Source organism: Mercenaria mercenaria, chromosome 11 (assembly GCF_021730395.1).
Source record: "Mercenaria mercenaria strain notata chromosome 11, MADL_Memer_1, whole genome shotgun sequence".
NCBI classification, from domain to species: domain Eukaryota; kingdom Metazoa; phylum Mollusca; class Bivalvia; order Venerida; family Veneridae; genus Mercenaria; species Mercenaria mercenaria.
The window spans coordinates 64,525,524-64,765,062 of NC_069371.1; the positions used below are offsets into that span (position 1 = coordinate 64,525,524).

Consider the following 239,539-nt stretch of genomic DNA (forward strand, 5'->3'; position numbering starts at 1 on the left):
ATAAAGAAATATTAGCCGGGATTCGCACTTAAAACCATGCGTCATTGATATGCAAATTAGTCAAGTTTGATTGACAGCGCCAGATCCATTTTTTGAGTTTACTGAAATTGATCTGTTCTTAGAGGTCGCTGATTGGTTTAATTTTTTTGTCGCCTGCTTGGAAGTCGCGTGGTTTTCGGAAGATATGAGCGTTACTTTTTATCATTCAGTGATGTATCTGTGATTCGTCTTGGACCAAACAAAAGTATAAAGTGCATAGCATTCATCTAATATAAGTAATAGTTGTGATGAAATTATTTGTTATTCGTGGACTTAATAGTGTACCAGATTTTGGACTCAGACTAGTTGGTCATTCTCTGGTGAGTACTTCTTTTTCATTTATTTTCCTTTACACATCGTTACATAGTATACCTTAATTTGCAAAAAAGAAACCTTTTGACCCTTGTATATGTGTTTAAAAAAAAAAACAAAATAATTGTTTTGTGACACTTTAAAGAAAAAGAGCACCTACTGCAGTATCATTTCCGTGTGAATTTCATCGTCATATTTTGATTATGGCTTGTCAGAATGCACTACATTGTACTTGTATACATACTGTAGAGAATCGGAATGAAACAGGAGTTGTTCTGTAAAGTTTATCAAGATTAAATAAACATTTATAAAAATGTCATTTTAGCTTTAATAACAACATTGTAATGTAATTGGAGATGTACATTAATTAATGATTAAATACGACTGCGTCACATATACTGCGTATAACAGCTGTTGAAGAACGTATTTCTTGGAGTTGAAAAAAGAATTATTCAAGAGTAGTTGTTTGTATTAAATAGACAAACCTCTAGTCGAACTAATCCGACGTATACAATTTGTTTTATACTGTGATGGTCAAACTGTAACTGTAACGGTGGCTGCAAAAGTCAGAAATTAAAAGGCAGCCACTCAGCTACAGTAAGCTTGTCTACCATCGCGACGAGCCAAAAGATGTCAAAAAGCAATAATCAACAAACAGTATACGTCGGATTAGTTCGACTAGGTGGTTGAAGACCTTATAAATATGTATGCCTCTCCTGATTTCAAGCCGCCAAGGAAGATTTCAATGTCCCATGCACACGCCTGGTAAACAACAGAGCTACCTCTTTCGGAGGTATACGGTAAAGTAGTGCACATCGCGATAAAAGAGCATCAACAAAGGTGAGTGCCATCATATCTTTTGCATTTTATTAGCAGTGTATCGAATATCAAAAATCGGGGAATGGTAGGTGATGTAGATATGATTTAGCTTTTAAGAGAACTTTAAGTTTGCTAATTTATTCTTAATTTGAGGTCGTGGTGATGTTTACCAACGAGTTGATTAAGCAGTGAATTTGGCTGTTTCGTCATGAAAGCACTTTCATTGTCAAATATTTGCATTTTAACTAATAGTAAGAAGCAAACCGAGTAGGCATGAGATAGCTGTAAAGTATACAATGCACTTGGAAATAAAATATATACCGAAAATGGTTTGGGAGTAAAAATATTCACTTTTTATTGTGAGAGACAGCTCTGTCGTGAAGGAGATTGTCATGTCGCCAAGGAGAGAGCTCTGTGTTGCATTAACAGTTTTTAGCAGTGTTGAATGTATCAGGACAGTAGTTACGTCCAGTTACGAAATACAATTCAGTTATCACGTTTTTAAATATATAGAGCGTTTGTATAATATATATTGCTTATATTTTCTAATATTTATTTTGCTTGTTTTGCATTTAGTGCCGTTTTAACCAGTACTTCTGGATTCAGCACTAGTATTAACTTATTCACAGTTAAGTAACTATCAAGTCCTCCTTCAGACACACTGTGAAATAGTCAGGGTTTCAAACTCAAAGCCCATGATCAATAGATCTGCACTTAAATTATTGACCTAAGCGAGCGGGCTATATTTTCGGCATTTGCTACTTTTTCTATAAATTAATAAACAAGTTTCAGAGCCACTTCCACTAAAGATGGCGTCTTAAAAATACAGGCAACTCACATGATAATTTCACGTATTACATTTTCTCTTAAAGAGAAAATGTAATACGTGAAATTATCATGTGAGTTGCCTGTATTTTTAAGACGCTAACTTTAGTGGAAGTGGCTCTGAAACTTGTTTACACTACGTATTACACTTGTAGAATCATATCTGAATATAATGATACGATAAATACTTTTCGTTGAGGACACGACCTGTAAACAAAGTCACAGTGCTTATTAGTCTGAAGGAAAGATAATAGTTAGCTATGATATGATTGAAATGTTTGTTCTCGAGGGTTCCGGAAATAGGCGTTTTTGATGCTGTTTTACTATTTATTCACTATGTTGTGATATCTCTTTTCTTACGTGATATAAGATATTATTGATTTGTTTTACAATAGATATTTTATAATATTTGATAATTTTATCCATTTATTGTTATCATTTATCCATTTTCTGATATCAATAATTGAGTTTTAATGATATCATAAAAAAAGAAAATAAATTTTTGATTGTGATATCAAATGATTTTAAGATATCAGTGATAATTTTTGATATCATAAAATGCACTTCAATATATTGTTAAATATATTGAAAAATATCTGAAATGCTTGCATAAGAAATCTTGATATCAACTTTCTTGTTTGATGATACTATTAATTAAGTTAACGATGCCCTTTATTTTGTGATATCCATACCTTATTTTTGATATCACAAAATTTATGTAAGATATGAAGAAATAGAATTTAGGATATCGTTAAATAGGCCGACTTTGTAACACATGTATCATGAACTCGAATTTCTTAAAACGCTTTATGAATCTCAGATATCTTAGATTCGATTCTTGATATCATTGTATGACTTATTGATATTTATAAAAAGCAACTTCTACTGTATACAGCTTATGATACCATGAATTTATGACAATAAGCATGTGGACGACTTACTGATATCCCTAAAGGATATCATTAATTACTCACAATTGGAGATATGTTGAATGATTTATTGCTAAAATAGAATATTCTAACACGATCCGATTCATTTTCCTATTAAGGCCTAAAAAAAAAATATGTTTGTTTCCTGTAACCCGACCGACCGTAAGTTTTTACCGCCGACCGCAATTTTTTTATGGGCTGAAATTCAAGATTCTGATCATGTCTTTATTGATTATAGGGATAATTTAGTTGTACCCGACCTCGTCGCGCATAGTCACGAACGTTCCTGGTTCTGTCGGCATGAAACAACATGGCGAAAAGCCTGTTTGTCGAGGTTCCGGGTTTTCACCCGCGAAAATCGAGAAGTTTTCTTTGATACATATCGAGTTCAAAAGTTCTGCCCCTTGTCAATCAAAATCTCGGTGATTTTCAATACTGTTCGCCGCCACAAGCGGAAGTATGGCAGTAGGCGGAGCGTCATATACTAATAAGCTACTGACAAATGTCAATTACGCCACGCGCCGACTGACACGTGGTTATCTCGCGGTTTGTATTTAGTACTTCATTATGAAAGGTGTTTATTGATCAAGGTGTAAACGTTAATTGATAAACAATTCGTAGAAGAGCAGTCTATTATCATGTTTGTACCACTTGTTCAGGGGTCACGCTGTCGGTTGCACTTGAGCCATTTGCGACAAAAGATTAATTGTGGCCCCGAAAATCTCTAATTGGCAAAAACGGCCCGAAGCTATGTCTGTCTGCAAAACTATGAACTTTGCCTGTTACGCAATGTTTACTGAACAAAAGGAATCAGTGTAGAAAAAAAAACTTGTATGAACAACATCTGTTATTGAAAGGCGGGAGCAAATTTTCAACAATTTTATTTGATTAGTAATTTAAAATTCAGGCCTCGACCTTAGCGGTGGACCGTTGGACCGACGCAACCAAAAATATCGGCAGGTCCACTATCAAAAGTTGGGTAGACCGACCGGTCAACCAATTTTCAGTCACGGTCTGCAAATAAAATAAAACCATTAAAAGTGAAAAATTAGGGGTGGTGGGGGGTGGGGGATCGTATCTATATCGGCGAATTCACAAAACGAAAGTTAATTTTGCCTTAGTACGGCATTCTACAGTTATAAGCATTGGCGAGTTAAAGTCAGGATAGCACGAATGGACTACTCCACCGATCGGGTGAGTGGTTTTTACGTGGTAACTTAACCAAATTGAGTAATTACATCAGGCAAAATTACCTGGATTGACTGGAATTTACCCGCGAGTCGTAAAAATATCAAAACGTCATGCCGGTAATTTTCCATTCCACAAGCACGTGCGCCCTATCGTAATACTTAATTTACATCGCAGTTACTTTTGACACAAAAAACGCGCGTAAAGCATTCATTTTTTAATATAATCGCTTCAGATATTCAACACCGCTTTAGAACTAATACAGTTTGAATTCTATAACAATTTTAATAAGATATCGACAGGAATGTAGGCAAAATTCTTTTAAAACGATCAAATTTTCATATAATGTTTTGTTAAATTTCAAACAGCGCGATCTTGATTATTTATTTCCTTTTTAAAGTAAATAAACGGTACATACTATGGTAATAAAATTCAGACTTTTGACCAGAAAGTACAAAAAACACAATTAAAAAATCTTAAATAATGAAAAAGCGGCAGCAATTGAAATACATGGAGTAAAACGATTTTTTGGCAAACAGATTTCTGTTAGCACGGCAGAATAGGTTACGTGACCTCATGAACGTAAATAGAAATGTGGTTTTAAAATGAGGCAGTATGATGTCGTTGCGATTTTTAATAAGTTTTAAATGAGTCTTCGTACATATATTTTTTGACACAACGCTTTGTTAGATATTCTTCTCAAACAATAATGTAAATTTCTTGAGGGCAAATAGGTCAGCATCGTTCACGGTCTGACACATTTACATGTCAGTTTATTCGGGATATTGCACATTCGCTTTTAAAACATTAAAGAAAAAACTTTTTTACTGATTTCTTCTCAACAATTAAAGGAATCGAGAAAGTACGATCAGACAGTGATGCGTCACATGGCGCGAAAACATGACGTAATGCAATGACAATCTCGTGGAAACTATACCGCTTTGATCTCCACTGCAGATGCCACAATAACCGACACACTTCTTTTAGCTCTTTGAGGGGGTGTTAATTGATGATGAAAACGAGGCCAATTACTTAGTTTATCATCAGAATGATTACCGATAATTGCTGATGTTTTTTTTCACTTTCAACACTGGTGCTGATTGTGTCCATATTTTGGGACACTTTTCAAAATAATTATTTTTCGGGATAACAGATTGCTACAGTCTTCCATTTTTAATTATTTAGAAATAAGTCCTGTTTCTTTGAGTCATATGAAGTTATGACGTCTACAGCATCACAATTTATGAGATAGAATTGGAGGTCCACTAAAGTCTGAGCAGGTCTACTAGATTTTAGCAGTTGGTGAACCTGCTGGCAACTACTGAAAAAAGTTAAGGTTGAGGCCTGATTAGGCAGTTAATTGGCGATAATAAGGTTACTAAACACTGAAATGTTCTGACACCTACTAAAAAAAAAATTTAAAAAAAAAAAAAAATCTCTACCTACCGACCCCCATTTTTTTCAGCATGTTACAGGAAACAAACATTTTTTTTTTATGCCTAAACAAAGAAGGCAGAAAACAGTGAATTATTATGCAACAAATCACTGTTCTGACGTCACAATTATTACGTCATAGCGTCAAACGGCATATCGGCGCGCTGGAAAAGAAACCGATTGAAAACGGGCAAATATTTAATGAATGTCATCAAGGGTGTACTTAAAAATCCTTAGTAACGTGTTAGAATCGAAATAATATATCTCATTTAGTGATTTGCTCTTGAATAAACCATTGTTTGTCGTTCAGATGCGTATTATTATATCACTCGGTCTGCGCCCTCGTGATATAATTCCTTCGCATCTGAACTCCAAACAATGATTTTATTCAACGACAAATCACTGGATGAGATATATTATTTCTTAAGTATTGTAGTTTTCATATATGAGAATATGAATTTAGCATATCATTAAAGCGAAGTAAGGCTATAAAAAAAAATAAAATAAATAAATAAAACCCACAAAAAACAACAAATGTTTGTAGAAATATCCAGTATTCTATTTTATAGAATCTTTAATTCATTCTCTGATATCGGAAAAACACTTTATGATCTCTAAAATTGTTACTAGTGACTACGCTATGTATTTAAATGCATGATACATTTAATGGAATCAGAAAATGAATAACACATATCGCGAAATAGTAAATCAACAGTGAAACGGAGTCCAATATAGACTGTGTACTTGTTATAATAGTTTTAAGTTATGATAACCTCCCCTAGACCATCTTGCACAAGCCAGATTCTAACACGGTCCGATTCATTTTCTTATTAAACAAAGAAGGCAGAAAACAGTGAATTATAATACAACAAATCACTGTTCTGACGTCACAGTTATTACTTCATGGCGTCAAACGGCATAGCGGCGCGCTAGAAAAGAAACCGATTGAAAACGGGCAAATATTTAATGAATGTCGTCAAGGATGTACTTAAAATCCTTTTTTAACGTGTTAGAATCGAAATAATATATCTCATCCAGTGATTTGCTCTTGAATAAACCATTGTTTGTCGTTCAGATGCGTATTATTATATCACTCGGGCTGCTCCCTCGTGATATAATTCCTTCGCATCTGAACTCCAAACAATGATTTTATTCAACGACAAATCACTAGATGAGATATATTATTTCTTAATTATAACTCGATCCGATTCATTTTCCTATTAAACAAAGGAGGCTGAAAACAGTGAATTATCATACAACAATTCACTGTTCTGACGTCACAATCATTACGTCATGGCGTCAAACGGCGCGCTGGAAAAGTGACCTAAATCTTGTGTTAAAGTTAACAGCACTCTGTCAAACTTTTTCTCTAGTCACACTGGTGTACGACAGGGTGAAAATTTGTCTCCTGTCCTTTTTTCTCTATTTTTAAATGATCTTACTCAATATATGTCTGTAAATTTTGAAGGTCTGTCCTCCCTGTGCAAAACTACTTTTGATTGTTTAAGTGATGATGAAGTGGAAGTTTACCTCAGATTGTTCTTACTGTTATATGCAGATGACACTGTTATACTTGCTGGAAATCACTTAGAACTACAGAATGCTTTGTATGCTATGCACCAATATTGTAAATTGTGGGGTCTACAAGTTAATGCTGGTAAGACGAAAGTTGTTGTGTTCAGCAGGTCAAAACGCAAGAGGAATCAGTATACATTCTATTACGATAATAGTGAACTTGATATTGTAGATGAATTTTCTCATCTTGGTGTGAAATTCAGTTATAATGGTAACTTTTTGAAAACTAAAAAAACTTTTAGTTGATCAGGCCAGAAAAGCAATGTTTGCTCTGATTGCCAAAGTCCGTAAACTGAACTTGCCATTCTCTTTACAACTGCATTTGTTTGATGCAACAGTAACGCCAATATTACTATATGCATCGGAAGTATGGGGTTTTGAAAATATTAAGATAATTGAACAGTTTCAACTTAAGTATTGTAAATTTTTGTTTAGACTTAAATCTTCTACACCAAATGTTATGTTATATGGTGAACTGGGTATTAAACCCATAACTTTGCTTAATAAAGCAAGATTATTATGTTACTGGAGTAAGATATTGAACGCAAAGAATGACAAGATTTGTGGAATCCTATATAGAACAATGTTAACTTTACATAATACAGGTACTTTTAACTCTCCATGGATTGTATATGTTAGAAATTGTTTGAACGAACTAGGATTGTCTGAATATTTCATAAATCAAAAAGTTGACAATGTATTTCATTTCAAGGCTCTAGTAAAAACAAGGTTATATGATCAGTTCTTGCAGTCCTGGAATAGCACTGTTAATGACTCTTCAAAATGCTTGGTGTACCGTATTTTTAAGCAGAAACATTGCTTTGAAGAATATCTTGATATATTACCTACAAATTTAGCCTTATCACTTTGTAAGTTTCGTACTACAAATCATAGATTACCTATTGAAAAAGGCAGGTTCTTAGGTATTGAAAGAGAACAGCGACTGTGTGGTTTTTGTTCGAATAACTGTCTCGGTGACGAATATCATTACGTTATGGAATGTCAGTTATTTGTAAATGTCAGAACTAAATATTTGGAACAGCATTATTTGAATAATCCAAATACATACAAATCTGAGAAGCTTATGAATAGCAATGACAAACCTTCACTTATTAAACTTGCTCTCTTTTGTAAATCCATTATGTCGTGTTTTTGCTAGCTAGATGTTACACTTTGTTAAACCTTATTTTATGCAATTCATTCTCCGTGTAAAACATATTTTGGCATATCCTTATAATTTTAGACTTGTTAACGCTTATTATGACTAAATCCCTGTCAGTTGTTTGTACAACTATATATAGTCTTTTTCTCTAGTCATTCAGAGTATTGTAAGTAGTATCCATATGTATATTCTACTTACTGTCAAATGTTACCTTTCTAGTCGTTAAGGTAAATATAAGTGTTTGTATCTATTGTAAAACTTACTTATTCTAATTATGAACTTTATAACAACCAACTATATGCATTCCACACTGATGTTCTATTTGTTATGTTATACTGTTATAGTCTCATGCATATAATATGCCATGACTAAATGAATAAACTTGAAACTTGAAACTTGAAACCGATTAAAAACGGGCAAATATTTAATGAATGCCGTCAAGGATGTACTTTAAAGTCGCAGGTAACGTGTTAGAATCGAAATAATATATTTCATTTAGTGATTTGCTCTTGAATAAAATCATTGTCGTTCAGAAGCGTATTATTATAAAATTCCTTCGCATCTGAACTCCAAACAATGATTTATTCAGCGAAAATCACTAAATGAGATATATTATTTCTAAATTAATTCCAACGGCGTAATAATGCAGTTTTAAAACTTGCCTATTAGTTCAGATTGTTGTAAACTCTTCTAGATATTTTATAATATTTAATAATTTTATCCATTTATTGTTATCACTTAGGCCATTATTTTTTTATTTTTTGGTTTACGAACCGCCAGGATGACACATGGTCGTAGGAGGAGGGAAAAAAAATAAAATTAAAAAACAGAATCAGAATTTTTTTTTTCCGTAGGAAACGGACCTTTGAAAGGAATATGGGTAAATTCTACATAATATCACACAGGCTGCATGTTATAATCTTCTTTCCCACTTTTGATGCTTTTTCCTGCAAATATACCTGTGACCTTGGTTATATTTGATTAAAAATGAGCCTTGGGGCTTGTCATAGCAGCTTGAGAAAAAAATTTGTCTTGGTATTTCTGTGAAATTACATTAATATACAGCTGGGCAGGTAGCTGTAATATTTTTCTTGAAAGGACTGTACTATACATAAAAACTGCATATATTCTCACAAACTAAATGATTGGAGTCTTGGAGACATAGAAGTCCTATGTTAAACACTGACTGAAATTAATACATTCTGTTAAAACAACAGATGGAAGAATCTACTATCCCTCACATTTGAACAACACTGTCACCATGGATATATGCTTTTACACTCAGCAGCTTTCAAGCATCTTGGCTGTTAATGGACCCAGTCTGAAACTTAGAGGTACAGCATACACTACACTGTGCCTAATAAGCAATTATCTTTTTAAGTGTTAGGAATAGGAAGTGTCTAGCCATCTGGTAAACAGACACCTAGCCTATGTCTGTTAACTGGAAGCCTTGCCTTTCCTCATATGGTTTTCTTCCAAGGTATTTGTTAATTTATTTTATGAATAGGCCTAATGTAACATAACAGTTCATCTTTGCAATGATCTTTGAAAATTCTGTTAGTCAATATTTGTCTTGCCACATCTACTGCACAGCTACATTGGAAAAGACAGTAATTACATCTATAATCAACATTAATCTGATGTTAATACATAACGTACAATAATTTCATTAAAAATAGGTAATTCATAACTTATAAACAAAATAGGTAACTGGACGCCAAAAAGCTGTACAGACTAAACGTTTGCTTACCGGGACTTACACAGTTTTAATGTCCCCTGTACCAGTTTATATCACCAAACAAAAGTACTATCATCACTGTGTATTTAAATGATATTTTTCGGGGGAAAATATTTTCAAGTTCGCGTAATAAGTGGTGCATAGAATCACCGTAATAAGCATTGCGCTATTGGAACGACAGTTACCATAAACGTAGTTGTATACTAAATACAGACTGCATATCACCGACAATTGGCCATTTTTTCAGGAAAGCACTACGTCGCAACTTTGAATGTTCTTGCATTTTCATTAAAATTACTTCCAAACTTTGGAAATAATACAGCCTGGGCGCAGCCATTTTTAAACGTTTCGTAAATTGCGTAACAAGCATGTTGATTGGGCGCAGTATATATCGGAAATTTTAATTGGACGTTTACGTCATGCATAAGATATGAAGTTTAAAAATAGAATTACAGGAATTCCTAATGTTGATTTGACTCGTTCGCCGTGACGGATATTCGAAGAACGAGACTTTTTTTTCTTTTTGGAATACGCGATGCATTTTTTCTTCTGCAAGCTTTCATGTCATAGCGGAGGAAATAAAAAAATCACGTTTTTTCAATTTTATTTTTTTTCTGAAAACACGTTTTTCTGAGCGGCGGTTCCGTAAACCGAAAGATCAAAAATAAAAGGCCTTATCCATTTTCTGATATCAATAAATGAGTTTTAATGATATCATAAAAAAGAAAAGAAAATTTTGATCGTGATATCAAATGATTTTATACAGTGCAACATCTCCAGGGCGACCATCACCCCTGAATGTTGACTCGAAGTCCGCGCGAGTGTAAACAGTGCAACATCTCCAGAGCGACAACCACTCCTGAATGTTGAATTGAAGTCCGGGGGAGTATACAGTGCAACCTCTCCAGGGCGACCACCAATCCTGAATGTTGACTTGAAGTCCGCACGAGTGTAAACATTGCAATATCTCCATGCCAACCACCAATCCTGCATGTTGGCTTAAAGTCCCCGCGAGTGTATACAGTGCAACCGCCCCAGGGCGACCACCACTCCTTAATGTTGACTTGAAGTCCTCGCGTGTGTAAACAGTGCAACATCTCCATGCCGACCACCACTCCTGAATGCTGACCTGAAGTCCACGCAAGTGTATACAGTGCAACATCTCCAGGGCCACCACTACTCCTTAATGTTGACTTGAAGTCCGCGCGAGCGTTTAAAGTGCATCCGCTCCAGAGCGACCACCTCTCCTGAATGTTGGCTTGAGGCCCGCGCGAGTGTATACAGTGCAACCACTCCAGGGCGACCACCACTCCTGAATGTTGATTTGAAGCCCACACGAGTGTATACAGTGCAACTTCTCCAGGGCAACCACCACTCCTAAATGTTGGCTTGAAGTCTGCGCGAGTGTGTACAGTGCAACATCTCCAGGGCAACCACCACTCCTGAATGTTGGCTTGAAGTCCGCACGATTGTATACAGTGCAACATCTCCAGAGCGACGCGAGTGTATACAGTGCAACATCTCCAGGGCGGCCACCACTCCTAAATGTTAAATTGAAGTTCGCGCATGTGTATACAGTGCAACCACCACTCCTGTATGTGTACTTGAAGCCCGCGCGAGTGTATACAGTGCAACATCTCCAGGGCGACCACCACTCCTGAATGTTGACTTGATGTCCGCGCGAGTGTATACAGTGCAGCCGCTCCAGGGCGACCACCGCTCTTGCATGTTGACTTGAAGCCGGCGCGAGTGTATACAGTGCAACATCTCTAGAGGGATTACCACTCCTGAATGTTGGCTTGAAGCCCGCTGGAATATACAGTGCAACCTCTCCAGGGCGACCGCCACTCCTGAATGTTGACTTGAAGCCCGCGCGAGTATATACAGTACAACATCTCCAGTGCGACAACCACTCCTGAATGTTGACTTGAAGCTCGCGCGAGTGTATACAATGCAACCTCTCCACGGCGACCACCACTCCTGAATGTTGACTTGAAGCTCGCGCGAGTGTATACAGTGCAACCTCTCCAGGGCGACCGCCACTGCTGAATGTTGACTTAAATTCCGGGCGGATGTATACAGCGGAACCCCTCCAGGGCGACCATCTTAGCTGAATGTTGACTTGAAGTCCGTGAGAGTATATACAGTGAAATATCTCCAGGGCGACCACCACTCCTAAATGTTGGCTTAAAGTCCGCGCGGTTCTATACAGTGCACCCTCTCCATGGCGACCACTTCTGCTGAATGTTGACTTGAAGTCGGCGCGAGTGTATACAGTGCAGCCTTTCCAGTGCGGCCGCCACTTTGAAGACAGAGATTGTAGAGCTGCTGACAGTTATATAATGTTAAAGAATTAAAGAAATGTTGATTGGTATTTAATATCTGTCATAGTAGAGCCTGTCAGAAGTTTCGTTAATATAACTTAGGTTATTATGTTGACATAAATTCATTGGAAGAGCAAAGGAATAATTAGTCCTCTACTGGCTGAAAACCAGTTTCGGGGACTATAGGAATGCATTTTTCCGTCCGTCCGTCCGCAATTTCGTGTCCGGTCCATTACTCTGTCATCCATGAAGGGATTTCAATATTACTTGGCACAAATGTTCCCCATGATGAGACGACGTGTCATGCGCAAAACCCGGACCCCTATCTCAAAGGTCAAGGTCACAATAACTCTTCCATTCATGAAGGGATTTTTTATATTATTTGGCACATATTTTCCCCATGGTGAGACGACGTGTCAGACACAAAACCCGGACCCCTAGCCCAAAGGTCAAGGTCACAATTGGAGGTCAAAGGTCAATAGGGTTTTTTTCCTGTCCGATCCAGAGCTCTGTCATGCATCAAGGTATAACAATATCTTACAAAAACTTCTGACTTGAACCAGAATGGACATAAATTAAGCGTAAGTAATAGAAAAAAAGGTGGTGTTGCGATCACTTGTAGAAATACGATTAATATGCGAAGGGTAACTCACGGCACTGTTCGAAGCTTTGAATATGGTATTTGGAAACTCGTTTTCAAAAATTTAACCATACACCTAGTGGGTGTGTATAGACCCACGGCTGTATCGACTGGTAACCAGTTCGTTGCTGAATTGTTTGATTTCATCGAAAATATTTTACCACATTATGACAATTTACTTATAATGGGATATTTCAACTTGCATATAAACGATGACAACAGTTCTATTACAAACTTCAAGGACTTCATAGTAGCAATGGGCCTGGAAAACACGTTGATTTCAGTACATACAGGAGGACATAGCTTGGATCTAGTCATAACTGAGTCACTTAATGGTGTTCATGTAGAGAAATGTGAGCCTGGGCCATTTTTATCTGATCACTGTGTTGTTATGGTTCTCTTAGATGTTAAAAAAGAGACTATTACTAGTAGGAACGTGTCATTTAGAAATTTTAAAAATTTGAACGAATCAGAATTTTCAAGCGACCTAAGTGCAATAAAAGTTGATTCACAGAATATAGACACGTTTGTGAAAGAGTTTGAATCGGAAATAGAGGATTTCCTGAATAAGCACGCTCCCCTGGTTATATTTGCCATTTTTTGTTTGGGACTTGAAAAAGGCGTGATTAACAAACATTATCATACCGTTACAATACACAGATGAGAATGTTTGCAAAATATAGATTCAAGCATTTTTCATGTCTGTTTGGTATGACTGTATTTATAAAATGACCGTTTTTCTTGCGTTTTTATTTAACACTCAACATTATGTTACGATGACGATGTCAAATTAGTATTCGTCAATTTTTATTTTCAATCCGGAAGCCAACATAACTGTCACAATAACAACTAAATACGTACCTGTCTATTTGAAATTAATGAAACAACCGGTGAATACAGAACCGCAGAAATAAATCCAACTTAACGTGAGAAGGAAGACACCGCAGAAATAAGGTACGCAGAAATTTAATAACACCTCATTTTTGAAAAAATCGCAGATTATTAAGCCCGCAGAAATAAGTACTTATACACGGGTATGAAACGTTGCCCGCGGCACAAAATGTGCCGCACTGAAATGAAGGCATCGTGCCTCCGGAGGCGCAGGCATTGCGCAGGATGTTTACAAAAATAACGAGCAAGGTGAGTAAAATTGAATGTTTTTGGTTATTGTCTTTTTACAGTAAAAACTTTTTAGAAATCGGGGAATGCAGCGGGATGAAGTTGTGTCTTGCCGACAAATCCATGCCCAGTTTGTGAAGAAATATGTAATATTGTTATTTTGCGCGTGTTTTTCATTGGATATAGTAACGTGAAAATTACAAAAGCAGTGAATATTCAGAGTCATTTCATATCCTGCTGTAAAAGGAATGATGTATTTCTGTAGTATATTATATAAAGGCATGACATCTGATCGACTGAGATAAGATACATGTGAAGGAAAAGGCATATCCCCACGTTCTGCCGACTTTTCAGTCCAGTGCCGCAGGCATCTCGATGGTGCCGCAGACATCGTGAGAGGCACAGTCATCTTGAATACTATTTTGGTCGGTAGTACGTGTAATTTCGACCTGAAAGATGTATTTAAGTACAAAAATATCAATAACAATGTTGTTCCTCCAGTTATTGTGTAAGACAAGTCTTCTCAATCCGAACTTTGTAATATAAATAGCTATTTTAAGAAGTTTGCAATATTTTTTCTTGCTCTTTTGGGGGATGGGACCAGGTGCCTCCCAGTTGAGAAAATCACGTCATTTTATATCGAATTAGGATTAATTTCTCCTGAAAAACAATATTCAATTACCAAACATTCCCATTTGTAACAATTATTGATGCTAAGTTCAAAGCAAGGTATGGAAACTAGCATTTGAGCACAAAAACTGTCATAACTTTTGTCAGTTTTCAACCAATTTTGATGTTTTTGTTTCAGCATCAAGTTTTTATTTTTCACAGCAAAGAGCTTGTATTTTTAGTTCTTTGTTTACAGTTTGGGCGTACTATTTTGATAAGCGATGAGCTGAATTTCGCCCCCCCCCCCCCCCCCCCCCCCCCCCCCCCCCCCCCCCCAAAAAAAAATGGCGAAATATCATTGTTTTGGGGTTTTCTGAAGACACAAAAAACGTAAAAACATGAAACTTCCCTTAAAACGATACCGTTCCCAAGTTTTGTGTGGAAAAGAAACAATGAAGTTATCTATAGTTAAATATCTTGTTTATATTATATTTTCAGATGGATGTACATGCATTCAGTGTATATAAAAAGGAAAAAGAAAATCATTTCACCTTATGATCAGACGAAAATTTTATGTGTACAGTCAGTGCACAGACCTAAATCATAGTTGAACGACTAAGAGTGAGTAAAATATGTTAATATTTTTGTAGAATTTCAGAAATGATTAGAACAAGTTAAGCCCCATTTCGGACATTTTTTTCATTGGTTCTTTTCAACACAAAACTTTGGAACAGTATCGTTTTAAATATTCTTCGTTCGTATGTAAATATCTTGACTTAACAGTGAAATTTGTGCTGATATACTGTTATAGAAAAACATAACGCGAGATAAGCGAGAGAGATTACATGTTTTGTGTTTGTGTGTGTTTTTTTTGGTCTTTTTGCTCACCATTTATTCATTTTTATTATTTTGTTTTTATTTATTTTTATTATTTTTTGGAGGGGAGGGGGCGGGGGTGAAATTCAGCTCGCCGCTAATAAAACAGTACGCCTAAACTGTAAAAAAAACTCGATGCTAAAACAAAAACATTAAAATTGGTTGAAAAATGGCAAAAATTATGAGTTTTTGTGCTCGTACGCTGATTTTCATACCTTGCTTTGAACTATAATCATCAATAATTGTTACAAATGGGATATTTAGTAATTGAATATTGCTATTTTACGGGAGAAAATGAATCCCAACTTGATACAAAATGACGTGATTTACCCTGGCCCCATTCCCAAACACAACGAGAAAAAATACTGCAAACTTCTTAAAATAGCTATTATATTACAAAGTTCGGATTGAGAAGATTTGTCTTACTACTATAATAACTGGAGGAACAACATTGTTATTGATATTTTTGTACTTCAATACATATTAGAAGGTCGAAATTACACGTACTACTGACTACAATAGTATTCAAGATGACTGCGCCTCTCGCGATGTCTGCAGCACCATCGAGATGCCTGCGGCACTGGACTGAAAAGTCGGCAGAACGTGGGGATATGCCATTTCCTAGGCATGTATTTTATCTCAATCGATCAGATATCATGTCTTTATATGATATACTGCAGAAATACATCATTTCTTTTCCAGCAGGAGGTGAAATGACTCTGAATATTCACTGCTTTTGTAATTTTCACGTTACTGTTTCCGATGAAAAACACGCGCAAAGTAACAATATTACATATTTGTTCACAAATTGGGCATGGATTTGTCGGCAAGACACAACTACATCCCGCTGCATTCCCCAATTTCTAATAAGTTTTTACTGTTATAAGACAATAATCAAAAACATTCAATTTTACTCACCTTGCTCGTTATTTTTGTAAACATCCTGCGCAATGCCTGCGCCTCCGGAGGCACGATGCCTTCATTTCAGTGCGGCACATTTTGTGCCGCAGGCAACGTTTCATACCCGTGTTAACGGTATATGATAACATTTTTTTATAATGCGCCGAAAAATTCCATATGAACCAACTGTAGGTTTTTATATATGCAAATTTTAATCTAATTGTTTTATTATTACATATTGTATATATAGTACAATATTGTTTATACATCTTTGACAGATATCAGTTTATTATGTTACACTGCAGCAGAGAAAATTAGGCGCCTTCCAGTAGGGGACTTTGTATTGCATGGCAATACTTCATTCACTTGTTAAACTAAGGAAGACTGCCTATAAACTTTTAAATTCTGAAAAAAGCAAATTTCACAGTTCAGATTTAACATCGTGTATACTTAAACTGTACATAATATATTAAAGCTAAATTACATATTCCATCTGGTATATATTTTCACATGGAAAATCTTGTTTATCTTAGCATTCATCATCTTTATCAGTTATCAAGGCATTTTAGCATTCCGACGCAGTAAAAATTTAGTTCCGGGTTTCCAGGAATTGTAAACAAATAAAAAAACATACATTTTCTTAGAAATCAGAAATAAGAAATAAGCAGAACTCACTTGTGAGTTGAAGATGACGGTTGTAGCGTTTTGTTTTGTGATCGGAGCATTAATTGTTTCTTGTTACAGGTCAGTTCTATATACTTTACATTGATCGTCATATTTCTGATTAATATCTATAAATTTCGCTGTATCCCGTAATTTTGCTTGTTCTCTGAAAGTAACTGAAAACCAAAATGAATCAGGACGTATTGTTTTCTTCTCGAATCATCTGGATGTTTTTTTTTCATCTCTATGATTTAACTGCGTCATCTTGAAAGATGGTTTTAATTTCGAGGTTATGATTCTATTTTTGAAGACTAATCTCAAAACGCCAGTATCTGACTGGTTGATTCTGAGCTCAGTTTTGAAATTGACCTATGGCAGAACAGCATTGTGAGCTCAGTTTTGAAATTGATCAATGGCAGGACGGCATTGTGGGCCAAGTTTTGTAATTTGTGAGCTCAGTTTTGAAATTGACCAATGGCAGGACAGCATTGTGGGCCAAGTTTTGTAATTTGTGAGCTCAGTTTTGAAATTGACCAATGGCATGACAGCTTTGTGAGGGCAGTTTTGAAATTGACCAATGGCAGGACAGTATTGTGAGCTCAGTTTTGTAATTGGCCAATGGCAGGACAGCATTTTGAGCTCAGTTTCGAAATTGACAAATGGCAGGACAGTATTGTGAGCTCAGTTTTGTAATTGACCAATGGCAGGACAACACTGTGAGCTCAGTTTTGAAATTGACCAATGGCAGGACAGTATTGTGAGCTCAGTTTTGAAATTGACCAATGGCAGGACAGTATTGTAAGATCAGTTTTGAAATTGACCAATGATAGGACAGTATTGTGAGCTCAGTTTTGAATTTGACCAACGGCAGGACTACACTGTGAGCTCAGTATTGAAATTACCAATGGTAGGACAGCAGCATTGTGAACCTGGTCTCACACTGAGCTTTATAACCTTGGGCGGAGGTCTCTGCTTACTTAACTAAATGGAATATTCATCTTCTAATCAATTTGCCTTGCCTTCGATCAAACCTTCTTGACTAAATGGGATAAACAGCTTTTAAGCAAGTTGCCTTGCCTATGTGATTAAACTTACTGGATTGTATTTATAAATGGTATATGACCAATAGAATTTGATTTTGGTATATTTAGAAAGGAAACTGGGTAGACAATCGAATAAACAAAACATTTAACGGGTGAAAAAAGAACAACTTAATAAATATACACATTACATAGTTAGCTTTTTGCATGTAAAGTGTTTCGTCTATGATCTATGTTTACAAAAAGTTCAAGCCAGTAACTTAGCCCATATCATACACAATAATTAAGCATCAAGGAAAATATAAAATAAATGCCTAATGAATTGTTCTTACAAGTTGAATTTCTCGTAACCTAGATAACACCACAAAGTGATATATTAAAGATGTTGCAATTTTGCATTTTGCTTTAAACTTTATCATTCTGCATTCTGTTTTAAATTCTTATCACAGCTCGGAATACTACTTCGTGGTAGCGCCAAATGTTATCAGGTTTGACCACCAGGAAACAGTAACAGTCAGTATCTTTGGAAGTCAGCGCAATGTAGCTGTCACGGTAAGTAGTATATGTTCTTTGATCTCTGTTCATTTTGTCAACTTGTCAGATGTCGAAACAGTATTACTATATGAAAGGTATGATTGATTTTCCACACCTCAGTTGGATAGCTAATGAGATAGATGATTCGAAAACAAGCCGCATAAACCATAGCCTTCAGCTAACAACATAATCCATAGAAGTCAGCTAGCAAGATAAACTATAATAAAGCACTTAAACCATTTAAGTCAGCCAGCAACATAAACCATAGAAGTCAGTCTTCATTATAAACCATAGAATTTAGCTAGCAACATAAAGTCATAAACAATAGAAGTCAGTAAGCAATATAAACCATAAAAGTCGTACAAAAACATAGACCATAGAAGACAGCCAACAACCTAGACCATAGAAGTCAGCGATTTCAGTAAAGAACAGACGTCAGCTAGCAACATAAACCACAGAAGTCAGCTAGCAATAAATAATAAAAGTCGTTAAAAACATAGACAATGAAAGACAGCCAACGGCCTAGGCCTTAGAAGTCAGCTAGCAACATAAGCTATATAATTCAGCTTACAACATAAAAACGTTAACCATAGAAGTAGGCAAGTAATCAATATAAGCAATAGAGGTCAACCAACAACATAAACCATAGAAGTTTGCCAGTAACATAAATACAAAATGTGATAGAAGTTGGTCAACAACTTAAACCATGGAAGTTAGCCAAAATCAGCCACAGAAATGAGTAAGCAACATAAAGCATAAAATTCAGGCAACAGTATAAACTGAAAAAAGGCAGCCAGCCACATTAACCATAAAAGTCAGTCATCAATAAAAGCCATAGAAGTCAGCCAGCAACATAAACCATAGAGGTCAGCCAACAGTATAAGCTATAGAAGTCAGCTAATAGCATAAGCCCTAGACGTCAGCCAGTAGCATAAACCATAGAGGTAAGCTAACAGCATAAGTCGTAGACGTCAGCCAGCAACATGCCATAGAGGTCAGCTAACAGCATAAGCCGTAGACGTCAGTCAGCCACATAAACGATAGAGGTCAGCCAACAACATGAACCATAGAGGTCAGCTAACAGCATAAGCCGTAGACGTCAGCCAGCAACATAAACCATAGAGGTCAGCCAGCAACAGAAGTCATAGAGGTCAGCCAGCAACATAAACCATAGAGGTCAGCCAGCAACAGAAGTCATAGAGGTCAGCCAGCAACATAAGCCATAGAGGTCAGCCAGCAACATAAGCCATAGAGGTCAGCTAATAGCATAAACCGTAGACGTCAGCCAGCAACATAAACCATAAAGCTCAGCCAACAACATGAACCATACAGGTCAGCTAACAGCATAAGCCGTAGACGTCAGCCAGCAACATAAACAATAGAGGTCAGCCAGCAACATAAGCCATAGACGTCAGCCAGCAACATAAACCATAGAGGTCAGCCAGCAACGTAAGTCATAGACGGCAGCCAGCAACATGAACCATAGAGGTCAGCCAGCAACATAAGCCATAGAGGTCAGCCAGAAGCATAAACCATATAAGTCAGCATAAACTACAATAGTCTACCAACAAGATATGTCATAAAAATCGGGCAACAACATTAACCACAGAAGCCAGCGGACAACATAAAACATAGAACACAGCCAAGAACATATACCACCAAATTATAGAAGTCAGCCAGCAATATAAACCATAGAAATCAGTCAGCAATATAAACCATAGAAGAGGGGCAACAACATAAACTATATATATAGGCCACAGAACAGCCAACAACATATACCACAGAAACAAGGCAACAACATTACCTATAGAAATCAGCCCGCAGTATAAATCATAGAAGTCAGCCGGCAACATAAATCATAGTTGTCAGCTGGTAACATACACCATAGAAATCAGTTGGCAATATTAACCATAGAAGTCAGCCGGCAACATAAATCATAGAGGTCAGCCGACAACATAAATCATAGAAGTCAGTAGGCAACATAAATCATAGAAGTCAGCCAGCAACTTAAATCATAGAAGTCAGTCGGCAACATAAACCATAGAAGTCAGCCGGCAACATAAATCATAGAAGTCAGTCGGCAATATTAAACATAGAAATCAGCCGGAAACATAATCCATAGAAGTCAGCCGACAACATAAATCATAGAAGTCAGCCAGTAACATAAATCATAGAAGTCAGTTGGCAGTATTAACTGTAGAAGTCAGCCGGCAACATAAATCATAAAGGTCAGCCGGCAACATAAAGCATAGAAGTCCGCCAGCAACATAAATCATAGAAGTCAGCCGGCAACACAAACCATAGGAGTCACCTGGCAACATAGATCATAGAAGTCAGCCGGCAACATAAATCATAGAAGTCAGCCGGCAATTTAAATCATAGAAGTCTGCCGGCAACATAAATCATAGAAGTCAGCCACAACATAAATCATAGAATTTAACCCGCAGCATAAACCATAGAAGTCAGATGGCAACATAAATCATAGCAGTCAGCATGCAACATAAATCATAGAAGTCAACCGTCAACATAAATCATAGAAATCAGCCGGCAACATAAATCATAGAAGTCAGCCAGCAACATAAATTATAGAAGTCAGCCAGCAACATAAATCATAGAAGTCAGTCGGCAACATAAATTATAGAAGTCAGCCAGCAACATAAATCATAGAAGTCAGTCGGCAACATAAATCATAGAAGTCAGCCAGCAACATAAATCATAGAAGTCAGTCGGCAGTATAAATTATAGAAGTCAGCCATCAACATAAATCATAGAAGTCAGTCGGCAATATTAAACATAGAAGTTGAGCAACAACATAAACCATCTAGTAACGGAGGCTTGAGTAATGCATCTTTTTGACACTTACAAATTTGGCGATGTAAAGTTTGCAATAAAATCGAGGCAACATCTCATTAAAAACATTCTGGCACTCAAAAGTTGTCAAAGATCATCTTTGTTTCATCACTGAAACACAATGCTGTATATTTTCACTTCACATTGGACGAGTGATTCAGATGGCCTTCATTTCATTTTGTGGTTCCTAGAAATCCTATAAAACATAAAGAAAACACTGTTAAGTAATAATGGGATACCAGGCTAGCTAGCAGTCTGTTATCTCATTATAAATATGCATGCAAATAATTGCCCTTACTTAGGTGCCGTCAGACAAAGAAGCTTGTCTCTGTCTGTCTCTTTACAGGTATGGCTGGAGCACAGGAATAAACAGATATCAACAAAAACAGTGACGGTAGCAGACGAACGTAAGTTTATTCCTGGTAGTGCAGTACATAAGTACCCAAAAGATTTAGTGTAAAAGTTAATTTTGCTTTGGACAATATGGACAATTCTTATTCAGATAGAAAACTTTTTGCTATTCCAAAAGTGAAAGGTTTCGGTATAAAATCTTTTGGATATAACGGTTGTAACACAAACTGTGAGGGATGCAACATAAATTTCAACGTTTAGGTCAAAGGTCAAAGAAAACCTGATTAGTATTATCTGAATTTTTAATTGTTTTAATCATTTTAAGGTTCCAGTACGATTTTATTTTGATAGATTTATTCCCTGCTAATCATTTTTGTCAGATATTTCATAGCGTGCTTTTACCATAGTAAGTTTTATATCTTACATTCATTATTTAGCTTCAAGTTTTACATAAGATGCAGTTCAGCGCGATTGGACTGCCCAGGCAGCGTACTTGTAACCTTTTTATCAATACCAGCTATGTAGAATAATATATTATATGATAATATATAATACTTATTTTTTAATCCATCTACTGTGATAATGTTAGTCTTTTATGATTTTATATCTATGAACTGCGATAACCTAAGTCTTTCGTTTTTCGGTGATATGTTTTCCCATGTCATACCATATTATACTACACAAGGACCACAATGGAAATAAGAGATGATTTCTATCTCTTTATTTGTGTCATCCTTCGTGTTATAATGTATATGACATGGCTTTATTTAACATGCATACTTGTTTATTGTTACCTGTATGTTGTTATATATATTGCCATGAATACAGCTCGTTTAAATGGGTCAGCCGTGTTGATGTACTTATAAAATAGACATGCCAGGTTCATAGGTTGGTCAGGGCTACGGATATGTATTGTATCTTGCCATCGGAATATTTCTATAAACTGCTTCTTCCCCGTCCGTTTGGATCCGTCCATGTTTACAAACACGTTTGTTTATTTTATGGACTGTATGTACATTGTACACAGAAATAAAATCTACCTATCTGTCTACAAAACCTTAGTGCCGTTTACCTTATAAAATTGCAGCAATATAATTATTATGTTCATTTGTAAAACGTCCCTACCAGACACTTAAACACATTATATTTGCATTTATATTCAAACAGTTACATAAAGTGTAAATACTATTTGTACATTATATTTACCTTAGAGAACCCAGTTCAGACAACTTTGCGGGTAACGGAGGATGATCTGTTTGACAGTGTCATTGATGAAAAACCCAGGAATATCAGAATTTGCTCCAGACGCGGTTTTGAGAGCAGCATATGTAGGGACTTGGTTCTAAGCTATAAGACTGGATACTTAATCGTACAGACTGACAAGCCTATATACACTCCTCTGCAGAAAGGTAAAACTTTATGTGTAAATATATAATAAAGGAGATCTTCCATACTGAATTTAAAATTGATAACATTGTAGAATATCTGATGAACAATTGATTAGAAGTTTTTTTCGGAAAAAAGCTGAGACTTTGCACATAACACCTAACTGTAATGTTCCCGTATAAGCATTCAGTATATACTATGTGCATGTATTTGCAAATACAGAAAGCATTAATAAATTCTATCAAAGTCTACTTAGAATGTTTTAATCATTGAAACAACATCCTAACATAGATTCGGCAGTTTTTTCACGCTTATAACACAGTAATCTGTAAATTTCATTGTAGTGAGGATAAGAGTTTTAGCGCTTGACGAGTCTTTGAAAAAGGTTTCTGGTGACAAATGGCAACTTTCATTGGATATTGTAGTAAGTACACAGTAAAAAGCAGTGAATATCGTAGTAAGGACATGGTAAACTTAAAATTCCAATTCTTATTGAATCTAAATTCAGATATTACCAACAACGATGTAGCGGTCCTTCCCAACATTTTGCGAACATATTGATAGAGAGCTACATTTTCCCTGGTTTGACTGTAAATTTTTGTAGTGAGGCGCAGCTTGTGCTGTCTGTACAGGCCTTATTAGCCCATTTATGTTTTATCAGCAGCCAATACAGCTTTACATAGATCGTTTCATTTTATGAATAACTTATTTGATTTCTTTTTGAAGAGTCCATCAAATTTGACTCTAGGAAGAAGAGTATTTACAAAAACTAAAGCAAGCGGGTTTTACCAAAATGACTTTACGTTACCACCGTATCCAGAAATCGGAATGTGGACGGCTCGTGCATTTTACATGGGACAGGTATACCCTGTGTTCATTTATTATATTTAATCTTGTTCTAATCAAATAAATGATTACACATGATTGGAAATGATTGCTTACGCTTAGAAAATATACATGGTCTAATTGACGACAGAGTGCACATAGAGTATTATCATAGAACATTCATTACCACTAAAGCGAAGCGTATATTTCATGCATTTACAATTTATTTTTTGGCATAAATTTTGTAAAATTTCTATATTCTTTGATATCATTTGCCGGCAAATTTCGTCTTTAAAGCAGGGAAGTTAATAAACTGTTTAATATATCGAATAAACGCGACATTTCCCGAAAAAAACCCATTTCATATTCAGGAATTTATAGAATGTTAAGAAAAGTGTGTGTGTGTGTTTTTTTTCAGTTTGAAACAATCGAGAGAGCTTTATTTCAAGTGAAGGAATACGGTACTGTAAATTTTTTTTAACTCTTTACATTGTATTTTATCCCACACACTGGCCTAAAGGGAAAACGCAGTTATCAAAGAATACCGAGAGTTTTTTTAAGCAAATGGCGATGAACGTTTTATTCTGGCCCAGTAACTATATTGCTTTAATATTCTGGTGTTGTGTTGTGAGAAAATGGTAGGATATTTTGCATTTAAGCAAAAACAGAATTTTTCTTGTGAGACTGGTGGTGTATTATTGCAGAAAGAAACGCTGTGGATATTTGCACTCGGTGTACTTTCTTATCAGATATTTAAGAGATATCCACAAAATATGTAATTTCAAGGAACCTGATATTATTTTTACACTGTCTCTGAATTAGCCCATATTAAATACAAGTAGAATTTAGTGTTGCAGGACCCGTTGTGGTCAGGTTATTCAAACAGGATATTGTCATAAAAATAGTCCAGGTTATCAGTAATTATCGCTATGTAGGTGCGCATTACTTATTTTAAGAAACATGTGCAATTCTCGTGTTCGGTTCATTTTTTCAGGATAGGAAATGCAGTCTTGCTGCATGTTTTATCAAAACATTCGTATTGAATTTTAGTTTCGTAACCTTGTAAAATTTTGTTTTTATTTTTCCAGGAAAATGTTTATCTGTTCACCTAGTTTCTGGAAACGGTATTCTGAGAAAATGTTACATTTTATCTCATGTAGTTAATCTTTATTTTTTAACCTTGTACTGGAACTCAGTAAATTGCTGTGAGAGTTTTTTCTCTTTATCTCTCCCTGTCGGAAACACATAGATCTGATAACCTCATTTTACAGGGTTTCCTCCTTATAGACATACTTTTCTTGGAATTTTGCTAATTTTTATTGAATTCAGCGAATGAATGAAAAATAAGCAAAAATTATAGGTAACGGTGTTCGCTTTCATTTCATTTATTGCGGTGTTTTTCTACAATCGCAAATCTAGAAAAGTACGCAAAAATGTTCTATTTTTAAAATCTTGTTTTAAAATTTAGTTTTAAATTCCTATAATTTTCTAACAAAATTAATCTCAGTACTAAGGTAGGTTTGACAAGAAACATTAACAGGTCACGAAAATAACCTGAAAATGATTTTTTAAGTCCTTTTCTTGTGAAAAATGCCGAGGTTTACAATTATTTCATATATTCTTTTACAAAAATGTAAAGACAAATTTTGTTCAAAATGAATTCCAAGACCCAGAATTTTGCACTATAATTTTAGATTGTACAAGAAAAAAGACTGGTCCCGGTAAAACAAGTTATTGGTTAGAATATTAGCTTAAATTGTCAAAACACAAAAAAACAAGGTGTTTCGTCCTTCAGAATTTGACGAAAACAACTTGCTGCAACACCTTCTTCACACAAATGTTATGAGATTTGATCTTTTTTATAAGCTTTCTATTTGTAACACTTTTTTTTTTCTAAACAAAATTTCGACGGAAAATAAACTTTTCCAGATGTGCTTTTATATTCAGACAGTATAATAAGCAGACTTTTGAAATTAGGAAAGCGCAGAGGGCCTATTAAAGAAACGTGTTTTGATTAATTTAATCACGACGAGAATAAATACACTTAGTGAAATAATGTCTTATTGGCGTAGCCCGAGGGTTTATTCACCGTAGCATTTAACGTATTTGATCTTATCAATTGATTTAAACACGTCTGCCATACATTCATATTCTGATATACCTTATGATTCAAATATTTAATATCAACATATTGGGTTATGTCAGAACTGTTACTAACTGCAAAAATGGGGTAAAACATACCATTCGTGGTAAGCTTAATACCCGTACAGCATCTATTCGTCCATCCGCCCATCGTTTTCCTTAATATATTTATCATATCTTGCATACTGATAACGTGGACACTTTCAAAACAAACCAGCTTCATGCTTATAACAACGTTGTCTTATTTAGTGAAATATGTATTATAAATAACCATTTTTTCGATTAGTCAATTGTACGTGTCCCATTAGGGTCATCGCTGTTTGCTTTTTTTTAGCTAACAGTATGCGGCGTTGGCCCTAACGGGACACCATAGAATTATTATTGTAAATCTGGAAATTTTTCAAAAGAGAGCTGAATCGTAAAATATTTTAATTGGATATTAAGATGTGCTTCTGTTGAAACAGCTCAGTCAAATGAAACAGTTTTATTGCAATATTTTATGTTGCGATATTGTCGATGCATTGTGTATGTGTGTGAGTGAGTGCGTGTGAGCGTGCGTGCGTACGTGTGTGTGTGTGTGTGTCGCGAAACATGTTGCAAATCGTCAAGGCAAGAATCTTGCCTTCAAAATCTACTTATCTGACCTTATCCATCGCAGAATGAGTGAAAAATGTAAAAAGGGGAGTAACATTATTAAGAGTAATACTTATCTGACTTTTTAAAACTAAACATATAGACAAAATGTGAAAAAGAACACAGTAGTTAATTTTTAAAAAGCTTTTTATCCGTTTAAATTAAGCTTACATATCTGCAAGTCTTACTGAAAGATGCACCTTTTAAACGCAAGTAAACGTATTTATGTCTAGTCTTTTAAAAAAATATTTCTCTTAAATATGACTTTATTTGATTTATAAATCTTTGTAGTGTTGCCGACATTTGGAGTGTCTATTGATGTATCTGAGCCACACCTTCTTGAATCTTTTACTGGAACCATCACAATCACAGTTAAAGCCACGTGAGTGCACAGAAATAAATACGTTTTGTTTTTGTTAGATCTAATGTCACACTCCAATATTCTAGGCCGTAAGTCGACTTTTAAGCTTCTCACGATGAAGACCCGAATGGGAGAACCACTGGCCTTCTGTAAGCAAACTGGTCTGGTTTTCTCACATATTCTGTACCTTGAGCGAGGTTTCGAACCCACAGCGGAGAGGGGGCAATTGGTTCAAAGTTAGCGACCTTAACCACTCGGTCATGGATACCAATGCACGAGAAACAAGATGTGAAGAGTTGAAAAGTATAGAAGCGAACCATGGTATACTTTACACCAGATCTGTGTGCACTTTTCAAAAGTCTAATATTAGGAGGTTTCATATACATGTTTATAAAATATAGCATATATATGAACTATTCAAACGTTTATTTTCTAACGTCGTGCTTTACGAGAAAACATAAATAACTAGACAGGGGAAGTACAGAACATGCCCTACTTATCGAAACAAAAACTACTAAAATTCATACTTATTCCACAGTCACCCATTTCCATTCATTTGGTATTTCATCTATCTCGATGACTTACTAACCTGTGTATGGGTAAACATTTACCTGCTTTCTTTCAGACAGTGTCAGAATAACTTTAATGGCAAGGTTTTGTTTGTTCATATTTATTTACTGGACTTATTTTAAAAAAAACAAAACTTTTAACTCGTAAATAAGTTAGCGGTCGGTGAACTTTTAGGGTTATATTTCCACATTTGAGAAGACTTAGTAAACAGAATAATGAACACTATTAATAGCCGGTTAAAATTTCGAACAATATGACATATGATTTTGGACATGTCTTCGATTTATTTAAACCTTTTGGAGTGAAACTTCGCACATATCTAAATTTTCCCGAGAACATTTGAGTAATGTTAGACATCAAGAGGTAGTCGTTTTAAATTATTTAAAGTTTGAAAGGTGTAGCTATTAAACTTTGTGATTTAGAACCCTTAAATTGAACAATTACCAGAAATAAAATCAGAACCATGTAAACCTGACATTTGAGCCACTGACCCCAAAATCAATAGGGATCTTTCTCTAGTAGTTCTCAATCATTGTGTTAGGTTTTAAAGCCATAACTTTGTACTTTATGACTTAAAGACCCATCATAACCAAGTGACGTACTTTTTTCTGCTGAATTAACGAACTTCTTGAAAATCACTTTGCTGATACTGGTATAATAGAGTTATACTACAAGATGGCAGGTTGGCAATTTAAAATGTGAATTTATTAATCTGCAAACTTATTAAGTTAATCTCTTGTAAATACACATTAAAACTTTCTTACCCTGCAGACACAAATGTGTTTTGAACTCAACACATTATATACTGTGCACAGTGCTACTTTCATTCAATAAAATGTGTAGACATGAAACACATTGTCTTGGCCTAATATTTGTCAACGTCATTTAATAAGTAGATAGGAGGAGTGTTGTGTATTGTGGTGACACCCCATTTCCGCGTGCAATTTCACGTCGATGTTTATGCAGCTGATTACCTCTATTCATTATCTACACAGTCATGACAGTTGTATTTAGATGTATCCTTTCAATAACCGTTTTACCGAGTTGTCGCTGTTTCAGTTTGGACAGTCGTTGATCACTGTAGCAAAAATGGTTGGAAAACGAATAACAAATACTGAAGAAATTCGGTCATATATAAAAGTTTGCAGTAAATTCAGTTGTTCCGTGAAAGAGGTTGCTGCTAAAATAACCCGTGTTTATTGGCGTAGTAAGTGGAAAAAGAAATTTTATTATGACTCCCCACACGTAGAAAAATGACCCTCACATAGAATTGTGAACCCCCATAGAATAACGACCCCCTTACCCAAACCCTAACAATAACCCATCTTAAGGTACACTTACAACAAAATTCTCCCCTGCCGATAGGCATCGGAGGAGAATATGGTAATGGCACCCGTCCGTGCGTGCGTCCGTGCAACATTTTTGTGACCGCAACTCCTCATTCATTATAGGACGGAACTGATTCAAACTTTCAGGGATTACTACTACCGATGCCTAGTTGTACAGGAAGAAAAAAATTGGATTTGCTCCACCTATTCGAAAGTTATGACCCTTTGTCACTTTTTTCATATATATACCTGCTCACAGTTGGTCTCTGGTTACATGTTGACTCTGCTAAAAGTTGGTGTCTGGTCATATGCTGCCTCTGCTCATAGTTGGTGTCTGGTCATATGCTGTCTCAACTCATAGTTGGTCTCTGGTCATATGCTGTATCTGCTCACAGTTGGTCTCCAGTCATATGCTGTTGCTGCTCAGAGTTGGTCTCTGGTCATAGGCTGACTCTGCTTACAGTTGGTCTTCAGTCATATGTTGTCTCTGCTCACAGTTGGTCGCTTGTCATATGCTGTCTCTTCTCACAGTTGGTCTCTGGTCATATGCTGTCTCTTCTCACAGTTGGTCTCCGGTCATATGCTGACTTTTCTCACAGTTGGTTTCTGGTCATATGCTGTCTCTGCTCACAGTTGGTCTCAGGTCATATGTTGTCTCTGCTCACAGTTGGTCTCCAGTCATATGCTGTCTCTGCTCACAGTTGGTCTCCAGTCATATGCTGTCTCTTCTCACAGTTGGTTTCTGGTCATATGCTGTCTCTGCTCACAGTTGGCCTCCAGTCATATGCTGTCACTGCTCACAGTTGGTCTCTGGTCATATGCTGACTCTGCTCACAGTTGGTCTTCAGTCATATGTTGTCTCTGCTCACAGTTGGTCGCTGGTCATATGCTGTCTCTTCTCACAGTTGGTCTCTGGTCATATGCTGTCTCTTCTCACAGTTGGTCTCAGGTCATATGCTGTCTCTTCTCACAGTTGGTCTCAGGTCATATGCTGTCTCTTCTCACAGTTGGTCTTTGATCATATGCTGTCTCTGCTCACAGTTGGTCTCTGGTCATATGCTGTCCCTGTTCACAGTTGGTCTCTGGTCATATGTTGACTCTGCTGACAGTTGGTCTCTGGTCATATGTTGACTCTGCTGACAGTTGGTCTCTGGTCATATTCTGTCTCTGCTCACAGTTGGTCTCTGGTCATATGCTGTCTTTGTCACAGTTGATTACTAGTCATATGCTGTCTCTGGTCACAGTTGACCTCTGGTCATATGTTGTCTCTTCTCATAGTTGGTCTCTGGTCATATGTTGTCTCTATTTACAGTTGGTCTCAGGTCATATGCTGTCTTTTCTAACAGTTGGTCTCTGTTCATATGCTGTCTCTTCTCACAGTTGGTCTCTGGCCATATACTGTCTATGCTCACAGTTTGCCTCTTGTCATATTCTGTCTCTGCTCACAGCTGGTCTCTGGTCATATCCTGTCTCTTCTCATAGTTGGTCACTAGTCATATGTTGTCTCTTCTCATAGTTGGTCTCTGGTCATATGCTGTCCCTGCTCACAGTTGGTCTCTAGTCATATGTTGACTCTGCTCACAGTTGGTCTCTGGTCATATGTTGACTCGGCTCACATTTGGTCACTGGTCATATGTTGACTCTGCTCACAGTTGGTCTCTGGTCATATGTTGACTCTGCTCACAGTTGGTCTCTGGTCATATGTTGTCTCTTCTCATAGTTGGTCTCTGGTCATATGCTGTCTCTTCTCACAGTTGGTCTCTGGTCATATGTTGTCTCTATTCGCAGTTGGTCTCAGGTCATATGCTGTCTTTTCTAACAGTTGGTCTCTGTTCATATGCTGTCTCTTCTCACAGTTGGTCTCTGGTCATATACTGTCTCTGCTCACAGTTTGTCTCTGGTCATATGCTGTCTCTTCTCATAGTTGGTCACTAGTCATATGTTGTCTCTGCTCATAGTTGGTCTCTGGTCATTACTGTTTTTTCTTATAGTTGGTGTCTGGTCATATGTTGCCACTCCTCAAAGTTGGTCTCTGGTCATATACTGTTTCTGCTCACAGTTGGTCTCTGGTCATCGCTGTCTCATCTCTTAGTTGACCTCTGGTCATATACTGTTTCTGCTTATACTTAGTCTCTGATCATTTGTTGCCTCTCCTCAAAGTAAGTCTCTGGCCATATACTGTTTCTGCTTATGGTTGGTCTCTGGTTATATGCTGTCTCTTCGCAGAGTTGGACACTGTTCATACGCTGTTTCTGCTCACTGTTGGTCTCTGGTCATATGCTGTCTCTGCTCATAGTTGGTCTCTAGTCATATGCTATCTCTGGTCATATGCCGTCTCTGCTCACAGTTGGTCTCTGGTCATATGCTGTCTCTGCTCATAGTTGGTCTCTGGACATATGCCGTCTCTGCTCACAGTTTGTCTCTGGTCATATGTTGTCTTATCACACAGTTGGTCTCTGGTCATATGCCGTCTCTGCTCACAGTTGGTCTCTGGTCATATGCTGTCTTATCACATAGTTGGTCTCTGGTCATATGCCGTCTCTGCTCACAGTTGGTCTCTGGTCATATGCTGTCTTATCACATAGTTGGTCTCTGGTCATATGCCGTCTCAGCTCACAGTTGGTCTCTGGTCATATGCTGTCTGATCACACAGTTGGTCTCTGGTCATATTCTATCTTATCACATAGTTGGTCTCTGGTCATATGCTGTCTCTGGTCATAGTTAGTCTCTGGACATTTGCTGTCTCTTCTCACAGTTGCTCTCTGTTCGTATGATGTCTTTGCTCACAGTTGGTCTCTAGTTATATGCTGTCTCTGGTCATATGCCGTCTCTGCTCACAGTTGGTCTCTGGACATATGTTGTCTCTTCTCACAGTTGCTCTCTAGTCATATGATGTCTTTGCGCACAGCTGGTCTCTGGTCATATACTGTCTCCGCGCATAGTTGGTCTCTGGTCATATACTGTCTCCGCTCACAGTTGGTCTCTGGACATATGCTGTCTCTTCTCACAGTTGCTCTCTGTTCGTATGATGTCTTTGCTCACAGTTGGTCTCTGGACATATGCTGTCTCTGCTCACAGTTGCTCTCTGTTCGTATGATGTCTTTGCTCATAGTTGGTCTCTGGTCATATGCCATTTCAGCTCACAGTTGGTCTCTGGTCATATGCTGTCTTATCACACAGTTGGTCTCTGGTCATATTCTGTCTTATCACATAGTTGGTCTCTGGTCATATGCTGTCTCTGGTCATAGTTAGTCTCTGGACATATGCTGTCTCTTCTCACAGTTGCTCTCTGTTCGTATGATGTCTTTGCTCACAGTTGGTCTCTAGTCATATGCTGTCTCTGGTCATATGCCGTCTCTGCTCACAGTTGGTCTCTGGACATATGTTGTCTCTTCTCACAGTTGCTCTCTAGTCATATGATGTCTTTGCGCACAGCTGGTCTCTGGTCATATACTGTCTCCGCGCATAGTTGGTCTCTGGTCATATACTGTCTCCGCTCACAGTTGGTCTCTGGTCATATGCTGTCTCATCTCGTAGTTGCTCTCTAGTCACGTGCTGTCTCTGGTCATATGAAGTCTCAACTCACAATTGGTTCCGGTCATATCTTCTATCTCTGCTCGCATTTAGTCTCTGGTCAGATGTTGTCCCTGCTCACATTTGGTCTCTGTTCTTATGCTGTCTCTGCTCACAGTTGTTCTCTGGTCATATGCTGTCTCTTCTCATAGTTGGTCTCTGGTCATATGCTGTCTTTGCTCACATTTGTTTTTTGTTCATATGCTGTTTCTGCTCATAGGTGGTCTCTGCTCCATGTTGTCTTTATCACCCTTTCAATGTATATTTAGTAAATCTTTCAAAAGAGACCAGGCTACAGCATATCGTGTTGGTGATGTGCAGCATAGCTTGTAGGTTTTGTACAGCTTGCGTAGGTGGCGTACAGCATAGCTTGTGGAAGGGCACAGCATAGTTTGTGTGTACAGCAGAGCTTACTGGAGGGGTGCAGCATAGCTTGTACTTTGGGTACAGCATATTGCGTAGGTGGCGTACAGTATAGCTTGTCGGTGGGGAACAGCAAAGATTGTGTGTACAGCAGAGCTTTCTGGCACGGTACAGCATAGCTTGTTGGTGGGGTACAGCATAGGTTGTTTGTACAGCAGAGCTTTCTGGCGGAGTAGAGCATGAATGGGGTACAGGTTATTTGTAGGGTTTAGTGCAGTATATAGTGTGGGTAAAGGTTTTTGACAACGTCATACTATACATAAATACATACGTTCAAAATAAGTTTGCAATTGTTTCGGATTTTCACGCATGTTTCCAAATGAGCAAATTTATTTACATGGTAAGCATTAATCAGACATGTATTAATTATTAGTAAAGATATTTATATAAGGAAGGTTACTTACAAGGTTTACATAGCATAAAAGTGGCATGCATACTAGAAAAATCAACAGAAACAACAACAACAACAAATATAAGCAATAGAACACGACAGTGACTTGAATTGATACAGAGTATGTTAGTTATAGGTTAGGTGGGGGTCAATATTTTACAGATAAAATCGGGTGTGGGGGGGGGGGTCATTATTTTATAAAGGGTGTCAGTATTTTATAGAAAAGGGGTCATTATTCTATGTAAAATAATGACCGGGGGTCATTATCCTATGGGGGTCAGTTTACAACGTTACAGCGGACAAAGATAGTAACGTAAACGTGTGACCAAAATGTTGTTTTTTTTTTCATATGGGCAATATCCCCACTTGCGTCAAGCACTCGAAAGACCAACATAGCTGAAGCAATTTCCGATGAAATTTTCATCGCTTTTTACATGCTATAGGTTTAAATGCCGATTATTTCCCGAATTGGCCATGATTTCAAATATAACTTACATGTAACGAAAGGGGATTCAATTCTTCATTGATTTATGCAAAAATTATCAAATAATATTCAATATTACGATTTTTCTGATGATCTAAACCTATGTATGTACTGTACACGATTAACGTTTACCGTGTGTCTACACCACGAATACTAAACAGTGCCTGCGGTACTGACTGTGCCGACGAGAATTGAAGGCACTTCGCTTCCTGTACCGCAGATACTTCGTCAATGTTTACAAAACGAGCGAGACCGGTGAGTGATTTTTGTCATTTTTGTCATTTTGTTACTGCATGAACCATTTTTTTTTCAAAAATCGGGGAATGTAGCGGGGTGTAGATGTATGTTATCTACATATCCGTGCTAAAATTTGTGGCAAAAGATCAATTTCCTAGAAACGTAAGGACAAATAAGTTGGGAATGAAACGTGATTTTTTCACATCAGTGACTGTTTAGACTCATTTCTTTTCGCTGACCCAAACCATATCGTCTCTGCCGTCGTAAATTATATTTATAAATGACATGTGATCTGCTAAAACATAAAATTTGTCCAGAAAATTCCGAATTTGAACATTATGCCAATTTTGGAAAAGTGCCGCAGGCATTTCGACGATGCCGCAGCCCCTTCGAGGTGCCGTAGGCACTTTCAAAAAGTATCACCGCGCACATAATTTGGCCGAAACTAGACAAATGGAAGAACAGAGAAATAGAAGGACAGAAACTAAATGCCCCCATGATACTGTAGTAAATTGACTTCATAGTTGTAAAATAAAAGGAACCAAACCTTTGTAAGGCTTTAAATATCAATCCATTATGGTGGTATAGGCTATATACCAATAAAAAATTTCAGATAAAATTCAGCTACTTCAGAACAATTTTGTTACAGTTTCTAGATTTTCACTCCGTCGTAGACCTAATTTCCACAAGATACCCTTACATTTCCTTCAAGTAAACGAAAAGAAAAAGGGATGTTTAATAGTATGCAGTGAAATGCAAGTCAACTGAAGTCAGGTACCCTCATATTGCCGCATTTCAGAAAGCGGTCAGCAGAATAAAAACCCTACTTTGTTTTCACGTAAAACAACTCGAAAACATGCGAGTATTAGCATGAAAGTGTCCTATTTTATTTAAAATTCATTCCACGAGTGAAATAATGCTCATTTGGCTCCCAATTTACGCGCAAATGCACGAAAAATGGAAAAATTAGGATCTATTTACTAGAGATTTCTTTCGACTACATCACGGAAGCACATTTTTGACCGAATTACTGCATTATAACCTCTGCCATGAGATAGGTAGGTAGCTGTCGCGATACTTCAAGAAATTATCGTGAAAAAGCGAAGTTTTCTAATAAGAGTCTCAATAGTCAGAAGTTTCCTGTAAATATTATTGCGATGATTCACATTATAATCTCGATACCATTTGTGTAAGAGCCCATTGTGGACAGCAAACATTTACTAGCTAGACAGTTATTTCGGTATAAAATCAGAAACTATATTGATGTTGAAATTTTCTGTAGTTATTTTAATAGCCTAACGTTTCCTGGAAATATTAAGTATATCTACAAAAAAAAAAATAAAAAAAATATATATATATATATATATTTATATATATATATATATATATATATATAATTATATATATATATATTGTAAAAATGTTTTCAGAAAAATGGAGAACTTAAAAAGTATAGCTCATAAACGATCAAACGGGAGAATTTTTACATGTACGTAAAAACCTATTCGTTTCCTGCAAACAAAACTTTGAAAAAAAGAATAACATATCGGGCAGCATAGGATGGACAGAGAAGGCAATTTTCAAAAAGCATAATGTTTGGGAAATCAACTGACCGGAACAATCACGTACTAGAGTTTAAGATTACCCGCGAAGATAAACCGATTGCTATACTTTTTTTATATTTGTGAATATAAAATATAATCGTACGAATGCGAGTTATTTGAGATTTGGTTAGTTATGGGCCAAATTTATGAAACTTTTAGAAGTGCCTGCGGCACCTCGAAGGGGCTGCGGCATCGTCGAATGCCTGCGGCACTTTTTCAAAATTGGCATAACGTTCAAATTCGGAATTTTCTGGACAAATTTTATGTTTTAGCAGATCACATGTCATTTATAAATATGATTTACGACGGCAAAGACGGCAACGTTTGGTCAGCGAAAAGAAATGAGTCTAAACAGTCACTGATGTGAAAAAAATCACGTTTCATTCCAAACTTATTTGTCCTTACGTTTCTAGGAAATTGATCTTTTGCCACAAATTTAAGCATGGCTATGTAGATAAGATACATTTACACCCCGCTACATTCCCCGATTTTTGAAAAAAAATGCTTCATGCAGTTACAAAATGATAAAAATGACAAAAATCACTCACCGATCTCGCTCGTTTTGTAAACATTGACGAAGTACCTGCGGTACAGGAAGCGAAGTGCCTTCAATCCTCGTCGGCACAGGCAGTGCCGCACTGTACACGCCAATATGCGCAAGCGATAAAACCAATAACTTTACATGACTGTGTACAGTGATTTATCCTCCATTATTTTGGTCCTTCATAGTTTTGATGTTTAGATTGCCCGTCATAAATATAAAACAATCTGAACGTCGAATTATTTTGACTAGATGCTAGATATACTGTACGCGATATTGCACGCATTGGGTAGCAGGGTACACTTCGAATTTTGGCCCCCGTCAATGTTTGGTATAATTAGAACTTCGTGATTTTGGATGTCTGTAAATTAAGGTGAGAGATAATGATTGTTAATTCTTTAGAAAATTTAAACAGCCGATACATGTAAAATTCTGATGTAAGTTGTAAAACTAACTGCTGCTAGCTTTGTATGAATCGGTGAGTCACATTGGGGCGGGAAATTCAAATCACGGAAGGGTTCAGTGCTTGTTGATTGATACTCCGGAACTTTTTCGCTATTTTGTGAAAAAACGAGCTGGATGGGCCCACATTCCGTTTATATTCTGAAGTTCAGTAGGGAATATTAAATTGAGAAATGCAATAAAATTGGCCATTGTTCCTGCAGCGGGATCATTGAGGGCTGTTCAAAATGTGCGAAATTGATGATTTTGGCATGCTTTTTTTTAATGGATTGTGTAAAACTTTCGGTTTGTTAACTTTCTGTATTCTTGTATGAGAGTCCTGATCTTGCCATTAATTAAAAGCACAAAACATGCACGCAATTTATAAAATAGCCGACCTGACTCTGCTCATTAGGGAAGTGTTAAATTGCGACTCGCTACATGTAAGCCTGGCCGTGCCCAAAATTTTCGAATCTAAGTGTACCCTGCTACCTTGTTGGCATTTCACTATCAACAGTTTATTTTCTTTAAAAGAAAATCTTGAAAGTTAGAAATATTTCTGCAAGGTGGGTACCTCATTATTTGACTGACGACCAAACCTGTTAGAAAGGTTGGGAACAATACATGGGCCACTAAACATGGCCAAAGGCCAAGAACTGCAAAACGCACTTTGAGTGCAAAAAAAAAGTTTTGTATGCCATATTCTTCTCCAGCGAAGTTATAGCTATCGGTTCTGCTGTCCATCAGTGCCTCCGTAGTATACAAAAACCATCCTACCGTGACGCTTTCCGGAAATGGATCCATAGACTAAAATTATGCATTTCTCACCACGGGGATTATTTTGTGGGTATGAAATGACAACATGCACGTTTCCATCAGTGTTTAATGTTCCAGACCACAATACGTAGTACTTTTCGAACACTCATCGCACTTGCATTTCTCAATTTTTTCTTGCAAATCAAGTAAAATTACATCACGGAAATACAAAGGAATACAGTTATTTGTTGTGATTCGTTAATAGTCCGAAAACCGTTTTCAGTCTCTTGGTCACTGGGACCTTGACCTTTGATTAATTAATCCCAAAGACAATAATGATCCTCCTCAAATGTTGCTTTGTCATCCTGTAACGTTTGCAAGGTACTGAGTATAGATAATTAATTTGTAATTAAGAGTCTGGAAACGAAGATGTTGACGGACAGAAATTGCTATTCCATAATACGCCAAGTCTTATTTTTCAAAACGGTAAAATAAAAATGTATATTGTTCCCGGCAAATGATTTATATTTTTATAATCCTATTTCTAGATTTGGTGGGTATAATACAAAATGTATATGAGACCATTTTATCGGCATAGGCATCTAAGTCAGAATCGGAATAAGCTAGAAATACCTATTAGTAGATGATCGAAATATTCCGTGGCAATCTGGCACAACTGTCATAGCAACAAGGCTTTAATTTTAGCCCTATCTTTATTTGAAAAGAATACTACACAATAAGAAGCATTGACCTCAGCGAATATACAAACTCTGCCCTTGAAGCCCCTTCACAATGCCAACCGGTCGGTATTGTCAAAGGATTGTTTATCTTTTAAAACAAGGAAAATGACCGAAGCTTTTGAATCCCATGGAGACTTTAATACCATAGTTTCTGTGACAGCAATCGCAAATTAGCTATTGCGATATATAAACCCAAAGAGACTCTTTCTTGATGTAAGTTGCTTCCTTTTTAGCTCACCTGAGCAATGCTCAGGTGAGTTTTTGTGATCGCTCAATGTCCGGCGTCTGTCTGTCGTCTGTATGTCTGTCTGTCAACATTTAGATTGTGTATGCGATAGAGGCTGTATTTTTCAATTGATCTTCGTGAATTTTGGTCAGAATGACAACCTTGATGAAATTTAGGCCAAGTTTGAAAATGGATTATCTGGGATCAAAAACTAGGTCAATAGGTCAAATCGAAGAAAAACCTTGTATATGCAATGAAGGCTGTATTTTTCAATTGATCTTTAGAATTTTGGTCAGAATGATAACTTTGATGAAATCTAGGCCAAGTTTGAAAATGGGTCATCTGGGTTTAAAAACTAGGTCACTAGGTCAAATTATAGAAAAATCTTGTATGCAATAGAGACTGTATTTTTCAATTGATTTTCATGAAATTTGATCAAAATGATTGCCTTTATGAAATCTAGGTGGAATTCGAATATTGGTCATCTGGGGTCAAAAACTAGGTCACTAGGTTAAATTATAGGAAAATATTGTGTATGGATAGAGACTGTATTTTTCGATTGATTTTCATGAAATTTGGTCAGTTTGATTGCCTTGATGAAATCTAGGTTGAGTTTGAATATGGATCATCTGAGGTCAAAAACTAGGTTACTAGGTCAAATTATAGAAAAATCTTGTGTATGCGATAGAGACTGTATTTTTCAATTGATTTTCATGAAATTTGATCAAAATGATTGCCTTTATGAAATCTAGGTGGAATTCGAATATTGGTCATCTGGGGTCAAAAACTAGGTCACTAGGTTAAATTATAGGAAAATATTGTGTATGGATAGAGACTGTATTTTTCGATTGATTTTCATGAAATTTGGTCAGTTTGATTGCCTTGATGAAATCTAGGTTGAGTTTGAATATGGATCATCTGAGGTCAAAAACTAGGTTACTAGGTCAAATTATAGAAAAATCTTGTGTATGCGATAGAGACTGTATTTTTCAATTGATTTTCATTCATTTTTTTCAGAATGATTGCCTTGATGAAATCTAGGTCGAGTTTGAATATGGGTCATCTGGGGTCAAAAAGTAGGTTACTAGGTCAAATCAAATAAAAACCTTGTGTATGAGATAGAGACTGTATTTTTCAATGTTTCAATTGATCTTTATGAAATTTGGTCAGAATGATTGCCTTGATAAAATCTAGGTAGAGTTTGAATATGGGTCATCTTGGGTCAAAAACTAGGTCACCAGGATATATTTAAGAAAATACTTATTTAAATTCAAGAGACCACATTCTTGGTCTAATCTTAATGAAAATTGGCCAGAATATCTGTTCCATGAAATCACTAGGTCAAACAAGCTCAACTGTTATGGTGTGTTTCTCAGGTGAGCGACCTAGGGCCATCTTGGCCCTCTTGTTTAATAACTAGTTGATGGTACGCGAGTATTTTTATTTCATATTTCTTTCAGTCTAACTTGAACATAAGCGTAATAAAAGGGTCGGTGGCTAGCTTTTGCTAATTATGTCTCCCCCAGGAGACATATTGTTTTTGCCCCGTCCGTCCGTCCGTCCGTCCGTCCGTACGTACGTCACACTTCATTTCCGAGCAATAACTAGAGAACCATTTGACCTAGAACCTTCAAACTTTATAGGGTTGTAGGGCTGCTGGAGTAGACGACCCCTATTGTTTTGGGGGTCACTCTGTCAAAGGTCAAGGTCACAGGGGCCTGAACATTGAAAACCATTTCCGATCAATAACTAGAGAACCACTTGACCCAGAATGTTGAAACTTCATAGGATGATTGATCATGAAGAGTAGACAACCCCTATTGATTTTGGGGTCACTCTGTCAAAGGTCAAGGTCACAGGGGCCTGAACATTGAAAACCATTTCCGATCAATAACTAGAGAACCACTTGACCCAAAATGTTGAAACTTCATAGGATGATTGATCATGCAGAGTAGATGACTCCTATTGATTTTGGGGTCACTCCGTCAAAGGTCAAGGTCACAGGGGCCTGAACATTGAAAACCATTTCCGATCAATAACTAGAGAACCACTTGACCCACAATGTTGAAACTTCATAGGATGATTGATCATGAAGAGTAGATGACTCCTATTGATTTTGGGGTCACTCCGTCAAAGGTCAAGGTCACAGGGGCCTGAACATTGAAAACCATTTCCGATCAATAACTGGAGAACCACTTCACCCAGAATGTTGAAACTTCATAGGATGATTGTACATGCAGAGTAAATGACCCCTATCGATTTTGGGGTCACTCCATTAAAGGTCAAGGTCACAGGGGCCTGAACATTGAAAACCATTTCCGGTCAGTAACTTGAGAACCACTTTACCCAGAATGATGAAACTTCATAGGATGATTGGTCATGCAGAGTAGATGACCCCTAACGATTTTGGGGTCACTCTGTTAAAGGTCAAGGCCACAGGGGCTTGAACATGGAAAACCATTTCCAATCAATAACTTGAGAACCTCTCGACCCAGAATGTTGAAACTTCATAGGATGATTGTTCATACAGATTAAATGACCCCTATTATTTTTGGGGTCACTCAGTTAAAGGTCAAGGTCACAGGGGCCTGAACATTGATAACCAGTTCCGATCAATAACTTGAGAACCACTTGACCCAGAATGTTGAAACTTCATAGGATGATTGAACATGCAGAGTAGATGACCCCTATTGATTTTGGAGTCAGTCAATTAAAGGTCAAGGTCACAGTGGCCTGTTCATGTAAAATCATTTTTTGGAAATAACTTGAGAACCACTTGACCTACAATGTTGAAACTTAATAGGATGATTGGACATGCAGAGTAGATGACCCGTATTTATTTTGAGGTCACTTGATCAAAGGTCAAGGTCACAGGAGCCTGAAGAGTGACGAGAACCACTAGGCCAAGAGTGTTGAAATTTAGCGGGATGACTGGACATGCCAAGTAGATGATCCCTTTTGCAGCCAACCATCAGTGTCTCTTTGACTTTCGCTCCTGACCCCTATTGACTTCTTGCCTATAGGACTTTGCATTTGGGGAGACATGCGCTTTTTTACAAAAGCATTTTCTACTAGTTTTGTATAGGATTAGGAACGGCTCTTATAGCTTTAAGATATAAAACTATTTATTATGTAAGGTATGTGTACAAGAAGGCAGTGGATGGCAGCGCACGAATATCTCTGAATATCACAGACAGTATGGGGGATAGTCAGTATCTTCTTGACATGGACAAAAAATCTGTAAGTACACGTTAATGACCATTTTTGAATAGTGTATTTGAAAAAGTACCAGTTTTCGCAAGGCCATTTTATTGCTGTTTCATCAGATAAAGTTCTTGCTAACGAATAAAATTTTTTAAAAACATATTTAAGATGTATTTGCTGAAAAGACGAATGCAAACAAAAACAGGCATCCAGACTGTCCCTGTTTTTATGTCACCTGAGAAAAATGTGTACAAAGTGAGCTATTGTGATCACCCTATGTACGTTATGTGGCGTGTGGCGTGTGTCGTCAATAATTTGACGATTAGGGGTCACAATTTTAGCACAGTCTTAATGAAACTTGGCCAGAATATTTCCCGTAATAAAATTTTGAATGAGTCCGTTACTTGGTCATCTGGGGTCAAAAACAAAGTGACAAGATCAGTTAGTAGGAAAACCTTGCTAATACCATAGAGGCTACATATTAACCCAACTTTTATGAAACTTTGTCGAAATATTTGTCTCTATGGATCTAGGACAATTTTAAAAATGGGTTGTCTGAGGTTAAAAACTAGGTCACTAGGTCAAATAAAAATAAAATAAAATTTCGGTTATGAATTTAAAGTCTTTAAAGAACTATTTCAATCGAGCAAATTTGTACTTTATTTCGAATCCATGATAATAATAATGCAATATTCAATTTCCTTTTGTTATGTGAAATAGTTATAAATATGTGTATGAAATGCTAAATTAAAAGAAAATAATGGCACTGAACTATTTAATGATTTAGAAAAAAATGTGATCTTGGTCAGTTTTAGCAAACTTTCTAAATTAAATCTAATTCTTATATTTTCTTGACAACATTTTAGAAGTATTCATCACTTTTGTGAAATTGAGAAAAAATGTTTTCAGCTCTGTATGAAAATGCATGATATACTTAAAGGTGGTCAATCACATTTAAACAACATTTAATGACATTTTTTACTTTTTGTATATTCTGGTAGAGAATTATTTAAGGAACAAAAAGACCGATTACATAGAGTTAGATTCCTATTTGAAATGTATATTTTATTATTTTTATAAAATTTTGTAATTACTCCCCTTTAATATGAAAGTATATAAAAAGCTGGGTATTTCTTTTTATTTCGATACAATGTCTAGTTTTACATTTGCATTTGATAGACATATCAACTATTGAACAATCTGAACCAAAATGCAAGTTTTAAAGCTGTGTGTAGCTTCTGAATTCATTTATTTCCAATCTATCTTGGTTGCGCAACCAAGATAGGCAAAGGGAGGTAATAATAATTTTTCAAACTTGCGTTTCTATTGAATTCCATCTAAATACATAATTTTTAATGCAAATATTTTACAAATATATTACAATATGTCTAATATTTATACATTTCCTTAGGCAAAGTATGTTTATCAAATTTATACTTATGATAAAATAACTCTATCTTGGTTGGGCAACCAGGATAGGAAAATGAAATTTTAAAAATACCTCCGGTGAAAATCTAATTTGTATTAAGTGTTAAGTGAACATAAATGAGTGTAAATGATCAGATGCTAAAGTTTCGAGCAAATCCGTTACATGGCCAAAATCTGATTATCCACCTTTAATAACCCTGGCAAAAGTGGTTTGCCCGGGTAATGCTATTTTTACTTACCGGCGAAACGCTTTATCAAGTAGCCAATCGAAATGATCAAAATTTTTGCGGTATGGATTAAAAAACAAGAACACTTCAACAACAATTCAGTTCTGTTCTTTTTAATATCAATTCACAGATTTGTATTTACGCATTTACTCACTATATACAAGTACTTTTTTGGGTTGTGAGAAATACAATTTATAACAGTCAGTTCTGCTACAAAAGTGCGGGAGAAAAAACATTGAACATATCTGAAACCACAAGGGTAATACAATGTAGATATTACTGATGACCTGATTTATTATACATGTACTGTAGTTCGTGAGATGATTTCTTTACAGAAATATATAATCAATGTACTAAATTTACAAGTTCCAAACATTTATATTTCTATGTGTATCCAAAGTGATAAATCTCTGCCAGAAAAGACTGCCTGCTTTGCAATGTACAGTTCAGGATGGGAATTGAACCTTTAAATAGGATTTCTGTTTTATTCTGCTAACAACCATGAAACTACTACAAAGATGCTCTTTATAATTATCTCTTATAATATAGTAACACTTAAATAAATTCTACATACTGAATAAAGTTTAAGAGAGGATATTAACAAGAAACGTCAAGTACTTCTCACATGGCCTGATGCCCAACCAAAAAAAAAAAAAAAAGGTTTGCCTACCTACCTACCCTATTTTTTTCGAGATCGCTTGCGGAAGCGAAGACATGGTTGTCCAAATGGCTGTTCGGTGTATGTGCGTGCGTGCGTAAGTGCGTCTGTGCGTGCGTCCGTCCGTCCGGATTTGTTTTTCCGGACCATAACTTTGACATGCATGGAGCAATCTCATTTATATTTGGCATGAATGTTAACCTCAGTGAGACGGAGTGTCTTGCGCAAACCGCAGGTTCTCATCTCACAGATCAAGGTCAAACTTGGAGGTCAAAGGTTAAATTCAATAATGACTTTGTCCGGAGCATTTCTTCTTCATGCATGGAGGGATTTTGATGTAACTTGGCACAAATGTTCACAACCATGTGACGGAGTGTCATGCGCAAAAACCAGGACCCTAGGGTTAAGGTCAAGGTCACACTTAGAGGTCAAAGGTCAGATACAAGAATGACTTTGTCCGGAGCATTTCTTTTTCATGCATGGAGGGATTTTGATGTATGGCACAATTGTTCACCATCATGAGACGGAGTGTCATGTGCAATAACCTTGAATTACTTCCCTTTGTTGTTACTATAAATAGCTTATATTGTAACTTTTCTATTACTGGTCGTAGAGAAAAATCAAGACCACTTTCCTGTAGTACAATATGCATGTTACATCCATTTTGAGGTGTATTTTGACCTATCTCTACTGGTAAGGATTTTTGTGTGGACTTAGATTTTTTTTAAAGGTTTACTTCCCTTTGTTATACCCGCCCGCTTAGCTCAGTAGGTAAGAGCGTCGATCTACGGATCGCGGGGTCGCGAGTTCGATCCTCGGGCGGGGCGCATGTTCTCCGTGACTATTTGATAAACGACATTGTGTCTGAAATCATTAGTCCTCCACCTCTGATTCATGTGGGGAAGTTGGCAGTTACTTGCGGAGAACAGGTTTGTACTGGTACAGAATCCAGGAAAACTGGTTAGGTTAACTGCCCGCCGTTACATGACTGAAATACTGTTGAAAAACGGCGTTAAACCCAAAACAAACAAAACAAACAAACAAACTTCCCTTTGTTGTTACTATAAATAACTTATTTTTAAACTTTTTGCACTCATTTTTTATTTGGCATAAATGTTTGCCTCAATGAGACAGGGTGTCATGTGCAACTTCTAGTCCTTTTGACAGCTGGTAGGCTCGACATGTTGACCGTGGGCATCTAGTTTTCAGAGCCGTTAGCGGAAACAAGAAACTTCTTTTTAGGCCTAACAACATGGTCAGGTGATGGGTACAGGGCTCCAGGGTCCTCATGTTATTTGATATCTAGATGACTGTACCAGTAAGCCTGCGTGTAATTGTTACAGAAGTGAATTAAATACAGAAAATATTTATTGTGATAACCTTACATAGTGTGAGATTTATTCCATTTATGTGACCTCTTTCAGCTTGAAAATGGAATAGGAGAATTCAGCGTAAATATAAGCGACATTTTTGCCACCGATGCATTAGCAGGCAAAGACTTCCCAGATGGAAGTCGGCTTCTAGTTGTTGCTACAGTGTTTGAAAGTGCCACTGGAAAGGAGGAGAGTTCATTTCATGATGACACAGTGTTTGCTACAAAACCTTACATCTTCAAATTTACACGATCCAAACGGCATTTTAGACCAGGAATGGAATACTTTGTGAAGGTAACACAGCTCATGAATAATCTAGCATCTTACATTGTAAATCATAGGTGCTAACAGGTCATTCGTGTTCATCACAAAAGCCGATAATAAGTTTGGCCAGGTAGAACTACTGTTGAGACTGTTCGCTAGTTTTCGGTCTACTCGGTATTTTATGTCGATGTCTAAGAAGTAATCCCTTCTTCGCCAATATACCGTTAAATTAATACTTTTGATCATATGAATTTAAGAAATATTGTCAAGTCTAAAAATTTACAGTGATTGCAAAAATATATTAGAAAATAAATTGAAACTAATCGGAACCTAAATGGTATAAAGAGGATTAATCAGAATACCTTTATAACGGTAGTTTCAACAATCACATTATTATAAAACCGAACGATCACTTACTTTGAAAAATTAATTTCTACTTTCTTACAACCAGATGGAAGCTCGCATTTATAATACTTTGTTTTGATGATAATGATTATGAAATAAAGGTTTTAAACAGTTTTTTTTTGGTGTAATCAAATAACTGCACAATTATTATTATGTCGTGAGCGGTGTCCAATTAGCTTAGAATTTGAACTTCATAACTAGTCGAATTTTGGTCCCAAGCTACCACTGAAGGTCGAAAATCATCAAATTTCAAGATAGCTTTTAGTTTGGACCCAGCTCAATGATCGATATTCATAGTATTCCAAAAGCCAAATTTCGATTTTACAACCTGTTCAAAGATTGATATTGAATTTTTAAAGTCAAATATCGAGAAAGCAATTAGTGTCGAACCAGCTCGAAAGTCGTACTTCAAATCTTGAAAAGCTGAATTTCAATATAATACTGAAACTGCGATCTACTCAAGATCATATTTCAAAGATTAAATATCGTGCAAGATCGGATATATCGAAATTCAAGATTTTAAAAATCTAAATGGATTAGTCCCGATTATATATTTCAAGCCTGCTCGAAATTTCAAAGCAATCGAATTTAAAACTGGGATAGATAGATAGATTCTTTTATTTCCTCCATTCTTGAAGAGCATAGAATGTGAAACTAACTTTTGATACAGCTGAATTTCGTACTTGCATTAATTTTATTTGCGAGCGAGCTCGACGTTTCGAAAATCTAGCGCTGCATGTCGAACAAGTTCGAAAATCAAAGTCAAATTTTAAATCTGAATATCGAGCAGGTATTGAATTAAGAGCCAGTTTAAAGATCGCAATTTATTTTTTCATTGAAATGCTGATTGACTAGAAGTTAATGCCAGCTCAAAATATTTGAATTTCGATATTCCTGCTGGCTGTAATTTCAATTCTGCCTCGAAATTCGATGATTTCTTTTGATTTTAATTTCGATTTTCAAGTGTGTGCCAAATTCAATGTAAGCGAAATTCCACGTCATCCTTTCGAAGATTTGAATTTTGATCTTCTGCTTCCAACTTGCCCAAAATATGCCACCTCGAATTTCAACGTTTTGAAACTTTAGGTCCTTTTTCTTTTTACACGCTCGAAATTTAATTCAAGCTCGAAATCAGTTCCTTAAGATTTCTATTTTCGACAGACTCGCTGTTCAATGCTGGCTCGAATAAAACACCGAACATTTCAGTTTCGAGCTTCGAGCAAGATCCAAATTCGATGCAAATTCGAAATTCTTCTTTTTTAATTTCGATCCCCAAGCTGTTTAAAATTGATATTATGGAGCGTCCCGTAATTTATTAATCCGTACATGAGTGCAGTTTAATAGCGGGTGAGAAGAAATCAGTCTTTACCGCTAAGGAGCTTAAATTCCGCAACAATTGACGGAAATATACAAGAATGTTCGAGTCTTTCCGATAACGAATAAAAAACCTATACTCATCTTCGAAATGCTTAAAAAAGGCCATTTTCTTCTTCACCTAGAAAACTGAAGATAATATGAAACAATAGCTAAATGAATATAGATTACTAAGTCGTTTGCAATTGTCTTTAAGCATAAATAAGAATCTATTTATTCCTTATTAAACAGAAGAAATTTCAACAAATTATCCATTTTTTACTATGTACCTAATTGTAGATAGACAGACATAAAGTATACGCAAAAAAGACCATTTTCTTTCAAATTCATTTTAAAAATAAAATATTCATAAGAAAGACGATGCATTGAATATTATCACATCGTTTGCAAAGCTAAAATACATATAATACTTTTCCATAAATTTAAATAAAGTAAAGGGCTTCTTCTTTGCGCTATATAGAATAGTTTCACTCGTGCGAAAAATCGATGGGTCTAATTTTCCCATATGATTGAAATTCTTTCCACCACAAAAGGTTCAGATCTAATAATGACAAGAAACGATTGCTCAAAATTGGTTATATGTCTTAATTTACAAGCAAATTTGATGAATTGGTATCCCCCGCCGAAAGGGTTTGAGGTGAGGAATGGCAAAAAAATATATCTGGCAAAAATTCAAGGATGTTACTAAGAAGCAAATAATTTCATTAGTCCAAATCATTTCAACAGAAAATGAATGCGTTTTTTTTTTTTTGGGGGGGGGGGGGGGGGGGGGGGGGGGGGGGGGGGGGGTGTGGCAGCGGGGGTGACCGGGTGAGGGTACAAAATTTCACATGTCGATTATAAATACTGATGGAAAATTAAAAATGAAAAAAAAATGGGTGGGGGAATGGAATGTTTGAAAAAAAAGGAATGAATTTTTGTGTGTGTGTGTGGGGGGGGGGGGGGAGTGTGTGATCAAGGCAAGGTGGTGACCAGGTGGGGGTACAAAACTTCACATGTTTATAATAAATGTTCATGGAAAAAATGAAAGAAGTTTAATAAAATTCTACCGATTGGTTGGTTTGTTATGTACAAATCTGTAGATTTTTAAACTATTAAAAGGCAATAACTCTAAGAAAAATTGACCAATTGTAAAAAAAATGACAGGCATCATCGAAGTATGTTGGTTCATATTTATTTCAAGTTTCATGAAATTCTACCACTTGTTACTGAGAAATGGCTGCAGACGTGGATTTTTAATTAAATCAAGGGCAATAACTCTAAGGGAAATTGACCAATCAAAAAAAAACAAACTTGACGGGCATCATCACAGTATGTTGGTGCATGTTTATTTCAAGTTTTATAAAATCCTCTTTGATAGTTACTGAGAAATGGCTGCGGACGGACATTTTTCATTAAATCAAGGGCAATAACTCTAAGGGAAATTGACCAATCAAAAAAAAAAAAACTTGACGGGCATCATCGCAGTATGTTGGTTCATGTTTATTTCAAGTGTCATGAAATTCTACCTGCTAGTTACTGAGAAATGGCTGCGGACGGACGGACGGACTGACGGACGGACGACGCCATTTCAATACCCCCCCCCCCTTCCCAATTTCATCGGCGGGGATAATAACTAGAAATGCGAGAACACCACAAAGCACAAAGTCAAGGTCGATTCACTCATACTTACCTCCACCGAACCATTCCGTATTGTGGTATACTAGGATAGCGTAAAATAATTTTTAATTTTGTTTACCGCGTCTGTCCTCATAAAACGGTGCAAGGTTTGAGCTTTTAACTCTTGACCAAGTTTATACTGCCTATGGTACACATACCATCAGTTGTATTGATCGTAGAAACCTCTATTGACTGAATAAACCCCAAATTTACACGGCAAGCAGATATCGGCCTGACAGATGCGTAGTGGTAGGATAAAAGGCAATTCCTGACCGAACTGATCTGTAACGTAGAAGCTACGGGATCAGTGAGTGTACATAATTCAGTTTAGGTAAGCGCGACGGATATTTTTTGTTCCTACGTTCATGAAACGTAACTTTATTCATTAAGTTATGTTTAAACATTACAAATATAGCCTGCCTTTAACTACTCAGAAGTCTTCGTACGTTGAAACTGAATTTGCAGGTAGTTTTTACTGTGAAAATCTTAGTTTTCACAAGGGTTTTGAGATCGCTCAATGTCCGTCGTGTGTCGTCCGTCAACATTTTCTAAAAAAATCTTCTCCTTGAAAACCACTGGGCAGAATTACACCACACTTAACAAGAAAGATTCTTGGGTGGCTTCCTTTCAAAATTATACAAAGAATTGAATTCCAATTCAGAACTCTGGTTGCTATGGCAACCGAAAGGAAAAACTTTAAAAATCTTCTCCTCCAAAACGGCAGGGCGTAGAGCCTCGATATTTGGCGTGTGGCATAATCTAACGGTCCTCTATGATAATTGTTCAAATTGTGCCCCTGGGATGAAAAGAGGCCCCGCCCCGGGGGTCCCGAGTTTTACATAGACATCAAGGAAAACACTTTCAAAATATTCTTGTCTGAAATAACAAGACCTAGGCCTTTGATATTTGGTATGAAGCACTGCCTTGTGTTCCTCTACCAAGACTGTTCAAATTTTTGCCCCTGGGGTGAAAAAGAGGCCTTGCCCAGGGGTGGGGGAGGGTCTCAAGTTTTACATAGACTTAAGATAAAAACTTTAAAAATCGTTTTGTCTGAAACAACAAGACCTTTGTTTTTGATATTTGGTATGAAGCATTGCCTTGTGTTCCTCTACCAAGATTGTTCAAATTATGCTCCTTGGGTGAAAAGAGGCCTTGCCCTGGGGGTCTCAAGTTTTCCATAGACTTAAGGAAAAAACATTCAAAATCTTCTTGTCTGAAACTGCAAGGCCTTTGCTTTTGATATTTGGTATCAGAAAAGTAAAACGTTTGTATAAGGAGGCCCGCCCCTGGGGTCCTTAGTTAGGTCACTTGAGCCAAAGGTTCATGGTGAGGTACTTGAGCCAAATGCTCATGGTGAGCTTTTGTGTCCGTCGTGCGTCCGTGAACATTTTCTGAAAAAACTTCTCCTAGAAAACCACTGGGCAGGATTACACCAAACTTCACAGGATTCTTGGATGGCCCCTTTAAAAATGTTCAAAGAATTGAATTCCATGCAGAACTCTGTTTGCCATGGCAACCGAAAGGAAAAACTTTAAAAATCTTCTTGTTCAAAACCTCAAGACGTAGAGCCTTGATATTTGGCACCTGACATCATCTCATAATCCTCTATCAAGATTGTTCAAATTGTGTCCCTTGGGTGAAACGAAGCCCCGCCCCGGGGGTCACAAGTTTTACATAGACTTATATAGGAAAAAAGTATTCTTTTCTAAAGCCTTTGATATTTTGTATGTAACATTGCCTTGTAGTTCACTACCAAAATTGTTCAAATTATGCCCCTTGGGTGAAAAGAGGTCCTGCCCCGGGGGGTCTCAAGTTTTACATAGACTTATATAGGAAAAAAAACTTTAAAAAATCTTCTTGTCTGAAACTGCAAGGCCTTTGCTTTTGATATTTGGTAATTTACATTGCCTTGTGGTCCTCTACCAAAATTGTTTAAATTATGCCCCTGGGGTGGAAAAGGGCCCTGCTCCATGGGGTCTCAATTTTAAAATAGACGTATATAGGAAAAAACTTTAAAAATCTTCTTGTTTGAAACTGCAAGGCCTTTTCTTTTGATATTTGGAATTTTGCATTGCCTTGTGGTCCTCTACCAACATTATTCAAATTATGCCCCCTGAGTGAAAAGAGGCCCTGCCCCGGGGGATCTAAAGTTTTACATAGACTTATATTTTATAGAATTTTTGTTAGAGATGTTCTTGCCTGAAACTGCAAGGCCTAGGCTTTTGATATTTGGTATGTTACCTTTCCTAGTATTTCTCTACCAAAATTGTTCAAGTTATGCCCCTGGGATGTAAAGAGGCCCTGTCCTGGGGGTACCAAGTTTAACATAGACTTATATAGGAAAAAAATTAAAGATCTTGTTTGAAAGTTCAAGGCCTAGGCCTTTGATATTTGGCATGTAGCATTGCCTAATGGATCTCTATAAAGATTGTCCAAATTATGCCCCTGGGGTGAAAAGAGGTCCCACCCAGGGTGTCACTTGTCATATGAGTTATATGGGAAAAATGCTTAAAAATATCAGATCATATTTCCTAGACTGTTTAATCATAATTACCTGATGGCCCCAAGCGATTTCGGATCACTTGACTGTGACCTTGATCTACTGACCTTTTTTCTTGTTTTTTTTTTTAAGATACAGCCTTGAAATTTGGATGACATGTACAGTTTAGCACACCGTTTTTAAAACTGACATTCAGTGACCATGAATCTGACCTACTGACCTACTTTCTTGTTTTGTTTAAGATACAGCCTTGAACTTTTTATGACATGTACACTTTAGCACACCAATCTTATAACTGACTTTCAGTGACAATGAATGTGATCTGCTGACAAACATTCTTGTTTTCTAAGATACAGCCTTGAATGGCCCGCCCGCTTAGATCAATAGGGAGAGCGCAGATCTACGGATTGCGGGGTCGCGAGTTCGAGCTTTGGGCGAGGCGTGTGTTCTCCGTGACGATTTGATAAAAGACATTGTGTCTTAAATCATTCGTCCTCCACCACTGATTCTTGTGGAGAAGTTGGCAGCTACTTGCGGAGAACAGGTTTGTACTGGTACAGAATCCAGGAACACTGGTTAGGTTAAGTGCCCGCCGTTACATAACTGAAATACTGCTGAAATGTTGAAAAACGGCGTGTTAAACAAAAAAACAAAAAAACAAACAAAAACCAGACTTGAATGTGACCTACTGACCTACTTCCTTAATATTTTAGCATCAGTTTGACATTTGAAACATGTAGCTCATATTAATCAGGTGAGCGATCAAGAGTCAACATGACCCTTTTGTTTCATGTGTCTGCGATGTTTAGAATGACTGATTGACCAACACTCTTATGTCACTGTGTTGAACACTGTTGCGGCCGTAGTACTTGACCGGGGCCTGTACGATCGCAAGATATAACTTATTAGCCCCTACTTTGCAAACAATTTAGTAAGATAACTAAAGTAGGTTTCCAATGCTGATTGGTCTTTTAGTTGGTTTTATACATTTGAGCCGTGCCATGAGAAAACCAACATAATGGGTTTGCGACCAGCATGGATCCAGACCAGCCTGCGCATCCGCGAAGTCTGGTCAGGATCCATGCTGTTCGCTTTCAAAGCCTATTGCAATTAAAGAAACCTTTAGCGAACAGCATGGATCCTGACCAGACTGCGCGGATGCGCAGGCTGGTCTGGATCCATGCTGGTCGCAAACCCATTATGTTGGTTTTCTCATGGCGCAGCTCATTTAAGAAAGAGTTAGATACCTTTTTTCTGCAGGTGGATGTGTTTACTCCAAACAAACAGCCAGCTTCTGGTGAGAAAATTAAAGTTCAGAAATTGGATGACTCTGATCAGGTATTAGAAGAAAAAGAAACGACAACGGACGACAGAGGGCAGGCACTAGCCATTGTTTCTACACCAAACTCGAAAATTCTTAAGTTTAAGGTATGTAATCATATGCATTTGAGCTTTGCTCCCCTACACCTTAATGTAGTTTCTGATTTAGCTTATGCTATATACTTTTCACATTATAAAGCTAGCCTTTTAGATGTTATTTGAAAAATTGAGAATTTCTGTTTGTTTTATCTGCTTAACTTTAGTTTTTCATTTATTTTGTTATGTTAACACTGCAATAAGTTTAAATTCATTTTTCTTTACCGTCTATGTTGTAAAAGGCGTTTATTTTTGCAGGTTTTAGGTCCAAATGCTGTCCAAATGAGTGAAGTTCTTGAAGTCACTGCGTACGATGATAAAAATCAGATACAAGTTGAACGTATAATTACTGTAAGTTTCTACATTTAAGTTAGATTTGTATTCACTTATTAATCATTTATTATTGCGCTAGCTAGAGAAATGACTACGATGGCTGCTATTAAACGATGACAAGGCTCTCTTCCTAGGAAATTAGAAATTCATTTTTTTTTAATACATGTATTCCAAAATCTGTTATTATTGATGTTTTAGCTCTATTGTGTTTAAGGTCAAGTTCCTTTTTCCATTTTACACATTTGGACAGATAAACAGATAATAGTGATGTTATGTTTAATGTAAATCATTTAAGAGATAATATATCCAAAGCAAAGATTTGTCATTGAATAAAATCAGTTGAGTTCAAATGCGAAGGACTTGGATATCAAGGGTGCATTATAATTCGAATCTTTGAAAGACAAACACTCATTCTGTTTGACGCTAATGCCCATGACGCAATTGCTGTGACACGGAAACATTGCATGCGTTAACACAAGTTTTAGTCTACATTTTATAGAAGGGACACAAATCGGGTTGGGTTAGAATGGACTGTTAATTAAATTTATCCATTGCATAATGCGTTTTAGTAGGATTATATGTTTGCGTTTTGTTCGTAGGTTTTTCATATCAAACCAACAAATGTATAAAGAGCATTTTAAGTAGCTGATCAGAAATATTTACAATAATGAGGCAACATGTTGCTTTTGAAATTTAGACCACTAGCTTAAAGGTCAGTGTCACACATAATGGTCAGTCAATTTAGATGATCTTGTTTTCGGTCAGTCAAATTTTATATTCAGATAACTTTGTACACAATCATCGAAAACCCGGACCAAAAGTTTAAGTTTAATGGTCAGTTATTTTAAATGATTTTTGTTTACGGTCAGTAATGTTTTATATTAAGATAACTTTTGCACAAATCATCGTTAAGACCGGACCAAAAGCTGGAAGTTTGATATCACACTTACAAGTCAAATGATTTAATTTTTCCTGTCCGCTTTCCTGTTTGACTGTGTCTGATAGAACAGGTGGAGGACTCTTTCTAACCTATCTTTTCAGGCGGTTAATGGTGTTCGAGTCGTTAATGGTGGTCCGTAATGGTGTTCTTCTCTGCAAAAGCATATATCACAGTCATGCTTTTGTTGTTCTTAATGTTTGCTTTTAATTGTCATGCCAGCTTGAAGTGAACTCGAAGTAGTCGCCAATGAGGCTATTCGGTATTTGTATGTGCGTCAGTGCGTACGTTCGTCCGGACAAAAACTTTGACATGCACGGAGCAATCATGTTTGTATTCGGTAATATTTTATAGGTATTTTCACATAGTCATACAATTCATTCGTTTATTTATGACTTTCCATATGCGCCACCCAAGGAAAACGTAAAAGGAAATGTTGTCAACGTCACCAGAACACGTCGATGTTTGCATGCGTATGATGCGATTTCATAACGCTGGTCAACGTAATACTTATCATTTTAGCATTATACACGTTGATGCTAGAACAGCGTTAACGCATGATTGTTTCTTGTGATAGCATCAGTAGAATCTTGCCCTAATGGGCTCCAACCAATGTATCTTGGTAATACTTCCTTCACTTAAAGTAATACAGATGTGTTCAAAAGATGCAGTAGACTTATGTATCTACCAGTCATTATATAAGGTACATGTCAATCTTTTTTATAACGAAGAGGAAACATTATACCTGCGTATCTGCCAATTGTTATACAAAGTACATGCTTATAAATTGTATTTCAGGACGACGATATAATGTTGATGAAAGCATTTACAAATATACAGCTAGATGCATCAGGCAATGCTAGATCTGGGTACACGGGGATGTTATTTTTGGTAAAGAACATTATGTTAGTTTTGTACATAAAAAATGTCAAACTCTACAGAATTTGAATTCGCTGACTTTTAAAGAAAAATTATAAGTGTTCATAGCATCGTAAATTTAAAGTCCTGTAAGTAAAACGGTTTATTATGTAAATTTTTGTTATGTGAGAAAATTAGAACAACACGTGCTTAGCAAATGGTGGTTTATTGATTTTTCAATAGGCGCCTACATTGTACATCGCCAAAGTTCATAAGTGAGATACAGTCAACCTTTTAATAAAGACCTGTCTACTTAATCTCAGTGATAAATAATATCAATTCTTAAATGTGTCGGAAAAAATTTTACGTCATATTTCCAACTATTTTTTTTCCAGAGAGTAAATTAAATCGAGTGCGAAATTATTGTAACTTTTACGTAATTTGCAATGGTTTCAAGCTCAGCCCTCAAAATGTAGTTAAAAGTATCTCTCTCAAGGGTGCAAACTAAAACTCAATTTGTTTTTTCGTTTCTAGATTGTGTCTAGAGGTAAGGTAGTACATACAGTTTTCAAGCCCCCTAGCAACAAAGTTAGTGAACAGATCAAAGAAGACCTTCAGAAACTAATCAACCCTACTGCCAGGCTACTGGTCTTCTATGTAGATGAAGGAACTGATAAAGTTGTTGCAGACTCTATCAAAATTGAGGTCGACCCAAAATGTAGAGGCGATGATGTAAGTAACAAAGTTCCGTCTTAATCTCAATATACTGTGCTTAGATAATCAGTAAATATGTACCATAGATATTGAATAAGTGATAATTCATTTTCCATCTTGTTACTAGTAACATTGCTTCCATTTTTCTTATCTCAGAGAAACAACACATAGATTTTATAGTTTCATGAACGTTACAGAAAAAATTGGATGAACTTCCGTCATGTAGTTCCGTCTAGATTACAATATTATTCTGATTGGCTGAAGTGAAAATATATGTCAGCCTTCGTTTAACTACACGTGTACGCTAAAAGGTTACGATAAAGTGCAACGTGAATTATATAAATAATACAAATATGTACCAATGTATGACTTCAAATGCAAGATCAGTTTTAAGATGAATTTCATTCATCATTGCGAGTTTTGCTATATAACTGTGAACATTTTGCATTCTGTTTTTGTTTGTTTACATTTGACACAACATGTGCACACCGCTGTGACCTCTAGACCGGATGTTCATTTGGGATACAAGTTTTTTGTTTTCTGACCTGCCCTGGCCCGACCCTAAATGTTGTTATGGCCATGGAGAATTTTTTTTTATCATTTTTTTTAAACAAAAAGTTGCAAAACTGCACTTTTATGCGTTAAAAACGATCAGAGACTTTCTCTAAAGGCATAATCCCCTTATTTGTATTCATTTTTGACACAAAAATGATTTCCGAAAAGTCCCACTTAATAAAAAGATATTCAAAACAATTACCGACCATCTATCCTAACTTTATTAGCATGTTACCGGAAACGATCAATTTTTATGCCTTAGTAAAGTTCACATAACATTGAAGAAAGCATAAAATATGCGGAGTATCTCTGAAATATGAAATATTGAGACAAAATGACTGGTGCACGATGGAAGATAAAATATCGCTTGTTCAATATGTTTGGTACCTATTCATCGAACTGCGCGTTTTATGTGAGAAATCTATGATGCTTTTTCTTGTTCGTGACAATGGTTCTAACAATATACCAGGGGATGGGGTATAACATAAAAATGGCATTTTCTTTCTGGCTTGGCGCCAGTGAATTAAGCGCGCGGATAGTACATGTATTTGCCTTACTATGATAAGCAAAAGTGTATTTGACTGAATCTTTGAACCCAGGTCAATAACCAGATGCGGGCACGAAAAACCGGTCGCCGGACAGGGATGTGTGACGTCAATTTAAGTCGCTTTATAATTACCCGAAGTCGTCCCTTTGAAAAGACATCTCATATGATTAAATGACTGAGTACACGTTATTCTGTTTTAACAACTCATTAAAAAGCAATGGCATGCCTTACATTTTTTCTTTTCACTCCTAAGCCTATATTGGCACTTTGTCTATATTTGCACTTGACCTATAATGGCTCTTGGCATATATTGTCACTTGGCCTGTATTGGCACTTGGGATGCTAGTTCTTGTAAATAAAAGTAGCGGGAGAAACGAATTCAGGCGTATAACGTAACCGTAAATTTCACATTGAAAATTTGTGCAATACTGCTCATAAAGTAAACGATTTTATACAAATGTTGAGTTTTCTGCGAAAACTAACGTATTATTTTCTAGTGAAGAAGTAATTTCTTTTTAAAGCTGACATTAACACCACATCTATCTGAAGTTCTACCTGGAGCAGGAGGAGAACTAACCATTACTGGTACACCTTACACGTGGGTTGGTCTGAATGCAATGGATAAAGCTTTGTTATTACTTAACGACAAAAATGTCTTGAGAAAGAATAAGGTAAGCTCTGATAAGTTTGTTTGTTTTGTATAAGTAAGACCCTACTGAAAACATAACTATTTGTTTATGGTAAATGTGAATTTGCAGATTCTTATTCTTCTCAACCTAAACAGTGTCTTTTTAGCTTAAGGTAAACGGTTAGTATAGATGGACTGCCTGCAAAGCCCCCGAACCCCCTCCCCACCGAACAGCCGTTGTCCTTCGTGAAGTACGAATAATTTTATTATGCCCCCCTTCGAAGAAGGTGGGGTATATTGTTTTGCAGATGTCGGTCGGTCGGTCGGAATGTAGACCAGTCAGTTTCCGGATGATAACTCAAGAACGCTTGGGCCTAGGATCATGAAAGTTGATAGGGAGGTTGGTCATCACCAGCAGATGACCCCTATTGATTTTGAGATCGGTATATCAAAGGTCAAGGTCACAGTGACCCTGAATAGTAAAACGGTTTCCGGATGATAACTCAAGAACTCTTGGGCCTAGGATCATGAAATTTGATAGGGAGGTTGGTCATCACCAGCAGATGATCCCTATTGATTTTGAGGTCAACACGTTAAAGGTCAAGGTCACAGTGACCCTGAATAGTAAAACGGTTTCCGGATGATAACTCAAGAACGCTTAGGCCTAGGATCATGAAAATTGATAGGGAGTTTGGTCATGACCAGCAGATGACCCCTATTGATTTTGAGGTCAATATGTTAAAGGTCAAGGTCACAGTGACCCTGAACAGTTAAACGGTTTCCGGATGATAACTCAAGAACGCATAGGCCTAGGGTCACAAAAGTTGATAGGGAGGTTGGTCATGACCAGCCGATGACCCCTATTGATTTTGAGGTCAATATGTTAAAGGTCAAGGTCACATTGACCAGGAACAGTAAAATGGTTTCCGGGCAGTAACTCAAGAACGCTTGGGCCTAGTGTCAGGAAAATTGATAGTTAGGTTGGTCATGATCAGCAGATGACCTCTATTGATTTTGAGGTCATTAGGTCAAAGGTCAAGGTCACATTGGCCAGGAACAGTTAAAGCAGTTTCTGATCTTCTTGTCTAAAACCACAGAGCCTAGGGCTTTGAAATTTAGTATGTATTATCATCTAGTGGTCCACTACCAAGATGATTCAAATTATTGCCCTGGGATCTAATATGGCCCTGCCCCGGGGGTCACATGGTTTATATAGACTTATATAAGGAAAAACTTTGAAAAACCTCCTGTCCAAAACCACAGGGCCTAGGGCTTTGATAATTTGTATGTGACATCATCTAAAGGGCTTCAACTAAGTTTGTTCAAATTATCCCCCTAGGGTAAAATATGGCCCCGCCCCGGGGGTCACATGGTTTACATAGACTTATATAGGGAAAAACTTTGAAAATCTTCTTGTTCAAACCACAAAGACTAGGGCTTTGATATTTTGTAATGCAGCATCATCTAGTGATTCTCTACCAAGTTTGTTCAAATTATCCCCCTAGGGTCAAATATGACCCCGCCCTGGGGGTCACATGGTTCATATAGACTTATATAGGGAAAAGCTGTTAAAATCTTCTTGTCAATAACCTACAACATTTAAATTTTGACCACATGTATGGTTTTGAGTGGTAAGATGAACCTTGACATGAGTTGACCTTGTTTTTGACCTAGTGACCTACTTTCACATTTCTGTAGCTACAGCCTTCAAATTTGGACCACATGCATAGTTTTGTGCACCGAAAAAAATTTTGACCTTGACATTGACCTAGTGACCTACTTTCACTTTTTTGAAGGTACAGGCTTCAAATTTGGACCACATGCAAAGTTTTGTATTCCGAAATGAAATTTGACCTTGATTTTGACCTAGTGACCTTCTTTCACATTTCTCAAGCTACAGCCTTCAAATTTAGTCCACATGCATAGTTTTGTGTACCAAAAAAAATTTGACCTTGAAATTGACCTAGTGACCTACTTTCACATTTTTGAAGGTACAGGCTTCAAATTTGGACCACATGCATAGTTTTGTGTACCGAAATGAACTTTGATCTTGAGATTGACCTAGTGACCTACTTTCACATTTCTGATTGTACAGACTTCAGATTTGGACCTACTTTCACATTTCTCAAGCTACAGCCTCCAAATTTTGAGGCACTTGCATATTTCTGTCCACCGAAATGAACTTTGACTTTGATATTGATCTAGTGACCTACTTTAACATTTCTCAAGCCACAGCTTTCAAATTTGGACCACATACACATTATATTGTATCAAAATGAAATTTGACCTTGATTTTGACCTTGAGCTAGTCTCGAAATTTGGAACATTCAAAAATGGCTCAGTGGATGGCACCAGTATCACTTTGTAATCTCTTATTAGGTTAAAGGTCAAAGTCAGATTAAACCAGAATGGTAGAACTTTTGCTTACAGTGAGCATATAATTTCTGTTCCTTGTGCAATTACTAAATGCATCAAGGGGGGCATTTCGTGTTCGACGAGCTCTTGTTCAAACATCTCATCTGAAACCTTTTGGCTGAGATTGGCGAATCTTGGCCTGGATTTTCGTTTCATGGCTCACTACTACAGTTCAAAGAATTCTGTTCTTTAACTAATCTTGTTTGCGTGTTAACCAACATTATAACAACTTTAAAAATATTCTTTTCTAAACCCCGAAGGCTAAGAGCTTAGATATTTGGCATATAACATTGTGTAGTAAGCCTCTATGTATTATTTTTCAAATAATGTTCTTGGGGTAAAAATTTGCCCCCATCCCCCCATTTATGTAGCCATTATCATAAATATAGGAAAAACTGAACATAGACACGAGGACATACAGTTTAGATATTTTAATGTAGCATAGCATAGTGGTTAGAACATAAAGGCCTAACGCTTATATATTGGGTATGTTGCATTGTGTAGAGGATATCGCGGCCTTCTTTTTTATATGTATTTATAGTTGGTGTCTCAATGACGAAATGAAAGGTAATTGATTCTCTATCCTAATATTGACTATCTGACTATCAGCTTGTTAACAGAAATACCTTTTCCCTATCTATAACTTCATTTGTAAAAAAACAATAGACTGACTTGTTAAAAACAATAGTGAAAAAGTTAAGACTAACAGCACTGTTGGACCGGGTGTAATTAATTCTGTATGTATAGTAATTCAGTATAGACGAGATACACACACACACACCACAATACTGAAATATTTTCCTACTTACATGCTAACTGTCACATATTTCCGTTCAGCAATATTTTCCTTCATTTCGTCATACGTTTCGTCCAGTTCATCGATGTGGTCCTCAGTCATGAAGGTCTTTTCAACACATTCCGCATGTGTGTCAGACAAGAATATTTTTATGTCTGTGTTTGATAGCATGCTTCAGGTGATGCTAGGGTCCCGTGTGGAGTGTTGCATATGTTTTTACCTCTCATGAACAGGCTCAGTGAAACGGAGTCTGCTATTATTTACGTTGTTTGAGTTCTATGCTTCCAAAGGGCCTTCTTTCAATTTTTATTATTTGATATGGTAAAAAATTATCTTATTAATATAATAATAAGACAATTTGGAACTAAAACTTTTATTATCTGTGTGCAGGTACATCCTAAAAAAGAGAGGCGAACCAAAATATTTACCTATTAGATTTACATATTTGTTGCGAACGCAAGCGAGGAACTACGGTGGCATAGAAGGGACATAGGAAATATTTTATTTATCACGTGCGCACGTGATGACTATCACGTTCGCACGTGGTAGCTAACACGTTCACACGTGATAGCTATCACGTTCGCATAGGAAATATTTTATTATCACGTTCGCACGTGATAGCGATCACTTTTCCTATGTCCCCTCTATGCCACCGTAAGGAACAACAAAATATAACATTTTTTTTTGTATCTAGAAAGAAACATTTGAAAATTCTGATGAAGAATTTTTTTTTATTTGATAAACATTGCTAGCAATATTTATCACATTGCACAGAATCCATAGAGTTGTTATCAAGGTTAAAACGGCACAAATGATCAAAGTTTTGTTGTCCTTAAGTATTCACCACAATCCCACTTGTTTTGAGCCATGGTCAAAGCTATAAGATGTTAAATGGGTTTTTTATTAGAAACTTTTTATATGCACGCTTTAGAAAAGAGTATGGGCCAGACCGAAATAAAATAGAAAAAAAACCCCAGCTAACGAATGGATTTCAAGGTCAAATTTGTCCTTCGTATTTTGTGTTCATTCAATATTTTGACTTAAGTCTTGGCATATAGGTAGGTTGCGCAAAGATAGTATGCAAAGAACATAAATCAGTTCTGTAGGTCAAATATGTCAATCAGCTGATCTTTTTTTTGTCTAGGGTGTACTTCCAAAGGTTGGAATATAGTTGGGTGGTGAAGAGGTTATATGAGGTGTGCAGTAATCTACATTAATACATTAAATCTCACCCATCCACACAACATAAAAAACAGGTCGGAAAGGAAAAGGTCAAGATTAGCACTGTTAAATCTGTCCATCATATTTTGTGTCTAGAGCATAACCTAACAACATTCAAACATTGCATGTAGGTAGACAGAGCATAAACCTGGTTGGAAGGTCAATTGTAAGAGTCACAAATTGAGCTCAAAAGCCAAATATATTCTTCGTATGTAGTGTCCGAACTCAGACACTATTCAGGGTATTGACATTTTAAACTTAAAATTTGGGTGATTAGGTGATTTGACGAGTTCAATATTACACAAACAAAGTACCTCCCTCCGCGCTCCCCTCCCCCCCCCCCCCCGCCCCCACACACACATGAACACTGCAATCCCACCCCTACAAAGGAGAAAAACAGGAAAATCATTTTAAGTTTCATGTGCCTCAGTATTTTATCACCGCTGTCGCGCAAAAATATTAACACCCCAACCCCTACGCACGACCACATTTCAACCCCTCTCTGACACACATAAAATTCTTAAGTTTTATTCCTCCTCCTCTGAACCTGAACTTCAAGCGTATAATGCCCCGCTTTGCGTAGCTTTTGCTTGCAATATCAATAACAATAGATGTAACACAAGAGCAGTACTGCGTGAATATACTCGTCACTTTAGACAATCCTTACCATCATTAATTTGAATCTACATCTACAATGGGTTAATTGAAAGGGCGGTCATTAGTTTCCCATCTTATAAAAATCATAATAATAACTCTATTGTTTGGATAAGCACCGACCACTCTGTTAATTAACAGTCCACTCCCGTCAGCTAGTTTAAAAACGTTTAATGATTCCTATTGTAAATATTCTGTATGACCATAAGGGCTCTTTAGTTAATTGATCAGTTCAAAAATCTTCAAACACTAATCACGAAGAGATGACCATATCCTAAGGCCATTATACGACATGTTGTAATTAGCTTAATTGTTTTGTTGTTTCATAACTGAATTTTAGGGTGTATCCAAACTTAAAGGCCACGTCAGAAAATCTTTAAGTTTCCACCATAGTGAGATCTGTAAAAAGTCACCTGATCTATTAAAGTGTTATGGTTGAACACGATACTGGTCAATCTCGCCCATGTGGCCTGGGATACTAATAAAAGGGCTTAGCATCTTGCTATTCTTACTTACTTTGAAAATTTAAAACTTCGACATCGCGCACTTACTTTCAGAAATTTTTGTTTTGGCGAAATAATTTCTTTGTGTCGTTTCTATTAAAATGATTATTTAAAATTATTAGAGGAAATTCTAGAGATCTGTTTTATTCAATTCAAAAACAATTTATTTACGACGGTTATTGTTAAGGACAGAAAAAATAAACTTGTAGACTGTTGAAGAAGTGTTTGAATTAAATAACTAAATCCTTATAAGTACAAAAAGGGTTACATAGACACTTCGACAACACTCATAAATTCAGAGATTTTTTTATTTAGTTTGGTCCTCAGCGTTCTGATGTTCTGATGTTCTAGCTCGGTAAGTCTGTACCTCCCGTATGCGGTATTATCATTCATCACGGTTGGCGGTTTTTGATTGGTTTGCAATATGAGTCTCTATTATATGAAAATGTATCCCATTCGCAATATAATTCATTATTATGTTAGGCTTTTCATCCCGTTTGCATAAAAATATTTACTCCCTTCAGACTTTTCATTCTTGTTACTAATACAATCCTTCAGTTTTTCTCAAAGATACCATTTATGGGAAGATCCTTTTAAAACATAGCGCTCAACCAAGCAAAGCTATAGCAGAATCGGCTAGATCGAGTCTGTTCATGAGAACTAATGAAATTTGCAACAACTTGCACCCCGTAGCAGCGTTTTAACAAATTAGATGGAAACTCATTTGTACAGTTACATTGAACGGACTTGGTTTCAAAGTATCAGAAAATATAGCGACACAAGTAAACCACAAGTGTTGATAATATATAAGGATACAATGTTATGCTTGTACAACACTAATCAGTCGGGTCCTAAAAATGATGTTTGAAGGTGTGTCTTCAAATATATCAGATTGACAACTTTAATGTTACCATAGTTACTATCACTTTTCAAACAGATGTTTGATGTCCTTGAGTCACATGATCTGGGATGTGGTGAAGGTAGCGGAAAGAACAACGGAGATGTCTTTAAGGTAAGCTGTGCTTTTTCGATCGAAACATTGAGGTAAGGGATAATGGTTTTGTTTAATATGCCAGGTGCTCGCCAAGACGTCTCTAGATTATAAAAATTAATGCCTGGCCTAACTGTTTTCAGTTTTTTCGCCCATTGTTAATTTCCCTATATTATCAAGGCAGTTTTGTCGTTTTGACTGACTAAGTTTTGTCTGATGGAGCAAGACTGTGTTTCCTGTAAGCAACTGTTATATAATTACGTATTATCATTGCAAATTCCGAATGAAGATCCAGAAACTCTTACACAATAATTTCAGCGTTTACTTTTTGTTAAACTTTATATGCATACTTGAGAGACTGACAACTGACAATCAAATTTTACAAACTAACGTTACAAACATTTCAGAACGCAGGATTAACTATTTTGACGAATGCAAGAGTTGAATCTGATGTTGATCGAATATCAGAGGATTGTGTTGCAAATGCGAGAAAGAAACGTGCAGCTGATGGTAATGTCTTACCTTATAAATGTTTGTATTACTAAAAGTGCGTTCTTGAAGCTATCCATCTATCGCTGTTCAATAACTGTGCTATGCTACTGAAAAATAATGATAAATTACATAATATACTGAAAGAAAGTCTTTAACTAAATTTGCACAGGTGGAATATCAGTTAATAGATAAATGTTTGCTGCCATAAAATGAAAGGATATGTGTATGTTTTAACGACAGAAATATAATATGCAGTGCATTGTCGTCACTATTGCTGTTTCCTTTCAAATCAATGCAGTGACATGAAATTATATAGAAAGGTCCTCAAAATCATAAACTGTATGCCTGTATATACGTAATGTATACATATTTACAAAGAACACTGTAGTTAAAAAGGGCAATTTTAAAAATACATGTTGAAATAATTTCACAACATTTTTATGACCCCCACAATTTTGCGTATCTGCTGTCCGTACATTTGTACCTACGCCGTCCAACTCTACCCACACTATTAGCCTGATTTGCTTCAATCTTTCACAGATGATCAGGCTTGATGTACAGATGACCATAAAGGAATGAACTTTAATTTGCTGTGACGTTTTTTATACCGCAGTTATGGCCCTTTGACAGTTTTGCTATATAGAATATAGAAAAAATTGTGTCCAATGCCCCCCCCCCCCCCCCCCCCCCCCCCACACACTGTTGGCCTGATTTGCTTTTAACTTTCACAGATGAACAAGCTTTATGTGCAGATGACCATAAAGGAACTTTTGCTGTTTTTGATGGTATTTATTTAAACACTTATCAGATAGACGCATTTCTAGCGCATGACTTCATCATGATAAGCAATTATGTGTTTGGTTTTGTCCTGTGGTGTACCAGAGCAGATAACTAATATACATAAAGTATAACGGGGTAAATGTCACTTGGTATCATAGCTGTTGTTGTTAAACCATTTATGTAAATATGCATATGTAATATATTCGATGTGGTAGGACTGCATGGGTTCAGAAATAAGACTGCTTGATTCCGTTTATAAATCTGTTCTAAATTGATACTACAACTGTAACATAATACAAAGTGAAGTAAGGCGGACCTTATCAGATAATGGCTAGTCCAGGCCGACCAATAGTGAGTCAATACATTACATCCGCCTTTTTCTGGGAAGGATGATATGCAATAAATCTAACAGTTCATGAATTCTAGTACGATTCCTGAAAAGAAAACATTAAAATCATCGGGATAAATGATAGTATGTCATTCAAATTACCAATAGCAATTAATCATAACAGGTGGCAACAACTAAAGTTGTAAAATTAAGATTATCGTAAACATTCTCAGAAAATGTGCAAAGTTATTGTTTCTCTGCCGGAGTCTGAATGACTGAGTTTATATCCTTTAATTTAAACTAATCACTTTCTGAAAACTGTCATGAATTTTCTCAACACAGACTGTCTGATTAAGGGTCAGTTTGTTTTTTATTGTAAACCTCTCTGACTGACAGTTTATGTTTGATAAAATGATCTGATCTGTGTAATGTTTCTTCTCAAAATGTCATTGTGTCTCGACCTCATTTTTCCATCTTGAGTCCACAATTTTTATTCAGAATAAGCACTTCCTGTCCAAGTTTATATATTTCAATACGAGTATTTGCTCGTATGTCTGCATAATGTTTCATATGCTGTTTTTTGGAAGAGACCCTTCGCCTGATCTCAGTCATTTTTCATTTTTTCGAAATGCGGGAGTTTGTTCCTTAGTGTTCTGTTAAACAGCAACATCGCAGATGTGGATCATGTTGATAGTCCTGTATGTTAGGAATTTGTAGACTTCGGTTCTCCAGTTTTTCTTTCCAGAGACGGCAGCTTTTACGCATTTAGCAATTGATTTGTTGAATTTTTCGACTAATCCTGCTGCTTGACGCGATGATGTTTAATTCTATTTGCTATGAAGAAATTTACAAGTTCTTGAGATATCATATTTGGTGCATTGTCCGTTTTGATTGTTGATGGAAGTCCATGTGTGGAAAATATTTTCATAATTGATTTCATGATTTCAATTTCTTGGAAGCAAGAGTAGTAGTCTATCACAACAAAAATATACTCTCCGCCAGGAAATGGTTATGTGAGATCCATTCCTACATTTTGCCAGGGTGCGTCCGGTAAGTCAGTTGGTGTTATATCAGGTTGCTGAGGCGGGTTTGAAACTAACTGGCACTGGTAAAAAGTTCTAATTCACATTTCTATTTCTCTGTCAATTACAGGCCAATAAACATTTTCTCTTAGCATTTGCTTTGTTTTTACAATCCCATGATGCGTTTCATGTGCAATCTGTAATACTCTTGGCCTAAGTCCCTGTGGTATTACGATTCTGTTTCCACGTAACACAATGTTGGTATGAATGGATAGCTCATTGCTTAACTTGAAGAATGTCTCGAAATTTTCACGCTTTGGCCATTTACCGTGAGTAATGCACTTGATGAGTTCTTGAATCAGTTTGTCTTGAGATGACTCCTTATCAGTTTGATCTAGGGTCATGGCTGCGGGCATTGCATTTTCACATACGATGATTGAAATTTTACATTTCTCTTGACTAGACATTGATCTTGAGAGGATGTATGCTGGATTTAATACTCCTGACTGAAATTCTATTGTGAATTTGTAACGTTGTAGTCTTAGTAGCATTCTTTCTAATCTTGCCGGAGGTTTGTATGTTGGATTGAAAATGTTTATAAGCGGCTTATGCTCTGTAACCACTTGAAATATTAATCCATAAACGTATGTTCGAAACCTTTTTATTCCCCATGTAACTGCTTAGCATTCACGTTCAGTTTCACTGTAGCGTCTTTCAACTTGATTTAAATGCTTGCATATGCAACTGGTTTGAAGTGTCCATCACCTTGTTTTTGAGACAGTATTGTTTCAAGACCATACGGTGATCCATCTACTGTTATGGTTGTTTAATCTTCTGTGTTATAGAATACCATGACACTTGCACTGGATAATAATGGCTTAAGGTGTTTTGTTGTTCTTTTCCCCACTCAAAAGTTACGTTTTTTTCTTGTCAGTTTCCTGATAGGTTGTGATACTGTTGCAAAGTTCGGAAGGAATTTTGAGCAATAGTTCAGCAGCTCTAAGAAATATTTAACTTTAATTTTGGAAAGGTGCAGTGTTCAGTACTGCCTTGATTTTGTCGTCTGGTAGCATAAGTCCTTTATACCACAGTCACACATACGGCGCGGATAGCTACGTTTAGCTACGGTTAGAAACGTAGTAATCCGTATCGATCCGTACCTAAGCCGTAGCTTAATGTAGTAACCCGTATCAATCCGTATCAAACCGTACCAACCCGTACGGCTCAGGTACGGATCGATACGGACTACTACGTTTCTATCCGTGGCTAGACGTAGTCATCCGCACCGTATGTGTGACTGGGGTATTAACTGTGAGTGTGTGACCCATGACCGTATTACTTGTCTTGCAAAATTCACACTTGTCCTTGTTAAGTGTTAAGTTTTTGTCACGAAGGCGTTGTAACACTTTTCATAGTGCTGCATCAGGTTCTTCTTTGGTTGTACCATATACCAGTATGCCATCCGAAATGTTTTTGCAGTTCGGGATATCCTGAAGTGTGTGCTGTATTACACGCTGGTAGACTTCTGACGCACAAGAAATTCCAAACATTAATCGACGATAGTGGTATATTCCATCATTTGTGACGAACGTTGTTATTTCTCGTGACTGTGGGTCGAGTTCTATTTGACGGTAACCCATTTTCAAGTTTAGCTTAGTGAAGTATTGAGCTCCACTTAATTCTTCAAGAGTTTCATCTATGTTTGGCATAGGAAAGCGTTCCCTTTCAAACGCAATATTCGCTTGCCTCATGTTGACGCAAATTTTTATGTCCCCATTGCTCTTGAGAAGAACAACCAGGGTGATATCCATGGTGTGGCACCATCGACTTTCTCGATGACGTCGGCATCTAAAAGTTGTTTGATTTTCTCCTTAACCCGTTGTCGCATTTTGAAGGGTATTCGCCGGTTTGTCTGTGCAGTTGGCTCGACATCTTTATTGATGTTTAGCTGAAGCTGAAAGTTTTTGAGTTTTCCTAGCCCTTGAAATCTGTCACTATATTCCGATAGAATATGTTTACATTGCTTTGATTTGTGATTATATTATTTACACAGGACCTTACTAATCCAAGATCAACGGCACTTCTGCAATTTCAAGAATTTCCAATGGTGTTGACTAAGCATAAAGATAGATCCTAGATCGAGATTTTGTGACTTTGGTAGATTTTGATTTCACCTTTTCGAAAGTAGAGTGATCGAGGCAATTTACACTAGATTCAGAATCTATGAGTAATTTACATTTGATTCCCTCGATTTTCAACTTCACCTATGGACTTTGAGCATTTAAATTGAACACATATTCCTCACTTTCACTATCTGAACTTTTTGAATCCGCATCATTATTGACGTAGCGCACTTGATTTTGCTTTGACTTACACATATGAGTGTAGTAACCTTGCTTTTAGCTCTTATTGCACACAATACTGCGCGATTTCACCAGAATGACCCTTTCCTCCACATCGATAGCAGGTTTTGAACTTTGCTGGCTTCGGTGCTGGTCTTGCTCTAGGCTGATATTGTTTCCGTTGTTTAGTTTTCTTGTGATGAAGTTGGCTAACATCAAGATTTACGTAGTTTTGTCTAATCTGTGCTGATATGTGTTGTTTTCTGATGAACTATGTATTTTGTCGGCATGCAAGTCTGCAAGTTCTGTTGTGCAGGATATTCATTGTACTTTTTTCTAGAGTAAGTTCTAGCTCACGCAGAAATTTAATTTTCAGCTCTTTGGAGATGCAGTTCTCGACAACTTGGTCGTGAATCATGTCTTCTACAGTAGCTTCAGGAAAGTCACATTGAGTCTAACGATAAATTTATCCACGGTTTCATCTGAATTTTGTTTTTCTTGTCTGAAACGATATCTTTCATATGGGATATTTTTCTTTGGATTGAAGTATCGTGTTAGTGATTGAACAGTTTGTTGATAGATATTATCAGGATTTGTCATTGTTTCATAAATGTCCTGTAGTTCTTGTCCACCAAGATGTAACAAAAAAAGTCTTTTTTACGCCCGAAGGGACGTATTATGTTATATCCCCGGTGTCCGTCCGTCCGTTAGCAATTTCGTGTCCGCTCTGTAACTCTTGAACCCCTCAAAGGATTTCAAAGAAAGTTGACACAAATGTTCACCACACCAAGACGACGTGCAGAGCGCATGTTTTGGATGTCTCACTTCAAGGCCAATGTCACACTTAGGGGTCAAAGGTCATATCAGTTTGTTTCATGTCCGCTCTGTAACTCTTGAACTGCTTGAAGGATTTCACAGATGTTCACCACACCAAGACAACGTGCAGAGCGCATGTTTCGGATGACTCGCTTCCAGGTCAAGGTCACACTTAGGGATCAAAGGTCATATATGACTTTGCTTTGTGTATATTTCTCTGCATTGCAGTGCTCTTGCTTTTATTTGGAAGATCCCTTTTTGTTCACTTACAGTATTTTTTATTACTTCCCTTTTATGTTATTATAAATAGCTTATTTTGAAACTTTTTTTATTATTTGCCGTAGGGAAAAGCTGAGACCACTTTTCTGTGGTACAACATGGATGGTACATCCAATTTTCAGGCGTATTTTGACATACCTGTACCTATTAAGGATGTTTTTGTGGACTTAGAATATTTTTTATGGACTTAGATTTTTTTTTTAATTCTTCTATTTGTTGTTTCTGTCCTTTGGGCTTTAACAGTAAAGTTCTTTAAATTTTGCTTCCATCCTCTGATGAAACCCTTCGGGCGTATATTGCCCCGCTTGTTATTCCAGATGCTTGTATATAATATTCAAAGCGTTACGTAATTGTCCCATGCACTTGACAAGTTGGTGTTTTGTCCTACTACCTTAAAAGGATGTGGCATTGGCAGTTCAAAAGAAGATGCCATCTTGAAACACTGAGAATAAATTCTTGATTTTTTTAAAAAAATAGCCACAAACACTTTGTTACTGAACTTATCATTAATAAGTCCTCTTGAAAAACATAATCCTTTCATTTAGATCCCACCATCCTCTTCGTCAATGTTATATATTCCATGTAGTAGGACAGCATGGATTAAGAAATAAAACTGATTGGTTCCGTTTATAAATCTATTCTAATTTGATACTACAACTGTAACATAATACAAGGTGAAATGAGGAGGCGGAGCTTATCAGCCAATAGTGAGTCAATACATTACAGCATACATGTGTTTTAAAGATAAAAAATTGTCTGCACTTCATATTCCTGCAAAAGAATGGTTTCTCTTTCATAATATGTTTTTATAAAGTCATGATGTTTATAGTATATTAATTTTTGTGTTAATGTACTTTTTATTTTAGATTGCTTTGGCACCAGTATAAAGTGTTGCAATTATGGCTCTTGGTATGCAAAGACAGTATTTTACGAAAAGAAGACAGGTAAAGAAAGGGTACAGCTAGATTCCTATACCTTGTGTTACACTTCTGCCAAAGCATTCGCTGTTCACAAGACACTTGGATATTCAACAAAATGCATCCTTGCAATTTTATATTCATGCATAGAACAGCTGGACACTTTGATATCGGGTATGTATAACGTTTTCTCCACAATTCTCTTAGATTTGTTTAATTATCTTATTTATTTCTTTGCATGATGAGGTCAATTAACGCAAGAAGATGACCGAACTTCTTATGATCCCTACCCCGTCAGTTTTTCCTTTTCATCCCGTTTGACCATTATTGTAAGGAAATCGCATGCGAGCGTAAAGAAACCCGATACTTTACCAGAAATACATTTCGCTTTAAGTTTGTTTTTTTTGGGGTTTAACGCTGTTTTTTAACGTATTTCAGCAGTAACGGCGGCATTTAACCCTAAAGTGTTCCTGGATCTGTACCATAAAAACCTGTTCCCGCAAGTAACTGCCAAAGTATATAAAATGAGGTTTCGGGGCCAATTATAAAATTTAAAATTTTTTTAAAAATTTATTTAAAAAAAATTAACATTTTTGTTAATTAATTTTTTTAAACAATTTTTTAAAATTTAGGACGTTTTTTTTTTTTTAAAAAAAAACTTTTGAATTAAACGTTTTTTTTATAAAACAACTTTTTAAATTAGAACATATATTTTTTAAATTTAAAATAACAACTTTTTTTATAAATTATTTTTTTTTTAAAAAAAACAATTTAAAATTTATTAAAAATAATTTAAAAATTTTTTTGTTCATTTATTTTGTTGTTAACTTTTAGTATTTTATCAATCTCAACAACGGTACTTTACTTGTAACTTTTTAAATAAAAAATAACAATAATATCCACAGAGCGCACTTGTTTTGTCTTGAATAAATTTAAATATATATTTTTTTTATAAAAAATGATTTTACATAATAAAATATTTGTTTAAAAGAAAGAAATTTATGAAATATAAACCCCCATTATTTTTATAACAAAAAAGGGAAAAAATGATAAAACTCCCTTTTTTTCGTCTTGGGGAAATGAAAGAAAAATTTTTGTTAAAAGTCCCAACAAAGAGGTAATTAGTTTTTCATAAAACAATTTACCTATGTTCCAAAAAAAAGGCTTAACATTTCCCATTTTATAATTATTGGGGGCCAGAAATTTTCCTTTAATAATGGTCCCCCCAACGAACGGACGCATATGTATGGACCACGACTTTTGCTATGACGCTGTAAAAAAAAGGTCAGTGAAAAAAATCTTTCCAATTTAAAAATAAAACTAAATAAAAAAGATTGAAAAATTTTTAGTTGTAAACCTATAATTAAAACAAAATAAAACTTGGTCTCGGACAAAAAACGAAAGTCAAAAAAGGGAAAAAGGGGTATGTCTGCCCCCAAATAAATTGGATGATAAATTACAAAAGAATTACACAAAACCAATTAAAAGAAAATTTAGGAAAACAAAGAGTGATTGTCAATAAATTTTGATGTACTTGTCTGCTTTTTATTTTGATATAATTTTTTCAAAATAAATAAAAGAAAAATACTTTTTTAAACCGTTATTGAAAATTTTTAAAAATTTGTTTGGGTTATTCCTTTAAAAGAATAAACCGGAAAATCTGTTACTGAAGCATTTGAGAAAAAAAATTTTAGAAGGACGATTACCAGTAATTTATGGGGTGAAGGAAAAGAATTTTAAATAAAAATTTGAATCTTTTGAAAAAAAATAAGTTTAAAACATGTATATACATTTAACGAAGGAAACCCGTAAAATCGAAAGATTAAAGAAGTTTAAAAAGAAAAATGGGGAAATAATTTTACAGCAACAAAAAATTTACTTTTTAGATAATTTGCAGATATGTTGGAAAATAAACAAAAAAAAAACACCTAGTATAAAAATGACCCAACCAAAGCCAAAAAACTTAAAAAAAGACTTTTTTATTTTAAACCCTTATATGGAAAATTAAAGGTACCAAAGAGCAAAGCAAAATTTAAAAAAAACTTAAAAGAATTTTGAAAAGGATATCCCAAACGGACAGAGGAAATATTTGAATTTATAAAATTAATAATACAATCCAAAACATATCATTAAAGTTTTAAAAAATGAAATAGTTCAGGTTCATTTTACAAACAAGAATTTTTCCTAACACAAAAGTTTTTAGATAAAAAAAATTATCAACGAGCTATAAAAAAAACAAGTTTTAGAAAAGGAAAGGTAAAATGAAAAATTTAATAGCTGGGTTCCATTTGTAAATTTGGAAGAATTTAAATTAAAAATTTTTTTATAAATGAGAAAAAAAAAATTTTTTTTTCTAATAATGGAATAAAAAAATGATAAATTTTAAATTATTCACCTAACAAAAATACCGCTGCTTACAAAAAAAGTTATAAAATTTTGGGGGGAAAGTAATACGGGGTTATATTTTACAACAAATTCTTTGTTGTTCACTGCATTAGCATTGTTCCAGCTATTCCTTTTTTGTCCCTTTTGGGTTGTTTTCAAATAAAAAATTCCCATTTTTATTAATAGACTAAAACTTAACGACAAAAAGTTTTTTAAAAAAATTAAATCACCACAAAATAAACAAAAATAACAAAAGCACGGTTTTGGGGTTTTAGGTTCATAACCAAATGACCTAGAAAAAAGAAGAAAAAAAAGTTTTTAAAGATTTTTTTACAATACGTTAGAAATGCAGAAAAAAAAAAATTTTTAATGGCCCTTGAAAGATTGAAAGAATTTAAACTTTAACGATATAAAAGAAAAAAAAGAAGAAGAGTTAAATTAACTTTAACTTTAATTAAAGATTTTTTATAATATTTTTATATAAATGAGAAAAATTTATCATTAAAGGAAATTTTGCTCAGAAAAAGTACGTTTTTAGACTTATCAAAGAATAAAATCCTAATTTTAAAAAAATTCCAGAACCGATCCATGGGGCAAATGTTACAGACCCGGGGAAAAACCCATATAATCTTTTTGAATTGCTGCCAAATACCTCCAAAATATTTTTTTCCTTTTAAATAAGTAATTTTTTGAATATCACATTTTTTAATTAAAATGTTAAAATCTGCTAAAAAATTTGACGGCGTTTCTTTTCTTGAACGATGTTATTTGACCAACAGCAAAAATTTTTAAAAAAACAATTTTAAAACAGAAGTTTTTATAAAAAAACGCCGATGGGCATATACAACTTTTTTTAATATATATTATTAAAATCATAAAAAAAAACCCGATCGATGCATTTGTTATGTTAAACAGATCAAAAATATTTTTTTCGGGATTAAAAAAAAGAAACAAACCCGAAAAATGAATCCGTTTATTTTATTTAGAAAAACTACAAAAATTAACGAAAAGGTTTTTAAACAGAAGTCCCAAAAAGGTTTTAAAAATTTTAAAAAATTGATAATAATTTGAAAAAAAACTTGAAATTTTATTCAAAGATATAAAATTTAGTCTTTTTTTAAAAAATTTCTTTAAAGGTGCTTTTTTTGTGTAAAGATTTTTTCTATAAATTAATAAAGGGTTTTAATAGAAAAGTAGATAGAATTTATTTTAAAAAATATCTAGTGTTTTAGGGAAATTTAACAAATCCAGATAAAAATTCAAAAAAAATCTTAAAGAAGAAATTTTTAAATAAAAAAAACTTAATAAAATAGCCGTTGATGAATGAAAAACCATATCTTAAAAAATTAAAAAAGTTATAATCCTTATTATTAGAAAAGGAAATTTTTTTGAATGGGATTGGGGTTTATATTATAAAGAAAAAAAACTGAAAGGTTTGGATTGCCCCCATCCCAAATTTTTCGAAACAATCCAAGAAAAGTTAGTGCAAAAAATTTGAATACAAATAGGAAAAATTTATTAAACTTTTTATCAAACGCTAAAAATCTTAATACAACTAGAACGAATAAAATTTGTTAAAGGGTAAGGTAGGGGCAAAAATTTTGGAAGATAAAAAAACGGGGGGAAAAAAGTTTTTCCCGGGGGCTTTTTGGCCAAGGGTTTTTTTTTTTTCAAAAATTTTTTTATCCCAGAAGAAATACCAAAATAAAAATAATATATTAAAAATTTTAAAAAAAAAATTCTATAACAAACCCAAAGATCAATTATTTTTAACTATAATGATCTTTGGTATTTTTTAAAAATGAGCTTAAAAATTTAAAAGGATAAAATAAACGTGTTTTAAAAAAACCCTTTTTTAAAAATGGATAAGGCGATACAATATTAAATCGCCTTTTCCAAAAAAAGCTTTGAATTTATTAACAAAAAACAAAATAAAAAACTTTCGTCAAGTTTTTGGGAAAAATAAAAATAGAATTGGAAACTGTTTTTCAGAAGGAAGGGGTTTGGAGGATAGGTCAGTTGTTTCTCATTTTTTAAAAAAGATAAAAAATATAATCCTTTAACTGCTTAAAAGTTTTTTAGTTTTTCCAAAATTATTAAAAAATCCAAAAGAAAAGGATTAAAAAATTTAAAAAAAAATAATAAACAATGAATGTTTTAGGGGTGTCATTTAGCGTATAAATTTCCTGTTAAAAAACATTCTGAAAGAGTTTCAAATTAAAAAAAAACACATAGAAAAACTTAAAAAAAAAGAATAAAGTTTCCTGTTACTTTAAAAAAAAAAACCCAAAAATAGATTTTTAAATGGCTTTTATTTATGTTTTTGGGTTTACAAGAACCCGATGGTTTTTATCCTTGATATATCAAAAATCTTTATTCAAAGTGTAAATTTTTTTGTTAATTAATGAAAAAAATAAATTTAATGTTTGGATAAAAGTTTTAAAACAGATAATTTTTAAAAAAAAAAAAAAGTAAAAAATAAAAAACTTTTTTGAAAATCTTTTTTTCCCCAGAATTTTAAAAATTTGAAAGAATATTAAAAAACATGTTGAAAACTGTTTAGCTTTTAATGGGTTCAGGGTGTTAAAAGCCACCTTGGTAGAAAATAAAATTTTAAAAAATTATCAAAAAGGGTTTTGAAGAACCCTTTGTTCTATGCTGTTTTTGAAGAAATAACAAAAAAATTTCCAAGCGACACCAAATCCAGAATCTTATTTACTGGGGAAATACCAAAAACATAGATTGTGGTTATTTTTCAAAGTTGTTTTTTTACGACCCTCTTATCAAAGGGAAAAAATTTACAGGGACCCACCAGTTTATAATTTATAAAAAAAATGCTTGGGAAAAATTTTGAAAAAATATTTAAAAAAAAAAATTTAACAAAAAATTAAAGAATGTCTAAAAAAGACAAACCGAAATAAGAAACAAAAAAACTTGTCTATACCCAAAAAGAATATACAAAGGCAAAAGTACCAGAAAGAGACCATTGTCATATAACGGGAAAATTCAGAGAAGCGCTCCTCAAATGAAATATTAATTTTAGACTAACACAAAAAATTCCTGTTTTTTTTAAAATTTAAGGGGTTTTAGATTCTCACTTTATTATGCGAAAATAGGAAAATTCAAAAAAAAAAAATTAACACACCCCAAAAATATGGAAAATAAGGGGCTTTTTTGATTTCTGACTTGGTCTTTTTGTTCATTTCATTTAGCACAGTCATTAGATAATTTACAAAAAATATTCCGAATTTAATTTTTTTCCCCAAAATTTCCTAAAAGTAAACTTGATTTATTAAAAAGTAAAAGGTTTTTTTCCATATTTACAGGATTCTTTTCAAAAAAATTTAAAAGAAACAAATTTTACCCCCAAAAGAAAATTTTTTTCTGTGTTAATAAAACTAAATTCTGATAATAATATAGATGCTAAAAAATTGGAAAAAAAAAATTAAGACGAGGGGATTACCAGTTTAAATTTTTAAAAAAACTGACGTACTATTTCTAACAAGTTTTGAAAACTTTGAAAAATGTTTATCGTATTTAATTAGATCCATGTCTTTTTTTTGTTTCCGGGGTTACCCTGGGAGAATTTTAAAAAATGACAAAAAAAAAATTTAGATTTAATAACAGATTTGATAAATTTTTTTTTATTGAAAAGGGTTTTAAGAGGGGGAATAGCTATATTTCAAACAGATAAGCAAAGCAAAAAAAAGTAATAAAGATTATAATTAAAAAGAAAAAGAAGTATATTACATATTAGATGCTAATAATCATATGTTGGGCTGTCCATTTTTTACCCACAAAATTTTAAATTTAAAAAGAAAAAAAATTTAAAATTTTAATATCAAAAGGGGAAAAACAAAATTTTTATAGTTGAATGTATCTTGACTATCCAAAGATTTTAAAACCCCCAAGTATTATCCTTAGCCCTGAAAAAAATTAAAAACCAGACAAAATGGTTATTTAATTACAGAAAAAATTTTAAAGAAAAATTTAAAAAGGAAATTGATGTAAAAGAATTTTAGTTCCAACTTTGAAAAAAAGAAAATTATGAGTTCTTATAGAAATTTTGAACTGTATATAAATGGATTAAAAGTAAAAAAATTCTAGAGTTTTAACCTTTGCGAATCCCCGGGGGTTGAAAAAAATATAGACTTCAAAACTCAGAAAAGATTGGGGCAAAGAATTCATTAAAAAAGACTTTTTAAAATTAATAAAAATTCCGTTTTTGGTAAAACATGGAGAATTAAAAAAAAAGATTTAATATTAAATTAACCATAACAAAATTTTTTTTTAAAAACAGTTCCCAAAACCCATCATTTGTTATGAAAAAAATTTTAACAGAATTTTTTTGGTTCAAGAAAAAAGAAAGTTTTTTATTAAATAGCCCTTGTTACGTTGGAATTGCTTTTTAAATTTTATCAAAAATTTTTTTAATTATGATTTCCATTAAATTACATCAAAGAAAAGTACGAGGTTTCAGCAAAGTTATTATTTCGATACAGATTCATTATTTTTAAATTTTAAAAATAAAGATGTGTATAAAGACTTTTATAAAGATAAAGAATATTTGAAAATGAACGAAAGAAAACAAAATTTTTAAAGTTGGAAGGGGGAAATTTAAAGGGGGGCTGCCGGCATTCAAAAACGAATTTGGGGGTTTAAGAATTTTTAAAGGATTCATATTTTTTGAGAAGGGTTTAATTTTAAAAAATGAAAAGGAAAAAAAAAGGGTTTCAAGAAGACAATAGTTTCTAAAGATTACAAAAATTTTGTTTAATCAACACAAAATGCTAAATTTAAAGTTATAAGATTGAAAAAACATAATGTTTTAGTTATGTTATAAATAAACGTGTTTTATGTTATGACATAAAAGATTTAATTTTTAATGGGATTACACCCAAACCAAAAAAAAAAAAAGATTTAAACTCATTTCGATGTAATTTTTTTGCACTTTATGATGATTTTAGAAAGAACATAGTTTTTTTATTTTTTAAGCATCTTTTTGTTGATTTTTTTTTTTTTAAGACTTTATGTTTTTTTTTAATTTTAGAAAAAAAAATGTTTCTTATTTTTTTTAAAAAATCTTTAGAGTGATTTTTTATTTTTTAAAGCATCTTTATATTTAATTTTGATTTTTGAAAGAACATAGTTTCTTATTTTTAAAAAAATCTTTTTTGAGTGAATTTTTTTATAATTGTTTTAGGAAACATAAGTTTTACTTAAAAATAGAACCATAAATTGTTAATTGAATATTTTTAACGTTTAAAAAAATTTTAAAAATTTTAAAAAAAACATCATGTAAAATTTTTTAGATAATTTAAAAGAAAAAGATTTTTTTTTTCTTGTTTTGCATTGTAACTTTAAAGAATTACATTTTCTTATTTTTTTTGTTGTAAATTTTGCTTTTTCCTTTTTCTAATTTAATTGCTCAACAAAAAATTAAAAAACAATTAAAATTAAATTTTTTACATTATTACCCTTTTGAACTAAACAGGACTACTTTACAGTTTTCCCTTGAAATAATCCACTAACTATTTTTCGGTATAACATTTAAGAACAAAGGGGGTTTTCTTATTATTTTCTTTTTATTTTTCTTACTTTTTTATTTAATTTAAAATATTCCCCTTAATTAAATTATTTAGTTTAATAAAAATACAGTAATTAATTTAAAAATTTTTTAAATTTAAAGTTTTCTTTTTTAAATTTATTATTCCCCCAATGTAAAATTTTACATGACCCCTTCATAAAAAAAATGAAACTTTTGTAATGATGAATCGTCATAAAAATGAAAGTCAAAAAAAATTGTATTTTCTGATAAATAAATTTTTAATTTTTTTTTTTAAACTACATAAAATGCTAGGGGGGCTTTCAACACTCGGGGGTATATTTTTCACTCCCACCCGGGAAAAATTTTCCTGTAAAACCATCTTTCCCACCCAAAAAAAAATGTGATATTTTAAAAATTTTTTTCCCTCTGACCCTAAAACGTGTTAAATAAAACCAAACTTTAATTAAATTTTTACCTTTTGGGTTTAAAACCCAAAAAATTTTTAATAGCCATCCGGTACAGCTATTTATATTCTTGGTTTGGGTTTTTAAAATCTTTTTAATCTACTCTTTACCCGGATCAAATTAAAGCACCCAAAAAAGCCCAGATCATTTTTAATTACATTTTTATATAATGAATAATCCAGACACCCTGGCGATCAAAATATTTTTCATTTTTTAAATTTTTTTGTATTGGTTCTCCAAAATTAAGACCACTGTTAAAAAAAAAGAAACACTTTTCCTTTTTTTTACTTTTCCAGTTCAATTATATTTTGTAAATTTATTTTCATGTTTAAGAATTCTTTAGTAAATCATCAAATCTTTTGTTGAGCTTCCCCAAAATTTTTTTTTCATGAATATTTTCTATTCTTTTTTTAAAAAAAAACCCTTGTTTTTATATCACCCGCTATCTTAATTTTATTAATTGCTTTTAGTATTTGGGAAAATTTATTGAGCATTGTAGAAATTTCTTGGGGGTTTTGCTAAATTGATTCCCTTTTTTAGTTTATTTTTTAATACAGAGTCCGATCATTAAAATTTTTTTTTTAATTTATCATTAAACCGTTGATTTCTTATTGTAATATTTCTTAAGTGTATTTAAATTTCCCCGTATTTAAATTTTGGCATGTTCAAAGTACTAATCAAAATCCGAGTTGTTTTTAAATTTTTTTAGCCATCATTTAAAAATTTTTAATTGCTTCTCCTTGTTTAGTTATTTTTCAAATACAAGGTCCCTTCATTTTATGTCTTCAACTTTAACATTAAACTGGTATTCTTTTTGTAATTTTTTTTGTAAAATTCTTTAAATCGCATACTTTTAAAATTTTGGCGTGTATCAACATATAATCCAAATTTAATTTGTTTTTTAACTCAACTATTTTAGAAATTAAACCTTTTTGAAAGGGTTTTCTAATGCTGGGTTTGATCATCACCCTTTTTGGGAAACTACTTTTCCAGTTCAATTTATATTCTGCAAATTTATTTGAAATTAATTCTAAAAATCTTTAGTTTTTTTCAGTTTCAGCATTTAGTTTATTTATTTCTGTTCTGATTTCTAACTGATAATATTTTGTAACTTTTTCTCGGCTTCAATAATTTGTCTTTCATTCTTCATGTTTTTAAACTACATCTTTTATTTTTAATTTGAGTGAATTTAAAAAGTTAAATTTCTCGAAATACTTCTTTTTTGTTTTGTCTGTCAAATCAGATTTCCTTAATTTTTATAAATCAACCTAGTTTCATTCTTTTTCATTTTTTCTTTTAATTTAACTATTTTTAAAAAAGAAATTTTTTTTAAAATTTTTGTTTAAATTTTTCAATATTCTTTCTTCTGCTTAGTGTTTTTTTTATACTTTTTAAAATCTTCAAGATTATAAACATCTATTAACCCTTGAATTTTTTAAACTAAATCGTCTTGAAACTGCATCGTTTTGGGGTTTTTCGGTCTCCCAATTGATTATTTCATTCCTCCCATATCATGCCATTCATTGTGTTTTCAAGTTCTTATTTCTGGAAGATATGATTTCCCATTCTTTTTTAAGTTTTTTGAATTGTTTTTTAGTAGCATAACACTTAAATCAATATCAAATTTTCTTTACTTAACTGCGGTGATTAAATTTTTTTTAACATTAAAAGCCCCATCTATATAATTCCTGTAAAGTTTTTTTTTAAAAAATTCCTTGGTTTGCAATAATAAGAAATCATATTTTTTATTTTTTGCATTAGCAAAAGAGTTAGGGTTAATATTTTGTTCATAACAAAACTATCATTTTTTCGTTTCTTGGGCTTTCAAATAAAATATAATGTAACAGTTAATCCGAATATCTTTTTTACTTTTTATAAGACTGACTTAAATAAATAACACAACAGATTCCTGAAGACTATTTTGTTTTTCGTTCTGAACCTTTTTTTCTTACAAAAACAAAAACATCAAATATTACTCTTTTTGTTTTCTGATTCAAAATTCCACAGTGTTCAATTTTGGGTTTGGGAAACAGCTGAATATTAAATATTTCATTTAGATTTTTTTTTTTTTTTTCTCAATTCCTTTAAAGTTTTTTAAATCCGAATTTGATTGTTTAGGTTTTTAGCTGCAAGTTAATTTTTTATAATATATAAGAGGGTTTTGTATTTAGCATTAATGTATTGTTTTTTCCCGACCAGAAGATCCACAATTTTAAAATTCTAAAAAATGAAATCCGGGATAAAAGGATAACTTTTTTAAATTATTGGGTTTATACTTTTTGTATCATAATTTGGAATTTCCATTATATATAATAAATTTCATTATTTTACATTATCATCTTATCTACAATTTTTTAAAAACAATAAAAAATTATGAAATAAAATAAGAAAAAAATTGGGCAAAAGATGAGGGCTCTTAAGAAGAAATAATGAAAGAAAAAATTAGAAAAGCACAAAACGTGATTTACAAGAAATTTTAAACCAATTACGAAGGAAAAAAAGTCAAAAAAAAGAATTGTCAAGCAGTTAAAGCATTACCCGAATTAAGACAATTAGCATTATAGGTGATGAAATGAAAGACATAAAACTATCAAGGTTTCCACGCTATTCCAAACAGCCACAATTTAAAGAGTCTTCTGAAGATTAAAGGTTGGATGAGGTGATGAGTTTGAAGACACTAAAAAATTTTTTGGCAAATTTGTATAAAATTTTGATAAGATGTATTATTAGAACTGGATTGCCTACATTAACGAGTTAGCATTAAAAAAAGATAAAGATAAGATGATGGATAAAAAAAAAAAAAGAGGTACCGAAAAATTTAAAAAAGGCTCGTAATAAAATAAAAAAAAAAAGAAAACCAGATGAAAAAAAGAAATTTTTTTAAAGCGAACCCATGACTGCGGGGAGATGTTTCGGGGTTGAATTGACAGGAAAACTTAAAAAATACAATAAACGCTTTTCAAAAAAGATTAAAACTCAGGATATTTTGGGAAAGGGAATAAAAATCATAAATTTTATAAAAATTTCACCAAAAAGGGCATTATGGTAATTTTAAATTTTTAACTTAAAAAAATTTATGGTCAAAAAAAAATTAATTGCAAGGAAGAATAAATGGGAAAAAAAGTAATTAATCTTAATAATAAGATTTAATTGATTTGATTAAAAAAAAATATAAAAATAATAAAAAAAATTTATTTTATTTAAAAAAATATTTAGAAATTAACAAAAAATCGGGTTACCCACAATAAAAGATCTATGAAATTTTAAAAAATAAATTTTGGGGGCAAAGGTTTTGGTGCTTGTCCGTTAATCCAGAGAATTGGTTAAGATTTTTAGTTAATTTGGCATCAAAATTTATGCAGGAAATAATAAAAAGGATTAAAAATAAGGTATTATGGTAATAGATCAATTTTTTAAAATGAATTCAATTTTACCAAACAAATGAAATGTTAATAAAAAAAATTTTTCTTTAAATATAAATGGGAACCAAAAATTATTAAGTTCTGAAACAGTAAAGATGAAAAAAATAACCAGTGATTTTCAATAATTTTTGTCGTTCTTTAATCTTTGTAAAAAAAAAAATTTGGTTTGGTTTTTGGATATAAAAAAACTTATTAATTTTTGGGAAATATTATGATGAATATGATAATAAAAGAATTCGTTATAATAATGGTAAAGGGTTGGAAAGAAATTTTTAAATTTTCAAAGGTCTTACAGTTCACTGATATAATAATTTTAAGGGAAACATTAATAATAAAAGAGATTATGAATTGAAAAACAGACATTTCCCAATAATTTGGAATTTTATTTTTGTAGTTTTAAGATTTTTATTTCAATAAAGTAATTTTATGTTGATTTAAGAATGTCAAATTTTCTACTTTCTGGGGGTTAGGGAAAAAAAATTGAGAAAACTGAAAGGGGAACTACAACACCAAAAATAACAACTCGTGGATACAATTTTTATTCATTGTGTCTTATTTATATTACTTTTTGAGGGAATTCAGGATATTTTCTAGCTTTAAGTACTGCTGATTTAACAAGAGCTTTCCGTTTAAAAAGAACCCCAAAGGTTGGTATTTAATTAAAAAAAATATTATAAATTTAATAAGAATAATATTACAGATTTTTGGTAGAATAATTAAATTTTTTGAGGGTTTAAACAAATTTTTCATTTAAAATTAAAAAAAATTTTTAAAATTTAGTTTTTTATAAAGTACAAGAAAAATTTATAAAAAAAAAAAAGGGTATTTATTTATGTTGGCCACACGGGAAAAAAAAATCATACATGGTACGGGGATCTTTGACACTTAACGAAATTGTTTTTAAGGGGGTTCATCTTTAATTTCACAGGGAAAAAAATCTGGGAAAAAGCAGAAAAACCGCGCTAGAAGTGAACAAAAAAAGGGTTTGGAATGGAAGTTGGGAAAATTTTTCCAATAAAATTGTTGAAAATTTTAAAAAAAACCGCCCGGGAGTTGGGGATTTTTAAATTTTTAAAGGGTTTTTAAAAAAAATAACATAAAAATAAAAAGGGATATTAATATAAGATTAAATAGATTATTGTCAGGATCGGGGGCGCGTAAACGTATTTAAAGATTAATTTTAAAAAAAAAATAATAATAATATTACATGTTTAAACAAAACAAAAATTTTGAAAGAACGAACAAATCCCATTTTAAATTGATACACCTTAAAATCGTTTTAGGACCTAAAGTAAGCAACAAAAAAACGGGTTCACTTTACAATTAATGAAAGAAACTCATATTTTGATTTTTTTAAAAAGGTTATTTTTTAAGTAATTTTTAAAATAAAAAGCTTGGCGGTAAAAATTATCTGATGGGGAACAAAATTGCTTTAATTAAAAATGCCGCTCATTAATTGATCATTAGTGTTAAACAAAAGGAAAAATTGTTTTTGATTTTAACAATTTATTAAGTAGTAAATGTAAAGAATCGGGTTTAATATCTAAGATTTTGCAAATCAACTGGAACAAACGAATGATTTTATTAAGTACTATGCTACTGCTGCGCGCTGCGATAATAAAGTTTCTTTTAGAAAAGGTTTTAACCTGGTAATAAAGAGGGAAATAATAAGATTCCATTAAAAAATTATTCTTTTTTTTTAGAGTTTAAAAATAATTTTATACCTCCAAGTCAAATTAAATAAAACTGCATTGACAGATGAGAGTAATTTTTTAAAATGGCGGAGACCCCGGTAGGGTAATTGAACAAAATTAAAATTTTAGGGGGGCCACGTTAATTTTCAAAGAATTTTGGGTTAATCTAATTTCTGAAAGAATTACAAAAGCAAATGGGAAAAACCCGGGAAATGGTAACACAAACACTGATACCACAGATTAAACAACTTTTAGAATAACGGGTGGTGTAACAAAACCACAACATTAATTTTTTTATTTACAACGACCTGACAAAAATAATAACAACTAATGAATCCGCTTTTATTAATACATTTAAGGTAAATGTTGGGTAATAATGATTTTCACTTTGAGTTCTTGTCGTCTTTAAGTTGGGAATGGTTTTTTTATCCCGAAACTACACAAGTAACAAAAATTAGTGATGTAAACAATTTTTATATAAACAAAATAACAAACTACGGAAATCTCTTAAATAGATTTAATTTTCAAAATTTGTATGGATTTATTCATTTTAACTTAGAATATAAAAAGGAAGTAATAACAGAAGATCCTAAACAAATTACATTAACAGTTAAAATAAATACACTTCCCACTGCAAGATATCGTATTTACGCAATTGTATTGTATGAGGAAACAGTTGAAATAAATACTATTGGAAATGAACTTGTTATTGTTTAAATAAAATAAATATAAATTATATATAATGGTATCAAATTATATTGAATATAAAGTTAACCTAACAGATGGACAAAAGAAAAATTTAGCACAAGCTTATAATAATAAAACTCCATATAATTTTAGATTAAAACATGAACAATTACGTGGAAACTTCCCTTTACTTTTAACAAAAACACAAATTAATCAAATTGAAAAGTCTATTAGAAATAAGAAGGGAATAGAAATTACAATTTCAAAAAAAAAAAAACAGATGTCCAGTCAAGGTCAAAATGGTGGATTTGTAGGAGCTTTGGCTGGTTTGTTAGGAAAAACAATTCTTCCAATGGCAGTGAAAATAGTTTCAAAAATATTAGCTCTTCTGGGCATCGGGGCTCTCTCTGGACTGGCTAGTACCGGTGTTAGTAAGTTACTTGGGAATGGTATGATTTCAGTAGCTAATGATAAGAGAAATATGATAATACCATATATTACACCTAATCAAAAAAGGCAACTATTAGGCTATGGAGTGATTAAATTAACACAAAAACAAAAACAAGACGGTGGGTTTTTAGGTATGTTGGCTGCTAGTCTAGGAATACCTTTGATTACATCTTTGTTAAGTGGTAAGGGACATGGTCAGGGTATACAGATTGATTCCCAACGGAGACCGTACAGACGAATTCCCATATTAAAAAAAAAAAAATTATAAACAAACCAATTTCTAACTTTGAAATAGAACAATGGGTAAAACAATTAAAAATTAAAAACTTTAGGGGTGTATTTAGTAGAAATAATTTACTAAAATTAAAAATAAATGACGAGTGTGGAATAATCAATTTAGATGACTCTGTTGGACCTGGAACACATTGGGTTTGTTATTTAAATAATATGTATTTCGATCCATTTGGGCTTCCTCCACCTAAGGAGGTAATTAAATATTTACCAAATATAAAATACAACAATGTTCAATATCAAGACAAAACAAGTGCGCTCTGTGGATATTATTGTTTATTTTTCATTAAAATGTTACAAGATAAAGTACCGTTGTATGAGTTATTGTATAAAATACTAAAAGTTAACAATTAAAGAGTAAATGAACAAACAATTATAAATTATTTTAATAAGTTTTAAATTGTTGTTTTTTTTTAAAAAAAATATAATTTATAAAAAAGTTGTTGATTTTAAATTAAAAAATTTGTTTTAAAAAATATATGTTCTAATTTAAAAAGTTGTTTTATAAAAATAAACGTTCTAATTTAAAAAGTTGTTTTAAAAAATAAACGTTCTAATTTAAAAAGTTGTTTTAAAAAAATAAACGTTCTAATTTAAAAAGTTGTTTAAAAAAATATAATTAACAAAAATTGTTAATTTTTATAAATTATATTTTTAAAAAAAATTAAATTTCATAATTGGCCCAGAAACCTCATTTTATATACTACTTGCCAACTTACCGACATGAATCAGAGGTGGAGGACTAATGATTCCAGACACAATGTCTTTTATCAATTAGTCACGGAGAACATACACCCTGCCCGAGGATCGAACTGACGACCCCGCGATCTGTGGACCAACGCTCTACCTACTGAGCTAAACGGGCGGGCTTTCGCTTGTAAAGGAGTCACAAGCCTGAAATCTGTGAAGTCGTTTAACAATACCTTTTACTGAAAATTTTCGTATACTAGTAATTATACAATAACGCAAACAAAAAACGATCAAACAATTTTCAGGTGGTGTTAACTAGCAAGAACTGTCAAACTGTCAGATACTAGTAAAATGCTTTGAATAATACTTCCCGAAATGACGTCTACAAAAATTATTCTTACCCAAACCAAAAATACTTTAGAACTCGTTCGTATTTTCTTGTTGGTACCACAACGTTTCCTCGTGCAAAGAAAACTTGAAAATAATTTTGTAAAACTTTTGTAAGAAGTTTTTGCCGCTCTCGTATACGTTAATGTATATTATAGCTGAATTTGTAGATTTACATATTTACATGCGTCTCTTATCGAAATATTGTTTGAAATAACATTTTTTGCATTAAACGGGCATCATGGGGAAGTACATTGCAGTGTGATTTCACCAAGTACGAAGTTGTTATCGACAATGTTGGAGTGTGCTCGTCCCCTGTTTTATATAAATGTGCCTAAAATACGTGATATTCTGATACGGTATAGCGTTTTGATAGAAGATATTATATTGAGTCTACGTAAATCATTCTTCTTTGGTTAAGTGATTTAAGCTCGCCATTGCGAAAGTCACCAGAGTTATTCTGCCTGGCGTCGGCATGGACATCAGTGCAGACACCTTGTTAACGATTCTCAGCAAAGTTATATCTGAGTTATTTCTCATTACAACTGAACGAAACTTCATACATGCCTTTAACTAACAGAAATAACTCTTTCTTTCATTTCAGCAAAATATTTCCGTAATGTTTAGTTTTCTTTTCTGAACAAAATCCTGTTAGCAATTGTCAGCAAGTGACTATCGCAGTAAATGCAAATTACATTTATTTAAACTTCACACACTTTATTGTCATACAAATACCAAATGAATGACATAGGTCCCATAAATTTTGATTTCATTTTGATAAAATTATTCCCCTTTTCAGACTTAGCCATATGTTTCCTCTTTTTTAAGAATACACTAAACAAAAGTTATAATAGATCACTTAGGTTATTTAAATATCAACAAACTCCCGAAACTAACCAGAATGAGTATTTATCATAACTCATCGGTGATTTGATTTCAGATGTTAACATAAAATCATAACAATGTAATGATTTATGTCCTATTGTTTCCCCAAAGGTTACTGAAGTATCACTCTGTATAGAAAACTCAACAACAGATATTGAATTGAATAGAGGGTATTTATTATTAAAATACCATAAAAGTAAAAGAGATTAAACATCAGTGACAGTTTTCTATATCCGGGCGACCAGAAACCGCCGACCCGTATGTAAAACACAGTATAATGAAAATTGTCATAAAACCAGATTTAACAAATGTAAAAGGCTTCAAATTTCAAGCAAATAAGCAAATTAGAAAATGGAACATTACAACGTTTTTAGCTCGACTATTCATAGAATAGTAGAGCTATTGGACTCGCCCATGCGTCGGCGTATGCGTCCGCGTCGGCGTCCGCGTCGGCGTCCGCGTCCCGATTTGGTTAAGTTTTTGTATGTAAGCTGGTATCTCAGCAACCACTTGTGGGAATGGATTGAAACTTCACACACTTATTCACTGTGATAAACTGACTTACATTGCACAGGTTCAATAACTCTGTTTTGCTCTTTTACAAAATTATGCCCCTTTTTTGACTTAGAAATTTTTGGTTAAGGTTTTGTATGTAAGCTGGTATCTCAGTAACCACTTGTGGGAATGGATTTAAACTTCACACACTTATTTACTGTGATAAACTGACTTACATTGCACAGGTTCCATAACTCTATTTTGCTTTTTTACAAAATTATGCCCCTTTTTCGACTTAGAATTTTTTGGTTAAGGTTTTGTATGTAAGCTGGTATCTCAGTACTCACTAATGGGAATGGATTGAAACTTCACACACTTGTTCACTGTCATGATCTGACATGCACAAAGCAGGTCCCATAACTTTATTTTGCTTTTTTTTAAAAATTATGCCCCTTTTTCAACATAGAAATTTTTGGTTAAGTTTTTGTATGTAAGCTGGTATCTCAGTATCCACTAATGGGAAAGGATTGAAACTTCACACACTAGTTCACTGTCATGATATGACATGCAGTGCAAAGGATCAATAACTCAACTTTGCATTTTACAAAATTATGCCCCTTTTTCAACTTAGGAGTTTTTGGGTTAAATTCTTATATGTAAGCTGGTATCTCAGTACCCACTAATGGGAATGGATTGAAACTTCATACACTTGTCCACTGTCATGAGCTGATAAGCACTTTGCAGGTTCCATAACCCTATTTTACTTTTTTACTAAATTATGCCCCTTTTTCGACTTTCTTATTCATTCAAGCGACAAGGCTGTTAAATAGTCGAGCGTTGCTGTCCTCCGACAGCTCTTGTTTTATATAAAATGAAGAGCCAATGAGAATCTTTAAAAAACTATGGACTGATTGTCTTAACGGATCCAAATGTTCAAAAAAGTTATAAAAAGAGGTGGTTGGGGAGGTGGAGGTCTAAACGAAAATGAATCACCTCTAACAGATTCCGCAACTAAATAAAGACTGACTACTCAGCAAGCGATTGGTTCATATAACCATGTGACATAAAGGAATGGATCTCATTGGCTCCTTTTTACAATACACTTAACATAAGCCCCTTCGTTGAACCATGAGTCATGGTTAAAACATATATGCAGAACAGAATAAGAAACAAGTACATAAAACATTTTATACATATATAAAATATATTTATGTCCTATTGTTTCCCAAAAGGTTACTGAAGTATCACTCTGTATAGAAAACTCAACAACAGATATTGAATTGAATAGAGGGTATTTATTATTAAAATACCATAAAAGTAAAACAGATTAAACATCAGTGATAGTTTTCTATATCCGGGCGACCAGAAACCGCCAAACAGCGCCCAGGATGAAACGAAAGAAATCTATGGGGAAACATTACATGACGGTAACTATATACACCACATAACCTGAAGTCTCATGAATGAAAAAACAGAAAATTAACCATCAATGCGAGTAATATGTATGCTGCTATTACATTTTTGCTTAAAACCTTTGGTAGAACTTATCTAACCAGTCATACAATCCTAGTTAAATTCAAGGATGGAACAAATAGGTAACCCAAACACTAGCATATTGTTTCAAAAAGAAAAAACTAAAAATAATAATGAAATGAAGCAAAACAAAAACATATCAGATGTAATATCTATGTACATATGTAAACATGTAAATTACTATTAACCAAAATGTAAAAATGGGACTAGAATGAAATACTAAAATGGCACATTAATACTGATAACAGTAATAACAAACAGTGAACACCACCTTGAACCTTATAAGCGGATGCGGAGGTTATCTGGCCGGCACAACCGGAACAGAAACCATCAACCTTGCACAAGAAATCAATTGATAACATATACAAATGATATACATATAGATGGTGAATGTTAGTACAGCTGGTTCAACCAGACTGGCACCCAAAAAATTAACAGTTTCAACATAATAACCATATAATAGTAGCAACATGGTGGCTGTTAACCAGCTGGCTCAACCAGACTGGCACCAAAAACGCTTACAGATTTCAACAGAATAGCCACATACTAATAGCAACACGGTGGCTGTTAAACAGCTGGCTTAACCAGACTGGCACCCGAAATGCTTACAGATTATAACACATTAAAAACCTAATAATAGCAACATGGTGGTTGCTAACCAGATGGCTCAACCAGACTGGCACCCGAAATGTCTACAGATTACAACCTAATAATAGCAACACGGTGCCTGTTAAACAGCTGGCTCAACTAGACTGTCACCCGAAATGTTTATACATTACACTATAATAATAATAAATGTCAGACAAGCATGTAATACTGTAATTGTCATTTTCAGTCGTCCGACTGCAAAAACTAACACAAGAATGTAAAATAAATGATTCACGAGATCAAAGTTATATATCTGTCCAAGTCCGCAAATATAACAAAACTTGCTGGCTCCACCAGACAAGAATACTGTCACAGGCCATGCTGGCTCCACCAGACATGACAAACGGTACCTCTAAAACTGGCAAAATGTGTCCGAGGTATTTATTTTAAATAAAGCTATTTCTATTTTTACTAGTACCATAAATTTGGTAAACCAAAGAGGGGAGATATATCCCTCTACCAAACCCCCATACTCCTATGTTAATGAATTTGAAGGCCGAATATATTTCTGATAAGCATTTGACTTCCATCTGCCTAATAACCTGATCCTAGAATCAGACAGATTACAGTCATACGCATGAGTTGCGCCCCCTATACAAAATGAATGAGGTGTATATAATGCTGGATCTAACCTACATTTCTGAATACATTCACGTAAAACAGATCTAAAAAAATTGTCAGTGACTGGACGGCCACATGGAAAGTTAAATAATGTTCATGTGGTGTGATTGCAACTGCTGATGTATTTATGCAATAATCGCACCGGACATGTGTTCTTATTTTTGTGACGTTTAACCGATACTGTAGCTGACACCCCTTGGGAATGTTTGAAGCTGACCAAGACTAAAGACGCCTTCATAGGTTTGTGATTGATATACTGGAAACTGACATTCTTCAACAAAATTGTATTGCGGTCCCCCGATTGTGTGACAGTAATTTCCCCTATACGTAACAAAGCAAAGAAAGCTACTACGAACATAGTCTGGCACAGCAAACGTAATTCGGGGTTGACCATAACCTGGGGCAAAACTTGAACCATCTGCCGTAAGATGTCATAAGAAATTGGTAACCTTTTATCTGTATTTTGAATTTTACGCAGACCAAATAAGATTTTTTTAACCACGAATGCTTTTGTAGGATCTTTCCTATCACAAATATTGTGAAGATAGGCTAAAGCTGAGACCATGGATGTGATAGAAGAACCCTTGAATTGCCTGTCATGACAATAAGCAATAAATTGACATATTCGGGTTGTTGATATTGGTAACAACCTGTCTGTTGGATAATATGTGTTGTGAAAGCGGTTATAGTGCCGTAAAGCATTCTTATAACTATTAGCTGTTGCAGGTGCTATAGAGGCATCCAGCAGCTTGTGGACAGAACGGTTCAAATTTCTAACAGATGCTCCGGGACTACTGATGGCATGTCGTCCATTGCTGTGGATAAAGCCCGGAACTTGTCTATCTGTAAATGGGAAAGTAAGCCAGGTAAAGTATTGGCCTTACCCGGGATGTGAGCGGCTCTCACAAGAATATTGTTTTTCATGCATGCTAAAACCAGGCGTCTGACTAGAACCATAATGTATTTATCCTTACTAGATTGCTTGTTAATTATGTATACCACAGCTTCATTGTCTGAATGAAGAATAATGCATTTATTCATCAGCTGCGGACCCCAGATTTCCAAGGAAAGAACAATTGGAAACAATTCCTTAAATGTGATCTGGTGATGTACCAGATGGGAAGGCCAGCTTCCAAAAAACCAGTGTGAGCTATAAATAGCCCCATAACCTAAAGCCCCTGCTGCATCTGTAAACAGGTGTAACGTTTTATCTGTCACCCACTTAAAATCCAACAAAAGCTTTTTACCTTTGAAATGTGAAATGAAGAGAAGCCAGGCCTGAATGTCCCGCCTACTCTCTGCTGTCATTGAGATGCGATGATAAGGTTTCTTAACATTTTTAGTAAGATCGGACAATCTGCGCATAAAAGACCGCCCTGGCAAGACAACACTACAACAAAAATTAAGTAAACCAAGTAGGGATTGCAGTTCCACTAGTTTGAGCTTCCTACGCTTTGTATACTGTTGCAGGAGTGTGCGTAGTTTGTACAATTTATCATTAGGTAATCTGGCTTCCATCTCAACCGAATCTAGCTCTAAACCCATAAAAGTCATGACCTGGGCAGGATACTCCGTTTTCTCGGCTTTAATTGGAATACCCACCTCATCACAAAATTGTAAGAAAGTTGAAAGAGCCTTTTGACAATCGTCATATGACTTAGCTAAGAGCAGAAAATCATCCAGGATATGAACCATGTGTGGAATCTGCAGTTTAACCTGTGCGATCCATTGAATCGCTGAACTAAAAGTTTCAAAAATGACACATGAAGATGAGCTACCCATAACCAGGCATACATTGTAATAAAATGCATCCCCGAACTGGAAACCTAACAATTCATGGTCCTCTGGACGAATAGGAATGATTCTGAAAGCATTTGCAATATCGGTTTTGGCCATGTAGCAACCTTGGCCCAGCTGACGGACCCGTAATGCTGCATCATCGAATGACATGTACTTGACTGTAGCTAATTCTAGTCGAATGAAGTCATTGAAGGAATTACCTTTTGGGTGACTTAGGTTTTGAATAAATCGATATTGACCAGGAGATTTCTTTTTGACCAAACCTATGGGACTTAACTGCAAATTGGGAAAAGGTTTTACTTTGAAAGGACCTTGTATGCGCGACAATGCTAACTCCGATTCAATATGTTGTTGTATAACTGAAGGGAATTCGTAGCAAGATTTTAGATTTCTGCATTCCACAGGACGTCTAGGACCAATGTAACCAATATCAAACCCCTGTGAAAAACCTTTAACCAAATACTCATAGTGCTGTTGACCAAGCAAGTGAAACTGTAATTTCTCGATTTTAACTGGTGTAACCACTTTATTTTTTGGTTGGCCTAAGAGGGGAAGGGGCTGACTTTGAATTGACCGTTGGTCCTGCTGCTGCGGCCTGCTCTTTACTACTGAAAGAACATGCGCCGGCATGGTGTTGACCCCTGCAGTACCCACAGATGTGAGGATGCCGGCATCCTGTGAAATTGCAGTTGCCCCCTCTACTATTGAACACCCAGCATGTTTTTTCGAGAAATTTGTTGGGGAAACCCGTTGCCTAAATTGATTTCTGTGTTGTGAGTTGCGGGGTCCCCCCTGTTGGTAATTCCGAAAGGAACGAAAAGGCTGAGAACCTTGGCAAGAGGCCATTAACCAGAATTCTGTATGTAACCTATCCCAAGGAAACCCCTCCTGTTCCCTCAACAATCGGAACTGCATGTCATACTGCTGCCATGCCAAGCCCGAATGCCTGCGTGCGAGATCCCTAACAATCTCTGCATATTTCATTAAAGCAGGAGTCTCCTCGGGATACCGAATTGAAAATATTGCGCAAAACCGCAAAAAGGCTGTGGTCCACATTTCGATCGAAGTGATTTTTCTAGATTTTTGCTGTGGAACGAAACTAAAATGATTAAAATGTTCAACCTGAAGGGTAAATTTGTTGTTTTGACTGAAATACGAATCTTGTAATGGTAATAAGACTGCCAGATCTATGTACTTATTTGCCCAAATACTTTTCTGAATTTTACGCGGAATCTGAGACTGAATAGTTGTTGAAATCGGTTCAACCAATAGAGGCCTATTACCTCCAGCAACAATGTCCCTGACATGGTGGTTAATGGCTTCCCTTACAGACTGCCCAACTTCCTCCTCTGACCCGTCGGAATCTTCTGAATCCTCAGTTCCCTCATCACTGTATGGAGGTACATATGGATCAAAGTCATTTTGTTGAGCCTCAACTAGGTTTATCTGTTGATGCTGAACATTCTGATGCTCTGGCATACCTAAATGTATCGGACCAGAGTCATTTGACTTGTGAGTCTCCTGATTATTTGTGGTACTAGCACTGTTTTTCTTAGACTTTTTGATCCGTTTGTTTTTTCTTGACTGATCTATTGTAACCTGAGGAACAATTGAATCATGCTGCGTTTCCTTATGCCTATTATGTTTAGCTTGAACATTTTTGTGTCCACTGCGCGTGTTAACTGTATGTGTGGTAACACCGTTAGAAACACTGGAGTTGGTGGTTTTTGTTTCCAACCCTGATTGCTGTCTAGATTGTTTGGCTTTTGGTGGACAGCATGGACACGATGATGTGATGGCTACTGCTTTCCGTTTAGCCCTCATCTGAAACAATGAATTTCCTTATTTATAATTGTATGAAAATTTGAATCAATTATAAAATACTCAGCACCTGTGGTTTAAAGTATATGTACTTCACCAATAAACTTACACCAGCGGATTCATGTAATAATTTAAGACTGTAATAAGTATCGTAAACTGCACGTTGCCATAAGGCTATATCTTAAGGTAACTCATTAAATGTAACATAATATCACTCTGTTCTGTCGAATAGAAACTGTCCCCACAGACAGCCGAAAGTGGAACGTTTCTCTCAGACATATTCAGTATGGGCTCAACTGCTACCATAATATCTATATACCCGGACAGGCAGCACCATCAGAAATACTGTCGAATAGTTTTGGAAAACTTCAAAACTCTCAAACAGTAAATTGTGAAATTACGTGAACAATTGCACTACCGAGTAAGAAAAGCCAACAGGCAAGCCGAATAGTGTGGTAACACTCTCAAGCATGAAATTTGTGTGAACAATTGCACTAGAACCCTATGAGAAAAGATAACAGACATAACCTTTATATAGTGTATATGCATGTCGAATAGTGTAACTACACTCTCAAGCACATAAAGTTTATAAACTTGTATAATGACTTAAATAAGACAAATCAACCGCCAACACCATAAATGGAAACTGCCGAATAGTAAATACTCTCAAGCAGTGCCCCACTAAATATAGCCATATAGATAGCCATGAAAGTTAATTGGTATTATCTGTGAAAGTTACACTAATAATTCATGGTATGTATGCCACTTTGTGTAGGTACGATTAAATGTGTAATCTCTACTGTACATTGTAGAAGGATAAATATATGTGCCATGAATGATGAAAATATACGTATCTTAACAGCCTAGCTGGCTAGCCTTCAACTCCGCAACCACCGCAGCTTGGATGTTGTTGTATAGCTTTTGTTGACCTCTGTATGAAAGGTGGACCCCGTCGCTACTTATAACCTCTGCTAAAGCCTCGTCCGACCAGAAACCTTTGGGTACCCAGTAACGCACTCGCTGGTGGGCACAATCCTTAATCTTTGATTCAAGAAGCGCATTTGTTTCGTAAACTCTATCGTTGAACCAAGGAATGTCCACCGCATGACGATTATGTTGACTGTTCAGCTTTCTGAATAGTATGGGGAAAACGATGACAGACCGTACCTGCTCAATAAACAACAAAGTGTCCACTAAATCCATAATTGCCGCACTAACCGAATTTGGGGATTTGTCTATCGATGAAAGATCATTTGTGCCGATGATGAGAATGACCAAATCTGGCTTAAAATCTCGAACCACGTCCAAATTTTGTTTCAATGTATGTACGTTTCCCCCTCCGAAACCAGGATACTGCACTAAAGGATTCGTACGTAATTTCAAATTTGAAGGAAAATCTTCTTGATTAATAACAAAATCCTTTAAACGTTTCACAAAAGAATGTCCAAACAATTGAATTTTTAATGTACGGTCCGCCATTTTGACACCTCTGGCTAAACACGTGATCACTCCAGTAGATCTAAATATAGCCGCTGGAATGTTGTTGATTGACCTACATTTCGCTCTCCCTGATCACCCTTGTGATCCGATTTGCGTACACAAAGAAAGTTATCCAAGCTCCGGTGGTCGCGACTTAAAACAGGCGTAAATTGTATTTAAAAGTTAAGTCAATACATGAAAGCTTCATCACTATTAAATTATCTGCATAAAACTGCCTTTAACCCAATTTAAAAACACTTTTTCTAAACGAAAATGAATCACCTCTAACAGATTCCGCAACTAAATAAAGATTGACTACTCAGCAAGCGATTGGTTCATATAACCATGTGACATAAAGGAATGGATCTCATTGGCTCCTTTTTACAATACACTTAACATAAGCCCCTTCGTTGAACCATGAGTCATGGTTAAAACATATATGCAGAACAGAATAAGAAACAAGTACATAAAACATTTTATACATATATAAAATATATAAATGTCATCGTAAAAATCAAAGTTAACGTATTGAATCTGTCATAACATTACCATTGATACACTTTGATATCCCGTTATCCACTACAGCTTGGAATATTTCCTTCATTAGTAATATGTCACTTCAATTCGCCGACAATATGATGCTGAATAAGCTCCCGAACAGTTTTTTTTTTCAAAAGGTACCAACAATGATGTGTATTGCAACCCGGAATTAATATGCGAATGTTCAGAGTGATCAAATATTGTACACTTGTATACACTTGGTTTAATAGTTAATTACGTAATTTGTTTATTATTTGTATAAACAGACACGAACACATCAGACAACTTACATGCCAGTTCAAAACTGATATTTTATGTCTTTTTTTAAAGTTTTAAACGTAACAAAATTTGACAAAAAGTTAAGTCTAACATGTATCAAGACCAGACTTGTATTGTTTAATATTGACTCATCACTCTCGCGTTTCACCAGGCCGACCTAACCCCCACCTAAATATTTTCAGTTTCATGTGATTTTGCGTTTCTTGACATGACTCAGAGCTTCCCTACCCCAAGTTTTTTGACGTTTCTTCTTTTTTTTATATACAATGTATTCTATTAATATTTCGTTCCTCATCCAATCCTTTCCCCTACCTCTCAAAATATTCTTTATACTTAAATTTCGTTGTGAATCGTAATTTTGTTCTTTCGTATCCCGTCCTTACCCGCCACATCTGCATCTGTGTCCGTCCGTGCGAGCTTACATTTGCACACTTAAGTTGCTATAGGAACAATAGGTTACTGTATTTTAGCTCACCTGTCACGAAGTGACAAGGTGAGCTATTGCGACCGCTTGATGTCCGTCGTCCTAGTGCGTAGTGCGTCGTCCGTCGTCCGTCAACAATTTCTAAAAAAATCTTCTTCTTGAAAACCACTGGGCTGAATTACACAAAACTTCACAGGAATGATCCTTTGGTGCCCCCCTTTCAAAATTGTTGAAAGAATTGAATTCCATGCAACACTCTGGTTGCCATGGCAACCAAAAGGAAAAACTTTAAAAATCTTCTTGTCCAAAACCACAGGGCCTAGGGTTCCGATATCTGGTGTGAAGCATCATCTAGTGGTCCTCTACCAAAATTATTTAGATTATCCCCCTAGGGTCAAATATGGCCCCGCCCCGAGGATCACATGGTTTATATAGCCTGTTATAGGGAAAACTTTGAAAATCTTCTTGTACAAAATTGCATGGCCTAGGGCTTTGATATTTGGTATGTAGCATCATCTAGTGGTCCTCTACCAACTTTGTTCAAATTATCCCCCTAGGGTCAAATATGGCCCCGCATCGGGGGTCACATGGTTTATATAGACTTCTTCTTCTTCTTGTCGTTCGCGACTACACTGTCAGACCAGCAGCCTCGATAAAACTTGTAGTTTGCCGCAGATCCTGGTGGATTGAGGTATCTATCGGCCAAGTCGCAGCTCGCTCCTGGTCATGCCTTTTACATTTCTAAAGTATATGCTCCGCAGTCTGATCTTCTATACTACATGGACAAGCTGGCGATGGTGCCAGTCCGTATTTCTTGTACATGTGAACAATATTGAGCTTGTTGTGCCCTGAGCGGAGCCTGACCATCATCACATGCTCAGACCGATCAAGGAGATGAAAAGCATCTTCCTCCATCCTTGGTCTTGTTAGTTCCTTGATGATGGTAACTTTCTCCTTGTAACTCACAGGTTCTGTTGGTTGTTCTGACTGAGCTCCTAGCTTAGCCAGTTTGTCTGCCTCTTCATTGCCTGCAAGTCCACAATGGGATGGAATCCACTGAAGTGCTACTTTGCAGGTTAGACTCTGCATTCTCCTGGTTAGCTGCGGAGCTTTATTGTAGATCAGAGCTTCCATGACAGACAGTGCATCTGTGAGAAATACGACTGAGGAGCTTTCTTCTGCCGAGTCTTCAACCATTGAGACGGCCTTCATGAGTACTTCAGTCTGTGCCTTGTAATTGCTGCAGTGTTTTCCTGTGGATGCATTTAGTGTTTCTCTCTTTGCCAGATGGATATTGAATGAAAACTCCTGCTCCTCAATCTTTGACGGCGCATGTGGCTGATCCGTCTGTATAGACATGAGTCCATGATTTCGGAGGATAGTCTTCATTGATCATAGCAAGTGTGAGGCTCTTCCGAATGCCTTCATCCTCTTGCTTCCCGCGGTCAAGACGAGGAACAGCAAGTCTCACAGTCACTGAGGACAGATCATTCGCTAGTGGGTTGATAATGTCTTCACTACCTAGGGGAGTCGTTGGTATGCTCAGCTCAGTTTTGAACTCTCGGTTGAGTTTCTTCGCCTCATGTACGAAGCTACTACGTTTGAGCCGATTCTTTGTGTAGCTATCTAGCTTGGCTTTCATGGGATGGTCTTGAAAAGACCTGAACTTCTCTGCTTGAAGCAGAACCTTTGCATGTCTTCTGTCTTGTAACAGCTGTGTGCCTGTTAGCTTCTCCATTAAGGAGATTGGTGTAGACTTTGTAGCACCTGTCATGATCCGCAGTGCTTGGTTCTGAACCTTGTCTAAAGCCTGTTGGTTAGTTTTGGCAGTAGTGGACCAGGCAGTTGAGCTATACTCTAAATGGGGTCTCACTGTTCCCTGATATACTGTCTTGAGTATTTGCTCATTTGCTCCCCACGTTGTTCCAGCAAGTTTGCGCATCATGGCAAGCTTCCTACGGGCCTTCCCTTCTGCTTGACTAATGTGGGGCTTCCAGGTTAGCCGTTTGTCAAAGGTCACTCCGAGTTATTTTGCCTCGTCTGCTTCAATCAGCGTAGTATTTCCCATCTTGATTTTACCCGCCCTCTGCTTTGACGACAGGCAAATTTTTTTTTTTGATTTAACGTCGCACCGACACATGATAGGTCATATGGCGACTTTCCAGCTTTAATGGTGGAGGAAGACCCCAGGTGCCCCTCCGTGCATTATTTCATCACGAGACAGGGAGAATAGTGTGGTGGACGATTTCTCTGTATTGATCGATATACACCAATCTTCAGCCCAAGCTGAAAGCTTGTTGATGGCTTCTTGCATCCTGTATGTGGCTGTAGAGGCATGTTCTTCCTTACACCATTACACCAGCTCGTCAGCGTAGAGAGCAGCCATAACTCCTTTCGGTAGTTCAGACACCAGATCATTTATGAAAAGCAAAAAGAGTGTAGGGGATAACCCTCCGCCTTGTGGGACACCATGACGCAACAGGAACTTCCTACGGTTGGCATGTTCTAAACTGACTCTTGCTCTCCTGTTGTGGAGGTATGAATTAATCCATCTCAGCATGTGACCTCCTACCCCAGTCCTCATCAGCTTGACGAGGAGTCCATCAGTCCAGACTTTGTCAAACGCCCTCTGCAGATCAATCCATGCTGTAAGCACGACTTTCTGCTCTTGGACGGTGTGGACCCTCTATCTCTTGCGATAGATAAGTGGTCTGGTCCTCAGTGGAGCGGAATTGTCTGAAGCCAGCTTGTTGCGTTGCGAATAGGTTGTTAGTCTCCACGTACCACTTCAGGCGTGCATTCACAATCCTTTCCATGATCTTTCCAACACAGCTGGTTAGGCTGATTGGGCGATAGCTTGCAGCCTTCTTTAGATCCTTCCCTTTCTTGTGGATGGGGATCATGACTACCTCTTTCCATATCTGTGGAAGCAGTCCCTGTGTCCAGCTGTAGTTGCAAATTTCCAGGAGTTTGCAAATTGCTGTAGTGCCTAGATGGGTCAACATTTTATTTGTGACTCCATCTGGTCCAGGAGACTTCTTTGTCTTCAACTGCCTAAGAGCTGTCTGTAGCTCATGCAGTTTAAGAATTCGTTCATGCATTCTGGTGTCACTTGGCTTGTCTGTCTTTCCCTTTTTTCCCTTCGGGCTTCCCTTTGCCGTTCCCAGTTGATGGGGATGTTGTAAACATCTTTGTAATTAGAGACAAAAGTGTTTGCCGCTTGCTTACCCGTCAACAGTTCACCATTCTCTTCCAAAGTTACTGAGCCTCTTCATGTTTCTTCATCGTTCAGCTGTCTCGTCAATCTCCACAGCTTTTTGCCATCTCGCTCTAGGTTGAGCGAGGCTGTTTTGTTTCTCCAGCTCTTCCTCTGTGCTTCCCGTTTGTTCCTGAGGAATTTGACCTTGGCTTGCTGTAGAGAGAGGTTACTTTCTTGTGAGGGATTGTTTTCTGCTTCCTCCCTGGCTTCTGATAACTTTGCCTGTAGATTCTCCAACTCATCACTCCAGTAGGGCTTATAGTCATTTCTTGCTCCCCTTGGAATGGCGCTGTAAGCAGCCTTAAGTATACTGACGTTGAAGTCTTTGACAACCCGGTTGATGTCTCTACCTTCCACTCTAATATCTGTACAGAGCTCATCACTCAGACTTTGGTAAAAGGTCCACCTGGCCTTCTTGTAGTTCCATCTTGGGATGTTAGGTGAAGTAGAGGCCATACGGTCCATAGTAAGTTGGATTGGACGATGGTCGCTACCTCCTAGTTGTTCACTGAATTCCCGCTTGACATGTCCATGTATGTCATCAGTACATAAAGCAAGATCAGGGGTTGATGTTGTTAGCCAGCTTCTGGAGTAAAAGGTTGGGGGATCATCTGGCGTGTTGATGAGGTTTAGCTTGTTATCATCTTGACAGGTCTCCACTTCCTCTCCACGTTTATCCAGGTGGTCATATCCCAAGCTTTGTGAGTGACTGTTAAAGTCTCCTACAATGATGAACCTGGTTTCATCAGTTGTAACTTTGTAAAGGAACAGAGCTTTGTCACTTTGAGAGTATATGTTCAGAAGTTTCAAATTGAACTCGTTCTTTATGAGGCTCAGAACTTGGAACTCAGAGTCATCCATATGCGTGTTGGTCTGGACAACGCTGATGTTGTTCCTGACCAATGTCATGATGCCTCCTTTTCGTCTGCCAATTCTGTCACAGCGAAAACACTGGTATCCTCTGACTTTGAAGGATTTTTCCGGCTGTAGGTGAGTTTCCTGAATGCAACAGACATTGATGTCTTTCTCATAGAGGATATGCTCAAGTTCAGCTTTCTTGTTGAAGACACCCTCCGCATTCCAATGCATCAGCCTGAAAGGCTGATGCGGATTGGTTCTTCTCCTTGGTATGTTCCTCCTTCTTCTCTTAGCATGTTGTGGATTGAAGGAGGGACCCCAAGTAGCTGTGGGTGGACTCCCTCTGGAGGGAAATCAGAGATTCAGCACCACGCTGTTGAATACCGGATGGCTGTGTAGTCATAGCGATATTGCATGGTGCTGTGGTTCGTAAAGAGAGTGCCAATGGCCCAGTACCTCTGTCTTCAACTCTCTAGGTTTCTTTCGGGGTTATCTCACCCTTAGTTCCGAGTTAAAACCCTATCCTGGGAACACAGGAGCTATTTGTCCCATAGCTGGGGGTCTATTCATAGGCATCAGGGCGTGTCCACACACCGGTGGGCCTGGCATGCCACATGTCTGGGGGCAGACTTCCTCTGAGTCCCCTGCAGTTCTGCCTGAGGCCGCAAGGTGCTCAGTTACCGTGTGGCGCCAACACGGAGGCACTGCAAAAGGGCTTGTCTGCAGAGAGGCTATGTACTGGCAGGGAAGATTTACGCACTCGGCTTCTTTTTCACCAGAAGGCTAGCCAGCGGTGGAGGCTGAAAGCGGAAGGTGACAAGCACACAATACACAGCACACCACACTTGACGCATCAGCAGACCAATGCCACACTATAAAGACTTATATAGGGAAAACTTTGAAAATCTTCTGGTACAAAACCACATGGCCTAGGGCTTTGATATTTTGAATGTAGCGTCATCTAGTGGTCCTCTACCAAGATTGTTCAAATTATCCCCCTAGGGTCAAATATGGCCCCGCCCCGGGGGTCACAAGTTTTACATAGACTTATATAGGAAAAAATGTTTAAAAATCTTTTTGTCTGAAACCACAACACTAAGACCTTTGATATTTGGTTTGTAGCATTGGCTTATGGTCCTCAACCAAAATTGTTCAAATTGTACCCCTTGGGTGAAAAGAGGTCCTGCCCTTGGGGTCCCAAGTTTTATATAGACTTGTATAGGAAAAAGCTTTAAAAATCTTCTTGTCTGAAACCATACGATCTAGGCTTTTGATATTTGGTATGATGCATCGTCTAGTAGTCCTCTACCAATTTTTTTCAAATTATGCCCCTGGGGTGAAAAGAGGCCCCGCCCTGGGGTCACTTAGTTATTATATGAGTTATATAGGAAAAATACATAAAAAAAACATCTGATCCTTTTTCCAAGACTGTTTAATTATAATTACCTGATTACCCCAAGAAATATGATGTCACTTGACTGTGACCTTGACCTACTGACATACTTTCTTGTTTTTTAAGATATAGTCTTGAAATTTTGATGACATACACAGTTTTGCACACAAATCGTAAAACTGAATTTCATTGACCATGAATGTGACCTACTGACTTCATTAATAGTTTATCATCAGTTTAACATTTGAAACATGTAGCTCATATTACTCATGTGAGCGATCCAGGGTCATCGTGACCCTCTTGTTTCTTTGATGGCATTCATTTCATAAGCTTTTAGCCACATAAATACCCATATGTAGGGACTTCGTCTATCCGTCCGTCTTTTCGTCCGTCGTACTTCTTTTCAGGAGTATGACACAAAAAGTATTGAAGATACCAAGTTGTAACTTTTGCACAATGATAGAGCTCATTGAGAGGCAGTGATAACAAACCATAACTCTAGGTGGTCCCATTTTTTAAATTGTATCTCCCTTTTCTTGCAAACCTTGTCCGGGGCATAATTTGAATAACGGGTACTTTGTGTAAGGTATTTTCTTTACATATTCATAGAGATCAGTGAAAGGGAATGCAGTGTTAAAGAACCACAACTCTTGCTGATCACATTTGTCCTTGACATAACATCGATGACTGAAAAGCCCCTTATGCTGCAGTACTTTAGGGGAGCATCCATCGATATTATCGGTCGCTTTGTTATCTATTGCGAGAGCTTCGTTGTTTACTGACATCTCTTGTTTATAAACTACATGTATTTACATAAACTTGACTTTATAGGTATAACGCGGCTTGCGTCAAGATCTTTGAGTGACATCAGTCAATATGCATCTGATCTGGAACTACTAGCACAACACAAAATCCGGCCACATAAGCGGACAGATTTCAGGGAATCATTTCTTTTTGATGAACTGCAGCTGAATGAGTAAGACTTTCTATTTTATTCTGTCATAAATGACAGCAATGCCGATGACAATGTTGTCGTAATAACGTGAGTTTAAGGTCAAGTCTGAACTGCGTCTGGCTAGTTTCAGATGCAAAATCTAGGAAATTTTAAAACTGTGTAAATAAAAAATGATGTCCTTAATTAAACCAGGACATATTAGAAAACAAATCTGCCTTGAAAATATTTTGTGATTATAACATAAGCAAGCTAAAGGGATACAAATTTTAAAAACCTGCGTGTAGAGTAGAAGCGCAATACACTGTTATTGTCTCATTTTATTTTACTCCACTTTGTTCTGTAATTGCATGTTATGTTGTTCATAATTTTGACATGAAAAAAAGCCTCTTAAGGACAGCAAAATTTGATAAAATGTTTTAACTTTTCAAACAATCTTGGGATCACTTTTGATTGACTTGATCTATTCACTCATTTTATTAAACATTTTACGTGGTACTTTTCTATATATATTGTTATCAGTGTACATTGACAGAGACCAACCTGTCACAAATACAGTCAAATGTATAAGCTATTACTGTTCGTGGAAACGAAGACATAACTAAACTCATTTTTGTTTCATTGAGAGCTTTGAATACCTTTGGCAGTACTTTTACAAAAGGCTGGAGGAAATATGATCTGTGGAGAAGTGTTTCACCTATCGCGGAAACCAGTGACAAACGAGTTTATTGTCTCACTTAAATCATACGAGGTGCTCTCATGCAATCTACGTATAAACTAAGAAAAAGAACAAACTAATTTGTTTTCTAATAAACTTCACGTAAAACTGTCTTTCGGTTCCCCGAGGAGCTTGAATTTATTGTGTACCCGATAGACTGATCTTGTTTTGTAAGGTTGAAGTCTTTCTTAGGTAACACAGGTATTTTGGAATACCATTATCTGAGCGAAGTACCGATATGTATATTTTCTAGTGGTAAGAGGCACACACACATCTATGCTGTCACGTTACCTGGTGTACGGCGGGAAAAGGTAAAGATGGCGGACGTGGATATTGAGGAAAAGTAGGATCCTTGTTTGTTCATTGATTTCTCTGTTAATATTTACTTGAGGTGAGAATGTTTTCTCGTATAACACGGCACTGACATTTGTTTTTCATCGGTTGTATACCATTACCTCAGACGACGTCTTGATTTTCTAGACTTTGCCCTTGAATGCAACAAAAACAACGGAAAATAAATCTAAGCGAGGAGAGACTCGGTTTTTCGAATTTTCCATCCCTTTCTTGTGCGATTTCTGCCATTTTATGAAGTAAACAATGTCATAGACATAACGTTTGTATCAACCAGTTCCCTGAAAAGCGCATATTTCTTAAAAAATACTCGTTTTAAAATTTGTCATGCGTACGGACAGAAGGCCGAGGTTATTCTGTCGGTGTACGGAAAAAACGTCGGCCAAAAGTGTAGTGTAAGAAGAGAAGAATTCAAAGATTTTGCTACAAAATTGTGTACGGAAAGAAGACAAAATCCTGATACGATCACTTATTGTCTATATTTCGACATAAGTGCTGCCAGTTTTCAAAGTTTTTCAAAATAACAGAATTTTAAAAATTGTTGAACAATTATGTTTCTGTATTTAGCTCATTTGAATCTAATTGATCTATTCTTTCATACGCTTTCTTTAGACGACCTTATTTTTTTGGTTTTGCTGTAACTCTGTGATTCCAGTAGGTATGCAAATTTTGATTCCATACCTCATGTTTTTACTTCAATGTAAATTAAATGTGAAACCAAACTTTGTAGCCCTGTTTGGCGCCATATAACCTATACTGTGTTGGTGTGCCGTAAAACCCAAATAAATAAATAAATCATTTGTTGGGAAAGAAAGTAGAGATTCTAACCTTGTAGTGTTTTGTTTTACCTGAATATTTGAACTCAGTTATGTCATCATTAATTATGTGAATCCTTCATGCAAATACAAAGTAATTTTTAATATTTTACACGATTTTTAAGTATAGCATGCTGCTCCTTTTGAAGAAACTCTGGAGTCGCCATTTGAAAAGTTATTGATAATCTACATTTGAAATGTATTTTGACGTATCGGCTTAGACAATATCAGGTATAGATTTTCAATAATTAAGATCGTTTACTGAGATATGCTTTAAGATAGTGTTATACTGATGGCGGCATGTTGAAGTTCGAATGAAGACCTTTCCATGGGTATATTTAACACCTTGTAGGTACTATCAATAGTGTTTATGGAAATCAACATAGAGATCAAAAATGGCTTTTTTTCTGCGCGGTATGCTGATGCAAAATGAAATTCAGTATTTCGTAATAGAGAAAATACATTTATAACAATAAAAAATATAAAGTATTGATTTAGTAGGTATGTCACTAAAGAGCTCTAAACTCTTTTTGAAATCAATATTCTTTTTAATCTTTTTTTTGTGTTTGTGTTACATAAGTCATTTAATTTTCAGCTAAAATGTTGCAAATCATGATTTAATTACTGTACTGATTATTTACACTTGTTATTGTTGAGTGTTCTAAAGTTGGCATATGAACTTATGTGAGTATCGGTATGTTGAATACCTGTCGTGTTGAAACGCGGCATATATTTTTAGTGTCCGTAGCCCCTATTTAAAACTACAGCATAAACACACATCATACATGGCATAATCACATGTTTACTATGTACTGTTTCATATCCACACAGAGGGTATGACATATCAAAATGTTTTCACAAAAATGATTGTAGTTTATATGTTGTTGGTCAATATTTGCTATCCGTAGCCCTTAAGTGTCCGGAGCCAATTGAATTTATCCGTTTTTAAACATATTTTCTCATGAATCAACTGCTGTTTATAAATTGCATTCCTTTCATTAGTTATTATGCTGTATATGAATAATAGAACCCCTTTTAAAAATCATGTTTTGAACAATATCGAGAAAAAATATGACAGTGGACTAATGAGAAATGCGTTGCTCATTTTTTCCTTACATATTTTTATGCGGTTTCTAAGTTTATTAGGTGTATGCTCTGACTGCGAAAACAGAACCCTTATTCATGCAATACCTTTAACACTTTTGTGTTACAGTTTATGTTATCTGTGCCTTTAGCTGGCAATTTTAGATCATTTTAGTGATGTTTTCTGTGAATATTTTTTACTAACATTTACTCTAAATCCGGCCTTTATCAAATTATGACAATGTTTCGGGAAGAACTATTCACAGAATTGGCGGAAACATTCCCAGTCCGTGATTCGAACCATAGCTGATTTTTGACTGGACTCTGATTTACTTAAAATATGACAGAATCACAATCAAGTTGATAAGAAATTGCTATGCAGGCATCCGTTTTTGACATATAGTGATAAATCGAAAGAAAATTGTAGCTTGTATATTCATTTGTTCAGATTAGCTCACATGATCAGGTAAAATACAACACTGTAATCTCTCCATACTTTCCTTCCCAACAAATTGAGGTCGTCTAAAGTGTATGAAAGAATATATCTTTAAGATTATATGCAAATATATTAAACATCATTCAAATGAGCTAAAAACAGAAACAAGTTAATTCTAATTTTTCAATAATCTTTAAAATTCTGTACGGCTTAGTGAGACTGGAGAATTCTTTGGAAACACATTGGCAGCACTAATGTCGAAATATAGACCACATTAATCCTTCTAAGTTCTAGGGTAAGGCAATCGGTGATCATGTCAGGATATTGTTTTCTTTCCATACACTATTTCGTAGCAAAATCTTTGAATTACTGTCTGCTTACCGTACAATTTTGGCCGACGTCTTTCCGTACACCGACAGAATAACCTCTGCCTTCTGTCCATACACTTGTCAAATTTTAAAACGAATATTTTTTTAGGAAATATGCAGTTTTCAGTGAACTGGCTGATAAACACGTAGAAACCGAGCCGTTGTCTGAGATAATGGTATACAATCGATGAAAGACAAATGTCAGTGCCTTGTTATACGACAAGAGGTTTCCCCTAAAGGAAATCAATGAACAAACATGGAGCCCACCTTTCCCAAATATTCACGTCCGCCATGTTGCATTTTTCCGCCGTACACGAGGTCACGTGACAGCATACAGTGACACAACTACATCAGTTCCCTAATTCAATCGGCTAACGGAACAAGACTATTATAGTCCTAAGATTTTTACTTGCGCAGATAAACCTATTGCTAAACTATTTGATATTTATGACTATAAAATATACTCGTACGAATGTGAGTTATTGGAGATTTGGTTAGTTATGGGCTAAATTTTTGTCCCGATACTTTTAGAAGTGACTGCGGCACCTCGAAGGGGCTGCGGCATCGTCGAAATGCTTGCGGCACTTTTCCAAAATTGGCATAATGTTTAACTTTGGATTTTTCTGGACACATTTTATGTTTTGGCAGATCACATGTTATTTATAAATATAATTTACGACGGCAGAGACGATATGGTTTGGGACAGCGACATGAAATGAGTCTAAACAGTCACTGATGTGAAAAATTCACGTTTCATTCCCAACTTATTTGTTCTTGCGTTTCTAGGAAATTGTTCATTTGCCACAAAATATAGCATGGATATGTACATAAGATACATCTACACCCCGCTACATTCCCCGAATTTTGAATAAAATGCTCCATGCAGTGACAAAAATGACAAAAATCACTCACCGATCTCGCTCGTTTTGTAAATATTGGCGAAGTACCTGCGGTATCGGAAGCGAAGTGCTTTCATTCCTCGTCGGCACAGGCGGTACCGCAGGCACTGTTTAGTACCCGTGATTAAGCACATTCATCTAACTTAAAGCCCTGCTCCCGTCTTACCTTTAAACCTGAAATTGTCACTGAAAAAGCATGAAAATCCTGACTATGAACAGTGACACTTGTCAAAATACAGTCTATTTAATAAATTCTATATGAAATACCTGTGGTTTTGCGTGATAAAAAATGGCGCGTGGCTGTTAGCTGTTACCTATTGTAATCATGTGTTGCATACACACAAAAGAATTTGAATAGCCGGGGAGCAGGGCTTTAAGAAAAGTATATCGAAAACAATTTTCTTTTTGATATAATTCTACACATTTTTTTTTTGCATTTGTTATTGTTATCCAACATGTCTGTTACTAAAGTTAGACGGGCTTCGTTTAACTTATTTGTGAAATTACAAAATAATCTTAACTTCCAGAGATGGAGAAGCTAAAAAACAGTATGTTTATCCTGATTCAATAACCAGTTGGATGATTCAGGCAATCGGTATGTATGTCCATCCAATGGCTGTAATTTTTTTAGTAAGTAAAGTTATTTAATGTTGTAACTTTAAAGAATTGCATGATTACGCATTTATTTGCTAGGGACATTGATCAAGCCAGTCTTGCTTTGTTTTGCTGTATTATTGCCATGCCGACCTCGATGCACAATGAAAACGGGTTTTGAGCAAAAAGTGTCAAAGATTTAAATGAACACTGCGTCGGTGTAGCAGTACATAAAAACAAGTTGCAAAAGAGATTAAATGGCTTAAGATATCGGTTAGCATCTTTCAATAAAGTCATCACTTGAATATTGTATAAATAGTTTGTTTGTGTTCGTAAAGTGCAGGAAATGCATTTAATGTCAAGAAACTTTGAAGCACTGATATTCACGAGTTGTTTAGATTAATTATGTTTGATATGACACCTTCATAATTATGTCATGACGCATTATTGATAGTGTTGGTGCGTTAGAAAAGATAAATAAATGATGTTAATGTTCTTTAACTTGAAATTCAAGTATTTACTTTAAACATGTTCTTTTCTGTCATATTTTCTTCCACAAAATCAGAACCAGAAATAAAGAAATAAGAATTATTTACCGGGTATCTGTCGAATACTTATTGGCATATTCACTATGTTAGATATATATCTGGTACAAAAAAATCTTAATCTCAGTCTGTCACATACTCGTTTATAGCCCTAATTGAAAATATAGGAGGATATATTATTTCAGTTTATAGTTTATAAACATTAACGTAAATAATTAGACACTGTCAGAGCCGTATACATTTCGAGATTGAAAATCTTGTGATGCAGACCTAGATGTGATTAAAATGTCCACACATAATAGTTATTTTAGATATTACTGTCGGTGCATCAGCGCACATGCTTCTAGAAACATTGTCATGTTACTGTATTATGTAACGTAAAAGCATGAAGTCAGTATAACTACAATCATAGATATCTTGGAGTGGAGTTACTAACAAAAATCACGTTCTGACATTTTGTTCTTTGTAATACTGATATTTAATTCAGGATTTCTCTGTGGTCTCGTACATTCTTTTACAACTCCAGGGATCACTAAAAATGAAGGAATATGTATTGCTGATCCAATAGATGTTCGGACGTTTAGGGAGTTTTTTATTCAGTTGGACCTTCCGTACAAGGCAACGAGATTGGAAATGTTTGATGTGAAGGCCACTATATTCAACTACGGTACGGCTTTGGACCCTGACAAACAAGTAAGACTGGACAACACACGCTTTAGCAACACCTTGTTTAGAGGAAACAAAAGGCAATCTTTAGGTTTTTATAAAACAAAAACCGCATTTCGTCTACACAATGATAAAAAGCAGTTAATTATTTTTTCACATTGGGATACTATACCATATTTGAGCTTTGATTATTAATGTAGAGTCAAACTTGTATATAAAGACCACCCTTGGGAAATCCAAAATGTGGGAGGTGGTCTTTATTCACAGGTTAAAATACATTGTAAATGTTAAAATAGAAAACAAAACATGAGGTCTTTAGAGACAGGGGGTTTCTGTTCAGACAGGTCTTTAACACAGGTTTGACTAAACACGTGGTTATCAATCTCACATACATTGCATTTGCAGGTCAATATGTATTTAGAGGCTGTTGAGGGACTTTGCTACAGCAATGAGCCAGGGAAACCCTCACCAAGAAAGTATCTCGAGATGAGTCCAAACAGTGCCAATACTGTCAAATTTCCAATGGTACCACTGACTGATGGACTGTTTCCAATCACAGTGACAGCAATTGTGACCAACCTTGGGATTCCACAAGTCGACGTAATTGAAAAGAAACTGCATGTTGTCGTAAGTAGCCTTTTAAGTGTCATAATAATAAGTTAAACATGCCTTGACAATAAGACAGCCAAAAGAAATACTAATTAATTTCATTTATTGGCAATCGAAAAAAACAACATCTTGTTTTGTGTGAAATTTGATATATGGTTTAAACCTAACATGATCATGCGGAATAAATGGATTGAATTCAATTAAGTTTTGTTTGGAACATCAGCTTTACACAATGCACAACTAGAATTATACTTCTCCGTAACTGTTAAGCAGTGATAGATTTTTATTAATCAGTTGATGACCCTGGCCGTCTTAGGCAGAGGGTAGGACAGCTTCCAGGCAATAGCTAATTTTATGACTTCCTTTTGTTCGACGAAATTTTGAGGGACACTTCCTGTATTGGAGGGAAATTGAATACTTTACGGTTCATTTCTCTCATGACCAGTGGTGTTGCGCCTTAGATGCACAAAGAGCATATCAATAAAATTTTGTCAAAATTTCACATCAGGAATCCTTAAGTGGGAGGAATTCAAACTCTATACAAAATGGACCTGATCGCTATATGGCCAGGGAGCTTTGTAAACCTAGTCATTTTCTTTAAGGTGAAGAATGTGTAATTCAGCGACGTCTGGCGGAACGCCAAACGTTACGCTTCGTAACGTCGCGTCATTACGTTCTATAAAGCTATCGGAAACAATATGGCGTCGCGCGATGCAGGAGAGCGATACACCGGACGTTTTTTAATTCCCCGCTACAAGTGGTGGGGCTATAGGAATGGTCTCCGTCCGTCCTTCCGTCCTTCCGTCTGTCCGTAACACTTTCGTGTCCGCTCCATATTTCCTAAACTCCTTGAAGGATTTTCATCAAACTTGGGTATAATGATCACCTCATCAAGACGATGTGCAAAACTTATGAGTCAGTCTTGTTGGCTCAAGGTCAAGGTCTCAACTGAAGGTCAAAGGTTTGAGCCTTCCATTTTGTGTCCGCTCTATATCTCCTAAACCCCTTGAAGGAATTTTATAAAACTTGGGTCAAATGATCACCTCATCAAGACAATGTGCAGAACACATGAGTCAGCCATGCCGGCCATGGTCACAACTTAGGGTGAAAGGTTTGAGCCTTCTATTTGGTGTCTGCTCTCTATCTCTTCTTAATCCCTTGAAGGATTTTCATCAAACTTGGGTCAAATAATCACCACATCAAGGCGATGTGCAGAACTTACCAGTCAGCCATGCCGGCTCAAGGTCAAAGTCACAACTTAGGGTCAAAGGTTTGAGCCTTCTTTTTTGTGTCCACTCTGTGTCTCCTATACCCCTTGAAGGATTTTCATCAAACTTGGGTCAAATGATCACCTCATCAAGAACTCATGAGTCAGCCATATCAACTCATGGTTTGAGCTCTGTATCTCCTCAACCCTTTAAAGGATTTTCATGCAACTTTGGTCAAATGATCACCTCATTAAGACGTTGTGCAGAATTTGATTTCAATTTCCATATAGCAGTGGCGGGGGATTTAGCTTTCTTTCAGACTGCCTTGTTTTTCTTGTTTGTTTTTTTCATTCTTGACTGGATAATCTTGGTTGTTAAGCACTATATACATATGCTGTTTATGTGCAAGTATTTTCTGTATGGCAATGAGTACATTTGAGAGTTATGAAAGGCATTATAAAATTAATATATATTTTGAAGACAGATGATGTGTAAATTTTATTTATCGTTCAAACATTTTATATCATTGCTGTATTACATACATCCACAGCAGTTATCAAGCGCATTGTCGTAATATACATAAATACTTGATGTTTGTGTTTAGTTTAGTTTTGCATTGTAGGTAGTAATGGTATACTGACAATGTAACTGTTATTGTTTCCGACAACATTTGCTCAACATTTGTTACTGACAATATCTCAACAAGTAACAAAAGCGGGTACGTCCATTTGTCCGATGTTCAAAAACGGAAAATTTAGTCTGACTGGTTCAATCTTTCTACATAAATGTTTGAGTTTGTTTTAGATGCAGAAGTTCCAAAAGACAAATTATAGCAAAAACCAGTGTTTGGCGGTTGCTAAATCCCGAATAATTATGTTACAACTTCACATGCTGCATATTATTCCTACATAACTTCATGTCTCTATTGGAAAGCTTGAAGCACTGAATAAGATACATACAAAACAAACTTTAAATATACATTTTCGACTACGTCAAGGGCCAAAACACTGGTCTGACTGTGTGAGATCAAATTAAAACATCATACACAATTACACGAAAGGTATTTCTCAGCAAAATAACAAAAAAGTCCTTGACTACCGACGTCGTTTTGGAGCTACGAAGTCGCAAAAAACGAAGAAGTCTCAAATGGCTTCTTTTACAGCTCAGGTTCGGATCGATACGGATAACTATGTTTCTATCCGTACTTGGACGTAGCTATCCGCGCCGTTTGTGCGACTGGGGTATTAGCCGGTGACAGGTGTTGCACATTTCACTAATTCTCATGAACAGACTCATCAAACCAAGACTGCAATCATTTTTTTATTTGAATTCTAAGCTTCCATAGGATCGTTTTACAGATTTTATTTGACAGTATTTTTAAACAACATACTCTTTAATTTCAGAATGAAGGTATACAGGAAATTATAACGGTTCAAGTTTGTCTTGATCCAAATGAACAACGAGAAGACTGTGAAAGTCACAAGAGGGTAACAACACATTGTAAGCTGCAAAGTTTCCTTTTGCAAAATTGTTATTTACCATATTTTAATGCCTCCTGTTATACGACAATGACAGTATCCGCACTAACTCGTGTGTTTCAGCTCTCCAGTGCACGAGGTGCTAAGGTGAGCTATCGGATCCTTCGCCGCACCTTATCCGCCTGGCAGTCAGTCGGCATCTTTAACATTTTAAACGGTATCTAATATGAAAGCGCTATCCGGAAATTTATTCAACATTATGTTGGATAGTCTTCTGCCAAAGTTGTAGAAACGGTTCTACTTGGTGCCTTCAGAACTAAAAATAAAAAACTCTACTAAACATTAAATCTGACATGATTTGTCAAAACAAAAAATAGTTACCAGGCATGTAAAACGTTCACTAGACAGCTCTTTAAACAAGTTTGAGATTTTCGCTAAACCCAGTTGGCCAGTTTTTAAAGTAATTGTTGGAAATGTTCCTTGTTATACTTATTTGACCTTTACTTGTTATTTGTTTGTTACAATAATACTTTGTCTTTTTGAAGACCTTATCTGAAGTATTTTCCTTAATTAAATATGCGTCTGCATACTGTAAAACGTTCTGGTAACATTTTTCCTGTACCTATTGTTCACATTATTACATTTTACCTATCGTGCACATTACTTGAAAAGTGCAATTCTATCTACTCGATTTTACCTATCGTGCACATTACTTGAAAAGTGCAATTCTATCTACTCGATTTTACCTATCGTGCATATTACTTGAACAGTGCAATTCTATCTACTCGATTTTACCTATCGTGCACATTACTTGAAAAGTGCAATTCTATCTACTCGATTTTACCTATCGTGCACATTACTTGAAAAGTGCAATTCTATCTACTCGATTTTACCTATCGTACACATTTCTTGAAAAGTGCAATTCTATCTACTCGATTTTACCTATCGTACACATTTCTTGAAAAGTGCAATTCTATCTACTCGATTTTACCTATCGTACACATTTCTTGAAAAGTGCAATTCTATCTACTCGATTTTACCTATCGTTGCAGTCTATTTTTCCTAGGGTTTTTCGGGACCTTCTTTGTTTTGCCAAACGAAAAGAAAACTGAAACGCGTAGCAAATGAAAAGAAGAGCTCGTAGGACACAAAATGACCCCTCTATGATTCATTCAGTAATTGCACGAGGAACAGAAAATATGTGGTCACTGTACATAAAATTTCTACTGTTTTGGGTCAATGTGCCCTTGACCTTTGATCTATTGACCTTAAAATCAATAGGGGTTATCTGCTGGTCATGATCAACCATCCAATCAAGTTTCGTGATCCTAGGCCCAAGCATTCTCAAGTTATTGTCCGGAAACGGTTTGACTGTTCCGAATAAATGTGACCTTGACATTTGGCCTACTGACCTAAGATTAATAGGGGTCATCTGCTTGTGATGACCAGCCTCTCTATCAACTTCCATGATCCTAGGCCCAAGCGTTCTTGAGTTATTATCCGGAAACTATTTAACAATTCCGGATCACTGTGAGCTTGAACTTTGACCTATTGACCTAAAAATCAAGAGGGGTCATCTGCTTATTATAATCAACTTCCTTATCAAGTTTCGTGATCGTAGACTCAAGCATTCTTGAATTATCATCCGGAAATTGTTTAACTGTTACGGGCCACTGTGACCTTGACCTTTAACCGTCTAACCTCAAAATAAATAGGAGTCGTATGCTGATCATGATCAACCTCCCTATCAAGTTTCGTGATCTTAGGCCCAAGCGGTCTCAAATTACCGGGCGGAAACGGTTACACTGTTACCCTGACCATTGACCTACTGACCTCAAAATCAATAGGGGTCATCTGCTGGTCAAGTCCAACCTCTCTATAAACTTCATGATACTAGGCCCAAGCGTTCTTGAGTTATCATCAGGAATCCTTTTAACAGTTCCGGGTCACTATGACCTTGGCCATTGACGTACTTATCTCAAAATCACTAGGGGTCATCTGCTGGTCATGTCCAACCTTCCTATCAACTTATATCTATAATTATATGCCAAAGCATTCCCGAGTTATCATCCGGAAACCGTTTAACTTTTCAGGGTCACTGTGACCTTGACCTTTGATCTACTGATCTGAAAAATCAAAAGAGATCATTTGCTGGTTATGATAAACTTCCCTATTAACTTACATGATTCTAAGCTTAAACGTTCTTGAGTTATCATCCGGAAACGGATCGGTCTATATATCGGTAGACCGACCGACGACCAACAGACCGGCATCTGCAAAACAATACACCCCGCCGTCTTCGAAGGGGGCATAACTAATTTATTTGATATTGGTCATTGTTATAAAATTGTTTGTAAGCAACGGTTTCTAAAATCATAATGGCCCGACATACCACATTTTCAATTAGCGGTTACTGGATGCTAGTCTAGATTTTTAAAAACTTTTTTTAAGATATGACCAGGCTTATCTCAAGGACTGAATATACCTCTAGCATAATAGTTAGAGGAAAGTAATTATTAAGTTAGACATGTCTGTGAGACAGACCAGGATTCAGACTATGCCTTTTTACTTATTCGATAATATGGCAATTTTTATTCGCTTCATTACAGATGGAATAAGTACAAGCGCCGGAACTCGGGAACAAGTATCTACAGTTGACTTAACACTGCCAAAAATTGCCTTACCAGGTACTGGCTCGGCAACAGCCTACTTACAAGGTATGTTACCAAGCCACCACAATGTGTGTTCACCTTTAGAATATGTATTTATACATTGAATGTTCATAGGGTTAATTAAATCTGTTTCTTCACTTCAAGACTGTGCATTGAACGAGATTGAAAATTTAAAGATACGTTTGATGATATTGTAGACTTCTGTCATTGAACAGTTCGTAATGAATATATACCTACTTTTTTGTTTGATTTTTATTAATTGACACAGGAACTACGGTCTGAGACCATCCTCAAATTGAGAGCATCGCTACTAAGGGCACAGTTTTCGACAGTAATTTAGTCTTTTTGATTTTGACATTGGGCAACCTATATCAAAAGATCATTCATTGCTATATTCCATAAGCCTCTATCAACATTAGCGGCTACATTTGGATCAGTAATAAAGATTTTCATGAACAGAGGAATAAAATCTAGCTTCATTTACAGTACAGGGGCGGTTACAGGATTTGTTTTGTTCTTTTTCCTTTTTTTGTGGGGGTGCGTAAACTATTTATAGTAAAGCAACAAGGGTGGTCCAATTTTGAAAACAATAGATCCATCTGGTGCATTTTGAGCGTTCTGAGGTACTTTATTTGGTATTGAAAAGGGACAGGTTTTGTTGCAAAATCAACACAAATATATGCTTATGATAGTCCATGTTTTATGACTTGTCGTGAGTTCGAGCCCTGGGCGTGGCATATGTTCTCCGTGACGATTCAGTTAAAAACATTGTGTCTGAAATCATTCTTTTTCCACCTTTGATTCATGTTTGGAAGTTGGCAGTTACTTGCGGAGAACAGTTTTGTACTGGTACAGAATGCAGAAACACTGTTTAGGTTAACTGCCGGCCGTAACATAACTGAAATACCGTTAAAAAACGGCGTTAAACCCAAAAACAAACAAAAGAAGAGAAATACTTTTGAAGTGCATAAGATTGAAATAGCATTGTATAGTTTAAGGATCCGATAAAGAGTTGGGAGCTTCAACGGATCTTTGTCTAGTCTGACATAAAAATTGATACATTGATCTACATTACCTTTTATGATATTAGTCTCAATTTGGGGCGACAACTGATATGTTTACGTATGTTTTAATTCATACGGTAATGTTTCTGTGTAGTAAATATGGTATTAAGTGTAGCTTATTCTGCAGAAGTTAAAACAAAATTCGTACGAATCATAGTTGAAGCTTTCGTTTAAATTTCACAGTGAGAACTTGGGTTTAGGAGGAAATAAGGAGGGATTTAATGCATAGAACTTTATGTTTGATTCTAAAAATCGGTAAGAGTGTTCGGGTCTGCATTTTCTTTCCGGCACTTTTTGTAGCATAGTCTTCAATAGACTGATTGATCTTTCGAAGTTTATACACGAAGGAATTCTATGATTTTAATTTTAAGATGTTTCTGAATCTTTTAACATCTACAATTTTGATATTAGCCTTTATGACCGGTTGATAACAGTATTTATTATATTGATGATTCTTTACGACAACAACTGTGCGGAACATAAAGCTCTATGTCTTAATCTGAGATAATTTTGCTGTTATTAAATATTACGTTTTTAGTTGGTTTATGATATTTAGCACAGATAATAGGTGCTTTGAACCAAACCGTGTTCAGTTCTCACTCCAGATTATTAAAATGGTTTTTAGGAGTCACTAGGCTAAATATGGAAAAATGGTCAAAGAATTTCTTTTGAACTACTTGATGCCGTTTATCTTCACGAACTTGGTCTATAACATCCTTGTCTGGTTATCTCTCGTAATTGTTCAAATGGTCACGTTTGGCTCCTTTAAGTGACCGTAAGAGCAAAAAATAGAAATACCTCCAAAGGACTTCTTCTCATGAGCCACTTGATGGATATATGACAAACTTCGTACTCTCTCAAGAGTATTCAAACGGTTTCACTTTTATTTTTCAAAATTATGAATAACGAAATTAATATGTCATCAGTATCAGCGTAAATGCAATATCGTAAGTCCACATGCTTAGCTCAAGGGAAGAGCGTAGATCTACGAATCGCGTTGTCGAGAGTTTGATCCCCGGGCAAGGCGTATGTTCTCCTAGATGGTTGTAATGTGAAATCATTTGTCTTCCACCATTAATTCATTTGGGGAAGCTGGCAAGTTAGTTCAGGTACATAAACCAGGAACACTGGTTAGGTTAACTGCCTGCCGTTACATAACTGAAAAACTGTTAAAAACTTCGCTAAACCCAGAACAAAACAAACAAAAAGTAATGTCTGAAACATAATGTTTTTTTTCTAATTTGTTGTCTATGACATATTTGTGTTAAAAAAATCCTTTAAAGACCAGTTGTAAAGAACCAGATGTGGTTTAAATATAGCGACTCTCTCTCTCTCTCTCTCTCTCTCTCTCTCTCTCTCTCTCTCTCTCTCTCTGTGTGTGCGTGTATACCTCTCTCTCTGGAAACAGATCACGTTTGCTTGTTGTTTTCCTCTAATTGTCTAATGTGAATAACAGTACATGTATATGACTAAACTAACGAAAGATCTGTAATTTTCATTTAAGGAAGCTTGATATCTTACGGCTCTTAAGTTTCTATCAGGTTTGAAAATAGGTTTGCACAATACTGTCTCAAAACCTGCACTTTTACATTACAGGCAATATAATGGACAATGTCGTAAAGACTATACTCAGTGGCGTTGAAAGTTTATTTCGATGTCCGCACGGCTGTGGTGAGCAAACGATTGCTACAACTGCCCCGAATGTATACGCCATGATGTACTTGAAGCAAACCAAGCAGATCACGGCAGATATTGAGGTCACGGGAAATACCAACATTCGAAATGGTGAATAAAATTTCTCATGACGTACTTTTAAGCAAAGCGATTAGGGAACGGCAGACACTTTGGTCACCTGCCCCGCAATAAAAATCTAACAATTTGTTTTGATGAAGCAAACTAATCAGGTCATGGCAGATATTGAGGTTGGTACTATAAAGATTCTAAATGGTCAAATTTTATAATGATGTACTGGAAGCAAACCAATCCGGATATTGTAAATATTGATGTCAGCGGCAAAAACAACAATAGAAATGGTAAGGAATCATTTGCCATGAGGTGCATGTACCTGAAAAAACAAACAATCACGTAACTGCAGATATTGAAGTCACCAGCAATAACAATTTTCAGTGGGACAGTAAAGTCATGATTTAGCTGAACATTAGAAAGCAAACCACAGCAGATATGGGAGTGACAGACAATTACATTATTGAAAATGTGACGTAATTACAGTTTAGCTGGAAATAAAAATGACAGCACGATGCCTTAGTCATTTTACATAATATTATAGATGAGTTGTGTAAAAGTATTATCAAGCTTAAATATATTATTTCAACCGTATCTGAAAGCAACGTGCCAAAATCCAATTTAGCTAAAAAGAATGACTTCACACATTACGTTAAAATGCGATAACGGCGAAACTAAGACTTTTCGTTGATTTAGTGTTAGGCTAGTGCATATCAGTACGTAAGAGGATTTGTGTCACTCCTGAAAATTAATTTGTGAGCCAGGAAATAAAGATGTGTCTGCGTATGTGACAAAATTATAATAAGTTGAAGTAAACTTTTCAAAAACAATATTTGAAAAATTACATTTGAAGTTGCATTGGTGTTAATATTCCTACCTACTTTGACCGTAAACGCAATGAATATTTGTCAGTGCCGACAATGTAGGGACAGGTATAATTTACTTCACTTCCCTAGAAATTAAAACGTAGTTTATCTATGAGCAGGTGTGAATAGAGAAAAGACCATGTTCAGGCATTCAGACGGTTCGTACTCATGTTGCATCTCACGGGCAACCAGTGTTTGGTATGATATATTTACTGTTAATTTTGCTGATTAAAGATGAATGCATATTTTTAAATAAATGACCGTATTGTGTATGATGTAAATACTTTATTTTCCATTCAAAATACAGAAATACTGAACAAGTTCATCTAGTAAAATCAATTAATATGGATACATATTATTTGCATGGAACAAAATCTAGCAAAACACAGATGACACTGTTCATTAGATGTACTGAAAAGTGAAATTACACCGGTTACTATACAAAAGGAATATTGTTTTAAAGCATTATTTAATGGAATGAAATATGTACACGTGGCAACATGCGTACTAGTCCTAACACAGGCTTCATTTTTTTTTTTGCTAAATTAATTGCAATTTTAACGTTATTAGTTTTCATGTATTAATAAAATCTGTAAGAAGACCTTTTGGAAGCATAAAATGCAACAAAGAAAAATAATAGCTGGCTCAGTTTGACTGAGTCTGTTCAAGGGAAGTAATGGTTAATGCAATATACCTCACACTCCTAGCACCGGCTTAAGCGGAATTCTGTTCCATGATCCCAAAAGGTCCAGAAAACACTGAATCCAAGTACGGGGAAACTTTTACGGCCGCAACACAATCTATGTGAAGTTAGCAGAATAGCAGAACAGCAGAATGGCAGAATAGCAGAACAGCAGAATAACTCGGGCAGAATAGCAGAATGGCAGAATAACTCCAGCAGAATAGCAGAACAGCAGAATAACTCCAGCAGAATAGCAGAATGGCAGAATAACTCCAGCAGACTAGCACAATGGCAGACTAACTCCATTAGAATAGCAGAATAGCAGAACAGCAGAATGGCAGATTAGCTCCAGCAGAATAGCAGAACAGCAGAATAACTCCAGCAGAATAGCAGAATGGCAGAATAACTCCAGCAGAATAGCAGAATGGCAGAATAACTCCAGCAGAATAGCAGAACAGCAGAATAACTCCAGCAGAATAGCAGAATTAGTCCAGCAGAATAGCAGAACAGCAGAATAGCAGAATAGCAGAACAGCAGAATAATTCCAGCAGAATGGCAGAATAACTCCAGCAGAATAGCAGAATAGCAGAACAGCAGAATAACTCCAGCAGAATAGCAGAATGGCAGAATCACTCCAGTTGAATAGCAGAATGGCAGAATAACTCCAGCAGAATAGCAGAACAGCAGAATAACTCCGCAGAATAGCAGAATGGCAGAATAACTCGAGCACAATAGCAGAATAGCAGAATGGCAGAATAACTCCGCAGTCAGAATAGCAGAAACAGAAAAGTAATAAATCTCCAGCAGAATAGAGATCAGAAAAAAAATAATGGCAGACATAACTCAGCAGAATAGCAGAATGGCAGAATAACTCCAGCAGAATAGCAGGATAGCTGGTTAACTCTAGCAGAATGGCAGAATAGCAGAATTACTTTGAAACTGAATCTGGAACTGAATAATTTGAGTAAACGCCTATTTCTATACAAAGACATATTCAGTGACAGTGTACGTAATAATAATAATAATGATGACAATAATGATATTAACAATCATAACAGCCTTACTTAAACAAAAAGTAATGACCGCAACCTTCCTCCTGAAGTTTTTTTACCTCTATTGCGAATGCCAGTGCTTAAACAGCCATACATGGTATGCACAGACGGGCTGCATATCGATGTTCAAACCCCCTGATTAATGGTGTTATTACAGATTATTAGAAAAAAAAAGAGAGAGAAAAAAAAAGAAATACTGTACACAACCTTACCAATAGTGCCTGCACCAACAAAATTTAAAACAAAAATTCAAAAACTATTATTTGCTGCTAAAATAGTTAGCAAAAGATTTAGAACAATGACACGAATTCTCCGAAATACAGTGTCTTAAGATTTTTTAATGTGGCAAGTTTTTTTTCTTTTGCGTAGTTCTAACGGCAGTTCATTCCACAGTTTTGAACCAATAGTATAGAAACTTCTGTTATTGAATGTTTTGCACATGTTGTATGGAACAACAAAACGACATTCCGAATTTCCGGACTATCTCAAACCTTATGTACTATGAATATACTGTCTAAGCAGTTCTGGTAAATATATTGAACTCTATCCTTGCTTTCACCGGCAACCAATGTAGGTCATACAAAGCCTGCTTAGAACTGTCAAATTTCCGGTTATGGACAACTTTTGCGCACATGTTTTGAATACATTGCATCATACGCACCTCACCGTTAGCTACACCATACAGTATGACATTGCAGTAATCCATATGTGAAATAACTAGAGACAAAACTAAAATTTCTGTGGCTGATTTTGTTGAATATTAACGGACATTCTTACTTCTTAGGTAATTCAACATGACTGTACGATATTTGCGATTTATATGATCCTTAAAGTTCAGTGTTTCGTCAAGAAATGCACCGAGATATCTAATTATGCTTGCACGTTTGATATCATCACCCACAATGTTAATCGCATTTGTGAAATATTTGTTCATTGAGGTCAGCTACAAGACATGATAAATTCAGTTTTTGAACTGTTCATTTTCAGTTTGTTTCTATTCATCCTGTCATTCTGCTGGAGTTATTCTGCTATTCTGCAAATCAGCTGAAGTTATTCTGCTATTCTGCTAGAGTTATTCTGCTATTTTGCCATTCTGCTGGAGTTATTCTGCTATTCTGCCATTCTGCTGGTGTTATTCTGCCATTCTGTTGGAGTTATTCTGCTTTTCTGCCATTCTGCTGGAGTTATTCTGCTTTTCTGCTTTTCTGCCATTCTGCTGAGTTTTTCTGCTATTCCGCCATTCCGCTGGAGTTATTCTGTCATTTTGCTAGAGTTATTCTGCTAATCTGCCATTCAGCTGAAGTTATTCTGCTATTCTACCATTCTGCTAGAGTTATTCTGCTATTTTGCCATTCTGCTAGAGTTATTCTGCTATTCTGCATTCTGCTGGAGTTATTCTGCTATTTTGTTATTCTGGCTATTTGTTAATATTAAAATTCTACTTCTAGGTATTCACAGCTGGATTTTATTTCTGACTTAAATTTTTCGTCAGGCACGTATATCTAGTATCTTGCACGTTATTCTCAGCTGAGCATTTATTCTTTTTCTTAGCCATACTGCATGATATTCGTTTGGAGTTCATTCTTTGCCATTCATCGTATTCTGCTGGAGTTATTCTGCTTTCTGCATCAGTGAGTTATTCTGCATTCTGCTGGAGTTATTCTGCTGTTTCTGCATTCTGCGGATTTATTTTGCTATTCTGCTTTCTGCTGGTTTATTCTGCAATTCTTTGGAGTTATTCTGCTTTTCTGCATTCTGCTGAGTTTTTCTGCATTCTGCCATTCCGCTGGAGTTATTCTGTTCTATTCTGCTGAGTTATTCTGCTATTCTGCATTCAGCTGAGTTATTCTGCTATTCTGCTGGGAGTTATTCTGCTATTCTACATTCTGCTAGAGTTATTCTGCTATTTTGCATTCTGCTGAGTTATTCTGCTATTCTGCATTCTGTGGAGTTATTCTGCTATTTGCTATTCTGTCATTGCGAATTTTTTCTGCTATTCAGCTGGATTTATTCTGCTATTCTGCTGGAGTTATTCTGCTATCCTGCCATTCTGCTGGAGTTATTCTGCTATTCTGCTGTTCTGCCATTCTGCTATTCTGCCATTCTGCTATTCTGCTGGAGTTATTCTGCTGTTATGCTATTCTGCTATTCTGGAGTTATTCTGCCATTCTGCTATTCTGCTGGAGTTATTCTGCTGTTCTGCTATTCTGCTGAATATTCTGCAATTCTGCTGGAGTTATTCTGCTGTTCTGCTATTCTGCTGGAGTTATTCTGCCATTCTGCTATTCTGTTATTCTGCTAACTTCACACAGATCGCAACACTGCACTTCACGTTGTGATATTTCATAAAGTATCTGAGAAGATTCTTTGAAAACGTTTTCATAAAGCAATGATATAAATATTTTGAGTGGGTATGAGTTATTGTTAATCATTTCAGGCTGACAGCGTTTGTGGCTAAAGTATTTTGCCACGCTAAAACAGTAGTAGACGATGTTCTTGACGAGCAAACGGACCTTCTTCCGACAATTAACTTTCTAAACGACCATATAAATGCCAGAGGAGAGTTTGTAGAGATACTGGACATTCGTTCCGGATCATGGTTAAAGGTAATACTTTTAAGTAATAACCAAATGCAGTCCATTACAGCATTAACATAAGTACAGTTAGCAAATTTGACATATTAGTTCCTAAGTAAGGACGCACTGATTTCGCATTATGGAAGTGGCACTGCACAATTTCATTAATCGTAAGTGTTTGAATGAATGAAAACCAATTGTTTAGTTAGTAAGGCTTTCTTTTTATAGCGCTTTCTATTTTCTGTCATGTTCTGGCTTCGTAATCAATTCATCATACTTTTCCTACAGGGTGCAACAGAAACGGGCAGTACTCCTTCACTAACTTCGTTTGTCTTGATAAGTCTTCTAGAATGCAGCATTTTTCATGTGGTAGGTAAAACTTATTGTCGACTCAGAGAATGGTATAAGCACACAGTGCCACTGATGCGGGTTTCATCCTTCGTTTGTTGTCCCACCCGTACTTAGTCTGTCTTTCCTTTTCCAATAATTAAACATTTTATTACTCATTATTTAAACAGTCCCCGTGAAGCATAAGCAGAATATAAAGGTAGTGCCAATTGTCTTCAAAATATAGACATCGAGTTGTAAAGCGTACATGTAAATTTGCATTTATTTTAAAAAAGCATCTCTGTTTATAATGATTTTAACAAATGCATAATTTTTAGCATCTTACATTTTGGTATGACGAGAAAATTACTTGATCAAAGGAAAGACCCGTGGAGCAAAACTGTTAAAGTAACATAACATTTTGGATGTTTTAAACGTCGATTTAATTCATCCTGTTTTCACCATTGTAGATAATTGCCAGTATAATTGAATATCAAACGCTGTTTATCTGATACACTTTCCTGTCTTACACAAGCAATCACTGGAACAATTTTGTGACACCAACATGCTCAGAGTACACCGGGTTCTCCGGGTATTGATTTACCTACGCTAACAGCAATTTTCGGATAAATAAAAAAGATACATTTTAGTCATCGGCTAATTGTGTCCACATTTCTCTCGATGTTCTTTAAAGTATAAACTTATTAATTGACAGTACCAGTGAAATGTTACATAACCTTTATGATTGTATTTCAGCAACTGTCAAAGGACGAAAGCAAGTATTTCCTAAATTTCAAGAATGATTTCCGATAGGATTATAAAAACTTAAAGACTGTATCTGTCTCCATTCAGTACTATATCTTTGACACCCTTTCATAAGTACTACTTTATAGCAGTGAAACAAATCTTACCGGCGCCTGCAATAAATACTGAAATTATCATCGATAAAGTAGACATAGAAAACTACGAGAACTCTGTCAAGCGCGAAAGTGGCAAACGTCATTAATAGCACAATCTTATCAAACTCGCATAGACTGTGAATGGACACAAGGTCACAAAAAACTTTAAAAATCGAGGAATGTGTGTGTAGAGGGGTAAAGGGATTGCTTATGTGACATATGTGGCACCAAACTGATGAACTTGCAATATTTCATTTTTATCATAGAACAGATGTAATTTAAATCAGAAGATACGAAAATGTTTATGCTCCTAGTATGTCTGACAAAACTTGCAAGATTGTATCTACGCCGCCAGAGTCATAACTATTGAATCAGGAAAATCTCAAACTTTCAAATTGATAACATTCTGAACACACTTTCCTAAGGTAATATTCACGAAACTTACCCCCCCCCCCACCTCCCCCACCTCTCACCCAAAAAACGTCACTCAAATCCAGTGGACAAGATTGCTGTAAATGAATCGGTGTTATAGCCTTTGATTTGGATTTTATCTAATAGTACATATATCAAAATATTAAACCTTACTTTACTCAACCGGTGAAAGTTTACGGAAAGTAAAAAAATCTTAGAACATCTGAGGGAGTTATGTCCATCGTGTTTATTTTGTTTCAGTTGTAAACAAACAACGTGGGATAAAACCATACATGCACAAGCTGAAAATTCACTTAATACCAAAGCGAAAAATATCTATTAAAATTGTCTCAGGCATTCAATTTGCTAGATTCCATATATATAGTTCCAATTAAACACGTAATATTTTCCAATGATTTCTTCGAAATACCGGGTAATACAACATTGAACCATTACTTGCTGCAAGCAACAAAGCAACCTTTATTACATTCAGTTATATCTTCATTATTATGTTGTATAATGTATATGAAAACGTAATTTATATATTTCAGGGTATAAACCGAACAGTTGATGTGGCGACTAGATATATAGAAAATTTAGACGAAAACTGGCTAAAAGGCAGACCTTTTGATTTAGCTATTAGTACGTACGCTCTTGCATTGGCCAAAAGCAACAAAGCAAATGAATTCAAGAAATGGTTACACTCAATTCAAAAGAAAAACGGAAGTAAGTACTAGTGTAATTCATATATGTTGAATTTCATGAAGTCCATGTTGGGGAAAAGTAGGTGACTAGATTGTGTTGGGTCTTTAATACGATTGTATTCAGCAAAATGATAGAAAGATATTAACCAACGGTTGACATATGCAGTGAAATGTAAGTAGTCAGTCGTTTAAAATTGACAACCCAAATTAAGTTTCATCACAAGACCAAATTTTTGACCGGCCACTTGACAAAAGATTGTGAAGAAATCAAAGGAAACTCATAAAACTTTATAACATTCAAATGGTAATAAAATATCCTAAACAGTAAATTCTGCAATACGGGATATTAACACAGTTACAGATATTGGAAGTAAGCTATCTCCAAAATAAAACATAAATTCGTAAATAGAATTATGATTTAGCACATCTGATCAAAATATATTTTGGCCTTCTCATGGAACAGCCGGTCGTGTCCTTTGTGAAAGCAATAGAATTTTCCCTAATTGAACTGTTCAAACTATCCAGTCTAGTGCCGAAATGGCAGATGCTTAAATGTTTTATTGAATATTCTCAAATCGAATAGTTCAAAACTGTTCAAGCTAGTACAGGAACGCCAGATGCTTCAAGGGGTTAATGTTTTAATGCATTATCTTTCATGAGCTGTAGTTTTATACAAGATGGCTTTGTATTTCAGATGTCTCAGAAATGTTCAGAAAAAATGTCTGCTTTTGTTCAAGAAATTGACTTTAATTTTTATTTAATGAACATATAACCTTAAATGTGGTATGTTTGTCAGTGCATGCGTAGTGTATTTGTATAATATGAGGTCTTACCAAAACTATGGTAACTGTAAATTAGACTTAATTGCGTGAAATATTTCTTTTATTTGCAAAGAAAATATTTACTGGGGAAACTCGGACAGTGACCCGGCTAACGCCTACACTGTCGAAACAACGGCATACGCTCTACTTGCTATGTTGAAGTTTAACGACGAAAAGAACGCTGCTTACATTGTACGGTGGTTGACGTCACAACAAGATTCTTATGGTGTATTCCGAAGCACACAGGTAAATCTATTTTAAGGTTAATTTATTCACCATAGCCGGGTTGTAAAGGTCGCTAACTTTGAATCATTGCTTCTCATCGATTTGGTTTCGTATCCTCGCTTGGGATGTAGAATTATTCATGTGACGAAACTAACCAGCTGGCAAAACAAAAATCAATAAAGCTTGCTTCTTAAAATTATTTTAGGAAGACATTATTTTCGGTCAAGACGGCTGTCCGTCCGTCTGTCCGGTACAAAACAGTGACCGCAGAGTATTTTTAGCTCACCTGTCACAAAGTGACAAGGTGAGCTTTTGTGATCGCGCGGCGTCCGTCGTCCGTGCGTGCGTCCGTAAACTTTTGCTTGTGACCACTCTAGAGGTCACATTTTTCATGGGATCTTTATGAAAGTTGGTCAGAATGTTCATCTTGATGATATCTAGGTCAAGTTCGAAACTGGGTCACGTGCCGATAAAAACTAGGTCAGTAGGTCTAAAAATAGAAAAACATTGTGACCTCTCTAGAGGCCACATATTTCACAAGATCTTCATGAAAATTGGTCAGAATGTTTACCTTGGTGATATCTATGTCAAGTTTGAAACTGGGTCACGTGCAATCAAAAACTAGGTCAGTAGGTTTAAAAATAGAAAAACCTTTTGACCTCTCTAGAGGCCATATGTTTCACAAGATCTTCATGAAAATTGGTCAGAACGTATACCTTGATGATATCTAGATCAAGTTCGAAACTGGTTTACGTGCCGTCAAAAACTAGATCAGTAGGTCAAATAATAGAAAAACATTGTGACCTCTCTAAAGGCCATATTTTTCATGGGATCTGTATGAAAGTTAGTCGGAATTTTCATCTTGATGATATCTAGGTCAATTTTGAAACTGGGTCACGTGCGGTTAAAAACTAGGTCAGTAGGTCTAAAAATAGAAAAACCTTGTGACCTCTCTAGAGGCCATAAATTTCATGAGATTTTCATGAAAATTGGTCAGAATGTTTATCTTTATGATATCTAGGTCAAGTTCGAAAGTGGGTCACATGCCTTTAAAAACTAGGTCAGTAGGTCAAATAATAGAAAAACCTTGTGACCTCTCTAGAGGCCATTTTTTTCATGGGATCTGTATGAAAGTTGGTCTGAATGTTTTTCTTGATAATATCTAGATCAAGTTCGAAAGTGGGTCACGTGTCGTCAAAAGCTAGGTCAGTAGGTCAAATAATAGAATAACATTATGACCTCTCTAAAGGCCATATTTTTCATGGGATCTGTATGAAAACTGGTCTGAATGTTCATCCTGATGATATCTAGATCAAGTTCGAAACAGGATCATGTGCGGTCCAAAACTAGGTCAGTAGATCTAAAAATAGAAAAAACCTTGTGACCTCTCTAGAGGCCATACTTGTGAATGGATCTCCATAAAAATTTGTCAGAACGTTCATCCTGATGATATCTAGGTAAAATTCGAAAGTGGGTCGCGTGCCGTCAAAAAATAGGTCAGTAGATCAAATAATGGAAAAACGTTGTGACCTCTCTAGAGGCCATATTTTTTATGCGGTCTGTATGAAATTTGTCTGACTGTTTATCTTGATGATATATAGGTCAAGTTTGAAACTGGGTCAACTGCGATCAAAAACTAGGTCATTAGGTCTTGAAATAGAAAAACCTTGTGACCTCTCTAGAGGCCATACCCTTGAATGGATCTTAATGAAAATTGGTCAGAATGTTCACCTTGATGATATCTAGGTCAGGTTTGAAACTAGGTCACGTGCCTTAAAAAACTAGGTCATTAGGTCAAATAATAAAAAAACCTTGTGGCCTCTCTAGAGGCCATACTTTTCATGGGATCGGTATGAAAGTTGGTCTGAATGTTCATCTTGATAATATCTAGGTCAAGTTTGAAACTGGGTCAACTGCGGTCAGAAACTAGGTCAGTAGGTCTAAAATTAGAAAAATCTTTTGACCTCTCTAGAGGCCATAATTTTCAATGGATCGTCATGAAAATTGATCTGAATGTTCACCTTGATGATATCTAGGTCAGTTTCGGAACTGGGTCACGTGCGGTCAAAAACTAGGTATAAAAATAGAAAAACCTTGTGACCTCTCTAGAGGCCATATTTTTCATGAGATCTTCATGAAAATTAGTGAGAATGTTCACCTTGATGATATCTAGATAAAGTTCAAAACAGGGTCAAGTACCTTCGAAAACTAGGTCAATAGGTCAAATAATAGAAAAACCTTGTGACCTCTCTAGAGACCATATTTTTCAATGGATCTTCATGAAAATTGGTCAGAATTTTTATCTTGATAATATCTAGGTCAAGTTCAAAACTGGGTCACATGATCTCAAAAACTAGGTCACTATGTCAAATAATAGAAAAAACGACGTCATACTCAAAACTGGGTCATGTGGGAAGAGGTGAGCGATTCAGGACCATCATGGTCCTCTTCTTTACTTTCTGTAAACTTTTATAGCTTTTAATGATACTGGATTACGTTTTATTCCATTGAATGTTTGTTCAAGATTTCAAGTTAATTTACCTTAAGGTCTTTAGATCTGCGGAGATAGAAGTATATACTTCAAAGACAGCTAAAACCATGAACTGTAGTCAGGGAATTGATTTTGCTAAGTCCTTCAAATTTTTAGAAACGTTTATTTTATGAAAATATTATCTATGACAATTAATAATGTTGTATGTTTTTTTAACTTTTTATACTTGTTACGACAACTCGTGCGTCAGTTAAGTGTTAATCAGGCTCTTAGTATCAAATTGAATTAATTATAGATTTCATCTGTCTAGCTTAGTTGGACTATCACAATTGCAGAAAAAAGAAAACAGCGTTTTTCCACCAAAGACAAATAGAATATATTCATTAATGTATCAGTTACCCAAGCATCACTGCATCAGCTATTTTTAACCTTAATATTTGAAAAATAACTTCTCACAATTCGATAATAATGTGATGTATCATTTAGTATTCACTAGTTAATTTATTGTATTTTTGCTTGCATCAAAATGCAACATTTACAGACAGACTTCTTGATAACATCACAGGTAATGGTGTAATTATATTGATCTTGATTGATTGGTTATACTATGTCTAAACCAGTTTATGAAGACCGTTTTAGGACAATTCAAAAGTTAGGTTTTAAGTTCATGTTTAAACTTGAACGAACTTAAGACGAAAGTTAGAGTGCCGTAAGTTAAACATAAACAACTTCACAAAGCTGAATTATGCATGTCCTAAATAGGGGTAAATAAGACATGAAACAACACTTGTCATAACAACTGTAAGATAATACCTATATGAAACTTTTTCAGTGTTGAATGATTATATATGCATGTCAGATGAGAGTGTCATCTTTAAAGTATGATACATGCAATTTTTAGATAATCTACCACTATAACGCTTGAATAAGCACGAAGAAGAACGCGATCTTTGTTTCAAAGTACGGTTTATAGCAAATTGATTTATAACAAATTAACATTGCACAAGATTCCATTCAGTTGGATTCACTAAATCCATCATAGAGATTTTCGTATTTTTTCCTAATTATGTCGGACCAAAAAGTCAACTTAATTTTTTCCTGTAGGTCTTGTAACTTTCTGATATTCTGAATTTTAGTTTTATCTTAAGCCATGTTTAGGCGTCACCTAAAATTAGGACGTGTCTTTATTTTAAATGTAGTTAAATCAGGTTACGAGTAATATAAGTTCAAAGTTTAAGCATTGTGAAATGGAACCCTTGACATCAAAAACTTTTCCTCACAATCTGTCTGTATAACAGGACACTGTGGTAGGTCTACAGGCACTTTCTGAGTACAGTATCAGAACGTATTCACCAGAAATAGATCTACAAGTGTCCATGACCGCAAACGGTTGGAGTGGGAAGCAACTGTCAGTAAAAGCTGAAAAGTTTAAACTGCAGCAGATTGTAAACAAGGTAAATGTTTCCCGCTTATTTCTTTTAATTCATTTGCATTATAGGCAATATAAACAAAAGAATATTAAATATGCATAGTTTTTTCAATGCAGAAAGGTAAGTCAAATGTAAGGACTGACATGTAAACATTCATCGCTATGAAACTAATTTTCTTTTAATCATAGACAAAGTTCATTATCTTTTATTTAAAAAACACAGACTTGCATCAATTTGATCTGACATATCTGATACCAAGCAGCTGCTCAGAAACATTGGCGCTTTGAAAATTAGTTCAAAATGTACAGTGCCCCCTCTCTACAACAACACCCTTTGGGAGACGGAAAATTTGGCTATTGTACGGAGGGGGAGGGAGTTGTTGTACAGAGGTAAAATTAAGAACAATTAGCATATTTTGGAGTCAGTAGCAAGTGTTGCTGCAAGGAGGGAATTTTTATTCATAGGACCGCCGTAGAGAGAGAGCACTGTACTTGCCCAAAAACGAAAACAAAAGAAAGAAATAAAATGGTAGGCAAGAAGATAACATAATACGGAAACGTCTGTAATCACATCGAACCTCCCGTGGTCATTAGATTAAATCATGTCGAAGTTATAACAACATGGAACTTAATATGGATATTGAATATTGACTTCAATAAGCTATACATTAAATCATATCAAAGTTAAATAAACATGGACCTCATCTGGATTTTACATTAAATCATATAGTTATATGAAGATGAACCTTGTGTGTTGTTAGCTAGGCTGATTTTTTAAATAAAATCTAAGAGGTATCGTCGATATTTCATTATCGGCATTTGACAATGTTAAGATTTCTTTTTTTGTCAAGTATGAGAGCTATAGCTTTGAAACTTTGTACACTTATTTTTATCAGTAGATGAACAAGAAGGAAAAGAAACATAACACTCACATGCGTTTTATCAAAACTAAAACCCCTCTGTACTTAGAAAGTTCTGATTTCTAAGTTAAATATTTTGTCTATGATATTAGAGATGTGGATTTGACCTTTGTACACGTAATTATTATCAAAATTAGATAAAGGTCAGGAGCCACAACTCTGTTGCATTTTGTCAGAAATATAGTTCATTTTTACGTAGAAAATTGGTATTTCCCGGTCATTTTTGTTTATATTCGCTTTTCTAGAATACTACGGCTTTTAAACTTTTTCCATTTTTCAACCATAGCTGATTACAAAGGCTAAGATACATAAAGCTTCTTTTGCCTATTTATAACGTAAAACACTTGCAGACGAACGTTGGCACCAGCAGGCGGTGCTCCTGTTAATTTAAATCATATCGTATCGATTAGAGCAGATGTGCAAATTATGCAGAAATGAATTAGAACAGAATAAAAGTTTTACAAAAATGATTTAAGAGTATGAAACTTCATTTATGATCAAAAGATAAGAAGATCAGAACAGAGCAGAAAAGCAACCGAAAATGTTTGCAATCCCGATTTATGTGAGGTAATAAAATGTGCAACACCTCCCATGCATCCGCTTAAATGGGGCTTTTGAATTTGAGCCGTCAAAAGACATACGAAGTCAAGCAACTGATGTTCGAATGTTTTCATATAACATGTGTAGACAACACATGAAAAAACAATTCTATTTTATTGTAGTTGCCTGTAGAAAGAGGTGATAACAAAATGAAAGTTCTTGTGACTGGTACTTCCGGAAGTGGCAGGATGAGAATCGAGCTACGTTATAACAGAGCAGCCAAAGATGACGAAATTTGTCCCTTTCGTATATCGGATATTGAAGTAGGCAATGTATATAAATATCCAATGGATCAAAACATTGCCAAGTTAAGGTAAGCCTCAGCTGTCACATGGCCATGTATGCTGTTGAAAAATGCTTACTGAAAAATAATTATTATATTTTCATTTATCAATACTTTAAATCTAAAGTGAGCTAGTTTTCTTACCTAAGTAATCTAAGAAATGACACGACACATACAATAAAATCTTTTGCTATCGAGTCGATGTGTATGGCACCTATATTAAAATCTACAGTTGTGTTGTCAAGCCGATGAATCCGGCACCTTATTAACTCTACAATTGTGCTGTCGAGTAGATGAATATGGTACCTTCTACGCTAATACAACAAGGGTTGGACAAAATGTGAAACCCATTCTTAATTTTACCCACGGTCCCTTGAAATATTAAAATAGGCCAAGATATAACACTGGAAAAAGTGGAAGTATGAGCATTGTTTCAAGTAAAACTCCAGTTGAAATAGATAGCTTTAACCCAATATACCAAACTCCTGTTACCAGTACGAAATTACAAGTTTTCAAATATAACTTTTCTTATTTTGACTGAGAAAGTCTCTTCAAGAGGAATCAAAATGCACACAGGAGTTGCTTCCCTTCAACTTCAGAAATCTCTACCTATAGGCAAGGAAGATCACTGCGTAGAAGACTGAAAAATAAAAAATATTTTATCAGGCCGATTTCTTCATTTCTAAAGCATAAGCTTCTAATACTTATGCGGCATTATCATTGATTTAACACATTTAAATGCAAAACGACCGGAAATGGATTGCTGTTATAAAACATTCACGTTCAATAAGATGCGCATAATGCCATTTTAAGCAGTTCAACATTACCTTTATTTTTAGGCAATGTGATGTATGTGGAGAATGTGCTGGTGACCCTGACAATGTCAATGATCACTCGCTGACAACGCCCGAGCCGGCGCCCACGACTACGCCTACGGCTGATAATATTTCATCGAATTTCGGTAGAAAGAAGAGACAGGCTAGTGGCAAGAGAGTAGATAAAATGAAATGCATACGGTTTAGTGTGAGGTGAGATTACTGTAGTATTATTTCTACAGTTTGTACCTGTTAGAAAAGTAAAATTGAATAGGTTTCTTGTTGTTAATTACTAGTAGTTTATTAGACATACAGTAAGTTACATATTACAAGCGTGTACATCATAATTGCATTATTAACAGCTTTTAATAGGCATGTGAGTAAAATAAGCTGATTAAGATTATCATTCACATGACTAAACTGATGCTGATATACCTTTTACTATAGGGATTATCAGTCATATGGGTAACATGACGTTGCTATGCCTTCAACCATAGGAATTATCAGTATCATTGATAAAATGACGCCTATCTGTCTTAAACTGTTAGCATTATTAGTCACATGAATAAACTGGCGCTGATCTTCCTTAAACGATAAGGATTATCAGTCACATTGGTAAAGTGACGCCGATCTGCTTTTTCAAGTAATATGGGTAAAATAACAACGATCAGCCTTAAGCTATAATGATTATATGTCACACTGGTAAACTGGCACTGATCTGCCTTAAACGATAGGGAATATCAGTCATACGGGTAAAGTAAACTGACGATGAACCACCTTAAACAATGAAGATTATCAGTCACATAGATAAACTGACGCTGATCTGCCTTAAACTACAGGGAATACCTGTCCTGTTGGTAAAATGAAGCCATATTGCCTTAAACTATCAGGATTATCAGACACATGGGTAAACAGACACCGATCTGCCTTAAACTATAGTGATTATCAGTCACATTGGTAAAGAGACGCCGATCTGTCTTATACTATCAGGATTATTAGTAATATGGGTAAAATGACGCCAATCTGCTATAAGCTATTAGGTGTATCAGTCACAAGGATATACTGACGCTTACTTGCGTTAAACTACAGGGAATATTAGTCATATTGGTAAAAGGACACCGATCTACCTAAAAAACAATAAGGATTATCAGTCACATTGGTAAACTGACGCTGATCTGCCTAAACATATTGGGATTAAAGATCACATGGGTAAACTGACGCCGATCTGCCTTAAACTATGGGGATTATCAGTCATTTTGGGTTTAATGGCGGCGATTTGTCTTAAACTATTATAGATTGTTGGATTTGTATCGAGAAATATGCACGAGCTCTGAAGTGGAAATATTACACCATTCTATGAGCATGAATTAACGGGTGGAGTGCAAATCTAATAAGCTTTTTATTCCAAACGCATCTTGTGACAAGATGGTCGGACTGGGGAGATAACTTATTAGATCAATTTAACCCTCAATACAATATTTTACCTTTTCAAACAAAAGAACCTGCCAATAACATTTGCTAAGGTCTAATTTAGAAAACAATACATAGATAGTTCCGAAAACTTCTCCTCCATGTTTGGCATAGGCCCACCATCGAACACCGTTACCTTGTTAAGCTGGCGGAAATCAATACAGATACTGATACTGTCATTTTTTTTCGAATAAAGACAATTGGAGATGAAAATCGAGCATTTGATAGTTCCATTATTCCCAACTTCAACATTTTATCTACTTCCTCTTACTAATGGCTGCGAATAAAAAGTAATAGCATAACCCTTTATTTTGGCGGGTCTGTAGTTGTCAACGGAATATCATGAACAATTAAGATGGTATTTCCGGGAATGTCTGTCAGTACATCTGAGAATGTTTCTAGCAATTCTACCACCTTTTGCTTACATTCTACCGGAAACTCTGAATTTATCTCAACGCTTTTGTACGTTTCTGTATTCTGTTTTATGGACACAGTACTATATCCTTTTCTAGACTGCTCGTAATTTCATCACTATTTTCCATTGGATCTAATCTGTCGGAGCATTTTTGATCCTCCTGTACAATAGCTGCAGCAACCATACTTAAGACACCCTTATCCGGTATAGAGTTACTATCATCGTTTTTTTTCTTCACTGTATTGTTTCATCATGTTAGCATGAAAAGTTGCCAACATAACAACTACTTATTATGTTTCATAGGTAACAATACAAGTACTTTACTACCTTTCTTATACCTTCTATCTATATTCTACCTATTGTAATACTTCTTGTACCTAACACTACTCTTGGGGGCCTCCTTGGCCGAGTGGTTTAGGTCGCTGGCTTCAAATCACTTGCCCCTCGTCGAGCCTCACTCGGGGCATTGAATTCGTCATGTGAGGAGGTCGGTGGTTCTACCCAGGTGCCCGCTCGTGATGAAATAATGCACGGTGACCTATAATTGTGTCGGTGCGACGTTAAAACCAACAAAATAAATAAATAAATAACACTTCTCTTGGCTAACTGTTGCTGAGCTATCTTACATCTTACACGTATCCTCTAACTCTTCTTGCAAATCCATAGCATACTCGTAAGTGGTTTTGCCTCCTCATTCTCCGTCTTAACAGGCCATAGCTTTATTAGAACAGTTACCAGTCAACGAATTGTTCTGTCGTAAAAGTACTCAAATGGAGAAAACCCCGAATTCTCTTGAGGAACTTCACGATATGCAAACAACTAAGTATTCAAATACCTTTCCCAGTCTCTGGGTATCTCACTACACATACGCTTTAACATTTGCTTCGAACTACCGTTGAATTTCTCTACTAATCCGTTACACATGGGTGATACGGTGTTATAGTCAACTGCCTAAGTTACAATGTATTGCAAATGAGACTAAAAAAACAGTGAATTGAATTGAATAATCTACTAATTTCTGCCAAAAGGTCTGACGTAAAGTGTGATCCACAGTCGGTATGCATTTCCTTTGAAACTCCCAATCTACTATACATATCTACCAACGCCTCTGCTACTCTCTCAGCTTTAATACTAGGCAATGCTATTGCTTCCGGATATCTAGTAGCATAATCTACCATAGTCAAAATGTATATTTCTCTGTTCAGTCATAGGTTGGAGCGATCCAATAATGCCAACAGCAACTCTCTTAAACTCTCATAGGTATTTCTCCTAAAGGGACTTTGCTCACTCTGCCTTTAGCTATAGTACGCTGACATATACCACGTGACTGGCAATATCTATTTGCAAATGACATTTCTCCTTGCCAGTAAAATTAACCTAAAACTATATCCAAAGTCTTTCTTACTCCTATATGACCTGACATTAACGAATCACGCGCGACATTTAACACGGTCTCACTGAGACATTTTAGTACAATTAACTGTCTACTTCTTTCTGCATTCTGGACGGTATATTCTCTATACGACAGTATACTTCTAACCTCAAACTTCACTAACCCCTTACCTCTACACTGCTTGCTCGGACCTTCCTCGGCCTTCTTTCTACATAAATCAAAACTGCTATCTTTCGGTTGCTTTTCCAGAAATTCCTCTCTAGAGATATCTAGAATTTATGACGGAACTTTAAGTTTAAGTTTAACTTGCAACTTAATTTTGGCCTCCGTCCTAGTTTCTACAGCTGACGCTAAGCTGTTAAAGTGAGGTTCTACAGCTCCCTTTACATTGCCAATTATGACATCATTTACTGTGAAATCATTTAAATTCGCTGGCATGAAATTTCGCGCAAATGTGAAAAAGGATTGTTTCGCGCGGGCTTTTAATTCGCACATTTTCAATTTTAGAAATGAAAAATAAAATTAAAAAAAAATAGCGCTGTCTTTAATTCGCGCATCGATCCTAGCGCGAAATACGCGAAAATTCGTCCTACGCGAATAAAAATGATTTCACAGTAGAGGATTGTCTACAGCCAAACTTCAACTGTACGCTTGAAATATGGGCAGTCAATTTTTACTAGAGCTACATTTCATATGTGATCACTCCCATGTACTTACATCTACAGGTTTTCTCTAAAACCTGACATGTTTCTACTAAGTCCCGTTTCACTATCACATATATACAACCTTTATCTCTCATAACGATTATATCCCTACCTTTACAAGTACCGGCGTTTGTAGGAAATGAGTTTACACTGAGCATACCTAACTCCTCAACATCATTGAAACCCACACGCTTAGCTCAATAGGGAGAGCAATGATCTACAGATGGCGGGGTCGCGAGTTAGAACCCAGGGCGAGGCGAATGTTCTCCTTGACGATTTGATAAAAGACTGCGTCTAACATCATTCATCCTCCACCGCTTGTAACGAAATTGATATGATATCTTTCTGTGGAAAGAAAACCCACTCTCCTTATTTTTCATACGTAAAAAATCCTTTTCTTACAAAAAAGGCGAGACTAAACAGATTAAAATCTAGGTTAATTAGTAAGTGCGTCACTATAGAAAAATATCTTGTTTTCTCACGAAATGCACATAAAATGCCCCTAAAACAATTAGTCATGTCATACAAGTGCTATATTGCAGAAAAGTGACTGACATAAGGTGTAACTTGAGCGACAAATTATCTATATTTAAAAGAAAATATTTCTAATGTTTGTTACTTGTACCAGGATTCATTAATTTTGCTTATGTGAATGGTGTATTTGTCCAATCTGTATAAATGTGGAGACACATTTTGTATTGTCAGACTAAGCTGAAAGGGAAGCACGTTCACATAGCATCCACTTGGTGGCTCGGAAGCCGGCCAGGGCTAAAGCTTTGCGCTGTGCACAACCTTAGACGGAATGAAGACGGAGACAGAGGGCTATGAAATGCTTATAGGCTTATTTGTGCTAGATGGAATTTTGTTAGCTCTGACAGAAGTTATACTATTGGTGACGGAAAAAAACTAGATAGAAACAAAAACAGTGTATTGAGTTATTTATCCAAGCGGACTTAAGGAGCGGCTACGCTACACGCTGATTCATGTGGAGAAGTTGACATTAACTTGCGGAGAACATGTTTGTACTGGTACAGAATCCAGGAACACTGGTTATATAACTGGCTACATTACACAACTGAAATACTTTTGAAAATTGGCGTTAAACCCAAAAAAACAAACAAATCATCATCACTGAGTTTTTCATAACTATTTCAACTTTCCGATCTATTAGACTGACTCCTATCTCTATTTCTTCCACTACCTCTACTCCTAGTTCGGTCACGGCCTGTACCCTTGTTTCTATTTTCCCTACTATCTCTATTCTCGCTCCTGCTCTACCCCTTTAGCTACTCTAGCACTGTTACCGGACCTACCACACCTACATTAATGCGACCTGTTCCCTATACGTCTACAATTTGTTCATTTCAGTTACCCATGGGGCTAATAACCTCTACCTCTATTTACGCCATTACAAATACTTCTATTGGCAGTGCCTGCATTTCGGTTATAAGGCAAAGGCCTCTATGGGGTTGCATATGGTTTATTGCCTCTATCCTTATTGGTTCGACTCACGACACACTTTTGGACATCAACGGGTTTTCTCAAACAAATCTGCCTCTCCTGCTCCATCCCTACCTTTACTCAGCCTATTGTTACTCAATTTTTGATACAGTTCCCTATTACATACATCTAAAAATTAGGGGATGAAAATATAAATTGCTGAAGATTAAAAATAATTAAGTTCCTTATAACTGAACCAAATGTAATGAAATTTACATGGAAATCTAACTTATCAAATGCAGAAAATCATGTAGGGTATTATATGCATGAAATCTGACATTTACTCAAAACATTACAAAAAGATGATGCAATACCAGTCTTTATACTATAGATACTATAGATACTTTGAGGCCCGTTTGTAATTTTGTGACAAATCTACACTTCAAGCTATTATAAAATTGACATAAAGTTGTTTTTGATCCTAAGTAAAATTGACAGTATAATCGTAAATAACTTTTAAACTGCGGAAATCGACGTTACAGATGACGTCACGCACCCAATATGAGATTTGAATTTCAAAATGGACACATGTTGAAGTTTCATATTCAGTTGCAATTTAACGGAATTTATAAATGAGTATGTAATAATAAAAGTTTTCATGAGTCATTTGGTTAAAATCACACCGATCTGCCTTAAATAGTAATTTTTTATTCACATGAGACTATCTCATATCGCATTAGTTAATACACACTAATAAAAACAAGTTCGAATTTCAAAAATATATGAATGTTTTGTCTGAAGTGGTGGCTCCGTGGGTGAAATTTTGTTTTTAGAATTTTAGAAATTTTTAACATAAATAATGTTTTCATCTGAAGGTAAATGCTTTACTGTTTGTTTCTTCATGATCATTTAGGGCGAAGGAGGGACATCAGCATGGGATGTCAATGATATACTTCAACCTGGAAACCGACGTAACAGTTTTAAAAGAGGATATGGAAAAGGTTATTGACTTCGTTATGTTGTTTTCTTTTGCTTTTGTTATTATATAAATTAAAGTAATTTGACACACATACATATTTTTATATAGTAACTTTGAAGAAATAGATGACCAAACACTGTAAATAAAAACTGCTCGTATTAGGTTATGCCTTAAGGATGAAAGCGGTTTCCAATGAATTATTGGAGAACTATTGACTGTAGCTGTTAATTTTTCAAAGTATAATTTCCTATGGGCATTCCTATGACTCGCATTGATTTTGGAGTCAATAATTTAAAGGACAAGCAAACAGTCACAATTAGGACGAGAACGGCCTTTGATCAGAGAATGCTTAGTCTTACCTGTGACATAATTCAAAAGCCCATTGCATGCGGTCAGTCAGTAAAATGACACGTATTGTTTTGGGGTCAGTGAATTAAAGGTCAAAGGTCAAAATCACAGTAACATTTAAGATTTAAGCTGAGATCGACGTCCGACCAAGTAAAGGCTTCGGCCTTTTATTGTCAAATTTCAAATGCCCATTGCCTGCGGTCAGTCAGTAAAAAAAACCCTATTATTCTGGGTGTCAGTGGATCAAAGGTCAAAGTCGCAATGGTCTTTAGGCGATGAAGTAAAGTCATAGGCCTATCAATGTCGAACTGTAATGGTTCATTGCCTGCAAAATGTCAAACAGCTTTTGTTCGCTTGATTGGACAGTACACTAAGAAAGCAGTCACAATGTATGCTGTAACGCCATTAAAAGATCATAAATAGTATTGATAGTTTTTGTAGTTGCTTCTATTTCAAATTAACTAATTCATCAATTAAGACTAAAATCAAATTCATTTAAATGTACGTCATTAGTTGCGTTGAATGTATACTTATTAGAAACTCGTGTTTAAGATCAAATGTCCAGTGAGAATTTAACAGAAATATGTAGAGGTTGTGAGTATAGTTTTTCTGTTTGTTATTCAATTTCCATTTCTCCAAACTTTCATTATCACATTTTACTAGTGGAGATGGATACAATAATTACATTAAAACTTACCCGAGCTCTTGCTTTTAATTTGTCCTGCTCTGTTGCAGCTTGTCGTGGAAAATGAAAACCTTGACGATTTTGAGATGCCAAGCGACGGAAAAGGATTTGTAGTATTTTATCTGAATACGGTAAATTGAAGAATGTCTTTCGTTATCTAAATTGATCCATTTCTAATTTTTATTCATAAGTTGCTATGATTCTTTTAATTGTTAGTGTATCGAGATTCTTATACAATAATGTCTTGTATACGACATTTTATTACAACAGAGTCTCTGGAGGCAATTGTATTTTACAGATTTGACATGTATTTCACAAATCTTGAAATCCGGCATGAACACATGTCATACACTACTTTCACGGATGTTTATATTATGTTAAATGGTAGTTGTAATAAAGTAAAATGTTATTTATATTTGTCTACACTACTGTAATATCGTTTCTCCATATTATTATAGTCTCGTTTATCCAACGTCAACGTCAACAGTTTAACTGTGAACAATCTAGAGGTCACAATTTTGGCCAATCGCAATGAAACTTGGTCATAATATTACTCTTAATAAAACCTCGGACAAATTTGTCATTTGTTATCTGGTGTCAAAAAAATAAGTCACTACGTCAATCAAAGAATAATACTCTAGAGTCCACATTTTCTTCTTGATTATCATAAACCTTTTCTCAGAATGTTTGGATTTATAAACTATAGAATAAGTTTAGAATTGTATTAACCTAGATTAAAAACTAGGTCACTGGGTCAAATCAAAGAAAATCTTTTTAACACTGTATATGCCTCATTTTCCATTTGATTTTCATAAGACTTTGTCAGAATGGTTTTGTTTATAAAATATATGACCAATTTAATACTAGGTTACCTGAGATTTTAAACTAAGTCACAAGGTCAAATCATAGGAAAACATAATTAACTTGGATAATGATCTAACTGATTGACAAAAATCTTGGTCAAAATGTTGGTCTCTTTGAAATCCAGACCATATTAGAAAGGTTATTTTAGGGTAAGAACTAGATAAGGTGCGCAATACAGGTCCTTCAGGATCCTATTGTATATAATAATATGGTGTGCATTACTTTAAAAACGTTTCATAATTGTTATGGTCATGAGTTTGTTATTTTCTTTGCAAACTTTGTAACAGATACGATTATTCCAGCAATATTTTACATGCACTTCAATTTTAACTTTTAATTGTAGTGGTGATATCATGTATTTTGAGTGAAGATCTATTTACAGTCGATTCTAAAGTTTTCAGTATGGAGCAGAAACCACTCAGCCAGCATTCTATATCGGCCCGATATCAAACCGACGTCGTTGTCTATAACGGCCCGATTTCGGCTTCAATATCGGCTGCAAATAGGAATGATGTCGACCCGACGTCGGCAGACGATATTGGGCCAACATCATAATGACATCGGTCAGATAGCAAACCATATTTGGCCAACATCAAAATGATATCCGCCCGACATTGGCAGATCATATCGTGTGTGACACGCGGTGCTTTATCAAATTTTCTTAAAATATACAATTTATAAGTTTTCAGAGTAATATTGTTGAGAACTGATGTGTCTCGCATCATGTGTATGATGCTTATTTGATTTTATTGATTTAATATTTTTCACAACTATATACAATATACGTAAGGTCTTTCTGTATATTCTTAACATTATTGAAATTGTTCAATTAGAATTTTAAACATATTGATATTTTCATTTTTTTTATATATACAAATATTTCTATGGCGGCATTTTACATAAAAGTAAAATGCATCTTAATTATTACACCCCCTCTTCCCCACCCCCCCTTTATGATAAATACCGGTTATATATTTGTTTGGAACCTGGTTTGATTAATTCTGGCATTCATCATATTTTCTTAATAAATTAGCATATAAAAACAATTACATTACTTTTTATACGCCCGTTTGAAAAACGGGACGTATTATGGGAACTCCCCTGGCGGGCGGATGGGCGGGCGGGCGGCGTCCACAGACCTTGTCCGGAGCATATCTTCTACATGCATGGAGGGATTTTGATGAAACTTGGCACGGTTGTTCACCATCATGAGACGGAGTGTCATACGCAAGAACCAGGTCCCTAGGTCTAAGGTCAAGGTCACACTTAGAGGTCAAAGGTCAAATTCAAGTATGACTTTGTCCGGAGCATATCTTCTTCATGCATAGAGGGATTTTGATGAAAGTTGGCACAATTGTTTATCATCATGAGGCGGAGTGTCATGCGCAAGAACCAGGTCCCTAGGTCTAAGATCAAGGTCACACTTAGAGGTCAAAGGATACAAGAATGAAAACTTTGTCCGGAGCATATCTTCTTCATGCATAGAGGGATTTTGATGAAAGTTGGCACAATTGTTCATCATCATGAGACGGAGTGTCATGCGCAAGAACCAGGTCCCTAGGTCTAAGGTCAAGGTCACACTTAGAGGTCAAAGGATACAAGAATGAAAACTTTGTCCGGAGCATTTCTTCTTCATGCATGGAGGGATTTTGATATAACTTGGCACAAATGTTCACCACCACAAGACGGAGTGTCATGCGCAAGAACCAGGTCCCTGGGTCTAAGGTCAAGGTCACACTTAGAGGCCAAAGGTCAGATACAAGAATGACTGTCCGAAGCATTTCTTCTTCATGCATAGAGGGATTTTGATGTAACTTGGCACAATTATACACCATCATGAGACGAAGTGTCATGCGCAGTTCTCTTCTTTAGAATTACTTCCCTTTGTTGTTACTATAAATAGCTTATATTGTAACTTTTTCATTACTAGACGTAGGGAAAAATCGAGACCACTTTTCTGTAGTACAACATGCATGTTACATCCAATTTTGAGGTGTATTTTGACCAATCTCTACCTGGTAAGGATTTTTGTGTGGACTTAAAAAAATTTTTTTTTGTATTTTTTTTTTTCTTTTTTTTTTTTTTTTAAGATTAACTTCCCTTAGTTGTTACTATAAATAACTTATATTGTAACTTTTTTTATAATTGACCGTAGGGAAAAACCAAGACCACTTTTCTGTGGTACAACATAGTTGTTACTTTCTAATTTTAGGTGTATTTTAAGGTATCGCTACCTGGTAAGGAGTTTTTTTGTGGACTTAGAAAAACAAAAGAATTACAATGATTACTAAACAACCACAAAATTAAAATTACATCTGCAAATACAGGTGCTAGAGTAAATAAATTTGCTGTGACGGGCGTATATTGTGACATTCTGGCACTCTTGTTCACGTTTATCATTAATATTTTGAAATATATAGTTATATAATATAAAAATTCAATATGTCGGCCCGATGTCAATCCGACGTACGAAATAGTTACACTGATTGATGTCGATATACCGATTTCAATATTTTGCGGCACTACAACGATCCCACGTCGGCCCTACATCGGCACTATTTGCCGACATTCCTACATTATACCTATATCGGCCGATATAGTCATGCTGTCTGGGCAAGTATAATAAAAAGTATGTACATTATATTCTTCATTCTTTTAGCTTACGTCACATGAAAATAATTTTGTTTTTCGGCTTGTCGACAACTTTGATGGTGACGTTAACTCACGACAGCCTGTTTCGGTGGATGTGTTTGATTATTACAATCCAGGTATGAAATCAACGTTTGATTATTTATTAAAATCAAGGTACGAAGTTATTGTTTGATTTTTACAATCCAGGTACGAAAACCTTGTTTGATTGTTATAATCAAGGAAAGAAATGGTTGTTTGATTATTAAAATCCAGGTACGAAATCGTTCTATGTATTAAGATAAATGTTTTCTAGCGCTTCAGCGATGTAAAGGTCAAGGTTAATTGTTAATTACTTCATAGGCCCCAAACAGAAGGTTTGGATACTTACTCTAATAACATTTTAAATTGATCTTCATGAAATTTGGTCAGAATGATAGCCTTGAAGACATATAGGTCAAATTCGAATATGGTCACGTGGTCAAATCAAAGAAAATACTTGTTTACACTCAAGGTCAATTTAATCAATGTGCGACTATTATCTGAAGAAGCTTTCGTGTGTACGGGCCCTCCTAAGGATTTTAATTTACCCAACATACAAAACTTGTATACAGGGTTTCGTTAAAACATTGCTGTTTCAGTCCTCACAAAATGGAGAGGGTCCTGAATATTGTATAAAAGGTCCCCTGTCGGTGTTACCCTGGAGAAGGCTTATGATTTGCACAACGTCTGTCCGTTCGTCACTCCGTCACTCAAAGCGGAATCCTGCGATAACTTTAAAAGCATTAGAAATCGTTTTATGAAACTTTGTACATGAACATGGATAAATGCCAGTATTAAAATAATGTAAATATTTAGGCAGCGTTTTTATTATTTTGCTTAAGTATTCCTACAATAAATAAATCTGGTTTGAAGTGGTTTCTAAGTGAAAAGCATTCATTCTTTTTGTTTCGTCTTTTGTACGATTTTTCAGGTTTCCTGTATTTCTTTGTGACGATTATTATTGTTATTTAATTCATTATTCATATTTAAATATGGCAGAATTAGCATATGTTGTCTTGAGAAAATTTTAAGTAAAATATTATTAGATAGATAGATAGATTTATTTCGGTAAAAGGGTACATGAAACAAATCATTATCAATAAGATGGATTAGCGAAAACAATTAACAAGCAAAATGACCTACAAATTGAGCCATGTAGTGCACACCAACACCAGGGATAACACAAGAAAGAGGGAGTAACCTTCCTCTTATTTCCATAGTGGTCCCTAATATTGGAGGCCTGCACAGAAAGCCATGTATTTTAATTAGAGATCAATATTATTTAAGAATTAATCGAGTAACAAATTATCAAGATAGTCACATGATTAAGAATAAAATGCATCACAGATTTGCTTTAAATTAAGAATGACAGACTAGTTACCCTAGAGCTATAACAGGCATTAAGTGGTAAAGACTAAGCAATTAAGATACATTTGTACTACATCTGTACTTCAGATCTCAAACTTATGACTTATCCTAAAAGATGGAAAAGACGAAATAAACAAGAGGGCCAAGATGGCCCTAGGTCGCTCACCTGAAAAACACACCATAACACACCATAACCGTGTAAACATGTTTGACCTAGTGATTTCATGGAAAAAATATTCTGACCAATTATCATTAAAATTGGAGCAAAAACCTTGAGTGTAAACAAGTATTTTCTTTGATTTGACCTCGTGACCATATTCGAACTTGACCTAGATTTCGTCAAGGCTATCATTCTGACCAAATTTTATGAAGATCAATTGAAAAATACACCCTCTACCGCATACACAAGGTTTTTCTTTGATCTGGCCTAGTGACCTAGTTTTTGACCCTAGACAACCCATATTCAAACTTGACCTAAATTTCATCAAGGCAACCATTTGGACTAAATTTCACGAAAATCCAGTGTAAAATGCAGCCCCTATTGCATACACAATGTTTTGCCTTGAATTGATCTAGTGACCTAGTTTTTGGACCCAGATGACCAACATTCAAACATGGTCTAGATTTCATCAAGGCCATCATTTTGACAAAATTTCATGAAGATCAGTTGAGAAATACAGCCTCTATCACATACACGAGGTTTTTCTTTGATTTAACCTAGTGATCTACTTTTTGAGCCCAGATAAATCATAATCTAACTTAACCTAGATTTCATCAAGGCAATCATTCTGACCAAATTTCATGAAGATCAATTGAAAAATACAGCCTGTATCACATATACAAGGTTTTCCTTTGATTTGACCTTGTGGCCTAATTTTTGACCCCAGATGATCCATATTCGAAACTGACCTAGATTTCATCTAGGCAATCATTCTAACCAAAATTCTTGAAGATTAATTGAAAAATACAGCCTCTATCGCATACACAAGGTTTTTCTTTGATTTGACCTAGTGACCTAGTTTTTGACCCAGATGATCCATTTTCAAACTCGGCTTAGATATCATCAAGGTTATCATTCTGACCAAAATTCATGAAGACTATTTAAAAAATACAGCCTCTATCGCATACACACAATTTTTTCTTTGATTTGACCTAGTGACCGACTTTTTGACCCCAGATAACCCATTTTCAAACTCGACCTAGATTTTATAAAGGTGATTAATCTGACAAAATTTCATGAAGATCAATTAAAAAATACATCCTCTATCGCATACACAAGGTTTTTCTTTAATTTGATCTTGTGACCTAATTTTTGACCCCAGATAACCCATATTCAAATCTGACCTAGATTTCATCTAGGCAATCATTCTAACCAAAATTCATGAAAATTAATTGAAAAATACAGCCTCTATCGCATACACAATGTTTTTCTTTGATTTGATCTAGTGACCTAGTTTTTGACCCTAGATGATCCAATTTCAAAATCGACTAAGATTTTATCAAGATAATCATTCTGACCAAAATTCATGAAGACTATTTGAAAAATACATCTTCTATCGCATACACAAAGTTGTTCTTTGATTTGACCTAGTGACCTACTTTCTGACCCCAGATAACCCATTTTCAAACTCGACCTAGATCTTATAAAGATGATTATTCTGACAAAATTTCTTGAAGATCAGTTGAAATATACAGCCTCTATCGCATACACAAGCTAAATGTTGACAGACAGACAGACATTCAGACGACGGACGCCGGACATTGAGCGATCGGAAAAACTCATCAAGTGAGCTAAAAAGGATGCTAACTGGTCATAAGATGAAGTTTAATGGCACCCTTGAATTTACTAGGACATTCAATATTTCTTAGACTCTGAGGAAGATCATTCCACAGTGTTATTACCTTGAAGGCAAAATACTTTTTACCCAAACTCCCGATCTTATGCAACGAATAACGTCCAGTGTGTCTAAATAATTTTTTTTTTAAATTAAATCCATCATGTGGGTCCATTGGAGATAGTGCTACGACTCTTGATATTGTATGTCGATCATGCACTTTGATAAACAGGAGCATTGCCATACTTGATTTATGCACATGACAAAGAGTTATCTGATCAACCCTCTTTGATACTGGTAACCAGCTGTTGCCTGTTACATTTACCTATATGGGACCTGGAATCTAGCTTCAGCACAAAAAGTTTACTTTGGGTAGTCTGTAACCTGTTTCTCCAGTATTGAGACAAACTAGGATACCAGACGGAACAATCAAAGTCAAAATGACACTGAATTAAAAATGTGACCATCAGTTTCCTTACACCTTTGATTGGAAAAGCTTTTGCAAGTAGGAAGTGTCAATCACATCGTTATTGTCCGAGACAAACACCATCTGGAGTGATTTAGTATATAAAGGCCACTTTTGTCTAAAATGAGATAGAAAAAGAACAAAAATATTCAAAAATATTCTACAATTTACGTTTCTTAGTATAGTTTTGCTTAAGCTCTGTGCATGAACTTTGTGATTTACTGAAGAAAAAAACATCTCTTTATTTTATTACTCTCTAAGGAAACTTTGAAACTAACTTATACTCTCATTTAATTTGTTTCAATTGTGTGAATATCTCTGAAGAAAATACAACTTTGTGCTATTCCTCTACTTAAGAAATAAGAAGTTCCCAATTGTGGTTTATCGTAGAATAACCCGTGTTTTGAGTTCTTATGCGTAAGAATATATCACAAAGGCCGTAGGCCTGAGTGATATATTGTTTCGCATAAGAACGAAAAACTCGGGTTATTCTACGATAAATCACACTTGGGAACTTGTTATTTCGATTCTAACACGACATACTAGTATCAACAGTGTTAGAATAAAAATAGTTACTTCTTTTTACGACCGTGCTACGCACCTGCATCGGATGACGTCATTGCACGAGCGTGGGTTATTGTAGAATAACCCGAGATAGATTTTGCTCTACATGTATGTAGGTTATTTGCTGCTCGTGTTAGAATTTAAGATATTTTAGCATGCTTTAATATCTTTTGTTTACTATTGTTACAATATACATTATAAATATTATGAAAGAATGACAGTATGTACTTTTTAGCTCGACTATTCGAAGAATAAGTAGAGCTATCCTACTCACCACGGCGTCGGCGTCGGCGTCGGTGTCGGCGTCGGCGTCGGCGTCGGCGTCATACCTTGGTTAAGTTTTTCGTACCAGTCCACATTTTGACAAAGTCTTTTGAGATAAAGCTTTGAAACTTTCAACACTTGTTTACCACCATCATGCCCAGTTATAGGCAAGAGCACATAACTCCATCAAGGATTTTGGCTGAATTATGGCCCCTTTTGACTTAGAAATCATGGTTAAGTTTTTCGTACCAGTTCATATTTTGACAAAGTCTTTTAAGATAAAGCTTTGAAACTTTCAACACTTGTTTACCATCACCATGGCCAGTTATAGGCAAGAGTACATAACTCCATCAAGGATTTTGGCTGAATTATGGCCCCTTTCGACTTAGAAATCTTGGTTAAGTTTTTCGTACCAGTTTGTATTTTGACAAAGTCTTTTGAGATAAAGCTTTGAAACTTTCAACACTTGCTTACCATCACCATGTCCAGTTATAGGCAAGAGCACATAACTCCATCAAGGATTTTGGCTGAATTATGGCCCTTTTTGACTTAGAAATCTGGGTTAATATTTCGTACCAGTTCATATTTTGACAAAGTCTTTTGAGATAAAGCTTTGAAACTTTCAACACCTGTTTACCATCACCATATCAAGTTATAGGCAAGAGTACATAACTCCATCCTGGATTTTGGCTGAATTATGGCCCTTTTTTACTTAGAAATCTTGGTTAATTAAGTTTTCCATACCAGTTCATATTTTTTATAAAGTGTTTGACATATGGCTTTGAAACTTTTATCACTTGTTTATTATAATAGTCTCTATCTGTGGGAAAGAGTACATAACTCTGTGATCTATTTTGGCTGAATTATGGCCCTTTTTGGACTTTGAAATTGGTACTGTTTTCATACAAGTCCACGTTTTGTCAAAACTATTTGACATATGGCTTTTAAACTTTGAACACTTGTTTATCATTATGATTTCCATCTGTAGGCAAGGGTACATAACTATTTTGACTGAATTATGGCCCTTTTTGGACTTTGAAATTGGTTCATACATTGCCATTTAGTGCAAGACTTATCGAAATCAAAGAAATACAGGAACATTGTTTGTCTAATCTATTTGTTTCTTTTGTCTGAATATCTGTGGAAATATTTTAACCCCATTCTTCAATCAATTCTTCGAATAGTCGAGCGCGCTGTCATCAGACAGCTCTTGTTTTTAATTACTATAGTAACAAATAGTTAATAGCAAAAATAGTTTAAACATATGACAGCATATTCATTCTGTGGTAACTTAAGAAGTGTCCGAGATTTTTTCTTCGTTTGCCCCTCCGTTCTTGAGTCTGTGTGTCCTTCTATCAGTTAGGTATGTCGGGTTTTATCATAACTTTAGTAATGCACTTTTTTCCGTTTAGATCAATACTGTAGGAAGATATATGGAACAGGTCTAAACCAGGACGTGTCTGTTGACTACAGGTGCGACTCTAAAAACACACAATGCAAATGTCTCCAGAGTAAGTTTACAAGTTTATGAAATCTTTTTGAAATTCATGTATTACAAACAATGTATATATGACTTTAGTAATTTATTTCTCCAAATAAGGTCTAAATTTGTATGAAAGCTACATCCATTGCTATAAGTTCACGATATGATAATGCTGTTTTCATAAAAAAATATGATAGCTTGATAAGAGTGATTTCTAAGATGTTAAAATCTATTAAGATATATCAAGTAACTTCCATTTGTTTGTGTGTTTGATGTAACATTTGTAAAAGTGCATTACAACAATGTTTTATATTTGTAAACTGTGAATAACAACATTGTTTTATATTGGATTTTTGTTTTGTAACAGGAGCACAAGAACACTGTCTTTCATTATAAAATCAATATTTATAGCCCATTACATTGGTCTAAACCTAGATATACGATTAAATTAATGATAAGGCGTATTGACGCGCATGCGGAGCCAGTGACACGTATTAACCCACAACAGTGACGTAATAAAAGTCTGACGTCATAACAAGGTGATATCGTACCATATTCAAGACTCGGTCGATATCATTTTTTCCAGGCTGAGAAATTTACATATTGACCTTTTTAAAGGTAAAATGTATAAAGATGCATATCAATATTTTTTTATATGTGCAAAAGATGCATAACACCTTTTTTTTTGAAAAACGGTGCATTAAAAATTTGTTTATTTCTATAAAAGGTGCATAACAACAATGATATATATTTGTTAAAGGTACGTGTTCTAAGCCAGTGGAAAATGAGATTTCCAAAATGATTAAGATGATACAGAGAAACCCGAGACGAAAGAATTTACCAAAACCAGCTCTGCAATTGAAAAAGTACACATGCAACCTAGAAAAGGCAAACTATGGTTTGTATACATATCGTATATTCAGAATAACTACTATCTGAGAAATATTCATGGTGAGCTATTTTTATCACGCTGTGTTCATCCTCCGTTGAGCTTGCGTACATGCGTCCATCCGTCCGTCTGTCGTCAAGAATTTCTTTCAACGACATATCCTCAAAAACCATGAAATGTAATTGAATAAAACATGGCCTGCGTGTTTCTTGGGTGGTCCTCTACTAAAATTTTTCAACGGTTCCGCTTCGTTGCCCATAGGGGCCGCCAGAACTAAAAATAGAAAATCATATCTTCAAACGACAAATGTTCCTAAACCACTGGTCCGATTCTAAAATATTTTCACACAAATGGTCCTTGTGTAACTTTCTACCAAGATTGTTCAAATTATTCTCATTCGTCAAAAATAAAAAAAAATGGCCGCCAGGGGGGCGTGGTCACTTTTTCTGTGTATATAAAGTGGAAACTTTGAAAAATCTTTTTATTTGAAATTGCTTGACCCATTTTAATATAATTTTACACAATTGGTTCTTGTGTGACCCTCTACCAAGATTGTTCAAATTATTTTGATTCGTCATAAAACATGACAGCAAATGGGCGTGGTCACATTTCCATGTATATATAAAGTAGGAACCTAAAAAGTGTTCTTGTGTGAAACTGCTGGCCCGGTTTAAAAATAATTACACACACACATTGTCCTTGTGTGACCTTCTACAAAGATTTTTTTGTCATAAAAAACACATGGCCATCAGAGGACGTGGTCAGTTTACCCTAGGTTTCATTATACAAATTCAGTTTCTTCTTTATTTCATATAAATGATTAAATGTTGAGACCTCATTTTCAGTGCTTTAGAGCATTTCAATGATATAAAAACCATTTATATCCATTTAGTATAACATGTCTTGTTACAAAAATGAAAAAAGATATTGTGATGTTATGTTAGATATATGAATATAATCTGTTCTGAAAAACACCACCCTCTGAAAATGCTCCCATGAAATGTCGTTTAGCGATTACGCATATGTAGAATTTTCTCAGTGACTAAAACTAAAACCTGGAAATTCAGAATGAAGGTGATCATTTTTCAAGATAATAAGCAGTACAACTAATAAAATCTGGAAAGTAGATCCCTCGGAAACACCGAGAACAAGGCAAATAGTAAAAATTGCAGACTCGGTTTGATTGAGTCTGTTCATGGGCAGTAATGGAAAAAGCAACACTGACCACGCCCTCTAGCACCGGCTTAAGCAGTATTCAATCTTCAAATCTAAATGAGTTGAAATCAATAATCCCGAAGGACCAGAAAATATAACAACACTGAGACGAAGTCGGGGCGACATTTTACGGCCGCCACACAGCACTTAACACCCGCTGTTGTGAAGTAAATAAAATCTGGAAAGTAGATCCCTCGGAGGCACCGAGAACAAGGCAAATAGTGAAAATTGCAGACTCGGTTTGATTGAGTCTGTTCAGCCTAAAATATAACTGTCACATCATTATAAGAATAATTATAACAAATCTCAACAACGAGATGTCAACTTTTTATGCGAGTAACCGATCCAACTGTCGTACGGAGGATCAGTTGTGATTCCAAAGGCACATACACTACCTTTAAGGCCAGGAGGGTCACCTATCATCCATCGCATGCATTAAAAATACAAAATCAACGTACGACCTTGAGTGTGCTGATGAAACCTGAATGAACCAGCCAAACAGATAAAGAAAAGACATAGGGGATGTTTGTTTGTTTCAGTGTAAAATTGAAAGATCTTTCACGAGTAAACAACAGATGCAATATTTTCTCGAGTGGCATAGGCACGAGTGAAAGTATAAGATATAGTGTTCATGAGTGGAAGATATTTTAATCTCACATGTAAAACAAGCACATTTTCCTTTTGTTGCATGTTAAGACTAAAATTACCATTTTATAGTTTCTTACCAGTGAAAGATATTTCACTGTAAAATTTCAATAATTCAACTGCAAAACATGTAATAATGATACATGACATCAGTCACCTGATGTGTTATTTAATATTCGCTCATGTGTATATGATGTCAATCACATGGTGTGATATTTAACATTCACTCATGTGTCGGATATTTGTAACGAATATCAAAGTTGGTAGAGGTTCACTTGAAATGCTGTTAGCTAGAATGTTGTTATAAGTTATCATTAGCGGTCATTAATACACATGTTAATACAAATGTATATATAGTAACGAAATCTACATATTTTTTTCGGCGTGTGATCGGTATTATTTAGTCATAACAGTGGCGGTTATGTTGAATATCAGTATCAATATTATAACACTCACTAACAGTAAAACAGATTTCCTTCATCGTGTATTTTTCTTTGTATTCATATGCATTGCGCAGTTATGGGATAATTACCCGACGAACAACCTGGTTCCGATTTCACGAAAATACTAACTTTTGTTAATTGGCTTAAGTACGTTAATTTGCTTGAGAAAAGTAAAATGTTGAGCAAATTAACGTACTTAAGTACTTAAGTACTTTCGTGAAATCGGAGCCTGAGGTCCGAAGTTTCGCTGCCTGCCTAATGCTAAATTAATGTTGAATTAGACATAGGTATTAAAGACATTAATGCTTGATTAGCCTGTGCAGTTATAAGAAAATTCTCCTCTAAGTGAATAATGGCCTTCAGCCCGGCCCTCAAGTCATTATGCACATCTGCAGGAAAATAACTAATTATGGTAAAGGGATATAAAGTATTAATCTCTGTATAATGTCAAATCTTGTAAGAGGTGCTGCTGGCTAACTTTGGCTTTAAGATTTTACAAATTAGACATAGTATTAGAGATCAATCAATGACATATTAGAGATCAGTCAAATACACAAATGATAATGCTACCTTTCATTTACCTATGCACTTGTACGAATGCAGATGAAGGAACAATGAACTAACTGTATGGTGAAAAACTTGGTGATAAGTTGTTCCATTGAAATGTTAATTTTTAAGGTAAATTCTGAAGAGATTTTTCTTGTTTTTGTAAATGATATGTGATATGGTACAAATGACATTATATCTGAATTCAATATTAGATCTGAATTTACTTTACTAGACTTAAAAACATTTTCTGAAGTCATACATTATACACCAGTTTAACAACTGTTTCACAGTCAAATAAGTTCCTTTAGCAATAACCCAATTATAAGATAGGGATTATGTATCTATCAGTGACTAGATAGGTAGGGCTATCTGCGTGGAAATTAAATGTTTCAGAAACGCTTAAACGACATACTTAAAAATGATCAGATTAAGACTTTAATATTATACTTGGTTTAAATGTAACATAAAATCACTGAACAATAGTGTTTAACTGTTTTCCATAATTTAAAACTTTAAGTACATGTACTATATCGATACAAATTAAACCTTAGCAAACCTTTTACCAGTAACTTAGTGTTGAAATGTATCTAAACTTATTCCTACTTTTGTACAGCTGTTTATGTTGAGGTGGAACATGTATGGCCAGACATCGATACCAAGAACACAATGGCCAGGGCAGTTGTTAAAAGAAATATTCACCAAGGTTAGATTTTAATTTTACAAAAATAGATTATAGGATATACAGATAATATCATATTATGATAAAGTAATTTATATATTTGTTAAACAAGCCGTTTCCTACATAGACTTCAGGAAATAAGGCCAATGATCTTTTCCTCTTTTTCTCATAAACCTATTAAATCATCTGCAGCGAGGCATTGGTCTAGAGGTATATAGCTTGTTGTGTCGAGTGCAGCTGGGGCTGTAAGGGTTACAAAACACCTTATATGACACCAGCTCTGTTTTGTGTTCATGGGGCGGATTCGATAGTGATTAAAATGAGCTTTCAAGATTTTAACGCAATCGAGCTAAAATAAATTGGTATAAAGTTTATGGAAAATAAAACCGTCTGCTTTTTATGTAACCCTAATGATTTGAGTGCGTTGTTTTTCAACATTACGGTACTTTAAAGTAAGAAGGTCAGGTTACGTAAGACAATCTCTTTTGGGTTTCTTTTTATCAGGTAGCCAAAAGAGTGCATATTTTGCCATGAATCTGTTAAATGAAATCGACATCAGTATCTACATAATTATGATTAAAATCTTATGTCTTCCTTTATCTTGCAATACACTTGTCTACAAAAAATACTTGTCATTACATCAATATCACAATCTTTAAATAGAAGAGCATAAATTGTGTAAACATCTACTGTGAAATCATTAATATTCGTGGGACTAATGTCGTGCTTTCGTGGTTTGTCAATCACGAAATTTAATCCAACGAACAATAAATTCCATCATTTACTGTCAAAAGTTAAAATCCACGAATCATATCCACGAATTGCCGTTTGACCAAACACGAATTTCATGCCCCGAAATAAATGATTTTACAGTATTAGGCTATCTTATGTTGTAAAGGCTCATTTACGACTATTCTTATTAAATTTAAAATAAAGTGCTGTTATTATATTTCGTATACTTCTGTTTTTCTGCTATTAGGTGCTTATGCGTACGAGAAAGACGATGAGCTGATATTCTATTGGAAATCAAGTTGTCCCCATCCTAAATTAGAAGTCGGAAAACAGTATTACATTATTGCCAAAGATGGGCACGAAGTTAGTGCGGATAATGAACAAACTGAGTAAGCAAATAATTTATTTATTTCACCAATAATAAATTGGTATTGTTCTCCCTAAAATACAGTAGGTGTAGAAAGGAGGCTGATGATAGGAAAATAGATATTGCGTTCCTTTAATCCTCCGATGCGTTTCGTGTTTGTTTTGTCTTAGTCATTGTTGTTTGCATGTATAGTTTTGTTTATGGGTTTGTGTTGTATGCATATATAAAGGGTGTAAGGGAGTTCGTTCCAAATGGAAAAGTAAATCGGGAAATCAAAAACATGGAAAGGAAGACATATAGTTTTTCGTCATATTAAATGATACCGTAATGCTGCTTTAGAAAGTTGTTTTTTCTAATTGGAGAAATTTGCAACTTTTGAAAATAAACAAGCGTCTCTTCTATCAATGATTCAAACACGAGCATTTTATGTGATCTGAATTATTATTTGTACAATACAAACTCAACTACTATAATGTAAAACAAAACAAAAAACTTCTATATATTGAAACATATATGTACTGTTAAGTATGGAAGTGGCCTACCCACATAAATTTTAAAGTTATAGTGTCATATATTCGTCTCAACTTATCCAATAGTAAAACCTTAAAAAAATGGTCGTCTTTCAGTGAATGTTATGAACCTTTCATGTTTTCTCTGACATCTCAGTAAAATAATATGGACATTGGCTTTTAAAAACCGAAACGATATATATAAAGCGTAACGTCATTTATCCGGATTACTTAGAATAAAACATGGACTCGTCGGCATGCGTAAACGAAAATCATTTTATGAATACATTGCAACTTTTGAGTAGAATTACTCAAACGGCAAAGTTACTATCTGTCTAGAGAAAAAATATGATAATAAAAGTTTGAAAAGTTACACAATTCTAAATAATGACTCAAGATGAGCTTGAAATGTGCAATTCTCTTTTATCATTAAAAACAACCACACGGAACTATACATTATATTTGACCATATTACAGACCATATATTAATTTATAAAAATGAGAAGTTTCATTAAAATCTACATTATAGAATAAAATCTACATGTATTTGTAAAAATGTCATCAAATTGTCATTTTCCCACAGAATCCCTTTATGTAAACTTGAGTGTGATTTCAATTTTCACCAGCAAAAAATCAAGCACATGGCTCTATCTTTTTTCATTTGCCTAATGTTCTAAAACATGTGTACGTACTGAAGAATTTAATCAAAGTATGTTGTAAAGAAAGAAAACAATTGATCCGTACGTGCAGAACAGATTTATGTTTCCAAAACGTTTTAGTACTTTTATGACAATACAAACACAGGGATAATTTGGGTTCACTGTGATCTTTATTTGGTCGACAATTTGTCATCTTCATTACTATCAGTGCTTGAAATATTAATGTACTCTGCATACATATTGAGAAAATTGGGCAGACTGAGCCCTGAAAGCGTCATCTTTGACAACAGACATTAGTACGCTTGATCCATCCATCATCCAAGGCATTCAGTAAATGTGTAACTCTAGAAGTATTTTGTGATAGGATGGCCACTTTGGAATTCTTTTATATCAGTCTGGTACGAATGCTCTATCAGTGCAATGGACATCCGAGTTCTGGTACGAATGCTCTATCAGTGCAATGGACATCCGAGTTCTGGTACGAATGTTCAGTGCAGTGGACATCCGAGTGCTGACATCCGAGTTCTGGTACCAATGTTCAGTGCAATGGACATCCGAGTTCTGGTACGAATGCTCAGTGCAATGGACATCCGTGAGTCGGAACGAATTTCTCAGCGATAAATATTCGTCATTCATCTCAGAATATTGCGTTAAATTTAAGCCATCTGCGGAGTGCAAACCGGTTACTGAAGTATAAATCATTATGAAGAAATTGAAAATGTTTTATATAGAAAAAGTAAATGATCAAACAGTTTTCCGTTGTGTATTCTAGGTATCATTGTTCGCTGATGGGCTCTGCTTTGGCAATACAACCTTCAGCAAAGATAAGAAAAGCGCTTAGTAACTATGAAGCGTTGATAAAGGCACAGAGATGCATGCAGTGATGTGTAAGCATAGAGAAACAACGGCACACTGTTACAGAGTTCGTGATATAGTTGAGTTAAAAGTGAGTAATATAATATGCATTGCAGACATGTACATTTGTATTGCTGTGAAGCAGTCGAGTTAATTCGTTGAATGACCAGTTTTTGTGTATGCGTAATGAGTGATTACATACCCATAAAACGAATAATTGAGACTCTACATTTAATCTGGTTCATTTCCATTAATGCTTTGAAAAAATCAGGGCGGATCCAAAACTGTTCTGGCGAACCTCTACTTGTGAAATAGAACTTTTATTCATAACATTTGATGTTAATTTCTCCTTTACATTTGTACATTTTCATAAGATATCAATTTTACCAAATTTATAGCATTTTTGTTGGGCTGTTCACCGTTCCAAATACTTCAGCAGCTATAATTTCTGCATAATTGCTGCAAATAGGGCATTGTAAGCAAAGCGAACAAAAAATGTACTGAAATATCTGCTCTGTCAAAATGTATATGCGCCGGATTTAGAGATGAGGTGCCCTCGTACTTTTTTTTCAATAAAAAAGACATGTAGCCTGTCTGTTCATATGTATATATTTTACAATTTTCAAAATAAATAGGACATGTTCATAGAACCCACTCGTTGTTATATATATATATTCCATCACTTTGACTTTAAATGAATGCTTAATTAACATTTAACGATATATTTATCATTTAAGAAGCCTTTGGATAATTCATTATTTGCAATATTTAAAATAAGGTTTCAGTGTTTCAAATGACGTTTCTAGTTGAAAACATCTTTCTATGTTTTAACCACACCGTAGTTCTTGTAATGGGTCCTCAAAAATAACAAAAGCACTCGTTGTTGTTTTTTTGAAAAAAAATCGGGGTCATGAGCTCGATCCTCGGGTGAGGAGTGTCATCTGTGACAATTGAATTAAGACAAAACGCCTGAAATGAAAGTCACTGAAGTAGGGGTGTCACAAAAAACAGGATCAAGGGCCTTTACATTCGGAAACCGAAATTTGATGATGTAACCACCGAGAAGGCAGCATTGCCCAAATATCGTCTTTAAATGCTGCCTGTTGTATGGACATTTAACTGCTTCTGCTTCGACGATAATTAGACTACAAGGTTTGTATCGACTTTTGGTGTGCAATAATATTGCGCTAAAGAACGAGCGCATATTTCTCGATGCAAAGCTAATACACTATTATTGCCTGAGCAGAATTGATAATACTGACGGAAATGAAACAAATTCTAACATGACCCAATTCAGTTTTCTATTAAACAAATGAGGCTGAAAATTGTGTGTATTATACAACAATTCATTTTTTTTGACGTCACAATTATAACGTCATAGCGTCAAACAGCATAGTGGCGCGCTTGAAAAGAAACCAACGGAAAACAGGCAACTATTTAGTGGATATCGTTAAGGCTGTACTTTAAAATTCTTGGTAACGTATTAGAATCGAAATGATATATCTCATTTAGTAATTTGGTCTTGAATAAAATAATTGTTTGTCGTTCAAATGCGCATTATTATATCACTTGGATGCACCCTCGTGATATAATTCCTTCGCATCTGTAATCCAAACAATGCTTTTATTCAGCGACAAATGACAAAATGAGATATATTATTTCTTAATTAACGCAACGACACACTTTAAAAATTAATAACATCCCGCATCAGATATGAAACTCAGACGTCAATATGAATAAATGACGTTTCCTGTCCGGAGAGTATGTATATGTCATATTTGTTAACCAAATTTACTCATATGAGTCTTATTGTAGAACTAACATTATAAAAATAGCTGTTTCTAGGCCGTTTTCGTGACATTACATTTCCGCACGGAATATTATGTCTTGTATGGTTATATCTTTCGAGCAAAACATGAACCAAAATGATTTGTCTTTGATACTGGTTGTAGATGTAGGACGCTTATTTTATTTTTCATCTGTATATTTTATTTACTTTACTCCCGTGAAGTTCCATAAGGCTTTAAGTTTCATGTTAAATCTCAGAAGAAAAGCAGTTCAAATAGTACGCATAATTTCGGGTTAGAACAGCACTATAGTATAACTCGGTTATAAGGAACTTGTTGGGAATAGTTGAAAAGTCACATAAAAAGTGTTCACTTTATCCGAGAAACGCTTTAACATGGTTCACTTATTATAAAAGTACATCCAACGGACGTATAGCGAACATGTCTAGTTAAACTCTGATTTGAGTCACAGTTGCTATGTTTGATTTGCTTTTTATCAATATAGAAACAAGGTTAAATATCCCAAAACGCAGCCTCCCCAAACCTTATCCTAGCACGCGCACGCACACACGACCAACACACACTTACACAGAATAAAAACAAACAAATAGAGGAACAAAGTGGGGTATCGCCTTGGAACTTTCGTATTGATATGTCCTTGATTTAACTCTTAAATTTTTATTACAATTCAGTTATGCTGCATGGCAATAACCGAAAACATAGAATTAATGGATTTAACAAGAAATTAATATATTTTATGTTCATAACCAAACAAATGAGCAGTTGAATTCTAAACAAAGGAATTATGAGCCTTTAGATATGAAATTACGTCAGTCCGTTTAACACGATAGGGAGAACGCAGATTCAACAAATATAAAGAAAAACATATTACTTAAACTGTGCCATATGTGCAACTGAAATCGGTAAAATAAAATAAATAATTTTATTTCAGTACAACAACCGGTTTGAACAAAAAACTTTATCAAATGATAAACATGCATTATATGACAAATGACTAACCTATAAAACATCGGAATCTCGTGCATGTGACGTTTATTATAGTGTTAAAAAACTAAAGCGAAAAGTATACAAGTTAGAATAGTTCTGGAACAACTATCCAATAAATTTCATATTTATATAACAGGATGTCATTGGTTTTAGTAATATATTCAAAAGGTCAGGGGAGAACACTCTTTCGTGAAACTAAAATTTTCCTAAGCTAAAAGTCAAGTAAAATGTCCGAGATATTTACGCTTTCCTGAATTTGACATGCTGAAGACTCTTTCTAGCGTTTTTCTTCAGTAAATAGATTTAGTCAAGTAATCTAAATTTCAAAAAAGTAAAAACTAATGAGATAAAGATAATGATAAGTAATATAAAAATTTTGACAGTTTTGCCGACGATATGTTTTTGACATTAGTTCTCCTTTTTTGTTAATGTATACTTTTACGGCTTGCAAAGTGTTGTGGTTTAGATATATTTACATTTATTACACATATACACAATGACTGTTGGCAATTCTTAAAAAATTCCTTCACTTCGGATGTAATCTGGTAAGTTATTGATCTCTTTGAGTAGTTGTCTGAAGACATTTTGAGTTTCTCATGACATATAAAACTCCATAATCCTATTTCTAAAGCTGCTGCGGCTGTTGTGACAAAATGACATCAGGTTTTGTCCATGTATGCGTTAAATTCAGGGAATCGTATAAAGTTTGATGAAATATAATGTAAACTTTAATTCAAATATAAATTAAAGTATATGTACACATTTTGAATAAAAACAAACCTATTAAAACTCGTGATAGCCTTGACGTTATCATCACTCGATATATATATTGAAAATATATATTCTGTTACTAGTTTAGGTGCTTGTATTGTTTAAATCTCTTAAGCTTAGGCACAGCATCACAGATAATTGTATATGGTGTGAAATTCATATTGTTGCGGCTAATACCAGTTATAACGATGCCATTATGTCACGTGGTCAACTTTAATGATATTAACGTCACGGGTTTAATAATTTTATTCTCTTAACCTCTAAAACACAATTTACGTGTTTGGACATCATGGGTATTTGTATATTTCGTGAAATCAATATTTTCACGGCTTACACTAGTTCTAACGATGTCCCAATCTGACTAAAGTACATTAAAATTCCCTACAGTTTGAGTCAACACCGGGTTATTTGGCCAGTTTTTCAACTCTAGCACTAAGAAAGGTTTAAAACTGTATTAGTTAAGTCATCGCTTAACTTTGTTTTCTAACGGATGTTTACTAATACTCGGCGGGTATATTTGCTGAGGTCACTCACTATGAACCAGTAGATACAGTCGTCGGATCGTCTCGCCGTATTTTTAAATATACAAAAACGATTTTACATGGCCATGTCAAAACGTACGCAAAATTTTACAACTTTTGAGAAAGAAGTTCTAATTCAAATCGCCGAAAAATACAAAGATACCTTGAAAGACAAAAGCACTAGTGCTAAATGAGAAAAATGTTCGCTTGGAAAAGGTGAAAAGTGAGTTTAATTCAAGGTAAGACTACAAGCATTCCTTTTGTGCCCACTGTTTTATTGTTATCATTATTCCTACATATATTGACTTTCATGTACAAAACACGTGCAATATACTCTTGTAATTAGGAATGCATTTGTAAATTAATAGGTACTGTGCATTTACAGGTACATGTGTACATTTAAGTGCATAAAAATAGCCTTGCATGGACATTTTTTGTGAAGTGTATAGACTAACTTCATGCATTTAGGCGTGTCTGCACTTTTAGCTCATAACAATACTGCGGTAAATACCGAGGATAGCGGATAAGTCACGCCTCACTAATTGACGTTGAATTACACCTGTATAATATATAAGAATGTACCTTTATATTATCAACTGCAATTGCGATATATATTTGTTGGGTTTAATGTCGCACCGACACCATTTTAGGTCATATGGCGACTTTCCAGCTTTGATGGTGGAGGAAGACCACAGGTGCCCCTCCATGCATTATTTCATCACGAGCGGGCACCTGGGTAGAACCACCGACCTTCCGTAAGCCAGCTGGATAGCTTCCTCACATGAAGAATTCAACGCCTCGAGTGAGGCTCGAACCCACATCGATTAGAGGAAAGTGATATGAAGTCAGCGACCTTAACCACTCGGCCACGGAGGCCCCCTGTAAATATATATGTTCACGTATTAATTTACAAATACACACGTCATTAAAAGGAGACGTATCCATATATATGTTCATCTACATATTTGTTCGTGCACGTATATAAATATTTCTATGCACATATACATTTATGCGTGTACGTATATGTTGGAGCGTGTTCAAACCAAGCAAGTCTTATAAAGTAAAAAGCGGAGAGTTGAATCTGTTACATTTTAATACACAGTTTTGTATTTTGAAATTCGCTGATATATTATATACATTAAAAGATATCGACATGATTTTGTATCTGTTGTGTAATTCATTTTAGATCGAATGTTAACCTCAGAACCTGTAAGCAACTAAACGAAGTCTGGAAGAATGAAATGTCAAAAGCGAAAACAGATGTAGCAGATATGTCCGAAAAGTCCAAATCGTCGTACATAACGAACGGGTTTGCTCTGTCCCGTATATTACTTCATGCTGGAAATTTAAATCCGTGTCTACATATTCCGCCGCCATTTTTGTCTTAAACAACCTATGCCCCAGGTTTAAAATAAAAATAGAAAGATAAGCCATTGCTGACACCGCTTAAAGTAGAAAAATCCAATGTAAGGTTAACTTTTTTCGTGCCCCATTATTCAGTGCTGGCTTAAGCGTTTTAAATATATCCAACAAGTCTTAACTCGGGGGTTAAGTCATTACTGAATAGTTGAAAAACTGGCCAATAGTGATGAGTACAGCCAGTCTACCTACCCCGACCCGTGACATTCCGTGCAAAGTAATGTTGTAAATACATGTACACTACTGACTTGTGCACAAATTAAACCCACAATAGCCAATGCGGCTTAATATATCATGTTATCATTAAGTTATTGAGCATATATCTATTTCGTGAAGTTTAACAAAAACGTTTGATAATTTTAGGTTTTTATTTATTTATTAATAACTCCTTTACATCCTTAAACAGTTTTTCAGCAAATAACTTTTTATTTACACTACAGTAAGTTCTTTGATTTTATGCCCTCGTAGGTAGGCATATTAAAATCGCACTGTCCGTCCGTCCGACCGTAACTTTGTAAAATTTCTTGACGTGCCAGACGCAAGGCCAAGACCGCTAGCTTCAAGGTCAAGGTCACACTTAGAAGTCAAAGGTTAACATTGTATGTTTCTTGTCCGGTCAATAACTCTGACATTCATCAGTGGATGTTAAAATTACTTATCACAATTATTCCCTATAATGAGTTGATGTGTCGTGCTGAAGACCCAGACCCCTAACTCCAAGGTCAATGTCAAGGTTATCTTTGGAGAACTTTTTTAATCTGGTCACAAAATGATTCATACCTAAATTATTTTGGCAAATTTTGCGCAGACAACTGTAGCATTCTTGGGCACACTTCGGGGGCGTTTGTCACTAATAGTGACAGCTCTTGTTTGAGGTTCAATTTTAAATATTTAGTATATTTTGAGAGTCATATATACTTGTATTATTTCCCTATAACAATTCAAGGTCAGTAGTGCCTGTTGTTTGTCATGTTACTTTAAAGACGCACCACAAAATAACTGAATTCTTTTGTATTTCCATGATGGTAATTATACATTATTTTTGCATGGAGAAAATGAGAAATAACAAGTATCTAGTTACAAAATGACAGTGACATATATAAGGCTTAGACAATGTGTTTAATGTCTAAATATATTGTTAAATTAATGTAGTAGTATGCACGGTACTCCATGTATTAAGGTGAGTTTAGACCACACTTTGTATCTACAGTGTAAGAAAGTTATTATTCTATATTGATTATTCTATATTGATAAAACTACTGAAAAGAGAATGGCTGAATCAGTTTGCAGATGAAGTTGTGAAAACAGGAACTAAATTGTCCACCTGTCATCTTGTATAGAATAGCTGTTTTTAACCAGTGTTACCAGAATTATTTGCACCAAGTTCATGTGGGAGGAAAAAATGTCATGGTGGGTCTTTAACACTTTAAGTAATTTCTTGAAAACCGATGGTTAAAAATAAATACTATAGCCTATTTATTAACGGTTAATGTGAATGCGATAATGTAACACACTAATAGCCATACGAGAACTACATGCAGATATAGACTTGTCATAGTACGTTACTGCCTAAAATATAAAATGGTAGTAATTGACTGGGAATTCATGGCATGCACTTCAATTGAAATGATTGTCTAAAATGGAACCATTATTTGAACACGGTTGAAGGTAGTGAAATAACCTCTATTATATCATCGTCCCGTACCAAATGGTAGATTCAATATTTCATGTATAACACTCAGAAGTCAAAGGACAACAACATATGACACGTATTTATCGCTTTGGAAAAATCATAAAAAATAAAATTTAATCTTCCTAAATAAATACTTTACAAATTGCCACATATGAAGAAATATTCAGCTGGGATTCCGCACTTAAAATCATGCGTCATTGATATGTAAATCAACCAAGTTTGATTGACAGCGCCAGAGCCATTTTTTGTGAGTTTAATGAAATTGATCTGTTCTTAGCGGTCGCTGATTGGTTTAATTTTTTTCGCGTGCTTGGAAGTCGCGTGCTTCACGACCTGTAATCTCCAAAATCATAACCTTTGGGTTTTGTATGGAAATGCTTCTGTTGTGATCACAGGTTATGATGGTATTGACGTAAAAACAGTGATACAGGTAAGGAATTCTTACTTTTTTCTTTCTAATATTACTATAATGAAAAATTAGCGAATGCTATTCGATGCACGATTGAACAATGATTTCATACATACATGACTTTCCGTGCAGCGACCAACCATTTGCTTCCTATCAACTTTAGAAGTTGTAGACATGGCGATATTTTAGCGTTTCTGTGCCACCCATACCGCTTTCTGCTTTGTTTTCGAACACATACGAAATATAAAAGGCATAAGCCTCTAACAGATCTCATGTGATATAATATTATGGTGTTAACAATATCTAGAATAAGCTGTGATAATGTACATATCATCTGAATACTGAATACTTGGCTGTGTAATGTGTGTAAAGGCAGAATGCATTCACGATTTCTTTATACAGGCAACTTTGCCATATTTTATTCTTTGACTTCCACATCCTCCTATTTGACAAAATGTTGCATACTTTTAAAATAATAGTTTGAATTGCAGATATTTTAATGTTACATCGTATTGCAAACTTCCGTGTCAACTTCATACAAAATGCACGCTTTTATGTTACTATCACACGTTTGTAAATATTCTTAACGTTTGTAAATACTCGTTAAAAATCGTTGATAGACGAGATATGTGACATCTAGAAGGTTATGACTTTGTTGCATTAAAGGTAATTGGAAATTAAATGCATTATTTTCATAAATATTTATCTAAGGAATTATTAACAATGTACTATTAATCCTCTGATTATATAAGCCAGCACGTATTACAGAATGCACAAGAGCGATTATAAGCCCGTCTCTAAAGCTTCTTTCACCACATCTTTTTGCGAACTATCATCAGAGGTTGTAAACTGGACCCACGAGTCGATAAGAAATTGCTGTGGAACCTTCCCTCCATCGGGTTTATAAAAACTGAAAAACTTTTTATGAAACGCTACATTTTCATGTCCACCAGCCTTCATGATGTTAACGAACTCTTCTTCAGTGACGAATCCTTCATGGCAAACATCGATTATATCACTAAAGAAAGCAGTATAACACTTTCGCAATCCCGCTTGAAACTTTGCTTTGTCGTCTTCATACTGGTGACAGTTCATCTCAACGAATTCCTCTTCGTTAATAGGGCTGGTTTTACCTCTGAAGATATATTCATTCCATAACTTGTGCAGGTCGGCTAGTATTTCTTTCCTTCTTTCTGCATCAACATGGCTTAATTCGGCAAATGTTTCCCTACAGAAAAATGAGGATATCAAGTAACTTTTACCTGCATATGTATATTATATGTATGCTTATAAATAACAACTTATGTCACAAAAACTAAATTGACTGTGCTTGATAGAATTAAAAATTTTATTATAACATTCTTCTTTGTCAAACATCTGCAATACTCTTGAATTCATAAATTACGCCGCACAGGCAGGACAGTGCGACTTCTTTCCTTGGTTTTCATAAATTAACATAAAATAAAAAATTGTTTAAGTATGCTTCTACTTGATATGGAATATACATGTAATTATCTCAAAAGTGAACTCTTTCGAGATAAATATTGTCTCACTTTCATGACGAGATATATTTTATATTATTCTTTGAAGGATATTGTTGTTTAACATTTATTCATTCATATTATTATGAAAAATAGAAAAAGAATATATGTAGACATTTTTGGCCATGTCAGTTCGCTCCTTTGTCCTTTATAATACACAAGAGCGCTAAGCTTTCATAGCTTTGTTCAACTTTCAGAACCTTGTTCTTTGGAAGCATATGTCACGATTAACCCTAAAGGCTTATTATCCTGGACACGATTGATTCTGCCTTTGCGAACAGTGTAGATCATCATGAGCCTGTACATCCGTGCAGTCTGATCAAGATCTGCACTGTTCGCCATTCAGTCAGCATCTTATTGGTAAGCACCCCTTTTAAAAGCTAGTGATACTGTCCAAATTGAAAGATGGACAAGTTCATTCTAGAAATTTAACAGGGTAAGGGCTAAGAAAACTGAATCCTCCTATCCAAATATACCATCACGTTACAAAAACAAAGAGCGGTAACTCAAACGGATTCTTCAAGATAGTCCCCCATCGGTTACAGAATACGATATGATTAAATAAAAATCCGGTGTACTCAGATTCCATAGTTCTCTACTTAAGCCAGTATGAAAATAACGAAATTCAGTGTACATTAAAGGGTGCTTTAAAACTTACCCCTCTTGTTGCACGTCTGCTGATGAAATCTGACCCTTGTGGTTGATATCCATCGCCCTAAACCACAGTCTCCATTTGTTTATGACGTAGTCGTTTGCCATGATTATCTAAACTAAAACTAATATTATTGATTATTGAGGTTGCTAGTGACTCAGCAATTGTATAGGGGTTAAGGTGGTCTCGTGTGTTCGAGCCCGATCGGGGGTCACGACCACACAGTCCTATATGACAGCAGTACAGGGAATTGTCGAGAGTAGTAGTTTTCGTCGAAATCGAGTTTAAACAAATAATTATAAACTAAACAGTGTTTCTAATTAACCTTTAAATAAATATTAACTAGGGATCGGAACGAATACTGAAATCAGTATTCGAATATTCGGTTTGCCATATTCGAATATTCGGCTTGTTTAATGGAAGCTTTTAATACTTAGTAAGTGATTGGCATATGCACAATATACATGTACTCCGGTGTTTAAAACGTGAATTATCGTAATAAATAATTATGGACTGTTGGATAAACTGTCAAGGGCTGCTTTTTAGTCAAGTTACGGGAAAACAAATAAATAAATAAACATTGATAATTTCATTTACATTTCACTGGGCGAGAAAAAAGGTGCAGCCACACTAGGACTCGAACCCGGGCCTCGGAATACCGTTCCGATGGTCTACTGACTGAGCTGCCCGGCCGCCTACACACTTTCTCTCCGTTTTAATATTAAAGTCCTATACCATGACATATTTCCCCACCATTTTGAAATTCGTCCTCGAATTTCAGCGAGTACTTTATATATAAGCAATTACAGGCGTCCGAGACTAACCAGTGTAATGCCGCCACGGCCAGACGTTGGGCGCTAAATGTCACAGGGTGAGAAAAATGTGCAGCCAGACCGGGACACGAACCCGGGGCCTCTGAATACCGTCTCGATGCTCCACCGACTGAGCTACCCGGTCACCAACACATATTCTCCCCGTTTTAAATTTCAAGTCCTATATCTTGACATACATGCATAAATCAACGTGTCAATTTTCATTCATTTGTAGCTTATACAGCTACAAAAAGTATCACAATCATAAACGTACGATGGTATCAACGTACAGCTCTACATGTACATGTATATTGTATCCGTCAATTTGATAGGGCGTAATTCAATGTTGTTAAGCGGATATCAAACTTAAAGTAAGAATGTTAAAATGTTTTTTAAGCATATTTATTAGAGAAAAACATTTGAGTTATTCCGAATCATTGAACAACGAAAGAGTTATATGAATAGAGTTATAGGCGTGACTGGTTGTTCGTTTTCGTAAAACGTAAATCCTGGAACACTGTGAGACACACAACTTTTAAAATTTGTTACATTAAACAGGCGCCAGTTAAAATGAACAAAAGATAAAAAGGCATCACATTCACGCCTGTTGCAAACTATTAATCCGTAACGATGGCCTCTGCCAAATATCATGATTATGCACTGCAATTTTCTTGTTATTTGGACAATTTTTGACACGCGATAAACAAACACGACAAAACAAACGAGTTTTATTCTACATACTTAGCATGCTTAGATTGCTTAAAATCAACGATACCTATTTTGAAAAACTATTACACTAATTTACGAATACTTGAACTTGATTTTCATATTCGAATATTCAGCCGATTTTCGAATATTCGTTCCCATCCCTAAATTAACAAACGGCTTACTGAAAACAAAAGATATTTGATTTGGAAATTCATGTGAATAAAAGATGACATGCTAAACATTTTACTGTAATGTAAAGTTTAAAACGCAGGTGATCATGATTACATAAGAAAACTAAAGTAGAACATATTCACCTTTATACGTATTGTATCCGCTATGATAGTGACACGATTGTGCAATTTTATCAAAGCAGCAAACGATATACCTAACTGTACTTAGTTAATTCAAGGTTACATGTCTACGCTATAAAATGCAACTGCATACAATGTAAATAAGACTGTTTTAGAATTTAGACAAGGTCCAGGTAAATTTTCCATCAACATTTAGTAGAGTATGCAGGAGAGAGAGAATGAACTCCAAGGGAACAGTGTCTTTATAAAGGTCAGCTGGAAGCTAGTTTGGAAAAGTATAAGGTATTCCGCGGCGGATATTTACCATGTAAAATGATTTCCCATTTGTGTAAAATATGTTAGATGTGTTTAAAAACTATCTTATTTCATAAATTAAAACTCTAATCCATGATTACTAGCTAAAATTATACGAAATGATACATTTTGTTTGAGAAATATGCATGTTTTATCAATAGAGCATTTTCATGAAAAGTAAAAAAAAAAGACTGCCGGACTATTGGTAACAGAGTTCAAAGAAAAAAAAGTGCACAAAAGTGTACATGTCTTGCAGTTTTTCGATAGTTCTTGAATAGTTCTTTCGTCCTGAGTAGTTTGCATCAAAATTTTAAATGTTAGGAAAGGCCCGTGACCGGAAACATTACAATGTGGGCCATGGGAAAATGAATTAGTTCCCGCTGACCTAAAACAGATCTTGCATTGTGCAAGGAACTGCCGGCACAATTTTGATTAACGTTTGTGTTAGGGTTTATGTATTGAAAACAGCACAGTTTCTTTTCTTATTTTTGTTAAGTTTCTAGTATGAGACATCTCATAGTTCACAAATCGAGGGTTCAACGCAATAAGGGCGTATCTACATATAATTATTATATGTAGATACGCCCTTATTGCGTTGAACCCTCGAAATATACAAATATTACAACTAATTATAACAACAATATGATTTTTTATTGGGGTAAAACCGGACAATTTTAAATACATAACTTCTAATGGAAAACAGTAATATTCCAGTTGGAGATGGATTAGCAATCTGAATAGAAAACTATGTAAAGATCAAATAAGTTAATGCCCTGGGGAAAGTGTGACATTTTCTGTGGTGAAATTTGTCAACAAACAGACTATAGATAGGTTTTACTTTTCCTTTACACAGATATAACATGGACAGAGTTAGGATTAACAAACGGTGTTCACTTAAAAATTTCACTATATAAACGGATTGTTTCCCTTGTGTAAAGAAGGCTACTGTGTGGCGGCCGTAAAAAGTCGCCCCGACTTCATCTCAGTGTTGTTATATTTTCTGGTCCTTCGAGATCATTGATTTCAACTCATTTAGATTTGAAGATTGAATACTGCTTAAGCCGGTGCTAGGGGATGTGGGCAGTGTTGCATTTTCCATTACTGCTCATGAACAGACTCAATCAAACAGAGTCTGCAACTTACACTGTTTGCCTTGTTCTCGGTGCTTCCGAGGGATCTACTTTCCAGATTGCATTAGGGTAAGTCTCTGCTTGATATTATTTCCTAAATCCTACATAAAACGGACGTATGAAGTCGTGCCCTTAAATGTTAAGCATTTGGTGCTCTGACTTCAGACAAGTTGTTGAGTATATTGGTTTAGTTATACCTTAGATTTACCGTACTTTTATGTTTTATTTAATATGATAACTTATGTTAGAGGAATGATTTTATTTACATCATGTTGTCTAACTTGTTGAAAATAGGGTAAGTGTGAAGTTGGCATGCCCTAAAGACGTTTTTAAACCCGCAGTTTCCTTTATATAGGTTTCTGACTGTCCAAGGCAGTGCCCTTATTTTCAACTTGTTTTCTGTCCGTCTTGCATCTTGTGTTGTGTATATTGTCTTGTTTGTTGTTAGCGTTTCTTTCCTCTTTCTCCTCACTCTCCCTATTGCCCCCACACTCATCCTTTCCCCTAGTATCGTTCCCACCTTAATCTTATGTGTGTGTGTGTATGTCTGTGTCTTTTGTACGCAAGTGTCTGCGCTACTGTGGATTACGTTGTAGGGTAACTGTAATTAAGGAACGTAGCTTTCCCTTTTGAATATTCATCCTTGTTCCACTTTTCCCGCTCCCCCACATCCCCTTTCTACCCCTACGCCTTCCTTCCACCCCTTCCTTCCACTTTTTCTATATTTTGTATAAAATTAAAATGTACTTGTTGAATTTTGGAAGCAACCCGTCTATAATGTGTTTCCGTTATAGGTTTCTTTTGTTGTGGGCCTACCTTTTAAATGCGTGGCTCTGAGGCTAGGTTTGTGGTGCTATGTGCTTCCGAGAAATTTACCCTTCTTTATTATCTTTTTGTGTTGTGGATTTAGGGAAAAGCAAGGATGAGTATTTAAAAGTGATGGACACGTTCAAAAACTGAAAGACACAAAACCACGATGTATCAACCATGAAGATAAAGAAGCATACACACATGTCACAGCCTGTGAATTTGTTAAAGACAGTAAATTATCAACTCACCCTCTTCCATTGTTTAAATTTTTCGGTCATTAGCGCCCCCTTGGAAGGTTCATTGGCTCTTTTTTTTCAACAACACAGTCAAAAGAGAGGGAGCCAGTGTTAACAGGCCGTGCATGAGCGCAATACCGATGCAAAAAAAGATGAGAAACATCATCAAGTGTTTGACAAAAGTCTTTAAATCTGAAACTCTACTTAGATTTGTCTTCATTAAGAGCTATATTCATGCTATGTTTAGCATTTCATAACAAGGAGAAGAAATTAGCTTTTATAAATCTACGTCTTACCTTTTCAGACATACAACGACCTACAACTTAAGGATAACATGGTGTAATAGGCCTCAATTTCACCAAAAGCGTACATACAACTTGATAATGTAAGCTTTAAAAATGTCACACGACAGAAATTAGGTGCATATATTGACAAGTTATATAGTGACAGAAGTTTTCAAAAATTTCCTTTAGACTACCTCCCCCGATAATTTATCATGAGTTATCTCCCCTGAAAACTAGAAAAAATGATTTTCTCCTTTTCCCTACGGGGAAGTTTAGATTTCTTTTTGATATTTGTATCAGAATCATATAATGCAACTTTCTACCGCAAAATTTTCTCAAAACTCAAGTTCAGATTTTCATAATCAAAGAAATTCTTCATTTCCCATAGGCATCAATGTTAACTTCAAAATCAAATATTTACATTCGCCCTATTCTTTTCCATTGAAACTGTTGACGTTCATTTCTTATGAACAGCAAAAGGAAAGGCGCGAAAGTTACGTCATCGCTGCTAAGTGATAACCGAGCGACGTTTTGACAACGTCCGCGTATAGGCAGGGAGAGCGTTCTTTAGATGACGTTGCAGTTGTTCCGTCTGTTGAACAAAATGGCCGGGAAGCTGATTTTAATGTTAAATGCTACAAATTATATGCAATTTATAATATTATATAGTTTACAAATGGAAAGAAATATAATGTAAATATAAGAAATGAAACTATTATTTTCGGTGTTCATGCGAAATGAACGACAGAATAGGATCGGCAAATTAAACATGAATCGCTAGCGCGATTCATTGATTTGCCGAATCTATTCTGTCGTTCGTTTCGCATGAACACCGAAAAAGATCATTTCATTTCTTAATTATCTCCCTAAAAAAGGATAAGATTTGAAAAATCTCCCGGTGAAAAGTTTTTCATTTTGAATGTCTTTAAAGTGACCAAATTGCATTTAAATATTACCATCCAGTTACACCATGTTATACTTAAAGTATGGAATAGTAAAATTATTTTCAGGATTGTACACAAAGACAATGCTATTTTTCCATTAATGTTTATTCTTATTATGCAAACGTACAGATAGCAACTGTTTCTTCGATTGTTCTACACAATATTAATATGATCAACTGATATTTAGGTGCACTATCAAACAAAGGAAAACTACTTGTTTTTGAGATCTCACGTGTTAAGTAAGCGGATTAAATAAGAAGTTCGTAAAGATAATGACTTCAGAATATTTGTTCTTTAATGTTTGAACTCGGGTTACAGCTACTTTTCACCACTGATCCAAAAGCTATACTGCTTATTTCCTGACTGAGAGGGCCTTGTCATAGACTGTTTAAAGTTGTCCATCAGTTAATTTGCATATCCTTAAATGTGAAATGACAAAGGGTTACAGCGCCTTAACCATACAAAAAGGTCATACATTAGAAAAGGAAATCATTTTTATATCAAAATATTTTTAACTAAAAAGATCCTAAGAGATATCATATGATATCATATCGTTGTGGTAACAATATCTAAAATAAGCTGTGATAATGTACATATCGTCTGATTTAAAACATACTTGGCTATGTAATGAGTGAACGGAAGATCTTTGCCATATTTTATTTTTTATTGTTACAGTTTTCTTTGACTTAGACTACATGTATTAAATATTAATCAACGTACTATTAATCCTCTGATTATGTGTTAAGCTTATCCGTATTGCATGCACAAGAGCGATTATATGCCCGCCTCTAAAGCTTCCTTCACCACATCTCTTAGCGAACTATCATCAGAGATTGTAAACTGGACCCACGAGTCGATAAGAACTTGCAATGGAACTTTCCCTCCATCAGGTTTATACAAACTGAAAAACATTTTATCACGCGCTACATTTTCATGACCATTAGCCTTCATTATGTTAACAAATTCTTCTTCAGTGACGAATCCTTCATGGTGAACATCGATTACATCACTAAAAATAGCAGTATAAGCCTTTCTCAATCCCTCTTGAAACTTTGCTTTGTCGGCTTCATACTGTTGAGAATTCATCTCAACAAATTCCTCTTCGTTAATAGGGCCGGTTTTACCTCTGAAGACATATTCATTCCATAACTTGTGCAGGTTCGCTAGTATTTCTTTCTTTTTTCTGCATCAACATGGCTTAATTTGGCAAATGTTTCCTTGTAGAAAAATTGGGATATAAGTTAACCTTTACCTGCATATGTATATGTATTATATGTGTGCTTATATACAACAACTCATGTCACAAAAACTAAATTAACTATGCTTGATAAAATAAAGATTTTATTATAACATTTTTCTTTGTCACACTCTGCAATATACTTGCATATATTAAAAGTTTTTTACGCCGACTGATAAAATGCTGTGTCGTATCACTGAAATATGATTCATATCACCCATACAGGCACGGCAGTATGAATACTTCTTTCCCTGATTTTCATAAATTAGCATAAAATAGAAGCTTCTACTATATATGGAATATAATCTCATGCGCTCGTGCGAGGATAATCATTGTCTCACTTTCATGACGAGATATATTTTATATTTTTCTTTGAAGCATATTGTTGTATAACATTTATTCATTCATATAGTTATGAAAAGTAGGAAAAGAACATAAGTAACATTTTTTGCCATGTCAATTCGCTCCTTTGTTTTTCGTTATAATACACGTGAGCTTTCATAGCTTTGTTCAACTTTGAAAGCTTTGTTCTTTGGAAACATAAATCATAATTAACCCTTATTATGCTTGACACGATGGTTTCTACCTTTGCGATCAGTGTAGATCATGATCAGCCTGCACATACGTGCCATCGCCATCGCCATTCAGTCAGCATCTTATTGGTAAGCACCCCTTGTAACAGCTAAATTATATATAAATTGTATTGTCCAAATTGAAAGATGGACAAGTTCATTCGAGAAATTTAGCAGGGTAACGGCTAAGAAAACTGAATCCTTTTATGCAAATTTAACATCACTAGGGGTGGCGAGTTACAAAAACAAAGAGTGGTTACTCAAACAGATTCTTCAAGGTGTACGTATGTGAATAATTCCCCATCGATGATAGAATACGATATGATTAAATTAAAAAAGCCGGTACTCCGATTCCATAGTTCTCTACTTAAGCCAGTATGAAAGAAAAAGAATTTCACTGTAAATTATAGAGTGCTTTAAAACTTACCCCTCTTGTTGCACGTCTGCTGATGAAATCTTACCCTTGTGGTTGATATCAATTGCCCTAAACCACAGTTTCCATTTGTTGATGATGTAGTCGTTTGCCATGATGATCTATACAAAATTAATATTAAAAATTATTGGGCTTGCTGGTGACCTAGCTATGATTTAGGTGGCGTCGTGGTTTTCAAGCCCGATTGCTGGTCATAGCTTAGTTCCAATTCTTCATAAAATTTGAAAAATCTAGACAGACCGGACAAAAGTACCAAATTTTGCACAGAGGTAGTTTGAACCAATACAAGACTTTTGGCTGTAAGGGCCAAGGTCACAGCTCTTTGGAATTCTATTTTTAGAACATTCAAAATGGCCGCCATTGAAACAAATAGCAATTTTAGTAAAAGTTAGTTTTTATCTTGTTCTTGGTACATATAAATGTGTAAACTAGTTCATACCTACTCTTAGAGTTAAGTGATACATTTGCAGGAAGTGATGTCAATTTTCACGTCCGTTTGTCTGTAAATCCGTCTGTCTGTACGTCAAAAATGCCGTTAATAAACAGTATCCTTGTGGTTATAACTATAAGATGAGCCCCGTAATGTGCAGCTTGACTTTAATTATGTATTGGTGCAGCTGAAAAAAAAATGTTTGACCAACTTTTGTGTGAAGCATGTTATTATTTGTTCCGTCTGTCTGTCTGTCCGTCCGTCGCAAAATTCATATATCTCAGAACAGCTGTTTTGGCTAAATCTGAGGGTTTTTTAAAGATTTTTGACATTTTTATTCTATAAATTGTTAAATGCCTATTGCTTTTTGTAATATATAAGTGACTGTTCCTGAAATACCTTGTTAAAAATGCAAAAAAATGTATAAAAACGATTTGTTTTAACTGCTTAAAGGGCCATAATGGCTTTGTTTATTATGTGACTGCCGCATGTGCTGTTATGAACATAAAATATAGTAATAACTTGTTAAATCCTATTTTTGATACTTTTTTATAACATATTTTTCAAAGGTTTTACAGTATAACTCACAAAGTATAAAGTATTACTGCGTCCATTCTTTTTTATTACCTCCCTTTTATGTAAAAGGATAAATACATGTGCATTACTGAAAAAAAGTGCTTTTCCAACCATGTAATTATGCATATTCTCTTTGTTGAGAGTTGCCGTATCGGGTTTTAACATTAAGGAATTTTAACACAGTGCAGTTCACCTAAACAGACGTGACAAAATATCTAATTGAAAAGTACTTTAGGCATGTTGAACAACTGTTAAAGATGGTTGAGGGGAACATTTTCTTAATCTCTATTCAAAATCACGTTTGATACATGTACCTATTTCTTAATGTCTTGTATAGAGAGCACCATTTGCTACATGTACCTATATTATCTAAAACAAATGTGTTCTCTTATGGCAAAGATTTTAATGGTCAGATTGCGTTATATTTTATCTATGTGTCAATGGGGCTGTTGCATTCTAGGGATTATTTCAAGGTTAGAGAGTTAGATGTAAGGTCATTTCATAGCATTATTAACTGCAAATTGCTTTATTAATTAATGTAATGATAATAATTGTATAACAGCTTATGCATTTTACATGTGTGGAAATAATGCTATGCTTATAAATGAATTATGCATATATCAATCATTCATTTAAGTATATCTGAAATAAATTAACTAATTGCCCGAACAATGCCATTTTAAGTCAGTGTGATGAAAACATACATGTACTAAATTAACATTGAAGATAAAGGGAAAATAGTGTCTCCAGTTTCTTTCACTGCTGGTGTAAATAGTGTATGCTGTTTTCAATCTATTAAGACAATGTCATGTTGTCGTCGTTTAAGGAGGTAGGTTACCTTGTTACAAGGGTAAATTCAAATTAGTTGAACCGCAGCAACGTTTTGTATTTCGTGTAATATGAAGTTTTAACTGCTAAAATCTCAGTTTCGTTTGTCTCTGTACCTTCAAGTTCAATTTTTATCCAAGTTTGAAGAGCATGACCCTCCAAAGGTATTTCATATTGAAAGAAGAAGGAAAATACGGATATTTAACACTTTTCAGTGTATTTTAGTTTCATTGATATCCGTAGAAGTCAGCATAATATATAATTTAACTAGTATGCACATTAGCTTTCTAATATAAGCTTAAAATGTATATGTCGCGGGCCTCATGTTTCCATGGTAACGCATTTTCTCTCATTTTTAAACAACTATGTATAAAAATAGGGGTTTTCGACGGCTTCAGTGCCATTTTGTTAATGACTAACATGGAATATTTGGGTAATATTATTAGCAAAATACCAAGCACTATACATGGTACCCTGTTTTTCTTAAAGTTTAATGTAACCATGGCAACAGAGATGTTTAAAATGGCCTATATCTTGCTTTTTGTTGTAATTTCTTATAAAATAATATTAAATAAGATTATCTTTCTAGTTGATGTAGCTTTAAAACATATTATTTCTAACGTAAGTTATATTTTCGTGCTATCTGCATTTATTCAAACAAATTTCTAAGCTTAGAATACTTACAGCAGTACCCCTCGTCTGGCATTTTTCATGGAAAACTCGTTCAGCATGCTACTATTATTCTCATGGATATTGTTGAAATGAAAATAAAAAACTGAAGCTGTGTTTCTTAAATAGACTAGTGTCAACGCTTTTGAAATTTACATTTAGATACATAGGTCACGGGCTTCGTTTCCATGGTAACATCAATTCAGTTCAAGAAACCACAATTTTCTACTGAAATTTGAACAATTTTAGATCTTAGTTTTAGTATATAAGTAACAAATTATCAACGGAACCTGAAAAATAGGTATTACAAATCAAACTGCTAGATTTTTTATTTGAAAATGACCGTAACAAGTAACCTCTCACCCAACTATATTCCAAATAACATTGGTTACCATCATCCATTTTCTTACATTCCGCATAACATTTCAATATCACTACATAAAAGAAGCAAAATATTGATTATTATTCAGAGCAAAAGACGCATAAAAAATATCTCAGCAAATAATGGTTATTTGAAAATAGTTTGAATAAAGAAAATGCACAGAATTACGTACTTTCAAGATAAAAGCTATTAATTTTGCGCGGTAACTGACACGTAACGTCATGACGTCAATGACGTCATTTTAAGGCAACATTGTTTTGAAGCGTTTCTGCGGCAATTTATTCATTATTTCTGCATTATTAAACCATAAAGCATCAGATCGAAGACAGGTCTATGATTTGTTTTCAGAAGAATGAATATACAAACACATTTAGTTTGTCGTAAACGTCGTCGTAAATCGTCACGTTAGCTTCCGGTTGGACATGCGCACATACAAATATAAAGGTAACCTACCTCCTTAAGAAGGAATTGAGGTCATTGATCTAAGTGGGACATTTCTAAGTGTTTAAAAGGCAATACATGTATGCTGCAATCAAGACTTTGACTGTTTCATTATGCTTTAAAATTTTGTTGCATAGTATTTCCATTTATTCATAAGGAATATGTCATAAAGTTGCATATACTTCTGATGATATAATTTGAAGTGAAATATCATAATCACTTGGGAGCTTTTAGCATGTCAGCATTCTATATCTATCTATATCCCCTTTTGGCTTTTAATCACCATACAGAAGAGAATATCTATATAAAAGAAGAGGCTTTTAAAATAATAATGAATCATTATGTTCACAAAATTCATGTGCATACATCTATTCCATCTCTTGTCTATATGAATAACTATAGCTTTTTAGTTTATACTAATTTATTTTTAAGCTCAATTGTGATGAAAGCTAGAAGCTTATCTGAACCACACTCGAATCATTTTCCTGGAAAATCGAGTACTGGTGTCATTTGAGAAGGCTTGGTTATGATCCAAGTCAGTATCAAAGTCTGGGTTGAGCGGCAGACACCTTAAACTCTAGACAACCGCTTCTCTTACCTATAGTTTCTTGACGAGTTACTTATCCCAACAAAAATGTTGTAGTACCAGAAGGCTCTGGCATGATATGTGACCGGGATAAACATGTAAAGTGTCACACCAGAAGACTTCGGTTTGATAATTTGAACAGGAAAAATGTCCTGTGTGGTCAAAGCTTTCAGCTGCAAGTAATGTTAAATTTGTTTGAGGTAACTATTTGTGCATGCATAAAAACGAAGTAAGGGTGCATATAAATCATGTAAACACCTCTAAATGATAAATTATAACAATAAACCAGTAAATAAAGACATACTCATCAAATAAACGTTTTAACTTTCCATTACAATAAAGCTTTTCAAGATACATGCAAATAAATATGACCATATTGATACTTAACTATATCAAAATAAAACTATTTGAATATAGAGATTTTATATAAATATATGTAATATGTGTTCTATTATGGAAATTACAAAGCTTATCACAAAGCTTATTTAGTCGCCATATGACCTAGAGTTGTGGTAATACGATGCTAAAACTACCAAAAACAAAAGAACAAAGCTTATTATTTGATACATGTATATCATGCAAAAGAACCATAAATGAACATGAACCATGTCTCCCAATATAGCTTTATTTCAATAGAAGGATGAATGGAACTGGCATCTGCATGTCATCTGAGGCCCTAGCAGAAATGAAATGCTGCCTTTATATCGTTTGATCTACAATGTACAACAGTAATATAAAACAAACTGATGTTGCGTTCCACATGTGGTCTCATTATGATTACAAATACAGAGCGGGCACGATTTTGCGATAGACAGACAGACAGACAGACAGAAAGACAGACGAACGAAACAAAATGGAACAAATCTTCTACAAAAATTTAGTCGTTACACATATTTATCACCTCTAGATCAATCGAGATCAAGCAGTGCATCTAAGGGCTTATGGTGCATGCACATAAAAGCGTAAGATTTTAAAAAGAAGACATTTTTAACGTACGTACGGACGAATGTACGTACAGACTGTTATGTAGCATGACCTAACTTTATGCAAATTTATTACTTGACCCTAACAGTAAGTATGAATTAGTTTACACATAAAGATGTATCAAGAATAAGATAAAAATTAACTTTTACTAAAATAACTATTTGTTTTAATGGCGGCCATTTTGAATGTTAAAAATAGAATTCCAAAGAGCTGTGACCTTGGCCCTTACAGCCAAAAGTCTTATGGTGTCCCAAGCTACTGTTGTGACCTTGGCCCTTACAGCCAAAAGTCTTATATTGTCCCAAGCTACCGTGGTCTCGGTATGACTAAAAATACAGAGCGGAAACGATTTTGCGACAGACAGACAGACATACAGACAGACGGACGAACGAAACAAAATAGAACATATTTTCTACAAAAAATTAGTCTTTACACATATTTATCACCTCTAGATCAATCGAGATCAAGCAGCACATTACAAGGCTTATAATGTATATACGTAAAAGCTTATGGTTTTAAAAAAGAAGACATTTTTAACACACGTACGGACGAATGTACGGACAGACTGTTATGTGGCATGACCTAACTTTATGCAAACGTATCACTTGACCCAAACAGTAAGTATGAATCAGTTTACACATAAATATGTATCAAGAATAAGATAAAAACTCACTTTTACTAAAATAGCTATTTGTTTCAATGGCGGCCATTTTGAATGTTCTAAAAATAGAATTCCAAAGAGCTGTGACCTTGGCCCTTACAGCCAAAAGTCCTATATTGTCCCAAGCTATCGTTTTACAAAATTTGGTACTTTTGTCCAGCATGTCTAGATCTTTCGAAATTGGCACTCTACTATCACGACTATACATTCTTATATGACACCAGTACAGAGACCTGTCGAGAGTGGTCCAAATAAGCCTGACGCTGACTTCAAAATCGAGTTTAAATAAATAATTATAAACTAAACAGTGTTTCTAATCAACTTTTAAATAAATATTAATAAATGTATCACTGAAAACATTATAAGATGTTTTATTTGGAAATTGATATGAATAAAAGATGACACGTTTAACATTCTACTGTAATGTAAACGCAGGTGGTCGTGATTACGAAATCTAAAATAACACATATTTTACCTTTATATGTATTATATCCGCTACGCCAGTGACACGAATGTGCAGCTTTATCAAATATCTGAAGTCTATGGCAACTATACTTAATTAATTCAAGGTTACGTGTCTACGCTATAAAATACGCTATAAAATACAACTGCATAAAATGTAAATAAGACTGTATTAGAATCTGGACAAGGTCGAGCTAAATTTCCATCACTAGTTTGAAGTAGAGTAGGCAGAAGAGAGATAAAGCACTTCAGGATATGGGAACACTAAACAAAGTGTCTTTAGGTGGCAGGGGAGCGGTTTCGTAGTTGGCCCCGGTCGATTTACTGTATCAACAGGACAGGGTAGATATAAAGGCATATCTATCTTACTGGTTATTTATCATTAATAATTCTTTAATATATCTGGGGAATGAGGAACGATTAATGATTCTACATGGCGGGTGTTTTAAAATTCCTAGCTCCGTACTTCCGGTTGAGGCTAAAACATAAACATCAGAACAAAAAGTCGGCCAGACGCTCGGCTGTCATCCATCCACTTTTATTCAAGTGAAAATTAGGGAAATAATATGGTGGTTGGGAGACACTTTCCACACCACCTGGGTATGCATCTATGTTCGCACTATACATATATGCTACGAAATTGGATTTAAAAATATAAAACGGCAGAGTTCAAAGTGAGGCCCGGTTAGGCTAATTTTGGTCTATAAAATTTGAGTGATTTGGCCATTTTTCACTACATCTGGCATGGAAAGCGACAGGTGCATAGGACCGGAGAGTCGTATTTATGTAGTCTATAGTATCTGCAATGGTCCATAGTAGTTTCAAAGAAAAATAAGCAAAAACGAGATTTCTATGGATATTTCAACACTGGTACCCACACGTCAATGTGGAATTCGCAAATCTGCACTCCCCTGCCACCTTAATAAAACAGATTGGACTTCCGGCACAATTTTAACTAACTTTTGTGTTAGTATATGTATTGAAAACAACGCAGTTTACTTTCTTATTTCTATTAATATTCAAGTATGAGAAATCTCATATTTCACAAATATAACAACTAATCATAACAATATAACTTTTACGTCGGTAAAACCGAAAGATCATAAAGATGTAACTTCTAATGGAAAACTATTATATTCCACTTGAAGATCCAAAACCTGATTTTCTTTTTACTTCTTCACAATCTTTAATATCTAAAAATCGGACTTAAAACTAAATTATCCAATAGATTTTTAAATCATACATCACATGATAAGTTCATCTAATATGGACCAATGAATTGCTTATAAAAGGCGCGCCAAGATTCTGTACTACCACGTGGGAAGCCAGACCAAGCGGCCGGAGTAATTGCTTTAAGACATTAAGGTTATATTTTGTGATAAACAATTTCGTCATGTATCCTAGTAAACAACCATAAATGTAGATAATAGTTCCTGAAAGGTATTGACCACCTGTCTTGGTATTAAATATAAATATTAATAAAAATGACGTACATATCTCTTATTTTTTATATAATTCGAATTCGCTATTTGAAATTCCTATCCTTACAATGCCAGAATAAAAGTTTGTTAAAATATTTGCTGGATTATACTAGCCATAAAACAACAGTTCGACTACGATTAAAGCACAGAAAACAATCCTGTAGGGAAAACCGCGTTCTTAGAGCTCCACAACCGAAACCCTGTCTGGATATGTAAATTTTTAACACCGTGTGGGGAATCACATGATCAAAATAATATCTAAAGCAAAGTGATATTTTGAAGAACATGAATAAATTTCCTGCCGTTATAAGATATGAAATATAAACAAAGCCTAATGTATGGCTAATGTTGAATAAATAAAATATGTAGTTCGCAATGATATTAGATTTCTTGTTATTTATGAACGCTTAATAAAATATGAAATCTCAGTTCCTTAAAATGTTCCAAATTCCATTATATGTACTTTTAGAATACATTCATGTTGCCACAAGATAGGCTATGCTTTAGATTCACAGCAAAAGAAACAACAAAAAAAGTATAAATACTAAACAGAATGCCACGTTCCAAAACAAACGCAGCCTCCCCGAAACGAAACTCACATGAAGTAGATGTGCATACTACTAACAAACACATACAAAGCAAACACAAGAGGACAAAACAAACAAATAAAGGAACGCAGTGGGGCAAAAATGGCAAAAACACCTCTGGGTAGCTTAACCTTTCTCTTACCCCACCATGTTCCAAAGTCACAGAACAGTTTAAATAAACGTAATCCACGCCAAGTGCATTTCTAACACACGCAATGGAAATAAAAGGCATGACATGTAAAACACAAAAATGCTCATGTATGATTATATAAAAAGCAAATCTTAAGAAACAAAAACGTGTGTACAAAATGCCTATGCAGAAGGCAGAGCTCATATAAACCCTTAAGGGCCCGAAGAAACAGGCCAGAAGACAAAAATCAAAACAGTTCAGGCCTGGTGTGATTTAAACACTGCTTATCACAGAGTCTTTCTCCCCTTTTCCGTCAAACACAATAAAAAGGTGAAGCTTAGTGCTTCAATATTATTTGTAAATTTACTTTGGTTTAGAGATGTGATTCCCCATCGTGTAACATAATAAATTATAGCCAAAGTTTAACATACTGAAAACAAGGTAATGAAGACAATACAAACGAATTAAGATCTAGTCAGTGGCAAAAGCTCATATGTGGGTTAAAACCGGGAAAATGTCCATCCTCTGAATCCACATTATATAACAAAGTTACATTGATTAGACTGCGATTGCTAGTCTGTAAGTTCGCGAATTAAATAGTTTCATTACACTGTCCGAAAAGGTCAATAGTGTAGTTGGTATGCCTTGCTGACATTATTGATTGCAAACGTTAACTGGGATTTTACCTTGAAGTGTTAGTTAAAGCTTACAAAATTTGAATCTTAAACTCAGTTGAAACCGGAAAAATCTTTGGGCCCGGTTCAAAAGCCTCCAAGACGTCAGAGCTGTGTCAAAATCTTAATTCCTGATTCAAAAGCAGCATCCTTGACTTTTGACGGAACTTTTCCACCAACTGTGTTAAAACCACTGAAGAATTTCTTATCCAAAGCCACGCTGTTGTGACCATGTGCTCTCATGATGTTAACGAATTCTTCCTCGGAAATCGAACTTCTCGGCCTACATCGATGATATCAGACAATGCAGTGTAACATATTTTCATTCCCTCTGGAAACGTTCCTATGTTAGAAGTATAGTCATGAATGTTTCATATTAACTAATTATTTTCAGCTAATATGACCAGACCCCCACCCCCACCCCGAAAAAAACACATATTCAAATAAATAGCAGAGCAGTATTTCAATAGGTATACTCGTATGTCAAAAAATATCAGTCTGGTAAAATGCAGATACCAGTAGCAAAATCCTTGAATTGTTTCTCATGAGTCCGAATCATCATGAAGACATTTTCTAAGATCTCTTTCTCTCTACCGTTTTCCTTTATGTTACCATATTGTTCGTCTCTTTTTTTTTATTTTTTGATGATTTGTTTTTACATTGTTTTAATATAACATATTTTCATAAATTCACTTCCTTTTAATGTATTTATGTACATGTCTGTGAATTTAATAAATATTATCTCTGATGTAAACATTTTGTCTAAAAGTTTTTATCAGCCGTCGTTGTATCATAGAAAAAGTAATAAACTCCCATAGGAATCGAAATATTTTGATGAAAAAAAAAACAAACAAAACAACAAAAGTGCCGTCAGTGCATAGAACAAGAGCTGTTGAACATAATAAGTATGCTTTATATCTAAGCTTATTTTTAATTTGTACTAAGACTTTAAATCTTTATATTTCGACAAGTTACAAAAATGTTGCTTACCTCGGTAGCCTAGTGGTACTGCGCCCGCATCGAGTGCGGGAGGTCCGGGTTCGCTGTTTCACTCCCTGGCCGTGTCATACCACAAAGACGTGATACATGGTATAAGTAGCTTCCTCGCTTGGCGCTCAGCATTAAGAAGACAATTCTGGGACCAGACAGCCCGTTGTCAGTGTAATGTAACTGGGTGAGAATCATGCCACGTGTCTACGGCGTAATATTGCAGTAAAGCAACTCTATTAAGCAGACACCGCCCTTTATATGACAGAAAAAGAAAATGTTGAAAAAGACGGTGAACCCTAATACACGCTCACAGACACATGCATGTACGCACGAACATACAAAGTATTGACTTCAATAAGCTTCATTTAAATCTATATAGATTTATATTTTTAAACACCTCGTTATAGTAAGGGCATTATATTGTAAATGTTCTATAAAGGCAAGAGTGGTAATCTTATTACATATCTTTTATGCTCCTGGACTAGGCCATCCTTCATTAAGACTCAAGACACGGATAATGGTACTTCTAATTCAAAAGGTGGAGCTAGGTATAAGAAGACATTGTTGTTACAATAGTACTCTGTCTGAAATATGTTTAATTTTCGTGCATTTGTCATAGCTGGATCACACTACATAACATATTTCTTTTTTTTTTAATTATGCAATGAAAGCAATATTAAAATCCCTTTAAGAATTGTTGAGTTGCAGACTCCACAGGGAAAAAGCTATTTCGACTTCCAAGTGTGACCTTGACCTTTCAGCTAAGGGCCCGGGTTTTGCGCATAACACATTGGAAAATATCTGTGCCAACTGATTTTTAAATCCTGTTATGTATGACACAGTTTAGACCGGACAGGAAAAAAATCCTACTGACATTTGATCTCCAAGTGTGACCTTGACCTTTAAGCTAGTGTTCTGGGTGTTAAGCATGACACGTCGTTTCATCATGTTAAACATTTAAGTCAAGTTCCTTGATAGATGGCAGAGTTCTGTAACGGACAGGAAAAAAAACATATTGATCTTTGACCTCTAATTGTGACCTTGACCTTTGAGCTTAGGGTCCGGGTTTTGAGCATGACACGTCATCTCATCATTTGCTTGCAAAGTGTGACCTTGACCTTTGAGCTGGGGGTCTGAACGCTGTGCTTGAAACATTATCTTATTATGTTGCACATTAGTGCGAAGTGATATTAAAATCCCTTCATGGATGGCTGAGTCATGGACCGGACAAGAAAAAGCTCTGTTGACCTCCAATTGTGACCTTGACCTTTGAGCCAGAGTTCTGGCTTTTGTGCATGGCACGTCGTCTCATCATGGGGAACATTTGTGCCAAGTAATATAAAATTCCCTTAATCAATGAGTTATGTGCCGGACGCGAAATTGCGGACGGACGAACGGACGGACTGAATGACGCAATGACAGAATGACGCAATGACGGATGGAAAGGTGCATTCCTGTAGTCCCCGAAACTGGATTTAAACCAGTTGGAGACTAATAAATTATAGAATGGAATAATGATTTTCAGGATTTTACACAAAGAAAATGCTATTTTCTATCAATATTTATTCTTGTAATAAGCAAACGTTCAGGTGACAACTGTTTCTTTTATTGTTCTCCACAATATTATTATGTTCATTGATATTTAGGTACAATATACAGCAAAAGGTTAAAATACTTATATCTGAGACCTCACGTGTAGTGTAGGTGGATTTTATGGGAAGCTCTTAAAGATAACCACTTATAAAAGAAGCTCTTAAAGATAACCACTTATAAAAGAAGCTCTTAAGATAATCACTTATAAAAGAAGCTTTTAAAGATAATCACTTATAAAAGAAGCTCTTAAAGATAATCACTTATGAAATTTTATTCACTTATGTTTGACCACGATTTACAGCTAGGATTTACCATTGATCAAAAAGTTTTACTGCAAATAACCTTACTGAGAGGACCTTGTCAAAGACTGTATGAAGTTGTCTTTTATTGCATGTCCTTATATGTGAAATCACAAAGGGTAACAACATTTTAACCATACAAAAATGTCATAAATAAGAAAAGGATCATTAAAAACTGTTAAACTGAAATAAAATCATACGAAATCTCATATGATATAATATTATTGTGGTATCTGGAATATGCTTTAATAATATATATGCCATCTGATATAAAATGAACAAATGTGTAAAGGCAGAATGCATTCACGTTTTCTTTAAACAGACAAATTTGCAATATCTTTTTCTTTGTTGTTACAGTTTTCTTTGACTTCTACATCCTCCTATTTGACCCAGTGTTGCATACTTATAAAATAATTGTTTGAATTGCAAATATTTTAATGTTACATCATATTGCAGACTTTCATGTCAACTTCTTATAGAATGCACAGTTTTATATTACTACCAGACGTTTATAAACACTCGTTGACAATTGGTGATTGACGAGATGTATGTGACCTCTAGAATGTTCTGATTTAGTTTCAATAAAGGTAATGGGATATCAAATGCATCGTTTATATAAATCTTTATCTAAGGTTCAACTGAGGAATTACATATAGACTACATGTATTAAATATTGAACAACATACTGTTAATAATCCTCTGATTGTATTAAGCTTATACGTATTGCAGGCGCAAGAGCGATTATATGCCCGCCTCTAAAGCTTCCTTCACCACATCTTTTTGCGAACTATCATCAGAGGTTGTAAACTGAACCCACGAGTCGATAAGAACTTGCAGTGGAACCTTCCCTCCATCAGGTTTATAAAAACTGAAAAACTTTTTATCAAGCGCTACATTTTCATGTCCACAAGCCTTCATGATGTTAACAAATTCTTCTTCAGTGACGAATCCTTCATGGTAAACATCGATTATATCACTAAACAAAGCAGTATAACACTTTCGCAATCCCGCTTGAAACTTTGCTTTGTCGGCTTCATACTGTTGAGAATTCATCTCAACAAATTCCTCTTCGTTAATAGGGCCGGTTTTACCTCTGAAGACATATTCATTCCATAACTTGTGCAGGTTTGCTAGTATTTCTTTCTTTTTTTCTGCATCAACATGGCTTAATTCGGCAAATGTTTCCCTGTAGAAAAATGTGGGTATAAGGTAACTTTTACCTGCATATGTATATGTATATTATATGTATGCTTGTATATAACAACTCATGTCTCAAAAACTAAATTAACTATGCTTGATAAAATGAAATTTTATTATAACATTCTTCTTTGTCAAACATCTGCAATATTCTTGTATTTTTTTTTACAAAAGCTTATTTTACGACGACTGATAAAAAGCTGTGTCGTATCACTGAAATATGATTCATATCACTCACACAGGCAAGACAGTGCGAATACTTCTTTCCTTTAGCATAAAATAAAAAATGTTTTGTATGCTTCTACTTTATATTGAATATGCACGTATTTTCATCTCGAAATAAACCATTAATCTCACTTTCATGACGCGACATATTTATATTATTCTTTGAAGAAAATTGTTGATTAACATTTATTCATTTATGTAATTATGAAAAGTAGAAAACGAATATATGTACATTTTTAGCCATGTTAGTTTGGTCCTCTGTCCTTCTTTATACTACACTTGAGCTTTAATAGCGTTGTTCAACTTAAAAAGCCTAGATCATAATTAACCCTTATTATGCTTTACACGATGGATTTTCCGTTTGCGAGACCGATATAGATCATGATGAGCCTCTGTGCAGTCTAATCAAGATCTGCACTATTCGCCATTCAGGCAGCATCGTAGTGGTAAGCAGCTCTTTTAACAGCTCAAAGTACTGTCCTAATTGAATGATGGACAAATTCATTATAGAAATTTAGCAGGTAAGGACTCAAAAACCTGAATCCTCCTATGCAAGTACTGGTGGAGGCGAGTTACAAAAAAAAAAGAGTAGTAACTCAAACAGATCCTTCAAGGTGTATGTATGTGAATAATTCCCCATCGATGGTAGGATACGACATGATTAAATATGATTCCGTAGTTTTCTTCCTTCTTAAGCTAGTGTGAACAAAATGAAATTCTCTGTAAATTATAGGGTGCTTTAAAACTTACCCCTCTTGTTGCACGTCTGCTGATAAAATCTGACCCTTGTGGTTGATATCAATTGCCCTAAACCACAGTTTCCATTTGTTGATGATGTATTCGTTTGCCATGATGATCTAAAAATAATTATTAATTGTTGGGTATGCTAGTTACCTGGCTATGATTTGTAATAGTTATATCATGTGTGAGAGTGTGTAATGAGCCCGATTGCGGGTCACGACAACACATTCTTATATGACACTAGTACTGGTTTTCTCCTGGGAACTGTCGAGAGTTGGAGCGTTCTACTAAATATTTTTTATTCATATGATTATAAACTAACCTAGCCATGAAACAAAGAGCTCGTTGCATTTTCAAATTGAAAACATTAAAATATATAATATTTTGAAATTGATGCGAATAAAATACGACTGGTTAAAAATTCTACTATAATATAATTAATATAATCGCAGCTAATCCTAATTACATATGAAATCTAAAAAAAAACTTATATTTACCTTTATACTTATTGTATCCGCTACATATGAAGTTTTATCACAGCAGACGAACAATATATGCCTTAAGTCTATGGTAACTATATTTAATTATATCAAGGTTACGTGTCTACGCTAAAACACAACTGCATAATACCGTGTTCACACTAGCAGATCGGTTTTATTTTTATCAGGCACTAATTGGCTATAATTGGTATTTGACATTTAAAACCCATCAAAATATAATCTTGTTTGCATCCACACTAGGCAAAGAAATGTGGTTAAAATATATACATGCAATGTTGGAAGTAAACAAATATTTTGCAATAAGCAAAAAAGGTAACAAAGAAGGAGTCTGACAGAAACAAGAAGGAGTCATCAATGTTTAAACTTCTGTGTTCATCGAAGAATTTCTGTTTATTCCGTCTATAGTCCATTTTGAGCATCAGCATGACTCTATATCGCAATTTAATGTATTTGTTTCATCAACACTCCAATTACTTTTGCCAGCCGTAGCATCAATTGTTTGATACAAAAGAGAAACACATGGTATTCTTCCGCTAAAAGGTAAGATCTGGGGATTTGGGATTGATAAACCAGTTATAACTCACATTTGCGTTCACACTTGTAAAATAATGTAGTATTACTTTTTAATATAGTATTAAAACCACCTCCCGAGGTAGTTTTAATGCTACATTACAGAAACCACTTGACCTTTACATAATTCACGTTTTACACCACATATAGTGTGGACGCAAACGAGTTTAAAAAATAAACCCAAGTTAATGTAGGATTAAAAGCGTAGTCTGAACGCGGTATAAGTGTAAACAAGACTGTATTAGAATTTGGATAAGGTCGAGCTAAATTTCTATCAACAACGTTTTATTACTAGTTTGAAGTAGAATAGGCAGGAGGGAGATAAAGCACTCCAAGGTAAAGTGTCTTTATAAAACAGATTGGACTTCCGGCACAATTTTAATTAACTTTTGTGTTAGTTTATGTATTGAAAACAACGCAGTTTACTTTCTTACTTCTATTAAGATTCCAGCATGAGAAATCTCATAGGTCACAAATATAACAACTAATCATAACAATATAACTTTTCCGTCGGTAAAACCGAAAGATCATAAACATGTAACTTCTAACGGAAAACTATTATATTCCATCTGGAGATCCAAAACCTGATTTTCTTTTTACTTCTTCACAATCTTTAGTATCTAAAGATCGGACTTAAAACTAAATTATACAATAGATTTTTAAATCATACATCACATGGTAAGTTCATCTAATACGGACCAATGAATTGCTTATAAAAGGCGCGCCAAGATTCTGTACTACCACGTGGGAAGCCAGACCAAGCGGCCGGAGTAATTGCTTTAAGACATTAAGGTTATATTTTGTGATAAACAATTTCGTCATGTATCCTAGTAAACAACCATAAATGTAGATAATAGTTCCTGAAAGGTATTGACCATCTGTCTTGGTATTAAATATAAATATTAATAAAAATGACGTACATATCTCTTTTTTATATAATTCGAATTCGTTATTTAAAATTTCTACCCTTACAATGCCAGAATAAAAATAATTATGTTAAAAAGATTTTTGCAAATATTTACTGCGTGATACTAGCCATGAAACAACAGTTCGGCTACAATAAAAGCAAAGAAAACAATCCTGTAGGGCAAACCGCGTTCTTAGCGCTCCACAACCGAAGCCCTACCACAGTGTGCCTGGATATGTAAATTTTTAACACAGTGTGGGGAATCACATGATCAAAATAATCTCTAAAGCAAAGTGATATTTTGAAGAACATGAATAAATTTCCTGCCATGATAAGATATGAAATATAACCAAAGCCTAATATTATGGCTAACGTTTAATAAATAACATATGTAGTTTACAATGATGATAGATTTCTTGTAATTACGAACGCTAAATAAAATATGAAGTTTCCTGCAGATCAGTTCCTTGTAATGTTCCAAAATAAGATTGAAATGTGTATGCTTTTAGAATACATTTATGTTGCCGTAACAGCAAAAGAAACAACAAAACCGGACAAATATCGAACAAGGAATGTCACGTTCCAAACACACAGCCTCCCCAAAAACGAAACTCACAGCAAGCAGATGTGCACACTACTAACACATACATACAAAAATACTTTGGTTTAGAGATGTGATTCCCCGTCGTGTAACATAATAAATTACAGCCAAAGTTTAATATACTGAAAGCAAGGTAGTGATGACAATACAATCGAATTAAGATCTAGAGTTAGGGACCGGTCAGTGGCAAAAGCTCCAATGGAAGTTAAAACCGGGGAAATGTTCATCCTTTTAGTCCTCATTATATTACAAAGTTTCATTGATTAGTCTGCGTTTGCTAGTCTGAATGTTCGCGAATTAAATAGCTTCATTACATTATCCGAAAAGGTCAATAGTGTAGTTGGTGCGCCATGCTGACAGGTACGTTCAGGTTTAATTAAACATATGTTTTTCAAAACTGGAAACATGTGTTTATCATCTACATTCTTATTATCCCGGATATAGTTTTGGCGTCCGTCTGTCCCTCCGTCCGTCCGTGCGTCCACCCGGAGCCATAACTAGAAACTTCTTATACATGTTCGTCACTACTGGAAAATGAGGCCCGTCAAAATTCTTTGTAGAAACCACCGACCTTCCGTAAGGCAGCTTGATGGCTTCCTCACATAAACAATTCAACGCTCCGAGTGAGGTTCGTAAATACATCGATGAAGGGCAAGTGAAATCAGCGACCTTAACCATGGAGGCCCCCGTTTTTCAAAAGAAAGAAAGCCTAATGTCCTGTGTGTGTCAGATTAATTAGGTCAAATATTTTGGTTATCCTTTGTCAAGATGAATTAATCTTTATAATATGTATTTGAACCTTAACTGCGTGTTTTGTTAAAAGTAATGAACTGCGCTGCGTATATGTGCATATATCATTCTTAAACATGGCAGCAGCTTTGCAGATTTAATTTAATTAAATCAATTACAATTGGCCGCTGTGGTTTCATAACCTTGCCTGGGCTTTAGATTGAGAAGAAGCCATCTGACGGAAGGTCAGTGGTTCTACTCAGGTGCTTGTCTATGTATGCAATAAAGACCGTAAGGGCACATGAGGTCTTCGTCCGCCATCAAATGCTGGAACGCTGCCATATAACCTATAATCGTGTCTAACTGACGTTAAATCTAAACCAATATTCTTTAATAGTTCTTCCTAAACCAAACAACAACGATTGTACATTTTTTACAAACGACACCCATTTAACGAAATATTCTAACACGACCTGCTTAGTTTTCCTATCAAGCAAAGCAGGCTAAAAACTGTGTTATTATTTAACAATTCATTTTTCTAACGGTCACAATTCTTACGGCATGGAGGCGCGCTGGAAAAGAAAGCAACATAAATCAGACAAATATTTTATTGATATCGTTATGGACGTACATCATACGAGGGTGGGATCAAACCGAAATGTAATCAATGGTGTTAAATGATAAGTAAAGGTTGGATTAAGAAAATAAAAGCTTTATTTCAAACCTTTAAAGTAATCTCCTTTGACAGATACGCAACGTTTCAATCTTTTAATCCAATCCTTAAAAGCTTTCTGATAGTCTTTTTCAGGTTTATCCCTAAGGAGTTTAAATATGGCGGCCCTCAACTTTTGGCGTGATGTATATTTTCTGCCTGCAATCTTTTTATTGAGACGAGGGAAAAGGAAAAAGCCACAGGGGGTTAGAACCGGAGAATAGGGTGGGCGTTCTAGAACATATACTCCCTGTTCATTGAAAAATGACGTCATAATCCCAGCCTTGTGACTCGATGCGTTGTCGTGTAACAAATGGATGCCTCGGATACCCGTCTTTTGTCGACGTTTCTGGAAATACTTGAGAAGCTTTCTAAGAACATTTTCTTATAAAACTTGACATTTATTGGCTTGCCTTTAGGTACAAGAACCTGGATGGCTAGACATTTAGTAGTGAAAAATATGGCATACATAACCTTTTTCACACTTGCAGTCCTTTTGGCAATGCAAGGCCTTCTGGCATTTTTGGTGAGCCATACTCGGTTACTAATTTTTCGATGCGGTTCGAAGATATCCAAGACTCATCATCTGTTACTACATTCATAAATGTTTTTTGATCGTATCTTTGAATCCTTTTCAAAAGCTTGCGCGCCATCTTAACGCGTGTGCGTTTTTGCTCATCAGTGAGCAAATTGGGGACCCACCTAGCACTTTTCCCCTTCAATTCCAAAATATTTCGCAGAATGCGCAACACAGATGCTTTTGAAATGCCAGCTATGTCCGCAATCTGCTGAAAAGTATATCTTGCGTCAGAAAGTACTATTAGTTTGATTTTTTTTTCAACAATCCTTGGACTACTTGCAGACTTAGGTCGACAAGTTTTAGGCGCATTTTTGGCAGACTCCAGGACTGCACAAAATTTCCTAACCAAACTGCAAACTGTGGAAAAGGACATTTCGTTACAATCATAGCACTTATGTCAGCATAAATGTACTTTGAACCTCTTCCGAGTGAAGCGCAAGTCTTAATGTAAGACCTAATTTCGTTCGCATTTTTTACACTTTTACCAACCAGTTTGCCTAACCGCCGACGAATAGGGTTTGTGCAAATGTAAATTGTGAGCAAGATATTGTGTCTATATGTATAGTTTATACGTCGATTGAAAGCTATTACAACGGAGAACACTTGCAAGTTGTGGATTTTGTACTCGCGCTAAAAATAGCGGTTATCAGTTGCCAGTGGCATTACTTTGATACCATCCTCGTAATCATTGATAATGTGTTAGAATCGTAACAATATATCTCAAACAGTGAAACCATTGTTTGTGGTTTAGATGCGTATTATTATATACTTCCTTTGCATCTTAACTCCGAACAATGATTTTATTCAATGACAAATCATTGTATGAGATATATTATTTCTTAAACAAACGTTACGCGCCTGTAATAGCTGAAGTTTGATTACTCTATAGTGAAATGTCCAGGTTTGACTTTAATCCTTCGCCTTTCTAAGGAATAATGTATTTTTGTATTTAACTGACCGTTCAGTTTGGTTTTGATTTCACCTTCTTTGTAACCTCAGAGACCCCGACACACACACACACACACACACACGCACACACACACACACCCCCACACACGCACACACAAGCACTCCAAAAAGGTGGAACTTTTAGTTTAAACTGCAAGTTACGGATAATTTTAATAAAAACTTTTCAATAAAATGGAATATATTTTGTAATAGACTCAATGACGTCCAATTTGTTTCAGTATTGGTCCATATAGTCGAGTAAATGCCTGTGTTCACCAACAACATCAACAATTATACTGATTAGAAGACGAATAAATGGATACAAACAAAGACATACAATGTAACTCTAAGATGAAGCGCCTTCCAATTATAGTTTACTTTGGAATATTATGATATTGGAAGCTGACTTGGACCGATATTTTGGGAAATTTTTGGGAGACTGGAAACAGACGATAGAAAATATAACAACACTGAGATAATTGTTTTAAGTACATTTTCTCATAACCCATATTTTACATATTTCTAATATAAGCACATTTAATTATTATGTTTGTTTCTAGCTGAAGTTAATGACGTTGTCTTCTAAGTGCTTGCTGAAAGGTTACAAATTTATCAAGTCTGTCACATTTTAACTGCTTGTTGTTCTACGTATGTGATGATAAATTGTACTCTTAGACAGTAAATGCTATTTTACAAAAAAAGTGTACTCAGTAAGTACATTTTTTTTATCTGAATCCTTCCGATACGTAAATTGGAATCTTAGCTTCAACAAACAATATGAGTAAGTTTTAAAGTTTATTTCCCCTAGTCTCCCGTGATAAAAATATTTTTCTTTTAATGTTTTGTAAAAGTTTTAAAAATAATGAATGTCACTTTTTTACTACATCGTTATACGCAATACTAACTCATTATACTGTCAAGTATACTGCAAGGTTTTCGTCCTCCTTAAGTTCGAAGAGTTTCAATGATTTCTCAAAGTGTTTGTCTTCTCGCCATCCCAGTTTCATCAATAGTTTCGTTTGACAGTCTTTTTAAGTGCGTCAAGTCAATACTTGGCTTATCTAAAGTCCAAAAATAAGCACAGGTTAAGGTTTTCAAAACCATAACTAATTTACATGTTTGATAAGGGGTATTTACTTGTGTCCTCACTCCTAATACACACCTCGTACGAGGTATTTGGTTCCCTTATACACAGTTTCTTCAAACGGCTACAAACTCCCTGTTTATAGGGTCGCAATAACATTCAATGTATTGCTCGACCAACAGTGTCATCTTGGCACTTGTCTCTTCTTTAAGAAACAGTGTCTTTGGTTGTTCCGAGGAGTCGATCGGTAAACTATGGCGACTGAAGTTTCAAACATGCAGCTCCAAAGCTCTGGAATGGCCTCCAAGCAAGCATCGGAGACTGAAGCTCACTGTCTGCATATAAAATAACAAAATCTGAAATATTGTTGCAAAATGGCGTTAAACCCAAAACAAACAAACAAAAATAACAAAATCATGATAGGTTGGTTTCGTGTTGAGCAAGGAATTGCTCTCTTTTCAGCTGAGCAAAATTTAATGATGATCTTCAATTACTATTCCTTTTAATCCTTTACGAATGTATTTGTATGTAAGTATGTACGTATGTATATATGTATGTGTGTGTTCTTTAATGTCTTTGTAAAGCCTTTTTGAACGCACATATTTTATATGAAAAGAGTGCTATATAAATATGGTATAATAATAATAAAATAATAATAATAATAATAACTCATTGATATATAAAGAACAATCAAACTAGGATAAAATCCAAAAGAAATACTTTTGTTACAAATGCACAATCTTCACAAGAATGCATTCCTTAGAGAGGACAAAACAACTAACAATAAAGTTCAGTCTAAAAAAAAAACTTTTAAAAAGAACATCTTGTAGGAAGTCCCCTTAAGAAAAGCACAGTAGCCGGTATCGGATTCTCCTCTGACAAATTTTGACCAATCTATCATATAACGACAATATCTAATTTGGTATAAATATAGTTTGGCCGTTCCATGAGAAAATCTGTATTAGTGAGAAAAAATCAAAATTGAGATAACAAAATATTGACGAAGAATATTCTATTACCATTCAAATCTGAAAATTTGAAGTAATCATCTTCACTATTTCAAGTGTTACAATGATATTTAGTAAGCCACAGAATGCCTTTTGAGTTGACGTTAAGATTGGCATGAAAGCAGTATGGCGTGGCCGCACATGGCGTGTATTTTTAAAGTCATTAATGCAACAAATTTTGCGTATCACTTACTAAACATCGTGCGTTTGAATATTTAGGAACAGTTCAATAAACTAACTTAACTGTCTATTTGTGGTTTGATCACGGGCCTTTTATCTACACACTTCTATATTTTTGTGATGCATGGGTGCTTTGGAATTTCCGTTGCCATGACAACACAAATGACATGTATTTGCAAAATTTTCCCATAGATTTTATTGAATAGATTCTTGCTTTCAATTTTATTTGAAAAGTATATCCAAACCTTATATTGCGCATACAGTAAAATTGTCAATGTTTAGAGGCACATAAAGTATGTGTTTGTCAATGTTTAGAGGCACATAAAGTATGTGTTTGTCAATGTTTAGAGGCACATAAAGTATGTGTTCCAAAAAGCGACAGCTTATTAGCACATGCAGGTATTCCTGACCAGTATGATAATGTATTTACAATCTGAACAATATGAAACCTTCTTGTTTCCATTTAATGCCAATCAAGAAATTATAAACCGTTGAATTTTGAAAATCGTATCTGCTCGAAACTTACAATGATGCTAATTTGCATGACTGATTATAACGAAAATTAGCATTCCAGTGGTGTGAAAAATGAACGTTTGTGATTGTCTGATTATAAAAATTAACGAAACAGAACGAACAGAACGTAGTTTTTATTTCACCCAACTAATTAAAGAAATGCAAATCTGTGTTAATAGAACATATATCATAGTAGTTCAGGCTCAATGTACGGGGTTTGTTTCATATGCGGTTTCGATACAGCGGAAATTATTGAACGAATACATAGAAATACACAAAATGGATGCATAATGTTAATATGTCTGCATAAAATTCTGCATTGCATTGGGCACTATATGCCGGCAGGCAGGTTAGGGTTTCTTTGTTTTGTTTTGTTTTGTTTTTTGTTAGGGATATATAGGTGGGTAGGTAGGTAGGTAGGTAGATAGGTAGATTTATTTCAGTATTTTGCATAAAACATGGTAAAACATATCCTTATACATGATAAAAAAATAAAAAAATAAACATGTATCAGAAATGAAACCATGTCAATAACATCATACCAATGATAACACAAAAAGAGAACTACATCTTTTATTTCCATTGTGGTCCTTAGATATTGATGGTATTGACATAGAGAGGCATGAAATGAAATAACACAGTCCTAAATTAAGAAAGACAATGTATACATAAAACATTGAAATGATATGACTGATTTAAAACAATAATTACATATACTGTATTAGACATATGACTTTTTACTGAACATTGAAAATTACTTAACATTGAAATGTTCCTTAGGGAAGATGGTAATTTGTTCCACAGGACACAGCCATTATATGCAAAAGATTTAACACCAAAACCGTTGACTTTGGGTAAAATATAACATCCATTTTCACTTGGCCTAGTCCTATAAATATGAGTCAAGGGGAATACAATTTTCACGCAAGACCATTATTTTTATTTTAAAAACATTACAAAGGTTAATTTTTCCACTTTATTTTTAACAGGTAACCGATTTAAAACCTTATAATGTCATTATCAGTATGAGACCTATGACCAAGATTAAGAACAAACCTAATTAAATGTATCATCCAATACGTAGTAAGATCATGATACTAGAAACAACAGGAGTAATCAAAATGACACTTGATGAGGGCAATAACCAGAAGTTCCTTAGTGTGGAATGTGAGAAAATCGCGTTTCCTGTACAGGAATGGCCGTTTTTTACAACAGAACTGGCTATGCATGGAGACTGATCAAGTGTAGCACCTACATATTTGACTGATGAGGTTGACAGTTTTGCAGTTCCATTACAACTAACATTGACAGATGCTCATAACTTTAGCCTTGGTCAAGAACCAAAACGAATTGTCTCCATTTTACCCAAATGAAGAGATATTTTATTGTCAATTAACCACTGATTGACAGACTGAAGTTCATCTGTCAGTTCTTTTTCAATGAAAGGCCTGTTTGGTTTTTCCCCATAATCATCTGCATGCAGAAGAAGTTTATTTTTAACCTTTGCATGCATATCATTAACATACAAATAGCGGTCCCAAGACAGATAGATCCTTTGGGAACACCACAAGTAACCCTAACACAAGAGGAGAAAGAATTTGACATATCCACAAGTTGCTGCCTATCTGAAACACATTACATTACCTAAACTACTGTAAAACATCAGTACTAAGACCTATGGCTTCTAATTTCATAAGAAGAACTGAGTGGTCGACCGTGTCAAACTCATTTTGAAGATCCATTAAAATCATGCCAACAAGGTGACCTTTATTCATAATGAAATCTAATGAAATCTGATATGTTTAACGTTTTACCGGCATAATGAAAGGTCATATGGCGACTTTCCAGATCTGATGGTAGATGAAGACCGCCAGCTGCCCCTCCGTGCATTATTTCATCATGATACCTTGATAAAATAACAGATCTTCCGTAAGTCAGCTGGGTGGCTTCCTCACATCAAGAAATCAAAGCCCCGAGTAAGGCTAAAGCCCAAATTGGTAAAGAGAGAGCAAGTGGTTTTAAGTCAGCGACCTTAACCATCGAATGTCCTAACAAGAGTAAGAGTTGTCAGGTGTTTTTAAAGTAATATATTAAAAATAATAATAATTGCTGGCTTTCATAAAGTATGAATATTTCCGTCTTCAATAAATATCGATATAGTCGTGCCTGTTTTTCGGAAATATATGTCTATACATAAATGGTGACAAATTATTTGTTCAATATACCTTGTTTTCTTATAAAGAGTTTAGAACAAGGATATATTACCAAAACGAAATGTCATTCTCTTGAAACAGACAGACATAGAAATATATGCAGTGACGATAGGTAATGTACACTTTGTCAAGGTAAATGAATTTCATTTTATGTAATAATATGTTCAGTTTTTATTTTTCCATAGTGTAATTCCATGATATTACCATAGGAAGCCATGTATGCTCAAACTCAGTTGTTAAACCCTAAAATGTGTATGTATTAAATACACTGGCTTTACATTGCAGTAAAAGTTATCATAAAGATCAAATGAATTTATCTCTTTACAATAGTTTGATGTAATTGTTTTCTCTTAGTTTGCTATCTTTACATCACTACGGTTATGTATGAAACGATAAACTGTACATATTCAAGTTTTTTCAATATTAAATATTGTATCGCACGTACAGTTTTAAAACAAACAGGGTTTAATGTATCCATTATTATTTAACTTGACAAATGAAGATAGTTGTTTTCATCATAAAAAAAATGTATTTTAGGTGTTTTATGTCAATGAGTTTATCGAAGTTTGTAAATATATGTATGAAGTACCATAGTCCTTGACGTTTTTATTGTAGTAATACATTGTAGTTCATACTTGAGAAAGCGGAAAATATGCGCATAGTATAAATTAACGTGTAAAATATTTCGTAAATACACACCGACGATTTGAAACTGAGTGTAAACACTGTATCATTTGCAGTATAATAGATCATGTTTTGACGTGTTTATCAAGTTTGGGATTTGTGGCGGTTGAATAAAGGTACGAAACACATCTTTTCTAATATTTAGATAACATATTTCTTTCGATATCTCTACATATTTTAAGTACACAAGATTATAGCAAATTGTATAATAAATTTGTGTCCATAATGTAGCACAAACTGTGTAATTAATTAATGTTGTGTTTATATTTATGCAGTGATTATTATAAAAACTAAATATTAATGTAAAATAACTCTTCCCCTTATTGATTGATATTGACACATAAATAGCAATCTAAAAATAACTTTTTTTATGACCTGCAATATCATTTTTCACCTTTGCCGTGTGTACATTAATCGTATGTTACGATATATTTCATACTACCTTGTACTGACTGTTTTGTTTGAAATACACACAAATTGAAAATCAGATACTTTAAAATTGGAAAAGTTTTATTTAAAAATGGAATAAAAGGGGCATATTTCTACAGCAAGGTATATATTTATGTTCTACTTTATAAAACGACTTAAACGCTTCGTAAATTCTCGTACACAATAATCGACCACATACCGGAGAAAGTGTATTGCGTTTAGTTTCCTTTATTGTTAATGAACTTATTCACAAAATATAAGTTTCTTTGAAAGATTTATGAAATGTGTTGGAACAGTAGTCTCAGCTTATAGCCTAACAATAAGTTCTCTAAGAAAATATCTGACATAAACAGGCACTTGTCACTATTTCATAAAATATGAGAAAAATAACAAACAAACTTTTGTTTAATGTCAATTTTTCATAGTCTGTCTAGTGTCTAGTCACCTGCTTTGTAAGCGCATATTTTCGGCATAAACTGTACACATGCATTGTTTTTTTACGATGTTTCAGGTTGACCGATGTATTTCCAGAAAGTGCACTTTTAAAACTGCCCACTATCTTGTTTTGTTTCATCAGTATCAGAGATTGGTATGTATTTGAACTTAATGATTAGATACATAAACTTATAAACATCTAGGATTATAAATAGCTAATTTGATTTTACTTACGTATGATATGTAGATTTTATGTTAAATAATGAGAGGTGAAACCATTAAATTATAGCATAATAAGATGATTGGTTTTATTGAAACTTGTGTGAGAATGATCGATTATGCATTATTTAGCAAATTGTTTATATTGCTTGGATTTAATGAATAGTTTGTAGATAGTGGAGAAGGACCTTGCAGTTAGTTTCCTCGTACAAAACATAGATTAGACTTCGGTATAATATTATGTTCTTTCATTGTTACAAACTATCTTTTAATGTATTTCATTTTTCCTTTTATAAACTGTCCATTCTTTAATTGTTTAACCATATTTGTTCAAAATCTTCCGTTTTCTATTTTGAATATTGTTCAGAACATCTATTTTTATTAAGTAGCCTAACTTGCTTAAATGCTTCCATTTGTCTATAATGCATCGGTTCTTATTTTGTATTGCAGATTTGTTTATTATTCACTGCAGACAATGGCGAATGACTATTTGATCTACAAGTGGACGCTCTGGTTCAGAATGTTTGACTCGAAGAGCTGTGGCAAGATAGCCAGGGAAGACGCGAGAGAAGAAGAGTAAAATTAGTTTATTTAATTTCTTTAACACTTGTTTGATAAAATTGCATATAAACAGAATCTAATGTACATAGGCTACGTGTTCAAGTAGCTGACAGATGTTAACGAGAGACAAAATCGTCTGTGAAAATAAGTATGACTGTCATCCTCAAAGAGGAGAGAGTATATTATCTGGCTCATTTCAGTTGGTTCGTCTGCCTGTAAACGATATGGTTCGTCTGCCTGTCGGTTGGTAAACACTTTTTTGATCAGTAACTAAAAACCATTTAGCCTACATTGGTCATTATAGAATGACTGCCTATGATGATCCCAATTATTTTTGGAGTCAGTGTCGTAGTGCCATTAAAATTAACATGAAATGTTTTGTCTTTTTTTCGCACAATAACTGGAAAGCGCTTGGACTTACTGTTAGATAACCCATAAAGTTATAGGTATAGTTATGTCAAAAGTCAGGTCATGGCGTACTGACTTACTCGTTTACCTGTGACAGGCCATAATTTAGGAAATTTGTTTGTACGAAACCTGTAGATCCGAAACTCAGTGGCAATCATATAATTGGCAGAGTACTATTTAATATATAAAGAATAAGATTTTTATTTATTTTTAACAGAATAATAACATTAAAATCTGATTAGCCGAAAATGAGTCAATATGAACTATATTGTTTAGTATGGATTTACGTCTGACGGGCACAACTTATATCATACGGTAATGTTAGATTTATAAAGGTAGAGGTAGATAAAAAAAAAAAAGAAACATCCCAGCACTATGTCGGGCTTGAAATTGCACCTGTCAACCGGTGGTTCACACAAATAGGGAATTGAGAATACTTGATATTCATAACTTGCATAATTCGAACATGAAATACATAATAAACAACGTGAAAGCCCTTCAAATTGCGCTTATCTAAGTTGGGGAAATGGCCCATCCACGAATTTCAGTTTGTTAAAGATAAGTCATATCAGCGATACTATCATACTAGTTGTAAATATTAGATTTAACATTTAAAATTGCAGCAAAAGAATTTACCAAATAGCTATTGCGATATTTTTACATAATCTAGTTTGTCATACATCATCCGGAAGTGTGAGCAATTTGAACAGCGAATATATTATTTGATACTTGAAATGCATCTTATGTTACATTTTATACATACAGATAAATGATATTTTAAACATATCTTGCCGGTCTTATTAACATAAAATGATTTCGAGACTGTCATTATCAGTTTTTAAATGTATTAATGCAGCAAAACTGAATAAAGAATTCTATATACATTTATTCTAAACTAATGAAAATAGTTTTGCAAATATATTTGTCATTGTGCATTAATAAACAGCTATTCTGTTTTCTTTTATTTGTACTGGTATGAAATTTTAATCCCTTATTTACACACTGAGATAATAATGGCAATATTGAAAAAAAAGTCTTAATAACAAACTTAATAATAGCTTATTACCAAATCAAGCTTTTATTCATAAGGCATATAAAATGTTCAAATAGGTTTTAATTTAAGCAGTTACATAAAAAAGGAAAAAAAGGATAATTAGATAAATTACTAAAACGGCATAACTAGGCTGATACGATATGAATCAGTATAATTATAAAAGATAACGTTATATATTTCTTTCTCATTAGGCCTAAAAAATACTGTGTGTATCCGGTAACATTTTCTTTTAATTTGTTTTTACAATTAAGAAAGAGCAACACAAAGCGAAAAGTATAAAAAATAGAGAAAATATCGTGTGTGTTTTTTCCAACGCCATAAAACATTTAGGGTCGCGACAAACTTTTAGGGTAGATCGGGATACTGGAAACATACAATTTCTGTTAGGCATTATAACGGCCTTACAAGACTTGCTTTTCAACAGATACTTTTTACCAAACGAAGTTATATTGTATGTAAAAAAAGAACGTTATGCAGAGTAGGTCAAGCTTAATTTGTATAAAGATCAACACAAAACGATTTTTTCTTGCAAGCAATTCATATTTTTCTTCGTTACTTATTGTTCTATTTGCATAGTGATTGTTATTCCCAACTAAAAGATATTGTAGTTGTTTTGCTAAAAATATCACCACAATTCTCAAAGACACATCACCTGTCTTCATTAATAATTGCTTGCAAAGCAAGGTCATATCTTTTTCTCAAGGACAATTTTGCCAGTGATCTGTGTCATTAAAACGTTTCGCCTTACTGCATTAGTGCATTTTAAAGGGAACTATTTGTCAAGTCAAATCATTTTATTTTTGTACAGTCTGAGAGACTGAAAGGGAGCTAAATTAAATCCTAGGATGATTTTTTACAATGAAATATTGTGATGTTTTACAGAAGATAAAACATTTAAATGGCAACCTGTGGGCGCCTTATGGCATTGGCGCGGAAAATGATTCAAGAGCGCTGGTTAGTCTGAGTCATACGCCGCAGCTCGCAGAAGCGAAATTAATTGTTTTCATATGACTGCTTTGTTTGCTTGATTAATGCATATACCATTATGTAATACTTTATTTTAGGTGTAGTAAAGTATTATATGCCCACGGTGTTGTTATTTAACGCCAGTATATCATATTGAGTTTTTGCAGAGAACCATTTGTTGAATCATACTGTTTTGTTTACAGAGAACTTTTTGCCAAACTAAATCATATTGAAGCAGAAAGAAAAAAAGAAGTTATCAGCGCGTTCGAGGAATTTTGGGAGGCTGTTGTATTCCAGAAAAAGCCTGGTCCAATAACCGAAAAAGAATTCATTGAAGCCCACAGACAAGCTTACAGAGCAAACAAGGATGAATTTATCAAAACAATAACGACTTGTTACGAGACATTGTTTGACATATTTGATGTAAGCCGAACGAAGACTATTTCTTGTGAGGAGTTTATTAATGGACTCAAAGCTTTCCATCACGATGATATAACACTAGAGAAAACTTACTTTGAAAGTTATCATCCAAAAGACGGTAAAGTGCCAGCAGAGGAGCTTGTTAACTCATGGGTCAAGTTTGTTACTTGCAACGACAGTACACAGCGGGATTATGTCAAAGAAGCGCTGGAAAATGGACTTTGATCTTAGAAATAATCGGACATTTATTCATTATTCGACTTACTCCAGCATGTAGCCTAAAACTGTAGAAAATAAAATTAGAACCATTTGTGTCTGTTTGTTTGCTTGTTTTAATACAACTGTATTTACATATTTTCAAACCTCATGGATACCCCAATATGATAACAACTTAGCTCAATATAAAGAGCGCAGATGTACAGTTCGCGGAGTCTTAAGTTCGATACCCAGTCGAGGCACATGTTCTCCGTGACCGCAATATCCTGTTTTCAAGTTTTTAAAACGATTATCTTTATTTCTTGTTATCACAAACATGACATTCACCATAGTATTGCATTTCCCTTAAAAATTCGCTAATTTAAAACAGGAATACAGTTAGAATAATAATTTTAACCACGAACCGTTCTCAACGTGTTGACCTCCTTCCAAGATTTATATGAATTCAGTGACATATTAAATAAAAACATGCCGATAGATATTTCCTTAAATCGTTGATGTGATTGCTAAAAATAAACGATTGAATAAGTTACATGCGATTCAATACATTCACGGTTATCCAAAAAGTTTTTCCTAACGTCCAATTCGAAAGAGAGTACTGTGAAATCATTGATATTCATGGGGGAGTAATTTTCGTGGATTCCGTGCTTGAGTTAATTCACGAAATTTAATCCTAACGAACAAGTAAAATTCCCATTCATTTTTTGTTCAAAAGTTCAAATCCACGAAATCATATCCCCATGAAATTGTCGTTTTGACAAAAAAAAAAAACACGAAATTTCATGCCCATGAAATAAAATGATTTTACAGTAAACGGGAAGCGTAAGCGGCGCAAGAATAGATATTCAACCCTGACAGAGAATTTCAAAAAAACATATCATTTACAAACAAGGGGTTGATTGCCTTGTTAGTACACGATTTTTTATCCCGTTTAAACTTACCCTGATTCAGTGAAAACATATAGTTTTTTAAGCAAGAATCAGGTTTATTCCGTACGAAATTTCAAGACCTATACTTTCATGACTACTAAACGGTCATTAAATTACATCCTTATGCTGTTAAAGTTAATAAAAGGAATACTTGTAGTCAGGGTCAAAATACGAATCACACTTAAAGCAAAACCTACATCAGTGAACCTACAGAACCTACATTCGTACGGAATAAACCTGATTCTTGCTTAAAAAACTACATGTTTTCACTGAATCAGGGTAAGTTTAAACGGGATAAAAATCGTGTACTAACAAGGCAATCAACCCCTTGTTTGTAAATGATATGTATTTTTGAAATTCTCTGTCAGGGGTATATTTCATATGGAAGTTCTTCTTTCACCTAGAAGTGAACCGCTTATCCTTTCATATAGCTGCCATTTTGTTAGGTAACATTGAAACTGGGTAACATTTTTCTCAACAATAAAACATGTTCTATCTACTTAACCTTTAGCCTGCTGTCGGCAAGTGATTCTGCCTTTGCGACCAGTGCAGACCAAGATCAGCTTGCACAATATCTTTTATTATTGAAGTGGAATGAAGAAAATGAAGAAAAACTTTGAAAACAAATAGGTGAACTAAATAGAAATTATTTTTGTTTAAATGTTGCCATAAATCAGTATGCATGTACTTCCGTACCTCCTAGACCATCCAGAAAATGTGCACCGAGTTATATTACTGTTTGTTGTTAAGTTAAATTTCAATGTTTTAAAACAGTTTTCAATTTCATCCGAATGCTCTTCAAGTTTGCTTGATGCAGTGTACCTTTGCGGGTCCCTTAAACGTCTTAAAACTGATAAACGCAAAAAAGAAAAACACAATATTTAAAATTATTGCTAAACGTCATGTAATATACCGCTCAACGTAATAAAATGCCGACATCTAAACGTGTCCCAACATCATGCTATACGTACTCTAACGTCACAAAAATGTATACGCTTAGCGCCAAAATATTTAAGATTAAAATACTTTTGAGTAGAAAAAAAAAACAAGAAGAGACTGCATTTTTTCTTCTCTGTTGTTCCATATTAACCCTACGATAGTAAACTAAACAAAAAAAATCTGCGAGTCAGATGCATCGTGCGAAACAATTGTTTTATGTGTTTACACTTGATGGGACTTTAAGAATAAAAGAAAACCACGAGGCAGACTATGCCTAAGGAATTTCTGCTTTTAATTTATGAGGTTTGTTCCAGACAGTATATAAATATAATCTTCGTCATAAGACCCTCTTAGATACGCAGTTGTAACTAAAGACACAATATGCAAACTACTAAAACGTTTGTTTAAACAGTGATAGTGACTGATAATAACATAAACTGACGAACTATAAACAATGCCTTTGCCAAAGTCAAAGCAACGAGAAAACACCATTAAGAACCCGAAGAAGCAGAGTAAAAGACAACTATGATTGTAGCTCAGTTTCGGTAGGCTTTAAAAAGATTTTATCGTAGAATCTCCTATATCAAAATAACACTAAGTCTTGCATTGTCATATATCAATGCAATCGTTGGTCTGTAAATTATGCTTTATGTGCATACTGCACAATGAAAGTTGTTTTACTTTTTTTTCGGTTAGGATGATTACACCATGTATGTGTTTGTAATACATTACTCGAAACTCAAACTAAGTTTTTATATTTAATCCGTTGTAATAAATATATACTTGTACAGCGGTTGAAAAAGGTCACGTTTCTTTCTCACATGTTTGTGACTTCTTGTGCAGAATAAGACGGACAAGCATTTTAATACATTGTCTAACGTTATGTCTCCGTATCGAAAATCAACCTTTTTTACACGGAAATATAGTAAGCTATTCCACACAACTTAGAATTAGGAAGATTTAACCCTGGCCCTAGAATTTTATAGAGATATCTGCCATTGATTGTTCCAAGGCGGTGCCCTGGTGCATTTTAACATATCTGCTCAGACGAGTGCACGTGCACATTAACATGTACCCCTACTTCTATGAATGGTTCTGTACTTTTATCCTTGCTTTCCTTACACGTAGAAACATTGTTAAATGTTTACAAAAACCCAACGAAATGATGTGAAACATTAATTTGCATTTCCCTAAAACATGATTTCTCCATTAAAGTATTACTGGAATAACGACGTCGTAACGCATAACAAATAATGATGCTGACCAAATGTATTCTTTTTGTTTCTTAGAAAAATGTTAGTGTATTTTTTTTAACCTGACAGTACATAATTAGATTAGCATTTTGCCAATAGCTGGCATGTTGAACCTATTTTGCATCACTTTGATAACACAAAACCTAATTCTGCTTAACCACAATATGCTATTGCAATGTCTAGACAACATTAAATGTCTCTGCTTCTTCCTCATTTCAACAATGATATTGGGATAAAACCACTTTTTCACATCATATCCTAGCCCGTAATCAAGACAAACAGGCAAGTCAAATCTCTAAATCTCATTATTTCCTTAAGTACTAAAGTATAGTATTAGATACAAGTTTATTATTCCCATCGTTCTGTGAGGTAAATCGTTCTATGTGTGTGTTACACTTGAAAAACTGTCAAAAATATATTCACTTGTAAAACATTAAACGCGAAATATATCATTTAATAGCTTTTTAACATTACACCCCAAGTGTTATAGACATTCTAGTAGATAATATAAATACCCAGTCAATTATCCCGCTGTGGTTAGTAATAGATTGTTACCTAATGCTTTGATGAAACATGCGGCCCCTACCAACAGGTTATGGAGTTTCTGCAACTGTCTACATTCCTTTATTTTTTTTTTCCTCGTTACAAATTATGAATTACTTGAGGTTTTATCGTCTGTTTATGTTCTGTTTTCTTTGAGAGAATTGTATCCTCTAGTCGTCTGCAACTGCAACCGCAAGTGTGTTAAATGTTTTGCACCTCCTAGACGAATCTGAAAGTGTGCACCGAGTTAGATAGTTTCAAATAAAGAAAGAATTGTTTCTTACTGTATGAGTTTAAACGATACTCAAGGTCCATATTCAATAGCGTGTAATATCTACATCTTAGTTGTGTTATGCTTTCAACACAGTCCAGTGCGATTTTTAAAATATAAGGGCTATTATGGTGGTAACTTTTCAGTGACAATGAGTGTACTTGCAGAGCTGTCTGTGGCTAAGAATGAATATTCTTGCAATATTTCATTACCCTTTCCACTAAATTATCAATGAAAGAGCAAAAAAAAAGAATTTAGGATTTTATAGTCAAAGTTTTTGACTTTGACTTTAAATTGGCTGAAAAAGGGCCCATGGTCATCTGATGTTTTCTTTTTGATCACTGAAACAAACTTTGTTCAAGACTTTTCAATGGTACGGTATGATAGGAAATTAAATTCAAAAACAACTTTTTCTGAGATTCAAGCTGATCGTGTGAAAAAATGTTTTATGCGTTTACATATTATGGAACTTCAAAGATAAAAGAAAGCCACTAGGCAGACAAAATGGAAAATATCATATGTTCCGTGGTGCATTTATTTCTTTTTGTAACACGACCCGAGTTATTTTCCTTTCGTAAACAAAAAAAAAGATCGAAACTGTGTGTTTATGCAACAAAATCACAATATATACATAGCAATTGTTACGTCATGGCGTCAAACGTCAAAGCGGTGCGCTGAAAAGGAAAACAACTAAAAAGTAACAATCATATATTTTTGGATGACGTCAATCACGTTTATATTAAATTAAACAATGATTTGGTTCGCATCTGAACTCCGAACAATGACTTTATTCAACGACAAATCACTGTTTGGTATATACTACTATTCATTAAATAAATAGAAATTCAAGATACATGTCATATGCTACCATCGTAATCGACGTCACTTCGCCTCACGCCCGAGTTTGTTTTATAAAAAGAAGACAAATAAAGGGAGGCAATCACCAGTTATCCCCAAAATAATGCCCAATATGATACGAAATAATAATACGACTTATTCTGTCTGCGTCAAAACCTTAGTGTCATTAGCGTAGATTAAAGTTCGCTTTTTAGTTCTAAAGTTTGGTACTGCTTATTGACAAAGTGTCGATTTCTGATGTCAATGACCTGCGGCGTTCGCCGTTGCCATTTTTTGTGCTAATATTTTCAGTCAATTATATTTGAACTATTGATAGCTTTCTTTATTATAAGTGTTTATCTAGCTGTTGATATTGAATTTATTTTATATACTCCTTCGAAACCATGCCACATTTTCTAATGCACTGACATAATAGTTATTTTTCAAAGAATATGAAGTAGGTATACTTGTAGCATGGCATGACACGGGAGTAAACTCGTTGAATAAAATGAGCTACGGAGCTCTGTCATGCATTTTATCAATTTATGCAACGTGTTTACTAAATTCAATTTGGGAAGGCACAGATATGATATTAATTCTTTTCCTGTTGAAACATCGAAATTTCTTCTATCTTTACTTAATATAGATCTTGTAAATTCGGCCAACGTATCCTTTATCAAAACGCCGTCAACGTGAAGCTTTATAACACTAGTGTAATACCAGAATTATGTCAAACATATGAGATAAAAATATGCTTTTTGTACACTGCAACTCGACATACCTGCAAGTAAGAACTCCCTGTCTGTAGTTTAACAGTTTATAATAGTTTTAACGTCCCATTGGCGTACTAAATCCAAAAAGAAACGAATTCCTGCTGACGGTTGTATAAATGAAAACGTATAAAAAGGAGCTTAAAACGATATACAATCAACCTTTAGTTAATTAGGAAATAATTTAGCTTAAACATTTTATTGATTATGACGGGGATTATATTATGAACCTTGCACTGTTTCATTGTAGCCATTCGGTGACTACGAGATGGTGTTGCTCTAACCCTTTCTTCGGCGTCGCATTCAGATTTAAGGTTTAGATAAAGCTTAATAATTCCTCAGTACCTTCTTAACATCTGCCCCTATCTTCATCAAACCTTGCATAATGACTAGCCCTGGTAAGATTTAGTCATCGATTGGATGTTAACCAGGTACCTGTGAGGAAGCCATCCAGCTAGTATACGGAAAATCGGTGGTTCTACCCAGGTGCCCGCTCGTGATGAAATAATGCACGGAGAGGCATCTGGGGTCTTCTTCCACTATCACTATCAAAGCTGAAAAGTTGCCATATGACCTAAATTGTATCGGTGCGACCTAAACTGAGTCGGTGCGACGTTAAACCCAACAAAAACAAAAATTGGCCAGGTACCTCAAAGGCCCAGATCACTAGGGTCAGGTATTATTATGGTGTTGGATAAATTTTATGGAAAGCAGCTCAATTTCACTATTCTTTTAACTACTGACTCTATATAATCATTAAGCCTGCGATAAAAATTATCTTGGGAGGGGCTGACATTATTCTGTTGAGGGTCAGTTACCCCAAAGGTCAAGGCCACTGGAGTTCGGTTTTTTTAGTTTTGGTTGAAATTATAGACATGCACCTTAATTCCACGTTATCGTTTTAAACAGTCTGCATTATTTCTGACCCTCTCTATCCATCAAATTCCCATTTCACCAAATCTTCACTTTTCTCACGCCTACATTATATCTCATATCATTTCCTTCAAAGTATCATTTATAAACCCTTTAGCCTAATTTCAGGAACGTTGAGAGAGGTCTGTACTATCCTCATCACTTTGGTACGAGTACAGGGCAGTCATCGAAGGTATTGTATTTCTTTCTTTCCAAGATATATGTAATAGATGATTGTTAACAAAAGCAAAACAGGAAGCTAAATTGTAATTAACGACACTGGTTCTAGTAGTACTGTTTAGTATTAATTTACCAGGGAAACTCCACCCAACTATAAAACAGATCATAGTTAATACAAAGTGACAATCCAGAACAATAACAAAATAACTAAGCAAGTTACAGAATACAATTATACTCGTATGATCATGTTTGAAAGTCGGTCTGGCTGGCGGCCATATTCCTGTCAGATGAGCAATGATACCTGTCAGAAACGGCTGAGCGTGGAAAATCACATAAATGTTTACAGTCTACTTTTGTTGGAATTGTTCTTTGGCACAAGGTTCAGCGAAAAGAATATGACCATTGAACACAACGTACCGCACAATATAGCCTGTAAGTTTTATAAGTGATGTTCTTGTCGTTATATACGTAATATCAAAGGGATGTTGCATTTTTTTCTGGCGCATGTCAGATATTATTAATCCACTATTGCGCGCAATAAAAAGTCACCCAATATCACTGGTAATGTAAACAATGAAGCCGACGTGCAAAACAATGGTTTCAGTTTTAAAGTCGCAGTATCCTGTATGTAGTTCTTTAAGAGTGTTTAGCTACTATACTCGAGTTACAAGAGTAATTGGTTTTTTTTGTAACCGAACGACCAGAGTAAGCGAAGTGCACATGTGAATAATTTCTACTGTGACCCCATTTCATACCAGTTACACTAGGTTCAAAATGGAGGCAGGCGAAAGGACTACTCTAATTGACCGTGTTACTTGTTTATAGAAATAGCTTTAAAATGTACCCAACCGTTATGTACGTGTATTCTTATTTCAGTATGGAGGGCTGCAAAGGTGGTTGCGATCTGTGACTATAGCTTTTCCTACTGGTCTCTTTTGTCCGTGTTTCACCGCTGAAATATTTAGCAATGCTGTATTCCTTCCTCGCGGATTTTCGTACATACTTTATTTGTATCTATTTGTTAATAATGTTCGTATAGTTCACCCTAGAATTAAGTTCTCGAGTGTGCTACTGTGATTACTCACTGTCCGTCGTTCATATTTTTCTTTAAGTGACATCTCCTAGGTTCAATTATCGTCTGCTTAAAACATTCCATTCCATGCATGACCTTTTTTACAATGACAGTGGAAAGGACAATTTAAAAAAATATTCTTGTCAGAAACCAGTAGGCAGATTGCAATATAATTTTACATACATGTTCATTGGTAACATTCTCAGTCATTTAATTCATAGAGAAATATGGCCGCAAGGGGGCTGGTCTTTGTTTTTCTTAGGTGTATATAGCGGAACCAATATCAAAAATTGCTGTCGCCAGATTTCTAAATAATTTCAGAAAAAGTTTCTTGGGTTACCACCCATTACCAAAATTGTTCAAATATTCTGTTATATCAAACACAGCCGTCAGAGGGCTTGGTAATTTTTTCCCTTAAGTGGATAGTGGTTTGTTTTTAAAAAATGAAATATGTCATGGAAATGCTACCGCGATTTTAGACAAAATAAAGCAAATGCTCCGTAGCTGACCATCTATCAAGACTGTTCAAATTATACCGATGAGTCAAGGACATCCGCTATAGGAATCGACCACTTTTGTATACATTTGTAAATTCAAAAGTGTAAACATCTTCTCTGTCAGAAACTTTAAGCCTGATCTAAAATTATTTCACACAAGAATTGTGTTGTTATTGTTGTTTATACCAGTATTGTTTAGATCATTCTGATTTGGAAACCAATGGCAATCAGTATTGAAAATAGAACAATCTTCAAAGGCCGTCTCCTCCTAAAGCATTTGTCGGATTTCGCTTTATCAGATTCAAGCTAAATTCCGTCGACCGTGCATTTTGAAAGCCTAAAATTCAGACCTTTAATCAATTAAGCAGAAAGCTTTTGCTTGCTTCGCCCGCAAAACGTATCAGCTGTATTTATGATATGCAGAAGTGGAGAGACTGGGTGACATGTTTATGTTATACAACACTTTGTTTTGGAATAGATGCACATTAACGACTGAAAGGAAATCCAGTCTAAATTTTTGTGACGAACTTGTTAATAATATAAATTAGTTATGTTGGAAAAGCTTTCTACCCGACAGCCAGTCTTTAATTTTACCTTTCTATGCATAGGAATTGATATTCCCAATTACAGTTTTTCATAGCATACCCGTCAGCATTCTCTTACCTCAATCATTCTAAATAAATGTAATCTGATCACTCGTTTGGACGTAGAGAGATAAACATCTTGGAAAAAGTCCGAGTTTATATGTAGTTACGACAACAGTGAAAGAGATTTTGCAAATTAGAGGGTTTTCGAGTTGATTCTGTTGATCACAGAACCACAAGACGATAGTCTTTTTGTGACATAATATACCGACGAAAAGAAAAAGTAAAATATTTCGTTCATTTATCAAATTATTATAATGCATGAACTGTATGTCTATTTGAAATACATTACATCCTATGCTTATGAGAACACAGAGCTTTACCTAAAAAGAGCTTATTGCACGTTTTTGTACGTGTATCAGCATTTTCCTTTTTGTTTGTTTTCCAACACAATCTAGATTATGAATCTAAACGATCATTTTTAGTAAAATATCCAATTAAAGTGAAAAACGCAACAATTTGAATTAAAGCAAACTGTTTTATTGAAATATAAGAAATATTACGACCCTTATAGCGTTCTAAGCTTTAAAATGATTTTCTCATAGACTGTATTACTTATTCTCCAGTTCTTTAAAGACATTTGTCAATGTTTTTCATAACTCCCTGGCTTCTTCCCGCCATATCAATGAATATTCCAGGAGACCTTTATTTGATTGTCTCCCTTGCAATGCTATCAGCTGTACGGTATCCCCTCAAAACGAGATATGCCAGATGGATTTCAAAGTTTCCCGTGTACTTTTTGAATCCCTGACTCTGATTTCTGTTGCAGAATTTCTTTCCTGATTGCACATTATACATTAAATCATTAATCGTTATATTCAAATTAAACATTCTAACATAACAAATGCTGTCGGTTTTTAAGACAAAAGACTATTTTCCTTCCAGCGACACATATTCACCATAACCTAAAATGAATAAATGAAGCTTTCCCATCAATTTTGTGTTCGTTTTAACGTCGCATCGATATATTTATTGGTCAGATGGTGACCTCCAAGCTTTGATGGTGGAAGAAGACAAGACCCCAGGTGCCCATCCGTATATCATTTCATCAGGATCGGGCACCTGGGTAGAACCACCGATCTTCTGTAAATTAGATTGATGGCTTCCTCACATGAAGACTTCAACGCCCCGAGTGATGCTCGAACCCACATCGATGAAAGGCAAGTAATGTGAAGTCAGCGACCTTAACCACTCGGCCACGGAGGCCCCGCACTCCCATAAAAGTTGAGAAAAGTGGTAATAGTATATGAAAATGCCGAATCAGATGCCGGATTATTTTTGAGTGCGCAGAAGAACCACCACTTCTGATGGTTGAAAATATTGTACTTGCATCTCTTTTTTGCTACGTTAATTCTATGTCGATAGCTAGTTCTTCTTACTCGGATTTATTTGCCCTAAACGATCTGCTTTCACTGAATTTTCTGCAGCTTTTTGTTTAACTGCGCACGTCCTTGATGACCTTTACTGTCATTGTTTACTGAAAACTGCACTAGAATCCTTCTCAGTTCGCTCCTCTTTAATATTCGTAATCTACAACATTAGCAGATATTTGTCTAGATTTTTCGCAAAAAAAATTATAAATTGAAAGTACATAAGATGACACATCACCTATCCCTTTAAAACCTGTTGAAGTCCTTATCGTTACGCTCGCACCAATTTCATTTAATTTGCGGGAGCGGTGATTGTCGTCACACCATTAATAAGGTGTTAATGTAGAAGACAAACAGCTTAAACTCTTTCTGGTTTAATGAATTCTTACAGCAACTACTTCTAAAACATTTATTTCTAACTTTCTCACAATATTTCAAAAAAATAACCCTCGACAACACCAAGGAAAGCCCCAGATAACATAAAAAGCCCTTTACCCCAGCTTCAAAGGAATGTCGTCGCATATGTTTTGCCAGCTAGTTCTCATTGACTCTAAAGATTTATCGAGATATATGCTGAAATACACACGGACCTACCAACTGCCATAAATGCCAGAAGATGGCGCTGGACAGTTTTTTCTCTCTTTTTTTTTTTGTATAAATTATGCATGTTTCACATCAGCGGGCCCTTTTTCAAAATTTTGAATTGATAATTAAAATAAAGGTTATAAAATATTGCATAAAGAACTCTGCAGAAAATGGCAGATTTTTTTTTTTTTTTTTTTTTTGCATGTGAAAATAATGATAAGAAACGCTGCGTTTTGTAATGTAACACGAGTTCAATCAGTAATTAAAGATTCTGAAGCCTTAGTTTTGCAATCATTACAAAGCCTTAAACATTTAAATCCCTTCAATAATTTCAAAGGTTTTGCGCGCAGTAAGGGATGAAATAAAAGAACTCAAATTTTATTCAAGACAGAAGTTTTATCTAGCACTATATAAAGTATATAAAGTGTCAATACATTTCCTTCTGTGGTTTTATAGCTACAATTCAGACAAATGAAAATCAAGTACAAAAATGGAGATAGTTGACCTTTCCTTATTGCGTGCAAAACCTTTGAAATTATTGAAGGGATTAAAATGTTTAAAGACTTAGAAATGGCTGCAAAATTAAAACTTCAGAATATTTAATTACTGATGTAACTCGTGTTTCATTTCAAGACGCAGCGTTTCTTATTATTTTCACATGCAAAAACAATCTGCCTTTTTCTGCAGTGTTCTTTATGCAATTTTTTATAACCTTTTTTCAATAATTAATTCAAAATTTTGAAAAAGGGCTCTCTGATGTGAAGCATGCATAATTTATATAAAGACCTGCCCCAGCGCCATCTTCTGGCTTTTATGGCAGTTGGTAGGTCAGTGTGTATTTCAGCATGTATCTCGATAATCTTTAGAGTCAATGAGAACTAGCCGGCAAAACATGTGCGACGATATTACTTTGAAGCTGGGATAAACGGCTTTTTTTATGTTATCTGGGTCCTTTCCTGGTGTTGTCTAGGTTAAAGATTTTAAAAAATATTGTTAGAAAGTTAGAAATGAACGTTTTAGAAGTAGTTGCTGTAAGAATTCATTCAATCATGACTTAAGCGCAGAACGAGTTAAAGCTGACTGTCTTCTTCATTAACACTTTATTAATGGTGTGACGGCAATCATCGCTCCCGCAAATTAAGTAAAACTGGTGAGAGCGAGCCGGTTTTAAAGGGATAGGTGATGTGTCATTTCATGCGATGACGATTTATAAATTGTTTTGAGAAAAATCTAGACAACTATTTGCTAATGTTGTAGATTATGAATATTAAAGAGGAGCGAACTGGAAATGATTCTAGTGCGGTTTTCAGTAAACAATGGCAGTAAAGTTCATCAAGGACTTGCACAGTTAAACCAAAAGCTGCAGATTTCCAAACATGAAAATTCAGTGATAGCATCTTGTTTAGGGCAAATAAATCCAAGTAAGTTTGTCAGAGAGAAGAACTAGATGTCGACATAGAATAAACGTAGCAAAAAAGAAAGGCAAGTACAATATTTTTCAACCATCAGAAATGGTTGTTCTTTGCTCACTGAAGAATAATCCGGCATCAGCATTTTGATGTATCATTACCGAAGAAGCTCCACTTTTTTGGGAGTGCTGGGCCTCCGTGGCCGAGTGGTTAAGGACGCTGACTTCAAGTTACTTGCCTCTCATCGATGTGGGTATGAACGTCACTCGGGGTCTTGTCTTCTTCCACCATCAAAGCTGGAACGTCGCAATATGACCAAAAGATATGTCGATGCGACGTTATAACCAACAAAAATTTGATGGGAATGCTTCATTTATTCATTTGAGGTTATGGTGTGAATATATGTCGCTGGAAGGAAAATTAACAGTCTTTTGTCTTAAAAACCGACAGCATTTGTTATGTTAGAATATTTAATTTGTATATAAGGATTAATGATTTAATGTATAATGTGCAATCAGGAAAGAAATTCTGCGACAGAAATCAGAGTCAGGGAGAATATATCACTGGAACACAGGCGATTCAAAAATTACAAGGAAAAAAATTGTAATCTATCAGTAGTTATATATATGGGGTAGCGAGCCCGATTTTGACCCAACTTAATTTTAACCCTTGACCTAAACCGACCAATTCTGACCAATTTCAACAAATTTAAAACAATTTCTAACAAATTATTGTTAAAACCTATAGTAAAATATGATTAAAGATAATTTTAAACACTTCCACCAAATATTTGCCAAAATCCTGCCAAGTGGCAGCAATGTGGCAGTCGCTGCCAACTTGACAAACTTTTGGCAGAACGTTGGCAAACACAAATTCAACCAATCAAAAGTCTGCCATTTTTCTGCCAAGTGGCAGCAATGTGACAATGTCTGCCAACTTGGCAAACTTTTGGCAAACTTTTGGCAGATTATTTTTATTGATAAAATGTAATGTGTTTGTTCTTATTTTGAATTAGTAAGTATATTATTAGGGTACACATAGTAATTAAAACTTTAATCCAAAAGTCTGCTTCTACCAGAGGATATAGGTTCATCCGATATGTAGAATCTAATGTAACTACCTATCAAAAGCATAAATGTTAATTCTGTAGATGCTGAATCGTCATACGGGTGAATATCAAACATTGTTCCTTGTTTTAGATAAATTTTAATTTTTTTCTTATACATAGATATTAACTTATCAGTGTCAAAGTCCTCAGCTGCCTCAGCTGTTATATTTACATTATCAAATATATCAAATAAAACATCATCCTGAGGCCTATCATTCCGCCACCTAAATATAAAATGTGATATTGGGCTTTTAGTCGGTTTATACGGTTCACCCGGAGAGCTCGCACCCTTTAATAAAATCTTAATATCTATTATATAAGTTCCGGTTTTTCCGACTATAAACACACCACTCAAAAGCATATTTAGTACATCTATTTTATATTGTTGGTTTATGCTTATAAAATCTTTATAATCTAAGATAATTCCAGGTCTATTTCAAATATATTTAAATAGTTCAGATCGGCCATATTTTTAAATATGTTGAATGTATCCGGGGCACCACGAGGGTTTCAAAATATTTTTTCATTTTTTATGTAAAAAAAAGAATGTTTATAATAGTATTCAAAGAGAAACGCTTCATGTTTTCTTCCTTACCCTTTTTTCTTTTTTCCCCTGTTTTTCCCTTTTTAATTTTAAGAATTTTTTTCCCCAAAATTCATCAACTCTTTTTGTTGTACCCAACTTCAAAAGCAGTTTAAATTGCAACAACCCCTTTTTTTCCCAGCTAATTGGGGTTCTTGTTTTAAAAAAAATTTTTTTTACTTTTGTAATTTCTTGGGTATTTGGAAATTTCTTGGGACATTAGGGGTTATTGCTTTAGTATTAGCAGTAATTACTTGGGTTATTAAAAAGTGATTAAATTCCCCTTGTTTATCGGATTTTTTTAAACTACAGGGGTCCAAATCATTTTTTATTTTTTTAAATTTTGATAAAAAAATTTATCTTAATTGTTTCTTCTTGTTTAGCTGATATTTCAATCAGAGCCCAAATCATTTGTTTTTTTTTTAATTTGATCTTTTAAATTCATTAAATCTTTTTTGAAAATTTTTTTGAAATATTATTTAATTCTGCATTTTTTTAAATTGTGACGGTTGTCCAATATTTACCCAAATTTTCAAAATTTTTTTTTTAAGTATCTTTTTTGAATTAATTTTTTTTTAAAGCCCTTTTCATCTGTGCATGATCATCACCTCTTTGTGAAGCTCCCCTTTTCCCAAATTCAGATTTTTTATTCTGAAAAATTTATTTGAAAAAATTCTAATAAATTTTAGCTTTTTTTTCGTTTCAGAAATTTAGTTTATTTATTTTGTTCTGATTTCAACAAACTTATTTTTAATTTTTTCTCAGCTTCAATAATTTGCTTTTATTCTTCAGTTTAACCCATACTATTTTTTAAAATTTTCTTGAATTTGAGTAAAAAAAAAATTTTTTAAAATTTTAACTCAAAAATACTTCTTTTATGTTGTCATCTGTCAAAAGATTTCTTTTCCCAATTTTTTTTAAATTGAATCAACCATAGCTTTCATTTCTTCTTAAATTTTTTCCCTTTGTAATTGTTTTAATTTAAATTAATGAATTTTTTTTTAAAATCTTTTTTTAAATTCTTCAATATTCTTTTTTTCCTTCTTCTAGGGGTTTGTTTTATACATTGATCCCTTCAATTTTAGTCATTTTTTTTACACTTTGAATTTTTTTTAAAACCCCAAACCTTTTGGGGAAACTAAATCGGTGGTTTTAAATCTGGATTTCCAAGTTGATTTTTTTATTACCCCCCAAATATCTAATGCCTGTTCATTGTTTACCCCCAAAAAAGTTCCTTTTTTCTTTTAAAATATGATTCCATGCCCCTTTTCTAAGTTTTTTTATTTTGGGTTTTTTATAGCAAAATCATTTTAAATCAATATCAAATTTAACTTTACTTACATTTTCAGTTTCACTTATTTGTTTTGTATAAATTAAAAAACCCCCCCATCAAATTTTTACCAGAAAAGTTTTTTCTTAAAACTTCCTTGGTTTGTCAATATAAAAGAAATCATATTTTTGATTGTTGAAATTAAAAAAAAAAAAAAAAAAAAAATGAAAATCACGATCTATATTTTTTTCATAAAAAATCTATCATTTTCCGTTTACCGGGAAACCTTTAAAAATAAAATTTTAATGAAAAACAGTTAATTCGAAACCCTTTTGGGGGTTTATAGTAAAACGATTTAAAATAAAAAACACAATTTTTTTTTGTGACGCCCTTGAAAAAAAAAAATTTTGTTTTTTTTCTTTTTGAACTTTTTTATCTTCACATACAAAATAAACAAATATTACCTTTTTTTTTTCTGATTCAAGTTTCCTCACAAGGTTAAAATTTGGGTTTGGGGAATAAAGCGAATTTTCCCAAGTTTTTTCTTTTGGGATCAACTTTAATTTTTTTTGAAATTTTTATTTAAAAAGATTTTTTAAAATCCTGATATTTAAAATTTTTCTAAGTTTTTAGCATACAAGTATAATTTACAAAAAATATAAAAGAGGTTTTCGAATTTTAAAGGCTTTAATTTATTTGTTTTTCCAGACCCAAAGATCCACATATTAACATTTTAAAACAGGGGAATCTGGCATAAAAAATAAAATTGTTTTAAAGTTATTGGATTTATCACTTTTTGTATAAAAATTTTGGGAAATTTTCCCCTTTATATAATTAAAAATAAATTTTTAAAAAATTTTTAAAATACTTTAAAATTTTAAAATATCTTACATTATTTTCCCATTTTTTTTTCCAATACTTACATTTCTTACTTTATTATATAAATCCCAAATCAAAACTTAATAAAATGTAATAAAAAAAAAATTATTTTGGGCAAAAGATGAAAATCTTAGAAAGAAATTGAGGGGAAAAAAAAAGAAAAGCAACAAATCGGGATAATTTACTAAAAATTTAAAAACCAATTACTAAAAAAAATAAAAAGTCAAAAAGAACAATTAAAAGTCAGTTAAAAGCTTTAAACCGGGAAATTTAAGGACAATTGGGCGTTATTTCCCAAAAAAGTTTTGCTGAAAGATACATAAAAATAGAAAATCAAAAAAATGGCAAGATAATGGAAAAAACAACCATTACCGCTGGAAGTACTATGGGTTTGGAAGAGCCAAATTCCAAAATCGACACGTTTTAAATACCGCCGAAAGACCCATAGGGGTTTGGATGATGAAGTGATTTTTTTTTGAAGACACTGTTTGAAAAAACAAAGAATCAAAAAAGAAAAATTTGAGAGAAAGCCCGGGAAGAAAAAAAAATAAAATGAAAAAGTTTTTAGTGCTGTTTGGATAATGATTTTTAAAAAGAATTTAAATTTTTCCAAACCAAAATAAATTTTGGCCTTTTAAATGCAAATGTAATTGACCAATAAAAAAAGAAAAGCATTTTAAAAGACCCAAAAAATGAGGTTAATAAGATTTTAAAAAAATTAAATGGCCGAAAACAAGCAAATCAAAAATAAAAAAACCCAAATAAACAAGAAGAAGCAAAAAAATTAAAACATAAAAAAATTTAAACTCAAAAGGTACAAATACCGGTTAAATAAAAATTCTTAATGGGATCGATATATAAAAAGGAAAAAAGGAATAAAAACACCAAACCCCATATAAATTTTTCACCAAATGGCAATATGGAAATTTAATTTTTAAAAATTTAAAAAAAACCCTTTAGGGTCAAAAAAAAATTAAAATTGCTAAGGATAGAAAAAAGGAAAAGGGAATCTTTTAAACACAAAAGGGTTGATGAGGTTTTGATTGTTTTGAAAAAATAAAAAATAACAATAAGAAAAAGCATTAATTTCATTCAAAAAAAAATTTTTAAAAGAATTAAAAAAAAAACTGATTCCCTTCAATAAAAGATCAACAAAAATTTAAAAAAAAGAAAATTGGGGGAAAAGGTTATAAATTTTTTGTCCATGTAACCCAAAAAAAAAGGGGGTTAATGATTTGGGAGTTAATTTGTGGTTCAATTGAGGTGGAAATAAAAATGAAGAACAAAAAAATAAAAGGAAATTAGAATAATTGTTTGAACTTTTTAAAAATAAAATTTCACTATTACCAAAAAACTTTGGAAAGTTATAAAAAAATTAAATTTTTTCTTAAATTTACATTTAAAAATTAAATTTTAAAACTTTATTTTTTAATTAAAAAGAAAATTTTTTAAATAATTATAAAAAGGGAAAAAAAAATAGTATTAAGTTCTGAAACAGTTAAAGTTAATAAAAAATAAAACCGAGTGTTTTTTACAATCAGATTTAGTCGTTTTTTAAATTTTTAGTTAAAAAAAAAACCCTTATTTTGTTGGTTTGGATAGTAAAAAACACTATGACCAACTTTTGGGCAAAAATTAGTGAGAATATGAAAAAAAAAATTCGTTATAAAATGGTAAAAAAAGGGAAAAGGGATATTATTTTTAAAAAAATTGGTTTTACAGTTACACAGAAAATTAAAAATTTAAATATTGGGGAAACTTTTAATAAGTAATGATGATTTTGAATTTAAAAAAATCAAAAAATTGCCCCAATAATTTTTGGGAATTTTTGTTTTTAAGTAGTTTTAAGATTTTGTTTTTCAATTACAGAAAATTTTTTATGTTGGTTTTAAAAGAATGTCAAATTTTTTTACTTTGTTTGGGGTTTTGGAAAAAAGCTTTGAAAAAATTAAAAGGGGGAAAACTACAACACCAAAATAACTAACCTGTGGATAAAATTTTTATTTTCATTTGATTTATTGAAAATTTCACTTGTTGATGGTAATTTAAATTTAAATTTTAAACTATGTTTTAAAAGTACTGAGTTTTAAACAAGAGCTTACCCAAATTTACAAAAAAACCCAAAAAAAAAGGTTGGTTTATTCAAAATTTAAAATAAATATATTATAAATTAAATTTAAGAAAAAAATATTACAGATGTTTTTGGTAGAAAAAATTAATTTTAATGGGGGGTTAAAAACCCGTTTTTACACAAATTTTAAAAAAAATTTAAATTTAAAAACTGAATTTTTAAAACTTAATTATGAAATTAAAATTTTATTTTAATTTTTAATTACAAAAAAGTTTATGACAAAAAAAAAGGGAAAATTTTTATTTGATGTTTCACACGGGGTAAAAAACCCTACACGGTACGGGTATTTTTGATTTTTTAAACGAAATTTTTTTTCAAGCGGGGGTTGCTTTCTTAAATTTGGGCACAGCGGGAAAAAAAAAGCTTTGGAAACAGCAGGAAAAGCAGCACTTAAAAGGGGAACAAAAAGGTTGGACAAAATTTGGGAAAATTTTGCTGCTGATAAAATTGTTAAAAAAATTTAAAAAGAAACCTGCCCCGGCAGTTGGAAATTTTTAATGCAAAAGGAATTAAAAGGGAAAAGAATAACAGTAAAAAAAATAATAAAAAATAATAATGATAAAGAGGAGGATATTATATGAAAAAAAATTTAGAATTTTGTCGGGGATCGGGAACACTTTAAACGAAATTAAAAAAATTTAAATTTTAAAAAAAATAAAGTTTTAAACCCTTTAATAAAAAAAAAAAAAAAATAAAATTTAATATATAATATATACTGTTTAAAAACAAAACAATATTTTTGAAAGATTTTAAAATTTAACTCCTTTTCAATTAGATACAGCTTTAATACTGTCCGGGGGAAAAATTTGAAAAAAGCAAAAAAAAAACGGATTTTCCACTTTAAAATTTTAATGATAAAAGCTCTATTTTGATTGGTTTAAGGAAAAATTTTAAAAGTAATTTTTTAAAGTAAAAAACTTGCTAATGGTAAAAATTTATGGTGGGGGTGGAGTTGATAATAAAATTTGCTTTAATTAATAATGCAGCTTCTTTTAATTGACCCAATTAGGGGTTTTAAACAAAAGGGAAAAATTTTTTTAAATAAATTTAAAAATTTATCCAAATTTTAAAAAAATTTTAAGGGTTTTTATTTTAACTATCTAAAGATTATAAAAATCAACTGGAAAAAACCCGAAAAAAATTTATTAAGTTTATAAATGTTTAAATTTGCGGGAAGCGGGAAGGGACCCAAGCTGGAAATAATAAAGGGTTTTTTGCTACTAGGGTTATTAATCCAAGGTGGAAAGAGAAAATAAAAAAATTTCCCCCATTAAATAAAAAAATTTTTTTTCGGGGTTTAGAAACTAAAATTTTTCCTCCAATTTAAAATTCAAATAACACGCAGCGACATTGATAAAGAATTAATTTTTAAAAGCAAAAGCTGTTGATGCGGGTTTAGAGTAATTGTATAAATTTTAAATTCCCTAGGGTTCCACGTTTAATTTTCAATAAATTTTGGGTTTTTTGATCAAATTTCCCTTTTAAAGATTAAAAAAAGCAAAAAGGTCAAAATTTTTGGGAAAAGGTGACAAAAACAACTAAATTCCCAAAACAAACAAATAAAACCCTTTAAAAATAACAGTGGTTTTAAAAAAACCAAACTAATTTGTTTATTTACAACGACCTAAACAAAGAAAATTCCCCAAGAACAAAACCCACATTTATTAGAAACTTTTAAAAATTAATGCAGCAAATGAAAATTGCACTTTGAGTTCTTGTCGTCCGAAGTTGGAAATTTGGTTTGTTTTTAATCCAGAAACAGAAAAATACAAAAAAACAAGAATATAGGATTGAAAAATTAATTATTTTTTAAAAAACAAAATGATAAAAAACTACGGGAAGTTTTTAAAAAGATAAAATTTTTCAAAAATTTGGGTTTTGGATTTATTCATTTTAATTTGGGAAAATAAAAAAAAGGAAGTAACTAAAGAAGATCCAAAAATTATTACTTTAAACAGCTAAATTAAATATTCCACCAGCAGAAAAATTTTCGGGGTTTACGCAATTGTATTGAAATGAAAAAAAACAGTTGAAAAAAATTACAATTGGAAATGAATTGTCATTGTTTAAATGATTTGGGCATTTTTTAAAATTAAAAAAAAAAAATTAAAAAATTTTTAAATAAAAATATTTTATATTTTGACTTCAAATTTATATTAAATAAAAAGTTAACCTTACAGTTGGACAAAAGAAAAATTTTTACCCCAACCTACAAAAACCCAAAATTTTCCACATACTTTTAGTTTAAAAAACAGGGAACAATTAAGGGGAAATTTCCCCTTTACTAAAAAAAAAAAACACAAATTAATAAAATTTAAAAAACTGTTGAAAATAAAAGGGGATTGGGAAATTACAATTTAAAAAAGCCAATGTCCAGTCAAGGGTTAAAAGGGGTTTTTTAAAGGAGTTTTGGGCTGGTTTGTTAGGAAAAAAAAATTTTTCCAAGGGCAGAAAAAATAGCCCCAAAAAATATTAGCCCCTTTAGGCATTGGAGCCCTTTCGGGACGGGGCCATTACTGGGGGTTTAGTAAAATATTTGGAAATGGTATGATTTCAGTAGCTAATGATAAAGAAAAAATGATATCCCCTTTATCTTACACCTAATCAAAAAAAGCAATTTAGTAGGATCTGGAGGTTTAAAATTTAAAAACCAAAAACAAAAAAAAGGGAGGGTGGGTTTTTGGGTTATTTTGGGTTTGTTTAGCTAGGAATCCCTTTTAAATTACAACTTTTTTTAAGTGGAAAAGGACTACAGATTGATTCAAAAACGGAGACCTTACAGACAAATTTCCCTATAGTAAAAAAAAAAATAAAATTTAGTAAAAAAAAAATAAAATTTAAAAAAAAAGAAAATAAAATTTATAAAAAACCCAAAATTTCAAATTTTAAAATTTGAACAATGGGTAAAAAAATTTTAAAAATTAAAAATTTTTAGGGGTGTTTTTTGTAGAAATAACTTAACCCAAAATGAAACTTCGGAGACCAAGGTTTTACCAAAATTTTAAAAAAAAAGGGTTTAATGTGGAAATTTTAAAATTTTGGGCGACTCTATTGGTCCCCCGGGAAAACATGGGTTTTTTTACTTTTAATAAATTTGTACTTTGACCCATTTGGATTCCCTCCGCCGAAAGAAGGGGAATTCAGTATATACCAAATGGGAAAATACAAAAATGTTCAATATCAAGACAAAAAAATATGCTTTGCGGAAAATTATTGTTTTTTTTTCATTAAAATTTTTTAAAGACAAAATACCCTTTTATGAATTTTTTGTTAAAAAAACTAAAAATTAATAATGTTAAAAAAAAATGAAAAAAAACTATTAAAAAATTATTTTAACCCAAAAAGAACATGTTTAAATTTAAAAAATTATTAAAACTGTGTTTTTATTTTAAATGGAATTTAAATTAAATAATGGGAATAAATTTTAAAAATATAAATGAAAAAGTAAATAAAAAGGGAAAAAACAATTAAAAAGGGAAAAACCCCCATTTTTTTTAACATTTATCCCAAGATACTGATATGGATTATTTCAATGGGGAAAAAAGGGAAATGCAATCCTGGGGTTTTTGTTCAAAAAAAAATAATAATGTAACAATTAATTTTTTAAAAAATTTTTTTCATTTTAATTATTCTTGGGTTTATTTCCAAAAAAAAAAAATTAAAAATTTTAAAAAAGGGGAAGGGTAAAATTTTCAAATAAAAAATAAAAAAAAATGAAAATTTTTCAAAGTTACAATGCAAAAAAAAAAACAGAAAAAAATGAATCCCAAAATTTTCTATTAATTTGCAAAGAAATTTAAAAAAAATGATGTTATTTATATTAATTCTTTTAAAAGTTATGAATAAATTTATTAACAATTTAGGTTTTTATAATTTTAATTTTAAAACTTTAAAAAAAAAACTTTTTAAAAAAAACTTTAATAAAAACTTTAATTAAAAAAAGAAAAACTTTAAAGTTTTCCCAAAACCATTATCAAGAATATATCTTTTATCGTCCAAAAAACTGATAAAGTGTTTTATTTTTTAAAAAAAACACTGGAAAAATTGTGTTTTTTTTAAAAGAAAAAAACTTTAAAAGTGTGGGTTACTTTTGGGTTGAATTAAAAAAAAGGATCTTTGTAATTTTTTTGAATATTGTTTTCCCTTTAAAAACAAGTTTTTTTTAAATTCCCTTTAAAATTTTTAACATTAACTTTTTTTTCTAATAAAATGAATACATTTTTCTTTTTTAAACCGACAAATTCAACAATTACTACACCCGGGGAAAATTTATCTTTAAATTTTCCAATTACTTTTTTATTATTATCAAAAAAAAAATTTGATTTTGGGGTTTTAATCACTAATTTTCAAAAAATCTTTGTCCTTAAAAAAATCTTTATACCAAACTTTGGGGTTTTTAAATTTTTTAAAACATAAAGAATCAGTGTCATAACCCAAAAATTTACAAATTTTTTTCGTTTTTTTCCTTAATTAAATTTTTAAAGAAAATCAAAACTTTAAAAAATTTTTATAATCTAGAATGCACATTCCAAAACCAAAAAAAACAAGGTCTGTTTAAAAACAAACTTTTCTTTTATTCTATGAAAACCAAACAAATTCTTTTTTAAACATCGTTTTAACAACAAATGAAATTTTGGCTTTTGTTTAAATTTGTTTATTAGAGTCCCCTAACACTTTCAAACAATAAAAAATTTAAAATTTTTTCAAACAAACAAATAATAGAAAATAACGTTTTTTAAAATTTGAACTATTAGAGACTATACAAAATACATTTATTCAAACGTTAAAAAAATTTTTCTATTAAAACCACTTCTTTTACATTAAAAAATGTTTTTAAAAAATTTTTTTTCATCAAAGAGTTAATTTAAAAATTAACCCTCTTGCCTAAAATTTTCCCTCGGGCTTTTCCGAAAACGAAAATTTTTTCATTTAAATTAAAAAAAATCCTTTTCAAATGAATTTTTGCTTTTGATCTTTTTTTTTGTTTTTAAAATCAAATAATTTTTTTTGCCAAGGACCTTTTATCAAAAATTAAAATTTTTTGAATTTTTTTTTACTTTTAACCCCAATTGTGTATTTTAGTTCAGGGTTTTTATAAAAGGGTAAAATTTTTTTTTTTTCATTAAAATTGGAACTAATTTTTTTTTCATTACTTTTTCCCTTTTTTAAATTCGTTTTAAAATTTTTTTCTATAATCAGAAAGCCATTGATTGGGAAAAATAATTTTTTTAGGGGCTAAAGGAAATCCCTTGGGGTTTTAAGTAATTCTTTTGGATATTCAAGATCACATTCAACCCATAAAGTTTTTTACCTTTTGCCCAAATTTAAATTTTTTGAATTGTTTTTTTGGAAAATTTTAAAATTTTAAAATTTTTTCCCAAAGGGGAAAGGTTGGGCACATAGCCCCCCAAAACCCCTTTTAAAAGGTTTATTGGGTCGAGGTACATAATGTAATTTTCTTTTCTTTTGAATTTTTTTAAACTTTCATATATTTATTGTTTTCTTTACGTAACTGTTTGAAATATAAAATTATTCCTCCTCTCCCGTCCCTTTTTAATAAAAAAGAAACATATCAATTCAGTTAAATTTAAAAAAACTTAATTCCCCTTTATTTTTAAAATTGCATCCCCAAACTAAAACCCGGCAAATAAAAAAAGGGCAAGGATCTAATTTGTAGTACTCTAAAAAATAGTTTTTTTAAAAAATTTTTAAATCATCAGCTAAAGTAATACGTCAGTTTTTTAAAAAATAGATTTATGTATTCTCCCATTTTTTAATTTTTAAAAATTTTTTCCCGAAATTTTTAGCAAGTTCGTAATTTAAATTTAGATATTTTGTGTTTTTTTTAAAAATTTAATTTAAAAAATTTTTTTAGAAGGGAATTTTGTTTCTTTGAATTTTTTTAAATTAATCCATGTAATCAAAAATGGATAAACACCTTTTTTCTTTAATAATTTAACATTTTTTCCCAAACAAATTCTTGAGTTTAAAAATTTAAATTCTGGAAAAAATTTTTTTCTAGGTTAAACCAATGATTGAGGGCATAAATTGGGAAAGAATCAATAAAGACCAAAATCAGAAACATAAAAGCCATATTTTCTTCCATAATTTTTAGGAAAACATTTTTTTTTTTTTTTAAATTTCCCTTTTTTTGTTGCATAATAAAATGACCCTATAACCCCTTTAAAATTTTGGGAAAAAAAACCCGGAATTTATGTGTTAGTTTTTAAAAATTTAAAATCTTTTTGAGTGAGCACTTCCTCAAAATTTTCCCCGGTTTTATGACATGATCATACTTTGATTGAACTTCTATATAATTTTTTTTCACAAATATGACAAAACTTTTGTTTTTTAAAATTTGTTTGAAAACATTTTAAACAATTTTTTATTTCTTTGTTAAAGTTAACACTAAAATATTTCTTTAAAAAATTTTTCCCCTTCCTCAAACATTTTTTCAATAAACCTTTTTAAAAAGCCCTTAGGGGCCTCTATTTAATCTGGGGTTTGGTTTTTAAATTTTTCGTCATAACAAAAAACAAAAATTTTTAGCCGTAAACCCCTCCCATAAGATTTTGATATGGTTCATAAAAGAAGATTCGTTTATGGTAATACAGTTTAAAAATTTTTTGTTATTTTATTCAAAATCAAGAAAATTTCAAAAGGGAAAAGCTAAACCTTTTTTTTAATTTTTAAAATTTTACTTTACTTCCCCCTTTTGGCTTTTAAAACCCCTTTGGGTACCATTAAAAACTAAACAATTTTGGGAAAAAATTTTAATTTTAAAATTCTTTTTTGTGAAAAAAAATTTTTTTTGGGAGACATGATTTACAAAAATGTTTTTTTTTTTTTTATGTTTTTTTTTTTTTAAACAAATTAAAACTATTAAAAATCCCTTTTTTCCAAAAATAATGTTGGCTCAGTTCTTGAGGTTTTCAGTCAAATCGGTTTTTTTTATCAGTTAATTTTTTCATTTAAAAAAATCAAGTAATTAGCAACATGTTTACAAATGTTCTTCGTATTTTAAAATTTTTATATGTCAAAGGATAAATACTTTTTCTTTTAAAAAAAAAATATATTAAAAGATATTTTATTTTAAAAATTCAATTTTTTGGTATTTTATTTAAAAGTAACAGGGAAATTTTAAATTCCAGTAAAAATTTAAGATCGTTTATATGTTTTTTATATTTTTGGGAAAATTTTGAGATTTTTTTTAAACCCGGGAAATTTTTAAGCTAAAAGGGCACATCTAAAACATTCTTTTTAACATTCTTTTATTTTATTTAAACCTTTCCTTGAATTTTTGAAAAGGTTTTTTGGGAATTCTAAATTAAATTGAAGCAGCCAAAGGACTATACTTATATCCAAAATTAAAATAAAGAGCATCAACTGACCCCTTTTTCTCCAGCCACTTCCTTCAGAAAAACCCAAATTTCCAATTCTATTTAAAATTTTATCAAAAAACTTTTATGTAAAATTTTTTTTTTTTCGTTTGTGTTAATAATTTTCCAAAAACCTTTGATTGAAAATAACTGATTTTAAAAATTTATCAGGTTTTTTCTTTTTGCAAAAAATTTTTTTTAAAAAAACGTTTATTTTTACCCCTTTTTAAAATTTTAAGTTCAGATTTAAGTATTTTATAAAGAAAAAAATCGTTTAATTTGTTAAAAAAATTGATTTTTTTTTTGGAAACTAGTCTATAAGTAATTTTAAAATTTTAAATTTTTTATAATTAAATTTTTTTTGGGTCTTTCCAAAAACCAACCCATATATTAAATTTAAAAAAAAATCTTCAAGCAAAAAGGATTAAAAAAAAAATTAAAAAATAATAAAAAAATTTAAAATTTTAAATTTTTTCTTTTTAAAAGAAAAAAAATATTTTAAAAATTTTTAAAACTTTTTCCATTAACTTTTGATTTCCACATTTTTTCTCGGTTTGTCCCTTCACAACACATTTTTTTTAACCCCGCAAAATTTAAAACCCAAATTTTTTAGATGCTTTTTAAGTGCTTTTTTATGTTTTTTTTTTCATTGTAAACACAGTCGGTTACAATTTTCTTTTTTTGGATTGTTTCGGGTAAATTTTTTGGTCCCGGGGCAAACCCCATAATTTTTTTCATCTTTTTATCTTCAGTTAATAACAAAACCCCATCCCCCTTCCAAAAAAATTATTTTTTAAAAAATAAAGGGTCTATAACATTTTGTAATTTATCAATAACATGATTTTTAAAATTTATTTGCTAACATTTGATCAAGTTTTGATTTTAAAACATTTTTTCTTTTTAAAAACTTTCTTAATTAAATTTTTTTCTGGGTTATTATTTCCCTAAAGTCTAGATAATTTTTTACATAATCTTCTAACCCACCTTTTATTTAAACCCCTAAATAATTAAAACTTTTTTTGAAAAAAATCTCTAAAAACACCGTAAAATTTAATACAAAAACCCTTTTTCTTTTTTTCTTTTATATCCGTTTTAAATTTTAAATTTCCCTTTTATACGTTTTTAAAAAGGGATTTAATATTTTTTTTCTTTCTGCATTTTAATAGTATTGTAAAATTTTTGAAATTAAAAATTGTTTCTCTTCTTCTTTATTTACTTTTTTCCCAAACCCTGCTTTTGTTTTTAGTTGTTTTTTTTATGATGATTTTGCTTTTAAAAAAAAATTTCTTGGGCGTCAAGTTTTTTGTCTGTTAGTAATTTTTGGGAATTAAATGATGGAACAGCGCCAGAAATTTCTACAAATTGGAATAGCTGGAACAATTTCTAATGCAGCTGAAAAACCCCAAAAAACCCTGCTGTAAAAAATAATCCCGGGACTTTTCTCCCCCACAAAATTTAACTTTTTCTTTTAAGCAGCAGCTTGTTTTTTTAAAATGAATAATTAATTTATCCCCATTGTTTTTTATTCCTTTTTTTAGAAATAAGATTTTTTTTTACTCTTTATTAAATTTAAAAATTTTATTTTCTTTAAATTTAAAATTTTTTCAAGATCGCCCAAAAAGGAACCCAACTATTAAATTCTTTACTTAACCTTTTCCCTTTTAAATAAAACTTTTTTTTTTCTTATAGTCTCGGTTTAAAAACTTTTTTTTTAAATTTTAAAACTTCTGGGAAATAGGAAAAAAATTCTTGTTTAAAAAAAAAGAACCTTGAAATTAATTTTATTATTTAAATCTTTTTTTTGTGTAATGTTCTGGGATTTTATTATTAATTCCATAAAATTTTTTAAAAAATTTCCCCTGTCCAGTTTGGTGAAAATCCCCTTTTTTAAAATGTCCTTTTTAAATTTGCTTTTAAAAGAACCCCGAACACCAATTTTAAAAAATTTTTTTTTACTTTTTGGGAAATTTTTAAAATCACCATAAAAATTAAAGAAAAGAAACCCTTTTTTTTAAGTTTTTATAGCTTCGATTGGGTCATTTTTTTACGAATTTTTGGTTTTTTTATATTTTCAACCATAACTGCAAATTATCTAAATAAGTATAAGTATTATTTGCTGAAAAATTTTTTCCCCATTATTCTTTTTAAAAAACCCATTAAATCTTTCTATTACTACAGCCTTTCCTTCTTTTAAAAGTAAAGGGAAATTTTAAAATTTTTTTATTTTTAAAAAAGATTCAAACTTTTTATTTTAAAAATTTTTTTTCCTTCATCTACCCAAAAATTTACTGGTAACCCTCCCCCTTTTAATAAATTAAATTTTTTCAAAAAGCTTCAGTAACAGATTCCCCCAGTTTTTTTCTTTAATTTGGGAAAAACCCAAGCAATTTACTAAATAAATCAATAAAGGTTAACAAGTACCCTTAAATCCCTTTAAAAAAAAATTTTTAAAAAAACTTGCCTTTTAATAAAACAGTGACCAAGTTTTCATCAAAATCCCTTTAAATATCACCTTCGTTTCCTAAAAATTTTTTTTTAAATTTGGGGGGTGTAAATTTTTTTCTTCAAAATTTAACGCTCCATGTTTTCGGGGGTATCTCTACCCCTTTTTTTCCCCTTTTTTGACTTTTGTTTTTGTCCCAACCCAAGTGTGTATTTTGTTTTAATTATAGGTTTTACAACTAAATGTTTTGCAATCTTTTCTCCAAATGTTTTTGATTTAGTTTTATTTAAATTGGAAAGCATTTGCTTATCACATGTACCCTTTTTTACATCACTGTCATAGCAAAAGTCATGGTCCATACATACTGCATCCAGTTCATTGACAGGGGGTCCATTATCTAGGGGATTTCCTGGCCCACAATAATTATATCCTGGAAGTGTTAAACCTTTCTTAGTAATAAAGGTAACATTGCTTTGTGAATATCTAAATTACCCCCTGTACTTTTAACAAACTTTGATTTCATTTTTCCACAAGATGAACAAGTAGCCTTTATCATTTTTCTCCCGTTTTTTGTTATAACATAATGAGGATTTATATTATCAGTTAATCTTCTTTCTTTCAAACAATATATTTTATTTTGTAAACTCATCTATATCATATGTATTTAAAATTATTTAAAGACTAATAATGTAGTTATTAATTCAAAATAAGTTTAAATAAGTTACATTTTATCAATAAAAATAATCTGCCAAAAGTTTGCCAAAAGTTTGCCAAGTTGGCAGACATTGTCACATTGCTGCCACTTGGCAGAAAAATGGCAGACTTTTGATTGGTTGAATTTGTGTTTGCCAACGTTCTGCCAAAAGTTTGTCAAGTTGGCAGCGACTGCCACATTGCTGCCACTTGGCAGGATTTTGGCAAATATTTGGTGGAAGTGTTTAAAATTATCTTTAATCATATTTTACTATAGGTTTTAACAATAATTTGTTAGAATTTGTTTTAAATTTGTTGAAATTGGTCAGCATTGGTCGGTTTAGGTCAAGGGTTAAAATTAAGTTGGGTCAAAATCGGGCTCGCTACCCCATATATATAACTACTTCTATCTGGCATATCTCGTTTTGAAGGGATATCCTACTGCTGATAGCATTGCAAGGGAGATTGTCAAATAAAGGTCTTTACAATATTCATTGATATGGCGGGAAGAAGCCAGGGAATTACGATTATCGTATTCAGTCCCGCAGGGAAAAACAATTTGGCAAATGTCATTAAAGAAATGGAGAAAAGTAGTACAATCTTTGAGAAAATCCTTTTTTAGCTTGAAATGCAATCAAGCAAAATAACAACAGAAAAGTAATACTGAATGATACAAGGATCATAATATTTCGTATATTTAAAAAAGAAATAGTTTGCTTTCACTTACATTGCTGCGTTTTATACTTTAATTGGATATTTTTACTTAAAATGATCGTTTAGATTCAAAATTTAGATTGTTTGGAAAACAGTCAATAAGGAAAATGCTGGTACACGTACAAAGACGTGCAATAAGCTCTTTTAGGTATGACTCTGTGTTCTCATAAGCATAGGATGTAATGTATTTTAAAAGTATTCCAATAAAATAGACATACAGTACATGCATCATAATAATTCGATAAATGAACGGAGATATTTTATATTTTTTCATCGGTATATTATGTCACAAAAAGACTATCGACTTGTGGTTCTGTGATCAACAGAAACAACTCGAAAACCCTCTATTTTGCAAAATCTCTTTCACTGTTGTCGTTACTACATATATATTCGGACTTTTTCCAAGATGTTCATCTCTTTATGTCCAAACGAGTGATCAGATAACATTAATTTAGAATGATTTAGGTAAGAGAATGCCGACGGGTATGCTATGAAAACTGAAATTGGGAAAATCAATTCCAATGCATAGAAAGGTAAAATTAAAGACTGTCTGTCGGGTAGAGAGCTTTTCCAACAGATAGAAGAAGCTTCATAACTATTCATATATTGCGTATGTACAATTCAATTTATCATTATAATAAAGTGATATGCAGTAACAGTCTATCATTAAAACACTTCCGGTTTTAGTGGTAGAACACCTTTATAATCAGTTACAGCTATATATGTATTAAGTATCTGTTAATACACAAGTTTTTAAACTTGTTAGTTTAATATTTACATACAGTATTATTATATATGTATAGTAACTGTTCATATATAATTTTGGCTAAGTCTTTTGCCTCTTCTCTGGTCTGTCTCCCGAATAAAACGCCAGGTGCACAATTTAACATGCTGAATAAGTATCCAGTAAGTTTGATGACTCTGGGTCATAAACATTTTGAGACGAACGTACAATATCAACTCTAAGATCCCAACGTGGGGCACAAAAGGAAGACGGAGACAATATATTCGAAAATTATTGACAATGCCCTTATCTTTAAAGGGATCTGTCATGATCTACGAAAGAAGGGGAATTTTATGATATTTCACATCATAACTTAAAAACTGGAAGTCACGACTTCACCCTTTTCAACTTCACGATTCTTTTCATAAAACTAGAAATTGTGAATCATCAACTTCATGACTTCACAACTTCATGATTATTTTTTAAATTTCATAAAATGCGGAATCGTGTATTTGAAGTTTTAAAACATAAACTTCACGATTTCATAGTCACGAATTCACAGATCTGAAATTTCTAAAACAGTGAAATGCTTTCATACTTCACGATTTCATACAAGTGTACATTCGTTCTGAAAATTCTGATTTTGCTACAACAGAAATACTCAACGAATCTTCACAAAACTTTGCATAAAACTGGAAGGCAATAAGGAGATAAGAAAGTCCTTTCATTTTGTTGATAACATGGGCGCAAAGTGTGTTTGCTATGACAACGGACATAGCAAATAAAAGCACAAAAGTAATGCTCCTTCAATAATAATAAAAAAACACATTTGCGATATGTTCGTGAAAACAGTAATGTTTACACTGCAATAATAATATTTTTGTTGCATTTCTGAATAATATCATGGACTAGCTCTTAAACATTCAATATTAGAAATTATAAATTGTCATTTATCTCAATGTAAATTGCTTTTACACTCTATCATTTCTCATTTCTTTTGTGTTGAATAGATATGTTTTGTCTATGTATTATATGTTCATATAATTTCTTTATTATGATGTGCATTGTATGCTTCTCATCTCATGGTGGAATAAAAGATATATCTATCTATGTTTTGATGTAGAAAAAAATAGGATATTTAAAACTTGTCTGTCTTAAACTTTCCATTTTGTTCTATTTATATATTTTAACAGTTTATGATTTTATATTGTTTTGGTAGATACATGTTTAAATAAAACTTTTTATTCCGCATTTTCAAAAGATTATTTTTAGTTATATCCAAAATATGTTGCAGCCTATACAAATGCAGAGGATTGAAATGTTTGTGTATTGTGGAGAGGGCAGTGGGAGAAGAGAGAGAAGCTATCTGAAAATGTTGAAAGTTTGAACGTGTTTTTATCTCATTACTCTCCGAAGAAAGTATACCGTTCTTCGTTCCCTCTTCAAAATGCGAATGACGTTCTTTTAAAATTATCTTGACTGATGTAACTAGCAAATTAGCTCGATGTATAAGTTTAAGTATAGATAAGAGGAATCATGGAATTACACCTGCAATTGCAATTGCAAACATACACTATGTCAGAATAATTGCAATTATATTTTTGATGTACTTATAACGTGAGACACGACGTCGTCGTGGCACACTTTAGAACCAAGGAAACTTCTGTATCTTGCACTATCCCCCTGTAACATTTCCAACAGTCACCTATATGCAAGAATACAAACAATCAAGCAAATAGAAAGAACATTCTGTATTCGGCAAATGATTAAGACACATCGAGGATTCGTCAAATGAGCCGCGCCATGGGAAAACCAACATAGTGGCTTTGCGACCGGCATGGATTCAGACCAGCCTGCCTGGATGGTCAGGATCCATACTGTTTGCTTTCAAAGCCTATTGCAGTTACAGAAACCGTTAGCGAACAGCATGGGTCCTGACAAGACTGCGCGGATGCGCAGGCTGGTCTGGATACATGCTGGTCGCAAATGCACTATGTTGGTTTTGTCATGGTGCGGCTCATTTATCCAAGTACCTTGTTTCAAAACTAGCATGCCAACCTCTCTAAGTGAGCATAAATCATTTAAAAGAAGATGTGCGTGCTCCATACAGGATAAATGATGCAACTTCGTGGCTAGATAAGGAGTTTAACTACTAGACATTGAGATGAATTTCCAGCAATTGGCATAGTACAGCCTAGTAGTTGAATACTGTATATATGATATCAAACACGAGCTGAGCATCAATGAGTTAGAGCAAATATTTTGACTTACAGCTTTAATCAAGGAAACAACCTGGTCATCCATATGATAAGGCCTGCATGTCGTTGTTTAAAAAACCTCGTTTTACAGACACTTTTCAAGTAGTAGTTCCAGTACATAAAAAATTTAGCTGAACAGTATTAATTGTATACTGTTAGTTTAAAACATTGAATTATTTGCCTGATCTATGAAATTATTTAGCTCATAATCTAATAGACTGGCATCAGCCGTTAGAATCCTTTAAAATAAATACCTCTGCCATAAAATCTTTTTAATAGCACTTTCTTAAGAAATACAATATCTCCTATCTCTGAGATGAGCCCAGAGAGAAAAGGCTTTGCTGAGAAAATATCAGCGTCATTATGAAGAAAGAAATAAACATTATTACAGATTACTTGATCTCAACAGACATTTGAAGTCTAATAATTTAAGTGATTACACGAACAATTTACGCGAGTTAGCCAGATAGAGGAAAATTTTATATACGAGATATACAGCTCTCACCAGATTTACGTTTTCAAGAACATCAACATAGTTTGTAAGTTATTCTAAGACATAGTCACCTTAATGATTGGACCAAATGTCATGTCTTAATACATAAAAGGCGTACGCTCTTCCCAGAGTCAGGTAGC

The 239,539-nt window shown here is 34.2% G+C and overlaps 5 protein-coding genes across 10 annotated transcripts; 2 read left to right on the forward strand and 3 right to left on the reverse strand.

The window, feature by feature from the left end:
- The first annotated feature begins 17,078 nt into the window (after positions 1 to 17,078).
- LOC123531058 (venom factor-like) lies at positions 17,079 to 159,719 on the forward strand. The gene is made up of 41 exons (XM_053517587.1): positions 17,079 to 17,233; positions 18,642 to 18,744; positions 21,923 to 21,983; positions 23,139 to 23,336; positions 23,658 to 23,737; positions 24,040 to 24,174; positions 24,557 to 24,599; positions 27,205 to 27,295; positions 41,726 to 41,828; positions 45,530 to 45,772; positions 52,941 to 53,108; positions 53,355 to 53,447; positions 55,165 to 55,257; positions 55,759 to 55,956; positions 57,562 to 57,711; positions 64,195 to 64,269; positions 64,656 to 64,758; positions 71,174 to 71,398; positions 104,109 to 104,253; positions 109,427 to 109,494; positions 110,565 to 110,731; positions 111,110 to 111,331; positions 113,925 to 114,021; positions 116,609 to 116,716; positions 119,332 to 119,520; positions 120,464 to 120,542; positions 124,516 to 124,684; positions 124,943 to 125,023; positions 126,843 to 127,017; positions 127,890 to 128,062; positions 131,831 to 131,986; positions 133,604 to 133,794; positions 134,604 to 134,792; positions 140,915 to 141,002; positions 142,064 to 142,144; positions 145,537 to 145,645; positions 151,457 to 151,555; positions 152,288 to 152,425; positions 155,882 to 155,971; positions 156,927 to 157,068; positions 158,987 to 159,719. The coding sequence occupies exons 1-41, from the start codon at positions 17,178 to 17,180 to the stop codon at positions 159,096 to 159,098; spliced, it is 5,286 nt and encodes a 1,761-aa protein (XP_053373562.1). The 5' UTR covers positions 17,079 to 17,177; the 3' UTR covers positions 159,099 to 159,719.
- LOC123524386 (uncharacterized) lies at positions 88,282 to 95,048 on the reverse strand. Its single transcript, XM_053517588.1, has 2 exons — positions 94,508 to 95,048; positions 88,282 to 92,267 (listed from the first exon to the last, which is right to left on the reverse strand). The coding sequence occupies exons 1-2, from the start codon at positions 95,046 to 95,048 to the stop codon at positions 91,519 to 91,521; spliced, it is 1,290 nt and encodes a 429-aa protein (XP_053373563.1). The 3' UTR covers positions 88,282 to 91,518.
- Positions 159,720 to 166,038: 6,319 nt separating the features above from the next.
- Positions 166,039 to 186,939, reverse strand: LOC123531804 (sarcoplasmic calcium-binding protein-like). 3 transcript variants are annotated; one of them, XR_008366101.1, is made up of 5 exons: positions 186,523 to 186,939; positions 182,674 to 185,875; positions 176,636 to 176,742; positions 175,120 to 175,300; positions 173,659 to 174,818 (listed from the first exon to the last, which is right to left on the reverse strand). XR_008366101.1 is itself a non-coding variant. In XM_045313061.2 (3 exons), exons 2-3 carry the CDS (start codon positions 168,975 to 168,977, stop codon positions 167,461 to 167,463), a joined length of 546 nt encoding a protein of 181 aa, XP_045168996.2. In that variant the 5' UTR covers positions 168,978 to 168,988; positions 175,120 to 175,614; the 3' UTR covers positions 166,039 to 167,460. The 3 variants fall into 3 exon arrangements, 2 of the variants coding, with proteins under 2 accessions (XP_045168996.2, XP_045168998.2); XM_045313061.2 differs by lacking the exons at positions 173,659 to 174,818; positions 176,636 to 176,742; positions 182,674 to 185,875; positions 186,523 to 186,939 and adding exons at positions 166,039 to 167,905; positions 168,877 to 168,988 and having other exon boundaries at positions 175,120 to 175,614; XM_045313063.2 differs by lacking the exons at positions 173,659 to 174,818; positions 175,120 to 175,300; positions 176,636 to 176,742; positions 182,674 to 185,875; positions 186,523 to 186,939 and adding exons at positions 166,039 to 167,905; positions 168,877 to 168,988; positions 170,705 to 170,966.
- Positions 186,940 to 188,067: 1,128 nt separating this feature from the next.
- LOC123531773 (sarcoplasmic calcium-binding protein-like) lies at positions 188,068 to 191,189 on the reverse strand. The gene is made up of 3 exons (XM_045313011.2): positions 191,075 to 191,189; positions 190,587 to 190,693; positions 188,068 to 189,600 (listed from the first exon to the last, which is right to left on the reverse strand). The coding sequence occupies exons 2-3, from the start codon at positions 190,685 to 190,687 to the stop codon at positions 189,156 to 189,158; spliced, it is 546 nt and encodes a 181-aa protein (XP_045168946.2). The 5' UTR covers positions 190,688 to 190,693; positions 191,075 to 191,189; the 3' UTR covers positions 188,068 to 189,155.
- A 10,573-nt stretch (positions 191,190 to 201,762) lies between these two features.
- Positions 201,763 to 206,607, forward strand: LOC123532005 (sarcoplasmic calcium-binding protein-like). 4 transcript variants are annotated; one of them, XM_045313336.2, is made up of 4 exons: positions 201,763 to 201,921; positions 202,746 to 202,823; positions 203,339 to 203,464; positions 206,081 to 206,607. In XM_045313336.2, the coding sequence occupies exons 3-4, from the start codon at positions 203,364 to 203,366 to the stop codon at positions 206,520 to 206,522; spliced, it is 543 nt and encodes a 180-aa protein (XP_045169271.2). In that variant the 5' UTR covers positions 201,763 to 201,921; positions 202,746 to 202,823; positions 203,339 to 203,363; the 3' UTR covers positions 206,523 to 206,607. The 4 variants fall into 4 exon arrangements, with proteins under 4 accessions (XP_045169271.2, XP_045169270.2, XP_045169272.2 ...); XM_045313335.2 differs by having other exon boundaries at positions 201,764 to 201,921; positions 203,361 to 203,464; XM_045313337.2 differs by lacking the exon at positions 201,763 to 201,921 and adding an exon at positions 202,206 to 202,357.
- Positions 206,608 to 239,539: the final 32,932 nt, after the last annotated feature.

Excerpts from the sequence above, each read along its gene's own strand:
- LOC123531058 (XM_053517587.1), top strand. The coding sequence starts at position 17,178 with ATGACGGTTGTAGCGTTTTGTTTTGTGATCGGAGCATTAATTGTTTCT. Across the intron at positions 111,332-113,924 it reads AAAAGAAACTGCATGTTGTC|AATGAAGGTATACAGGAAAT; the intron begins GTAAGTAGCCTT and ends CTTTAATTTCAG. Across the intron at positions 116,717-119,331 it reads GGCAACAGCCTACTTACAAG|GCAATATAATGGACAATGTC; the intron begins GTATGTTACCAA and ends TTTACATTACAG.
- LOC123524386 (XM_053517588.1), bottom strand. The coding sequence starts at position 95,048 with ATGAGGGCTAAACGGAAAGCAGTAGCCATCACATCATCGTGTCCATGC. Across the intron at positions 92,268-94,507 it reads CAGGGACATTGTTGCTGGAG|ATAGACAAGTTCCGGGCTTT; the intron begins GTAATAGGCCTC and ends TCCCATTTACAG.
- LOC123531804 (XM_045313061.2), bottom strand. The coding sequence starts at position 168,977 with ATGGCAAACGACTACGTCATAAACAAATGGAGACTGTGGTTTAGGGCG. Across the intron at positions 167,906-168,876 it reads GCAGACGTGCAACAAGAGGG|GGAAACATTTGCCGAATTAA; the intron begins GTAAGTTTTAAA and ends ATTTTTCTGTAG.
- LOC123531773 (XM_045313011.2), bottom strand. The coding sequence starts at position 190,687 with ATGGCAAACGAATACATCATCAACAAATGGAAACTGTGGTTTAGGGCA. Across the intron at positions 189,601-190,586 it reads GCAGACGTGCAACAAGAGGG|GGAAACATTTGCCGAATTAA; the intron begins GTAAGTTTTAAA and ends ATTTTTCTACAG.
- LOC123532005 (XM_045313336.2), top strand. The coding sequence starts at position 203,364 with ATGGCGAATGACTATTTGATCTACAAGTGGACGCTCTGGTTCAGAATG. Across the intron at positions 203,465-206,080 it reads GAAGACGCGAGAGAAGAAGA|AGAACTTTTTGCCAAACTAA; the intron begins GTAAAATTAGTT and ends TTTTGTTTACAG.